At 40.3% G+C, this 218,694-nt stretch overlaps 3 protein-coding genes across 5 annotated transcripts in view; 2 read left to right on the top strand and 1 right to left on the bottom strand.

The window, feature by feature from the left end:
• The first annotated feature begins 14,755 nt into the window (after positions 1–14,755).
• Positions 14,756–44,147, top strand: CAPZA2 (capping actin protein of muscle Z-line subunit alpha 2). Of its 2 annotated transcripts, XM_030446020.1 has the most exons (10): positions 14,756–14,900; positions 27,022–27,085; positions 28,815–28,866; positions 29,646–29,709; positions 30,206–30,412; positions 31,556–31,635; positions 33,564–33,642; positions 36,894–36,965; positions 39,551–39,613; positions 40,524–44,147. In XM_030446020.1, the coding sequence occupies exons 1-10, from the start codon at positions 14,862–14,864 to the stop codon at positions 40,662–40,664; spliced, it is 861 nt and encodes a 286-aa protein (XP_030301880.1). In that variant the 5' UTR covers positions 14,756–14,861; the 3' UTR covers positions 40,665–44,147. The 2 variants fall into 2 exon arrangements, with proteins under 2 accessions (XP_030301880.1, XP_008498804.1); XM_008500582.2 differs by lacking the exon at positions 14,756–14,900 and having other exon boundaries at positions 26,977–27,085.
• Positions 44,148–56,140: 11,993 nt separating this feature from the next.
• Positions 56,141–198,805, top strand: ST7 (suppression of tumorigenicity 7). 2 transcript variants are annotated; one of them, XM_030465311.1, is made up of 15 exons: positions 56,143–56,761; positions 133,060–133,142; positions 143,756–143,915; positions 148,453–148,507; positions 149,078–149,193; positions 150,396–150,471; positions 152,015–152,169; positions 155,090–155,187; positions 167,008–167,122; positions 178,568–178,640; positions 180,153–180,255; positions 188,008–188,158; positions 192,206–192,298; positions 194,549–194,688; positions 198,482–198,805. In XM_030465311.1, exons 1-15 carry the CDS (start codon positions 56,611–56,613, stop codon positions 198,575–198,577), a joined length of 1,665 nt encoding a protein of 554 aa, XP_030321171.1. In that variant the 5' UTR covers positions 56,143–56,610; the 3' UTR covers positions 198,578–198,805. The 2 variants fall into 2 exon arrangements, with proteins under 2 accessions (XP_030321176.1, XP_030321171.1); XM_030465316.1 differs by lacking the exons at positions 188,008–188,158; positions 192,206–192,298; positions 194,549–194,688; positions 198,482–198,805 and adding an exon at positions 179,459–179,595 and having other exon boundaries at positions 56,141–56,761; positions 180,153–180,234.
• Positions 198,806–204,572: 5,767 nt separating this feature from the next.
• Positions 204,573–218,694, bottom strand: part of WNT2 (Wnt family member 2) — a 14,496-nt gene continuing 374 nt past the window's right edge. Inside the window, exons 2-5 of the mRNA XM_008500581.1 lie at positions 217,345–217,568; positions 214,165–214,442; positions 211,044–211,308; positions 204,573–204,851 (exon numbers count right to left, since the gene is read on the bottom strand). Coding sequence (XP_008498803.1) covers positions 204,622–204,851; positions 211,044–211,308; positions 214,165–214,442; positions 217,345–217,568 — 997 coding nt within the window. The 3' untranslated portion in view covers positions 204,573–204,621. The remainder of the gene's footprint in view (positions 204,852–211,043; positions 211,309–214,164; positions 214,443–217,344; positions 217,569–218,694) is intronic.

Here is a 218,694-nt window from a genome sequence, read left to right as displayed (position 1 = left end):
AACTCACTCCAAACCCTTTAGAGCTAATCAGTATCATTGCTTCAAAAGAAATTAAACTGTCTCCACCTAGTAACTCTACTGGCATTTGATCTACAATTGGCTTGAAGTTAAAAATTAATTACCCTTCCAACATATTGATTACACGACTATAAACATAAAAGCAGCAGTTCAGAACAATGTACACTGACCCTCTGTTGAAACAGCATGTTTGTTTTCTAAAGGAAGCCAATTGAGTTCCCTAGAAGGCGACAGCAATAAAAGTAAAACCAACAGTGCCATCTAGTGCATCACTGGGCTCAAAGGAGCACCTCAACGAAACACGTCATTCCTTATTTCAGCTATTTCCTAATGCTAACGAAAAAAAGGACGGATAAATTACTGTCACACTCCATATGCTTAAAGTCCTAGGTCTTACCACTGGGGAATATATGAATTCCAGATGAAGGAAGTCTTATATCATTTTCATATTCGTATAATTACTAGAACTCTAAAGATAAATGTCTTTGATTAGTAGCTTTCACAGAATCTACTAATTGGATTGGAAGGAACCTCAAGACATCATGGAGTCCTTAACTACTAATTTGAATTAACTGAATTAAATAAAAGTTCTGTGTTCTCAGTAATTCTCAGGCTTCTAAACTGTTCCATTTCAAAATAGCTACACTGTAACATCTCTGTTGTCTTCAGGTGGTATCTTTACAATATGCACTAAAATACATTAGATAAAATCTTTGGTTAGATTTCATGACTTTTTATTAAATGTATATGTATATATACATACATACATACACATGTACATTTCTCACACCAGTGAGAAAAAACAGACTGCAAAAGAGGACCATTTTTTTTTCTAGCATAGTATCTCTTTAGGATCCACTAAATATACCCCTTGCTCATGAAAACAAATAATTTTTACCAGAAAAACATAAGCCATTAACATTTTTTGCCTGTCTGTTACTGACAAAGCATGTAGACCTTGCTTCTAAACCCTTTTTTCCAGAAGAGTCAGGGTCCTACCCCCATGAGGCATGCTCTCAGAAGTCCTGATTCTACAGAATTGCTTTCCCATTCTTTTGCCACCTAATTTTCTGCTTCTCTCTGGCTGTTTCACTGTCCCCTATTATCAAATAATCTTTTTCCAGGAACACCAAATACAAATTTGGCTTCATTTTCCCAAAACCCTGTAGAATCCTCCCACTGTATCTAGCATCATACTTGGCCCTCTGCACTAGATTATTGTACATTTATTGTCAGCTCTTAACATAGCTTGCCTTAAACTACAAAGGGAGCCTAAAATAAAGGCTGTATATCCTGCAGCAGGAAAAGAGAGATCACAATCTCGATGCCAATTGCCTCAGATTCCTCTCTACCTCAAGGACTCATATTTCACTAAGGTTTTCTGCACCCATAGCCTGGTATCACTAATCCTTAATCCATATGAAACAGTGTGAGGCACGTTTCAGATGACATTGGGTACACAGATGCATGCAGCACACACAGAAGTCAAGCACACATCCTTCAGATATTGCAGCTTAGGCAAGACTGGAATTCCTCTCTATCTTCTTCACCAGCTCCTCCCCTGACATCAGGGGAACCAGTCCCTCCACACCCACAGAAACAGCTTCACTATTTGTTTTGGTTTCCCTTTTGTTTGTTTTGCTTGGCCCAGAGAAATTCCCCTAAATGTTAAAAAATAAAACCAAACCCTTAGGCTGACATAAACCTGACCTGTTCCAGTCCACTCCCCTCCACTTTGTGCCAAGGGCAGGAACAGCCCCATGCCATCATCTCTCACACCCTTGGACATTCCCAGGACTTGTTGCCAGTAGGTGACCCCACATGACAAAAACACAACTCTGCCAAGTTTAGTGGTCTGCAACAAACTTTTATTACTGGATGAATGGTTTATTAACAGTCCTTTTGAAAAATCTTTCTCTGGTATATATATCCCACAATGACAGAGAGGGCTGTATTGCACAGAAACTGTGGAGGGCAATATGCTGTAAGGAAAAAAAAATTACTAAGATGTGCTTCCCTCTTCTCCTTACCCTCCCATTTTCCCACTCCTTTCCTAGGTCTTCTCTTTGTTCTCTGACTGAAAGGAGAAGTCTCAACACACAAAGCAGGGAGCAATGGTGGCAGCAGTAACCTGATACGACTTAGAGCAAAGACTGTGACTAAAAGGAAGGAAGGGTTAACAAAGCAGTAATGAAGAGCTAAAAACTACCAGAAATTAACACAGAGGTCTAACTGTCACACACTACACTAGGGCACAACCAAAGAAACCCAAAATTCAGTGCTGTTAGAGGACACAGGTCTCATAAGGAAGCTGGACTCAGTTCCAGCAGGTTTGCAAATAAGCACAACTAGGTTTATAAAAGTCTTTCCATGTCATGGTGTCAGCAAGCAATGTAATCACAGAATCACAAATTCACAGCAATGTCATGGTTGTTAAGGCCTCCAAGATCACCACATCAAACCATCAACATCCCACCCCAATAAATAAAATTTATTTATCTGTATTACCATGTCCTGAAGTGCCTTATCTACATGATTTCAAATACTTCCAGGGATGGTGACTCCACCATGTTCCTGGTCCACATTTCTCTCACCACCTGCTGCCTATTATTGCTCTTCCTAGGTATTCCATAAGTTGTTTGTCTCACATCCTGCTACCATTACATTTTCAAGAAAACTCTTTCTCTTCTCATCTGTTGCACAGGAAACATCAATAAAGGCTCCTTGCTGACCTCCTTTGCCTCTTTCCCTACAGAGGAATTTTGACTTGGGAGGCACAAAAATTTGAAACAGTGAGAATAGAAACCTCTCTCCATCATGCTAGGTGGTGTTTACCTTACGTCTTTGGATATCCCACCTCTCTTTGTGTCTCTTTGTCACCTCATCCTACTCATCACAGCAGGGATGAGACTCCCATTTTTGCTGTATATCCTGGTCCAACATGAGAGACTAAAAACAGAAGTTCAAAATCTTCTGGTGAGGAAGGAAGTGGAGCACAGTATTTGCATTAACTCTCAGATTGCAAAACCCTGAGCTTGTCATCTGGAAAGAAAGTACATGAGGCTTTCTGTGCAGACTAATGGTCTGTTTCAGTCAGATACAGCAAGCAACAGCAGCAACGGGAGTTAAATCAGGCACAGATACACAGCAAGTGCAATTATCTAAAAATATAAAACTAGCTAAAGCACACATGGAATAAAACTTTGTTCCCTTTCCATGATCAACAGCATTTTCTTTGGTTCAAAACAGCTCATCAAGATACTGTGAAAATATTTAGTTATTAATCACTACCCAAATACAATTCTGGTTTAATGCTTTCCACAACAAATTAGTTCACACAAAATGCTTGCTAAAGGGACAGAAAATGGAAAATGGCAGCATTTCTTTCAGAGTAAACATATTTTACTCCTCTGTGTATTTCTTGAACATGGAGAAATAAAACCAATATAATGTGATATTTGCACTACTTTTGTCCTGAATTGTTCTTCTTAACAAAAAGATTACTTTGGGGCCAGGGGCAGGGAGGGTCATCATGGAGGGCTGTATTTCCCCTAGTTTTGTATTAGACTTCTATCACTTGTCTTTCATGCTATTTGAAGGAGATTTTACCAACTGTGTCTGTATACCAATTTACTGCAACTAGAAGAGTCATCTTTTTTCTGTTTTTACAAACTTCTCAGAAACAGACAGAATAATTAACCTAATCAATATCTCATTCCCACAGAGATAATCAGTAGAGAAAATGCCTGGGGGAGTGGGCAGGAATTCTTCCTTGTAAACCATTTAATAAAGAAGTAACAATATGAACAATATGAAGCCTATGAAGCCCATCACAGTGGAGTAGAAAAAAAAAAGTGTGAAATACAGTAATAGTTAATTCCTGAACGGAGGTTTTTATGCTTCCAATATCAATTTTTCTCTTTCCAACAGATCTCTATACCATCATATGACCCAATTTAGAGTAAAACTGAGTCCTCAAAGTAATATTTAATTTTTTTTTAAGTCAACCAAACTTGGACTCCAAGGCCCCAGGTCAGTTCTGCAGGACAGGGTTTATTTGACTTAGGCAAACTGAACCACCATCTGTGTCACCCTTAACAGTGCATGGGGAAAAAAAAAAAAAAAAAAAGAAGCCCATAGTCTTAGTAGATTAATGTCATTTTATCTACACACCACATTGTAACTGTTGCAGAAGTAGATGACTGAAGCTATGCTCCCATATCAACACTCATTCACCATCCTAATTTTTGCAACTATTTATTATTCAGGACTCTCAGAGAGGTCAGAAGCACTGCTTTTGTACATTATGCAGGAGCCAAATGATCAAAAATAAAATTACATCACTTTACTTCAAAATCCTAACTCCTCTTTTTCTTTTTTCTTCTAATAAATGGCACAAGACAAAAAATTAGCTTCCCAACACTACTGTAATGCAGCATGAAGTACCACAGCACCTGAGACATTTTCTCTACACAGGCACAGAAATTCTCAGCCCTCCAGTCATACCTGCTTCTATGGTTTACCTTTATTGAGATTTTATCTTTGAAAGACATCCAGTTCTATAGAGAGCAATAGAAAAAGGAATTTGGAATCCTCCAGTGAATCTCAACTTCATTAAAGAAATGAGCACATTTGCCATTTCCTGTTGAAAAACAAAACTGCCAAACAATATTCCTTTTAAAATCAAAGTAAATATATCCAGCTAGAAGACTACACTTTCCTTTTTCAGAAAGGAATATCTAAAAACATAAACAGGAACCACACTCAGTGAGATGGAAAGAAAGGAATTTTTGTGCTTTTTCATAGAGCTTTTCAAAATCAGGTGGCTCCCTTATCCTGTGAGTTAATATTCTATTTTTGCAATATGTCTGGGGAGAGCAGTGCTCCAGCTCCTTTGCCTTCCTCAGTTTTATTTGCTCCTGGTCCTGCCTTCTCTTCCCTATCTATCCTGGTTCAGAGCAAAGACAAAGGAATGAGCACCAAAGGAGAGGTAGACCGGATCAGGTTGTAGAAGTCTCAGAGCTATTGTAAGGAACACACTTATCTTAAAGGCCCTCTTCAGGCATTATGGGCTGCAGAAACCTTACTGTTTCTCCCACATTTCCTAATCCCAAACCTGTCCTCTCCCTTTATTAATACTAATATGGCTCTATCTCTGTAGTATTGTTAGTTACTCATACAGCATTCCTGATGGCCAAGTAAGAGTTGTATTAAAGGTACTACAGAAGTACAGCCCTCTTGGTACAAAGTCCTTTGTAAATAGGTATGTGATTTACTTGCCCAAGTCCAGGTTCCCTGAGGAGCACAGACCAGTACTGAATTACAAGTGTAGTCCTTTCACCTTTCCTTTAGCCTTGCAACTTCAGCTGTCCTTTGAGTTTTTCCCTTAACCTTTGTCCCTTGTCCTTGATCTATCACCTTCTTGCCTTTCAATCTTCTAACACTGAAAGGGGATTTGGCTGTCATAACACAGGCACCTAATATTTAGACAGCTGTGTCTGAACTAGCCACCCCATTAAAGCCAATAATCTTATCCTAAGACAGACAACTTAACTAGGTCAGATGAGTCCCACCCTTGCTGTGTTTGTTTCTCCCTGTTGATGTAATGGGAACTGAAGGTCCCCAGCTGATCCAACTCAATTGTTTATAAATTAAGTATCAAAAATCCAAGTAACCCAATTTCAGATACTCTCCTAAACTTTTCCACAGAACTTCCATCTGACCTTGGTCTGCTCTGTTTCATTAATAGCCGCTTGAACTTCAGTAATTTCCCTGGTGCTTTTTATTTGCTCCCTTTTAAAGCAAAAACCACTGTCCCTTCTTTGGCTTTCCCATGGAGCCACTTCCATTCTCACTCGAGTTTCTTTCCATCTGTTGGTGAACAGGAAAACCTGGGAAATGGTTCACAGAATCACACCACACTATGTCAGAGGGGATTGCTTCAGGATCCTCCTTCTTCTCAACACAGGCCATAAGACTGCTTAAGTCCTCACTGAAGTGTAGAATATATATTTTCATAAAAAGTCAATCTATTATAAAATTGGTAGTTGCAGTGCTGCCTTGGTTAGCATTGTTTAATTGATCAACTAAAATCTACATTTATTTGTAGCCTGAATTTCTCCTGTTTTAACTTCTGGTCATGAATCTTGTAATACTCTACTGTATCAAGACATCCTATTAACAACTTTCTGATCTCTCAGGAAGTATTCACAAACTTTTAAGTCTTTTACTGATAAACTAACCAGATTGGATTGACCACATCTTTCAGTCCCTCATTATTCTTTGAAATCTCTGCAAGTCATTGCAGTTCTTGAAACCCTCTGGGTGTACATATACCTGTCTATAGCTCCTAATTTATCTTTGAAAAATAGGCTGTAAAATAGATGTACTAATACTCTTCTTTCCAAAGCCCTGTCACAGCACATGGCTACAGTAGAATTTATTTTAAAGTATTTATTATTATAGCTCAGACTGGTTAGCAGTTTTTCCACAAACACTGCAAACAATGATAGGCAAATTTTGTCTAGCTGTCCTAGTTTTCCTGATAACTTCCATGCTGTAATTTAAACCACTAAAATTCATCAGTACTGGCAATCCATCAAGAATTGCTAGCTTCAAGAAGAGTTTTAGAATGCACTTTTACTGCACTATTGTTGCATTACATTGCATCAGAACTAAATAAACTAGCATCGAGAAAAGATACTCAGTAAAGAAAGATGTTTTGTAAGAAGTCACTAATCTTTGCTTGACAGTACTTCATTTTACATTTCAGAAGAAAATTGGGATTCTTTAACCAGAGAATTTCAGATGAAGTGCTTGAGAGTTTGGGAACTTTATCAAACAATATACAGAAGTCAAAGTTGACAGCTAGAGACAACATTTTAAATCTAACCCTGTAGCTTTTAAATAGTTAACATACTAAGATAGCAAAGATAACAAACACGTTAGGAGAAACCTACTGGCACACACCCTAAGTATGAAGATTACAAGCTTCAGAATCATAAAGAACATGAAAATTTTTGTCACTTCTGAAAATGTGTTTGTAATTTGGATTACATATGCATCAAAAGATAGCTTGGGACTGACTGGAACCAAAAATGGTTATTGTAGTACACAACATTTCATCTTTATCATCTTTCATTGCCTTCAGCTCTTTGCAGCTGCACTATTGCCCCCTGTCTTTGACAACCAGCAGCCCCCTCACCTCCACTGAAGCAGGAGCAACAGCCAGCAAGACTTAGGTGATTTTCCTTCTTTGGCTGCCTTCCTTTAAAATGCTCAGCACTCACCCTTTTCCACCCTGATTTTTGCACATTCTCACCCCTGAACAAAAATTCTGTACCATAAATAAATAATCGCACTCTCAGTTCTTGAATGAGTGTTTCTGCTTCAAAGAACCTCAGTTTCTGGAAGAACTAAATGGTGTTGTGACCAATGAAGTAAACTACTAGGCTGCATTTTAAGATAAACCTAAGAAACAACATGTGTCTCTGATTCCTAAAATATAGGTACATGACAAAAAGAAAGGCAAATGCAAGACTGTGAATTTGAATTACATAAGGCAAGATATATAGCTGACTATTCTGGGAGGGGATGGGGTGGGTGAGAAAGAAGCCGACAAAATGCCCAAGAATAGAAACAAAGTAGGAAGTCACAGAGCAAGCCAGGATAAGATCTGAATTGCAATCCTAAAAGAAACTGAAAAAGAGCTTCTAGGTTAAATGTGGTAATAAAGGCCCCTGAAATTGACCCCAAAAATGTGCTCTAAATATCAAGTTTGTAATTTAAATAATTGTGACATGCATAGTCTCCATGGAAAACATGGAACATGATGCAAAATTAATAAATCTTGTAAAAATATTGTTGTTGAGAAGCATGAAGAACATTGTGACAATCTTGAAAATTCCACAATTCAAGACTATGAGCTTGATGAGCAAAGAAATTCCAAGGCAGAATATTAAGTCGGAAAATAAAAGGCGGTAATATATCAAGAAACATCTTGATATTAGAAAGACATTTTTGCAGTGAGATCACTAACTGGAACAATCTTCCCAGGAAAGTTGTAGTCTCCACCACTGAAGGTTTTCAAGATGCAATTGGACAGGGCACTGGAAATCTTATCTAGGTTCCCTTCCCCATGAAATGTTGGACCAGGTGGTCTTTCAAAGTCCCTTCCAACCTGGGCTGTTCTGTGACTCTAAATGGTACCCCCACAGTAGGTAAAGGGATGCTAAGTCTTTCTCTTGAATGTCTGTGGTGGCCTGAAAGATCCCGAGACAGAAGCTCAGTCTCATATTTGTTCTACAGTTGCATTTTCTTATGGCTTTATTCCTGTCACAACTTTCTTTCCAACCTTGTTGTAAGGATTTAATATTCAACTTCCCTAGAGCAAATCTATTTGCTTTCACTGCTAAGGTTCTGTAAGGTACAGAGAGCAAAACTGGGAGGTTTGCCAACACCAGTTACACCCCAACATAAGGCAAATCCCAAGGCCCTAAGATCTAATATGCATTTGGGAATCTCAGGAACTGGAATGTGTTGGATTTCTATCAACAGGTATCAGGACCCAGGGAGATGCCTCCCACAGGAAAGAGAAGCTCAGAGCTTCGTCAGAGTCCACCTTTGGTCTAGGAAACTGCATGTAATACATCCTCAAAATTAAATAAGTAGGCACCAGATATACCACTCATCAATTTGTCAACTGAACAGATGCAATAGGTCAAATGTCTATCACCTGCCTTGAATAAGAAGAATGAAAATGTAACACCTTTTTTGCACAGTTTATCTCAATCACTGGGGCCAATTCAGAAGGACAGAGGAAGTGTGTTATGCTGGCTCCTATGTCCCATTGCTTTTTCGACAGTCCTCAAGATGGCTTTAGCACAGAACTTGCACAACTCAAACCATTTTAACTGCCCTGCTGAAGACCTTGCTACTCAAGTGCCAGGGGTCTGGCCCCACAAAAAGCCAATAAAATGAAGCAGCATAGCAAAACACTTGATTGGTAGCTCTAGCTTGTATAATTAGCGTTAGTAGAATCCAAGTATCGGGGGATGGGGAGTTGTTTGTTTTTTTTTAATTCATTTGTCTCTCTCTTGTTGCACCACAGACAGGTTTGCTAGCCCATGGTGAACTTCATGTAGCAAGACTAGCCATATGCTAAGACATGAACCAGCCAGTCAGTTACCAATAGTATGTTTTGCAGTTCTCTGCTTGGTTGTAGTGCTAATTAACCTTTGATCAATGTGTAGAGACACAGGCACATGAAACAGGTTGCTAATGTGGATGGACTTGGTAGCATCAGAAGATTTACTGGCTGAAAATTGGCTGTATTCAATTTGAAACTGCAAGCAAAGTTGAGAACTCAGATAAGATGCTTATAAACTCTGAAATAATTCAGGCATCACTGCAGTTCAATGAGAAGACATTTTCTAATCCACTTCCTAATCTGGACACGCTTAGGCCTCAAATCCTGAAATTTGTTCTGCATCTTCACAATCAATTTTTAGTCCTCCTCTAAAATCCCTCTGAAATTTCCATATTCCTCCTGAAAAGACACAAACACTCCAAAACACTGAGTCACAGGACAAGAAGGGTACTTATTTGCGTATGATTATTCATTTCCCATTAAGTTCTAAGGTCACAGTAAAGTACCTGACACTGTACTACACAGAAGGCTCCCACTAGTATCTAAAATGATGACATAGTCCTCCTCTGAATCATTCACTTCAGCATGCTAATTTCAGCAAACTTCAAGAAAAAAAATGGTGTAAATACTGTACATCCAACAGATTGATATTTTAACTCATGAGAAAACTATTCATTTTTATCTGGTATGATCTAACTTTTTTGAGCTGTCCTCTCAATACATTTTAACTAGAACAACATCCTTGACAATATCCACTAGCTGGTAAATCCCAAGGTGTGTTAAAAATTAACAGGACCGTTTCACATACTCCTTAGCTAGTTATTCTCAAGACTCCTGGGTGGAAATTTTAAAGTCCCATTGCATGAAACTGAGTGTTAAGCAGTGCTTTCCCTTGCTACAGACCATTACCCTCTATTACTGAATTCAAACAACATACATGGGATGTTTCAAAACCAAATATCCTTTAGACTTACCTTTTCTACCGTATACCTCACCACTCCACACCTAGCAATGGCCTTAACCAAACACCAGGTCTGGCTGTTCTCTATTTTGTTCCTGACATGAACATGTTCCTGTACGTACATTACCTGTATTTTCCATGGCTACAAGCATTTTAAATTTCTCTTCAATATTCTTGAAGGGGTCATGTTATCCACCTTGTACATCCATGATTTTGGCTTTTTCATTTACATCTTTTCTTTCTTTAACATGAAAGTGGACTATGGAAGATTGTATTTCATTTAATGAATTAGAACTTTATGAATGTGCACTATGAGTAATGCTGTTACATGCAGTATAGCAAAATATTACTCATATCTAGAATTTTTCAGGGCTATCATTCTAGGTGCCCTCAGAGGACTTTTGCAAGGAAATGAAAGATACTGGTAACTGAACAAGAAATCAGTTCTATTGTAATTTCCATGTAATTTTTTGACTGTAAAGACTTCTTGTTCAGTTAACATGCAAGAAAGGTGGATGTGAATGAACTCTAGAGCATGACAAGATCCTTCGGCTAGAAGCTGCCTACATTCATACCACAATCAACTTAGAAGTATCTTGACACCTGTGAATTTTCAAATCAATGATCAGCTTTTCCTTGTCCACCATAACTGGGGTGAACTGTGCTGAACATTAAGAAAATGTGATTTTAAATATCAGCAGTTATTGCTGGGCATAGCATTCCTCTGCCATACTTCCTTCAGCTTGAAGTAGTGATAAAATATTTATTTTTCTCCATGTGTTAGGGGAAGACCCTTAAGAAGCTCACTTAAATTTCCATCAGATTTGAGTGGACTATGTAAGATGGTATTTCATTTAATGAATTAGAACTTTATAAATATTTAAGATCTTATTCTTCTGAAACTTTTCTGTCTTTGAAGCAGCTAATGGCCACTTTAGCATAATACACCAAGCCTTTTACATTGTCTATCATGAAGAACCCTCTTAATGAGATGAAGCCTACAGACATTCAATTTTATTCAGACTTTACCCCAGTGTCCTACAAAGCTCCTGAACACTCTAATTGGCTGATACCATTATTTCCCAGGTTCTTTTTACTTTGATCAAGGAACAGGAAGCATTTCTCAAAAAGGTCTGATTCTTATTCTTCTTCCACATCCTCTTTAGGTCTCTGTAGTTTTTCACCTTCTGCAGAATGGAGTCCGTGGCCATCTCACTGCTGCCAGAACAGATCATTATCAAAGTAGCTTCTCCTTCTTATCAATTTTCCCAGTCTGCCTTTGTTTATTCCAGGAAGAAAACAAAACTTCTCACTGTCCATCTGACCTTTGAAGAATAGTTCAACAAGCCTTCTTAGAATGAAGTCACTGAGAAGGAGGACCATGTTCTATGCCATGCTCAGCTGGAAGCAAAACAGCATTCCCAGGAAGTGCCAATGTGTTGTTACCTCACCATTTCCTGGTCATCTGGCCCTGGGTCACTGTTGGACAAGGATACAGAACTTCACTGGTCCCAAATCCACATGGTTTGAGCTACACAAATATTTTCTCTCCTTTATCCTTTAATACATTTTTCCTCTAAACACCTATTATGTCTTCTTCCACACAATCCTCATGAGCCATCATCTCATGTGCCCCTCTGCATAGCTAATGTCACACTGCTGGAAAACACTTTACAGGTTTTCCTGTGGTAAAAAATTTCCTATCCACTTATTTCTGTATTTTCTCCTGCTGCTCACATTCCTTTTCCATGTCCAGTCCTCAACAGAAGAAATCATTTCACAGTATCGATTTCATCACTCAGTCGCTGGCATGAAACTAAGCTTTTAAATTCTTCCAGAGCTTTGTGCTCTTCCAGCACACTGCAGAGTACTCAAGACAAATGCTCAGCTCTATCACCCCCAGGACACACACCCACTAACCCTCACCAGGCATGTTGGCAAGGGGATGTTTAAAGCCTACTAATTTTTACCTCTCTCTGACCAAATTACCAGTGATATTTCTGAAATTACTCATTTTGCTATTAAAACAGAGACAGAAAACCCTGTTTATTCCAAAGATGCCCAGAGGAGTACATCATGCCCTGCCACTTTGCTCCATGCCTACTCTCTGCTGACATATTCAGCCACCGGCTGAGGCCCACCCCACCATCACCTGAACAAGCACCAGGAGGAGGCCCATCCCATGCCCCACACAGGCCCAGAAGGGAAAACAGCTGCCCTCACTGCCCACCTGCCCTCACTCACTGCCTGCCCTGCCCTCACTCCCTGCCTGCCCTCACTGCCCACCTGCCCTCACTTCCTGCCCGCCCTGCCCTCACTCAACTGCCTGCCTTCACTACCCTCCTGCCCTCACTCCCTGCCTGCCCTCACTACCTGCCTGCCTTCACTCCCTGCCTGCCCTTACTCCCTGCCCTGCCCTCACTCCCTGCCTGCCCTGCCCTCACTACCCGCCTGCCCTCACTGCCTACGCTGCCCTCATGCCCACCTGCCCTCACTCCCTGCCTCCCCTCACTGCCCGCCTGCCCACCCTCACTCCCTGCCTCCCCTCACTGCCCACCCTGCACTCACTGCCCGCCCTGCACTCACTCAACTGCCTGCCTTCACTCCCTGCCTGCCCTCACTCAACTGCCTGCCCTCACTACCCGCCTGGCCTCACTCCCTGCCCTCACTCCCCGCCTGCCCTAACTGCCCTCACTCCCGCCCACACTCACTCCCTGCCTGCCCTGCCCTCATTGCCCACCTGCCCTCACTGCCCACCTGCCCACCCTCACTTACCTCACAACCCACCCTCACTCCCTGCCTGCCTTCACTCCCTGCCTGCCCCCACTGCCTGCTTGCCCACCCTCACTAACCTTACAATCAGCCCTCACTGCCCACCTGCCCTCACTACTCGCCCTGCCCTCATTGCCTGCTGGCCCACACTGCCCACCTTGCCCTCACTGCCAGCCAGCCTGCCCTCACTGCCTGCCCTGCCCTCACTGCCTGCCCTCAGTACCCCCCGGCCACCGTCACTAACCTCATAACCCACCCTCACTGCCCGCCTGCCCTCACTGCCCACCCTAACCAACCTCACAACCAGCCCTCACTGCCCACCACTACTCTCATTCCCTGCCTGCCCACCCTCACTTACCTCACAACCCACCCTCACTGCCTGCCTGCCCTCAGTGCCCGCCTGCCTGCCCTCAGTACTCACCTGCCCTAACTCCCTGCCTGCCCCTCACTGCCTGACCTTACTCCCTACCCACCCTGCCCTGCCAGCCCTGCCCTCACTCCCTGCCTGCCTTCACTACCCTCCTGCCCTCACTCCCTGCCCTGCCCTCACTCCCTGCCCTTTCCTCACTACCCGCCTGCCCTCACTGCCTACACTGCCCTCACTCCCTGCCTGCCCTCACTGCCCACCCTCACTCCCTGCCTGCCCTCACTGCCCGCCCTGCACTCACTCAACTGCCTGCCCTCACTACCCACCTGCCCTCACTCCCTGCCCTCACTACCCGCCTGCCCTCACTCCCTGCCTCCCCTCACTCCCTGCCTCCCCTCACTGCCCGGCCTGCACTCCCTGCCCGCCCTGCACTCACTCAACTGCCTGCCTTCACTCCCTGCCTGCCCTCACTGCCTGCCCTGCCCTCACTCAACTGCCTGCCCTCACTACCCACCTGCCCTCACTCCCTGCCCTCACTACCCGCCTGCCCTCACTCCCTGCCTCCCCTCACTCCCTGCCTCCCCTCACTGCCCGGCCTGCACTCCCTGCCCGCCCTGCACTCACTCAACTGCCCGCCTTCACTCCCTGCCTGCCCTCACTGCCCGCCCTGCCCTCACTACCTGCCTGCCCTCACTCCCTGCTCTCACTCCCTGCCTGCCCAGCCCTCACTACCCGCCTGCCCTCACTCCCTGCCTCCCCTCACTCCCCGCCTGCCCTCACTGCCCGCTTGCCCACCTTCACTAACCTTACAATCAGCCTTCACTGCCCACCTGCCCTCACTACCCGCCCTGCCCTCATTGCCTGCTGGCCCACACTGCCCACCTTGCCCTCACTGCCGGCCGGCCTGCCCTTACTGCCTGCCCTGCCCTCACTGCCTGCCCTCAGTACCCCCCGGCCACCGTCACTAATCTCATAACCCACCCTCACTGCCCGCCTGCCCTCACTGCCCACCTGCCCACCCTCACCAACCTCACAACCAGCCCTCGCTGCCCACCACTACTCTCATTCCCTGCCTGCCCTCACTGCCCGTCTGCCCGCCCTCACTTACCTCACAACCCACCCTCACTGCCCACCTGCCCTCACTTCGCCGCCTGCCTGCCCTCAGTACCCGCCTGCCCTCAGTACCCACCTGCCCTCACTGCCCACCTGTCCTCACTCCCTGCCTGCCCCTCACTGCCTGCCCTTACTCCCTGCCCACCCTCCCCTCCCTACCTGCGTGCCCACCCTCACCAACCTCACAACTCGCCCTCACTGCCCACCTGCCCTCTCTCCCTTCCTGTCGGCCGTGCTCACCCTGCCCTCACTGACCTCACAGCCCTCCCAGACTGACCTCACCGCCCGCCCGCTCTACTCCCCCCACCCACCCTCGATGCCGCCCCTGCCTCCCTCCGCTCCCCGCCTCCTGCCGCCCACAGCGGCCCTCGCGCATGCGCAGAGTTGCCACCTCCCCATCCATCCGCGCGAGGCGCGGGGGGTCCCGCCCTTCCTGCCTGGGAGGGAGGAGACGGGGGCGGCGGCCGGAGCCAGACGGGAAGATGGCGGACCTGGAGGAGCAACTGTCCGACGAGGAGAAGGTGGGGGTGGTCGGGGGAGCTGCGCCAGGCCGTACCGCCTTTGTGTGCCCCGGCGCTCTGAGCCGAGAGGCCGCGGGGAGAGCTCGGCTCTCGCCCTGCGGTTCGTATTTTTAGCGTCGCTCCGCGTCCGGGCCTGTCAGTCATGGGCGGCGGGAGGAGGGTCGGCGAGGAGGTCGGGGGGAGGCCTGGGCAGGCCACCGCGCCGGCCCCGGCGCATCTCCCTCCGCTCCTTGTACGGTGTGGGCCCGGCGAGGGGCGGGGCCCGGTGTCCGGTGAAGGCGGCGGCCGCCGCTCTGACGGTCCCAGCTGCGGCCGGGGCGGTGGGCACGGCCTCTGCCCGCCTCCGCCCTCGCCCGGTGTGTGGCACGGGGAACGGTGAGCGGCGAACGGCGGGGAGAGGCACAAGAGCCGCGGAGGGACCCGACCCTCCCTCCACTTCCCGTTTCCGGGGCCTCTTGCCCGTGCCAGGCGGCTGCTCCCCGGCACCGGCTCTGCCCTCCCACAGAAGGGCTCTGTGCCCCGGCCTCAGAACAGGGCTGGGCTTGGCCATCACGTACCCTGTCACCTCCCCGCCGGCTCCGGGAGGATGTGGGATACCGGAGATTTAGGAGAGGGGGGATGAGTGGGGATGAGGAAGGTTGTTTCACTTCCTGTGAGGAGTGTGGCAAGTGTAAGGCCAAGGAGCAGAAGGGTCCTTGTTAACGAGGTCTGCATCGAATCTCTTTTCATGGTAGTTGGAAACTTCTTAGTTTTAAGACAGACTTTTCCTGTAAAATCTTACAAGGACCAGGGTGTCTTGTAATTCTTCAGTTAACAGTGCTCCTTGTCTTCCTCTGTTGGATCCAGCTTCATGGCAGCTGCCTGTTTCAGATCTGGGGTGTGGTGTTTTGTATACGTGGTGCTACTCATGGCTTTATGTAATGCATGATGTTATTCATTATTTACTTTAAAAAACGTAGGTTTTTGTGGTGTGTTTGTGGGTGACAGGACCACATTTCAGAACTAGAGATGCACTGACATGCCAAGAGATGTGTAGCAGCCGAATCTCACTGTCTTTTTCTGGAGAGGATTTAAGATCGTGCCCTCCTCTACTTAAATCACATTCAAATGCCACCAGTCTTGGTACAAGTAGTAACATAATCAAGGCGTGTGTGTGGCAATCCATGATTCTTTTAGTCACTGGTAGAAAATGCAAATAACTAATACAGTACATTATTCCTAGATGGTATGCTTGAAAATTGTTAAGACTATGTTATCTTGGCAACACTGAATGGTTAAGGTTAAAAGGGACCTCTGGAGGTCATTTTGTCCAACTGTCCTGCTCAAGCAGGGTTATCTAGGGAAGGCTGCCCAGGTATGTGTGCTGATGGCTTTTGGAAATCTCCAGGGGTGGAGGCTTCACAACCTCCCTGGGCAACCTGCTACCAGTGCTTGGTCACCCTTGTGGTAAAAAAGTGCACCTCCCATGTTTCATTTGCTGTGTGTTGCCTCTTGAATTGTCAAAAAATAAAAGATAAAATGACAGTTTTATCTTGCCTCTGTATGATCTGAGAAGTGCTGCAAGTGCATTTGTGACTACTGTCAATAAAGTCCTGAACTTTCTTCTTTTCCACCTTTTCTCCCCAAATGGGGTCTTGACTTAAGTTAATAGAATTAGCACTCTTCCATTGGAAATTTAAATTGATTCCTTTATCCACATCAGTCCCATATAAAATTGATTGGCCTATATGAGTGGAATTTTTCCCAGCCTGGTACTGTATATTATTAGCTAGTAAAGCAAAGTTGGAAAAGCAGGAGACTGTCCATGCAGCTCTTGTGATGCGTTATGATTTAAATTCTGATACATTTAAGTTGTGCTGGCATTGTACAATAAAAATGTTATCTCAAACATCCAGTTTTAGTGAACTAAAATCAGCCGGATAGCATTTGAAAAACACACCCTTCTTGCTCATCCACTTGGGACTATAAATAAGACTAGGAGCAGAGGCAGACAGATAAATATTCATTTTCATAGATAATAAATCACATTGCTCTTTTGTATACTTTTCTCTCATTATATGAAACAGATAGTGTAGAAGGATGACACAGATGGTGGTGGTACAGTTTTGTAGGTAATTTCAATAGAGACAATTAGAACCCTAGTCAAAACTACTGAAATTCAAGGAGGGAAGAAGGTGAACAAAATAATGGAAGTTTTGGGGGATTTTTTTGTACCAGGCTCTTAAACAATTCTGTAAAAGCATAAGTAAATAGCATATCAATTGATGCAGTGGTATAACAAGTTCTGAAAGGTTTTTGATTCCTGCCTTTGTGTTGAGTCAGTAGATTTAAGTGTTCTAAAGGCAGTAAGAATTCTATTTGTAGTGGCTGTTACCCTCCTTTGGGTATCTAGTAGTTGGTTTAAAATGGTAGTATTTAGCTCTAACATAATTTAGACTTAAAACTTGGAAGGTTTTAGCATAACTGAGAATAGGGAGCATGAATTGAAATAGTGGCAAAACAGATTTACAGTTGAAGTGAAGAAGCTCTAAAACCAATCAAGGAAGGAAAAGAGACAGTTGCCAGAAGGAACATGATTTCAGTATATGAGATTGCATATTGAAAATGGTTTTGAATTCAGTCTCATTCCTTAAATCCACATTTTAGCATGAAATTTTTGAAGCCTTTCTTATTTTTCACTGATGATAGTAAGTGTGAGGATAACTTTGAAAAACCTTTTTTTAAAAACAAAAATCTATTAACTATTCATAGTAAGTAGGAGGTGTAACATTTGTGTACATCTGAAGATCTGAGGCTGGGCCACTGCCAGTGGAAATTACAGGCTTTAGCAGCCAGTACCAGAGGTTTTTCAGTGCTAAAAGCAGCTTTTGTGAGACTCAGTATTTTGTAGTTGCTTTATTTACATAAGTCACTGAAAGTTCAGAAGCTTTTAGGTAGCTGGAACAACACAAATTAATGTTTACTTCAGTCTATAAATAAAAATGAATTATGATATATGGAAATCTTGAAGTCCTGAATCTGAAGGGTAGCAACAGGAAGTCATTGCTTGTGTGCCCTTCCTATGGGTAATCCATCCTCACTTTAAAAGTTTTTAACGCAAAACCTAATAATTTATCCAGCACATATGAAGTAGTTTTGTTAAAGTCTAGTAGCCATTTTTTGCAATTTTATTTTTGTTTCTCTAAAAATTGTTTTCCTTCCTGCTGCTATGTCAAACTAATAAGTAAATATAAAAATGTTTCTAGTGAGCGTATCAGTATGACTGTAAAAGCTGCCATTTGTCTACATTAATACAAGCAATGATTAATAGAAGGCACTGGTTTTATTGTAAAAGTTGTTTGCTGATACAAATATTCACTAGCAAACAACAATGCAAATGCAAAACAAGATTAAAACTATTTAAATCATAAAACTAGTGATCTGCAGTCCCTTTTTGGTGACTCCAAGGGATGTGTTTAGTGTATTTATTTTTTTCTTGTAATGTGAATCCTGTTCCCTACAAAGCACAGGAGTTAAATAGCTGTGTTGATACCAAAATAAAGCATGAGAAAATCAGGGTGCCTTCAGGGAGGATAGGGAAGAGTCCTCATAGGAAAGGATAACACATCGATTTTTTAATTGCAAAACTAGCTCTTGCGTTCCTTAAAATGCTGAGCATGTAGATATGGGAATTGTCAAACGTGATTTTTTTAAAAAGGAACCACACCTCTTTCCATATGATTATGTCTCAGTAGTTCCACTTGTTCGGGAAGGTGGGGTTTAACAATAGGTCAGCTTGCTGTAATAAGAGCAAAACTTGTCTTCTGATGAGGAAGCAGTCTCATTTGTGAAAATGAGCCAGCCTTGCTTCCAGGTATTTCCTGGTGCATTTGGTAACTTTGTAACAACTTAAATTAGGTGTCAAAACCTACAAATCTGAGTAATAAAGGTGGATGTCTTATTCCAAAAAAACTCCACAGTGTACTTGCACAATTAAGGAAAATTTGTTTCCCTAGTCAGTGCTTCAAGCTTATGCCAGTAAAATGCATTCTCTTACATGTGTAACTTCATCTTTAAAATGTAATACATTGACAGCAGATCTCACTTGCATGTACCAGCCCACCAGTGTGTGAGGTTCAGGTGCTTTATTGATGCAAATTTAAACCTTTTTCCTGCATCTGCTTTGGAAGCATTAGCAGAATTTTTTTGACAAAAATGTTTCTTTTTAAAAAACATTTACATCTACTAAAGAATAAATATGCTCTAGATCATTCATTTTGGAAGGATGTCGGATTCTGACTTTTAGAATCGCCCTGTATAAGAATTGGAGACCATAGATGATTTGAACCATAATCTGTTGGAGTAGAAGCAGGGTTTGAATGGCCTTTTGGGGATATAATTGCACTGTAATCTATAAGTTAAACTTTACCTTAAGTTTTGCACGTGTCCTTAATGTTCTTTCTTTGCGGTTCATGAATGTGTGCTTTGCTTCATATTTAAAAGTGCAGCTTTGCTAATTTGTCTGGCAGGAGGACCTCTTTAGCTCTCTGGCTCTTGTTTGTATTTAAATTCAGAATGGAAGTGGACATACTGTAGCAGGTTAATACTTCAACTTGAAATAACTCAGTTTTGGCACTTTTTTACAAACGTGAGGTTAAACTCAATGATTTTGCTTAAACATTTTGAATAAATTCTTTAAATAAGAAAAAGGAATTTTGGAATACTTCTCAGACTGAAAATTCTGACTATAACTGTCCTTTCAAGATTTAAGGTTTTCATGTATGTCCTGAGATACCACTGTTGTCTTGAGTTAGGAATTAACTTTTTTAAATATGCATCAATACCCTTGAGACTGAAGGACAGAGCAGAAGTTGTAATAACTTTGTTGGGAAATTACACAAGTGGTCAACACTGTCTGAAACCAATGATTGCATACTGTATGTATAGCCACAAATAATAACTTCATTTATTTGTAGAGTCCTACAGGCTGTAAGAAACTTCTGGAGGTAACTTGAATGCTGCTTGGTCAAAGTGGGCCAAAGTAGATCAGGTTGCTTAGGGACTTGCAGTTTGAGTTTTGGGTGTCTCCAAGGATGGAGACTTTCAGGCTCTCTGGGCAATGTATTGCAATGTTTTACCTCACTCATGGTCAGAAATTTTTTCCTAATATTTAATTGTTGCAACTAGTGTCCAGTGCTACTTGTCTTTTCACTGTGCACCTCCATAGAAAGTTATTATGCAAAGCAAAATTGTCTGCATTTTTGGCAAGTTAAATATAAGTGTCTGAAACTTGAGCATGAATACAAATGTAACCTGTTGTTCTAAATACATGATCAGTGACTTCTAAAACTACAGTATGTATGTTCTTGTTATTAGTAGTTTAAAGAAGTTAGGTACTTTTTGTAGATTATGACTTTTATCATGTCATGGAGTATTTATAGTGCAGCAACACCTCAGGACCATCAAAAGCCCTGTTCTTGCTAATTTCAGTGCTCACAGACTCTCTTATGAAGGTTTTCTACCCAGGAAACCTCAGCTTCAGTAGATTAAGAGAAACAAACTAAACCAAAAATAGAGAAGAGTAATAGAAAAAAAATATTGACAAATCCAGTAACAAAGCTGAAGTAATTTATGATATAACAGATAAGGCTCTGTTGCCCACCAATATTGAGATAAACTTACAATTCTGCGGTGAAATACCTTGTTTGGTTGATTTTAATTTTGGCACCCAAAAAGGAAGAGGATAAGCATTCTAGCCACATTATTTAGCAAATTTCTGTATTTTTCATGCAGCATTGTATAACATTCACTTCCAGTTTCTCAAAGTGGGATGTAAAGGAGTTTGAACTGCTCATGCAGAGATGAAAGCAGATTACTATTTTTTTTAATCCTTGAGTAAAAAGCTGAAGTGTAAAGTATTTCAAATACATTCTTAACTTGACATAAGGCATTAAGACTTTAAAAGTAATAGATAACTTTGAGAGAATTTTAAGACACTGGAATTGAGAGGAGGGGTGAGGTATACAGTTAAGGTGGCATTCTGCGATTTTAATGAAGGCATTTTTCATATAGCAGGCTCTGATCTTGTTTGTTTTCTCTACATGTTGTTATTGATCTAGGCTTGATGTCCTTTGAGTAACTAATTATAAATAATGAACTTGAAGTAGTAGGAAGGATCACTTTAAAAATTTAGGCTTTGCAGTGGAAGAATACTTTGCAAATGTGAACAAAGTCCTTTTTAGGTTATAGGATTTACAACTCTGTAAAGACTGAGAAGTAGCAGTCTAGTTGCTGCAGCTGAGGGGCATCTGTGTTGGGCTGACAGAACATCTTGATTCTGTTTGTGGGAGATAAAGCTATCAGTTTCTTTCTTTGTGAAGTTTTGAGTTAGCCATTTCTTATGCCTTTCACTTCTCAAACAGAAGTTATTAAATGTAAAATTTTACTTTTTTTTCAGTTTTCAGTGAATGACTTTTGCAAGGAAAATCTGGGATATTTTTAATGCTTATTGTCTGTTGTCTATCTGATCCACCAGCAAAATGTGCAACTGTTCAGCTTCTAAAGTTTTTATGGCTAAGATTTACTCAGAAATTTACATCAGACCAGTATCAGATTTCAGCTTAGCAAAGTGAGTGCTAGACTCTAGTGTGATGCCCAAAACAGTATTTTGTTTCTTTGGTTGTTCACATATGTGGTGCTTGACTCCATAATGAAATAGGGAGTGCCTAAAAATTATACTGTTTGAGATACTGGTATTTTAGCAGGTAGTCTACCAAGATTTGAGACCAACACAGTTGTTCTAATACGCTTCTAAATTAAAATATGGGAAGTGTGTGACCTAAAAATGTGTCCAGTTAGATATAATCAGAGATAATAAAAGTAATGACAAAATGACATAAGGAAAATTTTACCTTATTTTTTTTATCTTAGTAGTAGCTAAGTGACATACTTTTCATAATTCCTCTTTGATAATCTCTACCTGGAATACTGACTTTCAGGAGTCCTGATTTGGGTTGTGGTTTTTTTTCCTTCATCTTAATATGATGTGGTGTATAAAATGATTTTAGGATGGGGACTTCATATATATATTTGTGTGTGTATTTAGATATATATGTATTTAGATACACTGTTGCAGAAAGGCCCTACAGTGAAACAATCAGGACCTTTCAAAGTAGTTTTTGTGAAAATAGGTCTCACCATTTGAGTCACTTGTTCAAGTTGAAAGAATGCAGCTAAAATACTTCATGCTGTGTAAGATTTAGGTTTTGCACCACTAGTAAGTGCTGGTACTGTTACATACTCCTAAATACTTGTGTATTAAAACTAATTGAAGAAAACACAGGTTGTACCAATGCAATGCAGCTTCAGGCATTACTATGAAGGAAATGGCTGTTCAGTCAAAGCCATAGGCATGGAATGTGCCCCTCCTTTCCTGTGCCACAGAACCACATTTTCGCAGTGTTTTCTTCCTCTGCTCTTCCAGAAGCAGAACTGAATTGAATCCTACAGTGCATTTTTCAGTTGAGCTTGGTAGGAAAGGAGTTGCAAGACTACTTTTATAGTCATTCCCTCTTTACAAAAGTCATGCTGCTTGTGCTTTATGTTTGTGTGAGATGCTGCATGTTTCAGGATGCTTCTTTATCAAAACTTCAAATTTTACCCATGGGTATGGGTGAGGTTTTGTGAGATGCTGAGAAGAAAGTTTGCTGCCAACATGGGGTAATCCCTTTCTCACATATACATTCTCAGTGCTTTTCTGTCTGTTTAAATGCTGATACACCTCAATAATCTGTTAGCAGCAAGAAGCAATAATTATGTAAATTTCACTTGATAAATGAAGTTGCTGTGTTCTTGCCACTTTTGAAAGCTGTACTTTAGCGAGATTAATTTGCTTTTCTCTATGGTCACACAAGTAGATGAGCACCAGTGTTACAAAGGAGTTTTCAAAAATATATCATAGGGTTTATTTGGGAGGGGGCAGGGAGATCAGTCACTTTGGTGGCTGTATCAGTGTGGTTTGTTTATGGCACTCAGGAAACACCTCCCAGCTTTTTTTTTCTTTTTTTTAATTTTATTTTAAAGTATGTATCATAATGACAGCATACCATTCCTGGGGGAGTTAATCTAAGTAGCTAACCTAAGAATTTAATGAGCAATTTGAGCTGTCCAAAGGGGAAGCCAGTTACTTCTTTTTTTTTTTTTTTTTTTTTTTTTAACATTGAAGGGTTTGCAAACTCAAAACCTATGGTTTTTAGCTAGTGTTAGCAGTGATGACTTGTCCTTAGGCATTAGATCTTGTAAATGATTGAACCTTTAACTGTGTTGCTTGATGTGCTACGTGTGTCAAGGCAGAAGTAATTTTAACTGATAGGTGTCATAGCAATTTTTCATTCATTGGAAAGGAAAGCTGCATTTAGAAAAATAGCAGCTCAGCTGAGCTCAAACTATGGATTTTAGTCAAACTCAGAACTCAATAAAACTAGACAAGGCTTTTGTCCGCTATCACTCCAGGTGGTACAAGCAGGATGCCTGAATGACCTGCATGTAATTGTGAGTGTGAATTACAGGTTCTTGAGAGATTTAGAACTTACCTAGTTTGAACCAGCTTAACTTTGTTAATATTTCTGTAACTACAGGCGAATTGTGAAAAAACCCTGTAGCTACCTGTAAATAGAGTTCATGGGGCCAAGACAAAGCTATTTCTTTAATTGCTGCAGAAAGGCTTCCCAACCAATAAAACTACAGCAGAAGGCAAGACTCTGGGAATAGGGCTCTCTGGACTTTTTACTGTTCTTAGAGCAGAACCAAAGAGTTCCCTTCTCCCACATTTGATCTCATCTACTTTTTTGCCAAATATACGTTCCTCTGAGTGGGAGATTTTTGGTTTGATTTGTTTGTTTGTCTGTGGAGTTTTTGTGTGTTGTTTTGGGGGTTTTGTTTTTTGTTTGTTTTTGTAGGAAGGTAAGGATGCTGTCAGGAATGCAGAATATAAATGCATGATACACAATGTCTTGCTCCTGCTATAACACTTTCTATAATCACTGATAAAACCGTTGGAAGCTCTTCTTTTTTCTGTGATTAGCTAAGAACTTGTCTTTGAATGGAAACATACTGTGGAGGTCTTCTGTTACCTTTTTTTTTCCCCTTCCAAATTTTTATGCAGTTTTTAGATAAAAAGGGCTTCCAGTATCTACTTCATTGTATCATTTTCATTGCTCTGGAGCAGTAAACTTTAACCTTTTATGAGTGTAGAGGAAGGGTGGGTCACCCTGCTGCAAAGAGTTCACAACTAAACTTGAAGTAAGGGATGTGTAGAAAAGAGTAAGGGCAAAGTATGTGGTTTCACAGCATCTTGCTCATCAGCACATTTTTCCTGCACAGCGTGGCAGTTGATTGAAGGGGTGAGCTGTCAGAGTGCCTGGCAGATACAACTAGATTTCAGCTAAGTTAAAAAGGGGGAAAGAAACAGGGAAAAGAGGAGGGAGAGATAAAAGCTAACTTAAATTTGAATGTCTCTGTTGCTGTTGGTGTACCCTAGCTGATTATCAGGACTGAGCATATCATAGCAGAACTGTCAGTGGTGTGGTGGGAGCCCCGAGCCTGTGTTCTGACCATATATAGGCAGATGCAGCACCAAGGTCGGGTTTTTTCAACCAGTGTCACTTCCGATGTGCCTGGAACAGGAAGAGTGGTTTGGGGCCATTTGAAGGCACTGTGTGTAACTTCTTGAAAAATAAAACAAGCTTCAGAATGGCTCAGTCTGGAGAGGGTAGAGAAGTTGGATTTCTCTATGTATCTAATGGGTGTCATGCCTTGAGGAAATTAGATGTGAAATAAAAGCAATAGTATGAAAACAAGGCAGATTTAGAATAACTGACACCATTCTGTACATTGTTACCTGTGTGCTTGTGTAATCTGAAAACTGCAAATCCTGTAATAAGTGAGTCTAGGCATTTGTTGATAGACCAATTGTTTTAATCTCTAGCAGAATGAAGAATTAGGCATGATTCTGCCTAATATCCATGCTCATCACACACAGCAAACCTGTTTTCTCTTTTTAACTTAACTGGAATAGTTTGCTGTATAAAATAAAGCTTGTAGCTGACGTGATGGGTGGCATTTGGCTTCACTTGAACTGAGAAAGTAAATCTCACTAGCTCTTACATACTGACTTCCATTTACATACCAGACTTCAAGAACTGGTGACTGTGACTGTTGTGAGAACTTCTAATAAAGAGAACACCTGCAGTGGGGAATGCTTCTTTTCTTCATGTTTCAGAAGTTGGTTTTTAGTGTATGGAGTGTTGTGAGATTTTTGTAACCTCCTCTCCTCCTCTGTATGTTTTCTTAAAATAAATGCTCAAACCTACATGAAGTTGCATTTCATGAAAGTGTATTTAGATTAGTTTTGTGCATTCTTGGTAAACCATTGGTGATCAGATGTTCTGGATTAATGAACTCTGAAGTTTGCATTTTGTTGCAAGCCACTGCAGACATTTAACTGAAAACTGACTGTAAATACAGTCTTGGAAACTAGATAAATAAAACACTGTCTAAAACTTCAAGTAATGGTTTAGGACTAACTAGAGTATTAAGTGGGGAAACTTCAGGTGTCTTCTCAGTCTTGTCTTTTGTGTTTTCTAAAAGAGTACTGAACTGTAACCTAATTTCTTGTCACTTGCTGATACATGCATAAGGTTTTATACAGTGTGTAACAGTGCATTTCTCTTGAATGAAAAAGGTTTTGTCATTTAGACTTCTGAAATGTTTAGAGGTTTCTGTTTTGACTTGTTAAAATCAGTGCTAACAATTTTGAAAGTCTCAGTGTATTGAATAACCTGCATTGGTTTAATCTGTAATGCAACTGATTGGAGCATTTCCTTTTAAAGTTATAAGCAAAAATAACCTTCTGTCTCAAGTGGATTATATTGCAGTATTACTTTTTATTACAAGTTATGTGCCTCTTGCTGTATGTGCGTTTTTAGGTTTTTTTTTATTTATGCATAAACACCAGGTTTTATATGGAATACAACTTTATTTAAATTGTGTTTCCTCAAGTGACAGCTGAGCTAGTGGCTTTTTACTGCCAAAAGGGGGAGATCTTCATCCCATGGAGGTTCATTGCTTTATCCTTCATTATCTGTCTGATTTTGGAAAACAGAAAGTTCCTCTAGAGCATTTATTCTGGAAAAACTCAGCAGCAATAAAGAAACCATAAGGGCTTTTCAGTTCTTGTGTAATAATTGAGACTAGTTTTTAATTACTTTATATAGGCTTCTTTTATATATGAGTTGGGAAAATACCGCTTTTTCAGATACTTTTTCAGATACTTATCTCCCAGCTCTTTATTCCATAGTAACATGACTGAAGGTGTTAGAAATAGGAACCGTGGTTCAGGTGGTATCCTCTGTTTGGATAGTGGCAAAAAAATAAATTTTCTACTTTTGCTCACTGCAGTTGTACAAGTGCTTGTGCAGACAAAAGGAGAGAGAAAGCCTCCACATACTTTCAGTGGAAATAGTGGATTATGCTCTATTTAGTCTGCAAGAAGTTGCTCAAGAACTTGCATTAAAGAAGTTCTCAAGGTGTTTTTCTGAACTTTATCAGCTGATAATGTGGTATTAAGAGGCATTAAAAGTAGATGTAGGTGAAATTACATGCTTTGGTGTGTGCACAAGTGTTTTTAAGTTTATTTAGTCTATGAATTACTGTCTAGCTGTGTGACTCTTGGAAAGTTTAGAACCATAGGATGTGTAGTAAAATTAGAGAAGAAGCTTTGAAGATTGAAAGTGTATCTTCACCATGGCTTTTGGCTGTCTTGAAATAAGTAGTGGTTCCTAGGCATTCATGGACTGATCTTATTGTTATATTAATATTTTTATTTTTCCCAGTAACAGAAAATATGAGTGACAGTGTCTTTATCTGCTTCCATCAATATAATTTCCTCTATTCTGTTTGAAGAGGTAGAACTTTATATTCTGTGTTTCTAATAATGATGGCATAGTTTAAGTAATGTAGACAAATAGATGAAACGGGAGTTGTACAATTTCATGTCTGACTATTAGAGCTATAAATTGCATATTTAGTTTCAAAAGGAATGAATACAAATGTATACAACCACATAATTGTTTTTGTATTTAAGGTGCGCATAGCAGCAAAATTCATAATTCATGCTCCTCCTGGGGAATTCAATGAGGTGTTCAATGGTGAGTATCTCTCTGTTCTGTCCTTTCGTGTAAGGCATCTGTATCCATAATTGCATTGCTGATTACTTTCCTGAATTTCATGTAGCTTATATTTTAGCAGCTCACTTGCTGTAAAAGCTGGTTTTGTAGCTTGGCATAATCAGATCTGCAGTCACAAGACAGTCTGGAGCTTACGTTTTTCTTTGTGAGAATGATCTTTCTGTTTTTAATCAGTCATGACTTAACAGTTGCTAGGGTTTTAGTATAGAAGGCAGTACTTCTTTGATTTCTCTACTTGGATAGATTGTTATATTCTTCAACAGGAGTTAAACCAAAAGAAATTAAAATGGGGTTTCTTTTTTGTTGTTGCTGGTTTTGGGGGCGTTGTTTTTTTAAAAGGAATATTATAAAAAATACTTGTTATTAGATATGCAAAGGACTACAGCTTATTGCTGTAGAAAGAATATTGTTGTGGAAAGAATGTTAGCTTCTCTCAACTATTCTTGCCTGAACTTTACCTGAAGTGTTACTCTTTTTTCAAAAATTGTTATGTGTCTTGCATCAGGATGGATGGGCATACATCTGTAAGAAGGCATACGTTTTGTAGCTCTAGCTTACAAATAGCTCTGGTGGTATGTATGTTAAATAGAAGGTTTAGGATGCTAAACTTGATCAGTGTCAGGTTGGAGAGAGCTGAAATTTCTTAAATGCATTATTTTTAGAAGTACCTCTAAACTTCTGCATTTGTCTTGCATTTGTGAAATGAACTATAGGTGAGCAGCTCATTAATGCAGCTCCCTGATGGTTAATGAGATTTCTTACAACAGTACTGCTCTAAACAGTAGTGTTAAGTAAATTCATGGCTTAATTAAATTCACATGGCTTAAATTCCAGTTCTGCAAAATGTGTTTTTGTTTGCTTTGTTTGCCTTGGGGTTTTTTGGTTTTATGGAGCTGTTTTTTGTGGGGTTTTGGGGTGGTTGTTTTTTTTATTGTTGTTGCTTGGGATTGTTGTTGTTGGGTGGTTTGTTTGGTTTTTGTTTTAGGTGTTCTGTTTTGTGGTTTTGAAAAAATATTTCAGATTCTGGACTTTTTTTTTGCTAAGTTGTGTAGTACCTTTAGAATCTTTGGAGGAGTTAAAATGTTGTGAGACTAATGTTAATTCATGATCAGTAAGGCAGTCAAGTACATAAATTTGCTGCATAGTAAATATGAAGTCTTTCTGAGGAGAGTATTGACTTTATTTTCTACACCTATATTTCTTTTATGATGGTAGAGGAAAAATTGTGCTGTGGCTACTATGTGTCTTAAAGAAATGAGCAAAAATGGTAAGGCTTAAGAAGAAAAGTACAACATAGTCATATTACTGTCATCAAAATGCAGTAATCGTTACTGTCAATTCAGTGTGAGGGATTTGGTAGTTTGCATCTTAAAAGTGAACTCATTTGAATCCTATGTTGTTCTTATTCAGAACTTCTTAAAATCAGTCTGACAGATTCCTAGAGCTGTCACACAGCCTGTAGACTATAGCTTGTATCTGCTTACCAGATTGTGTTGGAAGAGATCCATTTCCATAATATTCTTCTGATTTTGCTCAGTCAAAATGATGAAATATGAAGCAATAAAATTCCTACCTAGTAATCTTTATGGCTATGGGGTGGTTTGGGATTTTTGGTTTTTTACAGTCTGTTGACATTTTATATCTGACTGAAACAAGTTTCTGAATTAACTGTATTTTTATGTTGTTTCAGATGTTCGGTTGCTGCTTAATAATGACAATCTTCTCAGGGAAGGAGCAGCCCAGTAAGTACCAGTTGCCACATACACAGTTGGCTTTAAAGCAAGATGTTTTTCAGTAAGACTTTATACTTTCTCAGGAAACTGTCGGTAAGTGATTTGTTTAAAAAGATATGTGCTTGGCAAGAAAAACCCTGGTATGTGTGTTGTGCATCTTTCATCAAGGTTAAATACTTGGCAGAGGAGAGATCTGTATTGTATCTCAATGATTAGAGTAACTGTTTTGGAAATGAGCAACCTGGGTTTTGGAACCAGTCTCCACCTTTTTTAATTTAATTTTCTATTTCTTAGTAGATTTTATAGGCAATATACATCTATAAAATTCTGCTTCTTTAGAACCTACTTTTATACCTACATTAAGCTTACTGCATTTTATGGTAAAATCATAGAATCATAGAATCCTTGGGGTTGGAAGGGACCTCAAAAGATCATCTAGTCCAACCCCCCCAAAATTGGTTTCATCTGTGACACAGACCAGTATCTGGCTTAAAAGGTTGGATCCCTGTGGAATCTAAACTTTGCTATTCCAGTTTCTGTGGGTTACTGTAAAGCTTATGTGTTTATCTGTGTTGGGTTACTTTTGAATATAAATCATTTTGTAATGGTGGTTGGAATCTAATACCGGCACTTAATGAACCAAGAAATTTGGGATTGCTAGATAATGGAACATTGATACCCTCTCTTGATGCATCATTACCAGATTATTAGCTATTAAATCTCTTTGAGCTACTAAGGAGAAAGATTGCTTGATGCAGGCCTTTATTTGTTTTTTTTTCCTTTTGTAGTGCATTTGCACAGTACAACTTGGACCAGTTTACTCCAGTAAAAATTGACGGTTATGATGAACAGGTATGAATACAAAGAAATGCTTGCAGCATTCCTTAAACTGTTAAAGAAGTTCCAGTATTGGCAATAAAATGAAAATAAATACATTTTCCCTGCTAAAATACAGAGATTGTGGCCTCCCAGTACTACTAGTTCCATAAGCTAAGCATTTAGGGCATCTAAAGAGCTTGAAATTTTCTTCTATGCTATTGTCCTGAATCCAATCAATCTGATGGAGAACTGTAGAGCAGTTTGTTCCATCTTGTTAGAAAACAGTAATTTCACTATTGCGTTGTTTGCTGCAGTAATACTGTAGGATTCTGGATTTTTTTTCTTCTGAGTCAGTGTGCCATGTTAGCCTCGTACTCTCTTGCTATCTTCATATATATATTTTTTTTTTTAATGTGAGTCTTTGGACATGACTAAGTTTAGTTAAACATAAGATATAATTTGATTTGGCATAGTATTATTTTCTCTTTATTCATCAGCAAATGTGACTAACTAAAATTTTATAATACAGGTTTTGATAACAGAGCACGGTGATTTGGGAAATGGAAAATTTTTGGATCCCAAGAACAAGATTTCTTTTAAATTTGATCACTTAAGAAAGGAGGCTACTGATCCTAGACCCCATGAAGTTGAAAATGCCATAGAATCCTGGAGAAATTCAGTTGAAACAGCAATGAAAGCATATGTGAAAGAACACTACCCAAATGGTGTCTGCACAGTAAGTACTACATTATATAACAGCAGTAACACTATAGATAAAAACCTAAAATAAAAGTGTAGCTCTCTATAAACTAAGAAGACAGGTGGTTTGAAATGTTAAGAGTCTAGTCCTATAATGGGTTCATACAGGGAAATGAGGGAAAGCTTCAGAAGTTTAATATTTCATCTATTGGATTGCAAGTGGATGGTTGCTTTAGGTCATAATAAAGACTTAAGTCTCAGTTCTGAAGAATTTTTATTTAAATTTCTTAAAGCAGTAAGATGACCTTGTGTAGATTACTGCAGACTGTTGATCTTGGCTACCTGACTATTTAATTAAAAAGCAATCCATGAGATACAAATCCCTGTGTTGGTTTGGTTCACTGACAAAACTGTTAGTAAGGCAAACTGTTTTTTCCCAGTCAAAGTGCTATATTCTTACCATGAGAATCAGTGGGTTCTGGTGGCTTCTTAAAATAAAACTCTCACTCTGGACCATAATAGCAATTTGCTGCTAGAAGCCCTGTGACTATTTAAAGTTCAGCAAAGTAATCTAATTATTGCTGTTCTGTGCTTTGCATTAACATGATGGAAAAATTAACTAGAAAAAATAAAAATCAGTTGCTGAGTTTACAAGTTGAATTGGATTCCTAGGCAGTCAGATCAGTTGAAGCTTCTGTAAAGAAAACCAGATTGCATGCTTGTTGAGATAATTTATAGTTATATTTGATTTTAGGGGAATAAGTAGAACCACCAGTAGGACCAAAACCACCCTTTGAATAATTTTTTTACTAGTCTGTAAAGGCTTATATCATCATTTAGTTGTAGAATTACTGGTATCTGAAGTCCTCCTGGTGATATGTATTGTCACAGCAGTTACTGCTATAGGCTTGAAATTCCTATAGTAGCAGAAAAATGAGCTTGCAATACATAAAATCACAGTTAAGCTGCTTGACCTTCAGGTTTTCTTATCTTAGATTTTTTTGAATGTTTTACTTTAGTGTTTCATGTACTGAATATTATCTAAGAACCACAATGGTTTTAAAATTAAATTTTAGTTTGTATAGTGGTAATAGAACAAGGTACCTCTAAGATATTTGAGCAAGACAGATGCTGAAAGTTTAACTCTGGGGTGTTTGGTTTTTTTTCATTTCTAATGTAGGTGTATGGTAAAACAATTGATGGACAGCAGACCATTATTGCTTGCATAGAGAGCCATCAGTTCCAAGCAAAAAATTTTTGGTAAGTTTCTGCATGGATATAGAATGCAATTTGTACTTTGAAATACAACAAACAGAATAACTGTGTTAGTGCTATTATATTGATAATCCTTAGTTCAGAGGAGGTGCATGCCCATGTGACCTTATTGTGCCTCCACTCCACCCAAGTCGTTACTTGAGTATTACAATCTTTATCTTAAAGAAGAGGAACAACTTTTTATAGATGGAGGAAATCTTTCTTGAAAATATTCCTTAATAAAGTTATGGTCAGATACCTATGGGTATATGTTGACCATGTTTCTAAGAGTTTTAAAGGAGGATAGTCAGATTAATTCTCATTCTTAGGAAGTTTTAGCAAATGTATATTTCTTTGAGGGTTTGGGGGATGGAAGAATAGATTGCAAGTTACCCAGCTGTATGTCTAGATATTCAGCCCAAGCCACAGTCAGTATTTATTCTCAAGGTGTCTCAGATTTTTATGCGTTTGGAAAGCTGGCAGCCTACTGTGAAAGCAGGTTTTTTGGATGATAGAGAACATGCCAAAGACAAATGTTCTATGAATCTCTGAAATACTAATAGCATAGTAGGATAGATGGTTTATGAAAGAATCTGGAAGAGAAGGAAGGACAGTTCATATCTTAAAAAACATCTTAAGTCAGCAGACATAACTAAAGTAATGACACGTTGTTTTTAATTTAGAGCATTTCCTATAGAAGGATCCTTCTGCACTGGAGCTCTTCTTGGAGTAGCATCTTAAGGACAAAAAAGAAGTCCCAGGGTGGAAACATTGTAGTCATCTTAATTTCAAGGTCCAGAAAGAGACTAAGAGGCAAACAAATCTGCTGACTAGTCATTTAGTCATTGAATCCTGTGCATTTGAAAACCAGTACTGTACCTAAAATGTAGTTCAGCATGTAAGCTTTCTTAAAATTGATGGGTCAGTCCTAAGGTTACAGATGTCACAGGGCTGGGTGACCCTTTAAGTTTTCTTAAAGATGCCAACAAGCTTCTGAATTGCCTCATCCTAACTTTTCAGTGGTAATCTGTAATTTGGATATTGCCTGAAATAATAACCAATGGTTTTATAATTGAATTACTGACATCTAGGATGTCTCAATATAGATCCATTAGTAGGTGTTAATCTCAGTCTTCACCTCTTTCTCTCCCCTTGTTGAATGCACTGGAATCTACACCTAACATTAATAGGATTGGAACGCATAGTGTCAGCTTTCTTTAAGTGCAAAGGAGAAATTGAGAGACAGCTGCAGTGCATTCTTAATATAGCTCTGATGTACTAACTTTCTAATCCACCAGCCTCCAAACTAAATAAGAAAATGTCTAGTCTACAGGAAAGAAATCAGGTGAACCTACAATCTCCCTATACTGTTTTCCAGATGTTTGAAACTCCCTTTAAGCAGTTTGGCAAAGATATTGAATTTGTGGAAGGAAACTGGAAGGAAATGGCTGTCCTGGAACAGAAATAATAGAAGAAATGAAAGGCCTAGTACAGTTCAGCATAGTGGAAAATCTTGCTCTTTAATGTTCCTTCCATTCAGGTTTTTTGTAGCCTGATGTGAAGTGTGACTTTGGCTGATCCAGCAAGTCGTCCACTCCTGGAAACAAGATATTGACTATATATACCTAAATAATAGAATAATAAAGGAGGGAAAAAACATTGAGACATTAGGTATTTTCAGAAGTTAAGTCTTACTGTTAAACGTTTCTTACTAATAAGTCTTCTTGCTCCACATCCAAAACTCTGGGGGTAAATATTTTGGAAAACTGTTCTTTTCTCAACTGATTTGAGGAATGAATCCTTAGGGAAATATTTTGTGCATATATAGGTGTACAGCAGACTGAATTTTTCCTTTGACAAGCAGTTGTATGTTGGGTTTGGGGTTTTTTTCCCCTTAGCTAGTGGGGTGACATCTGATTTCTATTTTTTTAAAGGAATGGCCGCTGGAGGTCGGAATGGAAGTTTACAATCACCCCTTCAACCACTCAAGTGGCTGGCATCTTAAAAATTCAGGTATGCTTATCTCAAACGGTGCCTTGATCAGTACAGTCTCCAATTATTATCAAGGGAGGCAACTGTATTAAGAATTCCAAGAGAGTTTGTGGACCAAATAAGCAAAGCAGAGATGCCTGTTCAGTGAAATATTTCCAACTTAATTGCATGTTTACCTAATCCTTACAAAATACAAAATACATGTTTAGTGTAATGACTCAGAAGACTTCTGACGCTGTACGTGTTCACCTAGGCTGAGCATATAACTCTTTGTCACACTGGCACGAGCCTTTCCTGAGGGTAGGCCCTATCTGAAGTAGAACTTTTTTTCTTTTTAACTGCTAGTAGCAAGGGGTTTTCATGTTATCCATCCTGCTGTTCAGAAAGATGGGAATCTTTGGTTCCAGTCATTCCAACATTCAAAATTTTTCAGTCTGGGTCGTCTTCGTTCAGAATTTGCCCTCCCTTCTGGCTTTAGGGAATCCAGAAGGGAGATGCTTTCCAAGCAGGAATGCAGAAATCTTGAGACCAAAGGAAGTCTGACTGTCATGTGGAGGGCAGGGGGACTTGCCTTCCTGGACTGGTTCTCTGGAATATATATGTTTTTTGCAGGAGTTAAATAATTAAAACGCTTCTGAGATCAGGGACGGAGTGCAGTCTGGCTTTCAGTGTAGTACATTATTATTTTTACAAGATGCAGAGTCAACTCCCCATGAGTTTTACACTGCCTTTACTGCTCAGTGACTGGACTTCAGAAGATACATGCAATGGTATTTTTAAAATCCATAGCCTTAGACTTAGGATGTTATTTTGAGATGTGGTAGATGTGTTCAGATCCACCAAAGCAGGGGGCTTGAATCTGATTTCCCATTCTGGGGCAGTTTCTATAACAATTGGAATGATAGTCAAAATGTAGACAGCCATTATTAAATTGTCAGATCAAGGTGGTCAGGGTAGGCACCCTATAAATAACTTAAAGGCTTCTCAAGACTTTGGGGGAATCTGAGTAAACTGTCACTTAAATCCAGGTTGCAGTCAAACAGGCATTTTGTTTACAGCATACACTTTTGGTTAAATGTCTGAAGAGATTTTCCAGAACAAACAGGCAGATGTCTGTCTAATTCTAAGAAAGACTAGCTCAGCAGCCTAGAAAATAGCCTCAATTAGGGAACCTAGTCAGGTTTTAATTGGCATCTTAATTTGAGCAGCAGTTTCAAATTTTTAGAAACTGTGTAAAATTTCTTCAGTGGCTGTGGGAGTGCTTCCCTTCCCCCTCTACAGAAAAACAAGCAAAAGAGCTTTAATTTTTTTTTTTAAGGAGCAAAATAATTCTTTATAAATTAGCAAAATTTCAGACTACTGAAGTTTCAGAATCTTTATGGCAGCAATATGGCCATTGCCCTGTTTCTGGTAAGATCTTTTATAAATATACTGGGGAAAATTCCAGCATCCCCTGCTGTCTTCAGGTGCCTTAATTTTTAATGTCATTTGCACAATTTTTTCCTTTTTAAAACATTTTGTTGGTAGATTCTAATACAGGAGATTCTCAGCTGTCTTGATCTGTTTGTTTAATTTCTTCCACTTATACATGAGGGGAAAACTGCAACAGCAGTCTTTACTAAAACTGAGTGCCTGTGGTGTTTGACATGCTCCAGCTGTGCATGGAAAACAACTGATAAGCATACTGGTTAATAATTTTATCTTTTAGATAATTTGTAAATCTCATCCCTCCTTAGTTAACCTTTCCAGAGGCTCTGTTCATAAACATCATCCTTCTGAACCCAAACCTAGTATTCTAGAAGGATGTCAGTAGTGAGTTACTTATCATATTTTGTATAAAGTACAACACATCCCAGAATTAGATTGGACTCTTCATCCCTTTTAAGTTTGTAGGCCTGAGTGTTTGCCAAGAATGTGACTCAGTGAGACAGACAAGAGTTTCTTACTGATGTTGGCCTCAGAGCACAGGGAAGGTTTGAGCCCTCTGCAGTGGATTGTGACAGAAAAGGGGGAAGATTTATACTTCTCTGTGTTCTGCTGTTTCATTGGGAGGTCTCAGAATTTTGCACTGAGTAAGCACTACTCATTTCTTAAAAACTGGATTGACAATAAGCGAAATAATATTATAAGGTGAATCATAGGAAATAGTTTTTCTTGTATAGGCACCTTTATTTTGCTTAGGTGTAGCTGTCTTACTGTGCAATGAGTTTTCTGTACCATTATCTCTAAGACTGATGAGGGTCTCATGCACATTATAGTGGTAGTATGATGTAGCTGTAGTACTGTGCATTTTTCTCCAAATTAAAATGTAATCTTTCCTAATAAGCTGAGACACAAATATCTCATATCTTCATAACATAAGCTGTGTTGACTATCAGAATTGCAAAAAATCTTCTAAAATACCTGTTCAAATTTCAGTGAGCTGCATTACCTTCTATATCAGTTATTGTGAATGATTACATGTAACTTTATATATACTTCCTATTTTTTTTAAATTTTCCAGTAGCTGTATCTGAAACAGAATGTTTTCAGATCCTTTCCAACTGAATTAAAAAGTACTAACGTTACCTTGAGTAGAGTTTTACTGGTCTGATCCTGCAAAATAATCAAGGAAGTTATTTCTGTAGATATAACATTTCAAGAGTATTTAATTCTGCTTTGCTATCTAACCTTGGCAGATTTTGTCCCTGAAGGCTTCTTTCTCTAGATAAATTCCAGCTTCCAGTTACAAGCCATATCTAATAGAGGAAAATACGAAAACCAAGCACATCTGGAAAAGGAACTGTCCCTAGAAAACTGTTTGGGTGAAGGAAAAAACAACCACAGTATCCTAAAGCCTTGCCAAAATGGTTCTCATTTTATGTGTATCTTCACCATTTCAAGAGAAGACCACATAAGCATTAGGTTGTCTTTTTCATTACATTAATCAAAACCTTGGTTTAGTGGCAGACTCAGCAGTGTTAGGTTTATAGTTGGAATCAATGATCTAAAGGTCTTTTCCAGCCTAAGTGATTCTATGGCTCTGTGATTCCTGCATGAAATATTACTTTAAGGCACATTAACACAAAAATGTTTCCAGAGTAGCTTCTTTTCTATTCCCCTTCAGAGATACTTAAATTCTGCAACATGTTAGTTATCCTGTGTGGTTTTGTTGTTTTGTACCATTTTATGTGTGGTTTTGTTTCTGATAGCTTTACTACAATATGTTGTTTTTTCTGTGTGTTGTTGGTCTGTAACATTTAATATGAGGTTAATTTTTTAATTTTCTGTAGGTTCACTATTATGAAGACGGTAACGTTCAGCTGGTGAGCCATAAAGACATACAGGATTCTCTAACAGTGTCTGTAAGTGAACTTTGAAAACCTTTTGTCTTTGTATATTGAAATGTGTGTATATTGAAATGACTTGTTAATTTATAAAGAGAAACAAGCTTAAAGAAACCCTCAAAAGTGTAGAGGCTAGTTTGCTCTTCTGTATGAATGGTAGTTAATGTCCAAATTTATAAATATTTTGCTATGTAATATTTACTACTTTCACCCAGCATGTAGTTAACAATTCTTTTTTTCTTAAAAAAAAAAAGGTTAAAATATTGAAATTAATGTATGCATGCATAAGATAAGTTCAATTGTAAAGCTTTTATTAGCTTGAAATCAGTCTTTCTGCATTTCTGTTGAATTTAAATTTTGGTCTGCAGAGTGCCCTATAGAATTAATTTTTTTAATATGAAGGAGGTTTGAGTTATAATAATCCATTTAAACAGTAGTCTTTAGGAGATTACCTCCCTTGCTTAGTGGGAGAAGACTAGTATGCTAAAAAAAGTAAAAAAATGCTACCAGTTGTGAAGCAGTAGTGGGTATTCTTCCTTCATTTCTGCCCTGTCTGTAACTGGTGCTGTCAGCCTCTTGCTTTTATGTACAAAAAACCCATTCAGAGATTCTCTGCCTTAAGAAGCATAGTACACTTTGTATAGAAAGCATAATTTTTCCCAACTTCTTTCCAAACGGATCATTATAGTAAGGGGGAGCAGACAGTAGAAATAAAAATTGTTTGGAAATAGAACCAGATGTATCCTTAAAGAGTTGGTAATGTTGCAAGATTAATTACTTCTGCTTATGAAATAATGCTCTTCTTGCCTATTGGAGATCTTGTTTATAAACACTTAAGATTTTCTGTTGGAGTGTTCTTTACTAAAACCTAAGCCAGTGCAGTTAAACCGGCAAAGGGGAATTGTGAAAGTGAACACTAGGACTATTTTAATGATAATGACTGATAGTGACCAATTTGGCTCAAAAGCTCAATTCATCAATAAACAACATTGTTTGTTAATATAAAGCAAGGCTTGTTGGCTTTTCAGTTGCAATAGCACCATAAAGAATGGGGGAGTGTGGTGCCAACCGATAACGCTTCTGGAGCTGTAGATATAAAATTACTTCTGACCCCCTAAGCAAAGGGATCTATGTAGTCTTTCATGCAACTAAAAGCTGCTTCAGGGAAGATTATGTGGAAGTGGTTCTCCTTTCAATAGCTTGTGCTTCAGTTTCTGTTGGGAAGAAACTTAATCCTGTTCTGCAATTTAGTGAAGTAGCAGAAGACTGAGTAGAAAAACATCACTAAAGCAAACCCAAGTATGCTGCTGGTTACCAGTTTATAGCCTTGGCTTTGAGCTTCGGTGAGGGCAGAGGCTGTACAGGTTCTTATTGCATACAGAAGGAATAGTAGGTAGATTAAAAGGAGACCAAACAACTCCTTTTTTGTTTGGCAGAGAAGCAATTTTCTACCATTAATGGGCACAACAGAAATAAATGACTTAAGAGTTCTCTTGTTGTTGGAGCTCTGAATACTTTTGCTGAAAGTTACTTTTTTAGCCCTAATTTCTCTCTGAGCCAAATAAGACCTCATGTCTCAGTTCAGTGAAGAGTCAGAGCCCTCACATTTGTTTTACTTGGTCTCTACCTTCTCCTACATCTCTTTCTACAGTGGCCAGGAGCACTTCCACAGCTGCTAGCTGCAGTTTCATTGAAACTCTGAATCACATTTAGTTGAAGCTGCCATAGCTTTCTCCCTTTGCCTTTGTAGGAATGAGGGATCATGTGGGGTGAGAACACTCCTATCTTTCAACAGCTTCTCCAAAAGCACCCTTAGGAATGTCTCCAACATCAAGCTTAAGTTTCAAAATTCATGAACCCTCATTTCCTTATGAGACCTTTTTCAAGCACTTCAGTTAATTTGTCTTCAGATTGACTGACAGGTCATTTTTTATTTTTAAAACAAACACAAATTTGCATACTTAAGGATGAGGCCCAAAGCCAAGAAATTGTTCATCAGTCATCATGAAATTTGGACTTTGTGGTGTGTTGCACCGTCATTTTTGCAAGATGTCCTTGGGCATGTTTTTAAAAGATCAGGTATATGAAGTCTAGTGTTTGCATCAGCTTAGTCTCCAGATTCAGGATGTTTAGAGGTGGGCATATTTAGTTTGGTATTTTTTGCTTTATTTGCATACTTCTGGGTTAGCTGCTATTCTTTAAGATTTCCTGAATTTATACAGGAAATTTAACATTGATGTTAACATCTATGCTTTGCATGTTTGAAGTGACTTGTGTATGTGTGTTTTGTCGTATTTCCAAATGCTGTTCTGTTTCATATGTCCTTTTATCATACTATAGCATTTTAAATAAAGATATTTTAATGAGCTCCATGGTAATCTTTATGCATGTTGCAGCCATACTTTATATGTATATTGAAATATAATAATAATGTGACATAGGCCTTTTGGGTGAATGTTTTGTTCAATTTTGGTTTAGCCACTAAGTGGCTGTGTGTTCTTATGGAATCTACCTATTATCCTCATAAGTATAGGAAAAAACATCATCAGCTGGTCTTAGAAGCATGCTGCACAGCAGACCTAATTCAAATGTTCTTTTTCTAGAATGAAGCTCAGACAGCGAAGGAATTTATAAAAATCGTAGAGGCTGCAGAAAATGAGTATCAGGTATGTTGGAAAGAAACACTATATCCTTACTCACATGTATAATATTACCATATTCTTAGCCAAACTAGTATTCTATAATTAGTAAGGTTTTGATATTAAGATAATGCAGTTCCATAAAAATATAAATCGATTACATGCTGCTATTAACTGTATCCTTCCTTTCTGTACCTTCTGGTGATTGCATTCACCTACTTATGTTACATTAGAAGTAATTTTTTTGAGAGCAGAAAAGTCCCTAGTATCATCAAACACCAGTAATTCTGATCTCATTTAGTATTAGTGCCTCCCTTAAGTGGATTTTTTTAACAGAGTCTGTTCAGAGGCTGCTCTGTTAGAGAGCATTGCTAATAGGACTATAGGCATTATCCATTTCACTTAGTCATCTTAAAGTCAGAAAAGTATAGTTGTTCTAGATACCCTGTACAAGTGGAATCACGACCATTTAGGCTTTGAACATAAGGTGAATTTCAGACATCGTATTCTGTCGCGTTTTAAAAAATTCTCTTTAATAAAAATTTTACAACTAATACAGCATCATACTGAAGTTCATATGATGTTGTGGATGGACTCTACTTATCCCCACAGGGAAAACAGTGGAAGACAGGTGTCTGAAATTAATGATGTGCAAGCTGACTCTAATCAGCACTTTATTCATGCTGCTGATTAACTCCATGCAGTTTGCTGAAACACCTAGGCTGCAGCCAACTTTATTGCTTCTGTCCCACTCATTTATTTCACATAATTTTAATCTAGATCTGCCAGCTTTCATTCATAAAATATTATTTTAATTTATCACATTTTTATTAAGCCTGTCTAAGAGGTAACAGGCCACTCAATCAGTTAACTTTTTATATAGAATCCTGGTCTGTCCTTCATGTGTTTTTGTCTTGTATGGCTTTATGTTTAACAGACTGCTATCAGTGAGAACTATCAGACCATGTCGGACACTACCTTCAAGGCCTTACGTCGGCAGTTGCCAGTTACCCGCACCAAGATTGACTGGAACAAGATCCTTAGCTATAAGATTGGAAAAGAGATGCAGAATGCTTAAAGTGAACATTGCATGACTGGAGCATTTTAGTGTCCTTGTGTACAAATAAAAATTAGTACAAAAAGTATTTGGAACTGTCAAATCACCCAGTCAGCATGGGCTTTTGCCATTGAAAATCACTGTAAGTAGTTTGGTTAGAGCACAAAGCTTAGCTAATTGACTTTTTTCGTTTTCTTTTCCTTCCAGAGGATTGCAACTTCAGTATAGCTGAATATCTTCCTTTAGAGTTTCTGTTTTACCTTTATTTTTTTATAATGAAGAGACCATGCCTTTAGTTTTCAATTATGCATTAAGAACAGTTTGGAAAATATTTTTGCATATGATAACCCTTTCTCTTGCTTTCATGTGAAATTGACGGCTTCCAAAATTTGCCGTATTCCTTGTGGAGATCAATAATGTGCATTTGTAGGTCAAGGTCAACATGGAGTTAGCCATAGGTGCTGTTTTTGAAATCATCTAGTCTTTCACTCTCTGTAAAATTGGGAAAAGTATTTTCTTTATCATTTAAACCTTTCAGAATACTTATTTAACTAGCTCCATGGTAACTCAGTTTTGTTTGGTTTTTTTTAAGAAAAGGCCAAGGTCTAATGCTGTTTTAAGATTTTGAGATTGAATAAAAATACTTATTTCAGAAATGCATTTAATGCTTTGTTCCTGACAATTACTTAAATGAGCTTAAACTCCATCTGCCCTTGAGGTTTTTTATCATAAAGCCACAAATGTATTATAACAAGGCATATTGTAATATATATAATCCTGTACTCATTACTGTGTCTGTCAGTTTATTTTTTTTCTTGGATTGAAATGTACTAAAATTCAATGTGACATTAAAATGCAAATTTTCTATTTATTTGAGTATCAGATTGCTTCGTGCTAAAGCCTATTTTTGGTGTTTCTATATATTTTTAAAATACTGCTTGAAACAGCCACAAACTTGTGGCCTCTTGGCTATTCTCAGTGTTTTTGGATATTGTTATATTATCAACTCTTGTTTCCATCTGCATTTAAGAAGCATCTACATATGGAAGTCTACTTAAGACAAGTACCTTTAGTTTCACATTGGCTACAGAGGATGGAAGAAATCACAAGACCAAAAATAACACATTATCTTGAGAATACTTTCCCTGTCTAGTGTATCATATATTGAAAATGGATGTCAGGTATTTAAAAACATAGACTTCATTACAAATGCTCTTTAACTTCTCTGAAATGCATATATTTGATTTTAAATTGGATGGAAACCTATTTTAAAATGTGGTAATTATTTATAAGATCATGAGGAAAAATTTTACTAGGTTTTTTGTGGGGTTTTTTAGGGTTGTTTTTTTTCTTTTCTTTTTAGAGGCCAGGTATTTTTTCACACTCCTAAACCAGTAAAACTTACACAATGGTTTCATATCTTTGTTTCTAGCATGAGCAATTTAATTACCTTAAAATATTAATTTACAGCATAGCACGAGAATCTAGACTTGTACTTGAGTATAAAAATATACACACAAAGTAGTTTACTGTTTGAATGGTAATAGCAATACCCCTATATGCTGTTGTTCTTCAGTAGTCTTTTACAAAGGGGTATAGAATCAACTGAAGTTCTTGAAATTAATGCTACTTTACAGTGCTAAACTGTATAGTAGAAGAGTGGAATTTGCTCTACCACAGTCTTCCTGTAGAGTTGCCCTCTTAATTATCTTCTTAGTGAACCATGTTACTCTTTAAAAGAAGGTATATAAAACCTGTAAGTGAGCTACTAGCACATGCTGAAACACTGTCAAGTCAGTCTGTCAGTCATAACTAAGTTTTAAATACAAATCTTGGTTGAAGAATTTCTTCTGTGTATTTAAGAACAAACTAAAAATAAGAGACAGTGAGTAGACAGCTAGGAGAACTGTTCATGGGCAACAACGCTGCAAATAAGTTTTCTAGCTGTTAGAATATTGTGTATGACCTGAATCAGCACTGGCTAAAAGTCAGAATGCTATTTTTCTTACATGAAATAAAAAGCTAGTTTTAAATATATTCCTAATAAAGAGGTATTTTACTGTGAAGTACTCTAGTACTGTGTTTCCCTGTTTATTCAGTCCTGTGATAGTCTTAATTCCTTATCTTCAAAGAATAGCATCCGACGGGTTGATTTCTATCAGTGGGTAGATCTGTATTGCTTCTATTTTTTTCCTGTTGTGTTGTATTTTAGTCTGTGAGATAATTTTACACCTTGAACATCAAATATATTAAGTTATAACTTCAATAAAGCCATTTATATGTAAGTCAACTATTCTATTACTTTTTCAAAATGGTATGCTCTATCATATTTAAGGGTAATGACTCCCCAGGTGAAACTGACCTGAGTATCAGCTGAGGCACATGGCATATTTGCAGTTCTTGATTTCTCTTAAAATTTGGCATGTCACTTTGTTTCTACCCCTTTAAATTGAAGAAATTTAGAGCTTGCTTGGTAGGCTTTAGGGTATTTCATGTAGTAAAGTACCTTCTCTGAGAAATTTTGTTTTGTCATTTGTCTTAATGTGAATTGCTATTAGTTTATATTCTATTTTTAAAGATAAGATTTGTATTGTGGAATGTTGATGTACTAAACATTATGGCTTGTAATATGGACTTGTAAAATGCTTGCATTTATGAAGTGTATTATATCTTGTGCATCTCAGTGCTCCTTTATACAAAGGAAATTTCAACTTATGCAAGTAAGCAATTGTTCTTTCTGAACACGTGCAACAGGAATGACAATTCAGCTTTCAGTTTATCCTGAGCAGACCTTTTTTAATATGTCTGTCCTAAGCCATACTGCAGGTAGAATGAAGCTTTAAAATTATTGTAATTTTGGTTATATCACCACTGCTTTTTATGCTTTAGATGTGGAAAGCAATTCTCCTGGCTCGTTCAGTTGGGAACACTGCAGCATAGTTCATAACTAAATGGTTGTTTAGCCTATGGTTAAAAGTACTGTATGAAAGTGCAAACCCTAACACTTGTGTTCTCTTCAGGGTACAACTCCAGCCACGTCTTATGGCAGTGATGTAGTTTGTGCAGTCTGGGAGTAAATGCATTCCTCTTCCCTGCTTGGCATGTTCTCTTTTTTCTGACAAAGCGGTTTTTGTGCTCTTGAGTTCCCTTCCTCTGGGAGAAATCTGAACTGAGAGATGGGCTCTGAATGTCCACCACATGGCCTCCAGCTTCTAATGGTGATGTGAGTCCATAGCAGTGGTTTCCTTCAGGCAGCTTGAAAACACTTATGCATTGTGGATGTCTGGATGATCAGACTGAACTTGGCCTTCAAATTTCCAAACTGTATATACTGTAGGTAGAGGCTGAACATCAATTGTCTGATTCTGTGGATTCACTGCTATCGTACTGAATTACTTGCTGACCCAGACATAGCTTCTGCCACATATGTTTACTGGAAAGACTACAACTGTTCTTCCTCTGATACAACTGTAAACTAGGTTTAGATTAAACTTAGTTTGTTCATAACCTTGAAGTGTGAGTTTTTGTGTGACAGTGTGAACTCGGAACTCAGTTATTTAAACCAAAAAATGGCATTTTTTTGTTTCCACAGCTTAATACTTGGTAGGTTTTCTTATTAGCAGTGTTTTCCTCTACTGCTGTGACTGGCTTACCAGCAGCATAATACTGTCCATGTGTTGATAGGATATCACGAGAGGATAAGGGCAATAATCATTGCCTTAAAAGATAAATTTTGTTAACACACTTAGTCTTCTCTGTTCAGCTTTTCCTTGCAAATCAATAAAGCTGTGCAAGGACAAATGTGTCAGGTTTTTTTCCAGTTAAGTCAAAGGGACCATTTTGCCTGACTAGCTGTAGTTTGAAATAACTTCAGATCTGAAACAACTTGCAGTTTACAAGGTTGTAAATGTGCCTGCTAAAGTAGTGGGTAGGTGGGTTTGGGGGAACACCACCACATGCTAATAAGGGTTTGCAGTAAATACTCAATTCAGTTCTATATTTAAATTTGCTTAATATTTTTCTATGTCAAGTATATACCAAGTACAGCTACTATAGGAATCAGTGGAAGAATTCAGACTACTTCCTTTAATAAATAGTTTTCCAACATGAAACTCAAACTTTGAGTTTACCCTTTGAGACTCTTTCAGAAATTACTTGGCAATAATGGAGAAGGTTGAGCTACAGCTTTGGCACCACACTGGACACAAGACAAGCAACATTGTGAGGATGGGTTCAGAAAAACATGTTCACCATCACTGTCTTGGCAAGTAAAAATGTCCTCAAAAAGACTGTCAGTTACTTTGTAAGTACACTTGTCTACATCTGCAGTCTAGGCTACTCATCTCAGAGATAAGAGTCTTGGTTCCAGGAGGTGAAGAAGGGAGTCTCCAGCCTGGAGCAAATGTCCTTATAAATGATCCACAGTCCTTATAAATGGCCAAAAATTCAAAGTCCTTATAAATTCAAAGTCCTTATAAATGGCCAAAACCAAACCAGGCTGTCACGATTCATAGCTATTATTATTAATGATTGTTTATTAATAATAAGTAATTATTAATTTATATTGTGTTTATGAAGAAAAATTGCCCCCTGCACATTCTGCACCACAAATTGCAAAGCAGCCAACTTTAGAGTTAAATGAATCAAATAGTACTGTTGAGAAACAAATCCTTGAAGGATTAAACAGTGTGACAGAGAAATAGAGAATGGTGCCTGCTACTCAAGCTGGCCTGTAAAAATCATTTTTTGATTCAGGAGACTTTTTTTTTCAAATTACTAGCAAGTTCTCACCACAGAGGCTATCTCCTTTTTTGCAAATCAAGTGTTTATGAACCTAAATTAAAAATCACAGCCCCATGCTCTCAAGTGCAGGAAAAATACTTGCCTTTCATTCTCTTGGGCTGCAGTGCATTTCAAACGTTTTCCTTCCACCTGCTTGAACTGCCTCAAGCACGCTGGCTGTCATGGGTACTGCATAGTGCCGTGTGTTGACTTGGACTGGGCATCTGCCACAGAAGCTGGGTACTAGAAGCTAGGTGTCCAAAGGCAGAAAATGTTCCAGTTCTTGCTGAGCTGTGAAGGTGCTAGGAGGGCCAGATGTGCAGCAAGGGATATGCTGGAATAGCAATCCTGGGATTTGGAATGCTGTCACGCTGCCTTTTTCCAGGTACACAGTACAATATAATGCAAGGTGTGTTGGTAAGATCATGAGAGGTATAAGGATGTGAACTATTACAATTTTCCTGAAGGAAGAAAAAGTGCCATGTGAACAAAATCTCCTGGTGATCTTGGAGAGTGGGAGGCTGATGCTGCATCTCTGAGGAAAATGTCAGCTAAAGTTGCTCTCTGGGAGCTGCAGGTCTGCTGGAGGCTGGCAGAGTACCTGCAACAGAGTACTTGCTCACAGTGCCTGTGAGCTGCAGTCTGATGGGTATATGTGCTGATCCTGATCCTATGTCTTGCAAGTGGCAGTGGCACGCTTCAGGTTTTCCTTCAGCTGTTCTTCCTATCCCAGCACAGTCCATCTTACCCAGTCAAAACTCCTGAGGATGCTACCCCAAATTCCTTTGTGGCCCTTCTGTTAATAACCTGTTATTTGTACAGTCACCTAGCACCTCTTTATCCCATCTGTTGGTGTGACCATGCAGAAATAACTTCCACATTATTCAGAAATCAGGGAAGGAAGCTTGGAAAATGAATAAATTAATTACAGAACAATAGTCAGGAGAGAACTGGTTTGTTTTAATACAACTTAAACTTTACTGTGACACTTAAGGTGGCCAATATATGCACAAGCAGCTGGAGTAGAAGTCTGAGCTTTCAAGAGCCATTAGCAGTTCCGTACTAAGTAGCAGGAAGAAGAATCTGGATCCTTGTTGTCTGGTGTATCTGTGCCAAGAGTAGGCAGGTTTTTTAGCAGGACCTTCTAGGCATTGATGTGAGTCAAAACTGAGAAGGTGAAATGCTCCACCCTCTTTTTTACTAGGAAGCACGCAATATGCTTTTTTCCTACCTTTCTTCTATGTGGAGGAAAAGTAAAGGAATCAATGATCAGTTGGAGTTCACAAGGCAGCTTAGTGGGTCCAGGAGAACTGATCCAGTTTTCAAAGGCACTGAAGCTCATCTCATCTCTCCTGCTATGCATTGGTGAAGACTGGGTGGGAGCTGATGTTACATTAACACAAGCATTTCCCATATCTTCCAACAGTTTTGTGTGTAAGAATATTCTTGTAGTATTCTTGCTAGCCAGAACTAGTATGCTTCTAGCCCAAACTTCTGATAGAGAATCAGAAAAGCTTGTGTCATTCGAGAGCCTGTTTAAAGTTCCTGTAGGTGTGTCCTGAGTATGAAGTCTTTTAGCTGTCACAGATGTCAGGAGCCAGCTTAGTTGCAGAAGACTGGACCTGACAGATGCTGCTAAGAAAGCAAATGCCATATGCTCGTGAAGAGGTGCTGCTCCTGTTCTACAGCTTTGCTGCAAGGCAAGGAAAGTGATTCCCCAGGTGTGAAGATCCGGAGTAAAGGAGCAAGCAAAAGAATATTAAGTCAGTAATAAGTACTGTTAGTAAGTACTGTGAGCCATCATTTTGCCTCTTAGGAATTTATCTACCTTTTCTTTGCTTTTTCAGCTGGATACTGTGTTTCTTGCAGTCGTACCAGCAGCTGATGTGACCAGAAGTGCCATGCAAATTGTAGCTGAAGAGACAGTCTGTTAAAACACAGGTGATAACAAGGTTGAAAATCAGGGCAGTATCAGAATTGACCCTGGCAATCCCACAGCCAAGGATCATTGTTCTGGGAAAAATCATGGTTACCAAAAGAATGGTCCCAGTGAAAGAGGTTCCAAATTATCTGTAACAGTGGCTTTTCACTGCAGATGATGAATTTGCTGCAATTCACATGGTTGTCTTTGGTGGTGGAGATACCACAGAAGATGAAAATATGGGAGCAGCAACTATTACTGTGTCCTTTTCTCAGAACCTCTTGTAATCTGTTGATGAAAATGGAAGGAAAAAAACCTTTGGTGTGGCTATTTGTGCCACCAAGGTTAGGAAATGCTAAGGAAAAAGAATAGCAGTGTGTGCATGAAGCTGCTTACCTAACAGTTTTCATCTTGTTCTTCCCTGCCACTGTGAAGAGGAACTGAATTCAGTCAGCATGGTGAAGAAAAATTGGCTTCTTCAGCTGCACTGACTGTATCTAAACAGAAAGTGAAGCAAGTCACTGCTGGAGCCAAATGTAAATGAGCAAAATATGTGGTTTTGTCTGGGACCAAGATGGGACAGAAAATTCCTATTGGAATAGCAGTGAGGACAATATACCAGTAAAACCGAATAGCCAGACTTGGTCTAGGCTGTAGGAGTGGGATTCCTAAGGATTTCAGTCTCTTCAGCACAGGAGATAAAAGTGTAAAGTAGAAAAGATAAAGACTTTGGGAACAGTCTATGTCTCCGTATTGAAAAGATCTAACAGTGCCTTTGCTGGAATGTGGGAGGGTAAGGAAAAATATACAAATATCCATAACAAAAGCAATGAGGGAAGCAGCAGGAATCCATCTTCCTTTTAAAAACGTCTAGATTGCAGAAGAATTAATTAAAAGAGAGCCCTGTTTTTAAGGGAGAATGTGTGGGAAGGGCAGGGTATACTGAGAAAGTAAGGAGCTGAAAGCTTCTCAGATAACTACTACCTGCATGTGTGCCTCTCACTGGCACACAGAGCACTCACTTCTGGTGCTGGGAAGTCACCTCTCACACCTAGCATGGGAAGGTGATGCAAGCTGCCCTTGAGTGATCACCATTTGGTAAGGAGAACAAGTCTGAGAGGAAGCACTCAGCAGTACCCAGGCTCTCCTCTCACACATCCCTATCTGTAAGAAAGCTCTGGTTTAAGTACCACAACGGTAACAGAGGATGTATGTATGTATGTATGTATTCAGAGACACTGCAAAATGTTTGCAGAGCCCTGGCCTCTGTGCTCTCTCTCAGCTGCTGCAGCACTCTGCTCACCATACAGCTGCAGGGTCACCGCCCTATTCCCCATGCAGCAGCAGCTGTTGGAATTTAGGAGAACTCTGTCTCCTTTTAATGCTCCTTACAACCTGCCTTTGCTATGGGCCTGCTTGTGTTCCTCACCTTGGGGAATGCAAGCCCAAAGAAACCCAGTTGTACAGAAGCACTTGCTGTTTCAAACTGCTGTCAGGCTGGAGTTCAACAAGTGTGATGTCATGACTATTCGGCAATGCACAAGATCCCATATTAGTGACAATATTTATTGTTGTTCCTTCTCCATCACAGCTTCCTGTTTGTAAAAGGAACTGCGGAAAAATTCATATGAACTCTATGGAGTGCTTGGTAGTGTAGTGACAAACATCATGAAAGAAGCCATCAGAGGATGAATAATACCATATGTGTAGCAGGATTCCAATAAGAGATAGTAAATGGAGCTGAGGATACGTAGTGAGTAATGGGACTGCAGGTATCAAACAGAGCTTGTGCAGAAAAACACCTTGTTGTGTGTGAGAGATGTGCTGTGATTCCTGAGGCTGCAGGCACCTGCCTTGCCACTACCTGTCCAAGTCTCAGCTACAGCTGTCCAGCTATGCTCAGATGTGCAGTGAATTTGGAGCTGCATGATGAGTGATAGTAAGTGGGATAGAAGCTAGCAGTGATTTATGACAGGGAAAGTCACTTCACTTTGGACTTACCCTCACTAGCAGGTGTGAGAAGGAAGAGAATCTTCTTAGATCAGGTGGGTCTCCATCATATTATACTTCTCTTCTCTTCTCTTCTCTTCTCTTCTCTTCTCTTCTCTTCTCTTCTCTTCTCTTCTCTTCTCTTCTCTTCTCTTCTCTCCTCTTCTCTTTCTCTTCTCTTCACAGTTGGAAGGAGGCTGAAATATAAAAACATCATATAAAAGGATATCTATTAATGTAGAATTTAGCTAGGTCTCAGTTGCCTAAAGAATACACAACCTATCTGAACAATGTAGAAGAGGAGAGATGTGAACTATTCAGAATAACATAAAGAAGGGAAGGCCTACTATGAAATCAATGAAATTTCTTCTTGAAAAATGGTTCAGGTAGCAAATGTGTGCTTTCCACTTCAAAGCAAGGTACAAGGTTAATGCCAACCATTAACACTGAGCTTTGTTTTAGGATGCTGAACAACCCAGGTGTCTACACCACCTTTAATTCTGTCTTTCCTGGACCCATCACCATCACACAGGGGCTGAGAAAGGCTGCTGGGTCTGATAGCTAACTAGTGTTACTAATTAGTAACTACTACCTATTGTTTCCAACAAGAAATGTGTTATAGGCAAGTGCTGTGTTCCTTAGCCTCTTCAAGAGTGAGAAACTCCATGTGTTGGGTTATTCTCCTGCATGGTGAACATTTAGGGATTGGTTTACAGCTTAAGCCAGGCTTGCTCTGAAATGTCACTTTTACAGCCAGGCCACTCTTAAGTGGAATGGCCATTGTGGTTTTTTTCCTTTCCAGAACTCTCTTTCTCCTTAACAGACTGTCAGGGTTATTAATCAAGGCTTTTCTGTTCAGGCAGAGATATTTGGTACAAGTACCTACTACACATCAAAAAAAAAAAAAAAAAAAAAAAAAAGTTCCTCCTTTTTCTGCAATACTGTAACTTAAATACCCTGAGGTAAATGGAATCTGAGATAATGACTGCATCATTGCTAAAAGGGGAGGAGGCCTGGACTGCATGAAAGAAGCTGTAAGAAATTTGGATGTGAAGAATTACTGCTGGGTGCAGAAGAGAGGATTCCATGAGTTAACAAGTATAGAGATCAGGCAAAACATGTAAAATGAGACAAGTTAACATGTAAATAAGACAAGGGCTTTAGAAGACCTTTATCTGTAGAGAGGGAAGGAAGACAAGGGCTCCAGGGTCTGCAGAGAAAGGTTTTCTCAGTAATAATGTGCTGAATGGATTTGAAAAGGTGAGACACAAAAGCCAAGGAGAAAGGAATTGCACTGGGGAAGGCAAAAGGATAATTTTGCTTGATTTTGCAAAAGTTTAACAGGAGCCAAGTCTAGCAGTGTTATAAAGAAATTTAGCATGCCATTTGGATGCTACCTGCTTCCATGCAGAGGATGTGCTGCTTGCTCCATCCCACTCTGCCTACAGTTGGAATTGGTCTTATCCTCCACAGTGGTTGCCAGCCTGAAGTGGCAGTAATTACCTGTACGTGACCCAGCAGTGTGACTGCTCGATTTTCTTCAGCTGAATTTCTGGAGGTTAAATAAAATGTAACTGTTGGTAGATTCCTGTGTTTCTACCAATACACAGCTGGTGAAGATGCTATGTGGACAAATAACAGGGGGAAAATAAACTATGCTCTCTATGCATTTATTGTGGATTTCAGAGGAGAGGATTTGAGACATTTTCTCTTTTAAAAAGGTTTATTTATTACACAGAGTATCAATGTTCAGTAAATTAATATCCACTCTTAACACCTTCTTTCTTAAGGAAAAAAAATATAAGATACCAAACAGGAGGAAATTCAATGTCTTCTACATCTCCTGCAACCAGAAATGAATCTCAATAAAAAAATAAAATAAAATAAAAATAATAATAATAATAAAAAAAATTCCATTTGGCTTCAGTCCAAGGCATGGATGCAGGGAGCTGAGCTCTTGTCCTTTTCCTTGACCTAAACGGAGGAGGGAGAAACCAGCACTGGTTCCCCTCCGGGCTTTTTGCCATCTGTCTCTGTCACCCCATTTCTCCCTCAGCCTTGTTTGCCTCCCGTGATGCACAGAACATGTGTGGATGCAGATGTCAAACTCTGACTTGCCGAGAGCTCTTTTTTGACCAGTGTCCAACTTCACAGCTTGCATGGTTCCTTTGTGAATCCCAAGCACGTACTATCTTGTACAAATAGTGACATGTCCTGGTCCACCAGCTGATTTTTACAAAGGATCATCAAAAGCCTCATGAATATGTGCATCCACCTATTTCATAAGATATCAAAGTGATAGTGGGGATATTTCCATGGATTTGAACATAATAATGGTAATTTAAATGTGCTTTAGCAAACGTGTGTGTTTGAGATGGGGCACTTTGCCCCACATGGATGCTTAAGTGTGCTGATGGTCAGGGTGGGATTCCAATCTAATTTTTTAGGGAAAAGTAATTTTTTAGGAAAAAAAAAAAAGAAGAAAGCAAGTTTAGGCTGTTGGGGTTTTTTTGTTTTGTGGTTTGTCTTTTTTTTTCTGGTTAAGATTTATTTTGAAATACTCCCTAAAAAGTACAGAAACACTGCTCTGAGTTTCATCAACTCCTTGGAAACACCTTTCTTTGCCCTATTTTTGCATCAACACCCTATTCTTGACTGAGCCAGGTTTAACTCACTTTTTGTGACTTGTCTTGCAATTAGGGCAGCTTGTTGGTTGATTTTCTTGTCAGAAAAGATCTTAAAGCAACTTTCCTTTCAGGCTCTCTTGCCTTCCTCCCCTACAACAGCCCAGGCATATTCTACATCACCCTGTTTCCTAGCAGAGTCCCTGTGGCCATGGACACAACCCTGTGGGTTTAGGGGAGGTGGCCTTCTTGTTTTCTCCATTCTGCTTTGGTTTATGGAGACCCCTAGGGAACTGGGGATTCAACTGCTTGAATCCAGCTCTGCAGCTTTATGAACCAATAAAATTGGCAAAGCTTCATCTGTTCCCACCTTCATACTGCTTTGGAAGTAATAAGGAAGAAAAGTTTTTTAAGCTGTCTGACAGTGGTGTTCTAAGCATGTACATTCTTTTTTGATTTTTCCTTCCTAAAAGTGGTGGCATAGTTTGAAATATTACTATCTTCCTTTAAGCTTATTGATATTACCATAGCACTGTAACATCTCACTTTTAGGAGGAGGAACAAAACCTTCAGCCTGGGCATACAGAAGTCAGTAGTTGCAGGCTTTTGAAGTGTTTTTGTTTCAATGAAAATTCATTAATTAAATTGTAAATTAAGCATTATTTTTTATTTCAGTCTTCCTTGACAAATTATCAGTTCTATGAGCTGTGACCAAAGACCATGTGCTCTACCTGAAAATATATTTTCTTACAGGTTTAAGCTGGTTTACTTAAACTTTGGTATGACTGAAAATTGCTGGGTATGAGACAGCAGAAACTCTCCTTCAGTGTTTTCACTCCCATTGTCATGCTCTTTGTCACTGATTTCAGTTTAGACTGCCATCTCCAGTTCATTCCTGATATTTTTTAACATGCATCTGATATGTTTCATAGGTGCACTATATGTATATGTATTTATGTGTATAGAGGTTCATGTGTAAATAAATGCACACATGCCTAGCTGTAGGCTAGGTTGTTTAATATGTGCCCAGATGAAAAGGTGTTAGGCATTCACACTGCTTAGCTGAATTCAATTACTAACCAAGCATTGACTAAAGGTCTGGAGGATGTCTGGCTCATTTGAACCATGCTGACAATGTTTCCCAGCACTCACAGATGTCTGGAGCTGATTTGGGTGGTGTTTGTGCCCTTTCTGAACATCCTCAATAAATGCACCCAGCCATCTCTAGGCTGACAAAAAAAACTGATGCAATCTCATCTTACTTCCAGGCTCCCAAGAAGATTGTATGTTGTGGGCCTAGAAAAAGTTATGGATTACAGAAATGTTTAGGCAGAAGATATTGTGAGGTTTCATTTATCTAAAAAAAAAAAAAAAATTAAAAAATAATAATACTAAAAAAGCATTAAGACCCCACTACTTTGAATCTGGACCCATAAAGAATCAAATGGGCAAAATTTTCCAACTAGACTTTTGTTTTACATAGTGGTGGCAGCTTTTTTACTTGTCAGGACCCAAGTTCAAGAGCATTTCTTTCTTTTGGAAAAAAAATTATAGCTTTCAGTGTACCTCATGTTTAGTAACAGTCATTGCTTCTACTTCCTGATTTCATTTAGTAAAGTCATTAACAGTCATATGAAAAACTAGGAACCCTGAACTCAGTGTATGGCAAACAAACTAGTGGTGTTTGCACTTACAAGGTATTTTAAGGTGGGAACTGGGGCACCTGAGGGGTTGTGTGAGAAAGCACTTAAATGAGTGAGATAATTGCATGGGAAATCTAAGCAGAAAGGTAAAAGACTCTTTTCAAACTAATTTTTGTCCAATGATCACTTCAGCTGCATTCTGTTACGTCTTCACTTAGCAAATGAATGCCTGGAGCCAGATGACACATAATAAAACTGGATCTCTTCACAGCACTGAACAGTTTGCTTCTTTGACTTGTGAAATGAATTCTTGAAGGTTTTGTAATAATACTCAGCACTCCTTTTGAACAAACTGAAAGAGGAGAGATAATTTGTGTTATACAGAGCCTGAACTGTGAACTTGCCTTGAATGTCAACTTAGGTGCTTCTTTAATAGAGACAACAGAAATGTAATTTGTCATATAGGTGCACCAAGCTAGTCATAAGTCAGGATAGCCTCATGGGTAGTGGGTAGTTGCTCTTCACCTCATGCTAATATTGGGGTTTGGCCACATGTTTTTTTCTTTCTTGATATTACTATTATTATTATTACTGCCACTATTATTTCTATTAGTATTGCTATTTTTATCATCATCATAAGCACCTTTTGTGAGTAGCACCCAATGGGAAATCCATTGGAGTGTGCTACTGGGAGCCTGAAGAGCTGGACTTCATTGGCAGCTTGGTTTATAAATACTTTATGCTCACTGTAAAAACACTGGAGATCCAGGAGTTAAGTGCAGAAAATTACTACAAAATATTAATAACTGCTATAATTCCAGGGGAAGAAGAAACAGTGGTACTTATAAAAAGAAAGTCATAAAATAACTATGCTTTAAGTGGGCCAGTTCACAGTGTTTTGACCTTCTAATAATACAGAAGATATAAAGAAAGCATAGCAGAAGAAACCAACACATTCCACTCCAGTCTTTCAGTAAAAGATTAATAGAATGAAACGGAAAAGTTGTTTAGAAAAATAAATGTTAAAAAGGTTCATAAGCCACCTCTGTCATTCATACATAAATGGAATTGATTATAGTTTTGTAATATGAGCAATAATATTCTGAAAATTAAAATACGTAGAGGAAAACTCCATAGAAGTAAAAAAGTTGCTTTGTGTGTTGTTTTTTTACCAATACATAAGACAATGTGAGAAGAATAGTTTGATTTATAAATAAAGGCTTGATGGAATAAGGCTTTTTTCAGATGTGACTTACGTGTTAAGTATTTCTTGCCTTTATAACTGAAAGAGGAAGCTGAAATATTTGAAATGTGGTTTTCTTTGGTATTTAGTTAAACTATAAATGACCTTTTTGTAGTTAAAGGCCATCTGTATATTCTAATTTTAAAAGTTTTGTGACATCTTAGCAGGAAAATCTTCCGTCATTCTTACACCAGTATTCCAGTATAGGAACTGTGGTCTCTTAATCACCAGATCCTGCCACCTCCAATTGCAAAAGCCACAGCCAGCTTCAAGTTTCCTCATCCAGCTTCAAGCCTCATGGCAGAGTCTGGAAAAAAAAAAAAACCAAACAACAAAGAATCGTGCTGGTTTTGCTACTAAATGAGAAGGTATCAATTTTTAGAAATATATATTTATTTTGGTTTAATATGTTTAAAGATTGTAAGCTATCATTTTCTCCATTATGACTTTTTCATTGGCAGACTAGAAAATCCCGGAACAAAGTGGCTATTACCAGTGGGAAATAAATCTCTGGGATTTTTTATTCTTTCGTTGCTGCGTAAGAAATACTACTTGTTCCTTAAGATGCTGAGTAGTATTATCCCACACCAAACAGATTGCGGAAAAATAGGAGAGAGATAGAGACCAACTGCAATATCCAGAGCGCGTCTGCTGAAATGTTTGTAACTTGCGTAACATCAAAAAAAGGAGGGATCAGTTGTGTTAACTGACCTCTGAATTTTTGTCACATTCTGTTGACAAATCTTGCTTCATGAAGAAATACCTCATTGAGAGAGACGTGGAAGAAGAAAAAATGCATTTCATTAAAGTACAAATTTGTGATATGACGAATGTGCGTTACTGATGCTGTATAATGAGACATTCGTTTCTCCTGCCATACGGTATCTTCCAGTGAGGGGAGTGGGGGCAGCTTTACAGTTCAGGACTCTGCTGGACATTACACAAATATATACAGAAGCAAAACAGTAGTTTTCCACCTCTTGATTTTACCCTAGCAGGACACTTGGGAAGTTAACTACAAAAAATCATCCTGCACGAGCCCTTTGTAGGCTTAAAGTCTTGTTGTCGGGCGAGAATACCGCCTGAAATTCATGTTTTAAATCGTAAAGCCGTGGAAAAAGTAAGTTGCATAGTTGCGTGGCCTTTTTTTTTTTCTCCCCCCCTCCCCACCCCCCTTCTTTTTCTCCGCAGCCTCCGGCTGTGTCCCCGCATTTCATCATGCAGCTGCTGCCAGCGCCGGGAGCGGCGGGGCTGAGCCGGGCTGGGGGCAGGTCAGGAGCTGCCGCCGGTCTGTGTATTCCCCACTCACACTTCCCGGTGTTTGGGGACCCCTGGACGAGGTTTCTGGTCTCCGCTATCCCTTCCCCGCCCCTCGAAGGCAGGACGGACAGACAAGAGGGGGGAGGGGGGGGAACGAGTTGCAACGGAGGTGGCTTTGCCTAAAACCCCACCCGGCTGAGCGGGAGCGGCGAGAAGACGAGCACGGAGGAGTCCATTTTAGCGGGCCAGCCCTGGGCCGCCCCGGAGCCTTGTGCTATCAGAACGCAGGAGAACCGACAGCACTCCAGGCGGGGGGGGACGGGACCCTCGGATGGGCCGCGCCCCGCGGCGGGAGGGGAGAACCGAGAGAGGCGTGAATCATCCCACAAATACACTCTGAGAGGTTGTGGCAGCAGAGAGCAGGGTTTGTGTTTGTGTTTTGGGTTTGAGTGGGTTTTTTTTTTTCCTTTTTTTTTTCCTTTTTTTTTTTTTTTCTTCCAAAAACATGGCTGAAGCGGGGACGGGTTTTTTAGAGCAGCTGAAGTCTTGTATCGTTTGGTCCTGGACTTACCTCTGGACGCTGTGGTTCTTCGTCATGCTCTTCCTGGTCTACATCTTAAGAGTACCCCTGAAGATCAATGACAATTTAACCACAGGTAAGGAGCGATTGTCCCCACGCTTCCCCCTCCTTCACCGATCCCCACCTCCCGCTGACGGACCGACTGTCCCCCGACGGGCGAAGGGGTGGTCGGTCTGCCCGCGTGGAAGAGGGGGAGAGCCTCGCCTCAGGGGGTTGGGTTTTCCCTGCCCCAAAACATCCGTACCCGTAGTAGTGCTGGTGGTGGTGGTATTGGTGGTCTCTTGGGCTTCTTGTGCTTGCTGGTACGGGTGGGCTTTTGCAGGGGGCTGGGGTAGGCGGTGTTAGTTTGGGATTATTGACCCTTGGCTTGATCCTGGCTGGCCCAGGGAAGGCTTTGGAGGTAGGGAGAGCTCAGCTGAGAGTTTCCTTCTGGAGCTGGGAGCCTTGACGTAGTTGTGCCGCAGGAAGGACGGGCTGCAAAAGCCCCAGCTTCTCCCTGAAGGTCCCTTTGTGGTGGTCTCGCAGCAGAAGAGATCATCTGCTGGTGGTTGGTCTCTCTTGCTTTGGCTGCTGGGGTGAGCTACCTGAGGGATGCTTGGACCTTGGGCCAGCCTACCTCCCCCTGCCTGATGGGGTGTAAGGGCTGCAGTGGCACTGGAGGCGCTTCTCTGTCTCCCCTTCTATGCTATGAGTAGAAGTTAAGAAGTCAAGATGATTTCAGGACTACGGGGCAAGCTGTGACTGTGCCCTGGCTGAAGCTTTGCTGTTTTCTGGAGTTGTGTTTCACTCTGGGCTTTCACTGAAGGAGTCAACATATTGATTTTTGGCTGGCAGGCTCTTTAGAAAATAAAAGTCTTAGGTTTTCAAGTATTGGCTGTAGCTGTTTACACTGATTTTACTGCAATGATAAATAGAAAAAATGCCGTGTGTCATGCCGGCCCCCTCCCTTCCCCCTAATGTCGTGGGGTTTGTGTACTTCAGAGAATAACAGATCATTTAATGGGCTTGAGCAAAAACGTGCATCTTCTTCAATTCACAAGCCTAAGTCAGGAACAACCCAAACTAATTTACATCTCCTATGTGCCTGGTCTCAATTCATTTCCATAACAGGCTTATCTTTGATAGAGAGTGAATAAGTATGTAAATACAAACACATCTTCGGTGGCAGGGCAGTTCATTCTTTTTGGGAGCAGGTGGCATATGTGTGTATGAGGGATTCTAAAGAAAAATTGTTTAGAAAATCCTTAGTTTTTTTGAAAGCTAAAGCCAGACTGGTTATTATGGAGAATATTTTTGGATTTGAGCAGTATATGGAGTGGTACTAATATCTTTGCCTGTACAATCTATATTATATTAAGCCATTTTTTAACAGGATTAAGCCTGTTATGTTTCTGATAAAAATTAGGTGTCAGCTTATAGTTCTGAATGCTGATAAATAATACATGTGCAAGTTTGCTGAAAGATTACCACTTTTGCAATGGACTTTGTTTTGAGTGTTAATTCTCAGTAAAGCAGCATACCACTACCATACAGAATCAGCAGTAGCTTATGTAGTATTAGCCAGTCTGAATTGGGCAGTTATGTCTTTCAAATTTCTTATTTTTTCTTCCTACTGTGATAATTTATTTTTCCCACGCACACTGCAAAGGGCTGTTTGTTTGGGGGCAGATGAGATCTAAGCCGTGTGGCTTCCGTGCTGCTGGGAAGCCAAATGTTCTTTGAGTGTTCGTTGCCCATCTTTTTGGCCTGTTCTCATTTGATAAGTCTTTGGAAAACCCTGCAGTGAAGAACAATTAAAAAAAAAAACAACAAACCCCATCACTACCAAGGAGTTCAGCATATTGCAATTTTTACTTTAATCTTAGACAGTAAACACAGTTTAAAACGTCTTTTAAATACAATTCTGGTCAAAATTTCTCAATATGTCTTTGAATAAGTATTCTGTTTCTTTTAATATTGCTGCACACTGATTACAATAGGATATAATGCTAACAACTCATCTAATACATATGTAAGTCCCAGGTAAACATTGCAGGCCAGGGTTGTCAAGCAACAGTGTCAGAATGCTTTTTATTATCATTTTCACTATTGGAAAAAAACCCACAGCAATCCATATGGGACCTAATCAAACCCCTCTAATTTTTTTCTTCCTGAATGTTAAAGAACTCATTCTTGATGTCCTTTCTCGTTTGAAGGGTTACTCAAGCTGCATTTAGCCGAGTCATCTTGGGGCTTTTTTTGAAATATCTGAAAATACAAATAAAATAGTGCTAAATCTGAAAACTGGAGACATTTTCACACCTGTGTGTTTTAAGGCATTGAGGGGGTTAAAAAGACTAAAGAAATTACCAGTAAATCCCTAAGTGCCTAATGAAAATCAGTTACCAGGGGAGAACAATAAGCACAATATGGCCTTTATGCATCATCTGTTCCTAAATGGGATTTATTAAAAAATCAGCACTGGCAATAGCATGAGATTTTGTTGTTTTGTTTTTTCAAAGTTTTTCTGAATGGATTAAAACTAATCTGATTTATTGTGGATTTCTTTTCCCCAGTTCATCATAGAAAGGTACTCTCAGGGGGTTAAGGTTGCTCATAAAGTGTCACAGCAACTGGCTCAGATGTGATACTAATCACATGGATCTCAGTGATGTGAAAATTAAAGTATAAATGTTGCTAGTAAAACTTCTGCGTGACGTAAAGAAATAATAAGGTGATTTTAAAACAATGACTTGGGCATTTTCCCAGAATAAGCTGGGTCTGTTGGTAAGCTGAGGCCAAACACACTGGTTTTCAGTACCACCAGGCTCAGGCTTACACATCCGGTAAGAGAATTGTGAAAATAGCACCTCGTGAAATAGCAATTTTAGAGGGTTTTAGACATTTGGATCAAATCTGAGTCCACAGTGGACTGCTGTGATAGGAGGCATGTAAGGGAGAGTACCTGTCAGTACTGGTATTTGCTGTGTGATTGTGTTTTTCCATGCCTGATGTCAATATTTTTTAAAGGAAATTGAAAAGCTGGAGAAGATAGTGGAAAAATTATTTAAGGGCTGTGGAGAAGCATCACAGTAAGAGATTTTGCTTTGGAAGTGACTAGATTACAGTAAAGAAATATCATCATGGGGGAGAAATAAATGGCCTTTTAATCACCAAAAGAAAAATAAGAACTGATGACTGTAAGCAGAGGGCAAACTGAATGCAGTCTTAACCAGGTGTTAATTTTTAAAGAACCATGGATCAGCTGCTAAAGGAACCTTTGGGTTTCCTGTGTCTGAAAGTTTTCTAATTAGATGGGGAAATAGAAGTCACTGGTGTTCCTACAGCTTTAGATTGATTTTCAGCAGGGACTTGGGCAGTGGGCTGTGCAATTGAAGTGGTCAGAGTAGTTATGGATGGCTGCAGCAAATAGTCCGGGGGTCACTTCCAGCTGTAATTTTTCTTAAAGTGAAGTGGGAAAGCTTTTGCCCGTCTTTTGATGTTATACAGAGGTGCATACCCTCAGCATTTAATAACTCTGGTCATGCAGGTTGGTCATTCAGTGTGTTTCATTGGCCTCCCAGGTTTGAACGTCCTTGCAATTTGGGGCAAATGTGATTTCCATATCGCCAGTGGAATAATTATTACTATGGTGTAATCAAAGGGAAATCTAGTCTGACATATAAAAATATTCAAGTTAAAACTGATTATGGTATTTCATGTATTTTTGCATTTTGTTGAAGCTTGATGTACAAATCAAGTAGTGAAATCCCTTTATGAATAGGAGTGTTTGAACCATAACTTTAGCCATAAATGTACCATACATTTAGCCAGGAAGTAAGAGAGGAGGCTTAATAAACCAGGCTAAAATACTTAACGCAGAATAAATAGTCGAGGAAGCGGATGTTATAATCTTATTCCAAACTAATTAAAATAAACATTGTTATTTTATATAACATGCTGTATTTTCCTCCCATGTTGGCATTTGCACAAGTTCTGAATGCCACATCTGCACTAAGACACACCTCTTCTAAAAATGTACAACCTTGCTTGTTTTTTCTGACATAGCATTTTGGCTTTATATTCATATCCTAAGAAGGAGAGAGTCCCAGAAGTTTCTGATTATTTTATTTGTCCTTTTGAAGCCCAACAGAAAGACAGATTTAATAAAGAGAGCAGTAATGTAACTGGCTTCTGACAAGGAAAACAGGGGGAAACGATTGTGCGGCAGAGGAGAGAGAAATCAGAAAACTTGATTTCCTAAAAGGGTGAATAATATGTGTGAGCTCTGGATTGAATCTAACTCTGTCAGTGTCTGTAGAGTATGATTAGTTTTCTGCAGGACATCTTTCTGCAGCTTCACAGGAGGAAGGCCCTGTACTGTCACCAGGTGAACACCTAGAGAAGGGCAGGTCAAAAACTATGAAAGAAAGCAAGGGACATTGTCCTGCCATGTCGCTGAGGCCACTGATCCTGGGAGAACTGCAGATCGAAGAGGAAGAGTGCATCACCTTAGTGAGGAGCCGGTGGTTGTGATAAAATTGTGTTCTGGACAATGTGGTAATTTTCTAAATGATTTTTTAATTATTATTATTCTGACCTTCCTACTGAACAGTTACCTAGAGGTTTGGGGGTTTTTTCCCCACTCCATTAATGTGGAATTTGTGTCCATGTAATAGGCCTCTCTTAGAACCCAGAGTCTGACATGCTGTGCATTATGCCAGCCGTCTGGGGAGGGGAAGAGAGAAGCTGATGTGCAAGGACAGCAGTAGCACTGGCCAAAGCAGATCACTCACTCACAGCCAGGGTTTGAGCATGAATGGGCAGGAGGATGGAGGAGACACTTTTGAAGTGACTCCTCTGTTCCCTGCAGCATTAGGGTAACAGTGCTTTTTCATCATCCAGGAGTCTTTCTGAAGGCACAGAACTGAGAAATGTTTTAGGCATCCAGATTCTACAGTAGTCTGGTCCACCTCAAATGCATTCACTGATGAGTGCATTGCGCAGGCTTATGTAAATAAATCACTCGGACCACACCAGTAAATCTATCTCATTGAACCCTCTTTTGATGGAAACTTTTCCATGTTTAACCATGCAGGAAAATTGGGTGTGACTCTGTGCGCTGAAATACTGCTGGGGATGAAGAGATGGAGCATGCATCTCAGATTAGATTATGCTGTTTTAGGGTGGTGGTTGCTGTCAGTGAAGATCACCTTATCTTTCTGAGCTTCCTGACCTTGCAGATCTATGCTTGGCAGTGCTGCATTGTGCTCCAGTAGGTCGCAGTTCGAGAAATAAGTAACTTTTCCTTCCCATGGTCTGAAATTCAAGTTGCAGCAGAAAACATTTGCTGGTTATTAAAATTTAACTAATGGTCTCTTTTCCCTTGCTGGTGATTTTTGGTCATCTGGATGTGTGTGCATGCAGACTGAGGGAGATCAAACACCTTCTGCCCCAAGGGTGGTTTGTTAGCCAGGGGTTTCGGTTTATCCTGCCTGGAACAGGGAGCCTGGTGGTGGGCACTGGGAGCTGGGGCTGCCCCTCCTGCTGGGTCACCACTTCCATGGTATGTGCCACTGTCCCTTTGCTGTGATAGCATCTGGACAGTGCAGTCTGGAGGTATTGTTCCCCTTCATAAATTTAAGCCCAGGAACTTAATCATGTGGGTAGGAAAACATTAACCTGATGAAGTCTGGGGAATTCCAAATGGATTAGAAGTGAGTGAACAGCTTCTTTCTTTTAAGCAGGAGGAGGATTGCTATTTTTATGTTTGCAAAGTTGTGGTAGTTGCTTGGACTTCTTTCAAAGTCAGCTGCCATCAGCGTGATGGGTTTCCCTCTGAGCATTTGCTGTGTGAGATACAGAAATAAGTGTGATGATGTGGCCACAGAAACCCTGGAGCAAAATTCCTATGCCACCAAAAGAAGGTGGAGAAATGCTTAACTCCCTGCAAGTGCAGGGTTGATTTTTTTTTATTTATTTATTTTTATTTTATTTTATGAACTAGACTGTTAAATTAAAATTGAAAGTACATGCTCACTTTTGGCAAGGTCACCATTACTTCTTTATGTGGACTGGCCAGAATAAACCAGATCAGTTATATACAGGCAGTTTGCCCACTGACCCAAAATTGGTTGTCTTTCAATTTTTATGTTTCTTAGAACATAACTGAAGTCTTTCCTAAATACTAATCTTACACTTCTGCAATCCTTATGGAATTAAAGTAAATAGTGTTTTATTTACTATTAGTCTCTTTCTGTCTTCAGTTGTATCAATTGCAAAGTCGTGCAGCATTTGTAGTGAAGTATTGGAAGCTGAGCCTCCAGACAGGGTGTGGGTGTTAGAGGTTTCTTTGGTCTGCTCTTTGGGGTTTTTTAAGAAAATTAGTTGTTATGGGGATGAAGACTAATAGTTAAGAGGTTATTGTACAGCGGATTTTAACCATTTTAAGAACATGTTACCTGCATGGCATGCTTGGAAATTTTCTCTTTAATTTTTAAGGAAAAAAATATGCATAAAAGGAGTGTGCCTTTTTTGACAAAGGTCTTCATAGGTGAAACTTGGAATTCTTGCAACAAAAGAGGAGAGGAAGCCCTAACAAAACTTGTTAGATCACTTCCCTATGGCTGCAACATACAATGATTGTTTTCTATTAATTTTGGCATTTCTTCAGTAGTTTGATTTTTTTTTCATTGAGCTTAATTTTTCAGTCAGCATCAAATGCAGGAAACTGAGTAAAGTTTGTAGTAAGTGCAGAGTTTTCAGAAAATAGATTTTTTATAAACTGCTTTCATTCTACAAAATGCCTAGAAGATTTGCAGCCAGTACTTCAGAGGAAATATGTAAGCCAGAACTTTCAAAATAATGTTTGATAAAATCTTGAATGAGCTTACTGTAACACTGTCTGATATGCAACCGTGGAGTTACTCTGCCAGCTTTTAACTGAGGCCTAATGTCCTCTGTGTGCTGATGAAAATCTTCAGAAGTACCCCTAAAACTACACATACGTAGTGGGATTTTCTCCAAGCATCCACTGAGTGCCTGGATAAATTTAGCCCAAAAGAACATAAGCCCTGTTGTTTACAGAGATCATAGGTCCTAATTGGCTGAGTAATCATGAAAATACCATGCTTCTAAATGAAAGAAAAAATTTTAAATGGATTTTTTTTTCTTGTGGTTATTTTGTAAACAAAAGAAATGCAAAAATCTAGATGCTAAATGTGCATTAGTGAAAGATACAAGAAGTGCTAAGTGGTGTCAGTGCCTAAAGGGCTGAAAAAAGAGAAATACATAATTCTGTACCAAAGCTCTACATTAAGTGAAAGCCAGGAGGACATGATGCCTTCCTGGAGAGCAACACTGGGCAATAATTTGGAAGGTGACATTGGATAAAATGGGGACTTTAGGGGGAGATTTTATTTGGCCTGTGTTTTAAAATAGATTGTGACAACTACAGCATCTCTGAGAGGAACTACACAGTCTAGCAAAAAAAGCATTGATAGCATAAGGAAACTCAGATTGTTTATTAAATCACAGAGAAGCTACAGAAGCAACTTGACAGCATCAAGGAGATGAAGAGCTTTAATGTAGTTGACAAACATGATTGTGAGTTTCCTAAATATTTGGAGCTAAAATGCATGTGTGACATTTGGCAGAACTGGGGCCAAATCATCTGCGGTCTGAAGAAGCAGCCTGACTGTGAGACATGCTGCCTGCCATGCCCTCACTTTAATAGAAACAAAGAACTGAGAGGTGGTTGATGATACTACTAGTGAAATATGGGAAGAAAACAGCAGGTACTGAAGTAGCCATTACTGTAGAGGAGTCATATCTTAGAAGAGTTTGTGGTTGCAGGGTGAGTCCGGACAATTCACACGTGAAGTGTGTTTTTAATGGAGATTTTTGAAGATGTGTGTGTTTGGACCTACTTGCTATGGCAAATGATGCTCTGTGGATTTGCAGCTTGGCTTTTGTGGTATCAAAACTGTTGGTGTGATCAGGATTGCCAAGAGCAATAGAGGGGGAATAACAGTGAAACCTAATGGCCTGTGATAAACAGGAGGGATGACTAATAAAATTGCTATAATTTTGAGATTAAAAACCCAAGACCCATCTGGAAATAATTGCTGATGGTGTGTAGGTGCATTGTGCAAGCACGGGGCTCCAGTAGTCCCTGGATGTGCCAGGACTTCTGTGCATGTGCCAGACCACTGTCCCCACCGAATCCAAGGTTTCTGTATGAAGCTGGGTCAGCTGGCAAGCTCTGTGTTTAAGGGAAAGTTATTTGTCTTGTTGGCAAGTGGCACACAAGTAAAACCACTCAAGTGGCGACGTATGTTGACTGACCAAGTAGTTTCTTCTGGACTAAAATCTAAAGAAATAAACATCCCCATCAGGAAATGATGAAGATGCAGCCTCTTGTGCAGCAGTCATAACAACCCAGGATTCAGCTTTTTTTATTACAAGGCTAGTTGTTTTATAATTATTTTTATGTTTAACAAATCAAGGCCCTGCACCAGTTACCTGTTGGTGTGCTGAATACAACTGAGAGTTATGTTTTACTGTCCAGGGAAATGAGATCCCAATCCAGGGATTTACTGCAAAGATAATTAATATGCATGAATTCTTAACAACTGGGGCCTAAATAGTTCACCACAGTACTGTAGGAAGTGCCTCGTCTTAAACTGGGCATGGAGTCCTCAGTCTCTTCAGTCCAAAAGCAGTTTTCCCTCTTATGGTTTGATGGTTGCATAAAAATTTTGTTTTTTTACCCAGAGCTACTCTACGAATGTGTTTAAGGGTTTTGCCAAAGAATTTAAGAAAAAACCTACCTTGGTCCTGTAGCCAGGCTGTGGGTTGCTTGTGGGGATGTTGCTCCTTCATTGGCTGTTAAAGGGGGGTGTCAGAAGGCCCCTCCACCTGTTTTTAAATGAGGTCTTTGTGGCACTGGAGGCATCTATTGAAAGATTGTATTATAAACTCCAACTGGTCCTCATGTCTGTGAAGTGTCATGTCCACCAGTGATGCTGTGTAAATACTAATGAGTGAAAGTTGCTTTGTAAACGCCCAGCACAGGCTAATGGGATTTCTTCTGTGTTTCTTAGGCACTGCAGAAGGACAACCAGTTTTACCACCAAGAACACTAAGCTTAAGTAACGATAATGCGTTTAAAGACAGGAGTTAACGTCATGCTTTCAGCAAACAGAACAAACAAGTTGTTACTGTTAAGCCTGAGGAAAGAACCTAAATTCAAAGTTCAAATCAAAACTTGCCAGCTGCTGAGAGAAGACAAAGATTTATTATTGTGGAGTCTAAACTGGAGATTTATCACTGTGGTGGTATCAGTACTTAAGTGATTAAGTGCACTTAAATATACCAGTTAGAAGGATGAAAGCTATAGGGCAAAAATGAAATGCAGTCATTGTAAGATTCCTCTTCAGCACAGTGTGCCAACTGCAACCATGAGATCTAATTTCTACTTCACTTTCTAGAAATAAACTTGGCTTATTAAATGTCAAGGCTGTTAGACTGATATGTTAGGCCTTGTGTTTGGCAGCAAGACAGTCAGAGATGTTACAGTTGTCATTGTATTTTGTATGGCTGCCCTCCATTTCTCAAGAAAATGTGCTTTTAGCCTGAGAATGCCATGGGTGTTGATCTTCACATGCCTAAATGTTTTGATGGCACTGCCTGTATGTTTTATACTGAACACTGAAAATTGTTTACAGCCAGGCTTGGTCTGGAGCAAGGTTATATGATCTACTAACACACTTAATCTTCCCTACAAAATTTCTCTTGCTATTTTTAATTCTGAAGTGAACTTGATTGTGGTGTGTCCAGCTGGGATGTTTTACACAGATCTCATCTTAGAGTCCCAGACTAATAATTTCCTCGGTTTTTGGAGAGAAGGTTAAACCAGACCCTGACAGGAAAGAGTGTATGTGTACAGCTGGCCTGTCATATTCTGTGCAGGGGATGAGGGGACAGGGGGTCCCTGTGTGTGACTGAAGCCACTTCTCAAGCAGAAGCAGAAGTCATGCAGCAGCAGGATGCTGCAGCTGAGCTGATGAGTCCTTCGTGCTGAGAGAAGGAGCTGAGGAGATCTCATGTAGTGCTGCACTGATGTAGATAGGTCTACCCCTTTCAGGAGCCAGAAGTGTGTCCTTGGTAGCACTGGACTTTATGAGTCTGCTCAGACAGAATAGGCTCTTGTACTGTGCTGCACTGGGCAGTACAGAAGTGCCTCCTGGTCCCTATGTCCATCCACCCAGCTCTTTGGGTCGGGGTGGGGTAGGAGTGGTAAAAGCACAAGAGAATCTCCCGAGCAGTAAGTTTTGCTCTGCATACTCCTAGCTTGTATTTCCCTCCAGAAATCTTCTTGTCAGGAGTCTATGGTTTTAAAGTCCTGATCATAGCTGTGTCTAGTCTTGGGGGTAACACAAGCCACTAGGAGATCTCCAGGAGCTCCAGGACTTCTGAGGGTGCCCAGAGTGCAGGACTTGCCCCAGACATGGTGAGGGAAGATTTGGTTTGTGTAATAGCCAGAGCTGTTTTGTCATTGGCTCTGTAGCAGCCAAGGTTTTCACCCTGGATATCCCAGAGCAGATTCCCAGACTCCAGTCAGGAGTAGGTAGGAGCTGTGCTGTTGGGAAGTGGAGGCATGGACAGGGCTTTCTGGGTCATGACTCCTGTCATCAGTCGTATTTTATGTTGTCTTTCCATAAACCACTGCACTGAAGTGTATTTCTGGAACTCTCATGGTTAGAAACCTTAGTCTTACTCTGGCCCAGATGTGTCCATGGCTGGTTTGCACACATTTGACTCATGACAGCTCTCTCCTTTACCTTCCGAAACTGGTTCCCAGTGTGCTCTTATGAGGTTTCCCTCCTTATCCTTCCCTTGTGAGGCTGAGTCAGTAAGACTGTCCTAGCCTGCTGTCCTAAAATGACTGAGTGTCCTTGATCATGTTAGTAATACTCTACTTTCTAATTTTTTCATCCATTTCATAACCAAGTAACCAATATTGTTTATCATATGGCAAGGTAGGCTTTCGTGGACTGCTTTATATGGTGTAACTAATCCTTGTTATCTTCTACTGGAAAAATTTTGTCAGGTAGTCATACAGTTAAAATTTCCTTTTATTTTATTATTTTATGATCTTCTTGGTGGATCATAGTAGTGTGTGGCCATATAGTAGGTGTGGAACTGTCACACCAGCTGCAAGCAGAAACCCTTGCTGGTCCCTTGCCCTTATTACCATTAGGTTTGATTCTGTTTCTCAGGCAGCTTATACCAGCCTTCTGCACCCTTCTGGTTTTGGTAATGAAAATATTTAATAAGGTTCAGTTGACAGCTCCATGGGCTCTTCTCATAGCCCAGTGCTTCCAGGCAAGTTGCAAGTTTCTTCATCACTGCCAGTTCCTCTCTGTCTTACTCCCATCTCCTGCTTTAACTAACTTCCTGTGACACTGTCAAAAACTTCACTGAAATCCAGACAGACATTTTTCTTGGCTACAAAACTAGCTATATTTAGAAAAAGAGACACATCTGGCTGGTCCGGCATGATTTATTTATTTTGCATTTGATCCAATTTTTCAGCTACCTCCCTTGCTTAATTTATTTTATCTTTAAAATTCTGAAGTTTCATATAGTACTGCTTTGTCAAGAGTGCAGTAGCTTGGGTCTGTGTATTATATATAGACATACGAGGTATTTTGGCATAGTTTGGGGATTTCCATCAGTGTATTAAAACTTGTCGTGATGCTGGGCTTGATTTTTCAAATGCCTTTGAATTCTTTCAAGTAAGATGGTGTATGTATATTCCCTTCATTTTGCACTCAGCCATGTCTTAAATATGTTATTTGAATTGTGTCTGTGTTTCTGCTGTCACAATATCTCTTTTCTTGTGCTTAATTATTTTTTTCTTACACATTCAACAGTTTCATTCCCATTCAGAAGTGCAATAAGTATTCACTTTATTTTGGGGACTACTGTATCCTATTTCTTACCTCACTGTCTCATTGTGTGTTTTGTTTACGTAATCTTACTGGTTTATTTGGTTTATTCTGAGTTATATTGTGTTTTTATACAACTCTTAAGGTATAACCCAGTTTGACTTTTAGTAAAAACAAGGTTTTTTCTGTGCCTTTTCTTCTCACCAAAGCAGGGGGTAATCCTTGAACATCCCAGGTCTTGGGGATGTTGCTTTTACAGGGCTGATGTTGCTTTATTTTAAAGCCTTGGCTGAGAGATTGGTGTCTCTGAGGTAGAAATGGAATTCAGCTTTCCAGGACTATTTTGAGACAGTCTGTGTTGCATTTCTGGCCTCCTGGAAGCAGTTGGCAAAGCTCCTACTGACTGATGAAACAACTGTTTGCCCTTAGAGTTTTTTGACATAAAGTCCTAGTAAAAAAACCCGGTATTTAGCATAAATAACTCCCAAACACCCACCAGGGATATTAAATTAGTCTCCATGTTCACTGCCTTCTTGTATTTGGAACGTCATAGGTTATCAAGAAACTGAGAACTGATAGCAGTGTTGGTTAGACAGCATTAAATAAAGGTATTTATGTGAGTATTATGTGTTTTTAAAAAGTTCTTGTCTTAACCTAACCTGCAGAATTTCTCACATGCTTTTATATTGATAGAGTTTTAAGCACTTACCTTCCTACACATTTAAGTTCAAAGTTGCAAGATAAATTTTCAGTTTTGTAAGCTTTCTGAAAATATGATGAATTTTACACAATATAAGCCAGACCTAGTAATAAATAAATCACTCAACTGAAAATTTTGGGTGCTTCAAGTCCTATTCAGCTTTCTTCTAGATCTCAGGTAGATTTAAAATTCCCAGTTGTTTTGTAGGCCCCATTTCAAGCTGGCAATGACTGATTATGGAGCAACATCCTAATTAGGCAATCAGTTTTATTTGGGTTTCTGAATAAAATGTAGTACTGTCCTCCTTGTGTTTGAGGGTCTAGGTCTATAAATACACAGCTCTGCACGTGCTCTACAGTTGGAATGCAGAGTCAGCAATTTGCAGGACTAGTTGGCATCATTTGCTGTTTTCCTTAGGTAAGCTAGTGATACCAGCTTGAAATAAATATACTCTAACATCTTCATTGCAAATCTGTTCTTCCCCAGATACCCTTTTCCTGGGTGGCAGAAATACCTAGATATGTACACCTCAATGCTCTCCATGTTACTGCAGGTCTGGTAGGGGCCATTTTTTTTTTTCATTGGTATAAATGAAACCAGCCATCAACTGGTTGGTGATAGTAACCTGACTTGGTAGCTGTAAATGCTAACACAGCGTGGGATCTTCCACTCTGGTTTATGACTCCCTTTGAGTCCTTGCAGTGGACCCTTAGAGGCACAGAGGAGCCTGGTTTATCACAGGGGTGAACACTGGAGAGCTTCTTAGTTAAAAAAAAAACAGAACAGCAAAAAAATCAATCCAAAAACCAGGCACAGAGAGAGTCCACAGAGAGCTTCTCTGGTGGTGGAGTTCCCTTGCATACACAGCCCTTTGTAAATCACAGTCATCCTCTTTCCAGCCTACACGTGACCCCTCTGCTCAGGCACAAAAATCAATAATAAACAGTAAATGAATAACGAAAGGCCTGCCAACCAAAATCTCTCTTGTTTAATTTTATGTTTCTTTTCCTTTTCTAATCTAATGTGACAGAGGAGCATTAAAGGGAACAGCATGCCAGGAGCCATGCAATTTTATGTAGCCTTTTCTCAGTAACTCCTTTGTTTAAGGAGCAAGGGGGCTGGTGGTGGCTCAGGGGGCCAACATCCCCTTGCAGGGCCCCGCACAACAGACACTGAGGGCTCAGCCCTTCAGGAACTTTCTCCTTGCACAAGGATCAGAAACCCCTGATGCCTGATGGAGGAGGTAGCGATGTGTCTTGGGTGGGACAGGATCTGCAGTTGTCTGGATGTATTTTTATTTTTGTATGGAATCAGTGCTGGATAGCTGTGCCTTTGGTCTGTAAGGTGAAAATAAATTTGCATTGAACGTATCTTCTCTGTTCCTTACTATAGTGTTAATTTATTTGGCATATGTATTTTAAGCATGCAGACTGGAATTCTATACACAGGGTAATGTTTTCCGAAGGACTTGTGGTATTTCATCACCTAGATGCCTTAGTCAGCCATTAGTTTACTTATTAACATGTACTTATTTAAATATTCTTTGTAATAAGTATAGTAGTAAACTAGAATGCATTTTGCTAATGATAAGAAAATCGTTAAATATCTGATATATAAAATGTGTATCTAAAATGGCACAATATCCTTTTATTCATACACAAGTGTAATTCTGTACTGGGCATCATGGCCATTGGTTTTGCAGGAAGTTAAGGCTATCAGTTTGGAATACAAGTTAATATTAATGAGAAGTGTGAGAACACCATAAAACAATAATAAACTAAAAATGTATGCCAGTTCAAACAAACGTAGTTACAGTATGTTTGCTCTCTCTGAATGCTGTAGTTCAGCAGGAGGAGCATTGGCTGACTCAAGTCCCCAACATTGCTGCTCAAATATGGGTGGGTCCCTCTGGTTGGGAAAGCACAGCACTGCGTGGCAGTGGATGGGAATGGTCTAGTGTTTGAATTCTGTTCTTAATTAATAGTGAACAATCTTATTAACTTTATTTACAGGGACAGTTAACATTACCATTTGGCAGCTTGGAGATAAATTTGTTAGAAAGGACTCATTGAATTTGCTTATGAAAGGGATAAAATTATACTTTCAATTCAGCAGATGTTTTATCATGCAGAAAACTAACTAGAACCAAGTGCACTTACGTTTGAGCCACTTCCATTTCCTAGTGGTTGCTGTTCAGATGGGAAGAGTAATATTAGACTTTTGTTGTACATTATAGATTTGTAGGTGTTTTTTCCATTCTTTTTGCTAGTTGCCTTCTTATGCTTTCTTTAGTGCTTGAGCTGGGCCTTGCAGTGTGCCTTGCCCTGTGCAGTCTTAAACAGGCTTTGCATATGATATGCCGTAATGTGGGCAGAAGTGGAAAAATCCATGTCCAGTTTATGCACTAGAGGGCATCCTTTTAAAGATGCAGGAGGCACCCAGAGACCAGGCAGCTGCAGTCTGTGGGAGACAAATGTAGTCTGAAAAAACCTCAGGTGTGTTTCTGTCAGAGACCTAACAAAGGGACATTATCAGGTGCTGACAGTGGATGCATGCACGCAGAGACACAGCCATGTGCAGCAATCTTGTGAAGGGACCCTCCTTACAAGTGGAGATCTATAACCATCATAGTTTTGCATCAGATTATCTGCAGAGGGGAGGCACTAAGTCAAACCTAGTCATGTAATAGGTAAGAAGTATATTTGTAAAGCTATCCTACAACTGATATGGCTGTAAGGCAGAGACATGTCCCACCCTGGACCTTCACAAATCTCTTTGCGAGGTGGTCCTCCAGATTTGCTTTTAGCGGGTCAGATGAAAGTTGAGGTCTTGGGCTTCGGTAAATTGAAGCAACAACAGTGACCAGTAAAGTCAGACTATCTTAAGTGGGACAGAAAGTGGAAAATGAAAGACTAGAAGACTAATTGTTAAGATGTCTTGTGTTCGTCTTCCTGAAGTGATTATCACAAAATAAGCTAGACTTCCAGTTTGCAACAGTTGAGGTGATGGATGGTAGATCTGTGGCAGTGTGTGCCAGTGCTTCTGCAGACTGGGGACTTCAAGACAATGGGGACAATTTGCATTGAAACTGAGGAGAGAACTGCTGCCATCCTGCCTGCCTTTGCTCACCCCACTGACTCCACTGATAAGGTCATGAAGCACGTTGACAGATTTTCACTGATTTTTAAGGCTCTGGAAGACTGACGTGAGTTTTTCGGTCAGTGCAGGGCAGCCGAGGCCTTCCCTGCCCACCCCACCAGCTCCCCCTGCCCCAGAGCCTGACCCCCAGCAGGATGCTGTCTCTGAAGGTGGACGCAGAACATCTCTGCACCTGCAGCCCTTCCCTGGCCTTTCCTATGGAGCCCGCTGAAAGCACAGCCCGACCTGAGCCTGGTGCTGGCAGGCTTGTTCGGTACCACCAACAAAATTTGCTTGATTTCCTCAAGGTTCGGCTCTTCCCTGGTCGTCAGGAGACAGAAGAAAACAGATTTCATGTATCATCTGTCTGAGCATTTGTGTGTACGTTCAGGTGTGGTTTTTGTTGTTGGTCTTGTATATGCACAAACAAATTAGAACAAATTAGAAGTGGTGGTTTGTTTTTTTTTTTCCCCCCTGAATAGACCTGATCCATTCAGGCACCTTGGACACTGATGCAAGTCTTTAAAAATGATCCCCTTGATTCAATATAATCTTTATTAAAAAAAAAAAAAAAAAAAAGAATATGTGTGCTGGACAATTTTTATCAAGGATTTATCAGGAAAGAAGTCATAACTTAACTTTGGTGCTTATGTCTGCCTTGCTAAAAGAACCTTATAGAAGATTGTTATTTCATAAATAATTGTTTTTTAATAAATCAAATCAACTCAGCTCTAATTCATTTGTTCATTTTGTTGTCCAGTTGCTTTATGATCTTTTTCTGGACTGCCACTGATATTTTGTTTATACACAGTAGCATAATTTAAAGATATGATTATATAGGTGGCTGCAGCTGCTCAGACAGTTAGAACAAACTCTTCAGCATCAGGTGCTTGTGGAATACCACACATCTGCTTCATTGAGACTGTATCCATGAGTCTGTTTGGGGAGTTTCAACTAGATATGGGCTCTGGTTTTTATATGGCTGTGTATTAAATGTTAGTTCTCAGCTTTATGTGTTCCATCTGGACAAACCAAAGATAAATGTAAGCAATAAAAGGTGAAAAATAGCATTGCAGGTATGGCTTAGAATAGGTTACAAAGTGCTGAGGAGGTCTTAGCATTTTATAATGCCAGGTGTCCTCCTGCTGTGTGGTTATTAAGTTGATCTGTGTGTGTGGCTTGCTTTAAGTGAAGGGACTGCCTCATCTAAGCTGACTTATAATGAGGAATGTTACGTAGAAGCAATTTGAATACTTAAATTTTTAAATTCCTAGAGTATTTTTGTAAGAGCACTCTCAACTGTGTTGTATTTTTATGAGAGATAATCGTAAATGGAACAAAAGTATTTGCTGATGTCTGGCAAGGCAGCAGCTTAGCTAAGATATTAGACTGATTTTAGAGAGAATACAAGAAAAGGGATATGTATGTGTGCCATCAACTCACTTTGAATGTCAAGGGTGTAGGGACAGGAGTTCACTTCTAGTGAGTCATCTGCTACATCTCTTCACATAATATTTATTTCAGCCTTGTGCTTTCTTGCATTTTACATGGTATAAAGTGTCATGTTAACTGGAAGGGCAGTGATCTTGAAAGAATAGCTGCCTCAGTAAACAAGCCCTTGGCCCTTCCTTAGCTTACCACATTTTTAAAATGCCAAACAAAAATGGTAAGGTCAAAAAAATTAAAAGAAGTTTACATTTTAAGTTGTATCCTATGGAAGTACACTGAAAAGCCAAATTCATCCGACTGTAATATAACTACTGAAGGTGAGAAAATGTGATATATGAGTGCAGCTTACTGCGTATTAGCTAGCATACATGTACTTAGAACTAGGCTGTCTGCTTTCATGGAAGAGGTTCTTAGACTGAAAATAAATAGGCAGAAAGGGTGGGGCTTAATTGTCATAAAGGTTCATTTCTAGTGATCAGACATAGGCATTCACTGTGTCACTCTATAGGGGGAGTAGGAAATGATGCCTAATAAGCTGGAAAGTGGCATGCACAGATTACCTAGAAGCACTGTCTCCATTATCCCAACAGTGATTTTTTTCTCTTTCTCCCTCATACAATATAATTAATGGCCATTTGTAGTTTGCCTGTAAAATCTCAGTGGAGGCAAAATCTTAACATTTTTATTCCAAAGGCAAATGAATTCCTGGCTGTTACGTAGTCTTGACCTGGGAGTGTGGAGAGTGAAAAACAAGTGAATTGTGGCATGATTTCTCTCAGGGTGAAAGCCAATGTAATGGCAAAATATCTCATCAGTGTTGCCCACCTGGCTTGTGCAGCAAAACCAGGTATACATCTCTTTACCTGGCAGGACAAAGTTATCTCAGCTCCAACACCTTTTCCCCACAGTGTTTTTGCTTGATTCTGTCTGCAAACTCCATCCCTTAGGCAGGGTTGGTGTGTGGGTTGACTGCTGTGGTGCTGGGCCAGCAGAGCTTTGGGGGTTACCCCAGGTAGGAGAGCAGTGACATCAGGCTTTGGCAGTGACAAAGCACTTTAACACTTGACCTGCAGCCAGAAATACCTGTCAGACCACAGCCTTAGTCTTGCGTTTGCAGAATGTCACATAGCTGGTGTAAACATGACTGATTACAGAGCTAACTTGGGCAGAAAAGACAGCCTCCTGTTCAAACATAATGAATATGTGTTGAAAACCTCTTCAAGTTAGTCTGGAAGTCATCAAGCAGTTTCCTATTATCTATCTGTAAAGCAGAGTTTTTAAAAGTGTTATTGGTATTTTTAAGCAGCATGGGGGTTTTGTGTGGCCTAATACTCTGTGCTCTAGAAACTACACAGAATGTTGAAACCTCTGTGGTGGAGTCACTCAGGGCATTTCTAGTGTTGTTTTGGGTAAGGTGGGAGGTTGGTTATTTTTTGGGGAACTGTTTTTTTTTTTTCCCTGAGAATAGGTAATACCAGATGTAGCCAACAATGTAAATTTAATCTTAGTGAGCAGATGCCAGTTGTAATCTCCCACTCCTTCATCGTCTACTTTCACATACAGGTTTGCCACTTGACTTTCCTTTTGTTACTTTTCTGAGTAGTCTTAAAATTCCAGCTTGGAGTTTTGCTAGTTGTTGACTTCAGCATCATCTTTTAATAGTGACTGTTGCAAGTAAATTAGGTATTTAATATATGTTTTCTCATATAGTTCTCAATTTGTCCCTTGTTTAATGGAATGGTTGCTTTTTTGCCATTCCTGTTCTGTATTCTATATGCATCTACAGTATCTCTTCTCTTTTAGCTCTTAGGAGGCCTAAGTAATACCGTCAGGGTTTTTTTCATCCTACAATTTTTATTCTTATTGCTGCATCTCTCTATGACATCTTTTTTTGATACAGTGTTAGTACTCATAAAGTATTTGTGAACTACAATATGTACACGAGATTATATATTTTATATTCCTAACATTGTGTTTGATTGGATGGTTTGGGTTTTTGTTTTTGTTTTTGTTTTTCCTTGTCCCTGGCTGCAGCTGTTCATGGATTCTGTTGAACAGTGTACTGCAAAGCTCAGATTTTCATCTCAAGTCTATTGCTCTACATGGGAGAGAAGAAAATGTAGTCATTGTGTTTTAAATTTAGTAAATTCTAGTAATTTTGATGTTTGCTATGATCACTTTTCTGATTATAAATAAACCACATTGTTTAAAAATATTTTTGACTAGACTGAATTCTGTCCCAAAATTGGAACAGGCTGAGGAGAGTTTGGGAAAGAAATTATGGTCAAGTTTTTGCATTCTTAACTGTAAATGGAAACAGAAGGGCATTGACTGACCAGAAGCTTTAACTTTACAGCTCTTGTAGCTAATGGAAAACAATATTTACTAAAAATGCTGTCAAATTTAGTTTGTCATGCTTTGGAGCTGCCTCTGGAGCTCTTTAGGTGGTTGAAATCTCAGGGAAAGCCTCTGTCTGATGATGGTCCGTGGGCAATTTGGGGAGTGCTGAAAGCTGGATGTGAGTAGGTGTCCTCTCGTGCAAGTGAAAGAGGTAAACCCAGCACTCTTGTCACTGGGAGAGTAAGGCCAGGCTGGCACTTGTCAAGCACCATGGGCTGTTGCAAAGTATTTCAAGTCATTGAAAGCAAAGTCTGAAGAATTAATTGTCTTCCTTGTCCAAATTGGTAAGAAAAAGCTGCAAAGTCTGATAAGTAACAAGGTGGTTAGTTGAGCTGAAGGAGAGGTAGCCAGGAAAAAACCCCAGATTCAGTCACTGTTTCTTCCTAGCCATCCTGAATCCATGTACATTCATGGACTAAATTGGCTGTACAACTTATTTACACTTAAACACAATATATGTGTTGGTATGTCACTTCTGATTTCTTGTCCTGGCACCAGAACACCTTTCCTGTGAGGAAAGGCTGAGAGGGTTGGGCTTTTTAAGCCTGGAGAGGAGAAGACTCCAGGAAAGCCTTCTTGCTGCCTTTCAGTGTATAAAGAGAGCTTCTGAGAGACAGAGGCTTTTTTCCAAGGCCTCATATGACAGGGCAAGGGGCAGTGGTTTTAAACTGAAAGAGTTTAGGTTTAGATTGGACATAAAGAAGATATTTTTTTACAGTGAGGATGATGAGACTCTGGAACCTGAGAAGGTTGCCTGAGAAGCTGCGAATGCCCCATCATTGGAGGTGTTTAAGGTCAGGTTGAATTGAGCTTTGAACAACCTCCTCCAGTGGAAGTTGCCTCTGCCCATTGCAGGGGTGTTGGAATAATTGATCTTTAAAAGTCCTGTCCAACGCAAACCATTCCATGGTCCTGTGATCCTGAAATTGTCCTCTTTGGAAAATGTTTACAACAAGGTGCCAAAAAGTGTTTTACAGTGTTGGGAAACTAGTGATAATGGTTGATGTTAAAAGCTGGATGTTGTAAAGTCATACACAGGAACGTTTCACTTTCCTAACAGGATCTTGACTGTGTATTGTGGTTTTGTATGACACAGACATTTGATGCTTTTTTTCCATTAATACTTTTCTCTAAAGCCAAGATTTAAGACCTTTTATGAACTACTTGCTACTTCTTTTATGGATTTCAAAGAGTCCATTTTCTTGGAAGATATTTCCAAACAGTAGATGTATTTAAAAAACTCTGCTTCTTTATCTCAAATCAGTATGTAGGGCTCTATACTAGGTTACATTTGTCTTCTTTATGCTGTTTTACTGTTAACATTTTTTCATCTGCAGCGTTAACCAGAAACAGAAACTTAAGGAATGTCTGTTAGGTTTTTTATTTATTTACAAGTCAGTGAGAAGCTCAGGAGTTTTTAGGCATGCTTGTAACCATGTGTGAAATATCCCCATATAAAGTTATGAATTCCGTTCTGGTGTAGGCAAGCCATTATTAGTTGTTACTTGTGTTCTGGTTCACAGCATTTCTCTCCCAACACAGATGTGATACTTCATGGACAGTCAGGGCCAGAGGAGGTTTTCTGGCACAGCACATCTGAACTCAACAGCTTTTCCATACAACTGTGGCAGTCTTTTTCTGCCAGCAAGGCCTAGAACATCTCCTTTTGCAATTAGGCAGAAACGTGCTCTGTGAACTGCATGGACAGCAAGAGAAATGCCTTTGAAAAAAAGGAGATGGCATTGGAATACAGACCCTTTACTCTAGCAGACAAAAATCAGAAGACGTAAGAAGAACTGTTGGAATTTGGGGGTTTTGGTTAAACCCAGGGCTTTAGGATGGGATAAGACCCAACAGTAGGGTGCATTTGATTTGTGGTTTTTGTCATGGTGAGACATTTGTAACTAGAAACACTGGGTTTTTCAGACAGTTTCTTTGGATAGATTGACCCATGTAAGTACAAGTAGGGCAGTGACAGGTCCATACCTCTTCTCTGGGAGACATCTGCTATCAGTAGCTGGGGGCTACAGGATGTCATGTCTTGAGCCCCGAGTCTGAGACCACAGGATTCTGGTGGGAAAATAAGGTGAGATTGTGTTCATTAGTGATGACAAATACGTTTTCTGGGGGAATCTAATTGCAAAAGTAACTATGGAGGTGAAATTGCTTTTCTTACTTAAGGTCTTTTTAATACTGACATGGAAGGTGAGTATCCTTGGGAGCTCCATGCCATGAAGATGAATGTTCTCTTGTCCTCCGAGTACAGCAGATATTCTAACAAAGTCTGGCTATGGATATGTAAGGTATAGACAAAGGCACTGATACTGTTTTCTGCAAATACTTCACATCAAGTGCAGTGTATTCTCTAAGAGAAATTAGGTTCTTTTCACTTGGCAAATTATGGTGTCAGCAGGGCAGCAAATGCTACAGCCTTTGAACATCAGACCATTCATGATTGCCATGTTGCCTCTGTTAGGCCAGTTTCAGAAAACAGTGTGTTAAGAACCTTTTAATGGTGTTGAGACAAAATGCTTGGTACAGGTCTGACTACTGTGTGTTTTGATTAACACTTGTTTTTTTACACAACTTTCTTAACTCCAGGGTGACATTATCCTGTTACTTTTTTTTGAGTGGTCTGACCTGCGCACAGTGGTGTCAGTAGCTCATATCTCACTGGCTTCAATAGGTAAAAGTTCATGGCAGCATGAACAAACAGTATGTTTTCATGTTTAGTCCTGAATTTGTGGTTTGATACTAAGCTGTGTGCTTTTAATGGTTTTGTATGAAAAATAGCAGCATAACTTATATTATTTCACATACAGAGTATTCCTACTTGTTTTAGAAGAAAACTTAAATCACAGCAGTGAGTGAAGCTAAAGTAACAATTCACCTTAAGGAAAGAAGAAATGTAGCAATTCAGTGAAAATTTATTTGCAGTAGTATCTCCTATTTCTCCCCTAGCTGCATGCAGAAAGGTGCATTTAGTCAATAAAGTATCTTATTACCTGCGAGATCCCTAAGTGCAGTTGAGAGAGTCATCTCTTTTACATTATCTGGCAGGAGCACTTTTATACCAAAGTATAAGGCAGTATGCAGGGAAAAGAGAATAGTTCCTGATTGTCACTGGAATAGCCGGCACAGACTGATGAGGTAGCTCCATGGCCTTGGCATTTATAAAAGCTTAATTTACAAAACCTTAAAATTTGAACCTGACACTTCAGACCTGCTCTCTAACCATCCGTATCAGTGGCACAAAACACACCTTTATTTATACCTGCTGTGGGGAAAAAAAAGGAGGAATGGACTTGTTTGTTACAAGTACCAGGTATTTAACTCACTTTCTGTATGTGTATGATGTGCTTATAAGTAACAAGGAACTATGGCATAGGAGAAGTTCTCTTTCTCCATCTGGGATAAAAAGCCTTCCTTAGTAGAGTGGACTTCTTGTGATCATTGAGCATTTGTTTGTTTGAGGATGCCGAACTAGATTTAGATCTTTATTACCCCCTACTAAATATTAAACTTCACTTATTTGAAAACCTAGGAGGTCTGTCATGCTCCTTCCTAACAGGGACAACATAATTGACATGTTTATTTCAGTAGTTGACCAACGATGTGCCTGTGAAATGTGGTGTCCATTTCACACAGCTGTCCAGTTGTTTATTAGTGCTATTCCAAAGAGTCACTGTTTAGCCTAGTTTTTTATATTACTGCTGTTTTTTATTATTGCTGAGATTTTAAATTAAGAGCTCTGGACACTTGCTAATAGAAAACTGCTGGGTTTTATTCTTTTGCTTTACTGAATCATATTTCCTGTGAAGGGGATGAAATATTATGGAAATGATGAGTAAGAACATTTGTTTTAAGATATATTATTCTGCATTCTTAGCCCTGGGATTAGAAATAAACTGTCTACTGAGGAAAAAATGTTGGGTATGTTCCAGTTTCACAACAAAAATCGGGGTGGGGTCAGATGCTCTGTATTTGGGCTGAAAAGGAAAAGTGCAGAGAGGTTGCATAAAAGGCATTTAATAGAGAGCCAAAGGAGAAGTCCAGCTGAATGTATTGCAAAAGAAAAAACTTAAAAGACTTTATCAGTATTTCTGAAAGTTGGTGCAACTCTATATACAACTGGAAAATGAGATTTGATAGATCATAGAATCATAGAATGCTTTGAGTTGGAAGGAACATCTTTAGGATTCCCCTTAGGAAAGGTCATTTACTCTGACCCCCTTGCAGTGAGTAGGGATATCTTTAACTAGATCAGGTTGCTTGGAGCACCATTGAGCCTGACCTTGAATGTCTCCACGGATGGAAACTCCACCACCTCTCTGAGAAACCTGTTCCAATGTTTCACCACCCTCATAGAAGAACTCCTTCCTAATATCCAGTTGAAATCTACCCTGCTCAAGTTTAAGACCATTGCCCCTCATCTTAGTGCTACACACCCATGTGGAGTCCCTCCCCACCTTTCCTGTATGCCACCTTCAGGTACTGAAAGGCCTCTATTAGGTCTTTTTAGGAGTTTTCTCCTCTTCAGGATGAACAAACCCTGCTCTTTCAACCTGTCTTTGTAGGAGACATGCTGCAGCCTCTGGCTATTTTTTTGTGGTCCTCTGGACCTGCTCCAGAAAGGTCCATTTCCTTTCTGTGGTCAGGGCCCCAGAGCTGGACACAGTACTCCAGGGGAGGTCTCACTAGAGCAGAGTAAAGGGGCAGAATCACTCCTTTCAATCTGCTGGCCACACTTCTTTTGATGCAGCCCAAGATGTAATTGGCCCTCTGGGCTGCAAGCACGTTTTGTTGGCTCATGTCTGGTTTTTTGTCCACCAGTACCCCCAAGTCCCTTTCCAAAGGGATGCTCTCTATCACATCAACCCCCAGCCTGTAATGATAATGAAGATTGTATTTACCCAGGTACAGGACCTTGCACTTTGCCTTGTTGAACCTCATGAGGTTCATATGGGCTCACTTCTCCAGCTTGTCCAGAGCTCTGTAACCAGATTAATTCTACTTCAGACTTTTGCTTTTTTTAAATGTTGCTATTTTGAGTCTTAGCTATTCTGTGTACTGAGGTCATGATACAGAGAGTGGAGTTAGTCTGAGGGTAGAAAGCCATAATTTGATAGGTCCCTTTTCAATTGTAATATAGGAAGAAACTCTTCAGTGAGTGTTGCAGAAGATGCTTTGGTAGTAAGTGCTTCTAGCTTTTGGACATCATCCTTCAGCCTGTGGTTTTAATCCTAAACCTTCATAATTTGTATGATTTACACCAGCATGAACACACAGCGGTGTCTGTGAAATCCTGTTCTTATATGAATGCTGAGAAAGATTACTTGAAAAATATGTGTAGGAAAGAAAATAAGAGTGACCATTACAGATGAGAAGAAAAGTCTAATTCTTAAAGTGACAAACGTTACCACATGTCAGGGAAATTTAAAGAAAGAATCCTGAAAAAATATTTGTAAATACTAGATTGCTTTTTTTCTTAAACAGTGAAGCTTACAGTGCTGTCTGCATGACCATAGCCATGTTCCCTTCCCACTGACAGATCTGTGAGATTGCAGACAGAAAGCACTTAAAATTCTTCTTCAGTGCTTTTGTTTCTTTTTTTTTCTTCTTTTTTTTTCCTGTCCTTTTTCAGCTTTCCCTTGAATTTACAGGTAAGATCAAGCTTGGTTTTTTAATCATTAGCCTTTTAAGGCCACTGCAGGCAAAAGAGCATTGCTCCTCATCACTTCAGCTGCTCCTGGGAGTTTGCTGGTGGTTGAGGTTGAATGTTTTTATTTCTGTCTGCTGGAATCTTGGGAACTTTGCAATGCAATATTGTTCCTGGCATGGAGCAATGAATGTGATCCTTGCCGTGGGAAAATTCCTCTGACAGCCGTGCTGGTTCTGAGGAGTTTTGTTGTTGATGCTCTCTTCGGTCACAGGATGTGGCTCAGGCAGTCGTGACTGCACTGTGAGGGGTGGATGATGCTCACTACCATGTCACTCACTTGCCCTTCTCCCATCTCCTGCTGTTCATCCTATGTCTTCACACCTCAGTGTGTCCTGACTCTGTCTCTTTGCAGAGTGTTTTGATTGCCAGTCTCTGTTTTTTCAGCAGAGCCTGGTCCCTGAAGTACAGCTCTGCATTGAAATCTCATAGAGATTTTAAATAAAATGGTATTGTAAATCCAGGTACATCTGTGTAGCAGCAAAAGCCTTGGCTGACTTGGGAAATAACCCCACTTTGTCACATGGATTCCTGTCACACAGCAATACAGTGATATTTAGTGTGGGCTCTTCACTATTTGCTGGACAGGGCTCTGTATTGCACTGCGATGATGGTAGACAGTCTCTAGCATAGGGCTTTTGTTAGCCTGTTATTTCTCAGACACTGCTTTTGCTGTCCTTTGAGTCCTGTGATGGTGGGTTTTGACAAGAAAAACTTATGGATAGTTTTTTTTAGCTCCCTGACAAAGTAAAGTCAGGGATTTGAAAAGAATTGGGCTAGTCAGGGCTGCTTCAGGTCAGTGGAGGTGGGTTCTGAGGCATCCAAGGAGGCCCGTAATGTAAGCAATTTTGGGGGGATAGGGTGAACGATGGTGGTTGATGGAGAATCTCTGGACCCTGGCAGGGCAGGTGCTTGTCCCCCAGTCCTTGAGTGGTCACTAGTTCCTTGTGACTTCAAGGCTTCAGTTATGTCTGTGTAAAGCGCAAGTGTTTGCCACGAAGAAGAGCTGAAATCTATTACTGCAGAAGTGTATCTGAGCACTGTGTAGAGAGCACAGATTTGAAATTTGACAACCCAACTCCCTCTCTGAAGGTCTGAGCCTTTTAAATAAAAACTGTTCTGGACATCTTGGGGAGCTGTTACCCAGCATAGGAGTCAGGAGAAAGGAGATGTACCAGGAGGCTCCCTGCACTCTGCTGTCAATGTTTGCATGTCAGTTGTGCAGGCTGAGCTCTTGAGAGTTGTGGGATGGAACAGGAAAGAAAATGGTTCCTCTTAGAATGTAGGAGCAATTAGGTGAAACTTTGAAAGGGCAAAAACCTTCTTAAGGTCCTGCTGACAGCTTGAAGACAGTAAATTCTATTCAATGATTAAATACATAAATAGGTAAGAAAGGGCAAAAGAGTAAGAATGAGTGAAATAAGCCCAGTGAGTTTTCCCTCCGCAGTGGGAATTCAGAGACTGCACTAGATCCACCTTTGTAGGATCATGCTTCGTTTCCCTGATCTACTGTGTGTCTTGAGACCAAATCTTGTCATTTGAAATTTAAGCAGCACCTTTAAATCTAGAGAACCTTATATTTCTTTTAAACCTTTATTCAGAAATTACTTCAACCATATCTGAAATGGAAAAGGATGGCTTGTATTTTCCACAAGAACAGTACTCTTTAAAAATAATAGCTTATACTTAGTAGAAGTACTTAGTAGCAACTACTTTCTAGACTACTTACTATGCAGTCCCCCATAGGACATTATGGAAAAGTCCTTGATTCAGGGTATAGAGGTTCTAATGATCTTTTTTTACCTGCAGAATCTTCAGAACTGCCTGATGCAATCTGTTTTATTAGGTCTGATGACAGGGAAATGTCTGGTTATATGTCATCACAGCATGTTTTTTGTTCCCTTAGATTGCAGTTGAAAGAGTTACTTCTGCACTACAAGTCTGCAAAAGAGTCCCATTAGGATTGCCATTTCTAATTTTTTAAAGATGCTACAAAGGGAGAGACGTACTTTATGTGGCTTACAACTAGTATTTATTAATGTACTGAAATTGATTTATTTTACACTTTTAAACCTAGCTGTCTAATCATTAGCATTACTGGTGTCTGAATTTGGCAAAAGTCATGGATTGTTTGTTAGTTTCCACTATAAAATAATTCTCAGAGAGATCTATGTTTATGTATGAGTAGCTCTGCATTAGGAGAAGGCACAATGTGCTTTCAGATCCTTCCCATTCCTTAAAACTTGCTTACTTTCTTGAGTGTCTTTTTGCCTCCAATGCAATGATGAACAGAATCCTTTTCGTACATCAGTAGGCTCGGACAAATTAAAGAAGCCTGAAAAATATTCAGCAGATAAGATTGAATTGCAGTTTGAGGTTAATTCCATATGCCTGTACAAAACACTTGACATTAGAAAAATAAAAACAACAATCAAACAAATAATAATCTGCTTTAATTGACATTATAGAAATCAATTTGGTGAGGTATTGTCCCTTGTTTTCATCTGTGGGACCTCTGAGATAGAAGAATGTTTTGATCAGGAGATTGCAAGGAATGATGGAGTCTGGGCAAGGAGGGGCTGGGATCTTTGAGGTGGACTGGATAATGGATTCCCAGTGGGGCTCAGTGGCAGGAGAAGAGGCAGCAGACATATGCTGAAACACTGGAAATTCTGTCAGAACATGAGGAAACATTCTTTTTTCTGAGAGAGGTCAGACACTGGAGCAGGTTGCCCACAGGGGCTGTAAAGTCTCCATCCTTGGATACATCCAAACACCAGGTGGATGTGACCATGGACAGCCTGCTGCAGCTGAGCCTGCACAACCTGAGGGTTTGGAGTCCCTTGCAAGCTGTGGTTCTGAGGGCTGATTCTGAGGGCACTTAAAGCAGAAGATATGGAGAAGGCAGATGAGAGGGGAGAAGATTTTTCTCTGCTGTTGAGGGACTTGGCTGTGCACTGGGAAGGGCTGGGTGCTTCCCAAGGGAGGAACAAACCTGGTGCAGCAGAACTCTGGGTTAGGAAGCATGGGGCAGAGGCAGGTGTGGTGCAGGTCTGGCGAGATGAGGGCTGGGACCTGAGCTTGGCTGCGGTCAGGTAGGTGGAACATGTGGCCATATTGTACCCATTTCATGTAACTTGGATTTTGGCTTGAGTACAGATCTTTGTACCTGGCTACCTTGCTCTGTTTGAACCGTCCTCAGTGTGGTGTGTCACTTCACCATGAGCTGTCTGCACTGTCACCTGGTCCCATAGGTTTTTATTTAATGAAGTTTTGCTTTGTGCTTACTGCTAGAGATATACCAGTCCTTGTTTGTTACAAACTGATGAAACTCTCTGCTTTAAATAGGAAATACTAATAACAACATAAAATAACAGTTAAAAAGACCGATTTTAAAGAAAATAAATGCTTTAACTGCAGCTTGCTAACCTGGAAATTACCTCTTCAGAAAGCTTCTGCCCTGGAGACATCTCCTGGCTTTCTATCTTAGCACATGCAAATCTACTGCACTTTGTGGCAGAGCTGAACAATGACTGTGGGCTATTGCAAGTGAAATACTCCAGTTCCCCTTTTGGGTTCCACAGTGAGTGTGGAGCGGGCAACTGACCACTGCCTGCATCGGTGCCAGCCCTTATCAAAGGACACATAGGGCACTTTTCAACAAGTAGTTTTTCAAAATCTTTTATGTTATTTCAGAGCAAAATAAAAGTTTCTGGCTTTTTAAAAAGTTACATAAGTAACTGTATTTAAATTTATGTAAATTAATTCTAGTAAATGGCAATCAAAAGTTGGTGAAGGGTCAGTTTGTTGATGAAACACAAATTCACGTATGCATTGCTTTCCTTTATGTCTGTAATGCAAGTCAAACTGAGTGAACTATTTTTTACATAGAATATATTCTGTAAAAGTAATTGCTTAGGTAACAAGTAATTACTGCACACAATGAAAGCAATGTTCCAGAAGAGTCTTAACTTTCTGCACAGACATGAGAAAGATATTTGGCACAAGGGGAACGCTGAGCACATGGTTAAGGCATAGTGGGACTTTCCACTGAGGTCTTTTCACTGGGACCTGATGCTGCATGCCAGGGGAGACTGTATGCTTATAGCTGGACACTTGCTGTCACGTACTGTTTTCTTTTTAAAGTACTTAACCCTTTGCATTTCCCTACCTGTAATGCTCTGTACCAGATTCAGTCAAATGTGCAATAAGCAACAAGAAAAATAACGAAGCTTGAAAGTCTGTTTTTACCAGTTCATGAAGAGATGTGAGGGTTAAGATCAGGGAAGGTGCCGTACTTGACTGCATCCATCCAGAGCACTGCTTCCAGTCATGTTTGGTTTGAGCTGGAGAAAGCAAATTAATCTGTGCTCGTTTGTGTTCATTTAGTTTGGAACACTTTTTTCTTGAGAATCTCAAATAATGATGAAACTCTTTGCACAAGGTTTATTTCTCATGCTGTTTGACTGAAATTTGAAGGACTGGGGAGCCTCTGCCCTTGGGGTGCCTGCTGGGGTCCTGCGGCGTGGCTGTGGTGGTGTGGAGCCGGCATTAGTCAAAGCGAAGGCAGGAGGTAAGTTGCTCCTTGTGCTTGAGGTTGTGTCTTGGCCAACCACCAAACCAGCTACCACGAAGGATAAGTGGTGTCAAACACTACTTGTCTGCAGCGTAAACAGGGCCAGAGGCTAAAGTGGGTAAATAACAGTGGCTGACAACAAATAGAGCTAAGCAGAGCATGCAGCCATCTGAAGGCTGATGGGTTTCATGAAGAATCAAGGAAGGAGGCTCAGAGGCAATCTGCCTGCCCTGTGATGAGCAGAGTTGTACGCATGTGCTCTTCTACAAACTGAAGCTCTTCAGTATGGTTTGACAACTAATTAGGTAGCGTTAAGTAAACAAATCAGATGCATCAAAAGGGCCACAGACCCTTTGACTTCATGGAAGGAATGCATCTCCATGCTTAAGTCTGTTAGGAGTAGGAATGTCTCAATGGCTGGGGACACTTACTGTTTGGTAAGTGACACCTGCTGATGTTATCTGCTTCATATATCTGCACATGCTGTGCTCAGAATGACCTTCCTGCCTGAGATGATGTTGATAAACTCTGTGCCATCTAGGAGTGGACACAAGCCCTTGAATCTTTCATGATACTGGAGCCAGAGAAGTGGGGCAGTGCTTCCAAGTATTGAGACAGTGTTAAAACACTGTTGGAATGGAGATATCTGCAGCTGCAGGGGAGGGAGGGGTGTTCAGCAGAGCTAAACATCTGCTTTTTGGGTGACTTGATCATGCTGAAGCCTGGGATTTGTTCAAGGGGAACTTGTGCCCGTAGCAGAAGTCACAGTTCAGGGATCTACTTTTTTCTTCCTCTGGCCCTTGGCCCCAGCATAGCCTTCTTTTCCTGTCTTTCCCCCAGAACTCCCAGACACACAGGAGGCAGTTCTATGCATATGTAGATGTCTGCATTTGAGCTGCTCAAGCCCTGGCTCTGTGTATACTCTCCCTATAGTCAGAGGAGAGGAACAGGCACTGCTGGGGGGTTGGCAGCTGCTGAACCAACAACAGAAATATTTGGAAAATTAGTGTTCTCTGATCATGCTGACAAGGCCTTCAATGGGATGTGTGCTGTGGAGTTTGGGAGCTGCAATCACCATGTTTCCATCCTTTGCTTGTACTGTTGGGGTACAGCAGCTCTATAGGTACCATCACCCCCACCTCTCCAGGAGAGAGGGCAAGAAGGGGAATAGAAGCACCCTGTTCCTGGGCAGTGTGATGTGCTCAGAGGAAGGCCCACAGCTAGTACCAGCTTTCTGAGAAACATGAATAGTGTTTGTCCGATCACTTAATTGTCATAGCTAGGATCATAGTTCTACCATGATCTTCGTACATTGACCATATCTGGGCAGAAAGGCCTAAGCTGTAGTTACTGAGGTTTCTTCATGTTTTGGCAGCACAGTGGTTTGCTGTGAGAGGAACCCTGTGAACCAGTGCCTTGAGCTGCTAGTAAAGGGCTATGGTATGTCCTGAGTTCCCACATGGAGCTGGACATGGGATTCTCTGCAGTTTTTCTTTGTGACTCCATTCCTGGTGGAGAGGATTTTGGTGTAGTTGAATGTGTCATGAGGAGGGCAGATGCCACAACCTCTTCCAGTCTTAACCAAGCTGCAAGTTAAGGAGGGCCTCTCACTTGGATTGTTTTCTCTACTCTTAGAATCACTTCTTTCTCAAGTAAAGCTATGGTAATTGAGTTATCCAAACATCTGCTGAATTTTGTGGGATTTTTGCTTTTTTTTTTTCCAAGAAAGAAATTTTTACGTGTCTAGTCTCCTGGAAGCTGGGTGGAACCCCAAAAAAGAGCTGCTGGGACACCACCAAAATCTGCGTCTTGGGAAAACTGAAATCCGTAAATGACTACGATTTTGCCCAGTGGAACTAGTGAAACAGTTTCCAGAAATCTTGGTTTCTCCACTGATTCCACAACTGCCCAGCTGCAATGTCAGCTGATCCACTGTTACACACAAGAGTATCCACACAGGAAAATAAAAATAAAACTCTTGTTTGACATTTTTCCTGTGATTATATTACGGATTTTTTTATGTCTCCTGGTGAGTGTGCTCAATGCAGCACTGGCTCGTCCAGCAGGGACCTTAGTAAGTTATCTCTTCCTTATCTAATTCCTTGCTGTCACATGCCACATGGGATATATTTGTTTCTTTTATCCTTTGAGCTAGGGTTGAAATGGCTGGCAGGTTCCTGAGTTACTGAGCAGGACAGACACACAGAGCATGTTCGTGTGAAGAGCTAAATTCCTTTGGTATCTTCTTACACTCTTCTGTGGATATTCCCTTGTAGGCTTCTTAGTTTTTCCCATATGTGCAATAAAATAATTTCTATTTATTATGTCAGATTTAACATTCTTACTATGTCTACTCAGACTGAGAAGTTATTTAAATTTGAACTTTCTTTCTCAACAACCAAACTTACCATGAAGTTTTGGCATTGGGTCAGACATTATTAATGTTGATTGTAATGTAGTGTTGGCAATGTCTAGTACTGCTCTAAATCTCTCTGGCTTTTTTTCCCTGCATATAAATTGGGTATTTGTGTTTTTTCTGGGGCACACATGTTCCCTCTGATGCCAGTTTTCATGCAGTTTATTATGAGTCGGCCTTAATCCTAATCTGTGGTGCCTCAGAGATGCATAAGAAAAAGATGCTAGTTTGTTTATAATCTGTTTTTTAATTTGTTATCCACCTCTGTTCCCTCTGACATTTGAGGCTTCCATGTGTACCTCATGTGCAGTCCTGTGGCATAGGTTCTTGAAGGCTACTGTGATGTTAGGTTGCAAAAAAACCAAACCAAAACATTTCAGATGTTTCCTCAGTGTAGAAAAGACACACTTTTTTTCTTCTAATATTTTATTATTATTAAAATGCATTTAATTTGTATTTTTTGTATCATTTGCACAAGTGAGTAAACTATCACACTATGTTGGTAGCTCTTGGATATTTGTGGATAACATTTTTATGGCTAAAATGAAACAAGCCAAAAGATTAAAAGCAAACCAGCAAAACCAAAATAAAAGATGTGAATCACCATCCTGATGTTTTGACAGTACTGTACAGAAGATGAACTGTAGTCTGCCACTTAAAAAATAATACTGCCTTATTTTCCAGTCTGGCACTGAATATTGGAAGGGAAGTGGTTGTTGAAAATGGAATATTTATTCTGAATCATCTGTTGTAGAAATTGGAAATAACTTTCTGATCTGCTGCTCTGTATTCAAGTAGAGCCCAGGGGCCACTGCCAGAGGAGTAGATACTGTATTGCTTAATATCTCCAGGCTCTGTCTCCTACAGAAGTTCCTAGCTCCTGTGAGAAGTTGGGACCCCAAGCTTTGGAGTTTGTTCAAGATCATGTTAACAAGGAGCAAACACCCAGCCCAGATCCACAATCTCAGCCTTAGCCTAGAGTTAAGTGCTTAAACTGGGCTAGTTGCTTCTTACTGTCTGTCTTGTACACAATATTCTTTACATATTGCTTTCTGTGTGTAGTACTTCACTATTTCATAACTTCTGGAGCTTCATGTCCATCAGATGTATCCCAGAAGGGTGCCTGGGGAAGGTCAGAACACACAAAACTTCCTCTGTTAACTGCTGAGCATCTCCTCTGGGCTGCCTCTGCTGCCCATAGAGAATGGCTGGCAGTTATCATCTGCAGAGCAGTGCTGAAGCTAACATCTTGGTTAAAATTGCAGTTGAAAGACATTGCAGTAATGTAATGATTAGCTATTACAGTTCATTGCATCTCTTTTTAAGAAAGCAATCTGTCTTTAGAAGTTCACCTCTCATAGAATCATAGAATTAGCCGGGTTGGAAGGGACCTCAGAGATCATCTAGTCCAACCCTTGACCCACCGGAGCAGTTGCTAGACCATGGCACTGAGTGCCACATCCAGTCTTTTTTTAAATGTCTCCAGGGACGGAGAATCTACCACCTCACCGGGCAGTCCATTCCATAGCCTGATCACCCTCTCCGTGAAGAAATTCTTTCTAATATCTAACCTAAACCTCCTCTGGCACAACTTAAGACTGTGTCCTCTTGTCTTGTTGATGGTCGTCTGTGAAAAGAGTCCAGTTCCCACCTTGCTACAGCCTCCTTTGATAAGGACCAACACATATATAGAAGAATTTTTTTGGTGGCAATATAAAGCAGTTGTTCTTCAGTCTTCCTTGTCATTTTCGTATATGTGTGCATGCTTATGTTTACTCAAATAACTTAGGGGGGTCTAGGCATTATTTGGCTAAAATGCTGCATAAAAATATTCTGACATGAAATGGGGTTGCATAAATGCAGTATGGACTACACAGAAACATTTGAAAAATCAGCACGAAAGCAAATAATAACAAAAAAACATTCCTACAGTCAGTAAATCATTCTGGTCTAAAATCCACTTTGGATGTCAAGCAGGACGAAGGCTTTGACTCTTTTTTCTGCCAGCAGGCTCCTTCCTTTCTGTGCCAGCACAGTAAGGGAACAGTGAGTTGCAAAGAGGGAATGCAGGTGGAAAACCTTGAACAAAAGGTGGTAAGAGCAGGCAATGAGGAGAACCCTGAGGTCTTCCAGACAGTTCAGGTGTTCAGGGATATTTTCCACTGTCCAGATAGCCAGCCACCATGCTTTCCTTGTCTGGGCTGTCTGACATGGTCCTGGCTCTGCCGCCTTCCTTAAGCTCTGGGATGCTTTTCTGTCTCCCTTTGGGAATGTGCCAGCATTTCCACAAATTAAGCACTTCAGACATTTCTATCCAGTGGGATCTGCCTTTTTTGCTTTCCTTGGCTCTGATTGTCATGTAATTCAAGGCAGAGATTCCATTGGATTCCATTCCCCCTGTCCTCCCACCCAGGCTGCCATACTCCCTCTTTTTGCAGCCACAGCTCCAAAGGTGCTTTTTTCAGGAAAGCAGTGTCATTAGGTGTGGGAGGTGGGAGCCTGGTTGGAAAAAATACCCTGCAGATGGGTAATTGCTCACACCTCTGCAGCAGGGACTCATTCTTTTTTGTTGTTTCCTTTGTTTGTTTGTACCTGAGTTACATGGTCCTGTGAGATGAGAAGCTGAAGTTGTAACAGTGTGGTAGGTTCTCCCTGGTGTAACTGTGATATCAACTTTTTTCACCAGAAACATTTGTTAAAATTATTAAAGGGTCAGTGAAGCTGAGCACAAGGCCAGAGAAAGTGTAAAGCCAAGGAGCTGTAACTCAGTGATATGTGCTGCTGTTTGGCTTCATTCTTCTCTAGAGCCTGAAAAAACCACTTTTTTCTTAGTGTCACATGGATCAATAATTGGTGTGGCAGCTGTTGGCAGAGCTGACAAAAGCTACAAAAGCTGGAGGTTGTCACAGTGTGGGTAAGTGGGGTCTTGCCACGTTTTGAGGAGGGAGCTAAAGTCCTAGAGGAAAAACAAATCCCTTTGGGGGGGTTGCTGAATAATATGGATTAACTGCACAGTCACTTGGAGATTTCCAGTAGCACCTCAAGTGCATTACCATTTTTGACTTCTTAAAAAACTTCGAGTGTCCTTACAGAACAGGGAACTTGGAAAGCAGAGTTTAACTACTTGAAAATCGTTACCCATCTTTAAGAACAATAAATATTATCCTCTATTTTCCCAGCAGAGGAGACCTGTTTCCTTTCTCCAGGGGGAGATATATGAGACCTCCCCCTGTTAAGGGGAGCTGCTCTGGGCAGTAGGGCAGGAGAACCTCACAGATGGGATGGATTTGTTTCCTGTTCCCAGAGTTTCTTTTGTGGAAAAGAAGGCTAAATTTAATATGAAATGTTCCTCTAGTTACAATGGAGATTAAAGATTTCCAATTTAGTGGATCCACATAAAGCATGTGTACAATTCTGTCTCACGTGGTAGCTCACCATTTCCTGCTTGCACTTTTTTTCTGCAGAGAAATTACTCAAAAGCTAAATAAAAATTTAACATTTTGTTATCCAGCTTTTTAATTAAAATTCAAACTATGCTTTAAGCTTTAGATACACATGTCCTTACAAAACACAGTAAAATCCATGTATTATTTAGTAAAATACATGTATAATTTTTCTGCAGTAATAAATTGAGGATTAAAGAATATCTGCTCAAGATTGGCAGTAATTGTGGAGCACATCCCTTTCTCTGGAAAATGTAAAGGTATAGCAGAGAGCTTTGAGCAGCGAATAGATTTGCTGCTCTATGTATTTTGTGCTGACTTGTGGAGAAATGTATGGAAGTTACATTGTAATAAATGCGATCCTTTAACAATGTCTTGTACCTATTGTGAGCAAATCACAGCAACGCTAATGCTTGCAGGAGGTTTCATTTGATGTTTGCTGGACACTTATTTACATTACCTTCACTGTTGTATAAGAGAGAAAAGGTTTCTCCTCCGAGGAGATTAAATTTGTTGACCCTTCTTTGTAGAATAAACAAGCAGCAAAACTCTGGGTGGGAAACACAAATTCACGATTCTGCTTGCCAGAAAGCCTAACTGTAAGGTTATGGTCTTACAAGAACAGTACATCAGAAACAGATTTTAACACTTCCTCTAAGTCATTTTATGAAGTGTTTTAGGTAGGCTTGAAAGAATTTCAGAGAAAGTCTTCCATCCTATCAAGAGTCACCTTCCCCATGAGGCAAAGCACTGACCTGGCAAACCTAATGCTAATGAAATAGATTATTATGAAATCCTTCCACAGATAATGCAGGGGCTGTTTAGGCTTTTTGACTGTGTTTGTGCGTCAATGTAATGAGAACTTGGCAAAGGGCCTGCTCTCCATGACACCTTCAAGGATGTCATTGGAAGGCCCTGAGGTTTTGCATCTTCCTTGGAAATAATGCTGTGGGAACCTCAGATCTGCTCACCAGAGCAAAAGTTACTCTTCAGCCATTGCACATGAATATGGTTTTGTTCCAGCAGTTTGTGTTTAAAGGTGCTGGGAGACTTACTGGTACATAATAGACACATTTCTTCCATAAACTTGCCTCAGTTGCTGGAAAGCCAAGGCAGAACGTTTGCTTTGCTCCCCACACCACAGCTTCTTGTCAAGCTGTTATGACTCAAAGAGGTCTTACTGGCTCTGAATAGTCAAAATAACGTGTTCAGTTCTGGCAACAGCAAAACTGCAGTCCTGTGGTCAAAACCAATTTGGACGTTTCTCCCTTGTGCTGAGCATCCATGCACGTGACTGCAAATATTCATTGCATTGAACAGCCAGGCCATTAATTCAGGTGCTTAAGTACAGACTTGAGGACATCTGGTTAGTCATTGCCTGAGGGCTGATTTGAGTCACCACTCACCCGTGCCCTGCCTACCAATGGAGAGAATAAAAGTTGCCTGTTAGAGAGTGTGTTGTGAGATGTCTCACCCCAGGGTATGGCCTCTCCCATGGCTTTCTTCCAGAGATGAAATACAATTAAATACTCCCAAAAGCCTGCTGGTTGTAAGTATTCTCATGGTGTGTGCAGAACACAAAGAGGCCGTTCAACGCGTGGGTTGGAAAGCAGGGGAACGGTTGAAGAGCATTGAGTGCCAACAGAGGTAACCAGGAGAGGAGCTGCTTGTGCCTTTCAGCTGCCTCCATCCTCTGGTCCAGGACAGGGATGATGAGGAGGTGGGGTTCTGTACAGCCTCTTGATCTCTCTACTGCCTCGCAGTACCTGTGGGCCAGGGTTGTTGAAGGTCCATGTGGCCGCTGGTGGGCACACACGTTGTGTGAGCTTGGGACTGCAATTCCCTTCCCTGGGAGCAGAGGGACTGGCGTGGCAGTGGATGGCTGTGGCCTGTCTGCCCCTAGGAAACTGGTGGTCTCAGCCAACACCTGCCTTGTTAACTAATGATTTAAGCACGTTAAGAGTCTCCAGTGTCTGGTCCTGCCAGCCTTCACTTTTTTTGCAGCCTTCTGTTCACAGGGGCATTGCATTCTCTGCAAACTCCACAAACACCCTTAGCACACAGAGCACCAGGAGGTTTTGGGAACGATTAACCCACAAAAGTCCAGAAATAGTGAGTATGTTGATTTTCTTGAAATATGTCACATCTTCAATGTCACATTGAAGTATGTTTACATCTTTTCAGTGTTCAGTCTTGGGAACTGCATACACTTGTTCAGTGAGACTTAATAAAAAATGTTATTGTTTTTTCCCCCCTTTGGACAGCCATTCCTATGGATGCTCCTCAGTGTCTGGTAGCTTCTGACCATCAGCTTGCTGCTTGCAGCACAGGACAGGCAAATTCCTCTTATCTGCAGGGGATAGAAAGGAGCCAGCTTGGGGCTTTGCTTCTGTATTTGAACATTTTTAAATTACTGAGTGTCATAAAAAATAAGCTCAATGCACTGAAAAATGAACTCTCAGAGGCTAGATCTAGATTAGTTTGGAAGAATAAAGAATAAGAAAACAGATTTAAGTAAATGAGATGGTTGGCTAGCACTTTGATGTGAAAATTTAGTCTAAAGTGTAGGTTGGCCCAGGATTTTACTTTCCTTGAAGGAAAAATAATGAAGAGAATTGGTGATAGAAATTAATGGTTATTCTTTATTGAAAACACTAAGTGGCATTTAGTAAGGCGTTTGTCCCCAAAATTTTTTTATTTTGCACAGAAACACTTTGCATCTCGTGCAGCTGAGCAAAGGGAGTGTGAATCCAAGGCAGATACGTTCTCGTGCGAAGCGCTACAGTCCCGGGTGGGGGGCTTCATCGTCAGGGAGGGAAATACACGTCTGCCTCTTTGTCTTGTGCTTTTTGTGACAAAGGAATTCCCGTCTGAATTGCTGTGCTCCGTTCAAGCCCCCTCCGAGCCTCTGGGTTAGCAGCAGTCAGTCTTTGCAGTGTCCTGACGTCATCCAGTGTATGCATAAGCTCCGCTATTGTCTTACGGGGGAGCAGGGGCTGGGGATTGCAGTATCTGCTGGCTACTACCTATTTGTGCCTGCCGGTAGCACGGAAAGGACACTGGCCCGCCCTTATCTCTTGGATTTAAAACAGAAGCTCTTGCTTTTTGCTGCCTAAAGAAGGACTTCTTTCTTTCTTTCATTTTCTTTTCTTTATTTCCTTTTTTTTTTTTTTTTTTTTTTTTTTTTTTTTTTCTGCGGTTGCAAGGAGAAGCAGTCTGCGGTGTGGAGCAGAGGAGGAGAGAGGAGGAGAGAGGAGAATCTGGCAGCTTGGATAGCCTGGACTTCATTGTCTGGCTTCATGACCCCTGCTGTGTAGCAGTCTCATCCTTACTCTCATACACTGCCTCGCCTCTGTCTTCCACTCTTTTTTCTTCTTTCCTTTTTAAAATAGCAGCATCTGGGGCCAGCCATGTTTGGCACTGAATCTTCATGTAAGTAAATACATCCCACTTGCATCCTTTTTTCTGTTGAGAATAGGGCTTGTTTTGTCCTTGCTGTACCCGCTGCGTTGCATTGCTCTTGCTGTAGGTCGTTGGCGAGAAGCTGCGGTCCTCCCTGTTTTGAAGGGACCAAAGATGCCGGAGGGGAAGCATCTACCTCCTCACTCTGGGGGCATCCTTGATGCCAACAGCAAGGCAGTGTAGTGCTGTCAGCACTGCTGAATTCAGGCCACTGAATTCACAGGAGAAAAAGGCAGTTTTGCTTGAATGTAGTAATTGATAAGATCGCATCTGTCAGTGATTGGGAGCAGCAAACCCTCTATCTAATGAATGCGTTACTCAGATGATATATTTGGGGACAGGGAATGCTGCAGCTTCAGATGGGAGAGAGATGGGGGAGAGTGATTTGATCAGCAGGGAAAGACCATCTATCTCACTTGCTTAAATTTGTTTCTGGGAAACAAAAAAGAGGCTTGTGTGGGATCCCTGCTGTAGATGGAGAATGCAAAATTAAATTGGGTGGCATTCTAAATACGAAGTTAAAACCGCAAAATAATAGGATCGTTTATTTGTTTCTTCCTAATCTTTGTGCTGGAAAATCTTAACAGTCTGGTGTACAACAGTAGTGCAGAAACATGTCATTGAAAGGAAGCCAGTTTTGCTTTAACAGGAGCAACAATTATCTACCTGAGAAATCTGGCCATGAAGGAAGGCTGGGGGGTTATGTATGTTGCCAGTGACAGCACGGCGGTGCAGAGACCAGTCTGATCCTGTGATTATCGGGTTGCTGAAATATAGAAAACAGTCGGTTTACACTGTTTTGTGCACAAATAGTACTGCGTGTTGAAAGCATGCCTCATTTTAATATGAAGCCGTGGCTTTTATAGAGAGTTGTAATATGCAGCATGTGTCATGTCTCCATGCTGTTAGTTCTGCAGCTCAGCTCTTCCTGAGAAGTGGTTAAGAGCATAGGGGTTCCTCATAGTCATGTCCGAGTGGCTGTCAAGCCCCCGTGCTCCCAAAAGGTTAATCAGTCCTGTTGCCTGGCTCTGGCAGCTCTCTCCCTCCTCTGCTACAGGCTGCTCAAGGTCAGGCAGCACAAAAACAAAATTCACCTTTAGATTTTTTTTGTTTGTGGATCTACTCTCATGCTTTGTGGTAAACAGGTTTGCAGGTCCAGGTCAGTGGAGTGGGTGCAGAGGTGCCAAGTGTAGATGCATCTGTTTATTCCCTGCCAGGTCTGTGAGCCCCAGCCTGTGTGTCTATGGGGTCTGCCTCTGCAAAATGCATATTGATGTGCCTCGAGACAGATGCAGTGGCGTGTCAGCCCTCTTGCAGAAAGTGTAGGGCATACTCAGAAAGTCAAATTAGACAGCCTAGTTCATTTTTGTGATCCTCTCTTGTTTTATGAGGTGCATTAATAAATGACTCGCCTGTCACATGAGGCAAATGCCTGATAAAGTCACTAGGTTGTATCACCAGCAGCTGTGGTTGCTTTTGTTTCCATGGTTCCCTCAATTGAGAAAAGGGTGATGGGAGCTTCCCAACAACCACTACCTGTTTTCTAGAAGGGTGTAGCTTCATTATTTGCTTTTGAAAAAGGGGTTTAATGTAACGTGGCTAGTTGCCATCCATCCAAGTAGAGGCTGTGGCCAGTCTCTGCCTGCACTCTGCTGCCAGGGGAAGGCGGAGGCAGTGTGGTGGCCTCACCTTTGTTCAGACCACCTCCTCTGCACCTCTGCTCAGGCTTGGACCTCGTAGCCAAGGGGCCACCTGCAGCCCTGGAGTTCCTCTCTGGGTTGGAGTGGCTTTCCTATTGCCTGCTGCTGTGAGGTGCTGGGAGGAGAGCGGGGTCACTGGCACTGTCCCTGCCTGCCTTGCCCGCTTCCCAGAGCAGCCCTTGTGCCACCAGCCCTGCCTGCACTGCTGCTAGTGGGTGGTGGGTTTGATGTCAAAGAAAGAAAATTGTATCAAGACTAATTTAATAAAAATGCCATTTCAGCTAGGTTTTTTTCTTTTTTTTTTTTTTTTCTTTTTTTTTTTTTTTGTCGTTCCTCTCCTTCTTCCTATTTCCAAGCTTTGAAATGACAGCAGTGCAAAACACATAGTATTTCTGTCCACTATAGCATCAAATAAATAACACTAGGAAAAAAAAAAATGTTCAGCATAATCTGGTCCTTGAAAAGATGAGAGAAGCTGTTTCTGCTTCTGTCCGAAAGCATGAAATGAGCAGATTACATTTTTTTTTTAATCCTGCTGTTTAGACTTAGCATTTAAGCTTTTATTTCTCTTTGATTAAAAAATAAAAACGGCCAGAAGCAAATCCTGGTTTAGAACCTTTGTTCTGTCACTCGGTATCAAAATATTTTAAATGCCAAATCAACTCTCACTCAGCTATCCTGGTTTTTCTTTCTGTTTTTAACAGCAGTCAGAAGGGCAATAAAAGATAGTCTGAGGGCCATTGTAGAAACACAGGCATCTGCTTATCACCTCCTGGATGCAGGAGAAGACAAACAGCAGGCAACACCAGCCTGTAAAGCAGGATAGGGCACCAGGAGATGCACAGACAGCTGCTGACACTCCGGTGTGGGCTGAGCAGGGAAGGCAAAAGCAAAAACCCTGTGAAGTGTCTGTGGGAGGGGTTGTGCTGTGGCAGGGTGGATGCTGTACAGCCATGCTCAGTGTTTTCCATCAGTCACGTGTCCTTCTCATAATCCCTACGGGAAATGTAAGTGCCAGGGTCCCCTCATCTGTGGTGCTTTTATGCTGATCCATTTGCAGTCGTACTGCTGGGGTGGTGTTGGGGTGGCTGTGTGCATGGAGAGGGAGGGCTTTCCATCCCATGCCACCTCTCTGTCTGACCTGACAGATTTATCTGCCTACCAGAACTGTTTCACATTCTGTAGGGGGTAAATAAAACCTGGTTTGATAAAGCATTGGGTTGAGAATGAAGTCTCATTTGGAGGGGTTGCATCAGCACCAAAGCAGGGAAACAGTGGGGCTTGAACAAGTGAGGGGCTGGTCCCCTCGAAAAAGACACCCTCAGTTCAGGGAGAAAAGAGCTAAGGCCAAGCCCGGGGGAAATAACCAGCAAACATCCTTTGTCTGGCTTGTAATGCTGGCAGTTGGAGACCTACAGGAGACACAACACAGACACAAATTAAACCAAAATGTCAGAGCAGCCATAGTCCATGAGGCTCACCAACATTGAGGGAGCTCAGGGTGACCTCAGATCTCTCCATGTAATTGGAAGCATTGGGGCAGGATGTGTTTCAAAGCACATAAAGCAAGAAAAGAGGCTCTCAGCTGTTTCAAGCAAGCAAAGAGGCATTCAGAAAGCTGTTTTATGTGTTTCTGAAAATGTGCACCATGGGTGCTTCAGGTATCCATGACAGAGTAATTCAGCCACAAGATTTGGGGAAAGATCTGCACAATGTGTGGCTCCTCATCCCAGTGCTGGTGAAAGGACCCAGATGTGTGCTGTTAAAGTCTGAGATGATGTTCTCTGTACTGCTGTGTTTGTTCATGCCAGGGTATTTTGACCTAGCAGCAACACTAAACTGTGAGGGTTAAATGGTAGGGTGCCTGGGAAGTGCTTTTCCAGTCTGGGCTGTTCAGGGAGATGCTCATGGTGGTCCCTGTCTGGTAAATCAGTAGAGACTTGGGACCAAAGGGCAGAGAAATGCAAAACCAAAGCGCAAATGGAGCTTTCCTCCATCCTGAGGCTAATTCTGGAAGGCTGTTCTCCACAAGGAAGCTGGGGAATGCTGTGGAGAAGAGAAACTCCATCCACTTAAGTGTGCCAAGGAAAGCTGCTGTGCTTGTCCCAGGCTCACTGTACTGTCTTCTGCTCTGACTGTTCAGAAAGTGCTTTTGTTCCTGGCCATTTCTTTTCCATACTCTCTTTCAGCTAGAATGCAACAAATGGGAATGGTTGCACCAAGATAATTGATTTTGTGTCATCAGGAAAGTAGTCTTACAGATCTCTGCAAAAGAGCAGCGGCCAACAGTGGAGAAATGAGAGACCTTAGCATAAGATATTAAGAGCAATTTCTACTGCCTTTCAAGTGAAGATCTCTTCGAAGTGTCTGGCCAAATGCTACAGCAAAGCCAAAATTCTAGTGCTGTGTTTCAATAGAGTGGGGGAGCCTAGGATACAGATCTTCAGAGGCACAGGATGATCTGATTGGCATGGGTACTGCCATCCTGGTGTTCTGGCCTCCTCCTGCCCCCTGCACTCATACCTGCCTGTGGGTGAGCCAGCCAAAACCTGAGCACTTCTTCAGGTAGTCAGTTTTGAGCATGTTGGGTCCTCAGGATGGTTCATGGGGTGATTAGTTGAGCAGCAGCACAGTGAAGGATGGGGCACAACCACTTTTACTGTGGTGGGATGGCAGCCTTGGCGAGAACAGGCTCTCCTGAAACAGCAGTGATGACCAAAATTCTCATTTCTTGAGCATAAATAGCCCACTGCCATCCTGAATTGCCACAATCACTGAGTAACTACTCAGCAATAGTAAGTAATCAGGTGACAACCACAATTCTGCAATGGTGTAATGCTGGTTTCTCGGGCAACTGTACCTCGAAGAAAGAGGTTACAGGAACATACCAGAAACTAACTTTAAACCAATTCATCTGACTGCTGACATTCCTGATGTTCCCTATATTCAGGACTGTTGAACAAATTGCAGAATCAGGTCAAAGAGAGGCTTGGCTACAGCAGTGTGAAATGCCAGAGTAAACCTGGATTATGAAAGGGACTGGGATTGCAGCTGTAATAAATTTGCCAAACCAACAGTGAAACTTCAAGATATTTGAAGAGAAAATACTGTCCCACCTTCTACTTTACAATAGATCTTTGAGTATTTACTAAGTGCTATTGTTGTTATTTTTTTAATAAATACATTTTAAAAAATATAAACAGGATATAAGAGAGGGTTCTGCAGTTTCTCTAAACTCATTTGGCTACACTTCTTTGTTAGGTGCATGAGGTGGTTTCTTCAAGGGTATGTGTGCTCCAAGCTGTATGTGTGCTCAGGACAGGGGATTGGAAGTTCATCTCTTCTGAAACTGCACCAAGGGCATCTTGAATTAACTGTGTTTACAAACAGATGTTTGGAAAGCTTAAATGTTCCTTGCCCCTTCTTTTTGCCTGAAGAAAAAGTAAATGGAGACATTTTACAGGTTACATTTGACTCATGCATTTGACAGTCTTAAGCAATTTGGATCTTGCAGCTCTGTGTCACCTTTCCTATCTTGTTGATTCAGAGATTGCAAGAATCTGATGTAAAGCTACTGAGTACAGTTCTAGTCTTCAGTGCATTTACATTCACACACAAACTTGTGGAATGAGGAAGAAATCTCAAGGTGCAGACAGTGAATAGGTTAATGTTTTAACTTTATTTAATTTCAGATACTGGAATTGCACTTTGTCCTTGCTACAGGAAAAAGCATACACTATAATTAGTGTAGGGCCCTGTGACTGATCAAATATGACAAAAGATCTTTCAGATAGAAGACAAAAAAATCATAGAATAATTTAGTCTGAAGGGACTAGCCCCTCCCTCAAGCAGGATCAACTTCCAAGATAAGAGTCAGTGACAGATGCCATCTACAGCCATCTGCATGTTTGCAAAGTGGTGTGAGATCAAAAGATGCTTCAGCTTTGACCAGTTTGATTTACAGGACCAGAAATAGGGATAAATCTTTATGTTCAAGGATGACTGAAAGATTATTAGAGTCCCTTTGGGCTGTGTGACCCAGACAGGAAGTGCAGTACATGCAGTGAGAACTTCATCATATTTTTTAGCTGTATAGAGTTTCATGAAATTGAGGGATAAATAATGGGTATGCCCAGAAAAAAAAGTATTCACAGAACAGTCTAAGGCATCTCTTTTAATCTTAGCTATAATACTATGCTTGATCCTTGAAGCACCAGGAAAATGTCTGTAAAGTGCTACAAAAAGAGCATGTGGGATTCTGGGAGGTAGAGTATTCCAGATTTCAAGTTTAATGGATGTATTTCCTGTTTGGTGAAAATACTGTTGTAACATCTCTGTTTAGATCCTTTCGTGTGAAGGTCACTATAACAAGAGATTGCCGAATCCTAGCCATGCCACTATGATGTTCCCTGTTGTAAAGGACAGGATGTTGAGGCTCTGTAATAGGGAAATAAACGGTAACCTACAGAGAAAAATGGTACATACCCAGAATCTGGTGTAGCTCAGTGGAAAACTATCTGCCTTTGCTCTGTTTGATCAAGGTGGAGCTTATGCTGAGAGATCAACTTGAGATGCTCAGAAAAAAAGAATGCAAGGGAACCTATATTCTAGGCCAAGAAATGTGCCATTGCTTTCCAGCATTAGATGGAAAGTATTTTAGGAGTTCCTAGGAGTCTCTATGCGTTTCATTTGGAAATGACAGCTTGAGTTATATCAAGTGCTTTGATCAGCATATGAGAAGTAGAAAGGAAAGTCTTGTGAGACTACGAAGTAGGAATAGAAAATTAAAGTCTGATATGTTCTCCTTCTTTTGAGAAATCCAGTGACTGGGAAAAATCTTTCCTTGGAAATGAAGGATGCTGAGGTGACGCTCAAGCATGCTAGATAATTTTTCAGCATAAAGTAGGACCCTAAAGTTAAAATGGCACAATGTTGGTGAATTTTTCAGAGGAAGTATATAGCTATAGTGAGGACCTTCCACATTTGTATAGCCCTTACACAACTTTTGTAAAGGTTTGACTGAGAAGGGAAGAAGGATGAGAGGGTGGTGGGAAGAAGCTCTGTGCCTGTGCTCAGAAAGTCTGTAGACTAAGAAGCTATGAAGAGATTTTGAAGATGCCAGTGGAAAAATTATGCACCTCCCCTGGCCTCCCATGTTTATCATGCTGCTAATAAGCCCAAGGATTTTGCAGTCTACAGTGATGACATTTCATATATGTCATCATTCCAGCGAATGCTGACTTACATCTTGCCACTAGGAATGAGTCTTGGAAAGCAGTTGAGAATTTGGATTTTCTGCAGTACTTACCTGAGTGTGGAAGTACCTGTTCTCTGATGCATCAGGGGGTTTTAAGAAGATACGGTCTTGACATTAATGAGCTGTGGTTGTGCCAGTGCAACCAATAGTAAATGCACTCAATTACATATTTTAAAGTTCCTGGATGGGAGTAGAAAAAAGAGATCATATCTTTTACACTTTATGTGTTTGCTGCATTTTTTTAGAAGTCATAAGGGATTATATGATTATATGGTAAGGACACTACAAGAAAGCAAATTCTGAGAGGAAGGGCGTATGTTACATCTCCATGGAGCTGAAGAAATGGCAACTGACTCCACTTATAAGATCTCCATTAATAAGAAAAACTGCTGTGAGAACATCCAAAGCAGAATCTGAATCACACTGACTTTGAACTGACTAAGGGCAAGGAAAATGCTGCTGGTCACAAATAAACACACAAACAGCACAAAAAAAACCCAAACCAAAAGAAAAAGGGAAAGGACGGGAAAGGGAAGGGAAGAATCGTAGTTAGCAGTACTGAAAGATGCTATATTTAACATTCAGCAAAGGAGCTGAATGTGGAAAGGAGCTGAGCGTGGAAAATATTAGCACTACTAACCTTTTTTCCTGTCAACTGCATTTATTATGGCATAAGTTATCTAATACTGTCACAGTGGTAGTAAATTGTGCCATTGTATTTGCGTAGATGTAATAACCATTCACTCAAACCATCCATCTGCTGGTAAAATACTCTCAGTCTTAGACTAATAGTATCAGAGAGAATACAGTAGATGAGAGATGTCGAATCAGCTGGTAAAGAAACATGCCAAGTTGTGTGTGCAGATCCCATGCTGTGCTTTGTCATACACAAAGACACGAACCCAAACAGTCCAACTAAAAAGCTCTAGGAAATACATAGAGAGTGAATGGTGGCAAAAGTCTACTAGGGGGTTAACTAAGCTGGGGGAAGTGTTCCTGTAACTCAGCAATTCATATCAGCCTGGTTATTCTCTGCGTCCTCTGCTGCTTGCGTGGTCGACAGTGATAACTCCAGATAAACTGTTGTTATTACGCATAGAGCGCAGAGGGTGATAATCGGGCTGCCTGTGCAGATGGACAGAGAAAAGCTCTGAGTGGTGGAAAAGAGCTGCCAGATAAAAAGCAGCAAGATCTGAGCTGCAAACATCACACACAGGAGTGGAAGTTCTTCCAAGAAACCACCCACATGTGAGAGGCCTAATGCAGGTTGTACGGGTGTCCTTTGTCACAGGACAGAAGAGAGGCTCTGTGTGTGGCAGTACAAGGGGGAACAAGTTCCTCTATGACTGCTGGCCCTCTAGTGATGCTTTGCTGAGGCTTCAGCTGCAATGATCTGATAGCACAAGGAGATGGCACTGGGATGAAGGACTTCTCAAGTGTTTGAAGTGAGACATTGTATATCTGCTTTAATATCGATTGCACATGCAATAGCAGGACTATGGGTAATACCCCAGCTCAGAGGGATACAACAGCTGTGATGAGCAAGAGTTTGAGTCCCCTACCCACGATAAAGTGCTGGTAGTCTGTCATGGCAGAGAGGGCTTGAACAAAGAACAGGCTTTCAAAGGCCCTTACATGGGACCTTTTCTAGAGTTGTCTCCCCAGCTATAAATATTTTCCCGACTGGGGTTCTTGCCAGGCTAGGATACACCTTCGTGCCACAGAAGGTGGCATTGCCGTGGGCATGGTGTGTCAGCCTGCAGTGACTCCTCTGGAGGCAGAGACATTATCTTCATGGCTCTGAGACACTGCATGGATGCTAATGACTTCAAGTCTCTGCGGGCCTTGGCTGCGCGTCAGAGAGGAATGAAGCTGTAGATTGAAAACCAGTGCCCTGTACTGCAGGAGTTCAGTGAACTACGTGCCTGGCATTTAGTTAGGTTATGTCTTGTTTGTGTGACTGTGGTGACATAATTAATTCTCATATAAAGACAAATACTCACACAAATTATGCAAAGAGAGGAGAAGAAAATGGTCTGCTTTAGAGCTTGCCATCCTTAATAGTATCCCCTTAAACACAGATGCTTCTCTGAGGGAACAAAGTGATGTGAGTGGGTAACCTGGAAGGTCGGCACAGGCACCATCCCTGTCGAGCGAGGCTCCGCGGGCAGCAGCTGCTGCCTGCAGTCTGGCAGCCAATACACCCTGCCTGCATTTTCTGTTATTCTCCTTTTGGTCCCTGATTTGTATGTGCTCCAAATGTGTTCTGGTTTACAGTAGGAGGAAAGAGGTGTCTTTGTGCCATTGAAAAGGCTAACTATGGGCAAAGATGGTAAAACTTCACAGTTTTTATTTATTATTGTAGTATGTGTGTATAGATTTTCCTTTTTTTTTTTTTTTTTTTAATTTTTCAGCTGTCCTGAGTTAAAACTGTTAACTGTTTCATTTCACTAGTATTGTAAAACAGACCAGTTGACCAAATTTAAAGCTGTTTTTTCGTAGTGAAGGAAGAGCCTGAAGCTGTCTCCCATACAGTGGAGATGCTGGTATAAAGCTGTGGTCTTACAACTTCTGTCCATGAACTGGGAATTCAGTACCATGGCAGATAGGAAGTGTCCTTGTTCCCCTGCATGAGGAGCCCAGAAGTTCATATACATCTGGAAATCTAAGTACACTCTCATCAAGGGCAGATTAGATAGGGCTTTGAGCAACCTGGTCTATTGGAAGATGTCCCTATCCACGCAAGGGGGTTGGGACTAGATGATCTTTAGGTCCCTTCCGATCCAAACCATTCGATGATTCTATGATCTCCAGAAGAATTGCAGACATACTGGTGGAAGAGGGTGGCACAGGCAAGCCTGCATTGCAGCTGACCCAGGTGCTGTCCTACACACAGGTGAGGGGAGATTATGCTACCAGAAACTGGAATTTTGTCTCTGAAAATCAGCTGTTGGAGGTTATTGATTATTTTGGGGTTTTTTTGTTTGTTTTTTGGTTTTTGTTCAGTATGTAAAGGTTTTGATTCTGTTTTGTTTTTTGTTCAGTAGGCTAAATTCTGGCTGTTAGTCCTGTCATTATTTCAGAAATTCAATCTAGAAGTACCTTTCAAAGGGAAAGATGTGCAACTATTAATTCCGAAAATTGAATCATAGCTGTTGGGACATGCTTCTGCTTTCTAGCATCCAAACTCACAGAACTTGTCTGATTAAAATAATTTTGAAGAAAGTTAAGACAGCCAGTCATATAATAGCAAAAGTTAGTGTGTATAGTCAGAATGAAATAAAAATGGACCTGTGATCAGCAACCTGAAACACTAACCTATGAAATAACTGGTGAATGAGATAATCATGATATGACAAGAAGTATTTTAGAACATTTTTTAAAAGTCACCTTGTTTTCCAACATTTCTTTTGCTTTCATTCTTTCTGAGAAGAATGGAGTACTAGCAATGAATGAAAGTAGAGATAACTCTTTTTTCTTTATAAAGTTGCTTTTTCCAGACCCTCATACATGCACCAAAGGCAAACCTTCATGAACTCAAGTTTTATTTGATAGCCTCTGTGCAAATGATTTCACACCAGCTACTTACAGGATGCTAATGTCCAAAAATAAGCGAACACCAGCAGTTTACTTACGGTGGGAGTCACTGCAATAGAATTTGAGTATTGTCCATTTTTAGCTAGTCACCTTTTTTAGGGGAATGGAGTTCAAGGTGGTTTTGACCAATTAAGTGTCCTAAATAGGTGCTGAAAACTTGTAGTGGGCTCTTAAGAGCTTAGGCTTATCAATCATTTCTGTGATTACTATTGTCAGAGATAGTGCATGATCTCTTACAAGGCTTGTCTGTATGTGTCATTACTTAGGTTTAAATAAAAATACAAGAAGTTCTTAACAAGGTTAATTAAGCTGGTATAAAAAAAACCTGCACAGAATCTCAATTAGGACTATATTGAGTTAACAAGGTTTAAGATTAATTGGATTAAACTTTGCTGAAATAAGAATGTCTATGAACTATATTGCATCAAAATGTGGGCACAGGCAGGTCAAAGTACTTTAAAGTAATATTAATGTAAAACTGCCATCATAGTTTATTGTTTCTGGTTTTATTATCTTCCATAACACTTCTTGTAGTTTTCAGAAAGTCAAAATTTAATGTCTGCTGGTTGGCTGTGCTCTCGCCTTTCTTAACAAGCATGAGTGACCTTTGATAAAGGGTTTGAAGTTCACATCTGCCAAAGATGACTACAGTTTCTAAGCATAACAAATGAATAACTTTTTCTTTGATCTTTCTGACATGCAGTCAGCCCTTTGAAGATGTTTCTGCAAAATTAATGATATATTTTTGGAGGACACCAAGAAAATGGATACTAGGCAGTGTTAATTGCCCTCCCCATAGATATGGTCATGCTTCCCTGAGATGCTTGCCTGTAGGGAGGTCTAGAGACATTTGTGTTGATCTCCAGTGGTGCAGCATCAACAGTTCCGAGAGCAGGAGAGGAGGGGGACATTCTTCAATGTATGAGGGTGATATCTGTAGCAGTTCAGCAGTTTAAGCCATTTGCAACAAATGGCCTACTGTTTATGTTCTGTTCTTGATCTAAATACTCTGGCTGGTTTTAAAACTTTAGAGATTGTGACAAAAGCTGGAATCAAGCACAGAATATATTTTGCAAGCTGTTGCAAAAGCAAGTATAGGCTAGGTGGCTGTTCTGTGGAGGCTGAAATAAGCTGAAGAATAAGAACAGTTGGAAACCTGAAGGAGGAGGTCAGATCATCTTCATTTTTGAGCAAGAAGAAAATTGAGGAGGTGTGATGAGCTAGAAGAGAGAATGAAGTCTGGAAGATCCTGGCATCGTAAATTCTCGAATTGTGGGGGATTTGCTAAGTGTGTTAAAATTTGATATGGAGATGGTGGAAAATGCTGGAAATGCTGCTGAACTCATTTTAGTAAATGAGGCCATTTTAGAAATTAAAATCAAGATTTCAGTCTTCCTTTACTCCAGTATCTAGATGAGAAGGTGGACAGTAGATAATTTGCTGTACTAAATGTTATCATGCAGTCCTGGAGTGCCGCGTGAATAAGAGTTTATCCCGTCATGAAGCCAGTCCCTGTGGGGTGGGAAAATAGGGCAGCATCTCTAGGACTGGGATGGTGAAGCTGCAACAACCTAAGCAATCCAGAGTTGAGGGGGTTGGCACAAACCCTACTTGATTTCCAAATCTTTTCAGAGTTTGGAGTGGAGGCAGGGTCCTTTTTCATTCCTTCACTTTCTGATGGCTGCTTTTGTGATTTTCTCTAGGTCTGTCAGTCTTGACTGTAGTCTGTTTTACTGCAAGCACCAATTAAGAGCCAAGCAATTGCTCTTCCTCCCAGATGGTTCCCTCTTCAATACGGGAAGCAATCTGTGCTGTAACAAGGCAGGCAGGAGCCCAAGCTGTAATCTTGCACACAGATCAGCGCAGTGCACAGGGTGAAAATGCATGAATAGCAGGGTGGGAGGCAATGGTGTAGTTAGCAGGGAAGAGCAGAACTGGGGTGGGAGAGGGGGAGAGGAAGAAAACTGCCTGGTGCTGTTTTGTTTGAGCCTGACTGGCACCTAATCCTGCTGGCCATTCAGCCTTGATGGTAGGTAGCAATAAGCTTGAGTACCAGCTGTGGCTTCCCATGTTTTTTTCAGCTCCTGTGAAAATGAGGCATTTCCATTTAATTTGCATCTTTTTTCTCCCTTCTCTTTCTCTAATGAACCAGTGAGTACAGCAAATACATGTATGCCCTCCTTAGTGATGCCTCCCCTCCTTTAAGCTGCATTTACTGTAAGATCCTTTTCAATCCGTTGCTTGCTTTAGATTTAGCGTCTCTTAATTCAGAGAAAATAACTGAAAGTCTCTGCTTATTGATGAGATTGCCTGCAGCTTCCAGCTGCTTCATGGCCACTTCTGTTCAGAACTCAGATTTCTGAGTGTAGAAATTCATTCACCCATTCAGTATCACCAGCATGGCCACATGGAGATTCTCCTGCTGGATAGTTTTTCCTTTAGTCTAAAAAAAAAAAATATTTTTAGAATATGGATTGAGAACATACTGGAAGAGCTACATCATTTTTTTCCCTATTTTCCAGAACTCTCAAGATCATGGTAGAGAAAGTTACTTCAAGTAACTTCAAGTAAAGTTGTTTCAAGTGCTGTTTGATCATTTCCAACAGTCAGTGTTTCAGGTTCTCCCTAGAAAGAACAATGCTGTACTTTATGTTAGAGCCCTGTGCCAAATAGGTTGCCTGAGCATAAAAAGCTGCACTGAATTAGTTCAGTAAATGTAAAAAGTACATTTCTCACTTTTCAGTGGACAGACCATGTTTAGAGAGTTTGGTCTGCTACAGAAAGGGCTTGGCTATGTCTCTGTCCGGAACAAGTCAAAATGTTCACAGTATAGATAGCCAAAAAAAGGTATTTTCAATTAGCAGACAGGCATTGAGTCTTTTGAAAGTGAATATAAGTATCTTCTGATGCTAAAAGACTTACTAATTTTTTACAGAATCCTTGAAATTGTAGGAAAACATAATTAAATCAAAACCAAGCCTGTTCTCCTGGAGAAGGAAAGCAAACAGACATTAGAGAAAACAGTTCTGTGACATGGCCTTGAGTTATTTGGCTTGGGCTGGTCTCTCATATTTTTATCTTGAACCTGTCACTTTTTTATTTGCTGCTGTTGACTGACTCCAAGTATTGCAGGCAGTTTGGCTGATCAGGTTCAATGTGATGCATGCTATATCTTGGATGCCAGAGTCACTACAAACACATCTGGCTGGACTTCAAGCTCCAGCCCCTGCTATGTGGTTTCTGTCATTGCAGTACATGACATTTTCTCAGAAATTGGTATATTATTTTGTTAAGCATCTAATTTTCAGTGGAAACTGTTATAGTTTTCTGCCCAGTGAGACAGTCTGGTGTCCAAGAGGACTGACAAGAGACATCTTAAACAATTAAGGAAGAGCATTTGGCTCTTCATTACAGCCTCACTTCTGGAAGTATGTTTACCACAATGCATCTCGATACAACAGAGTATTTCTTCCAACTACATTCACTAATTCCATCTGCTTTGAGCAAGATTCAAAAACTATTCAGCAAGAAATGCCTGTAGTGAGTGGAAGGTAGCTGCCATGGTTGCACAGCACCATTTGCTTAAAGCAATTGTAAAATTTTGTGTTGAAGTTATTTAACCCCTATTTTTGATTTTTTTTTTCTAGTTTTTTTCATCACACCTTAAATTTTATTCTATTACCATTAGACAGAAACCTGGAAAATATCTATGTCAAAGAGCTGAGCTAAGGAAAAAAGACATAACTTCTAAATAAAGGTAGTCAGGTACCTCATGAAATGCCACTAATCCACTAATGGGACACCAAGCATCTGTCATAGCATTCAGATGATTACCTCTTCTCCAGTGGGCTAGCAGTGCTGAGGTTGACCAACTAGATTTATCCTTGAAATCATGTCCTAGGTGTTGATGGCCCAGGCTGGAGTAATTTTGTCCTGCTTAGCTATAAGACCTGTAGGCATGGTTTGATGCTGCATTGCCCTTTCCAGCAGCAGGATGCTCTGGGTTAGGATCCTGACTACATGGAGGCTTGAAGTGTTATCTTTTAGTGTCTTCTGTCAATTGCTCTGAGTACTTCTTTCTTCAGGCTTGAGCACTGTTTACAAAATGATTTTCTTGGGTAAGAGTCTTCAGTATCTCCTCATATACAGAAGGAATGCTACATCAGTAGTCTTTGTGAATGATTTAAGATTTGTTTCCAAATGTGCACACTTGTTCTTTTATATAGGTGCTTTTTAGTAGCAACAGTAAGCCATATTTATTGGTGGATGGTGCATCTGAAGAATGCAGAACATGAAGGAGTCATGTGGGGCTAAGGTCAGTTGCCTAAATGAGGCATCTAGTGCCATTTCAGATGCCCTAGGACATCTGAAGATGTTCTCCAGCTGTTAGTATCCAGGGGTATTCTGTATGTGCCTTGTGTCATTGTATCAGCTACTCTGTGCATCTCAAAAAGCTTGGGATGCACATGCTTAGGCAACCAAGTCAAGCTCTTTTTAAAAAGTCATCCAGAGTTTTCATTTATGTAATCCTAAAAAGATCTGGCTTTGTTAGGAAAAGTGGGAAGCTCAGATTCCTGAGTAGCTTCTGTGGGGTTTTGGGGAGTTCTCTGGTTTGTTTTGAGCTGTAGAGAGTAAAAGTCAGAGTGATGATGATAAACTTGGACTCTGGCAAGGCACGCGTATCAACTGCTGCCCTGATTAACACAGGCTGCTCAGCAGCAAGGGCTCGGGGCTCGGGGAACATGCTGTACTCAAATTATCTGGCTTAGAAATGCTCTCCACTTGCCATTTGCAAGCGGGGACAGACAGAAGACAAACATTTCTTCCCCTAAATATGGGACTTGTTACAGCTCAGTTGCTTGGCAGTCCACTTGACTGTAAAATAAGCAGACTATTAAGCAATGCTACTGGTTTCCTGCCTTCTATGGCTTCGTGGGATGCTCTGTGATCTTTGGACCGTGAGCGCCTTTGCAGCCCTGCCCTGCTCTGCCCTGCGAGGCAGCGGGCACCGCTCTGGCTTTGGGGGGGAGGCAGTCACTGTGCTTTCAGGTGTTCCTCCTGCTGGTTTTTTTCCTATATGATGCTGCATTTCTATTCCTACCACTTCCCTTTCTCCTTTTAAGCTAATTGGCAACATGTTGCTGCTGTCTATATTTACACTTGGAGGGTATTTACACTGTGAGGAGAGACACTGAGTGCAGCAGCTGCCTGTGCTTTCCCTGTAGCTAAACAAAGTCATGTATACTGACACTTGCAGATCTCTTCATCATTTATTTCCTCCTAATCCGAAACAAATTCTTCTCTTTCAGCCTTTTATGGGCCTACCCCTAACTTTTAACTCCTGCCTTGATGTGAAAAAACAGAACCAGCTCCTTTTAGGAAAAAACACTTTGCATTATATTTTTATTGTATATGTATACTTATGTGGCTATCCTGTAACTGGAGTAGTGTCACCTGTCCCTGAAAGCTGCATCTGTATTTCCTGTGATCAAAATAAAAATGCTGGTTATTAATAATTATTAATAGTTATTGCTACTAGTAATAGTTCTGAATAATATTGATAAAATGCAAAGACATTATTCCAGATTCCATTATTCCAGAGCATGTTTTTTCCTTGAGGTCACTGGAAGAAAGGCGTTTAGAGGAGCTGGGTATATGTTTGTAGAAATTACTTCGGATTCTGGTATATACTTCACCTTGGTATGCTCTTTTTGTACTGTTCTATGTAGTAAGTGACCAGAGCAAAATAATTTAACCAATAACTATAAAATCAAGGAATAGACCAGAAAGGGCAGTTACCTGTAGGATAAAAACTGACAGTCTCATTTGATGCCAGTTCACAATGCATTCTTGTATGTTTGACATAGAGAGTTGAAAATTTTTAAAAATTTTATTCTTTTCATATCATGTAATTTGACTTTCCCAGCCAGTGAGCCCTGAAGTGTAATTAATGTCTCCACAGGAAGTACTAAATGAAAGAGCATTCAAATATGGGAATTTGCAGAACTGTAGTTAGCTACTGACTGCAATACATTTGGGTAAGCAAGACATTTAAATTTGAGTTGGGCAGCATCTTGAACCTGTCTTGCAGTGGTGGGGAAAGACCTCAGTTTATCAGGTACGCAGCATGCTGATGAGTATGCACAGAAATCTAGGCTGTGGGGGGTGATGTTCTGGTCCATCAGTGTGGATGTAGGAAAGCTCAAGTCTTGTAAGTGTAGATCAGAGCAGGGTTCTGAACAGCAAAGCACCTTTTCAGGTATTACTTACTGTGAAACCCATAGTAAGATAGACAGTAATGCACTCCATTAAATGCAAAATCCAAATCATTCACACACATGAATTTATTGTATTACATACATACATTAAATTTAGATGCAAAATTAGCATCATATCTAGTTATTTCAATGTATTGCTCTTTAATACCAGCACCAGATTTACTGTCAGAAAAGAGGCAAAATACAGGCATGCTCACTATCTACACATACAAACTGCACAGAGGAAGTCCTACATTAAACAGAATTCTAGATCACTTTTCAAAGAAAGCTGACTTTAATGAAATCTGTCAGATGCCAATTGTACAAACATGCTTTGATGCCTTTAAAATGATAGATCGTTATTTTTCCAGAGGGGAAAAGCTTATATGGAGCACACATATTAATTATGCCCGAGAAGACAGAAAGTTTTTAACATTTCAAATAAATGTGGATGTGACATTTTATCTGAGTTCTTTCATGATTTTGGGTACAGGTCTCATTAGATTCAGCTGTTTATGGCATGCAACATACAGAAGTATATTTACCTCAAAAAAACTGCAGATAGGGATTTAATAGAAAGGTTGAGGGACAAACTAAGTCAGAAGGGGTTCATCACTTAATAAATGGACCTAAGTTTTTCTTTTGAAGGGTGTGTCGATATTGTGCAGTGGAGAGAACTTCAAGTGAGCTAGTGGTTTCATACCAAAGCAATAGTGTTCCTCAGCACTGTCCTCCAGTTAGTCTGTCATACTGTTTAGCAGGTTTTTTTCCTGCTGTCTTGGATGATAATCAGCATCTTCACATGGCATTGTTCTGTGGGGCAACATAGGGGTTCTGAAAAAGTACACAGTCATTCAGGCTGCTCTGTCAAACACCTTGCTCTGGCATTTAGATGTTCTCTGCATCTTTTACAGGGTCAGGTTTGTTCAGATCCGTGCTAGGTTTATATTGTTAAAGGGGTTGTGTGATGATAGTTGGTTCCTGGCTTTTCCTTTTCTACCAGTAAATATTCTACCATTAACAAATCCCCTTGTTTTTCTTCTGAACTAATTTACAGAATCATAAAATCATAGAATGATTTGGATTGGAAGGGACCTTAAAGATCATCTAGTTCCAACACCCCTGCCTTGGGCAGGGACACCTCCCACTAGGTCAGGTTGCTCAAGGTCTTGAGTAGAGATATTTTTAAAATCCCATTATAATGTGCACTTTATCTAAGATCTTCCAAATGATCCTAGTAAGATATGCCCTGTTCCTGATATTAGGAGTTTTTGAAGTGTATTAATTCAAACCTCTCAAATTATAAGGTATTTTCAAAAATCTTGATCTATGTTTGCTTCTTACTACTGTTCCAAGAAGCATTTTATCATCAATTTGCTTATTTTACTATTTTGGTTTAATCTAATTTGCATTAAATTTAGATTGTCTCACAGTCAGAAATTAAATAATAATTTTCAAATATTGGGCAAACCTTCATTTTATTGTTCCTTCCATGGCAAAAAATTCTGCTTATGTCAATACACTGAGGAGGAATGAAGGTATGAGGGTATTTTTGCTCTAGTCACCCAGGCTGTTCTCCAGGAATAAGCAAGACATGAAATTTGGTCCTGAAGATAAAAAACAGTCTGGGGAAATAAATATATATATCTCCAATCTATTTGTAGTGCTAACATCACATTTAGAGATTGTTAGGAAGATTCTAGCTTGCAGTAAGAGGAAGATTGGAGGAAAACACTGAGTCAAACCTATCAAATGTGGTTACACTGCTTCAGTGGTAGGTCTTGGATAAATACATTGGCTTTCTCAGCTTTCTTTAAAAGACATCTTGATATATTGCTTTCCAGTATGGGCTACATAAAACAATTGCTAAATACATAAACAAACAAATCTCACGCTTTCTGTGCTATAGAGGCACCTCTCTCCTGCATGCCAGTTAAAGATCACATCTCAGATGACCTCTTTACCCAGCTCTTTGCTCTAGTGAAAGACATCTAAAGGATCTTAAAAGCTTGATTGTAACCTATGCAGAAGACAACTGTTTCAGCATCTCTCAAGGACTCTTTGTGACTAGTTCTAAGTAGGGTGAAGAAAACCATTTCCGTATGAGCTTCATCACAGTGCTGCAAAGATTCTGGGCTGCACTGTGATCCCTGAGACATCCTGGCAGGATTCAGGGACCTGTACAGCTATCCAAATTGCACTGGGCAAGTGGGAGATTCCTGCCTTTTCAGCAGAGCTGGGAAGGCTTCAAGTAATCTTAACACGCTCCTTTGGCTTCGTATTCTAAATCGCTTCTAGAAGGTAGTGAATCAAGAAGGCTTTAGGTAGCAATGTGGGTGAGGCTTCAATCTATGCAGTAAAGCAGAGAGCTTTTAATTAGTTGTTGTGAGTCACCTGTAGTACAGAGGAACAACACTCAATATGTGGTGCTTTCCTAATATCTTGCAGAGAAGGTATGTGAATGAACTGTACAGGATACCTGGGTTCATTTCTAACCAACTGCCCTTGGACAGCAGCAAATGTCAGAGTTGAAGAAGATGAAGGTTTCATCCCCTGAGGATAACAGAAACTAACCATACCTCCTGTCACTAAAGTCTGTCAAGATCAAGAGAGTATTGTCCCCACTAGGTTGGGCAATGTCAAGAAGGTAGGTAAGGAAATGGGGAGGACAAAGGAAAAATTACCATTAAATCTGTAAATAAAAAACAAACCAACCCCAAACAGTACCCAAAGAAAGAAGGAAACTATGTCTGTCCCTTTTCATCTTTGCCATCCCTCCTCTGAGGCATGCAGACATTCACAGATCAATTGTATAATAAAAATCAATATAAAAATTGCGTAACAATTGTATAAAGTAAGGTGCCTAAAAGGAGCAGAATAGATTTCCTGTAGTAGCATAAGAAGGCTTCCTCTAAATAAAGGCTCTCAGATTTCAGTAAAGTTCTTTGGAAAAGTCCCTGCAGTGACAAACCTGTTCCCAGCATCTGCAGCATGACAGATAACTAGAAATGGCAGCAATACAGACAGCAGTAGCCAGTCAAGCAACCTATTTTTTTTTTAATGACTATTTCATTAGCAAAAGTTTCTTGTGTGGCAGACTGTATTAAACACCAGATGAAATGGTCTGAGCAGATGTACAAAATAATGAGACAGATGTTTTTGTCCATCAGATCTATCTTTCTGAATGTTCTAGGATGATTAGTGCCTGGAAATAAGGCACAGATGATGCTTTCTTCTGTTTGATATATATGGCTGCTAATCATAACTGATGTGCAAGGGAAAAGGTACCACCCAAGAACTGTGCATTCTGCCACAACCATCTCCCTGACAATTTACTGGTGTAGCCATGGCACTCTTCTGGAGGCAAGATGGCTTTACCTGGACAGGATTTTTGTGGAGTTGTTAACTGTACCAGGAAAATGGCAGAGGCATCAGATTTCTAGGGTGGAATCCTGGTCCTGCTAATGTTGGTGGCAAAGCTTCCTCTGGCTACCAGCTGGGTAGATGGATTTCACTTGTCATTCCCCTCTGAGATAGCCACTGACGTAATGTTTACTAGTGCTTCTCTGTATCCAAGGTTCCCCTTTTAAATGTGAACTTGATGCATACTGTTTAGCAATGCAGTTTGAGATTTACCATGGAAGGACACTGAAGTGCTAAGCAAAATTTATTAGAAGTGATAATCTCCTCAGACTAATTGGAAAAAACAAATAAACTTCCAGGAATGCAAGCCTTTCTGAAGGATGTCACTTATTTTGGCTCCTTTTTCCTTTGAGTTATTGAGGCTTTCTTTTGGATATCCAGTTTTGGTATCTTCCATGTTTGTGGTTGCAGAGATTTAATGGTTGTGACAGCCTGAAGACAGAAATGAGGTGGTTGAGGACTGGAAGAATTAGTAAATCTCAAGGAAGGATGGTGGAAAAAGACCCAAACTTAATTGGAAAAAAAAACATTGGAAGATATTACAGCCATATGACTAATTCTTTATCAGGTGACATTCAGTCTATTCAGATACTGAGATCTATTTAGATTTTCCTGGATTTTTCCTTTTTACTTGGGCAAGATAGCATACCAAATATGGAAATACAATGGTAAATTGGAAGGGCTATAAATGTCCTTTAGTATTTACAAAATGAGTAATTAGGCAAACACTGGGAGATTTTGGTTGGCAATACCTGTTAAGTTCTATTCATTTCTTTCTGGATCTGCTTTTAGTCCTGTCTCATGACAGACAAGCACAGATCCATGTACTGCTGATGTAGGCAACATACCCTGCATGCTGTTTTTTCATCAGTATTTCATGTTGGATTCTGAAGTGACCAAAACAACAATAACAACAGAAACAACTAGGGCCATTCCCTGGAGTCCCAGGTTTCCTTGCAAGGAACTTATTTTTGCACATGTGACATCATTAATAAAGGCCCTTTTTTTAGATATCCAGAAGTTATTTTTCTACTAATTCTATATTAGAAAGCTCAATTATTATTCTGCATTCTAGCAACTGCAATTAATCTCACTTTAGAAAATGGTTTCAGACAAGGATAGAAATCTAAAAACAGTATCAGGATGAGTACCAAAAAAAAGAGAACCACCTCTCAATCTCTTTAGCTCTGATAATGTCAGTTTGAAAACTGGCATAATATCAGTCTGTTGTTGCAAGATTAGGAAGAGTCAGTTCCTGTTTTCTAAGTGCTTTGAACATTCAGACAAAAGTGCAAGTGCAAAAATGTTTATTAACATTTTATAAAATCCTCATCAAAGTTATGCCTACCCTCACTTACAAATAGAAAATAATATCTATGTCAAAATAGGCTAGAAGAGGTCTGTTTTGTTGGAATATTTTTTTCATTCTTTGTTATATGAAAGGCCATAATAGAAAAAGTATCTTGATGAAAACATTCATCTAGAAGAGGTTACAAGCAAACAGATTGTGAAAAAAAATAGCAGCAGTAGGATGGGTTATCTTCTTCGTTTAATATCAGGCATTCTCAACACAATTTTTTCTGTTCTCTGGGAGGAAAAAAAAAGTGCCTATTCAAAAGTGTTTCTGGGCTGAAGTGTTTTCTGTTGCTTTACCTTGAAGCAAGACAGTAAATAATCTCATTTTTTGTAGTTCAGAAAAACAGAGGGAAATGCTATCCAAGGTCATGAGCCTAAAAGCCATTGAGCAACTGCAATCAATACCTTGCATTTATTATTGGAAGCAGAGTTGTCCTGAAGGTTTTGCTACTGCAGCAAACAGCTTTGGAGTAGTTCTTGAGCTGAATCAAACAACCATAATCTATTGAAAGCCCTCAGCTTAATAAATAATAGTATGGTTAAATGCTTGGTGCTACACACAAAGGCTTAGCTGCTGAGCTGCTGGTACTGTTAATTGGAGATGGAAAGCTAAGTCCCTGGGCTGGAAATCTGCTCCTTGGAGTCCATCTGAAGCATAGGTTATCTGGGAAACTGTGTGCAGGGTCTGTGGCTCAGTAGCACATGAAAGTGAGAAGTGGAGGAAGGGGAAAGAGAGCTGGGGGAAGAAGAAAAAAATACAGTAAGTGAATTTTGGAGTTTCTAATATAAGTTATGACAGATAATCTTTTGGGATTTTCTGTGGTGCTCAGTGGAAGAAGAGGTAACAGGCACAAACTTGAACATAGGAAATTCCATTTTAACATGAGGAGGAACATCTTTACTTTGAGGGTAGTAGAGCACTGGAACAGGCTGCCCAAAGAGGTGGTGGTGTCTCTGCCTCTGAACATATTCATAACCCTCCTGGACCTGTTCCTGTGCAGCCTGCCCTAGGTGGTTCTGCTCTGGCAGGGGACTTGGTCTAGATGATCTCCAGAGGTCCCTTCCAACCCCTAACATTCAGTCTTGAATCCTAAGTGAGAAATGAAGTTACATAAGGCACAGTGTTTGTGACTGATGACATGAATTGTCACCGTGTCCTCGTGTTTGCCCTGACTGGTGAATACTGGTATCTCCAGCCACACCTCTGTCTCCAGCCAAAGGGTGCTGTGCCTGGGTCAAGACACTCTGCACTGTATGATAAGGCAGCAGAGTTAGACCTTGACCCCTTTGGCACTGAACTGGTTTTAACCTCTTTCTTAGTGTTTTTTTTCTAATGGAAGTATTACCATGGCCCTCTGATTCCATGGTAGTGCAACAGAGGAGCTGAGCCTGTCAGAATGGGGTAGGAAATGGCAGTACTCACAGGCATTTAACACCCATTTGGAAAATCTAGGAAGAACAGGCTAAAACAAGGCATGTGCCCTTTAAAACAGAGGGAGAAGCAAAGGTAAACTGAAGGTTTGCTGCTCAGGGGTTGTGGGCCAGGGCACAGTGACCCATTGCCACGAGGCTGCCACCAGCACCACTCCTCCTGCCAGCTGTGCTGCATCGCTCCTGGGAAAGGTTAAAGGAAGTATTTCATTCTTCCTTTAAATAAAATGAGTAGCCGTATTTCCTGGTTATCTCCACTCGTCCTTCAAATCTGTTAGTTCATCAAACACTTTTTTGGCATTTCTTCTTTGCCTTTTCAGCTGAACTACAGGGGAAGCTGATTTTAGGGAAAGTTTTGCAATATGATTTAGTGAGAAAAATAATTTATTTTTTTTTGTCAGTGGGAACTTTGACTAGAGTTTTTTCTCATCAGCATTCATTGTGTACTTGGCCCATCTTTGTTTCTCATGCAATTAGGTTGTGTACTGAAAAGTGGCAACTTAGGTTAAACTCCTCAGAAATGAATGCTGCTGTCTCTTCCTGACAGAAAATGCAAAACCAGAAATTTATGCAGTCTGGTTCCTTCTACTTTCTGAGACCATTCCCAAAGCATACAGATGAGATAGGAGAGTAGGCTGTATCTACTCTGCTTTTTTCAAGAGATGTTTCAAATTGAAAGTAAATTGAGCCAGATGACAGGCAGAATGAATAATTTACAAATTGAAGAGGAAGAAGCTGCAATGGAGGCAAGCAAGTGGATGCACATCACAGAAATAAAGGCAAGAAGAGGCTTTAAAACTACTGCAGCATGAAAGAAATTAAAAATGGCCTCGTGAGCTGGAAGCTGGTGTGCTAGGGAAATTAATTTACAAACTGCAGGTGTGCCCTGAAGAGAAGGAAGGACAAACAATTCAGTCCTTTGGACCCAAGCGACCACCTCAGCTAATCAGATGTATGGAAAGCACTTTGGTTTCCACTGATGCTTGCCTCGAGCAAAAAATCTTAATGAGCCCATCTGCTAGCAGAGCCTCTGAGCATTCCCTGTCAGCTCTGTGGAGTGCTCCTGGTGATAAACATTTCAAACAAAGGGAGTATAGCCATGGTGAAAAAAATTCTCTCTGCTCAGAGCAAAACAGAGAAAGCAGCAGTGGTCTATGCAGAAATAAAATGATACAGTTAATAACTGTCAATTGAGAATCCCAGGCTTTTAGCATTTTATTTCTTGATTTTGCTTTCTTTTTTTCTATTATTTGGTCTTATCAGTAAGGATCTGGCAGAAATTGGTTGTTTCAGTATGAAGTAAGTGTGAAACTGCAGGATAAAAATTCTGTTTCCCCTTGCTAGCCCGGCTGAATGGGAGCTGCTCTGCTTGCTCTCGGTGTGCTCTGCCCCTAAAAACATCCCTGGCCACTTCAGTGAAGAGGCCTCTCCGTACCTACTCCTCGGGGGCTTGTTTTCAAACACCCAAGCAGCATAACTCTTCTAAGTTTTCCCTAATTATCCGTTTGATTTTCTGTGCTATGTGTTTACTTGTTATTTTGTCTGAGTGATGTTCATCTAACACTGCTTCTTCTATAGTATTTGCCTGAATTTCCCCATACTATGGGAAAGACGTCTGCAGCATTTTGTGGCACTTCAGTTCTTCTGGCATATATTGATGGAGTTGGCATTTTCTCACAGCTGAGCAGTATTGACAGCAGTGGAACTGGCAGATGGGGCAAAGAGAGCTTTGTTTTTCTGAACAATGTCCTCTTGCATTTTTTTTTCTTCACCTCATAGGAGCAATCAGGCAAAAGATTAAAAATGTTTCCCTGCTTTTGAAAACCAAGAAGAGCAACATACTGAAAATGGCAGTGAAAACCACTGCGAAGCATCTGCCTAGCAGATTTCTAGCTCCAGTTTGAGACAAAGTAATCTCTGTAGGTTTTACCTCTTTGGCAGTATTAAATTAACTTGGGAAAGCTGACAATGTAAATTAACTTGGGAAAACTCCTACAGAAAAAAAAAAAACAAAACCCACAACAGCTTTAGGGAGAAGATAATGACTCTGTGGCAATTAGTTAATTACCCAAATTAGGAATGTACTTCAAAAGCTACTAACCTGTAGTAGTTTCCTCAGGAGCCTTGCTTCTCAGCAAAAGGAAACCACTGCTTTGGAGAAGTCTAAAAAACTATTATAACATTTCCAGTTTAAGAGGTGCATTTTTCCTCCCACATCAAAGAAGACTGGTTTTATTTATTTAACAAAAAAAAAATTAAATTACTTCAGGGCACAGGACTTTGTTAATGGGGAAAAAAATCTGGGTTTTGAAAAACAATTAAGTTTTTGTGTGTGTGTTTGTGTGTTATGCTTCACTGAGAAAATGGTTAATGCTTTTGGGAAATGGTTAATGCAGTATCTCTTTATCAGTGCGTTCATGCAGAAATAAACAAATCTTGCCCCACTGCATGCCAGCCAAATACATTTTATAATACGGCTACAAAATGGAAACATTTTTTGATACCATTTCAAGCTCTCAGACCTATTGGCATCTCCTGCCTTTGTCTTCTGCTGTCAGTATCAGCTCTGTGTTTGGCTTTTCCAGCGAGCTGTAGCACGTATTTGGGTGTCATGCTGTTCCTTCCAGGCAGCAATGCCTTAACAAGCCCAGGTGGTTTTCCTTAATTCCCCTGGTTAACGATGTTTGCTGTTCTCAAAGTTTGGGATCTTCCTGCTCAGTAGCAGCACTTCAACAAATGAAATATTAATTGCAGAATACGAAAAAGAGGTTTTCAAGGGACCCATTCTTTAATAATGCTAATGTTGCTAGAGCTCAGGGAAACCTCTTTCGGGAAGCTATTTCTCATCATAAGAAATAGCAAAGGAAACAGGAAGATGGTAGCCAAATACAGGGATACTGAAACCTAACACAGGTTGTAGCCTTTGTATTTTCTTCTGCAGAGAGATTTTAAGGCTGCAAAGCTGCACTATTTTTTTCTTCTAGTCCCCTTTACATACCCTCCCGTGCTTTCCTTCATCTTCCAAACCCTTGATGTAATGAGAGCAGGCAAGTCTGCTTTGTGGGCTACCATAGCTTTGACTGTCATGCTGTCCTGGGACTGGATGGACCAAGATGAGGTCTGCTGGAAAGCACTGAATGAAATACCGTTCTTTGGAAATAATCCACTATTTTCTGTAATGCCTTTTTGTGGCTGGGAGGATGATAGTACCAGAAGCAGCCCTTGGAAAAGGCCAGAAGGGTTCACTTTGCTGATGTCTTTGGAATGTGCTACATGTAACTGAAGAAACCTACAGGGGGATTGTGAATGAGTGCAAAGATCTCTGCTGCTTCTACGCATGAAATGTTACTCAGGGCTCTTCTTAAACCAGGAGCAGGGAACGCAAGCCCCAAAACATTGCATGGAAAGACTTGTAGGCAATGCAGCAGTGAAGCTGGGACCAGAAGCCACGCTTTATTGCAAATTCAGTGTTGCTCTAGTATTATATATCCCTAAGTGCATCTCTCTAATGGGCACTTCAAGCCAGAAAGTCAGCTGCCCTTCTCTCAGTAAGTATTTCGTGCTTCGAATAATGAGCATTAAGGGTTTTGTTGGTTATTTAAATGCCACAATTCCAAGCACTTAAACACACTTAGCAGGTTCCGAATCTCTCTGTTTCTGAGCCAAGTGGCGTTTTGAAAAGCATTAAGTTAAGTAGTCTCCCACAATAATTTTGCATTCCTCCTTTGAGCTTTCTGTACTAGAGCGCACTTTGAATGTATTGCTGTATTGATTTTGGTATTCTGCCATCCTCAAAGTTTTCTTCTGGATTTTTCTGCTGAAGCAGTTGCTCATTCAGATGCATGTTTTCAGAGGGGGTCAGCTCCATGTGTGCTCCATGTGACACTTGGAGGTCACTTTGCTGTTGCTCTTCCTCAAGAGCTGTACTGGAATCCAGTTCTTAACCACATGTATAGGGAAGCTTGGGAGTGGATGTGATTCCCTGGCTGTGGAATATTTGTGCTGGCATTCCCCCTGCAAAAAAATTCTGGAAAATTTTGCTACTGCATTAAGAAAAAACATGATAAGTTAATCTTAAAAGACAATTTTTCCAGGGTGATCTGAGAAGTTCAACTTAAAGGACAGCAGAAAAAATCCCAATGCAGTGATTACCACAATTAACCACCATTACATGAGGATTAACATAGCCATGGTTACTAGTCCTAGATATACTAATGTGAGCAGAAGAGGAACAAGCAGATGAGAGAAAACTGCAGCATTTTGATGTGCTGTTTTTGCAGCACAGAGCAGTGCTGAAGTAGCATTCAATCATGTTCAGAAATGACTACAGCCATGGTCACTGGATTTGCTCAGTGCTCAGATCTTACCAACCCTTGGGAATGGACAGCTGAGCTCCTGAGGTTCAATCTCACCTCAGTGACTCACTGCTTGCCTGACCAAACTTTCAAAACCAGTTTCTAATTGCAGACATTTGATCTGAACCATCCTGGTCAGATTTTTGAGGAACTTGGGAGTTCCCATACCTCAAGTCAGAGTCAAGGGGGGAAACTTGCAAAGATCTTCAGCCAGTACCTGCCTATGTTTTGGGATCCTGATGCACATGACATAGTGGAAGGGAAAGGCAGTGTTGCTGACTGGCCGTGCTTCTGGCATGCCCTTCCTCTAGCTCAGCATCTTTCTTACAGGTCAGTGCACAAAAACCTGAAAAACACCAAGATATAACCTGTGGAGAAATGCCCCCTCTCCATTTTTAATTTTTGTTGTTGTTGTTGTTGTTGTTGTTTTTTGACGATGCTTTCAGCATTGTGGCATCTGTAATCCAGCTATACTTTGTTATGAGATGACATGCAGGATATTTCCCTAGAGTTATTTACAGAAATCTGGAGCGCACCCTTCAGCTGCTTGATGTCCACCTGGTCGATCCAGGCAGGAAAATGTGTATTTACTTTCACAGGTTCCAGGCTGGACCTAAATGTGGGGGTTCCAAACACAGCTAAGTGTTTTACCTAATCTTTAAATTTTCAAGTTAGGGGCCAGTACAGTATGCAACTGGGTCAATAATAGGGTTGAGAAGGCAGGTTATAGTGAGTCCTGTGTTGGTGTTAGTTCTCATGCAAACTTTTAATTTACCAGGTATGCCTTGTTTGGCTAATTTCATATTGTATTTTTCAATTCTACCTGCTCATTGTTTGCCTTAGGAGGAAACAGGATTTGATGATAGCTGGTGTGTCACAGAGTGCTGAGGCCGGTGTATCTGGGCTGTATTTCTGAGCAGCCTGAATGCTGTGGCAGGTCAAGGGGCAGTTCTGCACAGTGCTAATGCAGCCCTGGTGAGTTCTGCCTGTAAGTCCTACCCCACTCTTGCTGTAGTGTTTCCTGTCTTTATGACGAGACCTCTCTCTGAAAAGATTTGGTGATTTAGACAAAAGAAAGAACAATTAATGATGACTATATTGGATAGAATTCTATTTCACAGTTGCTTTCAGCCAGGTCAGCCATGGCTCATTAAAGCCACCAAATATTCAGTAAGAAAAACAATGGGTGTCTTGTGCTGCCTTTTTGCCTGGGATTTCATCAAAGGCCAAATCAATAACATCGTTATTTTTTATGTTAATGAGGTAGTCTAAGTCACATTTTATTTGTCTTCTCATGGAACAAAACAAGCTTTAAAACAATTGACAGTCAGTTCTGTCTGGTGGGCACATGAGACCTTTGGAGGAAATCACAGTGGAGAGAGACTTGTAGGGGCAGGAAGACCTCCCCAGCCACAAGATGATCGTGTTGTGAAAGTCTATCTTCCTGCTATACGTTCTGTGATCCATAAGGCTGTGTGAGAGGGGTGCTCCCTCAGCCTCCACTGTGCCCTTTGCCATGAATTTGGTTGGGAATTTTCTCTGGAGTTCACTCTACTGAAAATCTTTATTATGCTAAATTCTTCCCTAGAGTTTCTCCTTATCAGTCAGGTCCTGAATGCAGATTGCAGTTCTGTCTATGGAGCTACTGCAGAGCCTATTCCATGCTAATAAGTTTTGGGTGTCCCAAGAGACTGGTAGACAATGGAAATTATACAGCATTTGTCAAACCTGCTGCCATGCTGTCATTTAAATACCCCAAAATAGAGGCAAATTTTTTCTACTTAATTTGTCTTCTTTTCCATTTGGTACAATTACCATGTGAGTCAGTCAGCTTTAAGAATGTTTTGAAGGGGAAAGTTGATTATTAGGTACATAAGAATAATGAATCATGCTTGATGGAAAATTATTTTTTCCTTTCTTTTTGTGCCACATTACCCAGACTATCAATTACTGGAAAAAAAAATAAAATCCCTGCCTCATATGGAAATTCCTCATAGGTAGAAATTTTTCATGGGAGAAAAATGGCATAAACACCCTCTTGATTTTTTAAGTTGGAAGCATAAATGAGTATTCAATGAAAGGATAATGATACGAGCTATTACAGATCTCCAGGGAGTTTTCATGAGGTTGCTGGATCTAATTATGAAAATGTTTTCCAGTCACCTCTATTCCAAGAACCACCTTGCAATTTCTTGTATGCAAAGGGATCAGCATCTTTAGAGACTCTCAAAATAGATGTGCTATATTGAGAGGCTATGAAGGTTGGAACAGAAATGTCTGGAATAGAATACTTCTCCAGAATAAAAATACAAAATTTTAAAAAAAGAAGTATCTGAAAAACAATCATAATTTTAGTCAAGATGAAAATTTCAGCCATATTTTTTCAATTTTTGTCATTGCCAAATTCATTTTTTTGGATGAGCAAAACATGATGATCCTCGTCTTCTTATGCCTATGGATGCAACACTCAAGCAAGGATGGAAGATGTAGCACTGCTCTTATCTGTAGTTTTAGTGCTCAAAAACAATCCTGCATAGTACAAAAGGAAACATAAAAGAAGGGTGCAGGGCAGCCAAGAGTGCTTTGTTCTTGTGCCTCTCTTTGTCTTAGTATGGGAATAGCTTTTCCGAGAGAGGTTCCAGGATAATGGGAACCCATGGGGTATTTTCTCTTTTGTGGACTGGCTGGAGTTGGTGGTGAAAACTCTTTGCATGATTTGTCTCTCTAGAGTAGATTAGCCTTTGTTATCTGTGGCATTGGAATTAATCACTGTGGCAAACTTTTAGTTTAGGGTGTTCTTCAGACAGCTAATGAACCAAAATTGAAAAGGTTTAATGGAGCTGTTACCTCCCTGAGTGCTGCATGAAAGAAGAGTGCAAAACCTACCCTGTTCCATTGAAAGAACTGTGCTGATCTGGCACTTGAAACAAAAGTCATTAATTGTCTTAAATGACTCTAGATAATGAGGTCTAGTAATTGGCTTTTCTTTTAATACAGCTTTGAAAGGCTAAACCACATGAATCTGTGTAATGCCTCAGAATAAGCAACACTGAAGGTAACAGGTAGGCTTGACTTCACGGACAGTGCCTGTCTCAACTGGATAAAGACGTATCAGTTTAGCTACATGAACCATTTGTTGAGGATAAGAATAATTTTTAAAAATTGATTTGTTTGAAGGCAATGGGTTAGAGTGGAAAATAGGGTAATTTTGTGGCAGTACATTTAATTTTTGCAATGAAATATATTGCCATTGGTTTTCTGTAGAGCCCAATTACTGTGTACCTTAAATTGAAGACTTCAAAGTCTTAACATCATCCTAGCTAGTAAGCTCTGCAAGAGCTGTACCCTGAAGAACTCAGTATATACCAAATTTCTCTCACAAATGTGTATCTAGAAGAAGGTAAATACTCAAGTCACATGAGAGACCACCAGGGAATAAATCCTCATTTGACTGTAGATTGACATCACTGTTTCCCCCTGCTTTTCTGTTAAGGAAATTGCTGAAACACACACACAGATGCTGATCTATGTGTGATTAGAAAAGGATGCCACAAGCTAATTGTGCAGGTGCAGCTCCTGTATCTGGACTGGTTCTTCCTGCAAAAGACAGATTGTAGTGTTGCACAAGGAAGGAAATTTCCCATCACAAATCTTAGTGCTTCCTCATGCAGTGCGACACTGAAGTAAAAATTAAGACAAGGAGTCATACATTTCTTGAAGCTTTAAAATCTGCAGGGAGATGTGTATAATGACAGTGTTCCAAATCAATTTGCAAGCAGCCTGATTTGGGAAGAACTGAGTTTGAAAGCGTTGCAAGAGAATTTGACTAAGAGCCAAGCAGCAATCCAATTTTACACATCCACTTCTCTAAAAATCCAAATATTAGTATCTCTCCACTCAATACGTCATTGCTCATCCTTCCTGCCTCATTCTTATTTGGCCCAGTTCCTCCCTTCCACTTGTACATTATTAATACCAGGAGTCTGCTTTTAGCATTTGGACATTGTGATGGTCATTAAAAAATGCACAGTCGTCCAGTCTCTGGCAGATGAGGGCTGTTAGGTCCCAGGAAAATGGTTTCTCCCTCATTTTCTCTACATGGAAATGCTGTGGGTTTTTTGGGGGTGGGGTTTTGTGGTTTTGGGTCTTTTTTTTAAACAAGGTTTTTGTAGCCAATATATAAGCAAATATATATGACTTTCATTCAACCTCATGCCTTTAGGACAAGAGTAGGTGATTAAACAAAGTGAGTGGGCATGTGGATTTCCCTATGCACAGAAGAGACACAGCTGTTTCTGCCTGGAATGGCCATGTGTTTGTTTCTAAGTGAGAAATTTTTTCTAGCTTTGAAAACAGATCTAGACACAAGGCTTTGTAGAAGGAAGTTGCATGTAAATTGCAACAACTCAAGTAAAAATGAAACTTGCTCAGTGGCATTCTTAAATTTTTGAATGCTTAGTTCTTCAGTTCTTTGGTAATTTCTTCAAGAAGTCTGAGTAAGTTAAAAACATCTTGGTAGCTTCCTAGGGAAACCCTGGTAAATTGTAAAAGATTTTTTTATGATACTCAGTACTAGCTTCAAATCTGGTGAGGTCTGCATTTAGTTTGAGCTGGAGGCCATCATAATATATAACACATAATTCAAACTGACCTTTACATGTTTTCCCAAAAATGGATTGTTAACATTCTTATGAGGTATTGGTTGAGGGTTCAAAAAGGTTAGGTTCAATAAAAATCATAGCATGCAGCTCTCATACTCAGAGAGGAGACATTTATACATTTATTAAAAGGACTTTATTGAACTTTATTTTGCCTTCTTTGCTGACACTTTGTTAGAAGAGTTATTGACTACTGCAACAATTTTAGATCAGAGGGCTGTTTTAGTCATGCTGAGGTCCCTGTGAAAGAAGCCAGTCAGTGCCACATCCTCTGTACCATGTTTGAACAGCATCTTGAATGGATGGTGGCAGTGAAAAGAAGATGAATTGCTGTGTCAAAGGTCCTGAGCAATGGGTTTCATACCTTGTTAACTGTCTAAGGAGTTTGGGCTCTTGGCACTGGTGTTATAAGAATTCACATTGATCTGCATACCAAGAAAATATTACAGAGGGCGGAGAGAGAAGTGCAGCAAAATTTCTCAGTGTCACAGTTACTGTGGCCAAGAGGACTTAAGGACCAGTAATGCACAAGAAGGGCTCTGTGAATAACAGATTTTTCTGGGTTTTCTGGCTATTCATTCTTACAAAAGTTACCACTGTATCCAGAAATCTGGTATCACTTAGGAGCACAGAGATACTGGCACAAGAAGAGCTATGTCTTCATGTGTTTTTCAATCTACTTGGATTGTTTATATTTGATCTTTAATTCTGGGACTGCAATGCATCTTCTTATTTCTACTAAGTTGTCAGGATGTATTTATCTGTATTTTAAGATAACATTCTGTCTGAGGAATTATTTATCCTCTTAAAAATGCTAAAAGTGCTGTAGTCCTGCCTTTGCTTGAGGATATGATTTGTTTGTGGATATGATTTATGTAACATTCATATTAAATTTTACTTGTACCTGACTGTGCAAGCTGCATAGCCTCACATTCAGAAGTAGGTAATGGGGTTGTCATTTTAGTAGATCCACATATGTGAATAGTAGGTAATTTGCAATGCTCCCTCCCTTAATAATCTTCTAATGTAATTAACTGATACACCAGCACAGTGATACTGAGAGCAGTTTGACCCCAGTATTTCCCTCCTACTTTGGCTCTTCACATACTTGAAACTTGAATCTCAAGTTCTTCAGTAAATTTGTAAAGCAACACATTGAGTGATCCACTTTACATGATTGGAGGATTTTGATACTTGAAAAATGTCTGGACTTTCCTCTCTTTTATTCTCACATTCAGAAAGAATCGCAAGTATTTGCAATGAATAACATGTAACAGGAATGAAATGGCATCAGCTTTCAAGACCATTTCTATTGCCTCTTTTGATTAGCCTCAACAGGAAATACTAGATATGACTTGTGTGCTTTTTTTAGCCTGTCTGCCATGAATCAAATTTGATGTAAACTCATCTCTGTGTGTGTTTAACAATGAAATAGGATTCCTTCCATAGATATTACCCAATAGAATGGAATTATTTACCAATGTAACATAGGCACATTTGGAAGTGTAAATAGTGCATTATTCTGGATGACTAAAGCATGATTAAAATGAAAACAATAAAGAGCAGGGAAGAAAGAGAGGCCTGGGTATTTGTAAGGCCAGGAGGCTCCCATAAGCAGACACGGTCGGCCTGTTTAGACATCATTAATAGGTCATCCTGGTTTTCTTTAAAAACAAAACTCAACATTTTGTACTGTACTATATTATCTCTACTACCACACCTAAAATAAATCATTAATCATCAAAAGCCTGTGGAACTAATTGGGATTTAACAGTAATTTCAAATGAGCTAGCACTGTAGGAACATCAGTCAAGTTTCTTTTTCTACTCATTAGATGCCCTTTATAAGTCCTACAAAGTTAGAGACAAGAGATGACATGCCAAGCTGAATAGCTGCACCATCTTCAGATAAGCCAAAAATGGTTTGATTTTTACTTGTGGAATTGATATGAGAAAAACTGGGTCTTGAGGTAATTTCCATTTAAGCAATGATTGAATTCTCATTGACTTGAGAATAAAAATAATCTGACCACAGGTCCTCTGGTGCATAATTTTACTTTTTTCAAGATGCGTTTCTTATTAGAGAGTGTTTGATTTTGTTAATAATATTTATGGAGACAAAGGGATTTGGTGGGTAGTTAATAACTAGCAGAAGTGTATAGTTTTCTTAGTGGAACAAAAGATTCTTACATTTAATGAGTGGGTAGAAGAATGGCAAAAGAATTAGGGAGATACAGTCTGAATAAGTAGCTCTGGAAGTTGAGTGCAATTGGAACAAATCAACTTAGTTATTTTAGTTACCTGGGAGCCTGGCTCATCTGAAAACATCCAGCATTGTACCTGTTAACCTTGCCAGTTCCCATGACTAAGCTGTAAAAGTGAAAAATGAGGGCAGCCTGTAGTAAAAAACATAAAGGAGCACTAGAATATATGCAAGCAAAGAAGAAAGCAGTAACACTGGTGCAAGTGGCAGATAAATAAAATCCTCTGTTCAGATCAGAGGATCTGACTATAAATCAGTATACATTGCCTGTAACACAGTGGTGATGGAGAAGAGCTTAAGAGCATTTTTTAAGAGCCTCATTCATTCTACTCCATTGATGAGCTTCATGGAGCTAATTTGTTGAGAGGGCTCTTCCAAATGGGGATGGTTTTCTCAAAGCAGATTGTACAGATGGCAGTCAATAATGATAAGTGAGTACCTCATCACTGCTTCAGAAACTTTGCTGAATTTGCAGTATTTCTTAGTGAAACAGGCAATAGGAATTTAAATAAAATAGATTGAATCTTAGTTTACTGGATATCCTATTGTGCACATTAAATATGGGATCTTCTTAAACACAGGAAACTTAGGTGGCTTCTCAACTTTTGAAAATGATATTTCCCTCAGTTTAATGGGAAAAGTTTTCCAGTTTAATAAGAAAAATTCCAGCATTCCATGAGCTGTGAAACTATACTGAAGGAATGGAAGAGAAAGCACCTCTGTAAAGTCTCTGCTGCCTGGCTTCATGTTATCTTTGGCATCGCAGCAACACTGTGCTACATGGGGGACATGGACATCTATATCCCATAGTAGCATATTCTCTCTCAGGAATATCCTGACCTAAGCAGAGGAAGTAATTTCATTGGCAGTCTGAAATTTCCCCAGTGACACAGTTTGATTATGTCTCTGCTTTACGTTTGCATTCCAGAATGAGGAATGTTTCCTCTAAAGGAATCATGCGTGGTTTGCAGAACCCAAAGCTATTTCAGTCTCTCCATTCCTCTTCCTTTTTATCAGGTACTGGCATTGGAGAAAGCAGAGACTACTGTTTCAAAATCATCTTGTATTAGCCATTAAAAATAAAATCTAAAAAACCATGGTAACAGGAAAGAGATAAAAAACATGAGAAAATCCCAGCTATAGAGCCAGCCAGAGCCAGCATAAGTCAGTGTAGCTGTGTTGCACACAGTAAAACTGGGGATGTTAATCTGATGTTGTACACTGACAGTCTAGCATCCAACTCACTTGAAGAAAATGTACAATGGAATTAAACCCCACCAAACTAGTTCTTTATTATATCAGCTTGGTGCTTAATGCCATTCCAGGGGACCAAAAAATAACACTTCCATTTTAGCAGTCTGTGGCTTTTTCAAGAAAAATCATATAAAAAATATGCAGCCAAGACCCAAACAAAGCAGCTGAATTGCAGCGTTTCAATCTTTTTTAGTAATTCATTTCTGGAAAACAATTTTCTGTTTTACTGGTGATTGAAAAACTAATCATGTTTAATGATTTGTGTCATGCTGTTACTGTCTTAAATTTTTTATCCATATTACTTAATTTCAGTAATTGTAATTTCTAAAGGGAACAGAATGAACTGAGAGCCTCCCACCTATGTATTCCAAGTATTTTATCAGCATTTTTAATGACATCTTAGTAGTCTGCTACAAGCCTTTTAAATTTACCTGCTAAATATTGTCAGTTCCCTCTTTTCTCATGGTTGCATGTATACATACAAATATATATGTATGCATATACATATATGTATGAGAAATGATTTGGCACTGGTTGAGGATGAGACCAATAGTGTATTGTCTTTTTTTTTCCAGAAGACTCTCTAACCCTCCATGTGGTTTAATGGAGAATGTTTTAATTTGTGAAACATGGAGATGATGGAAATATGTACAATTAAGAAATATGTACAATTAATTTAAATATGTACAGTTTAGTGGAAGAGCTCCAGTTCTCTCTAGTAGCCTTTGTAGAGTGACAAAGAACATATTAAAAAATTATTTTATTCTCTTAAGGCCATAGGGATTCTCTGTGGGGGGCTGACCACAACTACCTGGTGATTCTCTCAGCAGCTTCTAAAATGTGATATGACTAGAAAATCTCATTCAGCTTCCAGAAGCCCATACAGATGGATTTGCAGTTCCTTGCAGCTTGTTTGGCTTTGCCTCTGCCCTAGTTTCCGAATAACCTACACAGCAATTTTCACTCCTAATTATCGGAAAGGCAGCTAGGTCTTTTCCTAATCTGTTTTATGCATTAATTCACTGCTGTCATAATGACTGGTTCACCAACTTCTATGCAGTGGAATTAGTTAGATAAATGCTATTACTTCCTTTTTTTGTAAGTGAGGAACCAAGGAAATAGTAAGTAAAAAAACTTTTAAAAAATTGTCCAGGTATCTTAACCAAGCTCATACAGGACATTGAGACAATATTGAATACAGGACACTGAGATTGACCCCTGAGATTTCTAACTGCAGCAGAGTAGCAAAGGCAGATAATAAAATGTCTTCTGTAAGTCATGAGGAATCCTGGACTTGATGGCAGTGGAGTTCTGACTAGAATAAGAAAAACCCAAATGTATGGGCAAATATTTTTGGATGTCTTGTGACTGCATGTGCTGTGAAAACAAAATTCTGCATGTGGCAGTCTAATGCTCTGTTTTATAACATTAGGCAGATGAGACAGGATGTTCTTTATACTATTTTTTTTTCTGTCAGAATTAAGATAATAACTTACCTGAAGTTAAAAAGCAGTTGGGGGGGGAGGGGACACATGCAGAGAACATGTCCTGTTCTTGCACTCATGGTTTCCTCTCTTTTCTTTTTCAGTGAGTATGTTTTTGAACACATTAACCCCCAAGTTCTATGTTGCCCTGACAGGCACTTCCTCATTAATCTCGGGACTTATTTTGGTAAGTACTAACTATATTAATATCACCTTCCAAATTGATTTAATTATCCCGAATGTGATTTCAGGCTTTATCCTGAAATCTGACTTTTTTTTTTTTTCTTGATACTTACATTTCTGCACTGCATAAAATTTGTATTTCTATATTTGTACTTCTTTTTTTTGTGGGAGTGAAAAAAAAGTCGGGAGAGAAAATGTTTCAGTGCTGTGTGTTTTTAAAGAAAAAAAAGTTTTGAAGTGCAATATGCCCCATTAAGAACCCGAAAGCAATTCATAACAAGTGTTTGCACTTTAAGTATTTCCATCAACTGTGATGATCAACTAGTCGTACAGAAATAAAAAAGCCAGTAAAAAGGAGAGGCATCAACTATCTCAGTTTAGCGTGGTCCTTTTAGAAAGTTATAGAAGGACTTATTAGAGAAACATATTTCAAGATAAAGAGGGAAAAAGAGAAAAAAGATTTCCAGGGATACTTATTTCAGATCTTCACTTTTAAAATTTTTCTTAATATATATCTGCCTATTTGCTTAAAGGTTTGAGGAGTATTTTAAACCATTTTAAAAGCCCTCTTCCCATATGTAATCCCTGAGGGTTTCCTTGTGCAATTGATACAGTGGAGTGAATCATAATACTGTAATAGTGCAGAGTTCCAAAGCAGAGCATTTGCACTGGATTTTATTCATATATTCATAGAAGTAAATGGAGAGAAAAAAATCTGAGAATATGCACGGTGAACCTAGAATAATATGCATATACTGTGCTGTTCTGTTTCCTCACTGCTGAGAGCTGACTTTTTACTTGCACAAATGAACAGACCAGCCTAGCCTAGGTTAGAATAGAGTAGAATATTTGCACTGGAAGGGACCTTCAATTATCATGTAGTCCAACTGCCTGACCAATTCAGAGCTGACCAAGTTAGAGCATGTTATTAAGAGCATTATTGAAATTCCTCTTACACACTGACACTGGGGCATTGAGCACCTCTCTCTAGGAAGCCTCTTCCAGTGTTCCAACACCCTCTCAGTAAAGAAATACTTCCTAATGCCCACTCTGAACCTCCTCTGGCACATCTTGGAACCGTTCCCACATGTCCTATCGCTGGATACTAGGGAGAAGAGATCCACAACTCCCTCTCCCCTTCCCTTCCTCAGGGATAGGTTGTCTTTGTTTTAGTCTTGTTTGTTCAACCAGTCTTAGGTCATTTGTCTAAAAACAAGTTGTATACTTTTAAAATCTACTGGATACAAGCTGCAGACCCTTTCTCACCATACAAAACCAGGCATGTAATTGGAAGACCAATGAGACCAATTTTAGGAGTGTAGATACCATAGTTACAAGTTTAAAGAGAGTCATGGCTACAGGCTGGTCTCAGATCTACTGACCACAGGGAAACCTGGAAGCAACTAGGTTCCTTAAATAGTGTATCAGTTTGGAGTGGGAAGCCTGCATCTCTCATGTACATATTGCCTGTAGCTTATATAGACAAATAAATGGCACCCTTGACTCCTGAATGCCTGTGAGACTCATCATTTAGATGATCTCAGGTATAAAGCATCAGGTGCACTGCTGCTGTGCCTTGCTCTGGGGTTTCCTTGTAGCAGAAGGCAGTTACTTAATGTCTACACCTTGAATATTCATCATCCTTGTATGAACTGAGCCCTAAAGCCTGGTATAGAGCTCCCAGTACATCAGCAGGTCTTTCAAAATATGAACAGGAGCCAGACCTATAAGATTTGGATTCTGTTCAGTACAGCTCACTCAAATGTATGGGAGGAAAATACTGAATGTTACATTGAGTCCTCTCACTCAGGAAGAAGAAACATTCAAAAGGCTGAGCCCCACTGCCAAGTTGAGAAGGACTGAGAAGAATTAACATGGGTTCCATAGGCACAGTTCCATATTTTTTGTTGGAGAGGGGAGACAGCAGGAGGTGGTGGCAAGAAAAAGACAGTTTGTGCCCTGTGGAAATACCTTAGAGAACCAAATGGGAACAAAAACTCTAAAGAGAGACTAAATGATCTGTAACTGAAGTCTGTGTATAGCATAATTGCAAGTGTAGGTACATTCTGTATTGTAGTCATGAAGACAATTTCTGAGGAATGAGCTCAGTAGGAGACCTGTGAGCAAGAAATTTCTAAGTGCTGTACTTTGATGGAAAGTACAAGAAGGAATTGGCGAGGAGTATTCTAGAGTAATACGAAGGAGGGGGGAAAGGGCACTTGATAAAAGCCCTTTTGTGAAGAGATTAGACTGAGTGAGCCTTAACTGAAGAAATCCACTAAATGCTGTATTGCAAAGTCCATTATGAGTAAGGTGAAGGAGCTGTGAGGTGATGTGGGCACACACTGAAGGATGACTGAAAGCCATTAGTGTGGACCTTCACTACTGCTGTCAGTTGTTGTCTGCTGTTTATTTCACCATCCTAAATGGGTAAAAGATACTTAGGCCAGAGAGGTGACAGCCAGGAACCCTAGATTTTAGGAACTGGTATCAGTGCTGAAAGGAACATGTGGTCTGTAAACTGGATGATGGAAAAGGAACTCAACAGACATGGAAAGAAGAAACTGCAAGTTGAAGAGACCATGAATCAGGAAATACAGCAGAATAAGTTCTAGTGAGGTAGTCCTAGCCAGTCACTAGCTCAATTGTGCTTCCTATAATTATTTCTTCATTATCTGGCTGTTTACTTAAGTCCCTGTAACATGCTGAACTGCCTGCATTACTTCTCACTTACCTGTCACACTACACACCACCTGCAGTTCTAAAGGATTTTTAGTCCTGCTTATGGAACTAAGTGAAATTCATTTGTAAAATAAACATTCTCTTGCCAAATCTACATTGCTGGGCTGTTTTTCAGACTAGATGTACTAATATTCCTTGGAATTTTCCACCATATGGTCTGGCAGATTTCTTTCCATTATCAGTTGGCTGCAATTTTTAATCAGAAGGAGAAATCACAGCACTGCAGATTATGAAATTATGGAAAATTCCATCATTTCAGAAGTGTTGTAACTGATGGGAAAGCGAATGCTTTTCTGATTTCATTTTTGGATCATAAAACAATGACTCTGCAGAGTTCAGCTTTGGGCAGTTGCATGCTATGTGACTCCTTTGCAAAACACTACTCTCTTGTGTTATTTTGTCTCTTACTTTGTTTGCATTCTTTAGGTAAAAGTCTGGCCTTGCTGTAGGCAATGTGACTTAAATGAAGGAAGGAATTCAGACTTTTTTCTATTCTGAATAGCTCAGAACCATACAGAAAGGACTTTTCTGTCTCAAGCATTCTCCTTAATAATTACTTGAGTACAGCACATGTTTTAAAATGAACAGTTCAGCATATATTTAATTCATACCAGTGCTATTCTAGGCATCAAAAATAGGAACCAAATTAAGCCCCAGGCTGCATTAGAAATATTGTGTTGGAAGCTTGGTTCCACCACAGTTAGTTTTAATCCAGTAAAATAGTAGGGTTCTGTCTCACAGAATACAATGAGCTGCATTGTATCTGGTGGCTGAGAGGCTGAGGTTTTCCACAGGTAGGGTAATAAAACTGTCATGAAATACAACTGATGTCCAGTAAATGCTGTGAACTGGAACTATGTAAATGCCTCCAGGATTTCTAAATAAGGCCACGTATTTAAGATACAGTTACCACCACTGTGAAAGTTGGTTAGCAAGTGTGGGTGGCATTTGCAGTGCAAACTGATAGTCTTGGTTCTAAGAAAAGCATGGGCAGAAGTGAACCCCAGTCTGTAATCTCCATCAAAAATGCCTCATTATTCTACCTCAGAGCCTGGGATAACAATAAAGTTTTCTGCTATGCAATGAGAGACACTTTGCAATGAACAAATACAGAGCCTTTCAGAGATGAGGATGAGAATTAGAAAGCCAGTCTACAGAGGTGGAGCTTGCTTGCTGAGTCTGTGAAATGGCTAGCACTGAGCAGCTGGGCTGTTTGCTACTACCTGAGTATGTGTATAGAATGTGAGAGTCCTAGCCTTTTGTAGCCATTGATGGTTGTACAGAAAGTCTGAGGGAGAACCTGACAAACACAGACGTGACCTGTCTTGTTTTCTTTAGATAGTAATTATTCTACTGCTTGTTTCATTACCCTTGTGTAGTGTGCTGCAGAGGGGCAGAAAGGTGATTGAGATGTGGGTGTTCCCACAGACTCCAGGAAGGTCTGACAGTTGGGCAAGGACAGTCTTTGGCAGCTGAAAAGAAATATATGGTAGTTTTTTGAAGTTTCTGCTCTGCTCAGCAGATGCTGACAGGTCAGGGAGAGTGGAATCCTTGTAGAGACTTCCCAAGAAACTTGAAACACTTGCCAAAGAGCAGCTGAGAGGAAGGGTCTGTTAGAAGGCAGGCTATAACCCAGCCCAAGCGCAAGAGAAAGGTGCCATAAGTATCTGGGTTCTACTCAGTGTTTAGAGAAGAGCTATACTTAGTCCAGGCAATATATTATTTTCTTTCCCCTTTCTGTATTTCCAGAGGTAGATGAAGTGTAGGTAATTAGCTGTTTATTTTGAATAAGCTGCTTGTTAGCGCTTCATTTTGCTTTTCATGCTGACTCCTTGAGATAAGACAAATGGGGGTTTGTTAATAAGGAGCAGAGTCTAAGAGGATGCTAAACAGGTGTATTTCATCTAGAAGAAATGGGGCTGCAAAGCCTTCAAGACTGAGACGCTGAAGAGCATGGTCAGAGGTCTACTATTACCTAGAACCAAGTTGGGCAGGACAGTAGGATCTGTTTGTCATTGTCTACCCCGAACAGCCAAATAAAACAGACCAGAGGCTTTCTTTTCCCAAAGACAACTCTTGCACCCCAAAACAGAATGATCTGTTCCATACTGAAACAGCCCCAGGGCTGTGATATCACTAGGAAATGTCCTGTCATTGCCTGGGGGAGTTGGCAGAGGCCAGGCAGCCTGCTAGCAAACAAACAGCACAAATGACTGAGCCAGGCAAACCTGTGCTGTAGTCCTGTTTTATTTATCAGAAAGGCTTAACCATTGAGTCAAGTTCTGCTATCATTATCCGGTTCCTCAAGAGAATAAATACCTTTTGAATCCATTAGATTGTCTGTTACCACCCCTCACATTAGAAAGTACTCCGAATCTTAGTCCTCTGAGACCTGGAGGCTAAATGAGAGCTCTGAACTGTAGAAGTTGCTGGCTCTCAAAATCCTTTACTGCTACTGTTGAAGACTCAATATATATGCACTAGGAGAGGATGAACTACAGAGTGTTTGCTGTAAGAGATGATGCCAATCTCAGATAGAATAAATAGGAAAGCATAATCCAAATCACTGATAGACATCACTACTTGGTCCAGTGAGCACTGTCATGAAAACCATCCCTTGTGAACTGATGCATCTGTGGTGGAATATCTCTCATAAAAAAAGCGGGCTGGAACATCAGATATCCACAGAATAGTTTTATTGCTGCACAGAGAAATGAATGATCTGGGATTGTCAGTATGTGAGAGCAGAGATAAGAAAGAAGATGACTGTAACATTTTCATTGCACAGGGGAAGAGAGGTACCCCCATGGAGAAGCAAAGAAAATCCAAAGCAAATACCTGAAATGCATTAATAAGACTGATGAGTGATTAACTGTATATTTGTTAACAATTAACAATATATTTCTCACCTACAAGTTGTTCCTCATAGCCATGCATTTCTAGAAACCATCTATTTTTCAAAAGCCAATACTCTCACATTAAGCATTACCCATACCTGATTAAAAAAGTAAAAATTCTAGATTTTTATTTCTAAACACACAAAACTGGAAATATTCAGAACAAGGTTTTAATCTGACCTTTATGAACATAATGGTTTCAAAGATACCTCAAGGGTCTTGAGATGTTCAGACCCTGTTCTGACTGGAAAGCACGAACACCAACTACAGCTACCAGAAAACTTTGCCACTGCTGTAAAGGGGACAAGGCCTGTGAAGAGCAACTCCCCCCCCCCCACTGTATGTATATGATAGAATTAAAGTGGCCTTTTCTACCAGAAGTGGTGCAGAAATGGTCTTTTGCCTTAATTTCTTCCCTGATCCAGACTTCCTTCAATGGGTAATTAATCCTTACAGTCAGCTATTATTCTGCTGGATGATCTCTGCTGAGCTGTCAAAAGCTCGTTGACTTCACATTGCTTCCCAAGTGGTTGGTGCAGTTAGAAATCAAGTTGGATTATTAGAAATCAGGTTTCAAAACAGATGACATTTTCTATCAAAAGGGCACAGAAAGTCTGCAGAGGGAATTCATTGTTTTGACTTCAGTACCAGACTACCTTCTCATACACCCTGAACAAATCACTCTAAGCAAAGGCTTATGATGATGAATTATGGCTTTAATTTCTAAGAGACTGTATGCAGTGAGATCTGGCTGCTGTTTCCTGGCACTGGATTCACTCAGCAGATATTGCAAATATTTTTAAACCTGCCTTAAACAATTTACAAATTTAAGGCCATTTTTAAAGTAATTAATATATCTGTAGTCTACATCTGTAGAGACAGAGACATCCTGTGACTCAGCTGAACTGTAGACTGCAGTAGTGACTACAAATATATGTATATATAGATATCGATATATATACACACACACATATACATATACACATTCTTTCTGCTTGTGCCCTCAGTTTCATTGAAATTCAGTGTGACAGTTTTCCAGCTGGTATACATTTGTGCAGGGCAAGTGGGCTTAAGTGTGTCCTTCTGCTGCTCACGCTCCCTCACTGGGTTTTTCCTTATATTTATCTAAAAGTTGATTATGATTTAAGTAATAAGCACGAACTCGTTAGTACATTTTGAAAAACTTTTTAAATTCTTTTTTTCTTTAATCTCTTAAAGAAAATATGAAGCCTGTTACATGTAGTCTACAGTTGTCAAGAGTTTTGAGCACAATGACACTGTTACCAAGTGTCCCTTGTCTCAGTACAGGACCATTATCTTTGATTCCTAACAACTACTCCTTCTGAGTCCTTAGGCAGGTAGTACTGGGCCTTGTGTGCCTGGATTTGTTCAAGCTTCAAAGTTTCCAAAGATAAAACAGAAACAGATTGCCACAGCATATCTGTGGCTGTATCTTACAGCACAGTCTTGCTCTCACGGCTGCTCACACGATGCCTTGCTTAGATTACGATGCTCTCCTAAATCATAAGATGGAAATTCTAAGCCCTTTATAAAGTGCTGTGTGCCCAAGAGCATGCAAACGGCTAAAACAGGAGCTGTCTCACCTCTGCCAGCTCCTTGTCCACCATCTTCAGCACTTGGAGGCAGTGGTGTGTGCCAGGGGAGGTGTATCCGTGCAGAGCAAGTGTTCAGTGATACTTCCTCAGTATTCCATCCCTGGCTTCTGGGATTCCCATCTGGCCACTGCTACAAGCAAGTATAGTGATGCACACACATTAAGGAGGAACTGTCCAGGCTGCATGTTTTTTTGGTGATTTACCTGGGATGTAGAGTTCACTGAGATCTACATGTGTTTGTGTTCTGGTTTCTCTGTGACCATCTCTTCATCTTTTCAAATGCTTGGGACCCTTACATGCTCATGTAACCCTTCTGTCTTTTCCTCATCAGATTGTTTGATCCTGTTCATTCATTAAGTTCTCGATCCTTAGTGAAGTAAGGGGGGTTAATAAAAGCTCCACCATGGAATTCTGGAGGGCAGCTTCAGCCTGTTCAGAACTGTTGAGTTCTTCAGTCTGTTGAGAGAATGCCTTGGGAGACAGTCCTGAAGTACAAAGGGGTCCAGGGAGGATGAACACTCTTCAAGAAGGAAATCTTAAAATCACAGGATCAGGCTGTCCCCATGTCCTGTAAGATGAAATGGCAGGGAAGATGACAGGTCTGGCTGGAAAGGGAGATTTTGCTGAGACTCAGGAAAAAAAAGGAGAGTTTACCTTCTTTGGAAGAAGAGGCAGGCATCTCAGAATGAGTGCAGGAATCTAGTTAGGTCACGCAGAGAAAAAATTAGAAAGGCAAAAGCCCAGCTGGAGCTCAATCTGGCCACTGTCATAAGGGACAACAAAAAAAGTTTTACAAATACATTAACAATAAAAAGAGAGCCAGGGAGAATCTCCATCTTTATTGGATGCAGAGGGAAACACTGCAACCAAGGATGAGGAAAAGGCTAATATACTTAATGCCACCTTTGCCTCCATCTTTTTTAGTCAGCCACTGCTAGGGTATTCAGCATCCCGAGCTGGAAGACAAGGACTGAGAGCAACAGAAAAAAAACATAATATAGGAGGAAGCAGTTAATGACCTGCTGTGGCACCTGGAGACCCACAAGTCTATGGGGCTGGATGGGTTCCACCCAAGGGTACTGAGGGAGCTGGCAGAGAAGCTTGCCAAGCTCTCCATCAGTTAGCAAGAGTTGGTTAACCAGGGAGGTCCCGGATGGCTGGAGGCTTGTTAGTGTGACACCCATCTACAAGAAGGGCCAGGAAGAGGATCTGGGGAACTAGAAGCCTGTCAGCCTGACCTCAGCACCCAGAAAAATTATGGTAAAGTTCATCTTTAGTGCACTCACATGGCGAGTGCCGGATAGCAAGGGGGTCAGGCCCCGTCAGTGTGTGTTCAGGAAAGGCAGGTTCTGCTTGATCTCCTTCTATGACCAAGTGAGCCACCTAGTAGAGGAGGGAAAGGCTGTGGATGTTGTCTACCTGGACTTTGGTAAAGCCTTTGACATCCCACAGCATTCTCCTAGAGAAGCTGGCAGCTCGTGGCGTAGCCGGGCATACTCTTCGTTGGGTTAAAAACTGGCTGCATGGCCAGGCCCAGAGAGTTGTAGTAAATAGAGCTGTGTCCAGTTGGCAGCTGTCACCTGTTGATGGTTGGACGCTCTGCTTTTAGAGGTCTTTTCCAACCATGACAGTTCTGTGATTCTTCCTTGTTGACCTACCCTAAAAGAGCCATTAGATTGCTTTGGGGCATAAGCGATCTTCAAAGCTTCCATGCACTCATGTGAACTTGTCTCAAGTGGCCATCAGCCACTCCCACTCTATTCCAGCACAGGTTCAGCTTCCTCCATACCAGTGCCCTAGGTGCTTTAACAAGCCATCTGAATGTAGGGGAAGCAGCACTGTAGAATCCACTGGAGTATCCTTTGGACATTAACATTTGACTGTGCCAGAACTTTTATCTTCTGGTTTTACCCTATGGAATGGTTTAAAGGGGGGGGAAAAAAAAATCTACAAACAACCCCATGGACACCGAAGTTTGTTTGATTAGAAAAATTGCTCAAAAGAACTTGAAAAAGGTGTTACGGGAGGTAGAGTGTGGAGCCCAGCCTGAACCTCTTTGTATCAGGTGGCCTCCTAAGAGGTCTCCCAGCACCTGCTGGGACTCACCAGAACCTTCTCAACAGTGCACTGATGGTACCAGAGATGAGAATGCAAAAAAAATGGAGACACCGAGTAATGTAGAAGGGGCAAAGATCATAAAGATCATTCATTCACAATTTCTAGTGCAATCAAAATGACAAAGTGCTGCCAATTTTTTCAAAATTAATTTGATTTTTTGTTTCAGTTGGTATATAGATATTGACATGATGATTGAAGTGTAACTACAAAATATGCTCATTTTACTTCTGAGAATTGTGTGTGCCTTTACAATTTTTACTGTCTAAACGTCTTGCCCATTTGTATGAAATAGTCTTCATTTCCAAGTTCATGCGGTTTCCTAAATACGTGTTTTCTTATGCAAAAATATAATTCCTTGTTGAGACTACCACACATATATGTATATAATTTCAATTATAATTTGTTCATTTAGGCTGTGGAATGATTTCCAGATAGTGGTCTGTAAACATTCTCTTCTGATTTGCTAGCTGATCCGAAAGCCTGAAAATGAAATTAAATGGAAATCAACCTAGTTCAGCCACACAAAATAAAACATAGCTCAGTTTGGGAAAGAAATCCTAGAAGGAATAGAATTCAGCTTCCTGGAGGTTCTTTGATATTTAAAATTTTTTTTTCTTTTTTTTTTTTCTTTTTTTTTCCAAATGACACTCAGTAAATTCCTTTGGAAGCATAACTGGGAAAACGAGCAAACCTGCTTTTCCTCAGTTTCCCTTGACTGCAGAGGCAGCTGGGGAAGGATGCAGCATCAGCAAGCATCCCATTTGTATGGCTGATGCCAGACAGGTATCATCAGACAGCTGAGCTCCACGTTGTTTCCAGAAATCAGTTTAAATGAATGCTCCAAAGAATTTTAAATGCTTTTAAAATAAATAGTTTGATGTAGGGCTCTTAGGGCTAAAAACCAAACAAACAAACACACAAAAAAACCCAAACAACCCCAAATTCTTTAGTTCCTATTGAGATTTTTCAGCTCCAGTAAGCCATTTGTTTTTTTAAGGCTATTTGCCGGATTCGGCACTAACTTGATTCAATATTTGAAGTCTCAACTTTGCCTGAGGGGGGCAACGTGGGGGGCGGGTGTTGGGCGGCAGCCGGTGGGGGGCAGCGGTTGGGGGTGCAGCCCTTGGGGTGCAGCCGTTGCGGGGCGGCCGTTGGGCGGCAGCCGTTGCGGGGCGGCCGTTGGGCGGCGGCCGCGCGGACGGTGCGCTGACGTTTCGCGCGCTGTGTGTGCGTGTGTGTTGCAGATCTTCGAGTGGTGGTACTTCCGCAAGTACGGGACCTCCTTCATCGAGCAGGTCTCGGTGAGCCACTTGCGCCCCCTGCTGGGCGGGGTGGACAACAGCGCGCCCAGCGCCGCCAGCGCCGCCAACGGAGACGCGGACTCCGCCCGGCAGAGCGTCTCAGGTGAGTGAGTGAATGAGTGAGGAGCGGCGGGAACCCCCCTCACACATCCAGCCACCCCTCCGCCTCCGCCTCCGCCTCCCGGGCGGTGTAAAGCTGCAGCTTGGCTCCCCCAGCTTCCCCGGGACGCTCAGCGCGGGGGAAGATGTCTTTTATATGCCCAGGAGGGACATCACGGGCCGTGCCCGCTGGCCGGGCGGGTGATGAGCCCCGGAGCTGGGCGCAGGACGGTCCTGAAGGGCGGCGGCTGCGCCTCGGCCGCCGGCACTACCGGAACACCCCGCCTGTGCCGCGACCCGGCTGGCGGTATCGGCTTTCGCCCGGGCCTGTGGTGGCAACGGAACCCGGGCAGGCTTTGGGCAGCCCGCCTCAGGCCCACCGTACCAATCTCATCTTATGCTGAGCCGTGCAACCAGATAAGGCTTCCTTTAAACTGCTGTTTACTTGTCAAGTCAAAGGCATAGCTGCTTCGTTAAGTGTTCTGGATAATTATATCTTTCCCGATTCATGCAGTGCTTATTGCTCAGGCTGTGTTGCCAGCTCATCCAATTTCCCCTTGTTCTTGTAGCCTTGCTAAATCACACGCACTCTTTCTGAAATATAATTTCTGAAGGCAGGCAGTATTTTTTATTTAAATTATTTTGAATAATAAACAACACTGTAGAAGAGTCAGAAGAAGTTGGCAATGCCCATCTACTCTTACATTGCTTAATTTTTTTACATAATGTAAGTAGTATGTAAACAACATTTGGTTTTCACTTGAGTAAGTGAAAGCACAGCAGCTTTTAATAGCTTAAGGGCTTGTTCTGTTCCTGAGTCTGCTACTGATTTTATTTGTGAGTTTGGGCAAGTCATAACACAGTTAGGTTCTAAAAGGAGACCTCCAGTTTAGTGGGCCTAATTTCAGGCATTTAGGGTTTGATTTTCATGAGCTTCCTGGCATTCACAGGTCCTGTGATTTTCAGTGCAAGGCATGGGTCCAGCAAATCAGGATGAAAGTGTCTGACTCTGAGTCATTCAAACCTTTAAAGTTGACCTTGACACTCTGGGGCTTCTTTTTTAACACGTATTCTGAATGAACATAGGATTAAGGAGGTGTTTGGAGAGCCTTAAATAAGTGGTGTAAATCTATGGGTTGCAATTTTTGTTATGCATATATATATATGTTACTATAATGCATCCACATTTATTTCCTCTGGTGAAAAGACAATGTTAAATCAGAAGAAATCAGCTCTTACATTCTCAGTTTTCAACTGAGTCAGCTTGAGTCCTATTGTACCTCTGTTGCTGGAGGACCATCCCTGCAGGTCATTTGTTCACGTCACAGGATTTGGGATTCTGCTGAGGCTCTTTGAGTTGTGTGCCTGGTTGCCCAGGGATGGTTCCTCTGAGGGATAGGCCAACCTGCCTAAAACAAGACAGCCTCCCAAGCACTGCTCTTTGTAGACTGGAGTCCCACTGAAACTTGTCTCCCCACTTGGATGACTCAGCTACCTGGAAGGTATGAATTGAAAACTTAGCCCATGAGTGATGAAGATGATGGAGTGCTCCTGGCTTGAGCTGGAGATATTCACTGTTAAAGAAAGCCATGGCAGAAGCATTTCAGCCTGTGTTCCTCATCTTTGAAACAAAGCTTATCTTTTCCATCCCTAGCTTGGCATACAGGCTGTACTGTTAACATTGGAAGTTAGCTTTCATTAGGGATATGGTCCTAGAATCAGTTATGGTTTCATTAAATCTGTTGCCTTTACAGGCTTCTCAAATACATCAGAATTAACAAGTGAGGAAAATTGAATGAAAAAAACCCAACTATAAATTCAGTTATGGAGAAAACATTATTGTTTAGTAGCTGAGATGCCTATGTCTTTACCTAGCAAATTTTATTCCTGCTTTTCAGTGTTCACAGAAACAAGCAAACAAAAATTAGCTTGGAATTCAGAAGTTAAATAAAATATGTAGCCTCAAAAACCCTTGCTCTCTACTGGGTATTTCCCCTGAGGGAAGCCTCCATATAGCACAGCAAATTCAGCTGTTGTCATTCCCGTCTGAGGAGAAGCTGGGAATAGCAGCACTGCATGGTCATGGATATTAGATTTGGGTGAACTGGCAGAAAGCATGGGATGACTTGGAAACACCTGTGTGCACTCATCAGTGCTCTCAGTCACACTTCAGCAGCTCTGAGATAACTCCCATCATTTTAAAGCAGAAGGCACAGTATTCTGACTAATGAGGTTACTCCAGGGATCTTGACTTTTCTGGTATAAAGAAGTAGTCAAGGAGTGTGTTTGCTTTCAGTGGGTTTGTACTCACGTCTGTGAGTTGGGACTCTCACAGAGTCTTTGAATAGTATGTACAGATAGCCTGTCATACATGCCTTCTGAAAGATATCAGTGCTCAAAACTTGATCATTGAAAAAGGAGCTGAAAGATAAATCTTCAATAAATGCTCAGTAAAATAATTACAGGATGGTTTGGGTGGGAAGGGACTTTAAATATCATCTAGTTCCAACCCACTTGCTTGGGCAGGGACAATGGTAATATTATTAGTCTGTAATATAATCTGTAAAGCAACAGATTGGTTTAGCATACACCAACACTGGGATATTTTTTTTCACTATCCAACAAGCTGAAGATGGCATTTTCACTTGGCTTACCCATGTTTTCCTAGCTAGATGTTTGTCAGTTGTAGAATATTGCAGTAGATACTTTTGTCTTCAGAAAGGTCAAGAGAGTCTTTTTTCTGCTGAGACCACAGTATTAGCAGATACCAAGACAAAAGGAACAAAGACCACATCTTGTATAACGATCCAGACAGATGCCAAGCTACCCCCAGGACAGGAGGTGATAATAAAAATCTTTTCTTCACCTCCCTGTTTTGTTTCGTGGTTCCGTCTTGCATTACTACAGTGCTGAAGCAGTGCCTACTTCAGATAGACTATAACCACGTAAATTTACATAAAATGAGCAAAAACAGAATCATGTCACTGTGATCAGCTAGTTGTTGTCTAATCTTGTTGGTTGCAAAATAAGCCCAGGCATTGAATTGTACCTCAGGAACTACGGCTGATGTTTATTTAAAATTTATTATGGTTTGAAAGTCATATTATGTAAAAACTATCAGATTGAAGCTTGTCTAACAGCTGTACCCTTGAGCTGCACAACAGAACAGCTGCATGTCTATTGAGCACTTCTGCTGAGCACACCAGTGGAGCTTTCTAACATTAGCTACCTGCTGGAGTTGGTAATTGAAAGATGTGGGTGTATGATCAATGCTCCCTTCCCAAACATCATCCCTTTCCTGTGCCTGTGGTTCACGCACCGAGCTGAGGGCCCACTTCCTATGCCACTTGACTGGTTTTGTGTAGCTCCAGGTGTCATTACATTATTGTAAATAATTATGTAAATATTTTGTGCCATTTTAGCCTCATACTCAGAAATGTGAGCTAGGTACATGGGAAAGGAGAAGTCACTTTCTGTAATAGAACAGGAATAAAGTGAACAGGCATCTACTAACCTGTGTTGTATGCAGTAGGATATGTACCCTGCCAGTATTCCACCAGAAAACTATTACTGTGATCCCTTTAGATACAATGTCACAGAATTTCCTAGGGAAGAATGTGCTGGTGGAATGGTGCAGGGCCAATGCAGAGCACCATCAGTTAGCAGATTTATGGTACCCCAGTCTTCGTTGCAAATACTGGGTTTGATTCAGGTCTCATCTTCACTGGAGTGAATTGACTTTGCTGAAACAAAGAGAACAAATCTGGTGTTAAAGAAGAAAATCTAGAATCAAGACATCACCTTTAAAAAGGTATAGAAATAGATTAAATTTTTTTTGTTCTGTTATAAATCACATTTTAGTAGATTTTCTTACCTCTTCCTATCTATAGTGTGAAGAATTTGCATTCCTCCCCCCCAGGATAAATGTATGAAATGCTTTCAGTCTACCCAGACCTTTGCAATGCAATGAACCTTTCTCAGCCAATTGGCTTCAGCATCCTTTGTCCTCCCTCTAATGCATATAACTGAAGTAAGGTCAGCAGATGTTGCCATGGATTTTTTACTTCATGAGCTGAATTAAATTTGGCAACTGTAGCTGAGATTCTCAGTGATTTACAGTATTAACTAGACAGTGAAGTTTTTCTGTAGAAATAATAAGTCCATAGGGACTGAGTTAATTGCTGTTTTTCAGTGTAATAACCCAGTGTGATCCCTTTTCAATTCTGCATTATGGTAATTGTGAGTCCTGGCACTAATCAGTGTTATCTGTTCATGTGGTATTTGGAGCTCTGTTAGTGGTTATTTGTCTGGAATAATAACATTTGTTGACACTAATTTGTAATGAAATTATTATTTTAAAAGGGAAGAACAGTCTGGTAACCTGCATTTCTATGCTTTTGTGGTTTTTTTCCCATTTGCACCTGTAAAATCTAGAAGTTATTTAGTAAGGCTCATTAGAAGGGAACTGGTGTTTCTGATAAACCTTGAGTACAGTTCTAAAATGGGAGAGATTCATTATTGTGTGTTTCTGTTTTTGACAGAATGCAAGGTCTGGCGAAATCCTTTAAATCTGTTCAGAGGAGCTGAATATAATCGGTAAGTGCTATGATGTTCCTGTTTCAGGCATAATACTCCATTAAGGACTTGAATTGCACTTTTCCATTAATCTAACTCAGAAATGGAAAACCAAAACCAACTGTGAACACATGCTCATGCCAGGTTTTTCTGTAATTTGTAGAATTACAGAAAATGTTTCTGAATGCAAAGGAATTTAAATTCAGATTAATGCATTTGTTATTTCTGCAGGTTTTGGTGATCTTATGAAAAAAGAGATCTTAAATGTAGTGTGGCTGCTACTGTTAACAAAGTAATTCTGTTCAAAATAGTTATAGCAAACAACCTAATGAACTATATCTAGATTTCACTTATGTTTGGGTATGTATATTAACATTTTCCACCATATACTTTCCAATATCATTGTTAGCTTAGTACAGCTACTGTCACTCCATCCCAGTATAGTGAAATCCAGTGTATGTGGCTTAGGAAATTGGCTGAGCAAGCTTAGTAGGCTATGCCCATCTCTTAACACCTAAGATTCTTTTTTGGATCCATTTTGCCAAAGGTGATCTTGTTGACCGAAATGTCTCTTTGTTGACATGTTTGCAGGTATACATGGGTAACAGGGAGAGAACCTCTGACTTACTACGATATGAATCTTTCAGCACAGGACCATCAGACATTCTTTACATGTGACACGGATCATTTACGGCCTGCAGATGCTAGTAAGAGACCTTGTGAATGACTGGTTTTGCTAGGTTAATGAATTTTTTAAACCAATGCAAGAAAAATGCAGTCAGACATCAGTTGTCCCACGTAGATAAGGAAAGTCAAAAGTTGAATCACAGCTGGAAAGCTGTTGCTGCTGGAGACATAGTATTCTAGATATGAACAAGTTTCTATATAGGTATAAACTGTAATTTGTGTCACTATTTTGTCCTCCTTTGTTGCTGAAGTCATTCAAGATACCATTTGCAAATGTTAAGACTTTTTTTTTCCTCCTGTTTCTTGCAGTGGCTTCAAACATGTATAGCTTAATTTGCCTTCAGCTACAGTGTAGTATGTTGAGTTACAATACCCAGGTCCCATTTAGTCTACTGTTGATAGATGAGAGAGAATTTATGTAAAACTTAAGTCCTGTGTTTCATTCCCTGGTGTTAGAAGCTCTGTGAGAAATGGGAATGACACACAGGTGAATGTGATGTAAGCAGCTTTGGTTGTATTAAAGCTTTGCTATTACATCCACGTGTAGACTTTAGATCTGCTAAAAATGTGCAACAATGGTTTCAGTCATCAGAATTTGCCTCTGAAGAGATAAACTGTCTTTGTCTCTTGGGAAAGGAGATACTGACAGTTGGGTGCTCCATTCTGAGAACATCATTACAAAGGCAAACATAACGTGCTGCTTTGACATGATAAACATTAATCCTGTTTTCTAAATTCAGTGAGCTAAGTATGATGTGGTCTGATTAGCCTGGATGTTGTTTTCATAAAACATTCACCTGAAACAACAGCATAGGAAACAGCAAGGAAATAGAAAACTAGAATAAGAATCCCAACTATTCTTACTTTTTTTTTTTTTTTTCCCATGTGGAATCTACTTCACCAAGAAGAAAAAGCTGCTTATGACCTCTGTATGTGACAGTGCAGATGACATGGTCTGTCAGCTAGATTTTAAGATGGAAAAAGTTTAATTATTATGAAAGAATAAAGCTGAGTATTTGGGACAGCAGCTTATGTTTATTTCGTATCTTTTCAGTGATCACTGAGCTCTTTGAAATGCTCTGGAGTCAGGCTGAGAGCAATGAATTCTGTTGTTATAATGCAGTAGATTCAACTTCTTAATGCTGTAATGACTGATATGGCCCTGTTCTGCTTTTTTTTTTGTTTTGTTTTTTTGTTTGTTTTTGTTTGTTTAACTGAATAGTAATGCAAAAAGCCTGGAGAGAGAGAAACCCCCAAGCCCGAATTTCTGCAGCACATGAAGCTTTGGAGTTGAATGAGTGAGTGACAACAACATTAACATTTATTTTCTGTCATTTAAGAATCCATTTGTTGATAGCTTAAGGCAGGGGGCTTGCTGCAGTAATTTTTAACCATGATTACAGGCCTATCACAGGAAGGCCTACAATGGGAGGAAAAAAGCACAGCTGCATGTTGTGCTGACCACCCTTAAGATTCTTAGGATGATGACAATAGGAGTCAAAGCACTGGGATTTGGAATAGCACACTGAAGTGTTAATTAAGTTACCTCCTGATGAGCATATAAAATAAGCATTTATGGGATGGAGAGTTCCTTTTTTGATTTCTCCATCATCCTGAACAGAGGCAAGAAAGAAGGGACTCATAAATACCTGAAATACTCATTTCAGTGTGAGAGGATATGATGTAATTTTCAGGGACTATTTTTTGTTCACTCTATTATTTATTTTCTTTTTCAGAAGTGTAGTATTCTGAGAGCCCACAAAAATCTCAATGCTCTAATGCTTTACTGGCATGGCAAACTGTATAAATGTTGCCAAAGTGCATGAAGTGCAGACTCCCTTAGGCTGCTGTCAGATAGTACTGCATTATAGAATTTCATAAAGTGGTGCTTTTTCATGTTTGTTTTTCATGTGTTTCATCAGAAGGAGAAAAATATTTTCTTCATGGAGAGTGGTTTAACTGAGGGAGTATGTAGCATAAAAGGGTTCTGCAGAAGTGAGCTATAAACTTGTCCTGTTCTACTCATGTATCACAGAATTACAGAATGGCTGAGGTTGGCAGAGACCCGTGGAGGTCATCTTGTTCAACTCCCCTGCTCAAGCAGGGCCACCTGCAGCATGTTTCACAGGACTAAGTGCAGATGGCTTTTGGCTGTCTCCAAGGAGGGAGACTCCACAACCTCCTTGGACAATACATGCCAGTGCTCTGACACTCACAGTAAAAAAGAATTTCCTGAGCCTCATTTATTTCAGTTTGTGCCCATTGCCTCTGGTTCTTTTACTGAACACATCTAGAAAGACCCTGGTTCCATCCTCTTTGAACTTTCCCTTCAGATACTTAGAAACACTAAAGAGAACCCCCAGAGCCTTCTGTTCTCCAGACTGAACAGTCCCAATTCTCTCAGCCCTTCCTTATATGTGAGATGGTTCAGTCTCTTACTCATCTTCCAAGCCCATCACTGGACTCTATTTAATATGTCCATGTCCCTCTTGTACTGGAGGTCCCAGAACTGGACACAGCACTCCAGGTGTAGCTTCACCAGTGATTAGTAGAGGGGAAGAGTCTCAGCCTGTTGGTAACACTCCTCATTGCCAGCACATGTTCAACTTAGTGTCCACCAGGACACCCAAGTCCTCTTCTGCCCAGCTGCTTTCCAGCTGGGTAGCCGAGCAAGTACTAGTGCCTGGAATCTTGTTTTCACCCTGACCAGTTGTTTCCAATTCCTCAGCTGATGACTCTGAAATGCAACTGGAGGTAGCAGGAGCACAATTAATTCTGTTTTTGTTTAAAGAACAATCTTATCAGCAGTATGATTTGTTTTTCCTCTTGGTACTTTTGCAGGTGTGCTACTGCCTATATTCTTTTGGCTGAAGAGGAAGCAACAACCATTGTAGAAGCAGAGAAGCTGTTCAAACAAGCTCTGAAAGCAGGAGAGGGCTGCTACAGGCGCAGTCAGCAGTTACAGCACCATGGTGCACAGTATGAAGCCCAACACAGTAAGTTTCTTTGAAGGAAACAGTGATTTCTAAAGGGACAGAAGTTCCAAGAAGTTCGTCGTGAGTTTTATTTGTTTGGTTGGTTTGAGGGTTTTTTTCTTTTGTTTTGTTTTATTTTGTTTTGTTTGTTTGGAGGGGTTGTTTGTTTATTTTGTTTTATTCTGGTTTGGTTTGTTGTTTCTTTTTTTGGTTTTTTTTTTTGTTTCCCCCTCAGAAATATGTACTTGGTGTTTAGCACGGGCTGGACTATGGCCCTAGACCCAGACTGTCCTGTTTCAGTGATTTTGCTTCATTCAGTTGCTGAGCTAGCAAGCAATGCAGAGGTTACAGGTGCACCTTTTCTTTATCAGGGCAGAAAATATGTAGCATGCACTTAATAGAAAATAAAAGGCAGTAGAGCCAAAAGAGATCTGATATTCAGAAAATGCTGGATGCTGTTTTAGAAAGTAACAATGAATTGCCTTTAGTCATTTTGAAAACTTGGAGTCATATTGTGAAAAGGCAGCAATGGAGTGAAGTGATGCTTCACCAGATTTTCCCATCAGCTGTGAGGGTAAATACATACATTACATTGTTCTGTGTAAAAGTTAATGAGACCCATTAACCAGTGTGACATTTGAAAAGCATATATTAAGAAAGGTCACAGAAGCATTAAAATTAACAGCTGGAATAATACGGTGCTCTAATTGAAAGTCTAGATTTTTCTTAAAGTTTTGACTAAGCAGGTTTAGCCACTGTAATTATATTTATTAAATGATGCTTAAACCTAAGAAAATACATGAGGGTTCACTGTCAGTCAATGAACAAAAAGATAAAGCAAACAGTTATTTAAAGTCTACAGTGTCCACCTTGGGAAAAAATAATACCAATTAATAACATAAGTGCAAGCACCGACATGCTTTGGGCTTCTTTGGTGTTCTTAGGACCTGAACTCACAGCCTTTGGCTATCTCACATAATTTGAAGATTACTGATAAAAATTGTACATATTGAGATTGTCTGTGATCTCTTGCTTTCAAAAGTGTACACAAGTCTGTACCTGAAAACTTGAGGTTTTATAAAGCTTGAGGGTAGTATTTTAAATGTTTGTTCATTATAAAATGGAGTTAGGGTGATTTGCTTGTTTTTGAAGAAACTAAAAATAATAAAGCATCTGAGCCCTTGAAGCAGTTTTCAGGCCCTACCAAGCTTATGGCTGCCTGTTAAACCTTCATTTGTTAACTCAATCCATCCTGAGCACCAATTATATTAAAATACACAGTAAGTGTAATAAAACAATGTCCAAGATAACTTGGTTAAGTTTGTGCAGGCAAATACAAGTATGGTGTCTCTGTAACCTGTGTGCTAGATGGCTACTGTCATCCTCAAATATGACACCGTGAACCTTCAGTATTACAGCAAAGGAAGCAGTGAGTTAAATTAATTAAACAAATTAAATCAACAACAAATTAAATAACTTGCCACAGAGCAGGATGGGCTGAAAAGTGACTGCCAGCTTTGACTGGGGCTTGAGGAGGATCATCACACTTCTCTATACCACCTCACCTCTTCTTGATGATGTAAATGTGAACCCACAGAAGTTAGAGAAGTTCGAGCCTCAGGTGGTGCCTTGGACACAGGGGCTTCAAGTTCACAGGTGAACAACACTATGTAATTTCTTAGTTATCTTAGAAAATTTTGGTCTGAAAGGCTATCTTGATTTCCTAGTAAGTGCCTTTTGACCATTCCGTCTGAAAAGACTGAAAAGATACTTGGCCCGAAATGCATACCTTGTAGCTACACAACATAAACATGTTTTATTAAATATATAGGTATTAGTACAGAGATAAGGAATTACATAATTTAAAATACAGATGAAAAAATTTCTTCCCTCCTTTGGTTATTTTTTCTTCTAAAGTCAAACCTTTCAAACTGCTGCTTAATCTTTTTGAAAACTGTAATCACAGCTTTAAAGCAATTTGTAGGTACTTGGAATGTTTTCAGCACACATCTTGTTCTTATTATGAAAGAGCTGAAAATGTTAGAAACAGACCAAAGTCTTTACATATGATACACAAAGATAATTTGTAGCAGGTGTCTTATATTGTCACAATACAGTAATTTTATAGATGATTAGCTGTCCACACATTTCCTGTTGGTCCAGAAGCATGTTAAGAGTTTACATTGGAATTATAGGGAAGATAATGAGAAGTGAAAAGAATAACAATGCTCCAAGGGGAAAATTATTGCAGCTGCTTAGTTTCTATCGTCTTTGCTGTTAGGGCATCTTCCAACACATTGGGTTGTCATATCTGAAACATTTTAATTTGCGACCCATAATTAACAGGATGAGGAATTTGAAGATGATAGTTGGATAACAAGTAAAGGCTCTGGAAACAGAAACTTCAGGGTGTACTTCTTTTCTTTAAATCATTAAGGAAAAAGACTTTTAAAAGGCAAAAATTTGTTTTCGTATTTTTCATCTATATATTAAGTATGTACATCACAACTTACAAAAAGGGCAGGATGTAGCATGCATTTTCATGGATGCTCTTGGCTCAGCCATGTATGTGAACTGGTAAGTAATTTAATGCTGTGTGTGTGATCACAGAGTTTTGTGCCAATGATAACTTCATAGGGTTCTCCTTGCCTCACTTGCTAGTCAATACACTATAGCATTCTCTGTACCTTCAGATCTGCTTGTACTGTAAAGCCATGGGTTCTCCTTTATACCATTGTCTGTCTGGAATAATTCCATTGATTTCAGTGATGTTATTCCACATCTAAACCAGCATTTTTTATTAAAATTATCGTGAAAGCATTTATGATAGTGAGTAACAAAAAATGGCGAGAAAACTATGTTTCATTTTGTGTTGGAATATTAAATGAGCTCTTGTATTAATTGTTTTTATCTTAATGCTGTTTCTTTTTCTCTTACACAGGAAGGGACACCAATGTGTTAGTTTATATTAAGAGGAGGCTGGCAATGTGTGCAAGAAAGCTGGGAAGGACCAGGGAAGCAGTGAAAATGATGAGAGATGTGAGTTTGGATTTGTTTCACATGTGATACCTTTATAATAGTAGCATAGAAATTATATGCATTTGCTTACCAGTTAGTATCCATTCCTGCTGCATGCAGTGCTGCTGATAGTAATTTATTATTTGTAATATACATAAAGTTTAAATTTAGAGATTATTTATAAGCTTGCGAAAGCAACACTCTGAAATTGTAAAATACCAGAGGGATGGTTGCCCATACAGACTAAATTTCCCATCCTGGTACATGTGCAGTGGAGGGCAGCGTTTAATTATTTCATTATGAAGTTGCATGACATTTTTTCTGAAGTCAGTTACAAATGCTACTATCTTAATAAACAGGTCCTAAGTGTTTTGTTTCCCCCTTGCAGAGCAGCAGTTTGTCTCTGTGCACTGTTTACATTACAGTATTCAGACCTGAGGACAGCATTATTTATTCATGCAAAACGTATTACTGAGAAGTCAAAACTAAATAATTAATCTGTAATGAACTGATTTCCCTCTAAGATGGGGGATGATTATACCCCTGTTTTGTGGGAAGGGGAGCTAGCAATGGTAGTTGTGAGTCAGTAAACTACAAAGCTACTATCTTGAAACACCAAACTAGCATTTAGGGGGGTGATGGGAGGGGCAGCACATAAGGCACTGTATACATTTCAAGTATGAAAAATGCTCAAGTTTAGAGTAAGCTGCAAATGCCCAGCATTTCCACAAGTGAGATTCCCTGGATGCAGATTTGGAACACAATTGTTTGAGGTGACTTGCCTCAACAGAAATAGCAAGTCTATGACAAAAGGAGGAATGGAACCCTAGAGTTCTGGGCAGGTGATAGTGAAGCTGCATACTGGTTTCCTCTGTTTTGCTTTCTTACCCTTTGTTTTCCATGTCCCACAAAAGTGATGTAGAGATCAATATGGCAAGGTATTGAGTTCTGCAAGTTAAGCAGAAGGAGCTACATTTTAAATGCACAAGATGGAATCATTCATTGAAGACTGAAGCAACTGTAAAGCATGTTTTAGGCAGCTCAGATGCATGGTCAGTGGGATTTTTAACATAAAAAGACAAGTGATTTTCTCTGGAGCTTAGGCATTTGCATCAGTAGCAGTAGGGCAAGTATGTCTGCCAGCTTTGAACTCAGCACTCACCATCTTCTGCTGAAACTGGGGCACTCATGGATATGAAAATATTGAGGAGAATTCATCTTAATAATGGAAGTCCTCATCCTGAATAATCTACCAGATGGCAAGTGGTGAATAACTTTGGTTCCTGTCTTTAGCTGGGGTTTTTCAGGCACACAGCTCTCACTCTCTAGAATCGCTAGGCTCCCAGACAGAGGTGTTGAAAAAGAACTTGTCAAAAATCCAGCCATTGTACAGCTAGGAGTGTGAGAGAAGAGATGAGGAAGAAAGACCTGGTTTTGCAGTATCGTGGTCAGCTGGGAGAATGTTGTTTTCACAAACATTGATTTCAGTCCAGTCAGCTCCACTGATTCTTCATAAATTTTGTTACACAGGCACTCTGAGGTAAAATACTGAAATGTTTGCAGACAAACATTGGAATTCTAAGTTCTGGCATAAATATACAAGAAACACAGAATTTTGACTTTCACATTCATAGCACACATCATAATTATAATAACTTCTGGAGCTTACTGAATGTGTTCTATTATTTGTAGATAGGGCTATGTGGAACAAACACTCTGTGAAGCCTTCTTCTATGTCAATGTGTGTGCTTAACTGTCTATGCAGAGCACTAGATTCAAGGACTTGGGTGGTCTATCTAGTCCTAGATTTCCTATGCAAAGTGAGACCCAGAATGCTTGATTATAAAAAATATTGTATTCTGGCACTGGCACTGGAGAGAATATTGTGTGTTAAGTACAATGTGAATCTCAAAAGGCAACAATGACAGGGAGACCCAGAGTCATGGTTTTTTATGCACTGGAAGGATGGAAAACAATCTCAATAGGAATGTTTTGGTAAAATGAAAGGACTGTATGCAAGACAAAGCATGTATAAAGATATAATTTCAGCATCTAGAACTTCAACTCAGATCAATGCAGTCAATATTTTTCTACACAGAGCCAATGAGCCAGATCCTCAGAACTGAATTTAGATGCCTCTAGAGCTTGCCATTCTGAGCCAGCAGAGCTGAGAATTGGAAAATCCCTAGATGAAATACAAGAGCAGCAGTATCTCCAGGTCACAAGTCCAGTACAGTGGGAGTGAGAGGAAGGTCAACCCAGCTTTTTAGATACTTTTTTTAGATTGACTTAGAGCTACTTATTTTTGATGATTACATATCCTCCATTTCTTCATAGAAGACATAAATAATATACTAATGAAGAAGTTTGAAGAACATGAACGTGTTATTAAAGGTTTCTGTGTGATGGATGAGGGAGGAGATGAATTTATTTACCCTGAAAGGAATACGAAGAACATGTTGGCTGGGGACTGCTGAATCTAGCATCAGGGGACAGAGGGTGGAGGCCCTGTTTGTGTTTGAAAGATTGAAAACAGATTTCTCAAGACATGGAACATGATGGAAATGAAGTGTTAAGAGGTTTGTGACACCATCTGGGAAATATGATTGGGATGTAGTGAGCCTTTGCCACTTTGAAAAAATAAAATATTTGAGTATGTTTAATTCATTGCACATATGAGGCCATCTTGAGGACATTACTGATGGATTATATTGTCTTATTTGAGTTTTATGTAAGAAAAGTCTAAGATCCTGCTTAAAACACTTTAATGGAAAGAAAATAAGTTGTTGGTTACCTAAATAAGATTTTGATTTTATGGTTATTGTGAAGTTTTAATGCTGGGCTGGCAATTAAAGGAATGACAGATGTTCTCTGCTAACCACTCTCCCTTCCTGGAGAGAGAAGAGGGAGTAAAGGAGAGAGAATTGTGGTTTACAAACTAAACTACACACTTCAGTGAAAACAGTAATGATGAAAAAGAAAATAATGATGCATATACAAACCTGCTATCACATTCCCCCCCCCCTCCAATAATGCTCATGTCATAGAATCTCACACTGGGCTTCTGGACTCAGTGGCAGATGGGAACTGGATGTAGGGATGCACAGATTCAAGAACGTGTGGGTTGGGATCAAGGGCAGAAGACTCAATGGAGTCCTCCCAGGACAGCAGCCATGGATGGAGAGAGCTTGACCCTCATGATCCCCCAGGTTTATACTGAGTATGACACATACGAGGTGGAATACTTTGGGCAATTTTGAGTTTGCTCCTCCCCACAGGAGAGTCACAGGTGTGGTCCCTTTTCCTCCCATTCATTTACAGTGCATAAGAAGTTTGGCAGAAGCCAGCAGTGACCTTGGTTTCTATAGGAATAAGTATAAGCAAGAGCTTTTCTGCATACCATTCTCCAGGAATAACTATAAACAGGGAATGTTATCTGTCTTAAAAGCAGACACTGACTGAAAAACATGCTGTTAACATCAGAAAGTGCAGTCACATAAAGGAGAATTGACTGAAAAGTATAATTACTAAAAAGAAACTTTGTTCTGCCCTAGCTCAAACCAGGACAGTTATATGCACTGCTGATAGGAAAATCATATTATTTAATACTATATTGAAGATATTTAAATCCATTCTAAACAAAAATTTATTAAAAATTGAGTAGGCCTTTTTGTTGCTTTTGAGATAGTATTTTGTTACTGGCTTTGCTGCTTGGATGTCATTCATTTAGCTGACTTAAGTTAATGAGTCTTATGAACCTGTAATATTCATGGGAGCAGGTAATTGAATCAGACATAGGTGTAGCTTTTGCTTGTGTCTCTGACGATAATTATTTACTATATTTTGCTATAGAAACCAGCAGCTGTCACTATTTGTATATATTGTGTTAACTTATGATCTCATTTTGATTAGTATGTTGTTGGAATAAGTCCAGTCCAGTCAACAGTTACTCCAGTTTTATTCCTTTTTATACCAAACATAATATGGTCTGAGAGGGAACTGCCCCTGAGGAGAAGTTTACAGTGCTGGTTGTTTTACTTGTGCTCATTATCTTAGTAGTATTTAAGCTAATGTGTTCTAAATGATGTTGGTATGTACAGAGATGAAAGTCCTTACTGGTGGCTGGCAGCTGAATATTGTGGACAGTGTTGCAAGCTGAGTAGCTGCATGCTGATGAGCAAAGGTACCCTGTTGTACCCTCTGTTCTTTGATGATTCCTTCACCAATAGAATGGAAGAAAAAAGAAGCGTGCTATGTTTGTGTTTCATGCTTTTCACTGATTAAAAAAGAGAGGATTAGGAGGGTGTACAAACCTCTCTGTGCTTGGTGGGTGACTGAATCAGTGACTGGCTGCATTCAGGAGCAGATCAACACAGTATTTCCCTTGACTGGCATCACTGAAGTATCCAGGTGAAAATGTATCGTGAAAGAAAGTGAGTTGTCAAATTAATTCTAGCTTCTTGGGGTTGTTCTGGAGAACATTTGGCCTGTGGAGAAAGCTTTCAAAGAGGGTATCTTTATGAAAGGGAAGGGTCGCAGGTAGAAGGCGAGAAGGCGTGCTAATGGAAAAAGTGAACAGCAGCTCCTAGTCACATCCTTTTTTAGAAAGAAGATGAAAGAAACTCATTCTGAGTGTATTCCCTACCTAATGGCCTTGTACTCTTCTGAAGACACAGTGGAATTGCAACTTGCCCCATGCTTTGCAGCTTTGTTCAGAAACAAGTAAGGTTTAGTGAGAGGAGAGACCCTCCAGGTCTTTCTTCAGCTCTGAATAAGGATAGAAACCAAAATGCTTTTTAAGGGTCAAAAAAGTACATTTTTATTTTTGTGATGAGTCATATCTGTGGAGAAAATACTTTTCAGGTCATACTGAAGACCTAGAAGTCTAAGTACCTATCTCTGAGAACTTGATGAGGATATTTCAGTTGGATGGGTTTGTGTTTATCTCAGTAGCCACCTCTGGCTAAATGTCATAGGAGACATGCAAAGGAATTATCAGTACCTAAGCAGCTTATCAGTAGGCTGCATGTTAAGTTGTTTAAACACTGAGATTGCCCTGAGCATTTAAAATTATTTATGAGGTTATGTCACTTGAAGGCTTCAAAAGGGTACTCAACCATACTAAATCAGTTTTAATGAAAAGGGTTTTTATTTTTTCCAGACTAGCAGTTTTAGTGATTTTGCTGGTTTGCTGGTGGTTCTGCAAAATTAGCATACTTTCTTGACAACCACTTTAGCTGGGCTTTCAATTAGGTTTTCTGGTCAGGTTTTCTGTTTCTGTTTTTCTTGAATTCTGTACTCTTGAAGGCTTTGCTGATTTGCTCTCAAGTAATGGGAAAATACAGCCAGGACAGTGTTCTGCACCTTGAATTATCAAGCTATGTTTAAGAAAGAGTACTAATTGCTAATAATGATGTTATTGTCCTTAGCAACCTAACAGCACAACTTCTGCAGCTGCTTGCCTAAGGCAGCTACTGTTTGAGTCTCCCAAATACTTCTGTGCTTGAGGCAAGGGTTAGCAAGTCAGATTCTTTGGCTTGTGTTACACAGCTCATGTTAAGCATACTGCTCAGTCTTGAGTGGGATTCTAGAGTTATTAACATCTGTAGCAGTTAATAGTACTTTAGTACTATTTATTAAAATTTGAAGGAAAAGTATCTTTTAGTTAGATGAGACCAAGAGTTATCTAATAGATTTTAGAAGAATGTTGCTGTTTTCAAGTGATACTTGCCAGTGTTGACCACAGAATAGTATTTTTAGTTAATTCTTATTTTAACACACAAGCAATGCAATCATGCCAAGTGATAGTTGCTGGTTTTAACATTTCCATATTGCTGTATATTCAAATGTGGTGGTTTATCACAGATCTGTATGTTATGGGTTATCCCTCATTTGAATGGGCTCTTAAAGATAAGGGAGTCTCCTGTGACTCCACTGTAGTGTTTATCCTTTCCCTTTACCTGCAAGAGACTCGGACTCCTTACTTTTTGGTACAGCTGTGATCCTGCCCAAAAGCCTCAAAAATTAGAATTTAGTGACCTACCTAAACCTGATACTAATGTTTCTCATTTAAATTATGGGTTTCCAGCATTGTGATTCTATTAAGATAGAATAGTCTGAGTAGGAGCCAGACTGTCCTCTTGTATCACTCCATATTCAGGGCTTTGTATTGTCCTTTGATTATGCTCTTCCATTTCTCTGGAATCTCCTAACCCTTTGTTGAGCTACTAGATAATTTCCTCACTTTAATTTCAGTTAAAAATCTGTTTATAAATATATGACAAAGTTTCTCCAAAAGTACTTTGAGATTATGGTAATAAAGGAATGTTTTGAAGAGGACTGTGAGTATTTCTTGTCATACCTCAAAGTTACTAATCTTTGATGTAACTAACATTACTATAGTTTTTAACTGTTGCTAGGTTTGTGTACTGTGACTATTTAGTAGTAAATGTACATTTGGAACAACTTGTACTCTTCTGGTTTCATACCACACTTGCATTTAAAATTCTCTTTATTCCTGAAATACACACATTTTTGCGACACAGTCCAAATAACAGCATTTTATTATGCTGTTAAAGAACTCAAATCATATTCTGAAGGCTTTAATCCTCCAATTAAGAGAACATAAAGTCTGCACATACTAGCATATTTCCTTAGAGTCTGCATACTCAGTAAGACATTCTTCACTCTATTGACTCATTTTTAATCCTATGTTGAAATTGTGTTATTTGAATACTATGGAACACTAAGACTAAACTCACATTTGCCAAATTAAAAATGGAATGTCAGCAAATTTTATACCTGTGCCATCACACCGTTAGTATAAATTTGATCCGTGTCTCTTTTCTGGCACGCTGAAGTTCAACATTAAAAGACATGTCAAATTCCCTAAATTTCCCATATGGATGAAAATATGTGGATCCTACTGCTAATTGTTTCCAAGCTCCAAAAGAATAGGATCTGTCCTTTCTGAGCTGTGAAGGAGTAACTGTGGAGCTGCTTCCAAACAAAACAGTGATTATTTGCCAAAAGCAATGCAGCACATGGAGAAATGCATTACTTCTGCTGTACTTAAGGAGAACATTAATTCAGGTAGGTCCCGTGTATTTCAGCTGATTTCCAGCTGTGGGACTGGCTGTTCACATCATATGAATCCCACGTGAGTTGCACTTTTAGGACCAGGAGTAAGCCTAATTTTTAAGCCTCTGACATACTTACAGAGCCTTTCTGTGTGCTAGGCTTAGTCTGCTGACAGTGTTTCTTGCCTGCTGTCCTTGCCAGCTGAGCTGGCCAGCAGAAAAACTTAAGCATTAGTGTATCTTAGTCAATATGGAGAAACATGTTGCAAATGCCTCAAACCCTACATAAACTTCAGTCAGAGCACAGACATCTGAAAGCTCAGGTGTAGACAGTGAAGCTCGCAGCCATGAAGGTTTCTGTTTATCTGCTCAAAAATGGGTTGGAATTGTGCTTATTCTATCTTGTTCAGTTAACAGTTACCACATAATACAAGTCAGATACCAGAAAGCAGCTTGTTGAAGTGCTTGAAGTGCTATCCACACTGTGTGCTTGATCCTTCAATAGTGGTGGCCAGTTACACCTGGGAAATGGTAGCCTCAGTCATTCCTTTTTCAGGAGATAGATTTTATCATTTCAGGTAACTGCTGTGGGAACAGGTGCACTAGACATAAAGGCTGCAACAGTTTTACTGTTTGCGATGGATTTTTCTACTTACTGCTTTTTCTTCATTTTAAGCTGAATTCACTTCTCATATCTATGAATGCATTTAGTTGAATATATTGATCTAAAATTGGTTCTCTTTCTTTGTTGAGAAGATAGGAGTATGAGCAGCAATGAGTGGTTGCGTGCGCTGCCAGTAAAATATGTGACCGTGCATAATGTCATAATGCAGAGGAGAATAGATGTATCAACACCAGGTTATATTTAAGATCACTCATTTATCCACCTCTGTATTCTCTAGAGTCCCATTCTCTAGTTGTAGGCATTAAAGCTTAAATCTGTTTTCTACACAATAATGTATCATTGCTAATTGATGCACGATGTTAATGTCATCAGAGGGACAATAACGGATGCAGCAGTTAAGCTACGTTTCTTGAAACTGTTTCAAAAATAATATGTAAATGAGAAAATGCTGATGAATGAAATATTCTCAGGAAAGAGAGTCCTGTTCATTGAGCTATTCTTTGGGAGATAAAACTTATTCCTCATCCAATAAATCAATTGTGGATTTCCTTGTACCATAAAACATTTTTTGTGATAATCAAATCTTAATATCCATCATGAAATTGTTGAACCTACACCCTGCAATATGGTTTGGGGTGAGTCTGGAAATACAGCCCTCCCAGGACTAGTGATAAGACTTTCAGTTGTGTCATACTTATTTTCCAGAATTTTTCTGTGAATTTATAATCTCAAAATATTATTTATCTAAGAAACCTAATAATTATCTGCAAAAGCTACCATTTCTGTATATTTGAAGTATATTTAATAAATCTTTCAATGGAAAGCAATTTCTCTTTCTACAAATTTACCTATTTCCCTCCAAACATGGAGAGCAATTAGAACAGAATATGGGATAACCCAGCCCCAGTCCTGAAATTCATCACTAGAAAGTATTTTGACCAATGTAAGTTCAAAGTGAATACTTGTGAATACAGATTTGGTAGTTGTTTGAACATCTTTATACTGTAAGAGAGTAAATTCAGGGACACGTGGTGTGTTTTCATATGCTGTGAAAATAAGCTTTGCTCAGGGGAGCTGGTGTATATGTAAAGAGCTGTTGTGGTTTTGGTGACAAATCTTGAGTACTGAATTTGATGACTGTCTCGAGATCTTGAGGTGTAGAGAAAGATGACAACAGAGTCTTTGTCTTTTCTTTAAGTGCAGTACTTGCTACTGAATTTAAAGTATTTGTCAGGTATGGTAAAGATGTAAAGGGAAATAAAGAAGTTTAAGCCAGAAGATTTGGCACATGTTAGTTTGTAGCTTCATAGAAAAAAAATCTTTGCATACAACAGGAAGTATATGCTTTGTAAACTGGAGTCCAGGTTAGAGCTTGATTCTGCAAGGGTCTGGAGAACTCAAGGGCACTTTCATCTCATGTTCAGGTGTATTGTGCCCATCTTCACATCTCTGGGCTGAGTATGAGCCAGCCTCCCTCTCCATCTGCTGGGGAGGGAGCAGGCTCACAGCCTGCACTCTGTGACAGTATTTGGCCTGACCTGACACAGGCCTGTGTTGCAACTGTTGTGGTGGGTTTTTTTCTCCCTCAGTGTTTCCTTTCACTGATGTCTGTGAGACAACCTCTCATAGTATTCTTCCATCTAAGTGGCTTTACTTTGTGGGAAGTTTTTTAAAAAGCAACTCAGACTTTTACTGTGACTAAAAATTATTTGCAGTGAAAACTGCATACATCCTGACATGTCAGAGAAGTAGGCTCACATCCTCTTTTTTTTTTTCTCTTTTTTTAATAGCAAGTGTTTTGTCATTTGTGCAGAGTCAGTGTTTCAATAGCTGAGTGGCTACTTAAAATAAAGATGTTTTATTTTTGTAATTCAGTTCATTATAAATGGCTTGGCCTTCTTAAAGTTTGACCTTTCCCAAATTAAACTTTTATTAACACTTGTCAGTTTGCTGGCCTGGCAGTCCAGACAGTGACCTTTATTCTGCTGCTGTCTTCAGCAGGGTTTATCATTCCGACAGAACCTGATTAAAAATAGAAAAAAATAATCAGTAAGTGATGTCAGCTGGAAATGGAGAAGGAGAGCAAGAGCTTTTACTGGCCACAGTGTATCTATAACTAGCTGCAGTTCTTCCCTTTTCTTCACTCATGGAGGGAATGTTACCCTACCAGCCATTATTCATTCTCACTGAGCAGGGATAATCTTTCATAATCCCTTGGAGGGGTTTCTTTGCAATATATTAATTCTGAACTTTAAATCATTATGTAGGTAGGGACAGATTCTGTCATGCTTTTTTCTGCCAAATAGTAGCTTCTTCAGTCAAAAATACAACAGTGAGTAAGGTCAAGAATGAAGAGAAGTGGGCTGTATGCTTGATCCTTATCTGATTACTCCAATTATTTGAATTTGAAATAACCTGCAGTTATTTTTGTTAATGAGCAACGACTTGAATTTTATTTTATTGTGAACTCTTTCCACTTACCCAGATAAGCATGAAGGCCTGTGGTCCAGCTTTTGGGAAAGTGGAGAAGGAGAAAAACTATGCAGTTTTGTGCTTTTTTTTACAGGCTCAGCTCCTGCCATTGAAACTAGGAGCTTTATGTCCATCCCTGTGCCACTAGCGTCAAAAAATCAGTGAACTCTTTCAGCTAATGTCTCAGTGATCATGATTCTCATGAGAAATTTGTATAATGTTAAAACAAACACTGCTGTCCTCATCTTCGATATTTTAATAATCTTCAAACTACAGTTGATAGTGCCCACATAGCCAAATTTAGACATCCTTACCCTTTAAGGTCAGAATAATTCCTAAGTTACCTTATGCCAGACCATTAGCTCAAGGAAGACATCAGCTGAGCTTTGCATCTCTATTTACCCTTTAAGTTTGCTTCTTTCACAGGGTGAAGAAGCTCTAGTGCATTACCTGTTTCTCATTTTCTAAAGTTCTTGTCTGAATCTCCATCCCTCTTGTTTCAAGCCTAGGTTATTTTTGTTTATGTTACCTGTTTGGAGGTTAATAATTGCTAGTTCTCATCAGTATGTCTCTTTGCATCTTTAAAGGCAGGTTTATTAAATGACAGTGTTTTGATGTCTAATTTAATATTTTCAAGTTGAGCAATGCTGGCCTTGAATAATTTCTTTACTTGTTTTGCTGTAGTATTTAGGTTCTCATAAACTATCTCAAACAAACTGTGAATTACAGTGTTCCCCTGCAAGTTCCTGAGGAACAGTGTTTATATCAACTATACAATTTCTATACTGTGTGAATCCTTTTTTTTGTGATGAATATACATCATGCATGCAGTTTAAGTCTAACAACCATGAAGAGAACACAAGGAAACAAGGATCTTTTTAACACTTCAGTTGTTTAGAAAATCACTCAGAATAAAAAATAGTAATTAATCAATTCTGCAGTTAAAAATGTGGATGCTTCTATAAAGTGTGGCTTCAGAAAGGAAATGCGATACAATATCAGCTTCAGTCATTTGAATCTATGCAGACATTGAACTGAGGATGTCTAAGAACAAATTCCTGGTATCTATTGAAGGGTTCATAAAGTAAAGGCACTTATGTGTAAAACAATATAGATTTTTTTAACTGCTCATTTCATAAAGTTTATCACACAAGGTAGATTCTTCAGTTATTTATAGTGTTAGATCTGTATATACTTTACCTTTCCTTTTGCTGCCTTTTCTTTATATATATAGAGAGAGAATATCTATACCTATGTATGTTTTTTTTCAATGTATTTTCTGTTTTTTTCTGCTAATACACTGGAGAAGTGCTGGATTACTTACTACAATATACATGAGCTATATTGTTGAAGATTCTTTTCCAGTACAATAAGATAACTCTTCCCTTTGAAGAAACCTGCTAATTGAAGGGGAGTTGTGTTCAGGCAGCTATGGGCTTGGATTTGACTAATTGCATCCTGTGGAAAGCATGTCTTGTCAAGAAACCTGACCAAGTGTCCATTAAGAGCTCAGAAGTTTCTGAGTTAATAGTGAAATCCAGTAAGGAGCCAAGAACAAGAGGATCTGAGCAGTTTTATCTTGTTGTTGGTTATTTCAATGAATTTTGAACAAGAAACCCTTTTCCATGTTAATAATCTAACTCTTTTATATGTTGCTGATTTTAGCTGATGAAGGAGTTTCCTCTGCTCAGCATGTTCAATATCCATGAAAACCTGCTAGAGGCTTTGTTGGAACTGCAAGCATATGCAGATGTCCAGGCAGTCCTAGCAAAGTATGATGGTAAGTTCATATGTATTTATATGCTCTCTATATGGTACACAGGAAGCAGTGTTTCCAAGCCAAACTCTTAAAATTGAGGAAGTAGTGTAATTAAGGTGATTGGCACAAGCTTCAAAGATCCCCTTAACACAGTCTTTAATCCAAAGAGTAGACATTGTGCATAGACAACATACTCTTAATTAATTGTACAGGGTAATGGTAATGCACTAAGCAGCAATTCTTCAGTGCTTTTTTTGCGTTCTGATGATATTTAAAGAATGGCTACTCAGGTTCTGCAGACTTTATTGCATGCTATTCAGAAGTTGTTTGAAGAGAAGATTATCAGATCCCTTGTGGACTTTTCTATGAATGTTGACTTAGTAGCATACAGATGTTTCACAAACATTAATTAATTCAACTTCACAGCAGTCTAGTGACTAGCAGATTTCCTGTCTTATCAGAAAAACTTGGAAAGCTCAGATGACTGGATGAACTTTTTGCATTAATTGCAATATCTTTCAGTAAACATTGGTTTAGACAGCATTACAACACTTTTTATGTTAAAATCACAGCTCCTGCTGACTTCAGCTCTAGCTCTTTGAGCTTGAATTCAAGACACCAGAGTCTCAAGCAGAGAAGGGACAGAGTAAGAAGCACCTAGTGGCATACTTTGTTTAGTGTAAATTAAATGGCTTTTCCTCATATTGTGTGGAAACCTTGTGACAGAAACAGGAATACAATCCAGTTCGTCTGTGTGCAGTGTTCCTCAACCTCCACAGTGCCTCTCTTCATCTTCTTCCTGCAGTCTCAGACTTACTCACTATCCACATCCCAAGTTCTTCAGCAAGTGATTCAGGAATCCTACAATGATTCTCTTGTGTAACTACACTGTCCTTGGTCATCCTCAGAAAAGTTTCATTCTGTGCACTGGAGTATGACAAGGGAGTTTATGAAAGGAATATTATGTAATCATATAACTAAAAATGAAATTATAACATGCATGAATCAAATAGCTAAACTAAGTGAAACAGCCTTAATTTTGGTGTTTTTAAGTGTCTTTCCCTAAATTGATCTTGAAGTCTAAAATATTCTTAATTGCTAGCTTTTACAGCATTTTTGTTGTTTTTTGAATGGAGATCTTAAGGCTTGTAACTTCCAAAGTCCTTGTAAAGCTGGATGGCCATCCTTTGAGGTACTGTTGTATCAATGTCTGCCAATATGGACTCTCGAGCCTATATACACAGTGTTTTGGTCACTCTTTCCCTTTGATTCTTTGAAAGAATCAGTATCTTTTCCATCCTGCCCTTGATTCATCTTCTGTCCCATCAGTCTACTGAATAGTCTTCTACTTCTCTTTCACATGATCAGTTCCAGCTTTCTACTGATCCTGGTTTGTATCAGATGCTTCTCATTCAGACAGTGATGTTCATTCCCAATTCTGTTCTTCTGCTTCTCCTTCCTACCTATCCCAGTCTTCTTTTCAGGGCAGTGGTGGTCATGTTCCAACTCCTCACTCACTTTCCAGCTCCTGTCTTACCAGACATCTTTTCCACCTGCCCTCTTCACTGTGACTTCTGTCTTGTCTTCATTTGACATTCTCAGAGGCATTTCATGGGTGCCAAAAACCAGAAAAGTAAGAGCCCACACAGAGACCAGCTTCCTGCTGTCAGCCCCAGTACTTGGACCTGTCTCATCCTGTGGAACAGTGATGGAGTGGGGAGTGTGTAAGTTTATTGGAGTACTGAGATCTGTGTACTTGATGAGCAAACAATCTTTGGAGTCTATAACCGAAAAAAAAAAATGCTGAAACTTCCACTGAATATGTGCTAATTGCTTTCTTCTAACATCTTATAGCATAGGAAATGAAGGTAAATTTTAAAGAGGCTAGCAGTAGACCATTGGCTTGATACTAACATGATCATACTGCCAAATTTCAGACCCCTCTAGTAGACTCTGGCATAGATGAGTTTATTTAACAAATGATAAATAAGCATCTGATTACAAGCAACGTTAATGATAGTCACTACTACCAGTCCAGCCTGGAACTTTTCCAACTCTTTCCAAAGTCAAATCATTCTAAGTGAAAATGAAACTGTTACCAAGCCCTTGAATACTGTCATCCTGTAACAATAATGGCTGTAGAATTGATCCTGGTTGTGCTTAGTCTGGCTGAATAAATCTGCAGTTAAAGTGGTAACATCAGAATCTTTCTTGTAGCTCCTTGAATTTCAGTAATTCCTGTGACATGGGAATTTTGGCACATTAAGAAGCAAGTAGATAGAAATGCTTATTTTTATGCTCCAGGGACCACAAGATGTTGGCACCTTCTAGTCTTTAATATAGTTATGAGATAATAGCCCTGGGAGATAGCAGAACTGTGACAGAACAGGGAATTAAGCCATGCCCTCTCAAATCCTGTGCCAGCTCCACTTTTGCATACTAAAGCACTGGTCCCTGGTTTTAAACAATGCAATAGTGGCACTTTGTGTCATGTAACTTGTTAAACTGGAAGGGGCATTTGTTTTCTCTGAAGCATCCAACAGAGTCAAGACTGAGGTCATAAATGTAACAAATGAGGCTTATCAAAATAAAACTCTCCTTATTTTGTTTAAACCCATGCAATTTCTAGTCATGCTTTGCCATGTATAAACAAAGGTGTGTGCATACACTAGGTGTGCACAAGGACTCAGCAAACACTGGCTTAACCAGCATAACCCGTGCAGTTCATGAGTCTCAGAAGGCCCATCTCAGGGAGTCTCAGCTCATTTTAGAACTCATCAGCTTCATGTGTTGTAAGATTTATTGGAATATAAAACAATGAACTCATTTATACTTTTCTATCTGCAGTTTCTGTTAGTCCCACTCCTCTTCCTTTTTTTGACTAAGACCAAACCTGATTTATTGTATTTTGATAACATATGAACAAATTATTTCCTTGAGCAGTCTGCCCCCACCCTGGGCTAAAAAGTTGGATCACCTTATGCAAAACCTCAGCCTCTGCAAGCAGACACTCTCCTTTACCAAAAGCCATGTGTTAAGTGGTGTTTATATTATGTACCTGGCAACAGAGCTGATGTACGTACTCATTATTCATGGAAAAGGGGCCTCATTAGTGGGACAGCATGCACTGTTGCTGAGCTACATCATTACGATTTCAGAGTTCAGTGCCTGTCAATAGAGTACAGATGACCTAAATGTTGAATTCTGAAAGGATTTTTGGCTCTGATTTAATATATGTCGGTATTATTTACAGCAGAAATAGTTACGGCTGCTAAAGAGACTTTTCTTGATGGAATAAGCTTCTGGTATTCATAGTAGATAAAGTTTCTCTGCTCCTCTTGCCTTGCTTTTTAAGCTGATTGTTTTCCAGTGAAGTAGGTCTGCTTGTTGTGGTGCTTAGAGCAAATGATTTATTAACTTCTCTGAGCAGCCAGTTCCTATGATTGTTATTATCTGGTAACCTGGGCACTGTGAGAAAACTCAGACCTTTCTGGCAATTGAAAGTCAGATTTTAAAAGAATGGATGCCTATGTATTTAGTCATAGTAATGCAGTGGTTCCTCCCTAAACCTGTCCTTGCTTTCTTTTTTTTTAAATGACAGTGTTTTCCAGTGAGACTATGAGCCTTCTGGTTTGCACAAAGAACACCTTATACCAATTCCCCTTTCACTTGCCACCTTCCAAAGAAGGAGAAAGACTATGTCACCATGTAGACAGGGTCCTAAATTCAGAGTTCACTGGAGAAGATAATTTAGACCAAAGGGTACAAAGAAAAAAAGTGGTTTTTAAAAACAGAGGATGTCATTCTGCTCTAGACTACAGCACTTTTTTATTTGGTAACAGCATACTTTGAAGAATCCTACATTAGTGCCAAATCAAAATACAGGCCTTTGAGGAAGCATTTTAGAACCAGTGTCTTCATTGTCTTGGAATGCTTTCAACTTGGTGAAATCCAAACAGTTAATGCAGAGGAACCAGTTGTCTAAAATTTAGGGTGTTCAGGGCTATTCTCCTTTCCCTAGTACCCCTCTAGTCCAGTTTCTTCTTGTCCTTACAGATTCAAGAAATGGCTACACTCTATTTACATTTAATTTGAAGGTATTGTAGAGAGTTGCAGGTTGCATAGAGTCTTCAATTGATTTGCTACGGTCTCCAGAGTTTTTGTGTAATGAGCCCCCAACCCAGGAAGGACAGGGAGCTCTTGTGACCTCAAAAAGGTGATCAGAGACCTGGAGCACCTCTCCTGTAAAGACAGGTTGAAAAAGGTGGGGTTGTTCAGCCTGAGGAAGAAAGGGCTCCAGGGGCACCTTGTAGCAGCCATCCAGTATCTGAAGGGGGCCTAGAAGACAGCTGAGGAGGGACGTTTCACAAGAGCATGTAGTGGTAGGACAAGGGGTAATGGTTTTAAGCTGGAAGAGGGTAGATTTAGGTATGGGAAGAAATTCTTTAGCGTGAGGGTGGTGAGACACTGGAGCACATTGCCCTGGGAGACTGTAGATGCCTGATCCCTGGAAGTGTTAAGAACCAGGTTGGATGGGGCTTTGAGCAACCTGGTCTAATAGAATGGGACCCTAACCATGCAGGGTGGCTGGAAGTAGATGATCTTTAAGGTTCCTTCCAACCCAAACCATTTGATGATTCTATGATTCTACAATTGGAGATCACAGCTCAACTCTATCAATTCCATTACTTGCTGTGATTACATTTGGTATTTTTTAGATGTTCTGCCTGGTGGACCTAACTGGGTAAATGTCCAAGATACAGGTACAAGAAAGGGTTTTCTTCTGAGTTAAAAAGCAGTATGGAAGCAGCCATTACCTCACATACACTATTTTATAATCCTTTTGTTTCTTTTCTCTCTCCTGAAGAGAAAGATCCTTTTAGTTAAGGTCATATCAAAGCCTAGTCTGCCTTCTCCAAGAGATGCAAATCAGGTAAGACCTCCACTTTGTGTAACAGCAGGAGCAAGAGAATAGTTGGTCTTTTTTCCCATCATGTCTTTTTCAGCTTCTGCTTCTAAGAACAAGTTTCTTTCCTCCTTGTCAAAATGACTTGTCACTTCAACTAGGTCTCTGCATCAGTTCTGTCTGTTCATACCATCTGGTCTCTGTTTTTACCATATGATTCTATGGGAAAAAGCACAAAAATTTTGAACTATATATACAAATCTTGATCTTTCTAATCTTTTGTAGAAGAAGTGATTCCTTCTCTTCTGTATGCATTTAGGATTGAATTTAGTCAAATTAAAGGGGCTGATGCCTGCCTGGACACTGAGATATGAATCTCAGCAAGAGTTGCATAGGGAGGCTTTATAACGAGCAGTGACCCTCAAAATCTTTCCATAATCGAACAGTTTAAGTTTTAGTTGTGGTCATGGCAAAATAAACACTTCTTGTTTGTGTTGAAATGTTTTTCCCATCCTCTCAGGGGACCAAAATCCAGGCCTTAACATACACAGTGGCTATGTGCTTGTGTTTTAGGTGTTTCCCACCACTGAGGAAGAATGTCCAAAGTACAGAGAATCATAAACTTGTTTTGCAAGCACAAAATAAGCATTAGATCATTGTGTTCATAATTTTGCTCCCTTCAGCATGTTTTCTACCACGTTTTGTGGAAAAATGGAATGACTATTCTCATGGCAGATAATACTACAGGATATTACATCTTTTTGACAAAGTGTTTTTCCCCTGATGTTCAATTCATGGTTTCCTTTATTGAATTCCATCTCGTTGCTCTTATTTTTAACCATTTGTATCAGCTTAATTCACTTTCTTCTTCAATTTTGTGTCTTTATAGATGACTGCATCAGTCTTCTGTCATCACTGATCCAGACTGCACATACTTAATTGCTAGAGCATTTTCAGTCTTCCCCATAAGCTATTTTTCCTACCACCTGTGCAAGAGCTGACAGCCCAGCCTGCAGGTGCAAGTTCTTTGCTGGCAGGGCCAGTGTTGGCCCATCACTGAAACACTAGAATCTTCAGTCAGACTGAGGGAGGGAAAATCAGAGATGGGGCTTACTCCTAAGCACAATACATGTTGAGTATTCCACCATTTTTTGATTTACCTCTTTGCATAACTTATTCCAGTTTGTTGGTATACTTTCAATTACATATTTGGAAATTACTACACCTTAATGCAGTCTCTCTCAAGTCCTATTATGAAGAAGAGCTATCAGTTTAACTGGAAGGATTTTACTGTGCAGTTTATCTCCTCAGATCTACAGTTTATATCAGCAAATATTTAAATCAAATTGGTGTTGATAAGACTATAAATTATCTGAAATTAAACCCATGGGAATCTGTATTGTTGACTTGGGAATAGTATGTGCTTTGACATCAAAATAGAGAATAATTTCTGGTTGGGTACTTAGATTTTGCCATCATTAATGACAAGAACAATGGCAGCATGCCTGTCACTTCTCATTTAGAGCCTTCTGATGTCTTGGTTAGGGGATGTTTGCTCTGGTCTGTATCCAGATTCATAATTTCTTCATTTAGTTGCTCTCTTACAAAAACAATAGAAAGTGTTTAGTTGCTATTTTTAAAAAACAATAGGTCCCACGACCTCTTTAGATGATACATGGCATATTCTGGATTTCTTAAATCAGAGCAGTAGTGATACTATCATTGTCTCTATCCATAGCATCTTTCCATTAGTTCACTCCCACAAGCAACTGCTTCTGCAGTAAATGACCAGTAAGAATTCACTTTTTCCAGCCCTCCCCTTAGCTGAAAGGGGCTAATTGAAATAAAATCCTTATAAATTAAGTCTAGACTATTTCATATTCTGTTTAAGGACGGAAGCAATAAGGAAGAAGGAGAGCATTTGTAGACTGACACGTGTTCTTATTAGGCAAAAACGTCATGATTTTGACAACAGAATATCAGTCATATCTTTCAGCACATTGTGGGAACTCCACAAATAATCACAGGAGGACGGGAAACAGTATGTGGGAAGGTATTTTGCCAGGTGGCTCACAGAGCTGGACACAGTCATTTATGAAATACTTAACTTTTGTTCCTAACAGGAGACGTATCTCCTAGGTCTATTTCAGTTTTAATTCGCTTTCTAAAGTCAACCGATTAAATTATTTTATGGTTTTCTCTAAAATACAAGGGCCCAGTTTTGGAAATGAAGCGTAAATTATGTAAAGTATTGTAGTGATCACACCAGGGTACAGCAGAATCAAATACTTATGGTCTGATACAGAACAACGAAAACCAAAACATGTTTGGAGGGAGGTGGGCACGGACCTGCTGAGGGTTATCTCCACAGCAACATAAACATGAACATTTATATGTAATTATTCCATTGCCAAAGGACTGTAGGTATTATCCTGAAATAATTGCTGTTTGCTCATTAAAGGTATAATACTGGAAGAGGCCTCCACTGTGAGTCAGGTTCCCTGCTGTTGTATTCCCTACATGGTGTTGCTCTTCCTTGAGCTGAATAAACTTCAGCCTAGAGTTAGCTGGGGTTTTTTGCTGTTCTGTTCTACCTGGGAATCTGCCTCAAAAATTAACTTCTCAAAACTCTCCTATTAATCTCTAGCCTAAATTTAAGGCTGAAATGTTTATTCTTGTGCTACCATTATCCTTTACCCAGGAGAAGGCCTTCTCCTTTCCTGTTGTTCTTCTGGGTTGTATACCTAAGGAACAGTTGTATCTTCTCTCAGACTATTGCATTCAGATCATTACAAAAATAATTCAGTTTTTACTTTTGTTGCTCTTGACTATGGGTGCAGACATCTGAACACAATATTGCTTGAGAAATATTATTTCTTCTGCAGTAATGACTCAGGTGGTATACCTGAGCTTTGCTTCACCTCATCACATTTCCCTTCCTTGCAGTTGCCAGCAGTTCACTATGGATTATCCTACACTCTGTGTACAGAGATGTTTCCAGTTCAGGAATACTTACTTGCTGCTAGAAGATTCTGTTCTGTGATATGGTATTTTGTTTTACTATATCAATTTCATTGTATCAGTCTCAAATCCTACTAGATATCTTTATCTCTTAGCCAAGAATTGTAATAATCCCCACAACTTGGTCCATGCACATCCTGCTGTCCATTCTCCGTTCAAGTATCAATTATCTGATGCAGAAACAAGCCTTTATACATGTGGTTAGAGGCTTTTTCTGTGTTGAGTGGTCTCATTGTTTAACCTCTTGGACTGTGTTTTATATGGCTGAATTGCTGATTTCTTGCTGTTATTCTGGCTTTTGCTGGTATACCTGCTTTCCTTGATGAAACTGAGCTAGCAGCTTTCATCAGCAAAACAACTGCATTTCATTCCAATCTCTAAACTGCAACAATCCTGATTTGATGGATGGAACACTCATTGGATGAGGAACTGGCTGGATGGTGACACCCAAAGAGTTGTAATCAATGTCTCAGTGTCCAAATGGAGATGTGTGACGAGTGGAGTTCCTCAAGGGTCAGTACTCAGACCAGTGCTATTTAACATCTTTGCAACACAGACAGTGGAATTGAATGCACCCTCAGCAAGTTTGTGGAGTGTGGTGAAGTCAACACACTGGAAGGAAGGGATGCCACTCAGAGGGACTTTGACAGGCTCAAGAAGTGCACTCATGCAAACCGCATGAAGTTCAACAGTGCCAAGTGCAAGGTTCTGCACCTGCATTGAAGCAATCCCATGCATGTTTACAGGCTGTGAGGAGAAGGAATTGAGGACAGCCCTGAGGAGAAGGACTCGGCTGTGGTGGTGGAGCAGAAGCTCAACATGAGCCATCAGCGTGTGCTTGCAACCCAGAGAGCCAGCATTGTCCTGGGCTGCATCAAAAGACACATAGACAGCAGGTCAAGGGAGGTGATTCTCCCCCTTTACGCTGCTCTTGTGAGACCCCACCTGAAGTACTGTGTCCAGTTCTGGAGTCCCCAACACAAGAAGGACATAGAGCTTCTGGAACATGTCCAGAGGAGAGACACTAAAATTATCAGAGAGCTGGAGCATTTCCCCTATGAAGACAGGCTGAGGAAGTTGGCGTTGTTCAGCCTGGAGAAGAGGAGGGTCTGAGGTGACCTTCCAGTATCTGAAGGGGGCCTACAAGAAAGCTGGGATAGGGCTTTTTACACGGGTGTAAAGTGAAATGACAAGGGGAAATGGTTTAAAACTTGAAAAGTGAAGATTTAAGTTAGACATTAGGAAGAAATTCTTTCCTGTGAGGGTGGTGAGACACTGACACAGGTTGCCCAAGGAAGTTGTAGCTGCCCCCTCCCTGGAAGTGTTCAAGGCCAGGTTGGATGGGGCCTTGAGCAACCTGGTCTAGTGGGAGGTGTCCCTGCCCATGCACAGTGTTTGTAACTGCGTGATCATTGAGGTCACTCACAACCCAGACCATTCTATGATTCTATGATTCTGCGAACTGTTCTTCATCTTCTTCATTGGTTATATACTCCAGACCTCTTTATTCCTCCTAGTTTTAAGCTCCTTCAAACAGACAGAAAAATGAAGTGGTGCTCTTGCTGCTTTATGTGCACATGTTCAGGCACTCTCTCTCTTTTTATCTCTCTCTTTTATATTTGTATTGTGGAGTTTGACTTTTGCCTGAGAAAATGTATTTCCAGGGACTTCTAGGTAGACCTCTTGTTCTGTGTCATTCGTGCAAAATTGTGTATAAGTTAGATCCTAAACTGCTGTTAATGAGGTTTGAACTGATGCAGGGGAAGGTATTTCCCTAGAGTGATGGTGGCTTGGTGGCTCAAAGAAACACTTTCAGGTGAGAGGGAATAAGATACTCTTTTGACCATTTGAAAATCTTATAAAAGACAGCACATCAGTGGTTTTCTTGTTTGTTTCTTTATTCTTTCCATTCTTCTACTTTTCACTCCTTTTGGGATTTGATGCATAAAGTTTACATTGAAATAAATACAGAGACCAGTATGTTCTGAAAAAGTTAATTTCTGATTTTTGGAAATAACTTTGAATTCCTAATGTTAAGGAGTTACCCTGGTACAAACAGAGTTATTGAGGGTGCTTATGAATATTTTATCCTACTGTCATGGAAGATGTGCTCTGTAGCTAGCTTCTATTAGTAGACTAATTAACATATCTGTCACATAGACTGCTTTGTTTGCTCTTGATTTTAATTACTTTAGTCACTACAACTACGTACTCAGGTGAAATAGAGTTAGAATATATTACAGGGGAACTTCCAACACAATTGTCACATCTCCTTAGATGTCACATTGCTCAGATGTGAAAAAGTGGATGATGGTGACTCCTGAGATACACTTGCTTCTCCTACTCAACTCCTTTCTAGAGTCCTCTCTTGCAAGGCACTGAATTCAGTAGATCACAAGTTTCTCTTCACCCTAATGTTACCAAGCTCTGTGGTAGGTTTTTTCTTTCTAATCAACTTTAATGACAAAATGAGGCATAGATAGTTTCTGAGAACAGTAGTCAGATAAGCTGCTCTTCACTTTTGCAGTGAGCCTACTCCAGTGCCTTTTGTTTACAAATGATGTATTTGCTTTTTGCAAGCTATAATGTTGCAGCATGCAGATGTGTTTACAGAATCCAGCCCTTAGTGGGGATTGATTTTGTTTTTTCAGGATTTTTATTGCATTTAACAGTATTCTTTAATTTTGTAATACTAGAATATTTCAGTCACTGTATAAATGTGTCTACACTAGAGTGGAAATCAATTCTTCTCTGTAATAGTGGCAACAAATCTGTAACTCATGTCTGTTAACCAGCATTTCTTTCTACCTTTTGGGTGCATTGTGCCAATCTACAGGTAGATATCATGTATTCATGAATACATACTGATGAATTCAGTTCATCTAATGGGTTAATTCAGGTTAATGGCTCCTGTATGTCTCTGGAACAGCATAAAATGGACAGGGATTGTCTGGTGAATATTGTGGTCCAAGATTTCCCTAAGAGCCAAAATGTCTTATTTTACTGTTGATCTTTAATTGCAATAAATCTAATGATTGTTGATTGTTTGAAAGTCAAGTCCATTATTACTTAAATAGTTGTCTTAACTTGTATAGCTGCCATGTATTCCTATTAGACATCTCCTTCTTCATGAAAACAAGAGGAATGATTAAGATAGCCCTCGGCTAGTACTTAGATATTTTGTGAAGTATGGAAAAATTTGTGTATTCTAGGTTACCTATATATTTATGTATGAAGTAAAGAATTCTTTCATTATGTGTCTGTCATGTCGGTCTTTGAATTAGTTCTCTAACAAACCCAGTTGCTGCTTAAATAGCAGTTCTTGACCTCATTAATACAAGTTTTAAAGCCTGTATATTGTGTAGAAAGTTAAAAATACACGTGAGATGGGAGTACAAGTCCCAAGATAAGAAAGTGTTCTGAATTCACATAATAATTTTGCATATACCATACGTACTCTGAAGTAATCAATTAAACACTGGTCTTTCTGCAGACTTCTAAATGTTCAGATATTTACTTTTTTCTTTTCTTTTCAACAGATATAAGCTTACCAAAATCAGCAACAATATGTTACACAGCTGCATTGCTCAAAGCCAGAGCTGTCTCTGACAAGTAAGTGCATAAGAACCACTGTCCAGCAAAATTCCTGATTTAACTCAAGATTTCTCTTAGATGAGCCCACACCCTAACAATCTGCTGGATTAGCAGGGTAATTCAGTCCTGCAGCAAATTTGTAAAATTACTTTACATATAACAAAAATTTGCAGTGATCAAACATTACTCTTCAAATATAACAGCAGAAGAAGAGAAGAGAAATAGCATAAATTCAATTCTTGTTTCAGTTTTATGTATACTACCTGGGTGAGCTTTGGCTTCCTAGCTAGTATAATGAATATACAACTAAAAGGTGGTGTGTGGCTGAACCTCTTCAACTTTATGTAAACATGACTACAACAAGGTAATAAATAAATGTAGTAGCAATGTTGTCAGTGTTGCTCATCTACTTAAATAGTGGCAGGTGGATTTAGCTTGACTATGTCAGGGATTCTGAGAGGTAGATGACGTTCGTATTTTTAGAGACACAAATATCTGCTCATTCCTGCTATAATTTTCTCTTGCATCTCAACCTTCCAAGGTGCTGAGCACATCTACTTGATGCCTGTGGACTTAGAGCACTGACCTGCTCTGAAAGGGTGCTCAGCTTCTTGTGAGATGGAGCTCAAAAATCCCAATTCTGCTCTCAGATGCCTTCACACAAATCCCAGGCAGAGTTGTGTCTGTGCACCTGAGGGTCGAATGCCTCCCTAAAGCTGGAAAGCAAGTAGAGTGGAAAGCCATTTTCTCAACTGACATCCTGACAGTTTTTGCTTTTAAAGTGTATGTACACATCAAGATCTAAGTAATTTTCTTTCATTCTTTTTATCCTGTAGATCGCCAGTACCTACTGCAACATCTTTCCTCCCTACACAGCGACTCCAGCTTGGGAGGGCAGGGCTAAGGTTGTCACAGCTTTCCCTGTGGTGTCTGCCTGCCAAGTACAGCTCTGGAGTTAGCCGTGGGGTGTGAGGTGAGAAAGAGATTGCATGGTCTGGTTTTTCATTCATTGGGGCAGATGATTTGCCCACAGTTTGGGCATGCTACCCTCAATGGTGCTGTGGCCAGTAGACCACCCGCTACTGCTGCTGCATCGTGCTCCCATCCCAACCTGACCCAGGGGCATTGGGTTGGGAACCTCCCTAAAACCTCCCAAACCTGTTTTTAATAAAAATCCTTCAACAATAATTTGGCATTGTTTTTTTTTTTTTCCGTTTCTTTTTTCTGCATCTTCAGCCTTAAATATGCCCCATAGCAAGGTACCCAGAGCAAATTTAGATTAGTGACAGAGAAAGGACTGTTTGAACTGACTTTCAGCTATGATTAAAGGCAAAAAAGCTTTCCACTTCTGCTGGGATTTTTATTGGCCTTGATGTAATAGATCACTCAGAGTTTCCACTTACTATGGAAGTTTGGAGAGCATAGGAAGTTGACTCAGTTTGGTTACATGGGCCCATGCTCTAGATTGTTTTTCTGGCTTTTTCTTAATAGCAGTTCTGACCTTATGTGTTTGTTTTGTTGATTTTGTAGATTTTCTCCAGAGGCTGCCTCAAGGCGAGGGCTGAGTACTGCAGAGATGAATGCAGTAGAAGCTATTCACAGAGCAGTAGAATTTAATCCACATGTGCCAAAAGTGAGTATGGATGAAGCTTTATCTGGTATCTTTAACAATGCTGAGGACCCAATTACTGATTTCTGTGTTAACTTAATGAGCGATATTGTGGAAAAGGGAGAAAACAATGGGAAGAGAAACAAGCTGATAGTATGCACAGGTTTTTAATTGGGATTTCACATTCAGTGTCTTCTGCTCTGGACTGTGCAACTTGAAATTTTAGCTGAAATTTTAGCTGAATGAGTTCGCTGTGTGAGCAATAATTACATGGTTTATTGCAGTAGTCAGTACCACCGAATGCTGTGCTGCAGGACAGAATAATACATAAAGACAGATTATTGTTGACAATACAGCAATCAAAGATATACTTCAAAATAGCATGCTATACAAAGGAACCTATGTTTGAAGTTCATGGCATGCTTCATATAAGCTGTAGTAGTAATTCCTTATGCAGCACCCTTTCATAAATTTCTGAAAATACAAAGTTCAGAGATGAAGAATTGCTGAGATCTACAAAGTAAGAAAAGGAATTTATGTTCTAATTCCCTCTCTAGACATGTATCTTAGCATTAAGAATCTTGCCCAGGGGCTACTAAAAGCTAAGATACTTTATTATTTCATCACCTGATACTCAGTATTGCAGTCTGTAAGTTCATTGTAAAGGCAAACTAAAGGCAGATGCCTTTTGGCCCTTAGAATCTGCCTCTGAAACTCACTTCACAATCCTTTGGACCAGCATTGCCCTTGGAAAGTAAGAAGCTTCTACTGGAGAGCAGAATACTGGTGTGTGTTAGTGTAGGGAGCCTATTGATTAGGTATAGCTGCACACCAAGTCTGATCAAGGTAAGCCCAAGACACATGGATTCTAGAAAGTTCATTCTCATACATTGCAGGAATTAAATATTATCTCAGTGAGATGTATCTCTTATGTCACTAAGTAGCATGGTTTAGCTATCTGAAAATAAGGCTGTTTTAATAAAATCATCTAGACTTCCTCTACAGGCAGTGGAAAGAAGGAACTATCTTAGACCTCTCTAGGTCTAAACAGCCTTTTCCTCTGAGGTGCCTGTTCCTACATTGACTATGAAAGGAGCAGCTATTTTCCAGTAAAAGCCTCATTTTTGTACAACAAGCTTTAGGTGAGATGAGCCCCTTTGTATTATTAGTTCACTGTCAATTTTTATGCCAAGCTGTAAAATGAAAATATTAAATGAAGTCTGGTTCCAGGACTGCTTCTGTGGAACTGTTTACTTTCTTCCTTCCCAGTGGTTCATGCACCAACACAATCACTGGTAATTCTCTTCTGCCTAGTTGCTTGTTTAACTCTCTATTCCAGTCCTGTTCTTGGGTCAACTTTTCTGATCATTTTTCTGAAGCCCAGTTGCAGGGTTCTATCCTTGCTGTCTGAAAAATAAGCTATCTTGCAAACAAAGATATCAGTTCAGCCTGCCTTAAGCAATCCTTGGGATCCTGTTCCATTTTCCTTACTTACCTCTAAGCTTTTGATAATTCTTTCCATCAAAATCTTTAAAAAAAGATTTCATATTAACAATTCCATGTTAACGCATGTTGTTTCTCTTCTCTTTAAATTAATTTGCATTTACTTATCTCATCACTGGACCACTTGATTATGAATTGAGATCTTTTTGATTTAAGTCATTTGTACTAGTTTGGTCATTTCTACAGTGGTTCATCGCTGTTGGGGATAGAGATGATTGCCAACAGTAACCTCTCCACTTCTGTAAATGTTCAGCCCTACTCTTGTCTCCATGTTCTGTGCTGCCTTTAAACTGGAGCCAAGTCTTCATCTAATACCTTTTTGCTTTTTGTATTTTTCTTTTTATACTGTAGAGCTTACCTTTCTGTTTTGACCTCCTTTGCAAAATCTACCTTACAATAAGTTGCTTCATAACCTCTGTACTTCCAGATCTCCAAAGTCCTGCTTTCCTTGTAGAACAGGACTTTCACTGATTGTTTGTGACCTCCTTCTCACTAGCCAGCTTCTCTTTAGGTGGCTGTTCAATATCAGGCTGGTTTTCATGTTACTTGTCACTTCTGACAAATATCCCCGTGTATGAAATGCAGATGGTGTGTTACTTTCAGTACTTCAATGAAACTTCAGTCCTCTTCCTCACTTAAGTTTCTGAGCTTTTCGATCGGTTCACACTGTTAATTGATGCCTCAGTTTTTCAAAGTCTGTAATTTTGAAACTGAAAACCTTTATAAAATATCTAAATTATCAGAACAACAAAACAGTCGTGGGAGCAGACACTCGAGGCTGGGTTTTAGTTCAAATTGTAACATTAAAACAGTTTTGCCTAAGAGATTGATATGCAGCACTCCTGGTTTCATGCTCATCCTTTCTGCTATTAACTAAAGGATACTAAGGTGGAAAGAATATTTTTGGTTATAATTTTATGCACAGTATGGGTATCACTCCTCAGTTTCCACTCAGGATTGAAGTCATAACCAATTTGTTGTTAATGAAGATAAGTTTTAGTAAGGAGCATCACAAGAAATATAACAGTGTCACAAAACTAATTTGTCCTCTAAGCTTCTTTAGGATTTAAACACTAATTGGTCTCTTGTTCAGACTGAGGAAGAAATAAATTGCAAAAGTGACAAATTATTTAAAGAATTCACCAAGTTCCCAGCAGAAGCCTGGAAAGCAAGGAACTACACTGTTCAAGAGGGGGGAAAAAAGTGGTTCAATATGTTTTGGGTTTGTCTCAAAATGAGATTTTACTATTTTTAGTGCAAATCATTAACATTTAGAATTATCTCATAAAAAGATTATTATAGGATGTGCATTTTCAAGACATTTTTCTGGAAATACCAGATTTTTGGTAATGAGGTTCTGAGACAAAGGGAATGCGGGGAGCAGACTGAGAGATGCTGCTGAGCTGAGTTTAGCAAGAAAGGGAGACTAAGTCTCCCATTGTGATCTGTTGCAGGTTTCTGTGAAACAACCATGAGATTCTTACAATGCTGCTGATTTTTCTGTATGAAATTATGGGAAAGTGATTGCAGAAACAGATTGCAGTCCAGTGTTCCATAGTGATGTTGGAGAATCAGACGCACTTCTTAACAGTTTCTTTTGAATGTAATGAAAGATGTAGGAACTTTTCAAGATGAAGCAATTTTAAAGTCAAGATTTCCCTCTTTGCATAGAAGTGAGAAATGCTGAGAAAACACCTACCTTGCATGTACAAACCAGTGCTGGTTTTGTATGGTTCTGGGACTCTTTTCAGGATGTATGTCACGAAGCTGGCATACCATCTTGGTGCTATCTTTGATTCCATATGACTACATATACCTTGGGTTTTATTTTCTGTCTACACAAAAATGCCTTTTAGAGAGACCTGACATGGCTGACAGTCCTTCTTTAGGCTGCAGCCCTTCTAGCAAATAATCTTTTGAAACAGGTCTCTTTATCCAAGTCTCAGCCATAGGTGACAAATTCTCATTGTTTTTGAAATTCACTGGGGTCAAGATGTGACGTGAGGTACAAGAATTTGGTTTAAGTGACTTAAGGTAATACAGTGCAGCCTGCCAGATCTCTTCAGGAGTCTGGGCAGCTGACCTGTTTCTGGAAACCCAGCTAGGCAGGGTAAGGCCCGTTCAGGTCTGTCAAACTGACATTCACTGTCAAACTGAACAAGACTTCTCATTCTGAAGACATCTTACCTATAAAAATGTCTGTGCTTGAAAGTTGCTAAATTTTTAAGCTACACTAAAAAAATATCTGATAGAAGGTTTCTATCTACAGTTTGTCTTTTTTATTTTACTGAAACATCTGAGCTGTAGCACATTTGCAGCTTTATACTTTGGCAGAGATAGCCAATGTAAAAAGAAAGCATTTCAGCAAGCAGTGTTTTCAGTGTTTTCTTTTTAGTAGAAAAAAACCCATAACCCGTAACAGATCAACATAAGCAGTACACCAGGAAAGGGAACAGAGCAAAGAGCTGTGAGTTTCAATATGAGAACATTCACCACAAATTGTATCACTTGTTTGTCAAAGCTTGTCTGTATTTTTTTCAACCATCTTTGTCTTAATTGTGATGCTATGGACGAGTATTCTTCTGCTTCACTGTAGAGTTTTGGTCCCAAGAAAATGTGCTGACACTCTCTGACAAGATGCTGCTCAAAAACTTAAGAGTTAAACAAAACTGCCACTGAAACAGCTGAGATATCACTGTAACTCTGGAGGCTCTTGTATGGAAAAGAGAGTAGTACATCCTGTGTCACGGAGAGTACATAATTTGTGGCACGGATAGGGGAAAAAGTATGTGTACACACACAAGATTTTATCAATCTTATTTATATGTTGTGTTTGGAGCTTCTTCATGTATATCTAATTAAACTATCCCAAGGTAATGCTGATAAAGTACCACAGGGACATTGCTCAGTTGTGGAACACCCTTTCTGAACTGATCTGCAAGGTCTCTCCCTACATTCAAACTCCTCCTGAAACGCTCCCCCTCTTTTTTGTGATCTGTGAGACACAAGTTATTCAGTAAAGGCAAAGGGAAGAGAAAGCAGATGATCGTCCATATTTTGAATTGTTAAAAGTGATTCCAGATTGTGCTTTGCACACAGTTATATGGGTTTGCCATGTAAGCCAATAGATGAGTTGATTTAAGGAGGGTACCTATTGAAGTTGCTGTATTTGAATTGGACAACTTAAATATTGATATTACTTTAAGAAATGCCAACTTAATGTGTGAATGGTTTCTTAAGAGGGCATAACAAACCATTGACCTGAACACTTTTAAAGATTTAGCTGTTCTTCATTTTGTGTCTCCTAATTTCTTGCTTTTTTTCTTTTTTATATAAGAACTGTGTCTGTCTGTATGATTGCGTGGTTTCTAGTAAGTTGCTAACAGAAACAAATAATGCAAACAAATTCATAAACCAGATGGGAAATGAATCGGCTCTGCACACCCCATGATATTACAGAAAAACTATTCCAGACATGTTTAAGAAGGTTTTAACTGTTCACTGAGACACTGATTTGGTTTTGTATCTTCAGCAAAAAAGACCAAACTTCTTAATTACCATCAATCCAATGAGAATTTGTAAGGTGACCTGAAAGGGGCTTCTCTGGGCATGTAGAAGCCAGAACTTTGGAAGTGTTTTGAGCTTGTGCTGTTCATCCCTCTGGGAGAGGGGGAGTTCCTGTTCAAACAATCCTAAATTCTCATATTCTGTCCTGGAGGGATGCTGTCACAGGTGCAGGAGTGACTATTGCCTATATGCAGCCTGAGCTGTAACTTCAGAAGCAAATTGCACAATTGAGGAAAAAAAGGAAACCTTCCTGAGCTAGGTTGATGTGTTTTATAAATGGGTACTGAAGTACCTCATTAATGTGGAATGTTGAAAGCACTCCCAGCAGAGAATTAGTAGCCAGAGTGCTGTCAATATTATGAAATAAATAAAACATATTCAATCAGTTCAAGTAAGAAAAATATAAACTCCACCATGCTGCACTTCAAGGTCCACTGTCATCCTCTAATGCTCATTAAAAGGCATATTCCCATAAGTATACAGAATGCCTGATGGAGCAATACGTAGGAATCAAAATAACAAGTTTTATTTTAACAGTCCTAGAAATCGGACATTCCTTCTTGGTTTTTCTTTTCCTACAAATTGTGGAATGGTCTTGGGGTTGTGGATTTTTTTCCGCTTTGATTGAAATATTTAAATACTTTTTCATTTACTTTTTAAAAAAAATTAGAAGAATTAGATTCTAAATTAATAAAACATAGAAACCTGCAGCTCCTGCAGCTGTATTCCATCCTGCTCAACACGTATACTGTATGTTTTTTAAAGGGTTGCACATCCATTAGGGCAGTGAATAAGAATGTTTGCTGTATCTCTGTAAGCCTGGCAGCTCCCTCCTTCTTGTCAGAACTAAAGATCCTGTCAGATCTTTATACCGTTCTCTCTGTCATTTTTAATCTCCTGTTCTGTCTAATAAACTGCAGCTTCCTCTACTAATCCACTTTCTCTGCAGTTTTCTCAAATTTTTCTGAAAGGCTTTTGAGAAAATCCAAGTTATCACACATACTGCTCCCACTGCTACTTCAGTTTCTCCTCCTTTAATATAGTAACTTGCATAAGAAATACGGATGATTTCTTTTTCCTCTTTGAATAATTTCTCTCTTTCCTGGGGCTGACAGTTCTCTACTTTGATCACAGTCTCTTCAAATCTTTTACCTGTTGCTGGCTCCTGCCAGGCTTCTTCAGGCAAATGGGTACCTAGTTCTAGCTCCATGACATCATGCTGCTGGTCCCCATTTCCCTCAGGCCTTTCCTCTTCTGTTCCCCAAGGTTGTTTTTATTTCTTCTGCCCTCTTTTCTCCACTTTTCAGCACTAGCTCACATGCTGAGCAGGTGCTCAATCATGCCCTGCAGTCTCCTGTTCTCAGAGTTTAGCAGGAGCTGGGGGAGGTTAACACCACCCACGCCTCTGTCTCACCTCTGATGTCAGATTTTTTTCTCTTGGGTGCCTGCACTGGGTTGTGGTCAATCCCTGTGTCCTGCACGCCTCCTCCTTCTAGACCAAAGCAGAGACTTGAGGGTAGACACAGAGGCCTTAATGAAATAGGGGGGCTGCAGACTCTCTTTTTGCTAAGCATTAACCATAACTTCCTTTTCTGAACCTTGTGATAGGGCATGCCAGTCTGCTGGCAGACTCACCTGCTGCCTCTTGTGTTAAATAGTCTGGTGGAGAGAACATTTCCTCTTGGTCATCCTAGAGGAGAGGGACCATTTCATTTTGCTGTTGAAAAGCAATCAGCACACAGCTGGGAAATGTTTCACTTCTTGGAGGTGAACTGGCAAACGGGAGTTGATTGGACAGTGTTTACTTTGTCATTCCTTTCCCTGTGAAGCATGAGGATAAGGGGTGTCTTTCCCCTCTGCTGTATCTTTTCCCTGCAGTAAGTGGACTGTAGTAACACCAGTGATGAGATAATGTCTGCTGAACTGGCAGGGGTCTAGTTCATGGGCTGGAGAAGGAGGAAAAGTCACCTGCTTGAATGATGTCCAGGACCTCTATTTTCTCCTGTGGCATGAGCACTCTGTGTTTCATCCACTTCTCTTTTGGGGTACCCACTAATGGAGAGAATTGCTGGTGGGTTTAGTCAGTGGTGCTTTTAATTTCCATGCCATTTTCAGTAACTATTTTGAGTAGAGACTTGAAACATCCAATATTTTTTTTTTTAATTTAGGTATTTGTTACATTTTGTAGTTTTCTTTGTTTTGTATCTTGTTAGTAGCTACCTAATGGCTGCCAACTTTGCATATTCATAGACCTAGCAACCAGTGATAGGAATGCAGTAAACTAGGAGTAGTGCATGTTTCCCTATAGAAAGACAGTGTGTATCAATATCTTCTATCTGCTTAACATCTCCTTCATTTTCTTATAAACACTTTTAATTAAAAATCTCATTTAATTAGATTCTCTTTTCTGCTTTGAGTGTTTTTCTGTCTCCTTTGATAGGAGAGACATCTCATTTTTAAATTCTCTATAGTACCTGTACTACAGTTGAAGAGCAGAACATTAACGATCTGTCAGTATATCTTAATCTTTGGAATAATTCAATAATTATCTTCAAGTGCAGTTGGTGATGTTACACATTTGCTGAAATACAAGAGAAAATACTTTAGGGAATAGACTATTACAGTGAGCATTGTAGAACTGCAGACAGCTCTTTGTGGTTTTTATTACCTCTGAAATAATTGTGCTCTGCTTTTTTTTTATTGCAGTATCTACTAGAAATGAAAAGCTTAATTCTTCCTCCTGAACATATTCTGAAGAGAGGGGACAGTGAAGCAATAGCATATGCTTTCTTTCATCTTCAACACTGGAAAAGAGTAGAGGGGGCTTTGAATCTCTTACACTGTACATGGGAAGGAAGTAAGTAACTCTCTCTCTTAAAAATCAGTTATTTTAATTGAATGTCATGGGAAAATAAAAACCTTTTTGTGAAGTATAATATGTGGGAATTTTGGAGGTCAGTTATATCCTCATCAGCACTGAAGAATTTGAAATCCAAACTGAAAATAAAAACTTTGTTTAAATGGGAAAAAAGGTTCTGATTTCTTGGATTGTGTTTTCTATGCATCACTGAACAAAACTTCCCATCTTTGTGACATACTTTCTTACTCATGAATAAGGAGACAATAATTTATCTTACTTATCCAGAGCTGTAGAGATTTTTTCATCATTATTTGAATGCTTTGATATTGGAAAATTATGAAAGAGCCTTAAAGCAGAATAAAGCCCCAAACAGTAAAAATGTAAAATACTGGTTTGATTTATACTATAATTTGAGAAACTGGAGTGAGTCCAGTGGGTGACCACTAGGATGTATAGGGGACTGGAATATGTGAAGTATGAAAAGACATAGAGAGGTTTGGTTTTATTCAACCTGTAAAAGACATCTGGTGGGTGAGAGAAATCCAATTGCTGTCTTCTGCCACCCTATGGAAAAATATTATGGAAGACAGAGTGAAAGTCTTCTCAGAAGGGAACAGTGGAAAGGCAGGAGGCAATAGACACAAGCTGCAGCAAGAGAGATTTCATTTAGACATAAAGAACATATTTTCAGAATGAGATGCACTGGAACAGGTGCTGGTGGGTTTTGGGATCTCCATCCGCAGAGATACTCAGAGATCAAATGGGCATGGCCCTGGACAGTTGAAAATGATACAGCTTAAAGTAGGAGGCTGAAGTCATATACTAACCTTCTAACCTAAATTATCCTGTCTTTAAGATGTGCTCTCTCCAGGTTCCAGATAATTAAAAAATGCCATTTAGAATCAGCCTCTGTGGGCTTATCTAATGCAGATTTCTCTTCTCTTCTCTTCTCTTCTCTTCTCTTCTCTTCTCTTCTCTTCTCTTCTCTTCTCTTCTCTTCTCTTCTCTTCTCTTCTCTTCTCTTCTCTTCTCTTCTCTTCTTCACTGTTTTCATTTGGGCTTGTTGTAAAAGATACAGTATGATGTAGTGATAATTCCTATGGAAAGCACTTAATATCTTTGTTGTAAAAGTGGCTTACTGTCTCAGTCACCATATAGGCCTGAACTTGCCTAATTTTCAATGTAGGCTCCCTGAGGAAGCAGTGGCTTTCTTTTTAGGTGTATAGAACACTGTGCTCCATAATCAATAAGACAGCTCTCTGGGGTTTGCTGTGCTGTTCTCTGTCCTACCTGCTTGCTCTTTTCCTGTTATTTCTTCCAGTCAAATATGTTCTCTGTCACAGCTTCCTTCTCAGTGGCTTATTTTCGGTGCCTTGTTTTACTTAGTGTTTCTTCTCTTCCAGGTGCTTGCAGAATCCCTTTAGTGCCCGAAGCTTATTATCCCATCATTTTGGAGCTGCATTTTTTAGGGAATCCTGAATAGATTTTCTTTTGCTTTGTCAGGCTGGAAGTCCCTAAGGGGCTGTTCACAAGGGCCAGGTTTTGGCACAGGAGGCTGGATGCCCTGCTGTCCTCCTGCCACTTAAGAAATCTAGTCATCTGTGCCTGAAGGCAGTGTGGGGCATTTCCATCTAACTGCATTAACTGATTCCTTTCCTTATTACTTCTGCAGAAATCTAAGTATGTACTTTACTAGCTAATGTTTGCATAGTAGCCTGTAAATGATTGTTGCATGACCTCTGAAGAAAGCTTCATAATTCATTTTGCATAGAGATTTCAGAGAGAGATGAACAGTGCACCAGTCCTCAATAATTTTATTCAGATTTTGCACATAAGGATTCCCATAGATTTAATGCTTTCACCAATATCTGTCCCAATAATTATAACTTTTGGTCCATACCTTAGCCTGGGTAATATTCCTTACAAGATGGGGTGAACTGTTTATGTCAGTCTTTTTGTCCTTGACTTGCAAAAGGTTTTCTTGGCATCCCTACACAATCGTGAATTAAAACCAGTGTAAACATGATGGAGTGATTCAGTTTAATTAACTCCTAGGTTTAGCAGTCTACATTCAATACATGGTCAGTTTCCCTTGCTTTCTCCCCATTTTTTTACGTATATGCCACATTTTTGATGAATACAAATCTTTTTGTCTGTTTAAGTAGCAAGTTTCGCTTTGTAGCTTGTATGTAGGAATTTAATGCCCACTTATATACACGATTCACTTCTGATAGGAGTTGGGCAGAATTAAGTGCATTAAGTCAGTCACTTGGGGGATACATTTTGAATGCTTATGAGAAGAATAAGGTCACTCCTAATTAAGACAGCCTCTAACAATATTTATATGGAACTGCCTTTGTGATCTTCTAAACTCCAAAATTCTCACAGAGTGTCTTTCCCAAACTGCATTCAACAACTGAGAAAAGTGAGGTTATAAAAATAATCCTCATCATCTCACTGGAATGTTGGTTGTTTCCTGCTCCATCTTCATTGGGTCGGAGTACAGTGTTATTCGTAGCACAACTGGCACCACATGAAACGTGGTTATGGGTTTGGGCCAGGTGTTCTGAACAGAAGGCCTGTAGTTTCAAGTGTAACAAAATTTCAGAAGAGTCTGAGGTGCTTGTTTGTCCCTGTCAGTTTCTGAACTTGTGTGGTGTTTCCTGTTGTTTGCATGAAGAAGAAAATCTAAGGGGTTCTCAAATGCTATGGCAGCACATGGTTGAGGCAAACTGCCTCTGTGCTACCTGAATTGATATGATCAGATAATTCATAGAATCATAGAATTGGCTGGGTTTGAAGGGACCTCAGAGATCATAAAGTCCAACCCTAAATCTGTAACAGTAAGGCAGAGAAGTACCCATGTAAACACAAACTGATGCAGATGAACCAGAGCACTTTCTTCCATGGCTGATAACGTTGCTAAATGAACTGTTGTGCTGTAAGGATGCCATATTTGGTCTCATGTCAAAAACGACTGCTTAAATTCAAGATCTCTTCAGACATTTTTTGTTTGTTTTGTGAAAACAACATCTCTACTGTGCTGTACCTCACTTCTAAAATTTATACAGGGCTTCTAGGACATCTGCTGAGGAAAATATTGCTTCAGTGACTGATGTTCATAGGAGCAGTGAGAATAACATGCTGATGACATTTTAACGGTGAAAATATATAGGATAGAGGAAAAGGATGTCTTGATTGCACAGCTATAATTCAGTCAAATATTCTGATATTTCCATAAACCACACTCAGATGGCCTCTGACATCATCACTGTCCAGATTTAGTAATCCATTTCCCTCCCTCTCTGGTACTATTTTCAATTTTAAAAACACACATGATTAAGTGTTATTTAATCCATGACCTGAGGATTTATATTGGAAACCTGACTTGATCTGCTCTATTTAAAAAGAATGCATGTGAGGAACCTGATTTTAATTATTCAGTATTAATCTTTGATTGCCAAATATAAAATGAAAACCTGACTGCTGGAAAACTGGTTCTCTGGGCTTGGATCCTCAGTGTTACCTGGTTTGCTAGAGTATGATGGAAAAAAATAGTGTACTTTTTTCTATGCAAAACTTATATTATGCTTGATGCACACAGATTGTGAGTATTGGCCTGAATTCAAAGCTTGGCTGGTGATTTTGTAGAGTGTCTCTCTTATATTAGATGCACTTCTTTCCCCTGAAATTTAAAAATTCTGCAGTCTAAAAGGCTAAGACAAAATATGTAAGTTTGTCTATGGAATTTTAAGTGTGATGGGCTCTGATCATGCAAATATTTATGTATGTACTTGCAATTTAGTCTCACTTCAGGCTCATAAATCTTCACTCAAGAATAAACACAGACATGTGTTAGCAGGATTAAAAGCTAAGTGTGTATTTATATTTTGGCATTTCATTAAGCAATTTATGCTGTTTGCAACCAAATACAGATGTTATAGTTGGTCTATGTTTGTTTTTCAAAATTGTAAATATAGTTAAGTATGTCCAGCTACTGCCACACTTGCAGTAACTTGTGCACGGTATTTTTTTTCTTTTCAGCTTTCAGAATGATCCCCTATCCACTGGAAAAAGGACATCTTTTCTACCCTTACCCTATTTGTACAGAAACTGCAGATAGAGAACTGCTACCATGTACGTTCAACTTTTTTCTTATCATTGACATCAAAGAATTGTTTACCCAAGTCTTGCAGCACTGGTCTCTGTTGATGTTCTTTAAATTGAATATACTGAATTAGAATAATTGGGTTGACCATGAGTCTCTAAAGCTTCTGTGACAGTTTGAGAAGCAGCTTCTAGACATGTTTCATAGCAATTAGCCATCTCCATTTTTTTTTACAGTGTTGGGAAAGGGAGAGAGATTACTGAGGAGACATAATTCAAATCTGGCTATTCTTTCTTGTCATGATGCTGGAAAATATGTCTGATCTTTCATCTAGGGTAACATGCCATCAGACCAAAAGCACAGTGTCACAGCCTTGTTCATCTTTTGTAGACACATAATCTATTTAAATTCCAAGGCAGGATCATACCTGCTTGAGAAAGGCTGGATCATTAACACAGCTGTTACTCTGACAGGTTATTCTGATGTTTTCTGAAAAGCAATCTTAAATAGCAAGGAAGGGTTTCCTTTAATGTAATTGATGTGTGTGCCATTAGAGAGAGATTAATGTGCTATTACTTTAGTCACTTATTATATATGCTTATGGCAGGTATTAGCAAAGCACCAACAGCATTTCCAGTGCTTGGCAAGGTACAGCTATAAAGACAGATCCAGCTCTGGGGAAGAATTACACTCCAAGCTGATGGGACTTCTTGCAGTGCATGCAGTGAAACACAAGAATGCAGAGGAAGCATCAAAGCAGCCAGTCTGGCACTGACACTTCATTCCCACGTGTTTTCTCTTTGAAGTCAGTGGGACTTTGTGTGCAAGGCGAGCACACACAAGTGCAGAGGGCTTTGCAGGGTCAGGGCAGAGGAGGCAAATACAAGTTCATCCAAGCAAGGAGGTTGTTCTCTCACTTTCTCTATCTTGAAGAAGGAATAAGAGAAATCTGTTCAGGAAAAGCTAAAATGTAGCTTGTTTCTGCTGCAGAGGCTTGATCTGAGGGCATTTACATTTTTGTGGTGTTTCATTCAGAACCTCTCTGGTTTGAGCTGCGAAACATGTTGCCACTTTTTATAAGCCTATGTGAGCAAACGTAGGTGAGAATAAGACAGCAAAAATCCACTCGTTGTGAGTCTCTCCTTCACAGTACGTTCTTGCTGTTATTACACAGAAATCCTTGGCAATGGGCAGTATCTCCCCACCCCATTATAATCACATGAATTATAACAGCACCTCTTATAGAGTGCTCTGATTGCTTTACTCAGAGGGATGTTGAGCAGGGTAGAGTGGAGTGTCAGGATATTTAGGAATAACAAAGTCACGCAGAATAGCTCAGTATTCTCTTTTTAGATGCAAACCTAATCATTCTCCTCAAATGTTAGAAGCCAGGGACTTGTTTAACAGCATATGCAGGCAGTGCATTCTGCTCTGGCAGTTATGGGAAATGCCTTTCACTGCAAAATCTCTTGGGTTTGGGAAGGGTTTAACATTCCGTGACAGACACAGGATTGGTTAAAGCAGTTTTGCATACCTGTCCACACCCTTTAATTGTGTGTGTTTTAAAGGAAAGTCAGCTGAAATTCTATCAGAACACTGAGGTCTGATAGGCTATCTGAATTAAAAATATCAATCACAAAACTTTTCCCATGACTGGGTAACAGACTGGAACCACAAGTCTGAACCTGTGTTAAAAAGCCAGTGCAAAAAACTGAGCACAAGAAATCTTTGACTTATAAAGTCCATGATTTGGTATTTTTTGATCTCTAAATTTAATTTAAATCAAAGAGGAGTTGCAAATAATCTGCATTATCTCTGTGTTTCTTCTTAAACTGAATGAATTAGCAGACAAAAAAATTCAAATTTTTAGTTTATAATATTTCAGTTTAGACTCTTATTAATTCATGCTGTTGGTTTAGGAAACTGCTTTACTCCAGATGAATGCAGTCATGGATATCCTCCTGTCATGTTGCTGGATTACACTGTGTTTTTATTGTCTGCAAGTGTGATATGAGATGAGAGCTGATCACTGAAGCAAAGAAAGTAGGCAAAATGGAAGAGTAATGTTTTGTGTGTATAAATAGTCACAGGATTGAAGATAACTGACACAACAACAGTGTTGATTTTAAATGTTTCAATCCTTGTATGTGTTTCTTCCTTCAGAAGCATCTTAGAGTGTCTCTGACTGTTTAAACCACTAAGAATATTTGTTTTGGTTGCTTTAAATTGTTTGTTAATGTATAATGCATTTCCCTTTCCATCTTTTTTTTTTTCTCCAGCATTTCATGAAGTTTCAGTTTACCCCAAGAAAGAGCTTCCCTTCTTCATCCTTTTCACTGCTGGGCTCTGTTCCTTCACAGCCATGCTGGCCCTCCTGACACATCAGTTCCCAGAGCTTATGGGAGTCTTTGCAAAAGCTGTGAGTATTCTCTGCTGCTGCTCTCTCCTGGTACATAGAGACACAGATGCAGGAAGAGCTGAGCCAGATATTGCTGAGTATTGGATATCTGCATGTTCAGTAATAGAAATAAAACATGAAGTGATGTCTGAGCAGGCAGGCATTTGAACAACTGTTAAGGGAGCTAATCAGTAAAATACACTACTGGCTGCCTTCTCTGGCTTATGTGGCTCTTTTTTTAGGCTGGATCTCTTATGATTTTTCCCAAAAAAAGACTTGGTGGGAGAAGGGAATATCTATATTTTCATATATAATCTGATAAAATAAACAAATAATGGTTTGCAGAAACCCTTTATTTTGTGTAGAGCCATAATGATTGTGCCATGCTTTCAAGTGCGTTAGAGACTATGAGTATGAGGAGGAATAGAGTGTACTATTAACCAGGGCAAATATCTGTGTTCCTTCTCCAAACTGCCATGAAGGAAGTAGTCTCAGTATTTCCCTAACTTTCTTAAATATATCCAGGGAAGTCTCTGCTAATTCTGCTTTTTTAATCCACCAAAGATAAATAAATTTTAGAGGATGAGGGAGATAAGTGGAAAGGGCCATGAATTATGCTAAACCATACTTTTTTTTCTTTTCACAACCAAGAACATCGATGCTCCAGTGTGCTGGGATATGAAAAATCCACTTAAATAAAAGTTCTAGGATAATTAAAAAAACTGTCTCCTTCTCCAAGAAATACTGAATATGCTCTGTTGAAATATATTTTCTCAAATGTATTTTATCTCTTGTAGGTCTTGTGGTTTCCAAAATAGCCTCCTGGCCTTGTTTTTAATGTGTTTCATGCTTTTGATTTGGGGGGGGCGTAAGGGGTGAGGTGGAGGAGGCAAGGCTGAAAGGCTTTCTCAAGTCCCAGGTTTTTAAGTACTTTTCCAAACTCCTTTGCAAATGGCAAGTCTCCCTTGCAGGTAAAACAGATCTTCTACCACCCAGGTTTATGAGTCATAGAGGTCTGGTACAACAACAGTTCTTGCATCAAGATTTTCCTTTATTAGCTCTAGACAACAGAAAATAAGATTAACTGGAGCAAAATATACCACTTCTATCAGCAAAAAGTGCTGAAGCATAACTGAGATATTATTATTTTCTTTTGTTTCTTGAGATTTGATGGACATTAAGTGTGTAACTTAGGCTTAAACATCTTAAACTATTTTGTAAAGTTTATTTTGTTTTGGTTTTTTTTCCTTAAGTCATAGAACTGCATGCCCCTTGTTTTGGGGCTCTTTTGATGTAACCTGAATTTATCTGATACTCATAGCTGATGACCCCAACTCTGTCCCTGTTAGCCTTGTTCCTTGTGTCAGCCTCATATCCTGAACAAAGAATATATCTCAAGCTGTCAGCATGACAAGATTTTGGATTTAGTGCTCCTGCTACAGGCAGTGAGCTTCTGGGGTTGGAGAAAGTTGATAGTCATCCAACCATCATAGAATAGTAGAATTTTCAGGGTTGGAAGGGATTTTTAAGATCACCTAGTTCCAACCCCCCTGCCATGGGCAGGGACACCTCCCACTAGATCAGGTTGCTCAGAGCCCTGTCCAGCCTGGCCTTAAAAACTTCCAGGGATGGGGCTTCCACCATCTCTCTGGACAACCTCTTCCAGTGTCTCACCACACTCATGGTGAAGAACTATCTGCTAACTTCCAATTCAAATCAACCCTCCTCTATTTGAATCCATTCCCCCCAGTCCCATCACTACCTGGCATCCTAAGAAGTCCCTCAGCAGCTTTCTTGTAGCTCCCTTCAGATACTGGAAGGCTGCAATAAGGTCTCCTCGGAGCCCTCTCCTCTACAGACTGCATAACCCCAACTCTCTCAGTCTGTCTTCACAGGAGATGTGCTCCAGCCCTCTGATCCTCTTTATGGACCTTCTCTGGACACACTCCAGCACATCCATGTCTTTCTTGCCCCCTTGTAATAGGGGCTCCAGAACTGGACTCAGTACCCCAGCATGTCTGCCTGGCCTGAACTCACCTGGCTTTGGTTCCAAAGCCACCTGGGGAGTAAAGTCAGACCAGAAGGATCTATTTCCCTGATGTGTAGCACTGCAGCTCCCATTGGTGTTAATAGAACACATAACCCAAGTCTCTGTATGTGGTTAAGTTCTACATATCAGAGCAGGTAAAGCTCCTAGTTAGTAAAATAAGCACAGACAAATGAAATTGAAATGTAGGCTGTGTTACATGCATAAATTTGGCAAGACTACTCAAAATCTCTGAACCTGTGTTGGATGCAGTTAGTACATCAGTTAACCTGTATTGTCACTTGTTTAGTTATGTCTTAAATCTTCATAAACCACCAAGTGCTACAGCTGAGTTTTTGTTGTATTTGGGAAAGGCAGAAATTTTGCCTTTGACATTCACTTGGGTTTTGATTCAGAAGGCTTATTTTGTTGTCTCCTTTGGAAAAAAGCAGCCCAGGTGTATGAGGTTGAATAATGGCAGATGTCTCTTTGAAATAAATCTGGAACAGAACAGAACAGGTTAGCCAGCTCTGGCCCTTCCCTTTCAGTTTTAAGGGGAGATTATTTCATAAATAACTGATCTCATTCATCTAAAAAATGAATGTGTTGACTGCTACTGCGGTTATGTGCTTTGAATTACTTATCCCTGTATGATTGGTACTTATTGTGATGTGCTGTTTCACATTGTGAAACTCTGCACATATGCTTTAATTTTAATAGGTGAAAATTATTCCTTCTCTTGTGCCTGCCAATCCCAAAAGCATTGCATGGATATAGGATCAGCATCATGGCTAGGCTTATGTTACTGCAAGCTGGTATTTCACAAAAACTAAATAGATTAGCATGACCAGGTGTTGGGAACTGGCTCTGAACTGTCCTCCAGGTATCATCTTTTTGCACCTTTTCTGTAGCCCATTAATCCAGACACTGAGTTCTTTAAAGGCAGAAAAAGCCCTTGAGTGCTGAGGATCATGTGTGAGACTGCCAGAGGTGGCCTCTGCCTGCACTTGCTTTGTGAAGCCTCAGGATTCACAATCTCAAGGTGGCTGACTCTGCATATTACTGTACTCTATCCTACACATATATGGCCCCAACATAACTGTATGTAATGTGCACAGTAGAATTAGTTAAACTGTATTTCCCCAGATTTTGGCAGTGCTTTGTGTACCTGAGTTCTGAAGTATATAGCTGAGGGTGGGTTTTTTTCCTGTGATAAAATGGTCTCTGTTCACTTGATTTTTGTCACATATGCCTATCCTGGCATTACTGTGTTCAACCTCCTTCAATAGCACCAACTGTGTTCTGAACAAGAGGGAGGAGGTTAAGATAAATTCCAGTTAATGATGCCTGGTGTATGTAGCAGAACTGTAGATAACCTAGAACCACTTTAAACCTTCATTTAAAGAGACACTTTTTGTCTCTGAGAGTTGGTAAAAGACTGTTAAGAAAAAGCCCCTCTTCTTCAGTAGATTTTGGCTTGAACTTTTAGTGGCTTCACTATAAGCCTGGACCTAGGATGTGAGATGCTTGAAAATTTTTGTATTTCATCACTTTGAGCTTCATAAAAATGGGGCTTTTGCTTTCTTTACTGCAAAATCCAGAAATCTGTACAGATGCAAGGCTCAAAATTCAGAAAAAAATTCTTTATACATTAATTGTATAATTTTTATCATGCTGGAGAATTTACAGAGGAACAGAGTCAGAGTTTCTTGTCTTATTGGACAGCTTTCTCTTGAAGTGTATTGTCTCCTGGATTTTGATGTGAATATGTGTCTGGTTTCTTTACAGTTTCTCAGCACCCTCTTTGCCCCTTTAAATTTTGTGATGGAAAAAGTAGAAAGCATCCTGCCCTCCAGTCTGTGGCACCAGCTGACAAGGATCTGAAGGAGCACGCCCGCTGAGTGACTGCCATGACATCTTCTGTGCCAACTTTTTGTTGACCACAAGAAAGCATGATAAAAAAGGGAAGCAGTTCTAAGACTTAAAAACTCTTCATGGATTGTCTGTTCTCATATAAAAACTGTTTTGTTGTACAAAGTACATTGATGTTAGGTTCTATTATATTTTGCCTTCAGAAAAGAAAAACTTAAAAATAAACTTTTGTGTATTGCAGCATTGCTGTCTTTGGCTGCTTCTTCAAAGCTCAGATTGCACTTTGTTTTCTTACACATGTATGTGGTATATCTGCTTCACCAAAGCTTAGGGATGGCTTTCCATTTAGTTTGTGGAAAACCAGGAATAACTTCACAATCTAGCAATGGTGGCACTGCCTTTTCTTAAAGAGTTCAATTAGGGTGCAGCCCTCACCCCTACAGTCTGGACGAGGCTTCTGGACACTTGAAGCTCTTTCTTAAAGCAGCTTTAGGCTCTCCAGGCAGTTGGGATGGCACTTTGGGCTTCCAATTCCCATCCCTGCATAGAGGTCAGTTTTATCCTGGTTTGAATTTTCAATATTCCATGTACTTGACACATTTTCTTCACATCAGTGTCAATTGAAGTACCTCTGAAAGCTCTGTGCTTTGTTCTCTGTCTCCAGAACAAAGCATAGATAACAGCAGAGACCTGAAGGCAAATCTACCTGTAATGAGGGATCATCACATCCATGCTATTTCCTGCTGAGTTTTTATTGCATTACTAGTACTTTTCAGTTATGAAAAAGCAGGTTCTCTTTCCTGTACAGACTAAACAGCAGCATTACAGTTGCTCGAGACCAGAAGCTCATTAACAAAATTGGTGTCAGCTCATGCACAATTAATACAGAGGCTGGTGTCTCATCATTAGTGCTTACCTCAGGAAATCTTATCCTTGTGCTGTGAGAGGTTTAGACAAAAATACTCATTTCTAACTTAGGGAGTGTAGATGGAAACTTCCTGCAGACACCTCTGCTAGTGCATGAGGCCAATTGTGAGATCAAGAATATCATCTGGAAGTTGAAGCAAGTAGTCCAACCTGTCCAGAACTGAAAGCATGTTCTCACAGATGCCTCAAAGATTATTTTTATTCCAACTCCTCTTCCAAGTAAGGAAGCATAAACCCAGTACAGTGGATCAAAAATGCCATTTTGCCAGTTCAACTTTGCTGTTTTTCTAAAAAAAATGTTGAGCAGTTTGAGGGATTGTGATCACCAGCTGATAAGTTTATCCTTGAGGAAATGAGTGAGCAAAGCCAAAACTCAATTATTGCTAGCTGTAATAATCTGATAAAAAGAAATGCATAGCTCCTAGAAGAATCAGACCCTTACCTTAAACAACAGGGAACTTTTAGGAACTCAAAAATGTCTTTGTGCAGTTCAATTTCAACTATTTGCAGGATCCATCTCCCTTATAAGTAGTAACAAGCCATGGATTCTATCTAGAAAATATCTCTGCAGCTTTAATTATAATTCTAGGCATCTGGGAGACTAGACAAGTCAGACAAAAGGATTTTCTTTTTCATTGGGCAGAATTTTTTGCCTTGGGCTTTTCTGCCTCTGACATGTTTCCTGTGAATTTAAGCATGGCTTACATCAAAAGGCAAACAGAGCCGGTGATTATAATGATGGAAAGCGTCTGGCTTAGCAAGGAGCTGAGCTTTCTGGAAATCTGCTTCAGACAATAATTCATCTAAATCATCAGATTGCAGATTTATGAGGGAGGTGGCTTTAAAATTTCACATTTTCACTGTTCCTGTTTGGTTTGTTTTGTGGATTTTTTTTTCTTTAAAACCAATTTGGTGTGAACACTGAATACACAGACTCTCATTTTCCAGTGCGAGAGCATCACAGTCCTTGCCCTAGAATAAAGGAGGGAAAACAATGGGAGTTTTCCCTGTGTCACAGGGGTCTACAGAAGATGAACATCCAGCTGCACCCCTCACAGCCCCCCACACCCACTGTGGCTGTCACCACCCAGAGACCTGGGAAACCTCAGCAGCTCAAGTTTAGGCACAGGGTGCAAGGGAGCCCCCAGGTGCCACCCAGCACCCCACAGTGCTCCAGTCTGGTCCCACCTCTGAGGGAGCAGAGTCACCCCTCAAACAACAGAGGAGGAGGAGTCAACATATTGGCTCATAAACATTGGCTGCTCTCACATGAGGAGATCTTACATTGTGAAGCCACATCCATTCAGTCAGGCAAATGAGCTGTTACACAGTTTGTGATCACAGACCATGAGATGCTGCTGAGCTCCAGCTAAAAATGCAAGCTTGTTTTTATCATATCAAGTGGCAGCAGAAGCCTGCAGGCTCTTACAGGAGACCACAAAACCATCTATGCCCTCAGAGGTGCCCATCACCACCTGTCCATCACCTGCACATGAAGCCCTTCCTAAAGTGTGTGAAGCAACACCCACAGGGGGAAATCTTGGTATTCTTCCTGTTGCCATTTTGGATTCAGAGATGGTTTTTTCCTAGCAAAAGCCCCCTCCCCAGCCCCAGATTTACATTATTTCTCCTTGGCCACCATACACTGAGTCCCTCAAGAGGCTGAACACAAAGCCTTCAGGCAGGGACCACCAGCTGCTTGCCAAGTGCAGCTGTGATTGGGCATTCAGGCTGGATCCCCTTCAGCCTGTGCAGCAGAGTACCAGAAATGCAGCATTTTATTTCTAATTCACAGGTGCAAAAAAGGTTACAGAAGGATGGGACTCCAGGGTGAGATGCACAAAGGAGATACAGATAGTTCTGCAGGGAAAAAAAAAATAAAAAAGCAAGCAACAGGGCAATCTGTCAAGCTACAGCACCTGTATGTCCTAACATACACCACACCATTCCTAAAAGTCATTCCCCATTTTCAATGCAATAGAAGAAAATTATACTTTTTGTGTGTGTGTGAAATTTCTCCTAAAATAACTTACTGTTAGAGAGGAAAATGGTGGGGTGGGAGCAATCCCATGAAGTTTGGCAGGCAACTGGTTCAGAGCGCTCCTAGATTCTGATTTCATGCAGCAAATTAAGGGAACTCCCTCAAGAAAATTGGACTTCATGTTTAAAAAAAAATGAATCCTACAACCTTCTGCCTCAGCTAACATTATTCTGACACCAAACTGTCTACCGAGGGACAGCTGTTTCCTCTTCATGACTAAATGCATGAGTAAATTTATTCCATAGACCAAAACATAGGATTATTTAATTTGTCTTCCTTGACTTCCATTGATTTTTTTTTTTTTTTTTTTTGGTTTCCTCGATTAGCTGAATGTCAAAGAGATGCCTTTCCTAGCAATAGTTACATCTCTGAGTGTCTTTTTCTGCTAAGAAACAGCAAAACATCCCAGGAGTGCTTTTTTCATGGGAGAGGCAGCAGAAACACTCTGAGCTGTCAGAAGCCTACATTCAGCTCTTTAAAAAAAATAATAAATCATGAGTACAAAAAAAAAAAAAAAAAAGCAATCAAATAAAGGGCCATCTCAGCAGTTACACATTTGTCATGCTATTAAATATTCTGATTTTCCTCTGGTGAAGCAAAGTCAGCGGAGGCATTGCATTGCATTGCAACTTATTAATACAACTTATTAATACCACATTAACCTGAAATATAAAACTTTTTCTGCGGTGCTCACCTTTGGTGGGCTTGCTGCTGAATGGGGCAGATAAGCCCCATTTGGTGACAAAGGACACCAAAAAGGCCAAGGCACTCAATGTCACCATCTTCCTGGCCTTACTGGTAAGTCCAGCCACAGGCCCCTGAGACCAGCAGAAAGTTTGGAGCAAGACATACCCGGGCAGAGGAGGAAGATGAGCAGGTTGGGGAATAAAGGTTCCACCTTTAATACAGTGACAACCAAAACACTTTACCCAAGACTACAGAATTCAGGTGAGTTTGCTTCCTGCTCTATTAAACAAATGATGGAGTTTAGAAGTGATCTGATTTCATTACCTTCTATTGAGCTGCATAGAACAAGTTCTCTTGTAAAAATGAGATTGCTTTTTTCCAGAAGATTGAAATATTTTCAGTTTTATTACATGGGTATGCTACTCAAAGGGTCCCTGAACCTTTAAAAACCCTGGCACAAATAATCTAAAAATACTATCCCATTTTTCAGTTCTTTAAGGCTTCAAATGTGATTTTGCTCAGGCTGTGAACTACATACAGATTTAATTTCACAAGGAAATTTTAATAAAAATTCTGCTTGGAGCTCACCTTATAATACAGTTAGGGTTGAAATTTTCCCTATCCAGCTCAGAGCCACAATTGCCAACAGTAATGAGGCAAACACAAGAACTGTTGAACAGAAGATGTACACATGGATACAGCCACCACATGTGCCTGTGTGTGGTCATTACATTCATGCCATATACAGCAACTGGTACAGTATCTTACAGTCCAAATAAATACCTTGCTGGATCCTCCTAATATTTTAATACTGGCTGTGCCTTCTGGAGATGCCTTGATGATTTCAGTGACATGAAATTTTTCAGAAGCCTCGCAGATGCTCTCTGAAGACCACTGAATGCAAACCTTCATTCTTTTTAAATATTCTTTTTTTTTTTTTTTTACAACAAAAACAAAAACCAAACCAGAGGACTCCCTTTATGGCCATTATATATTACTTTTGTACTGTTTGTACTCACTAAGATGCCTCTAGTCTCCTTCATTTCCATATGGAAATTTTGCCTCTGTAACACATTCTATCACCCATTCGACCTCCTTTTCCTCTACTTCCTTGCCTGTCTTCTCACTTCATTGGTGCTTTCTCCAGGGCTTCATTAGATTTACCAGCACAGGACCCAGCTTTCATCTTGGCTTGTCTGATGGTCTCTCTCTCACCCAGCTCCTCTCCAGTGTCATTTCTGGGCCTCATGAGGTTCACATCTGTACAGCACCTCCTTGTTTTGTGCTATCCCAGCCCAGCATGTGGACTTGGCACAACCTATAACTGCCTCCACCAAAAGCCAATGCACCCCTAATCACAGACATAAGTTTTTGCAAAAAATATTCACAGAAAATCTCCTTTGGAAGGTCCCATATGAATAGAAAGTATCATTCCAAACACATTTAATAGGTTTATTGAATTTAAAGGAGCATAGAAGTTAATAGATTCTTTAGAAGCCAAATCATTACTGAGACAAGATATTTCCTTCTCCAACAGCTTTCTGAAAACATTTTTTTCTCTACTTATTTAGTAAGTGAAGAATAGGGAATAGTTTTCTTAGGTAGTTGAGTGTTTGAGAAACAAACCTCTTCAGTCCCTCACATCACAAAAAACCTCAGCAGTTAATGACTTCTTAAAAGGTTTTAAGGCAAGTTTTCACAAACATATAACTAAGAAACTTGCTTTGACTCTTTTAATAGTTTATGAAAATGTTGTGGTTGAATACATTTCCTGCAGTTTCCTTTGCTTTTCACTGTGGGCCCGTTTCTGCCCCACAGAAAGCCCCAGGCTGCTGAAGGTGGCTGGGGTGGCCTCAGGTGGCCATCTCACTGCAAACTCCAGTCCACCAGGGCTGGACAGACACCTCTCAGGTAAAGCCTTTCACCCAGCCTTCCCCCAAATCTTCTCCCATGAAAGAATCACCAACCAATGCTAAAACTCCCAAGTATTTCAATATCCAGGGCACAACTGGATCCTTTGGAAGAGGCTTCAGCAAGATGAGCTCATGTAGCTGGTGGTGTCAGCCTTACACCACGTGCCCCATCTTCGTTCTTTGCTATGTTCCTGATGGCAGGAATTGGATGCCACAAGGAGTTGGGAGGAGAGTTGCATGTTGGTTGGAAGGTTCCCAACAGAAGTAGGTCCTTCCAGAGCTCAATCATGGGCAGACAACTCTGCAGCAACACTGTCATGCAGAAATGGGAAGTAAATGCTGCAGTTTGTATTAATGATTCAGCAGCTTCTGTGCAATGACAGACAAAGGCAAAACTGGCATAGAAGTAGAGGAGACCTTGGAAGCAGTCCCTGCACACACCAGGAAGAGCAAAGGTTGTGGCCCTTAAGCATCAATAGCCTGGTACATCATGTCCTGGAGATCCAGCCAGCAGTCTTTGGGGCTTTGCAGGTGTGAATATCCACCACCTCCAGGCAGTCCTGGCAGCGCACAGCACAACACCAGTGGAATTTGCACTCGCATTTTGTCATCCTGCTGACTCGGGAGGTGTCATAGCCTCTCCCACAGCACATCACCTCACAGCTGTCCATACCACGGGAGGTTTGGTTACAAACCCGGCCAGCAGTCCCGAGGGACCCTACAAAGGAAACACAGTAAAGGTCAGGAGACAGATTTTCAGGAGGGACAAGAAGCATGGAAGTACAGGAGACATAATTTGCAATGTATTTGATCCTTCATATCATCCAGATTTCAGTATCAAGCCAGAGAAATGCCTATAATAAGGTGAAATTGCTCTTAAACTCTCAAGTTTCTCCTAGAAGTCAGGTCTGGAGATGAGGAGTGAAATGGACCAAGTGTTTCAAGGCTCTGCCTGACTCTGTCAGTGTCATTGTGCTCTGCTGCATCTTTCCATAGCACCTTTTTCCTCACCAGCAAACACCCTCCCTGAGGCAGCCGTGCATCTCCCTCCTGCCCCTTGTGTCCAGTCCCCCAGGGCTGTGTGAATTGGGTGCCCAACACTTGCACCCCCATGGTGCTTGGCAGGGAAAGAAGAGACCACTAAATTTGGTGACTGCAAGGGACACAATGGGCAGAGTAACAGTGCTGCCCACTGTTGAAGTCTTTGCAGAAGCACCTCAACTGGTTGGCATCACCTCTGTGTCCACTCATGGCCTCTGCATCCATAAGTTCCACAGGCAGCAGCTGAAGAGCCATTGCTCTGTGCACCTCACCTCTGTGGGTTAAGCACCAAGGGTTCTTCTCCACTTTCCTTTTGGAGATTAAAAGAAACTAAATTATAGCCTGCTGTGGACTGAATGAGGGGTAGGGAAGCATAGCACACCTCTTCATGTTCTTAATGACTAAAATGCCTCTGCCCATCTCCATGTGGTACAAAATGGCTCTTTAAGGCAAATCTTTGCCCAAAAAGCCACTGTACCACATAGGAGATGCTGCTCATCTACCACAAATTTTCCCTAGGGTACAGTTTAGGATCCATACCACAGATGCTGACAGATTATTAACACAATCTGAAATCTTCATGAATACTCATGCTTCACTTATTTCTTATGTATTGCTATTATAAATCAATGTCAGTTATATCCATGGGATATAACATTTCTCTAGACCCAACTATAGCTCTATTCTTCTGTCCTCGGCCAAAAGGGGATTCCCCAAGCATTGCCCATGGTCATTAAATTAACTGGAAACATTTTACAAAGAGTATTCCCAGGTGTACATCAAACATGAACAATTTACCTTCTTCAAGGAAAAAAATAATACATGTAGACATTACTTAAAATTTGCGTGAGCTAGGATAGCAAACCAATCTTAATTAATAAAAACCAAGCTGTAATTAAGCTGTAATTTCTAAAAATCTAAGCTGTTTATTTTATGATTTTCTTTTTTTGCCCCCTCGGGTGTACTTATGGTTGTATGTGCCACTGCTGGTGTACTGAAGGAGCTCACATCACACAAGTATTTGTTGTTCCTCCATCCCCCACTGTCCCCAGCACTGGGGGAACTTCATGTCTTTTCATAGCTGGGCCCAGCTGGATCCTGTGGAGAAGGTTCTGGGAGGAGGAGGAGGAGAGGTACCACCAGCAATGACCCACATGGGCACACACCATCCCTAGCAGACCCTCTGCCATGTAGCAGTCCCTGCAAGGACAGCTGCACCAGGGTCCAAAGGCCTGTCCCAGATCCTTTTTTTTAAGGAATCAGGGAAGAGAGACTTCCAGTGGCCCTCAGTGCCCCTGAACCCATCAGGGCTGAAGAGTCAGGAGTATACACAGCTTTGTGATCCACCTCTGGTCCCATTGGGAAGCCTGTGGCAGCAAACAAACCAAACCCTGCTTTCTGGCCACCACGTTCTATTCATGATGCTGTGAAAACAGCTGGGACCTCTCAACATAAGTGCTGATGCTTGATCAGCCCACAGCAGTATCCATCAGAACCCAGACTGTGCAAATAGACACTTCCATAGGCCCTTGTCCTGCTTCCCTCTGGCGAGACAGAAAAGACCAACTTTGTGTCTGGCATGATTAACAGTCTGTGTCAGGATTTTGGTGTGAATTCCTCCTCACCTCCCTGCATGGGCTGCCCCTTGCCTCCCCATCTCTGTATGCAGCTTTGCCCCATTGACGAGGTGCAGCCCCAAAGTCCTGGAGTGCTGGGCATGCTCAGGACAGTAACCTCCATTAGCTGGGATTTGGGTTAGATTTCAAAACACTTGGTGTTTTTGCTCTCTGCATGTGGTTTGTGTGAAGGGGAACCAGAGCAGGATACGCCCACAGCTTTCAACAGGAGTTTTACCACTGACTTCAAAATTATTTCAGCTGCTAACAGTCAGAAGCTGCTGTCATAGGATAGAATCATAGAACAGTTTGGGTTGGAGAGGGCCTTAAAGATCAACCAGTTCCAATCCCCCTGCCTGGGCAGGGACACCTCCCACCAGGCCAGGTTGCTCAAGGTCCCATCCAACCTGGCCTTGAACACTGCCAGGGAGGGGGCATCCACAACCACCTTGAGCAACCTGTGCTAGTGTTTCGCCACCCTCACAGTAAAGAATTTCTTCCATTCCCCCTTGTCCTATTGCTACGCAACCTGGAATGGCCCACAATACAGCATCAACATTTACTGAGCCATTCTAGGAGACTAAAGTATCCACAGAATGTGATAAAAGAGAAAGTAGGCTCAAAGAAATGATCTTAGAAATAGCATCTCTCATGTTAAAGAAAATGAGCAACAACTGACAGCAAGTAGCCAGGTGAGTTACTGCACTCCTTGAGGGGCACTCAGATACCCAGGAATGGAGACAACAGAAGACTTACTAAGTAAAATAAGGCAGAGTTTTCTGATCTTTGCCTGCTACCTGTAGTGCACCTCCCCAGCACTTAAGAGGCAGGAGTCTGTTCTAACTTGTAAGAAGTTTTCATGCAACCTCTTTGTTTTTATTTCAAGTGTTGGAACTGCCATGCCAACACCCAACATAATACCTGCCAAAACATTGTTTGTTTGTTTGTTTTGCAATAAGGCATCACACAGCTTTAAGAGTCTGTAGGAACCAGAGTGTGTCAGGAAGGCTCAGCCAGCAAGCTGGTGATGCTCGTGCTGCAGCTGCTCAAACATTTAATCCTGAAGCAGTCTGTGCTTGTCCACCAGGATGTTCAAAGCATAATACACTTGCAACAACTCTCAATCAACCCAGTCTGTGTGGATGGCCAAACAGCAATCTTTTCAAACTTAAAATGCTTCTAACAGAAGCTTATAAGCAGAGAAGCAAGTAGCTTTTTTAGAGGTGGTAAAGTTGTTCCTATTCAGGGTAAGCCTGGAAGTGCAACAGTGGGACTGCCCCTATGCAGCCATCACTGCATCACTGCCATCACTGCCCAGCCTTATCATTCCTAGAAGGTCTCTCTCCCTGTGTAATCCTGAGTATGCTTGTATTGGTTTGGGGAGCTGGAAATTTATGAAAAGCGGAGAGCATGCAAAGTGTGGAAAAATTTGTAAGCTCAAGGAAAAATATTCAAAAGCCTTTTGGGATGTTCTACCGCTTTTTATACCAAATTATGAGTACAAAATTCTGAGTAAGAACTATTCCAGCATCCATGTGAGCAGAGTTAAGTGAATTGTGAACACTTCTGAAAACTTGCTTTGGTGTTTTTAGAAAAGTCATGAAATCTTAATGGTAGACAACAGTGTTATTACATTCTCTTGCTTATGGAGTTGCTATTTGTGATTTCCACATACTACATCTCTCTCCTGAAAGCAATTACTCCTTTTTTAATTCTAGGGAAAAAACGAAAACAAAACACCACATTTTCCACATTGTAGGTGTGTATGTCCAGCTGCCTTCCCCAGACAGACTGTGTGTCCAGTCCCAGCACTCTCCTGCCCACCACCAGAGAGAAAAGCCAGCACTAAAAGCTTCAATGGCAGAAGACAGGGTGTGTGGTTTTTTGGACAGCCTACTAATGGTACAACTCCTGAGCAACTTTAATTTACTGGTTCATACATGCCAGCACACCCAAGCTATAGAGGACAATGACTTGGTTGTTTTACATTTTTGGAAGCTATCTCCTGGTCAAGTATATGACACTTCATTAGATTTGGTCAGGGGATCTTTCATTCAATCCCAATACCTTTTTTTTTTTTCCCTGAAGCACTAAACTGCTTAAATTCCCTGGAGAATGAAAGGCAGAAAGGTACTGAAGGATGTACAGAGCACTGTAGTATTAGATTTAGCTGACACTGAGATGCTCCCCACCTATTTCCAAACTCAGTCTTCTGTAATCTCATTTCATTTCCAGTCACTTAACAGGGCTGACACTCCAGAACACCCAACAGGGCAAACCAAAGCCAATAAGGAAAAAATGCTACTCAGTTGCCAAAATTACATCTTCCAAAGCCAGATCAATTTTTGTTCATCTGACTTTTTCTTTACTCCACGCAAACAGCAGGGCATCCCCTGTCCTGTTAAAAGTTCACTGCAGTTTGCCAAAAACGTGCTCTTCCAAACAGCCACATTCCCTGAATTCTGGGCAGCAAAGGAAAACTGCCTCATCTGCAGCTTCATCTTGAGCTGAGCCAAAGCATGTGTTGGATTCTGCCATCTCTGGGCTGACCTGACAATGTCAGGCAAACACTCGTGATTTTCACTGTGGCGAAAAATGCCCATTCATCCACGGTAACAAGGCTGATAAATGAGATTAGGATTAATACAAAGAGATCACTAAATGTTTTTTTGACACAGAAGCAGCTTGTGTATGGGCCCTCTTTTCAGGAGGAAAGAAATACGGTGTTTTACTTCAAGAAATAAAGCTTGGTATAAATCTTACTCTGCAAAGTTAGTCTCTGCCCAATGCCACAGTGTGCCCATTTATTAATTTGGATTGAAGTATTAGACTTTACAATATCAGTCACTATTCAAGGAACAATATGTGCTTGTCCAGGTAATAAGCATCACCTGCAAAAGCCATGAATAACAAAAAATTACCTTGACTGCTTGACTAACCAGAAACACTGTAAAACATCAGCGTCCTGGAGGAAATTCTGGGTTCACTGAAGTCAATAGTACATGACCAGGATTTCACATATTGTTCTTATTTAAATACAGTTGTTTTGCAATGCTTATTCCAAGTAAACTTGGATTGTAAATATGCAGTTGTGCCAAAAAAATTGAGCTGCATTACTATTTGGATACTCACGGGTACGTCATACCGGGTGCAATCTGGTACATTATACAACCTATTAATTAGTTCCACAACATCTTTTGTACATTACTCAGCCTGGCTCTCTTTTCCAAATTTCTGGTTTTCTAGTTGCTAGTTTTTAATTGCCACATCAGGAAACACCACACAAGGGTCAAGAACCATTAGCAGGATTCCTGGTGCTTGGCAATGCCTTGAATCCTGTAACACCATTAAGTGGGTCTCCACTGAAATCTCTGAAAGCAGCAAAATTCCCTGCCATTAGCAACCCTGAAACTCTACTCCTTCCCACTGGGGCTGGCATGAACCTTCAGATTATTTGATGGTTATCAGGGACAGAGCCAACACTGTCTTGGAAAGAGGCATAAGGAGCCGTGTCACTTGATGCAATGTGCCATGCCCCACCAGTCTCTGTTCTTCCATCCATCTAGAGATCCTTCAGCTGCCTCACACCACATTCCTGACAGCTGCACTGACTGGTGAAAGCATGGTGTGCACCAACCTGCTGTACCTCCTCCTACCTTACTCATGTGGAGAGGTGTGTCTACATCCAGGAGCTCCATGGTCCACAGTGAGCTGTGGGGAATGTGCAGGTGAAGGAGGACACCCATCTCCTGGGAGTCTGCACCAGGACTTCCATAACAACATGGAAGGGAAGCAACACAGCTGGAGGGGGTATCACAAGGACATGACAGGACTTGAGGCTGCTGTAGCCACATCTGGCAGCTCTGGAGTGAGCTGTGTGATACAAAAGTGTGTGTGTGGCTGTGTATGGTATGGACCTGCCTCCAGACCATAATTCAAAACGTGTCCTAAAAGTCACTTTTGCTTTGCAGCACCTCTAGGGCTCCATAGGACCTGGAAGAAACTGCTGAATTACACTAGAACAACTGACTGTCACACATCTAGGGATACTGAGGAGCCACCGTTCCTGTACAGAGCTATCCTTCCAAAACATCTCCCTGTCTGCTTCCTGATGGTTAGGTGCATGGATTTATATATATATATATATGCACACACACACATGTATATATACACTCAATAATAATTATAATTTTTGACCTTCAAAATACAAATGTCTGAAATAACATAATTGCTGTGTAAAAATAGAGGCTTACCTACATCCCTGTCCCTGATACAGTAGTCTGGAGAGCTTTCAAAGTATACCAGGTCATTCTTCGTTGGCTTCTTAAATCTCTTATTAGCCACAGTGAAACCCGTGCCATCTTGATTCATGACCACCTGAATCGCTCCGTTGTATTTCTTCCACAGATAATCTCCTGTTTTCCTAAAGTCTGCCATGGCCAGCCAACAGGTCCTTAGAGTGCATGATCCACTCACACCGTGACATTTGCACTCCTGTTTCAAAAACCGCTTCACGGCCTGTTTAGAAACGCAGCAAAATACACACAGGTGAAAACAAACTGTAATTTACGCTTCTCAGACCTTTCCCATCCATCCTCTAGTGCCAGGCTTCCAAATCACGGTCTGTAGTGACACCCACTGGTAGCATCAAGTCATCCCCACGTGGCTGGGCTGCTCTGGTTGCTTGACTCAAGCGTACGCAGAGTTCTGGGGCTGGTGGGCTACCCCTCCCCTGTTCCTGCCAGTGATCCCACGGAGCAGGATGGTCCATAATGCTAGGAGACAGACTGGGAAGGAGGAAACGATCTGGGAAGTGGACAGCATCGCTCAGCCCCGTGGTAAGTAAAGATACCCCCTCTCCCCATCACCCCAGCTGAAGCATCACCGTGCTGACCCTCTCTAGCTCACCTGTATGATGCTGACCTTTGCCCTGAATAGTGCTTCAAATACTGCCCAGAAATTCACAGGCATTTAATATTTTAAATGCTTTCACAGAGATGGTGCAAAGCATCATACCCGGGCTAGATATCCAGTCTGTGCACAATTTTAAAATATAGTATTTTTAAAATGCTTATAAACCTTTTAACAAATATTTTGGAATAAGACCTTCATCAACTTCATGATTAATTTATTATCTGCGTAGCATTAAAGCTAATTCAGCTTCATCTGAGACATTTAAATTATCTCTATGATGCTGGAGAACAACAGATGGGTTAATACAAAATAAATCAGTCATTCCTAATTCTGAATATGGGACATTTGATCTATAAATATCATGCCTTAAGGGTTCATGAAATATGAACATTTTAGAGCTTGTACAAGAGGAACAGCATCATGGGAGGAAGGCAACAGAGTGGAAAGCTCAGTGTTTAGAAGTAAAACTGATGCACAGCAGGGCAGCATTTTTCAGTCAGGCACTCAGTAATAAAGTAAGAAAGTGTCATAAAACCAAAATAATTTAATATTCTCTCCAGCTTATTTATTATATGACTATTCAGAGAAGTCACTAACATTCCCACTTCATTGCCAGGGGTACTATCACAAAACTGGGATTTAAGCAGAGTAGAAACCAGTTTAACTACATCTATGTTTAAAACAGCTTGTTGCAATAGTGGAAGAAACACATAGGAATGCAGACCTTTTCTTTTTTTTTTTTTTTGGTCAGTGATGTTCCTGTACTGATAGATACAGCGTATTATTTTGTACGACTCATATATGAGAATACTCTAAATATTTATTCTATGTATTTTTGAATTAGTAAAATCTGAATAGTCTAATTTTAAAAGAAACCTATCAGGACCCTTCTTGGGGTAAGAAAAAGCTGAAGGCACAGCTCATCTTAGCCAGACCCAAATGCCAGGCTGTAGGTAGGCTGAGGTAGTGAGATCCCTGCAAAGCTAAACCTGCACTACTGTTCCACGGATACAAAGCAGCATCCCCTTCTGTAAGGCAGGTCCTAGAGTGTATAAGAATGGGTTGATTATTTTTAATTTAATATATTTATTAAAGAATTGGTCTTTTTAAAACAAAAAACCAAAAACAAAACAAACAAAACCCCCACCTGCTTCCTTAACATTAATATTATTATTATTATTTGGCATACCTATTTCCTTACACTTCCTAAGATGCTCAAATTCTACAGAAAGTACTTCCCAGAATGGAGCTAATTCACCTCCCATAGGGTCTTTGTGTTGTAGTCTGCAATCTCTTTTGGACAGTTACATAAATACAGCCATAGCACTGGATATCACTGATGTGAATAGTGATATTGCATATTAATTACACCTGCTGGTAATGAACAGGTGGAGGAAAGTTGTTGAGGGAGAAATATTTACCAGAAAAATCATCTACTTGCAGTACAATTCATTAAATGGGATCTTCTAATACGGTCTAGTTAATATACAACAATTTTAAAGTTTTTAAAGGGAGCTTCTTGAAGAAAAAGATCAGAATGTGAACAATTAACTTCCTACTGAATATACATTAGGGAAAACCACAGGCAACAAGCAAGAAGTCCCTATGAATCATTTTAGAAGTGCTTGGTCCTAGTGCTATAAAATATTTTCCTTACATTGCTTCATATAGTGGATGCAGCAAATTTTTTAGTATGTTTTGAATAATGAAACAGTATACCCCAGTTTCATGCACTATTCTTAATATTTATAGCTACCACCATAAAAAGTGCATGTGTATTCCTCAGCCTGTGCATGAGCAACCACTCCTACTCACCTAGAACAAAAAAGTAAAGACTCTTTTGGCTGTAATCCAGGAATGCTATTTTCATACAATGTTTAGAAAGTGGGGTTGTTTAGAAAATGTTATGTCCCAAAGCCAATGCCTTTTGGAGGGACATGTATTTTGAATTTATTTTCATAAAAAAGTGAAGTAATCTTATTTTAACTCTGTTCCTTTTGTGTTTAGGTTTGCCATAAACATAAAGGAATGGACAGGAGGGGTTTTTTCTCCAATGCTATTTGAATTTGCTGTTTAATAGTCAAGACTGTTCTTCAGTGAGGTCTTCAGCCTCCCTTAGAAATTTCTATTCTGGTATTAACCAGAAACCAGAAACTCCTCTATTTATAAGGATTAGGGTCCAAACTAAAACCTCCATGCAAACTGATCCTGCAAGGAGCCTTAACTTCCCACTGAAGGAGCCACTGAACTGAAGGGAGCACTGCTAAGCAGCTGAATTCAGTCTGTTTGGAGATCTCTCCCCACTGAACATCCAAGGGTTCCAGCAATAGCACTTCAGGCTGCTGCTCATCCCACCCTTCTTCCTAACTGCTGGCTGGGACCAGCCAGTAAGGGCCCTGTCTCAAGACCCCTGACTGCTCTCTGAGAGCATCTCCAGGCAGCTGTTGGATGGACACCCACCTTCCTCCCAGCTCTGTTGTTGTGAAGGTTCATAAGCGCCCTTGCATCTTTTCCTTTCCTTTCTTTGGCATCCACGAAGGCTCTGGCAAATTTAATGCCATAGTCAATGTTATCACTGCAGCCACCCCAGTCAAAATGGCCCTTGCTGTCCTTGGCAGAGCCTTTCTTCTTGGGATCACATGAGCAGGATTTCATCTCCCCTTGGCTACATGCCCTGGTGATAGCAAAAACAACTCCAGCAGAGGAGATGGCATGTACAAAAGCAGACTCCCGACTACCTGAAACAGAAAAAGTCACTTTAAAATTCTTGGAGTAGTTAGTTTGAGTGGCTCTCCTAACTCCAGCCAGTTAGCCTAGAGTCTTTTGCTGAGCAAAAGATAAAACTGGGCTGAAATCACACAAATACATACTCCCTGGAGTCAGAATTAGTCATGGCTTAAACTTGGACCCCTCCCTGGTAAAACTCATCAATATAGTGTTAGAGTTGGAAAACCTTAAATGTTTGCTTCTGATATTGATTAATGTACTTTCACAGATCAGTTGTTCTGTACAGATATGTGAACAGGACAGCTGGTATTTCTATCATGTTTCATTGATTTAGAAAAACATATGAAGCGCTATTGCAGAGATAGGTTTAAGAAATTATTAAATAGGGACACTGGAACAACATCTACATTGCAAAATACTGCAAGGAACTCCTGAAACTAGCTTTTCCCCTTCTGAAGCACTCAGAATAAAGTTTCTTGCTTAAAAGGCAGTAGAGAGAGATTTTGGGTGTTGTTTTCTGAAAATAAATTTAGGTTTTCTGCCTCGAACCAAGCCTGGTAACTGTAATTCACACAAACAAGTTCCATTAAATCAATGGCTCTGCTTGTGTCATGCCTGAGGCAGGATTTGGCCTGGCAGCTGTAACTTCCACACGCCAGCTGTGCAGGCAGTTTTCCCTTCTCCTAATGAGGATACTTTATTGTACCAAAGATTACCTGCATTTGTAGCCCATGCTAACTCTTAGGGCAGTGGCTGCATACCTCAATACAGTAATTACTTAAGTAATTACTTAAGTTTATTTTAAGGTGTAGTAATTTACAATACAGAGCCCTGTTATAGTAGCACAATTTTATTTATAGTAGTGGGATATTTCTGTACTTTAGAAGTTTTTTAGCATGGAAAGAGAAGTAGATTTCTGTGTAGCATCTAGGGCCGCTAGCACTGACAAAGATGTTGCTGAAGAACTTATAAACCTTAAGTAATATTAGGACAGTAAAGCAGGACCCTAAGAGAGAATCTTACCTGTGATTTTATTGTAGGGGCAGCATTACACCACATAACACCATGTAACTATTTAGTATTTCTCTTCTGTAGCATAGAGCTATTTCAAATAGGAATGAGCCCTAGACTTCGTGTGTTTGTGCAAACCTCTGGCAAATGGCAACTAAAACTTTACAAAAGGACTGGGCAAACCCTGCCTTCCGTATACTGCCCTCAAAATCAGGCAGAAGATACCATGGCTTATTACAAATCATACTTTTTTTTAAGACTTGTTTCTGAGAAAATTTATTCAGAAACATCAAATCTTTTTAAAGCATTAAGAAGAAACCCTTGATGTTGTTAGAAGTGTTTCAAGTTCATTATCAAAAACATTTCATTTCAAATAAGAGTGATATCAACTTACATCTCCCATTGCAATCACTGCCTGTGCAGACTAAGTGTAGAGCTGATGCTTAATTGTCAGCATGTAAAGCTGATGGCGTAATTCTCTCAAATGAACCAAAAGTGAAAACTTCACTTTTGGAACAACTGCTTTTTTACTTCTTTAATAGAATAGCTTCATCTGAATTAGAATATCAGACAAATCTCATTGAAAACTTCTGATGGGTTATGTTACTGGTTACTCACAAATAATTCCTACAGGAACATCAAGCTGGTTATGGAAACCAACTGCTTACCAGCAGTGGAGTCTGACACTGAATGATGCTCTGTGGATAAAATCCCACTGCCTGGGTCAGCATGAGAGTGCCACCTAACCCCATCTCCATCCCCATCACAGAGGCAATGGCCTGAGGTACTTTTCTCCTCCTCCTTGAGCAGGTGCTATGCTGCTCACAACCTGTGTCTCAGGTGGTACCAGCAACATCCCAGTGACACAAATGCCAGAACAGACAGGCCCACCAGCTGTGCACCATGGCTGTATGCCCTGGTGTGGTGTTTGGTGAATGCACCTGTATTATGGAAGAATATTAACATGTTTATCACCTGGATAGGGGGTTACAGTCCTTTCTTTGAGTCAAAGGACTATATAGGCTCTCTGAACCCTCACTAGACAGCTCACTCCAACATTTAGATGGCAACAACATCCCACTTAGCCATCCTGTTCTCAGGGCAGGAAGCACATTGCAGGCCTCAGCTGCTCAGGGTCTGCACAAACCTGGCTCAGCCCTATCAGATGTTCCCTCATTTATTACTGCCCCAGAGCCTGATCTGAGGGATGGGCTGTTACACCCCCCATAGAGGGCTGAGAACCTGGAGGGCAGCGCTGCCCAGCACAGACCCCACGCCTCCCCCTGGCCTTGCAGGCAGCACAGCCCCAAGGGGACTGCACTCTGCCTCTCTGCTTTGCTGTGGAAATGCTCCAGCAGGAACCATCCTGTGGAAGGGGTTGTCATCTGCCACCCCGACATGCTGGGATCCTGTTCAGACATGGACTGTGCCTTTCAGCCCCTCCAGTGTACTGATCTCCCAGTAAGAAAAGCCCTTTTCCCAGTGGCAACCTTGGATTTTCTGTAGCCCTTAATTTTTGAGTTTTGGTCCATTACACAATAAAACCCTGAAACACTGGGAAATGCAGGGCCAGTCCCTAATGTTCCAAACCCCTGAGCCTTATCTATGTCTTCCTGCTCCAATACAGGTTTTTAAGCAAAGCAGCTCTTCTCATTATTGTGCGTGTTGTTCTGTTGACCCTGAGATAATTTTGCATTTCCCTTTCCCTTCCTCCTAAAACGTAAAACCCTGGTCAGTACAAAGGTAACAGGAGGAAGACCCCAGCCCAGCGATGACCACCCCCAGACCCTCCCTCCCCCAAATCCCGGCCCTCAGGTAGGCGGCACCTGGGATGGAGCCGTGCAGGGGTGCGGTCCCGCCCTTCCCCGCCCCACCTCGCCCTTCCCCGCCCCGCGGACTCACTGCGCATCAGGACGCGCCCCAGCAGGCGCTGACCCCGCTCCAGGGCGTTGCAGTCCCAGCGGTGCCGGCGGAACTGGTGCTGGCACTCGGCCGTCCAGGCGGCCACTCCGCGGCCGATGGACAGCATGGCCTCGGGGTGCCGGCGGCACAGCTGCCGCTGGCGGCTCACCAGGCCCGGCACGTTGTCGCACATCACCCGCGACGAGCTCACGGCCCCCATGTACCTGCGGAAGGGAGGGAAGGGGCAGGGAAGCGCCGGGGGCCCGCGGCGACCCCCGGCACCGGGAGAAGGAGGGTGCGTAGCGCCCCGGCTGCGGGCCTTTTAGTGGAAATCATTCACAATTAGGAGATCCTGTGATTTTTAGTAACGTGAAGCACGTAGAACCCCCCACCTTGCTATTACATCTCTGCGCAATGCTTAAAAAAAATCGACAAACAAATAAAAACCAACAATAAAACCCCGAACAACACCACCACATAACCTTGACAAAAATTAAATTACATCATCATCTGTAACCAGATGGTCTCTATTAGTCCTGAAATGTCTCGAAAGGTACCTTTTATGAAACCCAAACTACTATAGGTGTTTTTTGAAGGGATCAAACAGAAGAAAATGTCGTTTTCTTGTACTTTCATTACTTTATACTATCATAAAATCGTTAAAGCCGTAATTTTCAAAATAATATGCATTAAAGTTAAGAGGCCCCATGACAAAAAGCCATCGCAATAAATAATCTTTATACGGCTATGGACACAGATTGTAATTTTACTGAAATATGCCCGGTCCGATAGATCAGGCTTTGATGCCGCGTCAGCCACTGTCAAGGTTAAATATGTTCATCGGGTCTGTGAGAAGGGTTTTAACTCCTCTTCTTCGCCAAGACTTTTCAGCCTGGGCTTGGTTGGGGTCCCCAGTTTTAGGGGCAGGTTTCTATTTCCATTCTAACCCGTTACACGGCCCCGTGTTCCGCAGTTCGCTCGGACGCCCCGCACCGAGATCAAGTATCATTTGAAGTAGGGTTCCTGCGCTGCCCGCTGGGATTTCCACCCTTCGCACTTGCACTTTGCGGTTCAGCGAAGAGACATTTCGAAGGAGGGAGCGGACGGGGAGGGCGAGAAAGAAGTGGGAGGGGGGTGTGTGTGGAATTAATAATAAAAAATATCCCTGCTGTAGCCAATTCCCCGAGCCGCCGGGGCGCGGAGGGCTGCCTGCCAGCTGCAGCGCTTCACCCGCGCCCCGCGGGCGGGTTCCCTGTGAGCCCACAGCCCTCGCCCTCCTCCCCCTCCCTCCGGCCCGGAGGTGTCCCTGCACCAGGGGGTGCCTGATGTCCCCACCGGGATGGGACGGGC

The sequence above is a fragment of the Calypte anna genome, chromosome 1 (assembly GCF_003957555.1).
Source record: "Calypte anna isolate BGI_N300 chromosome 1, bCalAnn1_v1.p, whole genome shotgun sequence".
NCBI classification, from domain to species: Eukaryota; Metazoa; Chordata; class Aves; order Apodiformes; family Trochilidae; genus Calypte; species Calypte anna.
Note: the sequence above shows the minus strand (reverse complement) of the source record. Positions and strands in the feature narration are given on the sequence as shown.

Bases quoted from the DNA above. Each gene is read 5' to 3' on its own strand.
- ST7 (XM_030465311.1), top strand. From the start codon at position 56,611: ATGGCTGAAGCGGGGACGGGTTTTTTAGAGCAGCTGAAGTCTTGTATC. The intron at 133,143-143,755 runs GTAAGTACTAAC...TGTGTGTTGCAG, and splicing joins TAATCTCGGGACTTATTTTG to ATCTTCGAGTGGTGGTACTT. The intron at 152,170-155,089 runs GTAAGTTTCTTT...TCTCTTACACAG, and splicing joins ACAGTATGAAGCCCAACACA to GAAGGGACACCAATGTGTTA.
- CAPZA2 (XM_008500582.2), top strand. From the start codon at position 26,977: ATGAATACAAATGTATACAACCACATAATTGTTTTTGTATTTAAGGTG. The intron at 30,413-31,555 runs GTAAGTACTACA...TTTCTAATGTAG, and splicing joins ACCCAAATGGTGTCTGCACA to GTGTATGGTAAAACAATTGA. The intron at 33,643-36,893 runs GTATGCTTATCT...AATTTTCTGTAG, and splicing joins CTGGCATCTTAAAAATTCAG to GTTCACTATTATGAAGACGG.